This window comes from Plodia interpunctella, chromosome 8 (genome assembly GCF_027563975.2).
Source record: "Plodia interpunctella isolate USDA-ARS_2022_Savannah chromosome 8, ilPloInte3.2, whole genome shotgun sequence".
NCBI lineage: Eukaryota > Metazoa > Arthropoda > Insecta > Lepidoptera > Pyralidae > Plodia > Plodia interpunctella.
The window spans coordinates 9,646,604-9,932,121 of NC_071301.1; the positions used below are offsets into that span (position 1 = coordinate 9,646,604).

The 285,518-nt window shown below is 35.1% G+C and overlaps 2 protein-coding genes across 8 annotated transcripts; both read left to right on the forward strand.

Annotated features, from left to right (window-relative positions):
• Nucleotides 1–209: 209 nt before the first annotated feature.
• On the forward strand, nt 210–232,505 carry bs (blistered). Of its 2 annotated transcripts, XM_053748437.1 has the most exons (7): nt 210–759; nt 25,921–26,163; nt 82,047–82,085; nt 226,197–226,333; nt 227,077–227,327; nt 228,133–228,309; nt 229,434–232,505. In XM_053748437.1, the coding sequence occupies exons 1-6, from the start codon at nt 364–366 to the stop codon at nt 228,294–228,296; spliced, it is 1,230 nt and encodes a 409-aa protein (XP_053604412.1). In that variant the 5' UTR covers nt 210–363; the 3' UTR covers nt 228,297–228,309; nt 229,434–232,505. The 2 variants fall into 2 exon arrangements, with proteins under 2 accessions (XP_053604412.1, XP_053604411.1); XM_053748436.1 differs by lacking the exon at nt 82,047–82,085 and having other exon boundaries at nt 213–759.
• A 26,086-nt stretch (nt 232,506–258,591) lies between these two features.
• LOC128671727 (uncharacterized) lies at nt 258,592–279,516 on the forward strand. Of its 6 annotated transcripts, none has more exons than XM_053748461.1 (5): nt 258,592–258,645; nt 274,689–275,010; nt 276,452–276,630; nt 278,341–278,430; nt 278,899–279,516. In XM_053748461.1, the coding sequence occupies exons 2-5, from the start codon at nt 274,842–274,844 to the stop codon at nt 278,986–278,988; spliced, it is 528 nt and encodes a 175-aa protein (XP_053604436.1). In that variant the 5' UTR covers nt 258,592–258,645; nt 274,689–274,841; the 3' UTR covers nt 278,989–279,516. The 6 variants fall into 6 exon arrangements, with proteins under 6 accessions (XP_053604436.1, XP_053604434.1, XP_053604432.1 ...); XM_053748459.1 differs by having other exon boundaries at nt 258,598–258,814; XM_053748457.1 differs by having other exon boundaries at nt 258,598–258,744.
• Nucleotides 279,517–285,518: the final 6,002 nt, after the last annotated feature.

The following is a 285,518-nucleotide window of genomic DNA, read 5'->3' on the forward strand; positions in this document are numbered from 1 at the left end:
TATTATTTCTATTTACGAAATAAACTCAAAATAAAAGCGCTATTTTAATACGGATTTCGGGCACTGAAATGTTCGCGGGTTCCCGGTTCACCACGCTTTTCCTACGGATGTGTCGGGTTACGTTGCGCCCGGTGCTCCGTCCCTTTCGCGATTCAAATTAGTTTTTCGCGGGCGAAAGAGACAGCTAGCGGTCGAGGCGCGCGGGACGGAACCGCGCGAAGTCAGTTGCGGTCCGAGCGGCCGAGCCGTCAGTCCCGCCCTCGGTTCTTTCGCGTTTTCGGTCAGTCTCCGTTCGGCGTTCGGACGGTGAAGTGTGCAAAGCGCGTGCGCGCACCGGTTACTGTGGCGTACTGCGAGGTTATCATGGACGCGCCCGGCGGAGCGCGAGAGCCCCGCTTTGGGTCGCCGTACGGTATGGGACTGCTCGAGATGCCGGATATGTATGGCGCTGGTCGGCCACCAAGTTCCCTGGGTGGAGGCCTAAGGCCTGGGATGCAGCCCTGTCCTATGCCGCGAGCTGGTGTGAAGAGACCCTCGGATCAGTGCTACGATGAACGTCCCTCACAGAGTGTAAATTTGGAGCATTGCCCTATGCCAGACATTGCAGATGATGGCTATGGTTCCCTGCAGCCTAAGAAATCACCACCATCTAATGGCAAAAAGACTAAGGGCCGTGTGAAGATTAAGATGGAATACATAGACAACAAACTACGGCGGTACACCACATTTTCTAAGCGGAAGACAGGAATAATGAAGAAGGTGGGTTGCGGACACCACTTTTGGCAATATTCCATATGGGCCGGGTCGCTCGGTGCTAACATTCCACATGTGTGAAAGTGCATCGTCTCTAACAGGAATTAGAAGCCTGTGAAAAAATAATGTGTTGCAATTTAATGCCAGCGTTGTGAGTGATACAATATAACATAGTAGCCTGAGCGAGCAAGCCATTTCATAGTTTATATTAATGTGTTAAAAAATTTACTTACTCTTTTAAGTGCACTTCAAATTTATTCAATATGCTTTGATCTTCAGATTATTGTGATATGATCAAAATTATTTAACTGTGCATTTAAATAATATTTTAAACAGTTTGTACATATAACATTTTGATTATCATGGATGGATTTAGTAAAGTTTTATTTGAATTTGATAGTCCACTAGGATATGAAGTTGTATTTCACATTGCTGTGGGCTATTTATAATTGAAATAGGAAAATAGATACTAAAATATTTAGAAGAAATTTGTAGCTTTTGTGTGCTAAAAAGTAATGTTGTAAATTGTGAAATATATTTAAAAATTGTTGAAAAACTTTATTGTACATGAAAGAAAAGGTACATAAGACGCATGTGGTGCATTATTTATTTCCAAATATGCTGGATACTTAAAAATATGTTGAAATGTTTTGGCTCGCTCGGGGCGTAGAGGTTAGGTTACCGAAAGTCAACAAAACCTTTGGAATATTGCCTAAAACTAGTCTGCATTTATATTTTATGCATGAATTTCATAAATTTCAGTCGAAAACTTGAGTATATAGTGCATTTTGTGTGTATTTTTCGTGTTTATCCGAACATTTGTGGAGACAAATTTGACAGTTGTCAGCTGATACACAGGTAAATTCAGTTAGATCAAATTCAGTTAAATAAAATGGGATGTCGTGTAAAAGATCGCTTATGTTACTGTATGCATTTTATTTAATATGTAACGGAGATATTGATATAATTTGCTTTGCTAGAATCTCCCTGTTTATTTGATTAAATTTTAACAATAAAGTTGTCAGTATCAAGGCAGCTGTCATTTTTAGTTTAATATGATACCGACAGATGGCGTTAGGTGTTGCATTCGGCATTTTTCCATAGTAGGCAGGTTGTTGCTAAATAAAATAAAAGGTCTAGTAAATATTGACATTGGGTCCATAAGAAAAGAGTGAACGTTTTTTTTAAAGTTGGCCACGCATCAGTTATGGTGTCCATGGATTACGGTGTCTGCTTACAACATCAAGCCAATCGCATGCTCTTATGCCAATATAGTACAAAATAGTACCTATCGATTAAAATCTCATATTTCCGTATTCTCTGTTGTATTTGGAGCTGTGGGGCTGTGAAGCGCGGGGTCAGCGTAAAAAACATTAAAGACGTCTTGGCGAAAATGTCACATAGGTACGGCGAGAAGATGGTCCTACTTGTCGTTGTTCGTTGTTGTTGATGGTCTTAGGGCGGAACCACACACCCAAAAATAGATACCGAATAATTACTTCAGGTATATTGACCTTATTTTATTGATTAATGAATGAATGAAAAATTATTTATTCAAGTAACCAATCGACAAGCAAAGTGTTTTACTACAAGTGATACAAAACAGTGTTTTAATATTTATATACCTACTTAGTTATATATATACAGCTGTGTATGTATGAATACCTACAATATCTATATTCAAGTTGAAAACCAATTTCGAACTTGTATTCGTATGTTTGTTTTGAAATTGAAATCAATGAGGAACGATATGCAATAAAATAGGTTGCAATTATGTGCTAAGGTACGCTTAACTTATCCTACCTATCTCATCAAAACAACAACAAAAAGAACCATTAAAATCGTTATAAAGCTTTATCGACTAAGATTGACTTGCATCGTCAACTTTGATGTTGTTTTAACGAGCGCGCCGTTTGACAAAATGCGTACCTTCTTGGCTTGTTTTTGGGCACGTTAAAGTTAACGTCAACGTTGACGGTGCAACCCGCCCTTAGTAATAAAAGCAACTTCATTTATCCTTGCAAAATTTAATTTTTTATCAATACTTTTTTTTACGTTATATGATATTATTAAGTGATAATAAAGCGCGGCTCAGACAAAGAGTTATGGTGGCTATATTTGCATTACCGTAACAGTGTGCCAAACTTTGTCGGATTCGGTATACATTGCTGGTTTTGAATTGCGATAAATAAAAGTTCTCATACATACTGCGCAATGTTCGTGCATTCGCGTCGTCATTTGTTCGAGTACAGCGATAGTCATCGTCGTCTAATTAATTCTTATAAGTCAGTACTACAAAAAATACGCTGTAGGAGTTTGAAAATATATAAATTGGGATATGTATAGGGGTACCGATTAAGTGTATTTTTTATAATTTAAACTTTAAAGATGAAATTCACTTCGGTTAAGGTAGCTTTTTGCAAGTTTTTTTATTCGGAAGAAAACTACGAAAGACTAATATCAAAACTTGGGTTGTATCCACTTTTAATCTCACTTAGATTATATTCTGTATATCGATTTATGTATTAAATAATATTGTATCGATAGACTACGAGCATGAAGGAAGCTAGCGGTAGGTAGCATCACTAACAGTCCAGCGCTTGTCAATCTTGCGTGTTCCTGTCTGGTGGCTGCGCATGGACGTCCGTAAAACATCGGCATTAGCACAGACATGCGCTGTAAAGGGCATGCTCCTGGCTACCGGGCATTATGAGCACAGACGAAGGATATAGAATTCATATTTTATAGTTTTAAGACATTTCTGTGTATATAAACTTAAGAAACGAAATCGCTCTATTAGGAATCTATGCGATCATATTGTGAGATAAATAATAAAGTCAAAATAATAAACGATAAACGAAAATTAAGAACATAAATCTCAATCCTAGGTATGATCTCATTGTGAAATACGATTTTTTGACCAAAATTTTAGGAGCTTCATGCATACTCGTACTACCTTGTTTTCTATTTATTTGATGCTCAATTTCGATGTGATTATTAAAGAAAGAATAAAAGAAAGAAAGAAAAACATTTGTTTTCTCAAAACATATTAGAGTAATAAAATCGCTGATGACTAGGACAAAACAAACTTGGGTAGCTTCATTAAACAGAAACATTGTCAATCTATGCGTCTGCCCGACTTGTCCGTCAAAACATTGCCATTAGAACAGACGTACTGACGGGGCTTATGCGGATCGTGTGTAACCTAATGAGTTGGAGCTTCAATCTTCATGTAACTCTTTGAACTTTCAAGTTTCAATTCACGTAATGGTGATTTTGTTGTTCCTTTTTTATTATTGTTGAAAACACATTTATTGAATTTTAAATTTAACTCCAAATATACTTTATTATTTGATTTTAGGTACATTTAATCTACAAAAATAATAGTTTAAAATTGAAACTAACAAAATTAAACTTACCTATACTAAAAGTTTACAAATAATATATATTTACAAAAATGCCAATCCCGGCAACTTGAATTAATGTGCCTAGAAGGCATTGTCTTCTGGGCACATTTCCTCGAGGCAACGAATTGCCAGGACTGGCCTCATTATAGTTATGACGTAAGTGAGTATTTAGATAAAGAATATAAAGATATATTTTTAGTTACGCATATTTTTGTAATCTGAAGGAAGACATCGTGAGGATGCAGATTGCATTCTGGTTGATTATCAACTGGTGTGTGAAATGGAGAAGGCAGCGGCAAACCACTCCATTGATAGTGTCAAGAAAGTCGTTGTGTTTTTCATTCCACGACCCTCAGCCATGAGAAATACGACTATGAAGAGTGAAAAAAATATTATAATAACATTGCATATATAACATTTATTGTTTATCTTTGGAAGTTTGAAAAATAATTCAAATATAAATAACTATTACAAATGGTGGAATTGTTGACCCGTCATAATGTTAAACAAACACATAGATCACTGGCTAGCTATAAAAACAATCTCTGTGCACATCTAGCCAACGCGAGGTTCTTGCTAATCGCTTTTATCTTGCACTGCATCTGCTCGGGCGCACGCAAGCTTTGCTGTCGCGCAGCGGGTTTCAAAGTCGCCGTCCGTTGTTACTTGTTAGTCCAGCATCCGTCCCTCGTTATGCTTTTTTAACGCAACGGTATCTTTTTAATTAAACCTTATCTTCTATTAAATTATTCAAGCAGGAGCCAAGAAGCATGTCATTCTTGTCACTTATTTTATTAATTGAATAATAATAATCAACTAATTGAGCGAAAACCATCATTGTTTCTGTACTCAAATTACAGAAATTACCAAGTCTATCGCTTTCTAAGAATTCGGTAATCCGTATAGGGTTGCTGGTATCCATGGGCTGCCATCAGGCAAGCTCGTTTACCCACGCCCAAATTTGGTTTAATAAAAAGTTTTTACTTTCTTAAAGTAATGATCAATTTAAAATTTATCACATTTCGATTCACGGGCTAAAGCGATTTCAATAGTAAAACTATTAGCAATAAACACTGATGATCTAGTATTCTGACAAAGCGTGTCGCTTAGATAAGGCAAATTGTCGATTTATCAAACTATAAAGCTATCTAGACATCAAACCCGGGATTGGTCCGGTGAACCGATCACCCCGTCGCAGCACTTTAATTACGACGCCCCAGGGGCCGGCGGCGCAACACGACCGCATTTGTTGTCCGACAGTCGGCAACGTAGACTTTGTCGTGCACAAGTCGCCGACATTGTTTGGGCCTTTGATCTACGATGCTTTGGATACAGAGACGTTTCTAGGAAACCATTTCTGGAGAGCTCTAGACTTTATTAATTACTCCAAAGATGTATTTATCGCTAAAGACGTTACGGAATCTAACTGTGCTAAAGATAAATCCGTGAACAGCTGAGGTTTCGTGAGATGGTTTTGAATTGACTCATTTATTGATTGCCGCAGTGAAATAAATCTCGTTAGTCTTATAAAGTCATCTTTTATTCGCAGTATAACTCTTGGAGACAAAACAAGCGAAATGCCTTCTAAAGCTTCAGAAAATATAACAGCTATTGTTTAGCTCATTCCACCGGTAAGCGAATAAATTATACAGTCCGATATAGGCGTTCCGATATAGTCCTTAAAGAGGACATTTTAATAAATTTAAAATAACGATTATCGTTGCTTGGCGGAGTCGTGATTTCGTTAGTTCGCGGTGCCGTCTAGGGCGGAATAAGTCGTCACGAACGATTACTAAATTAATTAGGACCTAGCTCGGATGTAGATTGCGCGCTAGATTATTTTCCCACACGACCCGACGTTAGATCTTAAGATTTTGTATTGTTAAATATGTGTAAGTGAAGAAGACGTTGTACCTAGTGCAACTTGAGGTGACATTATTTCCTTGGTACGTATATTTTGTAAAACATTGACTGCCACTAAATTTGTGCCATGCCGAAGTAACTCTAGTTCTTTTTACTTTATTCGTCATGTTTGCTTTCATTATCTTCTCATTAAAGCGCGTTTGTTTGTGATAATCTGATGTTATCATATAAGGATAATCATCACAACTGAAAATCCGTTTACCTACATATATAACTTATGTTTCTTCTATAAATGGTGCAATAAAGAGTTAATCAAGTTTAAAATAACAGTAGGTATTCGCGAATATTATAAGTTCGAATGATACTGGATATTCTTTCATCACATTCATTGTTATCGGTCTGAATTTCGGTTGCAACAGATTCTATCCTGTTTATTCCTTCAATTACTGCCACGAATACTATTTTAAGACTATCAAACATTCCAGACAGAGTAGTTCCGCTGAGATAATCGTCAGGAGTGAAGTCTGTTCCGAAATGAAACAATTATGTGTTGCGCCTACACTAATTGCGCGGCCGCAGGCGCTTGCGACCCATATCTCACGCTCTTGCCGTTTTGTAATGCTAATTTGGTACCACCAGATCTTACTCTCGTGTCTTCGTAGTAAAAACACACGTGGATTTGTAATGAAGTTTACCAAGAATTGTAGCCTCCAAATTTATGGGAAGTTGTATTTGTGATTCACGATGTCGGCGGCTAGCGTATTCTAATTTCTTACAAGTTGGATCGTATTTGTACATTCGTAGCATGACTAATAGCATATCATCAATGTTTTTAGTTTATCAAAATGAATGAATACATTTTTTATAATTGTAATGACAGATTGATTTTGCCAAATGATGATGTTTTCATGTCTTTAAGATCTTTATTTTAGAACAATCTAAAATTATTTTCCAACTTGAAAACATTTCTTAGTTCTGATAGATAATTAGAAATATTAATTTATCGTGGATATCTATTGCCACGCATGTTTTTTCAAAAATGTTTTTTTTTAATATTAAAACCATCCTGTAATGAATGCTCGGAGCGATGAACAAAAAAAATGAACAAAATCGAAAGTGCCAAATATGGTCCCCAAAGTACCAGGAGTACATACGTTGTGAGGCATTCTTTAGAACGGCTCTAATAGTTGTTTCAGTTTTATGCCATCTTGCGGGGAACTAAAGCATTAATACGCACTAGTTTCCAAAACCCAAGCGAGTGAAATGGGTGTGGCTTTCATCTTGGCATGTTATTGCATGCTATTTATTTCCTTGATTTTTTCTGGAGTTGAAAGCCATTTCGAAAATATTAATTTGATTATTTTTATGTTAAGGTAAATTTAATGTTAGTTTCCATATTCAGTTAATTTAAACTTATGAGTTTATAAATAAATATAAATGTTTAATTTTTAATATATAGGAATAAATTTATATTGAATTAAGTTGCTCATCTGGCTTACTGACCCTTGGCCTAATGGTTTTTCGAAACCAGAGTAAAAAATAAATTACGCCTTTTAGTTTCAAAACGTTTATTTATATTCTAGATTCTATCAGTTTAAAGTAATAACAAGCATTGGGCATGGGCACTGGGCAGGGTTCATCACTACACTAGTGTCAGTACCGGCGGGACCGCCTTTGGGTTTATACACGTCAGATACTAGGAGCTCATAACTAGGCGAGAGGCGACAAATGTGTCCAATATGAATGGGCCTCTAATCTGAACGAAGTTACGTTCACTGGTATTTGTAAAGTATTGCTTGGCAGGAGGCATGGGGGGTCTGGACTAACTGGACGATGGAAGGGAATGTCTGGCGCGCTGGCCCGCCCCCAGCGGCACCTAGCGTGAACGCCTCATTGTTATGTGCATCCAGTACTTTCGTGCTCTTTTGACGCCATTTAACGTTTACCTTGGTCTTTTACGCGTTTGGCAATAATCCTCTTATGTGTATTTAAAAAAGCGGTAGCGGTAAATTCAGCACTTTTTTAACATAACATTGAAAGAAACATATAATGTACGATAAGAGATTGTACACGTTGAGATTACAGACTCCCTTGATTAGTTCAGGCGAATGTCAGTCTGTCATTGTCGGACGGAACTACTGCATCGGATTTATCGGTCGGACACCAGTTCGTTAGTTGCCGGACCACATCAAAGGCTTTTCGAGACTCACGACCCGCGTTCACGACGTAAGTTTTCGAGAAAACCGTAAGTTATGGGCACGAAGAAGTAGAAGTACTGTGTCGTTAATATGGATCATGTACTTTAATAGGAAAGGAAATATGACAAATGACAATCAAATGACTTTTATTTTCCAACTTCAGTATTCAATTATAGATTCAGATTGAGGCCTGAGGCTCCAAAGGCAGCAGACTTTTGCTAACCAAAGAAACCAATTCCGCAGAGCCACGTTTCAGAAATACAGTTCAAAGAACATCATAAATATAATTTATATTGTTAAAATAAAACTGTCGATATTAATGCTGTCGTGCATTGTTAAAATTGACCCAAAGGAATTTCCAGGCTTGTCATTAGTTTAAATTTAAAATATGTTGCTATTTGCCGTAATTGTGAAACATTTGTTTTAAGCGGTTTAGAATGTGTGTAATTTTATTCAATACAATATAAATACTTTATAAGCAGCGCATCACAATTTTTAATTATAGAGGGAATTATTTAATTACTTATGTCGACTATTGAAGTGAAAACAAGTTATTACTGTCTTCACTAACTACTGTTAAATTAATTTATAAGAAGTAATATAAAAAAAATATTATTTTACGATGGAATATTTATATGCATTCAATGTTTTAATTGTAAAGACGGCGGGTAATATGAAAGATCTTTTTGTTGAAATGTTTGAAAAACACTGGCTATTTTTTTTTTTTTTTGGATTTTGTAACGGAGCGCCAAATGTCGCTGTGAAGATTGATATATTGATAAATTAAAATCTGGCATTTGTTGTGGAATAAAAAATAAAATTATTCTACATGGAACTCTACCTATACTGGTTATGATGATATCCCTAAATTTGCAATTAATATATGCATGAGGATATCTCGTATGCTGACGACGTATATATTTGCAAATGTATAGTCTTAATATTGTGCCTAGTTCTCCGGTCATGATCAAATTAAATAATTATGCCTCAGGGCGGAAATATTATGCATATTAATTGAAACTAGTTTTTTCTTCCTGGCTGACAGATAATCTAGTTGAACGAAGTTTTTATTACACATTTAATATTTGTTAAGCAATATGAGTAGGTGGTAATTGCGTTAAATATCGGCGAATAAATCGATGGTTTGTCTATGGTCTTTAGCTGTTTGAAAAGAAAAACAGAAATATGTTATTATTTATACGATGGAAACTCGAATTTTTTATGAAAAAGTCAGGCCAAAAATAATTTGTTAAATTAGTATTTTTTATTTATGATAGCTAAAAAAGTTTTGTAAACATTTTTGTGCGTTTCAAAACAGGATATGAGTAGGAAAAAAATGTATAGTATAAAAATCCCTGCAGTCTTTACACGCCATCTGTATTCCACGGCAACCTGTTTTATTTCCACGCGTCATGTGACGGTCATATGCAGCTTGTAGGCTTTACGCGTAAATACGATGGTAGGATGACAAGATATTCAATACACAAGTGACAGACCGAGTATACGGGATAACTAACACGACAGACAGTTTGAGGATCTTTGGCATAATTTTGAGGTTATGTCGTAGTTTTATTCGACCATGAAATGGAACGAAACAAGTCATGTATTTGAAAATTTCCTAAAGAACTATTGACCCTAAATAGTCCCCTCCAATTTTTTTTTCCTAAATATCTCCTATGTACAGACAGTACAGTTACAGTTTTATTATAAGTATAGATAAATTCTCTAATCTTTGCGTTTTCCTGGTTGCATGTGAAGCTATGACGCCCAGGGTTGGCGGAAAAAATAAAAGTAAAATTTTGAAGATTTTGCTATGATTTTACAACCGGCTGCCTGACGTCAACTTTTTTGGGAATGCTATTGTTGCCTATCAACTATTAACGCTATGTGTCCCTTAGTCGCCTCGTACGATATTCTCGGGAGGATGTGGAGTGGTCCTATTGTAGGGCGGGACCACACGCCGCAAAAATAAACTAGTGCATATTTAGTCAAAAGCATTCATTAGAGCGATTGATATAATAAAATGTATGAAAATGAAAAAAAACACGTGATAAAAGTAACAAATCGTCAACGTGCCAAATTTTAACCCTTTTTATCCTACCCTCATTAGTTGTACTAAGTAACGCGTCAAAGTGAAATATTAGCCAATTACGTGCTATCATGCGCTCGCTAATAAATTCAATAAAATTCCGTCTAACGACCGTCGCCATCTGCCGGCCGCGGATCGAAATAGTTCCTCAGGTGTCTGGTGTCTTGTCACAGTAATAGGCTGGGTGACAATTTTTTAAGTTTTCCATATATGGTCAACAGTTGTTGTATAAAAAAATAATATATTGCTTGATTTTTTCTGAAACAAACATTAAAACTTTATTTTTAAAATGGCAAATGTATTTAGAATACGCAACATTTTAAGAATTTCAAGCTGTAGTTTATCGTAGAGTGCGCACAACATGGTAATATTTATGTAAGGATGTTTTTTTTTTTAATTTGTGGCAAGTTAATTATTTAACACGGCCAATTAAAAGCAAAATATTTTTTTGTTTATTTACTCGCACACTCATAAAACTGAGAAACGTATAATTAATACGTCGATAATTTAGCGAGCTAATTGCATTAAGCAAAATTCGTGTTCATTATCAGATGTCATCCGAAAAGAGCGGACCATAAAATTGTAAATTCAAATTAAAGCGGTCGTTAAAGCGGGAATTTGAAAAACTTTGGCCCCGGCAAGTTTGGTTAGAACCTCCAAGCATTCCCACTGTAATGCATGCAATTTCTCAAATTCGGGGGACCTCGCCACGGTCATTACTCCATTCGCAAAGATGCTATCGCTCGACGACGTGAAAAAAAATAACGCCCGGCCCGCTACCATACAGATCGGCGATATGTGTCGCTCTGTCAAAATTTCCAACGCGACAAGCCAGCGGGGACCCATCCATTATGTATCGGCATCGAGGATTCCATACATAAAACATTAACGAGTAGGTTTTTATTTGATTGCGCTCTCCGAGACCAACAACAATTGTTTTTTCCTGAAATCAATTAAAAAAACCACCGCCAAACTCACATTTCGGTGGGAAAGCTGCGGTTTGCCGTCGTTGTCATGCAATTGAACAATACCGAAGGTTTTTGTGCCGCGTGGCTCTCAAGGAATTCGTCTTGAAAGCGCACGCTGATTTTTTTTCTGATGTAGCGTTAAGTTGATGATTTGGTGAACAGTTGTTTTTAGTAAGTAGCGCCGGTAGGTACAAAGACTAAGGACGAGACATCTCTTTTGAGATGCTTGAAGCGACGAGCTTAAAAACCGCCGTGAAGAACACTCAGAAGGTGTTGGTATTCACACTTTGACAAGTTGTCAAAACACTGGACACCGTCAGATCGGTTGTGAGGAAGGCACCCATCCGTGTCAGTGTTGCGGTGGCCGCCCACGCGAACGGTCGCGAGGCTCGTCACGTGCGCGCCCACGTACGCCTACCAACATATAACATTGCGAAAAAACTAAATCTCTTAACTCCCATTTCAACCTTGAGATTTAATGCCTTCGTTAAATTACCGCATGTGGGTTATATAGGCGCCTTTTATAAGTTTCTTTCAGATTCTTTTGTTCATTGTATTCGGAGACATTAAACGTTCCATTGGATTGTTTTTCAATATTGAATAACCCGATTAACCCGGTCCATCTAAAGTAATGTTAAAATTATTCGTTTAATTCTTCATTATCTACCATTAAGAGCATAATGAGTTTAGAACACTCCAATAACGTCAGTAACCGTTGAAACAGCGTGCAGTTCAAAATGAGCGCCACAGATAATCTCAATAACTCTTGTCTCGTGTTAGTCGTTAATTAAGCTATTTGTCAGGTGGTGGGAGCATTTACATTTCTCCCGGAGTGCTGGGACTCTCCGCGTCTCTGGAGTTCTGAAACGACGTATTATTATCCTTTTAGGGAGGGCGGCATCTCCACTTAGAAGCGCTTCGGCTTCCACCGAACCCTTTTATTGGGACCACCTGTGTTTGTTCGCTCGGACGTATGAATTGTCCCGTAAATAAGGTTAGCGGAATATTCTCGGTACCGTCTTAATGCTATTTAGTAGCCGCGCCGTTAATTTGCATAGTACGGAGGCAGGAATTAGCATTGAACATGGCGAATGGTTGCGTCGTCGATCTACATCGATCGGTGCGTATCAGTTGCAATTGATTGCAGTTTTTTATGATAGTGACCAAAGAGTTGGCGATATAGTAGGCTTGTAACCAATAATGGAATATGTTGAGTCTTTTCGTATCGTAGTCCGACTGGCTGCGTTTGACACGACAGTTGTGTTTTCCCAGGTCTCTCCAATAGTAATGTCAAAGTTTGTTAGTTCATTGTAAAATTTATGTAGACTCTAGATAAAATAGACATATTTAAGGCTGGATCATTATACGAACATTTAAATTTAGTTGGAAAGTCAATTTAATAAAATAATAAATGTATAAAAATAAACTTTTTAACATAACTTTAATATAAACGCAGTATTTAAGAGAGCTGTCGAACTAACATAGCTTTTTTCGTAAGATATTAATCATGACGTCATGCTAGTGTTATTTAGTATGGAGTGTTTGGATGAGTCCAAAATGTGTGATTTTATTTTTGTCATTATGTTTGAAAGTATCCATTATCACAATAATTTTTCACTGTGTTTCTAATAATATAAGGGCCTTCGAATAGTCATCAAAATAAAAAATTGTCATCTACCCTATACGGCATATAGTTTTAATTTTTTTTTATAACACTTTGTTTAACATTGTTGTAAGGTTATTGCCTGTTCTAGTTCTGTTTATAATGTTAACTAGATAAGTAATTTTCAGCTAATTTATCGCGATTATCTGAAGTGTGTACTGTTTTGGATGTTGAATAAATAGAACATAGATATGGCTGAACTATAACTCGTACACTACAGTCAGGCATAAAAATGTCTGCAACAATTCATGAGAACTGGTCCCCTGGAGCATCAACAACGTCCAGGTGAAATGTATTGACAAGTCGTCTTCCTTGATTCGTATCGGCGTGATGGTATCGCCGGTCGGCGCTTCAGTCGGCTCCTGTTACCCCCAGTCACAGCTCCTGAAGATTACAGATAAAACCTTGTTTATTCAACGCTTAAATTTATTCAGCCATAAACATTAGAATTATTAACAAGGCAGGTTTACATTCATAAACTCGTAATAACTTTTTCGCGTGTTATATTATTGTATAATGAATTGAATGATAATAAAGTTTTAAACAGTCGTTAATGCTTGTATAAATTTTATTGTAGTTAAGATAAAACTGGTAAGCATTGACACCGATATATATTGGTTGTTGAGTGTTTTCAATTTCTGATCATTGACTGATTGTAAGATCAATCATATTTCTAACATGATCTAGATGGTGTTATGAATAAATTCATGTTTCTGTCACCTGCACTGCATATAAAGTAGTCCAACCCTCCAATTAGCGCCAGCTATTTATGAATGAACTCAAACCAAGGTCCGACGAACATTATGGTGGCCCAATCAATAATACTATCAAGAAAAGGTTATAGCGTAGCTATATTGTCAGATGCAGAGTCTGCGTTAGCGAGTCTTGTCTCAAACAATTTCAAAATCTAATACACTATTATTTTACTTCAATTATATGTAATCTCTAATGATCTTTAAAGAAAAGTTTATCTAAATATTTTTAACATACATTTATAGAAAAAAAAACATATGATAAAGAAATAAAAACACCACTAATTATATGGAGGACGATTTTAATTACTTCTTATTACGCGAGTAGTTTTAATTTTTTTTTTGTAAAAGGATCATTCCTATTGGAGAAAATTGAGAATCACTAAATAACCGAAAAAATCTTGATCTGCGCATTCTACAAACACAATAGTTATTCTATGCTATCAAGTATCAAGCAGGAAACAAGGATACTTATGGAAATTATTACAATAAATCGAACACGCGGCTAGCCATTCATAAACGTATCGCTTATTTATGAATGAACCACTCTAAACGTGTAATTATCCACGCCATTTTCTTGTGACGGCAGCGCCATCTGGATTTGCATAAAGCTAGGTTCCGTGGCTCCAGTGCCTTAGGTATCCGAGACTGTTAATCATTTTTTATTGGCTGAATATTAATACTTGTCTTGTAAACTGATATCTGTGATGCTCTTTGTCCTAGAGCTAGAGTACGTTAATTTAATACAGATAGTTCCCTATAAATATCAAATCCAGGAGATAGAGCTTTGAATTTAAAATTTTCGCAATTGAGATCAATTAAACGAAATCTACAAGAAATAATTTAGTCTCCATCTATTTTTTTACGTATGATTTTTGGGGTTCTTTATTTATAATAGAATTTTCCGCTATGCCGATAGCTATAACTACCTAGCATGTACCTAGTACCTCGGAAACAATTTATCTAATACTAAGAACTTCACACTTTCTAACATTGATATATGACTGATCGTAACTGTCAGTCGCGACTATCAACTAGAGCCAACTGGGCTACTGGGTAATTATTATAAACGTTACAGCAACTACCTAATCAACAACTTGACACTGGTCGAAATCAATTTATAGATTTCTGACAAGAAAAAAGATCATAGTTAAGTAATCATACAGTGATCCATTATGAATCTGGACAATGGATCTACTGAGAATGCTACTTCTCAATAGATCTATTTTGGCAGAAATTAAACCTACTGTGAAAAATTCAGAACTATGCATTGTCTCGATCCAATGGATTTAGTGAGAATTGTTTTGCAGTTAAATCTCAGCCGTAGCAACTCTAATTTGCCGAATATTCTTGTGTTTGTTACTAAAATTTTTACTACCTCGAGAGTTAATTACAAACAAGTGTACACTAATCGGCGCACTGACGCCAAGTCAAATCAATACAGATTGGTGCCTAATGAACGCGACAGGCAACATTCACCCGTCCTTGCTGGATTCGGTATCATTAGCGCGGCGTAGGGCTAATAGCCACGTAATTGTTAGAGATTGCCCTTTGGCTGGCCTGCTGCTGGTGTAACCTGATGTGATTTGTATTACACTTGCTAATTCTATCGTAGTTACACTTTTTTTACACGTAACATTGAATCTATATCATATAAAGACGTTGGTTTAAACATCAAAAATACATTGTTACTAAGATTTTATAAAATCATGTAAACCCTCCCTACAATCTAAAACATGTGTCAAGATTGTTTATTGTCAAAAGTTTTCGTTTCATTTGAATTTAATCTTGTATCATTAACATAACGTCCACCGAATGTCCTGCAAAGTTTATTGTATCATTGTTGTGTTTAATAACATATTCTTCATATGCGGCGATCGTCAGCGCATTATTCGGTTGTATATCATCCCTGGAGTCATTTACATATGATACCGCTATACAAGGAAACGTCCCAAGTCGAGACAGGTTCGGTTCCATTACATTTTTTTCTGTAATCAAGTTTTCGGCCGCGGCAACGGGCCCTCAAAACAAACATGCCGTGAGTTTCGCCATCCTCAAGTTTTCCATCGTCTGAACATTTAAACTTTACAGCTCTCGCTCTTCGGATATGACAAGTGGTAAAATTAACTTGGTAATTGTTTTTGTAGTTGTAATCATGATTAAGTGCGTGGCTACCGATTGGGAAGCCGGCGATAATGAAGCATGTCCAGGCAACCGCTTTCACTTTTCGATCATTACCGGTAAACATTCCGCTAGGGAGAATATCGATGTTTATCTCCCATTGTATTTCAGATTTAATTACGCCTCATTTCTAGAAAGTAATTCCATTATTTTCCGAGAGATCGCTCGGTAACGAGATTGTCGGAATGAGTTAACTTTAGTGATGAAACTCTAAATTCATAAGTCTTGAAAGGGGTCAGTCAACTTGATGACCTTAATGGGAGCATACTACATCCTTGCCATAAAGGGTGTGCAGTGACGTAAAAACGTCGAGAGCTGGCAAACAAAGCCACGTGGCGTCGCACGCTTCGGTAGGCAAAAGACGAGCTCGGCCCGTTTAAACCTTTTACGACTAATCCAGTCGAGAGCTGCCCACAAATATGGCAACCTGGCCTTTCATAACCTGTTTTTGGGGTTTCCTCAGACCCTGGCGTAAGGCTTGCTTTTTTTTATACGGAGCACGTGTTTCATCGTAGATTCGTATCTTAGGATTCGTTATTATTCGGGGTGTTCTTATTAACGCTTTCCTATCACCTACCTTATAATTTTAGTGTGTTTTACGCCATGAAGGTTGTATTTATTTTTAAATACGGAGAATTTGGTAGTGCAAATTGAGTTTACTTTGAATTCATATTGCGCTCGAAGCGCAATTTGTACAAGCAATGAAGTTGGGTAAAAATAACCGATAATTCGCATAATTTTGCTTATGCGGTGGCTTTTCGTATCTTAAATTAAATCTCTCAATAAAGCGCAATGAGCGTGAACATGACGCGACCACGCGTCATTTTCTCATCAAACTGGAGATTCCTGAAAACTAATAAATGATAATGGTCCACGTTTAGCTCCCAGCGGCGTCACGGACCCAACCTGTCCTATAAGCCAGCTGGCCGTGGCTTCATTAGCATAGGAATTGCTACTGTCTAGCCATAGTACGATAATGGGTTAACACCTTGGGGCGCAGTGAAAGTTGTTTACACTAGGGTATATTTAGGGGATTATAAAAAATATCATGCTACGTTGGTTTTCTACAAGAGATTTGTCTTGAGGCAATGGTCTGTAGTTTTCATCGTCTTATTTAAAAGTATGTTAAGTTGTTTATGTATAATTTATGTTCTATATAACATTGTTACCATTCTCTGAAGTTTATCCTACCATCTTTTACTTGAGACTGACTAAAATGATTTTTGAAATAATTGTATTGCAAACGTATGCCAACTTTCGTGTAATTTTTAATAGTATATTCATATCAGGGGAACTCATAATCATTAACTTAACAGCTGATCTATTTAATGTGTCTCAGATAAGTGTCTAATAGTTTTATTGTAGGTATATTTACCACCTCGACTAGAGCTGCGTAAACAACAAAATGGCCGCTATATACTCCAAGAATTAACATTTGATCTGCATTAATGTTTTCTGATGCATCTGCCTTTAGTGTTTCTTTACATTTAAGTCTGTTCTGGCTGTTAGTATAATTTTGAGTGACATTTACGTTAAATTATTAAATTAAGTGTACTCTGATGTCTGTGTTATCATTTATTGAAATATAATGTGACTGCTAATCATAGCCCGTGTCATAGACTTCTAATAGAGACTATACGTATCATTACTGTATCGTTATTTGTTTCGTTAATTGTCATATAATTTAGTCCAATTTAATACGAAAAGATGGTCATGAACAAAGTTATTAGCGTGCAGTTATTATATTATCATTTTTATATACGGATTCTGGATATAAATGAGTGGAATGCAAATTTTTCGTCTCTTAGCTATAAAGTTGTTAACAAAATTACCGAACGCCGCTTTGGCGCTGGGCTGGTGAAAACAGGACATTAACCAATAAAATTAAAATGTCATAAAGCGATGATTGTGCACCAATATCGGCAAGAATCACTGGTTATTCGTAATATTATATTATTATTACTCAGTTATTGCGAATTTTATGTGTTTTCCGGTTACGACTTCGCCGAAAATGTACACTTAGTGTGACGGGCGGGTCGGGTACAGTTGAGTTAAACAAGACAGGCTTGCAATTAAGGGCTGTTTACCGGGCATTAATTTTTGGCAATAAAAGAGGGGCTCGCTCGCAATGCTCGGTACGCATCGTGGATGCGTCGTGGGAAAAGCGGTTGCTTTGTGCCCCATTGTACTTGCAATTAGTAGTTTTTTCGTCGACGTCGCGCACTTGTCCGCGTATGTCGCATGCGATGCCCAGAATATCTTTCATTAATTTGCGCAGCTATTATTTAATCTCAGTTTATTATATTTAATATCGCGGGGACAAATTTCGGCTGGTGGGTTGCGGGTCGTCTTTTTTTTTGGTCCTTCGTAAGTGGTTATTCACGTGCGAATGACTTGACTGACATTTTTCGTCGTCACCGTCAGCTGTCACGTCAAAACCAATGTTTTTTATTATTTTAAATTTTATTCCATCACGCTTGACCACAGGTCTGTGATTGCTGTATTTCTTACAGCAATTTTCTTTATTCGTGTAATCATCTATAGTTTTTATTACGTTTTAGAAAACACTAATAGTCCTGTTACTATAATCTACTTATACGCTCTAAACAAATGAGCTTACTATGTCGTTGTTACAATTACAAGTCAACTAAGCTTATTCGCGTCAACATAAATTTATTGATAGTGCTTGCTAGAAAGTTATCTCTTAAAACAGTTTTTGATATAAGTGGGTATCATTGATAGTAATTTTATGACATAGCTGCAACTGCAATGAAATCATTTATCAAAATTTATGATTATAGTAGTGCGTATAATTTTATAGTACCTACTTAGTTAATAATTATAAAACAATGCGTCAAGAATTGTGTTAAATATTGTATGAGAACTTACATTCTTCATTATATCATTAATCCAAGTATCGTATTAATTTTTAATGATGTTAATTTAAAGACATGTATGACAGACATCAGTCTCGTTTACCGATTTTTGTTTTTAATTAATGATAGTCTTACCGTGTACGTAATGAAGTCAAGTTTTCATTTACAAATTGGTTTACTGGTCTGTAAGTGCTAGTTAGCCGTTTTTTCTTAGCTATCATTATAATGAAACTATTAAGTAAAAAAAGAAGAGTATTTTCACTTATTTGTACGTTCATTAGTTGTCGCTTACGTACCCCGTAAGCAACAAATATTTTGTTGTTATCAAGAAGTTATCAAACTGGACATACACTAACTATCAACGGATTTTTCCGTATTGATTTCATCACTGTAAGGTGTAGCTCGATTGACTATTTTACACCATGGTAGCCCCCTACACCTGTCCAAAGTTTTTGAATCCCATAAATTAAATAATAAATTTTCTTTTGGGGAAAATTTGATATTGTAGTTAAAGTTTCTTAAGGTGCCTTAGGATTCATCCTCACTTCGCTATAAATAGCTCGACAGTAATTTTTTTTATGTTAGTCGTCACATTTTCGTTTCCCATCGGACTAGACTAGATGATAATCTTGTTTATAGTGCTATTAGTTATCGTGCCATCGGATTCGTATCTGATCCAGGCAAAAAGTGCCGTTTTCATCGCCCATCTCTTGTAGTGCGGAGCTTTGAATTACTGTAGGGTTGGCACTTTTAAACTTTTAAATATTTCTTTTTGTTTGTAAGTTAAGTATGTATCTGAATTTTGTTTTACTTTTTATGAGCCAGATTACTGACGCCCGCCGCTTCATCTGAGTATTTTTTTAAAATTACATTTATCTACAATTTATTTGAGGTCAGCTACTCCTAATGCGTATGTATCTGCAATAAGTTAATACAGATTCAAAATTCGATCAAAGTGGTTCTTGATTTTCTTTATTATTTAATATTTATCATTCTAAATATGAAAAATTACGAGATCAAAACTTGAGTTTGTCGTGAAAACATAGGAAAGTAGTCAAGTCAACTATTTCTTGTTTTTACTTGTTGTTGTTTATGAGATTATTACTGTAAAGTTGAATCGCCCCGTAAATATTTCATTAGAAGTATTCACTCTATCTATTTTATTTTCCCTTGATATTTCTTACTATCGTTGAAGAGAACTGAGCAATGAATTGACTCCTGGTAGTTTGTAGCCGTCAGACACTTGCATGCTCAGATATTTCCAGCTCTCACTGGTTATTATAAGCTCATACTGATGCCTATTTATATGCGATTTTATATGATTATTTTTTAAACTGTCATATTATCATAATTTTATTTTAATATGATAATTTACTGATTACAGTAAGTATAGTTAAACGCTTCAACGTAAGTGTTATTACATCGTTGAGTCTACTGAACGACAATTTGATTTATTTCATATTTTTTAAACTTTGATAGTGTCCCACCTCTGAACAATGGCCTGACCTTTTCCACAATTCTCTATTGAGTGTAATATATTGCCTCCATCGCAGGAACCACCATAATCATCAAAATTAATAAGCCATTCTCTGCCAGCTTCACCTATGGACCACAAGAAAATAGCATAAAATATGGTGCAGTCGAAATTGTATCAAAAAAATAAATTATGCTGAAGCTCTTAACACCTCAATAATAGTGACGAACGTGCAATTAATTTAATGGTTGATTTACTGTCGACTGTACATACACGCAGTTTATCAAGCGCATCCCTCCATTAAATCAAAACTTAAATACAAATTATTGGCGAAAGTAATTTAAAATTAATTCTTCGGTTTACACTTAGCACCGTACAAGAAACATTAATATCTCTGCGTGCGCACAATTACTCAAAATTACAAAATAATGAAGGTGATTATTTAAATTTAATTTTTGTTTGTATTTAAGAAGACAAAATAAACTTTGCAAGCGTGAACATATTTGTTAAAAATCTTATGAAAATATAGGGGTTTGAAATTGTTTTTAAAATATTTTTCGTCAGTATCAAAAAAAAAAATTCAAAAAAGCCTATGTTTTCCAAATAATACACTGAGGAAATGACGTCTTCAATTTTTCTCACGATTTATTAGATCTTGTATATTCAGTAGTCTGAGAATAGGATCGTTATATATTCTTTATACCACTTGAGCGATGTCGGAACGGGCCGCTAGTTAAATTTCCAAGAGAGTTATTTTCTAATTTCAAGTTTTTCGCAGAATATGAAACTATTATTTATTAGTCTATATAACTAAAATATTAGTTGTATACCTACATACTCAGTGTAATAAAGTGACCTTAATTCGGTTTTTCACCTCTGTTGTCCCGATTCTGATGACTTGTGATCTGACAGATCGGTGCTACTGAAGTTTTAAGTTCGCGATTATATTGTAAAAGGGATTGTGCCACTCAGGTGCTTATTACTTTTAGTTTTGACAGGTATTGGCTTTCGATCTTTTAATTCGTGGTACTGTTTAACTAAAATAAGTTGAAAAAGTCTGGTATTGGTCCATCGTATTTGTATTCCGTTTTATATTTTATTTGCTGCGCCCCGGGATTTCACTCGGGGAATTTCGGGATACCCTTTGTGTTATTCCAGGTTATCTTCTATACGTGTATCAAATTTCATAACAATCTGTCTAGTGAAAATATGTAGTAAAATTAATAAATTTTTTCAAAAGAATGCGGTGCCGATTGACTTGTTATAAAAAGAATAAAATTGAGATTTCGGTCCTTATGATTCCATTCAGATACCAGGGCGACCGCTGGGAATATATTGTTTACATATTTATTAGCCACTTCAGTTGCAAGTGTTATAATCCTTGGACAGACTTAGATATTCTTCCATCGGTCTCTTAAATCGAGTAGCACTTTAGGTGGCCAACTGTACTGTGAAATTTCTTTCGGTATCCCCAAAACGGGTTCTGATTTTGTTACACATGTTTACAATCACTTTTGACTGATCTAGATCGCGTTATCCGGTGATTTTTTTTTCCGCAATAACTCCTTACATAAATATATTGTAGGAGCAGATTTGTCAATCCAACTAATACCAACAGTAAATGATATTGCGGATTATGACGTCACACTCCTCCATTTAAAGGGATTATAATGAAAGTCATACTAATTTATATTGAAATCAACTTATCAACCTTCAATTCAAACTAGTGAATGTATATTTCAACAGTTTCGTAAGATATTTTGTAATTAAAATGAAAAAAAAAATTGCGTACTTGTAATTCTGGTATGAAATTGCTCAAATTATGTGTTTAATGTAATTAATTTTTTTTTTGAAAATCCCGAATTTGTGGGCAAACTAGTTTCGATTTCGGCACGGTTGCCTTAAAATCTTATTTATACTTTTTTATCTTATGTGGATTAAACATTGATCTATTCATAATAATATTTTACGATTTCGTTTTGGACATAAAAATACATATGTTTATTTTAGTATTATAAAATCACTGGGCCGCTAGTGATTTTATAAAACTAAAGACCCGGCTTCGCTCGAGTAAAAACATAATAAATTATACCCCTAAACCTGGGGTGAAAACCGCATGAAAATCCGTGCAGTAGTTTTTGTGTTTATCGCGACCAGACAGACAAACAGACGCGGTTGAGTACTTTGTTTTATAATATGTAAGGATTTATTGCTAGAAACTGTGTAGTGCCAGCCCTACTTAGGGTCAGGCGTGTCAAGTGGTCATCGCATTTGTCGTCATAATCGCCTCGCCTATTGGTTTAGCTTAAAGTAATCGCCTTTCGAGAAACTGACAAGTTTCCTCAAAGATTGGTCTAATCTCCTCTGTCATTATTGTTATTAGGTGATACATTTGTATTATTAGGTCTATATATGGGCACAAAGGAAAGAAATTGGTTACTGTTTCTACTTTGATATAGATGAGAGCGAGAGGGATAGACGTAGGCTCTCTTGTTTCCTCCACGTTCAACATTTTCTTCATAAACTCCTTCTGTTACTTTATAGTACATACACTAGCGTATCGTTCCGGCTTCGCTCGGGTAAAACCATAATAAAAAGTACCCTATATCACTCCTGAAGGTTTCGCCTATCTCTGTGCTAAATTTAATCAAAATTGGCCCAGTAGTTTTTGAGGTTTTTCACTACAAAAAAAAAAAAAACAAATCTTGAATTATAGCAATAATCAATGGATATTTAATTATTGAAATACTTCAGCAAATTACGAAGCCTAAAGGTAAAAGCAAAAATACCACATTTCAAAGTATTATTAGAACACAAGGCATAATAAAACCCTTTTTGCCTATTTTACAACAATTTGTAAGCAACATCTGGATAAAAAGATGAATTTAAAACAGTCTATTAATTCTACGCAGTTTAATGTGACAGTAGGCTTGGTAGCCTCATTTGTTGGTTATAAAGATCGAAGGACCAATTAAAGGGGATAATGAGGATAGCTGTCAATTTATAACACATTTACGCTTAGACTGTATCCTCGCGTAGTTATTACGAGTAATGAAATTTTCTACATTATTACTGTATTATTAATCCATCCATCCTATATCGACGTATAATCTTGTTGATTGTCATGAAAATAAAATTATATAGTCCAGACAAAAAAACAAAAACTATGTGTATAAACATGACATTTCTATTTATTTATTTTTAGATGTACTTTATGGTATCTCTGTATGGTCTAATAGTTAGATAGAGAATTAAATTACCATGGCGTTAAGTCCACATTTTTTTTAAACAAATAAAAAATTATAATTTGCGAAATTTTATCAGAACTTTTAATTACATCGTTTTTATCGTCAATTACCGAAAGTGATTTGAACTTTTGATAGACTTTAATTTGATCAGTCAATAGTTCTTTGTTGGGGTTATGTAATATTTCCCAATCGTTAATTCGGTTGTTGAATTCTTTTCTTTATGCCCACAAACACCAAAGCTGGAGCCCACGCACTTCCTTTGACCTCACTTCAATGTTTCGGCCTTTGGAAATCTTGTAATTCTTGTGGAAATGTTTGAGATTCAAGCCTTACATTTCAACAAAGAGCTCGATAACAATTAGTAACTTTTGCTTATACTTATCTAATTAATCCTAACTAGGAAACTTTGTCCACAAGGGAGAGAGTTGTGTTTGAGTTGTATTATGCTAATCTTATTGTTACCAAGCAATATTTATAGCGGTGATTAATTCATTTCATTTAATCATTGTGATACATAAGTGTACATAAGATAGTATCAGTATGGAGTCATACCAGTGTATAAAATACATATATGTTTCTTGTAATGGAAATGTTGGTAGTTTATAACGATAACTAAAAAAACGTCGTGGAAAAATTTAACAAGATGCGTACAAATTTCGTATCGTAACTTCCATCAACGAAACGAGGTGACGAATAATTATGATCGAAACTGATACGCAATTTTTATTTAAAAAAAATGCCGATCGCGTCAATAAATTTGGAGATCACTGAAATTTCACATCCCACCATTAATCAAGTAACAACGGAGCTCATTAAAGGTACATTTGTAATTGTCAATTTCGGCAATGTTTTTGACTGTCACAATTTCAGTGCGGTTTCTGTGAATCTTGTTATTGATATTTTAAGGCTTATTTTCGAACGAACCTGTTTTGAAGATAACGGTGTCAGTGTCACAGATGCAAGTAGTACTAATTACAGTGTTATCATCAATCACTCGGGTGAATGGGGAAGGGTGGTGTAGGAACTAAGGGCCGCATGTTTCGTTATCCTTCTGCAAATGAGATGCGCTCTTATTTTCCTCTTTTAGAGTCTTATTTGAAAATCAATAAGTATTCAGCAGTTACATCATAATATTTTTGTAGACTTTCTATTCTATTTATTACTTCAGTCCTCTTTATACCTATAGTAAATCGGTTACCTAATGACTAAACAGTTGTTGCATGTTGCTTACGAGTAGTAGATCTAGGAGTATTTAAACTTTACAAGTGAGAATCGTGATATTGAGATCTCTATCTTACCTGTTACATGCATTTCTACTTATTGAATATCACTGCAACAGTGATTGAAAGCCCGTTGACCTACGAACCACGAACTTTCCCACCTTTTCAAACTGCATGAGGTGTTTTAGTAATTTTTTGTTTCATTCAAAGTATATTTTAGTCTGAAAGTGTTGTAATGTGTTTCGGAATCGCTTTGGATTGCAAAAACAGTCACGAAACAGAGCCTAAATCGCGCCGATACGACTATCAAATTGGATAAATACTACGAAACGAGATCGTAAACCATAAAACCATCGTAATTCAACGGCAATGATCAAAGGCGACAAAGCACAACCTTAAATCAGAGGTATCTAAACTCAAAATCGAATGACAATTGAATAGGCCAGCTACACACGAGACCGTTACCACGTAACTGATAAGTGGGCGAATTGTGTCGACCACAAACATATTACGTAATGGAAAAGCAAGTGCTCCCCTGGTAGTGCAATCAAAAATAGTGGTAGTATCTATTGCCTACGTTCTAAGGTATACAATATGGTTAACATTAATTTAAGTCAACGCAATCGCGAGCTACCGAAGTTTTGTCAATTGTCCGCGACAAATTGCCCAGCTGTCAACCTGTTGCAGTAGTCTTAATTCGAAAGTAACAAAGTCGAGATTGATGTGGATCGTCGGTAGCGGTGTTTGGTCGGTGGGTGGTGAGGTGTAGGAGTTTGGGCGCCAGTGGGTGTGATAATTCGTCTCGCATACACAAAGAGTGCCGTGAGAGCATCAGAGTGAGATGCCTTACGTGTGGTTTACTTATTAGTGGCGTGGGAGAGGTGAAAGGTCGAAGGGACTTTTAGGATGGCTATAATGTAACCCCAAATATTCACTGGCTCACACTTGCCTGAGTGTTTCAAAGACTAGAGCAAATTGTTTTATAAGGCACACCCAGTGGGATGAGACTAGATAAACACGTGTGAAAGTGGTTGTTCTCGCCTTTAGCTGTCATTTTTGTCCAATGTGGTTCTAAACACGGAGAAACAAAACTGTTAGTTTTGCTGTTTGAATTTGAAAAAAGAAATGCTAATGGCAGTTTTATACAATATATTTTTTAGCTTACAAGTTAAATCAGATTTATTATTTTAGTTTCAGTGAATAATAATACTGTCTTTTTCTTTTGCAGGCATACGAATTGTCAACATTGACGGGTACGCAAGTGATGCTACTAGTAGCCTCGGAGACTGGCCACGTATACACCTTCGCGACGCGGAAGCTTCAACCGATGATCACTTCTGACGCGGGCAAAAGGCTCATTCAGACATGCCTTAATTCTCCAGACCCGCCCACCACGAGCGAGCAGCGGATGGCAGCCACCGGCTTCGAAGAAACCGAGCTGACTTATAACGTAGTTGACGAGGATATGAAGGTGAGGCAATTGGCGTATGCGAGCTCCGCGCAGTACCCTATAGAGCACCATCCGGGACTGGCGCCGTCGCCGCTGCAGCAATACCACCAGCATCCTCCTTGTCCGTCCCCTCTCCCTCTGGGATCCCTAGGACAACCGTATCCTCATGCCCATCTCTCTCATCCACACATGTCGCACCACCCTCAACGGTAGTTCGTACGCTCGCGCGCTCTAGAGTAAATCCTTTGATAAGAGATTTCGACTGGATTATCGAAGTAGTCACGTTTTTAGACTAGATTTAGGCACGCTCCTTTGAATATTAGTTCTATTTGTAAATTAGTAATATTTATTGGAGCAGATAAATTGATATAAGGAAAGAATAATATACAAGCAATAAACTATTTTGTTAATATATTTGTAAATAAAATGATAGCATAATTTAAATTTTACGCCTTGGTTTGCGAGGACTTGAGCGATGTACAGATATTTTTGTAATTTACTTTGGAAATCTTCTGATTTCTCTTTAGATTGTAAGCCTCACAATGTAAGGGTTATGTCCATGACGTATCTTTTCTTCTTATTCTCAGTTAAATGGCTCAGCCGCCTTCGTAAAATTAATTATCACCTGTCAAAAATGTTCAAAATGTTCACTCCTTTGTGTACAAATAATATAAATATATCTCTCGCGTGAAGTGACGATATATTTTATAAGTACAAAGAATCTATATGAATTACATCACAGAAGTAGTTGACTCCTATATATATTCTATAATTTTATATCTATATCAAAAATGTATTAAATAACATTTTAATTAATCATTCGACGGTAAATTCTATCAATGAAATTGATGATCGTCGTGGAGATGTCGAAATTGATTCAGTAGCGAAATAATCGGATTTAAAATCAGTTTGTAATTAACACGAGCGACCGGTTTTCGATTTAGTTTCGGTGGAAGTGGGAGCGTCTATTGATTCATTATGATCAATGAATCGGCCTTTCATTCGGCACTTCTGTAAAAAGATCCTATACATACCAAACGAGGTGCTTAATAATATCGATTATCGTTCAAATTGTAGGAAGTTCATCATATTAATTCATTCGTCTCTATCAGAAAGTGGCAGATTTTTTGTTCTTAAGCCGTTCTTAAAATAAATTCCATCAATTTAGTTGTCTATTATTCATCGAAAAGAAAAACAACGAAGTATTGAGGTAGCAGGTGTTGTATGATGTTGTAGAAGCGGTTTCCAATTACTAGGAGCGAGCGGCACTGTCGCCGCGGGTCTAAGTCCTCGGCCTGATCCGGATTATCGAGAAACTTAATTGAAAATTACTTTCGGAGGTACCGACACCGATTATTATAAATTCTCCTGTCAAACTCGACGGCCGACCGCGTGTTACTTGGAAAATCAATCGGTGTAACCCGGGAGCTTTCACGTCTGCGCTCATAACTGAGACACGGGCCAGTGCTATGTAATTTACAGTATAAATCCAATATCTAACACTATCACTTCTAATTCAGTTCGTATCGTGCTTGCGCTAACAGTTAATCAATGAAATGTTCACCCGTACTGAGCGCCAAATACGGCTCTGCCGACGCGTCGTCGGCTCATTGAGCCGCTCAGATTCGATCCGATTCATCCATTAAACGCTGAACACACCTTGGGTCGCTAATCGTACACTATTTATTCATCGATTTGTACCCAGTAGCTGCTCCCGCTGCCGTCGCGTCGATTGCACCCGTCGATTAATTCTCACTCCTCATTTGCATATCGTTTTAATTTTGAACTCATCCGGCGCCCACTGTGCCTTCGCCCCCGACCTCGAATACCTCTTGTCAGCTCTGATATGTTGAAATCGATTGCATCGAATATTTCGTTTCGCGCTCTCGTTGATAAAAATCTCTCCTCTTCTGGGGGTCGTTCTTGCCAGTTCGCGATTGACGTACGGAAATAATACGTCCGCGCCGATATCGATCATTATTGTTCACGCACCATCGATAACTCGATCAGATTGAAATATTCCCCCGGTAATTACGATTCCCAGTGATAAGTGTGACCTGTGATCGCTTTGTAAGATTTTTATCTTCATTGGTTTGTATTCTATTCATTGTTAATCTTCTCAAGCCTACGATTACCGTATTGTGGATACGGTTTTAAAACTTCACATCACGAGGCCGTATATTTTGCTGTTAGGCTAGGAGTAGTTTCACTTGTCATCACAGTGCAGTCGTTTACATAATATAATTCTTTACGTATTCTCGTCAAGTGCGTAATGTTGTAGTCGCGCCTGTTCCGTGAATATAAAAGGTATTAGCGTGGTTCCGCAGTGATGTTTGGCGTAACACCGCCTCGTAGGATGCAGATGCTCTTGTGCATGAATTAGCAGTATAAATGTGGAACTCGGTCAGTGCCCCCAGTTTACCCGTATCACTAATCGAGCATCCATGTTTCGTAATGTACCTCACAACTCTTGAGATTTCGCTTTCGACGCACACAAGTTTCTTCTACAGATTCCGCGTCGGATTCTTTCGTTCTGTTTCTGAGCACGTCTACTCGCTCTCTCGGGAATATCTGGGAGCTTAAAAAAGAATGCTCGCCACTACAGGAGTTGTCGACACGAGTCGTAAATTCTTGATCTTTTTTAGACGTGGACAATCAAGCTGCGCTCGCCTTTCCAACGGTGACTCACACGTCATAACTTATTCCGCTCACATGGGACGCGTCTATTCTCAACGTCGCTCGTTAGACTCGCACCTAGCTTTATTAACTTATCAATACTATTGTTTTGATAAACGCTCGAGACGCAATTTCTGTTGACTCATCGTATTGTGCCAGCTAATGTGCCCACATAATTGTCGGCCTGTAAGCCGATTGGTCGGCTTGTGCAAGGCAAGCTAACAATAAAGCTAATTTGACTAATAGGTGCGTTGTAATCGTCACCGCGTGTGGTTTCGGGATTACAAGATTATCTAGTCAACTTTCTTTTACGTATCTATCAGTCTGCTAATGAACATGGTTGTAAAGCCATTGTTCTTCAAGTTCGTGTCTCATATTTTGTAATAATGCTCGGACAATATCTTAGTTGCTGGTTTCTACCATATTTTCACTAGGCATTAGGATGGGTTGTGCAAGATGCTTCGAATCAGCGGCATCGGAGTCGGTGCGATCATTAATTTATTATTCCGCACATGAACGCACCGCCGGTTCAATTTTTTCGCAAATTATTTAATGTTTGCGAAATTCACATTAAACGATCGACTCTCCCTTGTAATTAACGTGGCACCGCCCGACCACCCGGGCGCGAGATCGATGGACCCACGGTTAATCCTGCACAAGGGCTAATATTGATAAACCGCCTTTGCCGTGTCCAGAACCATTCTCAAATGAAGAGATTCATCCCATGCATTTGGAGAAATTTCAGAGCAATGACCGTCTTGGTTTTGCAGCCGTCATCTGTGTAATGGATCAGATTATTAATTGGGAGCACATAAGTTCCAGTGCAGTCAATACATGTTGATGGATCGTCGGAACAATGGTATTCAGTGAACCGATATAAAGAGACGAGTCTCAAAAATGTTAAACCCTTGAAATATGTGACATATGCTGCTTTTATGATTGCCAATATTTTTTTATGAGATTCTATTATTTAGTCCGACAGAACAAAGATTTGTTTATGTAGCATTTTTATTGTCGTTAATTAATTTCTAGATGACAAAGACTGAATACAAGCACATACTTTTTCAACTAAGATTATCTGCGAAGCTTGAATGACTGGCTTTATGGAGTTCGTGAAAATCCGGCGTGCGTTGCCTGCCAGAGAGTTGTATTATTTTAGGAGCTGCGTTGCACTTTGTGCACTATTACAGCAGGCCTGCGCCTTTCTGTTGCATAATTCAGACACGAGCCCCGCCGTTTGCATTCCGATACTTGATATGTGCTTTCACATGTATTTATGGACAAGATTTTGTGTCTCCGTAATGTTTGCCGAATAAATAAATCGTGTTTAAGGCATAAATACAATGGACGCGCAGCGGCTCCCCTCGTTATGTCGGCGACTGTAAAGTCCGAGTTAGCTTCTTGGGTTGTCGGCTTGTCAACGTTGAGATATTTCGCGGGCTGGCCTGATGTTCGTGTATTTCGTTGTTTAGGGGCTTCGTTACACTCGCGGTTTATGTCGCCGCTTACAAATTGGCGGACGAAGCGAGCGACGTCACAACTCCTCCAGGAATTATGAGAGCTCCCTTACATTGTTTATAGTGCGACGAGTTCTCTGACACACTTGCGACTTCTGGTTCCACTCAACAGAGCAGTTTATCAATAAATATCAAACTTTTCTGCTGACAGTACACATAATTGCCTCAAGAATAGTCGCTCGATCCTTCACCTGCACGTTTACAAGCTCAAAGTGGCAACAATGGCTATAGACGCCAGCCAATCAAATATCTCGACGTCATTATCGGACGGTCGCATCGCACGATTCTCCTCACATCTCACTTACCGCAATTCTAATGATTTGCAGCGGAGGTCCTATTCGGTATGCGCCGTGCTTGCGCCTTCGTATGCGTGGCGCGACTCCCCTATCCCGTGCCCATCGCCTCCGCAAACTTCCGCGACTCCTGATTGCTCTAATTGAAATTTATTCGTAGCTGCTACGCGTCCCGATTACCAAATCGTGGTTTTAATTCGATTACTTTAATGAATAGGGCATCGATTGTCCAGACCCGTTTAGTTATGTATGCGCGTGCGATTATGCGATCTCGTTTACTCGATTGACGCGGGACGCGCCTCATCCATTATAGATTTACCCGGGAGTGTATCGTCCACTCTATATGGTACGTCTCTGTCATTTCGATAATTGGACCAGCGATTATCAAGTTGCGCAATTCGCGTCTGCGATCGATCTGTTGATTGGAAAAAGATGCGCCATAGCAGCTCTAGAATAGGTAATTACGTGTTTTATTTCGATTAAAAAGTCATGTGAAATTTAAAAAAGGTGCTACCTAACTAGTTTCTGGTTTTAAACCTTAATAATTAGAAAGAAGGAATGTACTGGCACTTCGATTGCTTCCCTTTATCAAGCAAGCAGAAAAAGTTCATCGTTATAAATAACGATAAAGTTTTTCTTTTATTAAAAAAATCGAGATTTATAAAGTAATACTTTTGATCGAGTGGTATAATCGATACCAGCGTTGATTCGGCGAATCCAAATCGGCCCACTTCCTAAAACTAGACTGAGCGACGCACATGGTTAAAATTAGGCGCGCGCCGAAAATAGCGTAATATTCGAGCGGCGCGTCACAGCGGCGGATATTGTGTTACAGTACATTCGTTATGCAAGGAACGGGAATGTGGGCCACTGGGATTTAGTTATGATGCACTATGCAGTATATTATCGGCTATTTGAGCCAGAACATCTAATGACTGCTCACAAATTGTATGCATCACTTTCTCACATGTGACTATGATGAAAGTTAATTTTCTGTAAAACAATTCTAAATCTTGAATGCAGCATAATATGTTTATCATCTAGTTAAGATTTGTATGCACGTTATAATTGTTAATCGATGGTAAATAACTGTACCATTACTTGGATGAGCATTACAGTAACAAGCTGTCATAGTCCACTACGGACATGACAGCGAATTTTTAAAATTATTGTTCGCAAACAAACAATGTTTTCTGTTATTGAAAGGGTACAACTTATCGGTCATGCTTTTGTATCGCGATCTTGCTCCGTTTCGGCATCGGTAACCTCTGCTTTCTTTACATTTCTTGTCTTGTGAGAGACTGTGCGATTTGTTATCGAAGTTGGACCGTATTGGACGTCGAGTTTACCGGTTGTTCCGCGTCTATAAATTCAAACTAGCGTCCTAGTGGGGGCGACCGTTACCGCGTGGGAAATGATTGGGTCCGGGCGGCTTTGTTAGGAGGATTGTCCACTGGTGTAGATGCGCCGATAGGCTGCGCCCGCGGTGACAGCTACGTGGGAACGCGTTGTGTGTACGCCGCCTTAGATGATATTGTCATTTCGGCGTGCTTTGTTGTTCAACAAAAATGTAGACTAACTGTTGTTAGAGATAATGCGTTATCTTCAAGTCGTGGTTCTCGTGTGTACCTCAAATAGTCCTGGAATGTAAGGTAGACTGCTCTAAGCGCTTTCAATTCGATGGATGTAGTAATGGCGTAGACTTTCTTAAAAATCTTAAAAAAGCGAATAATCATCAATCATCATCCTTCAAATCTATTTGAAAATAGTTCAGAAATTTACGTCGATTTACAAATAAAATGGTTACAACCTGAATTATACAGTGATTCATGCTCAATTTCAATATTATTTGTAGTACCTTAGTTTTGTAATTTATTTCGAAATGTTTCTCAAATAGATCGGAAGATTTCCCGTAAAATTATCAAAATTATAAGAGGTTACGAATGAACGGCTAAAGACAAGATCTAGAGCATCTACGTGTTAAAAGATACGCGTACATTTTTGATTTAGCGATCGCATTTAAAATAAAGTTCATCTAAGTCAAGGAATCTGAAGCAAAAATCAATATAATAAACAAATCCCCTTTAAAAAGACACGTATGGCGGCGTTTCTATTCGGTCGTGTTTTCCCAACAGACAGTCCGTTGTAATGGACCTCACCATAATGTATTCCACACGCGTAGAAACTAACGCGTCCACTATTCAGCTCTGAAAACAAATCCATAACTTTTGTCGCATACAATCTATCATACTTTTTCTACACGTCAATATACAAGCTTACAAACAAAAAGCTTTCAAATGCTAATCTTGTATACGTGCGATTTACGTGGGAAATTGTTGTGTTGACTCAGTCTGTTACCTCGATGATGTTTTGGTTAATGGTAGAATATGATAATAGCGGAACTTTGCTACAATAAATTGATAAATGTGGTAAAAACAAAAGACCATTTGTTCACCATAAATTCTTCACAGAGATTTATAATTGCCATTTTTATTGATACGTTACAAATTGATCTGGTGAAAAATTAAGAATGTGTATCAAGTTAAAGATCTTCCTTGGATCAATGACATAATTATATGCCTATTGTCTTGTTTGTCCTATCATAATATTACATAAAATTTTCCTTTGATATTTCTATTATACCTTATGCCTGTTGACTAATTGTTTTTGTACATTAACCTTATATGGCCACCTACACCGGTGATATAACCAGCGACTGTTGTAGGATTATACATACGTAGGCGGCGTCCTTCCTCGTCGTTAGTCGGTTAGTTTGTTACACATATAGGATATATGAAATGAAACAATACAATAATATCATAGGAAAAATATCTATCTAGTTCTCTGCTACTGAAGTTTTATTCACGCTTCTCAGTTTTGCTTTAATTTACTCTTAATATGTAGACTTTGTTAATGTTTCTTGAACTGTTGAGGAAGATTTCATTAAATGTAGGACTAACAATAGAAGCATTGAAAAAATTTGATGTGATCAGTTACATTTTATGAGCTGTTGAGGTAGAGGCGTTGACTGAATCTACTTTATGCCTGAATCAGTTATGTCAATTTCAAACTATCAACTTATCATTGTTTTAAAATCATTATTAGATTCTATTTCAGTTTAAAAAAAAGGTAATTATAGATGGCATTCTCTCAACATCAATTAGGATCGAAGGTTCAAACTATTGTTTATTTCAAAAGAAAGATATTTCTTTCTTTTAACGGTTCTGCAAATAAAGATGTAATTGGTTCTATATCTCTAAGATCTTCGACTCTTACCCTAACTTTTTGTTACACATGTGCGCGTACGCCTATTCTCGCATGACTTATGTATGACCATACACTGTCGGCTCATTTAACTAAATATATTCAGTATTATAGTTCACTACGAAACGCACCGCGAATTTAAACTTGACTTTTGCCGTTGTTAAATCCTTATATTTTGATTCATACTTTATCTATTTCGAAGAGTCAATCTTTTATGTTATACAATTTGATTAGATATTTATCTATCTAATAATAACTAGTCATAACTACACATGTCTTTTGTTGTTAATTCGATATACAGGTCGTTCAAACATTATTAAATATCTAAACTCCTCGAGCGATCTTATCTTTCCTTCGAAATCGAATTCTGCCGTTACGTTAATCAGTCCAGTTACCGAAATTGCCTTCATTAACAATCTCCTTTCTTTCGCGAAACTGTATCACTTAACCGGTTATTTTTTCTATAAAATAATCGAATGTTGTTTTAAGGCGTGTCCGTGAAAGGGTTCCGCGCTGAAAAATGTTGTTCTTCTTCGTGACTTTGAGAAAGTATTCCTTGCTTTTTCTGAACAAGTTTATAGCAATAATTCTCTTTTATCATTTCATGGGACACAGTCATAATATGTATTGATAAAACCAGGGCGAAATGTATTTATTAACATTATATTGTGTTGTAATAGTGGATCATAGTTACGGTGGGAATTACTTCCAAATTTATTACGGTTTTTAAATTTCAAGCACGAATAATCTTTTAAAAACAAAAGTCGTAATTTACAATTAGTAAGAAAATTGTTCAGTTATTGAAAACCATTAAATCTCACCTCCTATTACTGCTCTTACAAAAGCTTCCCCTCTTTTATATCTTTTGAATGACGGTCTACGGATTCTTTGATTCGAAATCGTACTGCCGCGGTATGTGGCATTATCTCAGTTAATAGTCATCTAGTAGTTACTGTATTCTAGGAAATACTGATGAACCATTGAAAATAACGAAATTGGTTAAGATTTAACGACGATACACGTAATTGTGTGCTTCCTCGTAATGTTTCTACAATCGAATCGTTTGATCCTGTGATGCTTATTTTTACGATCATCTAACGATGCACGTCCGTAACTTAATATTTATCTATTTATTGCTTTTGTATTTTATTTTCATAATTGCTTGTATTGTTCTAAAAATCGTTGTGGTACTCAAGGGTCCATACTTTCTCCAAACAAAGAAAGTATAACAAATATTTTATTATGTACAGGCAGAGGCCTACGTAAAATGCAAATTAATCAACCGATGATGATAGTGACCCACGATAACTCGGCAATTCATTTGAACATGCTTATTTTAAGTAATTTCACCAAGCCGTACACTTATATTAAATTTTATACGGGCACGATGGGACGTGATACGAATATTGTAATTTTAGCAATAAGCACTTGTCCAAAGTAATGACCGTATTTCTGAATCAAAGGTCCTCGTGTGGTATCGAAACCACCGAATGGTTGCGTCGCGTACAGACGAAAGTGGTCATTGAAGAGCCTTGGTAGTGGCGCAAGTTCTGTGATCTGTGACATTGCGGAATTGCCCTATTGCTGTTCCATTTCTTCTAATGCCTTTTTGCTAGTGTTAGAATGGGACGTAAGACCTCCATCAGACGCTCTCACTTCCGCCCGCCCACACTGGCGCCACCTACGCGGGTAGCTTAAAAATCGCGGTGGTCTTGTGACAATTGTTTCCGATTATTCTCCGCGAATTGGAGCCATTTGATTTCGGAATTTAGGTCTTTTTTTAAGCTAAAGTGTGGCAAGCATGACATCAACCGTAGGTGGTATACGAGATAAAATGTGTTTGCGCTCAGTTTACGTTGGCCAAGCTTTCGAAATGACCGTTCTCCTCTAAATTATGACTTAATTCTGTAGTCTCTTTTGTGTTGGTTATTCGATACATATCGCATTTCATTTTATAGTTAACGGTAAGCTTGTGACCGCCATGAAACTGTCTGTTTAATTAGTTAACTGGCACGTGCCCAGCTGAAGGCGAAGGTTATGTATGATTTTGTACCTCTAGTAAATTCTGGGTCATTGTTAGAACGACTGTGAGTAGGAGTCTTTATTCCAACATTACTATTTATTAAGTGATTTTATTGATTGAATCTCATGTATTTTATTACGCGCTATTAAGAAACAGTATAGACGACTAATAAAGAGACGTATGCATAATTTCCCAGCATAATACTCTTCTACGTTAACATCATCATGTCGGGATAGTCTCGTCTATTTAAGCAGCTCAAGTCCTCGTGAATCAAACGTCGCAGGGAGAAGTCATTATCATAAAACCATCATAAATAGTTAATATACAAAAGGGATACAGTAGGATAGCGAACCGTTGTGGACTAAGAGATACCGTACGGAACGTGACTCGCCTTACCAAAACCTCTAGATGTGAGACTACAAAACGTTCGCTATGTAAATTTTGTTTATATTTCGCGTTTTTAACTTTTAAGATTTACTCTAATGCATTTTATTCAATCAATTCTCAGGCCATTCAACAAGTGCCATCGTCTGTATAGTTTTTAAGTACAACGAGGATATCTGACAGCGATTAGATTTTAAGTTTCGTTCCAACATCCCTAACCATCCCTTAGAATTCATAGTATGGTGCTATTGCGTCGTCTCTCGCTGCAGCGGCCACGCGTTCAGAATTTCCATAGGTGATCTCTTTTTTCCTTGTTCTTATATTTAATGGTAAATATTAATATATATATATTGTACTGTAGTTTATTGAATCATGGGACCAAGTCCTATATATTGATACCTGTATCTGTAACGTAACATTCCCAGTTTGCGCTTTAGTGCCCATTTTAACATTGTTTGTGATCCATCCAACAACGTTGACTTTAGTTTAAGGCATGTCGTGTGTTTCCTTTTGAATGTGAGCACTTGTATTGACTGGTACTTAATTCAGTATTGTTTACTTTGATAGTATTTCTACATGTCAAAATATAATACTCTAGACAAATAGAAAGGTTTCTGCTTTTGTTCAAAATTTGACATTTGGTGATACATATCGCGCGAGTGAGAGAAAAAGCTAATTGCTTAGTTTAGTATACATTACGTATAATGATTGAGAGTTAAAAGTTTTTTCGACACATTAGCTCGTATCGTTACAGCACTGGTGCTGTTCGATGTTCGATGTTTTACGCCACACTTCTCGATCCCAGTGTATTGAAAAACGTAAGACACACGTTACGATTACTTACGGAAGAATATTTTGGCTCGCGCAAAACGCGTGTGTCAAGTCATAATGTAATATTAAAGAAGATTCTCACGTAATGGATACTTGCAAAGACTATAGCTACTAACTTAGATGAGATTAGTATTTGAAAGTAATATTATATTGGTGCTGACTGTTAATTGTTATTTATCATAGAGATTATAAAGTAAACAACATTAAAGTATCAGTCGATACCTGATTCCTTTTTACTAGTATCGAAATTACTGAATAGTATTAATATTAAACTAGTAAAATTGGATCCTTAAAAGATTTTGAATCGTAATAATAAATTAATATAATAAATTAGTGGTAAGCAACGAATGATGTATCCTAACACAAGATGCGGTGATGATACTTAAAGAAAAACTTTTTACAAAAAGTGTCTTATATCTCAGTGCCTTGGAGTGAGAAAGAAATTCTAAAATCGACTGTTATTCAGTATTATTATACAAATATTTGGCAGAATATTTGTTGTTTCAAGTGAAGCTAAGACAGTTTTAATGTTCGTAGCGTCGTTATTTCATTATGTTAATTGTCCAGAATACTCTTGAGAATTGTTGGAGAGTAGCAAGGAGGCTTGATTCCCAAGTACTTAAGTTAACCAGTAGCTAGTCTCCGCGAATAGCGAAGATCTCACCTGACTATGATGTTTTGTAACTTCAACATTTATATGTGAAATCGAGGTTATATTAGGAATCGATGTTAGGTTGGACAAAAAATCCGAGAAAAGTAATTTTGTCATAAATATGTTATTTTGTCATAAATGCGATTATTTTTAGTTTTATTCTTCATTCAATGTGTTGTTATACTTTTGAAATGGTACATTTTCTCCAACCTCATAAACTACTATCATGCAAATTCAATGCAAATAAATTTGGTAAAAAAAAATATTGCAAGGAAAACACACATGAAATTAAGAAATGCTTCATTGCTTTTTGAGACGATTATTCATGTTGCCTGATAAATGTACGACAAGTAATAATTCAATTCTTGTTTAAAAGCCTGTCTGCGTAAAGGCCTCTACACATACACTCGGCCATTGAGGTAGCGAATAAAATTTATAGCATTCATTAATATGTATTATATTATTATTATTGCGATACGAATATCGTAACGCGTGTGCGCACAGGCCTTACAGTTTATTAGTATGATTGTTAATGAATGAAACGAGTTTTTGAATTGATTTATATACGCACTTTATTGTGAATCGAGCAATTTGAAGACAATAATTTTTAAAGTGTAAAAAAATGAAATATCTTTTTGAAATATTTACAAGGTTGTGAGGTGTTGAACAGTTTCTGATGTTGTGAAGATTCGCTAGATGGTTATAAAAATAAATTTTATTGTATCGTCACTTTTTTGAAATTTGAAGGGTGTGCTGTCAGTTAGCGCGTTAACATTTTCAGTGACGTTGACATCCTGTAACAGTTTTCAAAACAAATAAAAAACTGTCAACATTTTATTTCGTATGATTAATGAAATTAGAACGTAATATAATTTCGTATGAATAATGTTGATAATGCCCCCTTCGAAGTTATTAAAAGTGATGCCGACAATGTGATAGAAACAATACCTAAAGAAGCTAGATCATTGTTACTGTAAAATACAATTTTTGTAAATATGTACAATAATAATAACGCCATAAGCAAAAATAATTTTAATACTAGATGCAATGTTGTACAAGTTTTTTTTCTATTTAAATATTTTTTTGAAAGATTTAATCTACTCTATTTTTAATAATGACTTATTTTATCGTTTCGAATAATTTATATTATGTGTTTGTACAATGTCGTAGTTGAAATCGGAGAAGACATTAAAAAAATTATAAAAAATAAAATGTTAAAAAATTTATACAGGTTTTGTATTGAAATTATGTTTAAGTTTTTCCTACCTCTCGATCCACTATCGGACCTTCCCTTGGGACTATGTTCCCGTATGGAGTCCTGTGCTTTGTTTGAATCTTCAGTACATTATGAAATAATTTCAGAAATTTTACAAGCTATTTTAAATGATAAAAATAATGTTCCTTATATTAAAAATAAATAAAAGAAATATTGAAGCTTTAATCAAATCACCGTTGTAGCAAATGTGATTAGGGCGGCGACCGAAGGGCCCTAGTTAAGATATTCCACTTTTCCACCGAACTTCGGCACATGGCTCAAAGGCCTAGAGTCATGTGTTCTTATTCCTTGGAACTCTGTCATATCTTAACTTTTGGTCGCCGCAAAAGGACCGTGCGGGGCATCTTCCCCGCGTTTAATTTTATTGTTATTACAAACAATATCGTAAAATATCCAATTTGACGTTTTTAATTATGTCGCGGGATTAATCCCCAGTTTCGGTGGGCGTGTCCGATAGTAGGCATCATCAACCCGCCAGCGTATTGAGAAGGTGTCTTCTTGATGATTCGTATCACGGACGTGCCTTTTCGATATGGTCGCTTAATAGTTTTAAGGTGAGTCGATGCCCAAAGTCTGCCGCTGTGGTCGTAATTACTTTCGCCTCTGAGACGCGAATATTACGTTCATAAACATGTGGTAATTGCTCAATGATCCTCCTTCAGCAGCTTTCTTTTGGCGTCTTCTCCGTAGACTCGGATTGGCCAATATTTCGCGTTACAAGTGATATATTGAAGAGAGAAGACAACACACAACATTAAGGTATGTCCATTTTTGTTATTTATTATAAAAATCTGCATTTTAACAACTAATAATTTTTTGAATGTGTTGTTTTTCGATGTGCTTTCACAGGTGTTACAGGTATCAATAAGATTTTAGCTGAACATGATCAATAGTTTTGATAGAGTATAATTATCATTGATATTGAATATGAATTAGCAGTGTTAATTGATATGTTTGCTGATTGAATAGATGCCATATGTAGAAATCCTTATATAGCATACATCCGTTGATTCAAGATAGATACATATCACATTACTATATTCATAAATATTAAAGATGCAAAATTGTTTAAATATGTAACTACGAGTCCCGGTAATTTATAGTTTTTGAGTACTTGAAAAAAATACAATTTTAAAACCTATATTATTGCTGACAAGAATATCAGCGAGGGGTCACAACTTAATGTTTTCTGTTAAAATAAGACGACGTTTTTTGAATAATATCTGCTGCGTGAGTAGACTTTTAGCATTTACATTATTATAGTTTTGTAGGTTTTCCTATTACATGGAAGTCGTGGGATGTATAGACTTTTCTTTGATCCGGACATCCAAGGATAGTTTAAAATAATTGATTATTTTGTGTGATGCATCTATTAGGTAGTAAAAAGGTCCCTGATGCTCATATTTCTGCTATATACCTCTATTATAACTTTGGTTTTGATCAGATTTATTTTGGACCTCAGAAAAATAGGCTATAGCTTTATCACCTTTTGAATATATGCATTATCATGTAGCAAGCAAAATTATGTAGCAAGTACTACTACTCATGAATTTTGTTAAGCCTTAAAATTTTATCTTTGATTAGTGCGAGGCTTCAGTCGCCTAGGTAATAGCGCGAAATCCGTGTTCATACTCCATATGTAATATATATTATTTGTATCCCACAGCTGGGCAAAGGCCTCCCCTATAATTACGTAATATGTATTAGAAATGCTAATGTCTGTCTGTGACATTTTCACAGCTAAAACGCTGAACAGATTTTGATGTATCTTTTTTACACACAGAAACCAGAAATGGATGGTAAGAGTTTATATGACCCGACACATTTCACCTTGGACGAAACTGCGGGAAACAGCTAGTTGACAATGAATTTGGACGGGATCTGGCTACTGTGTCGTATTATTAATGGAATAAAAAGATTAAGGGTAATCCTTATCCCCCGTAGCTTAGAAACGAACATGAATAACATAGAAAGAGGTCTGTTCCATTTTGCAGACTTTATTGGATCGTCAATCGCCTTGTCCCCTCATAATGTTGCAAAGAATGGAGCGATTGAGTTTGTATGAAGTTATTATTTCAGGACGTTGCGAAATTCTATATTCATTAGGTCTGTTACTAGATTTTTCTCTGAACATACTAATGTTTGGTCGTTTGATGTTGAGATTTCATTTATAATATCTGTTTATCAAGATTAGTTTCATTTTATTCACATTATTTATGATAACATGAATATGGTCAATTGCCTCATTTATTTGTCTCATCCTTACATGTTATATAAAAAGAAGTCTTCCTGTCGCGTCTTTCTGTATGAACGCGATATACTTAAAAATACCAGACGTATTTTTGCACGGTTTTCATCAATATATGGTCTGATTCCTGAGAAAGGTTTTGGTGTATAATTAATTTTGATTTTACTCGAGTAAAGCCGGGATCGGCTCCTAGTTTTAAATAATTTGGTTTTTTATATACATTTGGCGTATATCTAAGACACCATTATATGAAGCCCCGTACCTCATTATACTCAAAGTGGAATTTAAATTATTGTCTTGTTCCTCCTCAGATAATAACACAGATCAAACAATATAAATATTCAGCAGCAACCAAGTGGTATACGGTATTGTCAAAATTTACGCGGCAATAAAATATATTTAATTTTTCTCGCCAGTACTTTTATCTTGGAGATATTGGTGATTTATGTCCACAAGATTCACGCGTGCCGTTGTGCGCAACACTCGCTCTTGACTTTTTTACTGAGAAGCTAAAGTATGTAAGAGTAATAATTAGTATTAAGATTGTGGAACTTTTCAAATATAAAGAACTTTTATCATACCGTGAGCGAACGGAACTGATAGCCCTTCTTAGAGCCTTTTTGGCATAATAGGGACCAACACTATTTAAATGAGTTTATTTCGGCATTTCTTTTCAGCAGTGGTCGTTCCGAAATGTCAGTAGATTGTAGTTTTTTAAGAAATTACTATAAAATTTGATGTGACAAATTTCCTGTGATGTATTTCTGCATGCATTGATTTTCTCTTTGTATAAGAGCAATCTGAAAATCCTAAATATTAAAAAGTTTCTGGATGCGGATTAGATGGATCTGTCGCATCATCATTTATTACTGAATACATCCACATTCCGTGGCCTAATGGTCATCATGCCGGACTGCTACACTGGAGGTTCGACCGACCCGGGTTCGAGCCCCGGCCAGGTCAACATGAAAAATGATATTTTTCAGAATGACCTGGAATGTTTAGATAATATGTAGATGTTATAGAATATAGTATCCTTGAGTTAGTACCCCATTACACAAATCACGATCTTACCTTGGGGCTAACTAAATATTTATTATTATTTCTTTATATAGTCACTTATTTTTAGTAGTTTTTTCTCAGCAATCTTCAAAAATTACAATCCATTGTGTGTGTGAAATTCGTACAAAGTTGAGGAACATATTGGTAGATCGTTTCACCACATAACTCTGCCATTTTGAAAATCGACAACAATAACTCAGCAGCTAATTGCAGATTTCTCCTTGTACCTTTTGTTTGTTGCCAAATGTTAAACCAGGATTTCGACTACAACCAACTAAAATGCACAATAAACCTAAGAAACAGTCAAATTTGCAGACAAATCTGGATTAATGTAATTCATAAAAGGCTAGGCTTCCTTTAAAGAGGCTTTCCTTTCTTTGACATATATCTGTCTGGATCTGTGGATTGGGTTTTAGAGAGTATAGGTATTCTACGCTTCTACACCGATTTTAGATCAAACTTATTTTTCTTTAGTCTGTTATTTGCCCTGTGGTTGGCCACCTTTAACTATATTCGTATATATTCGTCCCCATCCATATAACTATACAGAATCATGTCTAATAATACGTGATACTGATTTCTCTATAGATGGGGTGCTGTATCTGCATTAAAGTTTTGGGGAGTAGACTAAGTCAATAGTTGTAAAATTCGAAAGGCTACGTTTAGCCAGATTGTGGGCTTAATAGATTTTGAAATAGTGTCAAGCTAGGCTATCACTATTTTATAGCCCTTTTTCTTGATTGACTTTTACAAATAGCGCGGGAGAGACATCACAAAGATTTAAAACTCCTTTCATTGCATGTAAAATCTTTACAATATAAGGGATATTCTTGTAGGTCGTTGGTTCACAATAAATCCTGCCTGCTAATTGCAGGTGTCGGCGAGTATCTCGATGTTTGCCGCAGAGTGATAAACAATGCCATATCAAGAAACAGTCAATCTTGCAGACAAATATACTTACATACATTTCAGATATATGGCCCTCTCGGATCGGCTGAAGTGTCGATTTTTAATTCACGACGAAAATTAATGTTGTATTATACAACACTATATGTCACTGAATATACGAATAATTTAGTCGGTGACCGTGCTGAATGATGCGTTAATTTTTCCTGTTGTTTTCATGCCTATTGTTAGGTCAGCATTAATACCAACTATTTATGTTTAATCCAAGGAAGTTATATGTATTGACGTCCATAAATCTGATCCTTGGCATAACCATCAACATAATCCAAGGGTTGCTTGACTTGACAATTGACATACTATTGCAAACGAGTTAATATGTTCGCAAACTCTCACTTCCCATAAGGGAACCTACCTCGCCGGGTTTCTAGTCAAGGGTCTATCGGCAATCATCGAGGTTGACATCAAAATTAATCCTCAACAAGTCCAAAGCCCGCCGACTATTCAGTCCGTCAACACATAGACTACTGCATATGCATAGAATAAGCGATAAATCATTGACGTCATCGATAAATCAATCGCCAATGTGATAATGCAGAGACCCCCTACAAGGAGACCCTAACATTGTCTTTAATATTTGGACAGTGATTATGTCTTCATTTGCATTGAGGAACAAAGCTACTGTATGTATATGACAATGAGGCTTTGTATTTTTTATTATATCGAATATTGGGCTATTATAATATATAAATAATATACTTTCGGAATCTCTCAGTGATTTTTGAAGAATATCGAATAAATACCATTTAAATTACTGAATTTAAACAATGTGAAAAATATGACAACACCGTTGACGTTTCACCAAAAAGAGTATTATTCTCTTGTCCTGAACATTTTACTTTTACCATAGACTTTGATAAATTTAGACTGGATAAAATAATATTAGCAATGAATTTCTATAAAATGTTTTCTATTTGATGTTTCCGATTTAATTGATTAGAACATATTATTATATTTTCTTAATCTAACAGAAATACACATTTTGACATTTTATTTAGCATACAAGTTCATAGAACGACCACCATTAGTACCTTATCTGAGTTATGAGGACAAGAATCCTACGATTCTTGAAATTGGTCTCTCTTTTGTGTGATGTATCAACAAACGCTCACTTAAACCTACCCAGCTATTTTAGGAATCGAAGCATTGATGGTGATGGTGATTGATGGTGCAGGTCTCGCTTATATTATACTCGTAAGATATCTGGGGATTCCAGGAACTTTTCTTGCAGATGCATCGCCATGACTCAAAAAGTTACCACATCGGCTTGTACAATTTTTACCATATCTGTTTGGATCCATGCTTTACATTCAACCATTATCAACATCTTGTCTATTTTAAATTGTTTCTACTTCTTAACGTTGATTTATGTGAAAACACCATAACGTTTTTCTGTGACATCTCCAAGTTTTTAGAGGTCTGTGACACGGTATCGCGTACACGTTGTATTAATGCAAATTGCGTTTATCGGACATTTTTTGCGACGTTGAATTTTGCAGCCATTATTGAGATGACGCGCGGGAAAGGTGTGACCGTAAATTGTATTTTTTAAGTGGAAGCATTAGCTTTTTTTATTGCTCTCTAAAAATTATCTATTATATAATATAGACCAATGCAAAGACCATCTGTTTATTTGAAAATTAACTAATAATTTAAACACAATGTTTCCGATCCCTTGATTTCTTCTTCGTTGAGGATTTGAAGAGTCTGTCTTCAACGTCAACAGACCTAAATTTTTGGCCTGGAATTTTCGTGTTTGTTTCATGACCATTCAGCAAAATGCATATAGGTAGGACTTCTTTCGATTTTAACAGCATTTCGTGTCCATTAATCTCATCTCAGATTTTACACATCAAGTCGTATACAACTTTAATGTATTCACTGTTCCTTGTTTATTCGGTAAAACGTGACTGAATAAAATTACTGTCGATAAATTGGAAACAAGAGAGCCTCAACGTCCAGCAATTGTCCTCTATCACGCACCTCGCAAACCTGTGGTAGTGAAACTTTTAGTGTTGTCAATCGATAGTAGTGTATGTTATCGATAAACTATACCTATAGTGTACCTAAAAAACCCCTGCCTTGTGATCTGACAACTAAGAATGCTGAAAGCCATGCAAAGTGGAGAAGACCCGTATCGGATTGCCGGATGCCTATGGACAATAGGTTACGGTGTTTGCTTACCATCAGGCAATTCGCATGCTCGTCTACCTACTATATTATAAAAAAGGAGAAAATGTGAAACATTTGACGGTGGGCTCCGGCGGTCTATGGCTTAGAAAGCAAACGGGAACAGGTTCAGATGAAATAGAGAAAACCTCACAAACTACCAATAAAAGAATAGTTTTCACCTATCAACTACTAAGCTGTTCTTAATGAATATTACAATAATATTAATAAATATATGTCTATCATAAGGAATAGAATATATCAGCAGGAGCAATGACCAAAGTGAGTACTTTCTTTCCTGTCACTAGTTTCAGAATTTCAAGCCACTATGATTTGTGAAATACAATCGTATTGCCTTATATCATAGTTATATCATGAACCAGGTTATGTATATTTACTATCAACATCGACCGCTTTATCGAACCATCGATATCGATGGTGGACGACTGTCAATGGTGAAACTATCGATGATCGCCAACCCTAGCCTGTTTTGCATTCCCGCCCAAAATTCCAAGTAACAACTTAAGTTTATTTCCTATAATCCATATGATTTCGCGCCTGCGCTGTACAAATACCGACCGAGCACTTATCACTTAAATGCTTACCAACCTACCAATTTTCTTACCATATAATTGAAACGAATGCGTGCATAATTGAAAAGTTGGACATCGTTTATTATAAAAAAAAACTTTCGAAAATTACTATTTGTGTGGCATATTGAGTCCACTTGTGTACACAGCCCGTTACAATGTTAAGTTAAATGGTTTTTGGAATCAATTTTCAGTGTCAGATGTGATGCACAGACGTGGCATTTCATTTACATTATATTCTTAACTGTATAAAGTTTTCTTAAGTATTCATCCTTTTTTTTTATGACAAAGGATAACGATTGTTGCAATTTGCAATAGCATCAGTAATGCACTTCCAGCGAGTATTTAATGACTGACTAATGTTGGCTCAAATCTTAACATTACTACGTAGTATAAAAAGTAACCATCCGTGTCTGTCTGTTTCTAAGCTTTCTTCTTAAACCACGCAACAAATTTTGATGGTGTTTTAACTGTTATGTAGAAATTTATTAACGAATGTTTATAGTCGCTAGTTCTTCATACAATTTTTTCTACTGGATTCGATTCGATTGTTTACTCGATAATGTTTTATCTCGAAATTTCCCCTGCGGCAGCTAGTTGAAAAACAAATGTATATAAAATATTAATAAATAATGATCGATTGTATTATATTCGTAAGTTGTTAAGAATCTCTCAAATGACCTCGACGAGCTTTTATTTTGGCAATAATAATATTAAATGTCAACCTGACAATGTCCAAATTCCACTGCCTCCATCAACAAAGATTCTCCAATTTTAATGTCACAATGAAAATTCAGTAATTGTCCATGATCATTGTATTATTTAGGGCAATGGCACAGAGTAGAATTCAGAGACAACACTTTAATAAACTTAAAAATAATTTTTATTTATCATTATTCAACTGATAGCCGGTGCTTACATTAACTAGACGTGTCTTTTGACATGAAATCTTTAAACACTTGTACCACTCGTCTAAAGGAGAATTTGCATAATCTCGATCATCTTACCATCAGTGTTTGCTTACCAACAGGCAACCCGCAAGCTCGTTTATCCATTATGCTGTAAAAAAACAATTCCTTTTTCTAAAATACCAGTATACAGGCAGACATTTAGAACCCAGACTTAATGGCAATATTAAAATAAAATAACAGCATTAAAAATGAATGAATGCTTTAAAAATGAATAAGATTTTGAAGTGTGGAAAAATAAATGTTTTGTTCTATCAAAGATAAATCGCATGATGCTTGGGCTCTGTTTGTATCTACTCTGTGGGCGAATCGGCGGTGAAATTAAAACCGTCTAATTAACTACCCTTTTAATTTGTTTTTAATAAACGCATTTCGTCTGCCAATGAATTCAGTAAGTTATGTTTACAAATATAAAGGCCTGTAATTATCTTGCTTATGCAATGTTTATGATCTTTTTTAATTTTTGTCCCATCAAGTTGTTATTTTATTTCAAGAGCTTATTGATATTTATTGAAGATATAGAGGTCAAAATATTTTAATAAATTAGGGGTTTTGTCAATATTCTATTCTCTTTCTCTCCCCCCTCTCTTCTGAGCGTTTTCCGTTTCAGTTCTCAGCCGTTGAGCTTCGGAGCCTAGGGTCCGCTTTCTTACATTTTCGTCACCACTTCGCACGGTCGTCGACGTCCTTAGTTGTCAGACAATTGGCACGCATATCATCCTTGACGACATCAAGTCAGCACTTAGCTTGCCCCTTCTGCCTAGGGCAGGCCTTTCTGATGAGATTGTGACCAACAATGTTTAAATGAGTTTTGACTCCGAAACTCTAGTAGTTTGTAGGTCCTGTGAAGAACTAATTTCTGAATAAATGTGTGCGTTACGTAACAATCTAGGTCTCCCTACATAATTAACTAGTTTTTGCCGCTGCTTCGCCCGTGTAAATTTCCCACGAAAACAGTTATTTTTCCGGGATGAAAGGTCTCCATACTTCAAACTACATGTATGCAAAATTTCGAGAGGATTGGTTGAGTATATAAAGCGTGAAGAGACAATAAACAAACAAACTTACTTTAGCATTTATAATATTAGTTTACATTTGTAATATTAATGAATTTCCGTACGATTTCCAGTTACTAGGTGCGGCGTTTACAACTTTTAAATATACATGTTCATAGTTTTACTCGGTTAACTAGTAATTAACGAAGCTTCTGTTGGATACCATTCAAATTGGGTACCTTTTTCCTCTTCTTCAATCCCCCTCAAGCATGATCAAGGATGCCAGTTACTGTTGGCCGAGTGTCTCAAAGATTTATAGACATAATTACACCGTGTAAAGGATTTTTTGCTCGTCCCCAGACGCCGTGGTATAGTTTATCGTATGTTTTACATTGAAATGTTCCGGTTAAATGCATGCGAAATTGAAACTGCTACACATAATTTAAATTTTACACGTGGCTTCAGTTCCTATCTCTTTCTCATCTTCAGGTGTTCCAGGTTGCATCTGAGGTTGTAAATAAACTTTGACATTTTAAATATTCGACCGTGATCTTGCAACCGGCCGCCTGTCTAACATTAACCCTACTAGGGAATGCGTTTGAGGCCGATCAGCTGTCAAGCTATTTTAATTTTATTTTTTATATATTAGGACAAATCACACAGATTGAGCTAGCCCCAAAGTAAGTTCGAGACTTGTGTTATGGGATACTAACTCAACGATACTGTATTAAAATTTTGTAACAAAAACATATACAGATAAACATCCAAGACCCGGGCCAGTCAGAAAATTATCATTTTTGACGTTGACATGACCCGACTGGGGATCGAACCTCTCGGTTCAGAGGCAAATACTTTACCACTGCGCCACCGAGGTCGCCGTATTTGTTTCTCAGTCGCCTCGTAAGGTATCTATGGAAGGATATACCGTTCAGTTCCTCTTACTATGCAATATTAAGATAAATAATGATATGACATTAGTGTAGGTTTTCAAGGAAAAAACAAACTGTGTGGATTTAAAACTGTCACTCATTTCAGGCGTGAAAATCTCCCTAATGACAAAAGCTGGTGCCAATTAAAAAAAAAGATAGCTTTTTTAATCCGCCTCAAGCGTAGAGAATGCCAGTTAGCAGTCAGCCGAGTGTCCCAGAGATTTATTGACATAATTATGTGTAATGGGTAATGGTATCGCCTTGAGGACGTCTTTTTGCTCGTTTACTTAATCGTCCTATTTAACTGATTCTATTAAAATTGCACTAGCAATATTTTCTTAATATAAAATCATGTCTGAGCAGTAAACTTTTGGGGAGTTATCACGTCTGGAGTCGCTCCTGGGTGCACCATCAGATCATGCTTATCATAATAATAATAATGCATTGTCATCCAAACTAAATGTGTGTACATCATTTGGAAGATATCTGCTTCAAAGTTGAAGTGCAAGATTCGTCGCGAGACATAGCGATATTCAGACATACTTACATTGTATTTAAAAGCTTGTAAAAATGTGGTTAAGGTCTGAAATATTTTCGGAAGTTCTTTTAATACTAATTATTTAACGTCTTTTCGTTATGTTTATAAAATGTTTTCATAAATCCAAAATAAGGGTTTAGTCGATTGAGATAAGTACTCCTTTCTTAAAGAAGGTTAAAGAAAGTTACTGAACATAAAGTTTTGTAATATTGACAAAGGCTTGTCAATTTACGAGGAACGCCTTTCTTTTCGAAACTTGCAACCTCTTGTGATTTAAGTTCTGTCTCAGCGTTGTTGGCATAATGACGCATTTTATAAAATAACAGCCATTTTATAAGTTTTGTCAATCGAAAAATTTTGCGAATCCGAAAAAAAAATAATGTAACTAACATTCGTGTACGAAAGTCAGGTCAATTTGCGTTGAATCATACATTTCAATATCTGGTTAAGTGTGTGTGTCCAAGCCCAATATTGTGGGATTCGAAGGTGTGCTCTACGCAGGTATGAACAATAACGCGAATATCTTCGATTAATGTATGCTGTATGACCTATCAAATGATACCTCACACAATGTCATAATTACTTTTAAAAAATTGTCATGTATATATATTTTTTTTTTATCATGATAATTATGATGATATTTTTTCTACACACACATATATATATATATATATATATATATATATATATATATATATATATATATATATATATATATATATATGTGTGTGTGTGTGTAGAAAAAATATCATTATAAATTATAGTTATATTAAATTATAGTTTTCTAACTCCTATAGACTGAGCTAAACCAATGGCGGATGGACAGATAAGTCGCAACTATAAGGTTTTCTTGTTTACTTTAGAACCCAAAAAATGAACCCCACATTTCGAAGTGGGCTGCAAGTTTCGCGGATTATTTTTGTTTGCCATTTTTATTGCGATTTTATTAATGTGAGGTGTCATAATGACCGGAGATAACTGAAGAGATTTGTCAGGATTTGCCGTGTTGACTGTTGTTCGGTGAGATCGAAGCGGAGTCTGGGGATTATATATGTCAAATGAAAACATTTACCATTCATATTTCGAAGACTAAATTACAATTTAATTTTTTTTGTTTAATTTTGTTTGGTGCTATTTGTATATGAAATTTGAATGAAGATGGTGTTTTAATATCTTCCAATGAAGAAGTGAAGAATAATTTAAATAATGACGACTGATATAATAAATTATAGATATGGAGATAAAAAAATCACCTATTATAAATTTATAATTTGATAGGAACTTTAAAAAAAAACTTACTTTCAACTCAGCGTATATTTTTAACAGCTCAACCAATTTTCATCAAACTGATCAGACAACAATCGATTTGAAAATCGTACTCAGTTTGTTTAATCCATTCGGGAACTATATACGTGACATGATTATACAGATAATGTCGATACAGAAAAAAAATACAAGTAATCCAGTATCGTCCCACACTGCTTAATCCTACGAATATTAGAAATGCGAAAATTTGTGAGGATATATATGTATATGTGTATATGAATGTTTGTTACTCTTTCACGCCGAATCTACTGAACGGATTGTTATGAAATTTGGTACACGGATAGAATACAACCTGGAATTACACCCTTTTTAATTCGAAATTCCCACGGGAGCGAAGCCCAGATAGTTCTACATAAATAAAAAATCAATAAATCTAGTATTACTTCAAGTCTCACAGCTGGCAATGTCCCAACAACGATTTTCATCGATCCCAGTTCACAGTCCCTGGAGTTCAGCTCCAATTGACCCCCAATTATAATAGGTTCCGATCGCCATTATTATGATGCCCCGCCATTTTCAATATTTACTGTTTGTTTTCTGAATTTTGAGGCTGAAAAATTACTAGTCCCCGTTTGAAGGTTATTTGATGACACGAGAACAAACCGTTTTAGACAGGGGTATATAGAAAGATATATAGAATGTTTACTAAAATATTCATATTTTGGATGAATATTTGTTACTGTACTTGATGATGGATTTGATCAAATGTTACCTTAATCCCGACTCTTCCCAATTATGGATAACAAGTTTATTTACGATTAAAATTATTTTATGTCTTTTATTCTAATTCTTCATGGCTGGTGGTTATTATGTCGAATATAATGCACGACAATTTCCTGGGCAATATTAATGGAGTGTTTTGCCATAGTCTTCTCCATTTCACTTCTGTTAAATCAACTACGAGTATAGGGTTCCTCACGATGTTTTCCGTTACGGGAATCAGATATATTGCAAACACTATACATGAGTCAGATTGATATAGAATCCTACGAGTACGATCGAAACTCGTATTAAAGCAGTCAGCCAGTATTGTCATTTCATAGTGACTTTTAGAGCCATTTGTCTGTGATATCTGTCGAAATTTATATTTTAGGAATAATAATGGAGAAACAACTAGTAAGCACACTCAAAAAGAGTTTAAAAATACGATGTCCATTAGCATGAAGTGCAGTAAATATACATTCACATAACAAGCCGAGCGCTAACATTTAACGCATTAAGTACACAGCAGTAAAAATTTCTCACTCTTGCGTTCATTTCTCACGGCGCGGGCGCATCCCAACCCGATGTCTTAGGTCAGCGACGGAACGCTACACCAAGCGATGCGACGCGCTGCGTTATAAGAGATTAGGAAGACTACATAAACCACAAGTACTCGTCAACTCATTTGAGATTGACGCTTCGCATAGCGCTGCTTTGGCGCGTTTGTCGCTTATTTAGGACGGCGTAAAGTGTACAAATTGTGGTGCACCGAGGTGGTTTTCGTGGTAGTCCATAAATTAAGACGCCCGAGACGATTTTTCTGCGTTGCCCTGAATTGCTGTATTGATATCCTCGCACTTTGGTTGCGTAAATCAAGGGTCCAAATTGCGTTTACAGTTTCGAGACAAGGCAAGATTTAGTGTATTAAACACACAACGATTTGCTTTTTTTTTCGTTTTAATTTATTATAGAAGAGATAGATATATAGATAGCGAAGAAGTCACGTCAGATGTTTTAGTTACGTTACGTTCATTAAACATTAACTTTACGTACATTAAACTCTTACAACTCTTATAATATTACAACGATCTACACGAGATATAATATGATGTGAATATAGTTTGAAATTAATAAATGGACAGAAACGATAATGTTGAGTGAAACAATGATAAAATTATGGGGTTGAATAAAATAAAAGGTAATCTAGTTTCTGTGATCTGTATTCTCAAGTTTCTCTCAAAATATGTAATAATATAAATAATGGGAATTTCAGTGAATTTAAAGAGAAACATAAGTGCACCTATTATACATTTCGTGCAATGATTTTTTTTTTCGATTCAAATTCAAATTCAAAATTCTTTATTCAATTTAGGATGATATACATCACTTATTGACGTCAAAAATTACTTAAACTAAGTCTACTGCCGGCTTCCAAAGCGCAGGTGAAGAAGAAGCGGCGCAACAAACTTCACCGCAGCCTTTTCTCCAAGGACGTCAATTAACAAATATAGGTCTTATACATATATTAAAAATTAGGTGGACGAATTTACATCATTATTAAAAATTTCAAAATTTGAATAAATAAATAAAATAAAAGTTGAATTTCCTATAAAATTATTGAAAATTGTCACACAAAATATATATTTATAAATAAAAAGCTAAATGTACAACACGTACGTAATAATATCATAAACCAATTACATATGTTATGAGGATACTGCACCATGCTTGGGCCAAACATTATTGTCATCCAAATAATCGTCAGACTTGTGATATGCCTTTTTACAAAGTACTTCTTTTATATAATTTTTAAATTTTTTATCCGGCAAATCAAGAATCCATTTAGGCAATTTGTTATAAAAACGATAATTTACAAACTCATATATATATATATATATATATATTTATATATATAGTTCCCGTTAACATCGTTCATCAAATACAGAACATACACAAGAATTTGAGTGTTTCCATTAAAAATGAATCAATATCTCATAATTGTTTTCTGGAACAATGTGAAATAATTATATTTACTCCATCATGTTGTTTTAGCCGTCCACCGCACAATCAACTTGTCTGGATGATGGAAGGGGTCGATGGCAGGTGCCGCTAGGTCCGCTCTAGGGATGGGACACGTGGAAAGAGAAATGTCTAAACTACAATTTGCTATTCTCCAACTTGTCAAAGATTGGACGGACTAGTTTAATTTAGTTTTTTCTAATGTCAAAAGTATTTACTTTTTTATTCAAACCAGATATTTTTTTTTAATGTCAAAAACAAATTTTTTTATGAAGCTTGTGTGACAATAATGTATTATGACGTCACGGATTTTGGAGTCAAAAAGCATTTCTAATACTTTAATGAGATAGAAAAAAATAGTAAATCTTGTGGTTATTAAAATTGATCAATAAAGTGACATTTAATTATCGTGTTTGATTATTTAAATACATTCATACATTTAATTATCAGGACTATTGTCATTTCATAGTGACTTTTAGAGCCATTTGTCTATGACATCTGTTGAAATTTATATTTTAGGAAAGTATCGCTGAGAGGAACTTAATGGAGAAACAACTAGTAGCACCTCAAAAAGAGTTTTAAAATATGATGTCGACTTTTACCCAGTCGAATAGTTAATTTCACTATCATTATATAACTCCACTTAATTTTCACTAAATTTATTTGCCAAACATTGTTTCCGTTTTATTCAATGCTAGATGATAAACTACAATTTAAGAGTTGTTATTGCTCATCCTTAAAGTTTTTTATGATTTTAGAATTATTTTTAAAAAAATATTATACCTATCTTCAATTCCATTCGTGGAAATGAAGTATGTAAGTAAAAACCCTTTATTGCACCAAAAAAAAAACATACATGTAAAACTGTTGTCAAAGACGTTAAAACAAATGGCATTATAATAATCAGTAGTTATATTTTATCGATAAAAATAGCCATCGATTGTACATCACCAATCACTTAGTCGCGTGCTTTTGAACGAATATTTGTATTGAACGTATAATTCTCATATTATCCTTATTGTGGCACTGAGTTATTGAAAATATGCACTCGACATCTGACGATTTTATGAATAGGTACTTTCATTACTTATAATATACCTCGGTGGCGCAGTGGTAAAGTGCTTGCCTCAAATTCAAATTCTAAATTCTTTATTCAATTTAGGATGATATACATCACTTCTTGACGTCAAAAAAAATTACTTAAACTAAGTCTACTGCCGGCTTCCAAAGCGCAGGTGAAGAAGAAGCGGCGCAACAAACTTCACCGCAACCTTTTCTCCAAGGACGTCAATTAACAAATATTAAAAATTAGGAGGACGAATTTACTCCGAACGACGAAGCCTCCGAACCGAGAGGTCCCGGCTTTGATGGCCCGGGTCTTGGATGTTTATCTATATATGTATTTGTTATAAAATATAGTATCTTTGAGTTAGGATCCCGTAACACAAGTCTCGAACTTACTTTGGGGCTAGCTCAATCTGTGCGATTTGTCCTAATATATTTATTTATTTATTATTTATTACATAGTTATTAGGTATAACAATATATAAAAGTGTATACATTTTAGTTAAAAGTAATTACATTTTCGCTACTTAGGTCCCTTTCCCTTGCATGTTGATATATCAAGTAAATGTGCCCAATGTATCATCATATTGTGTTAACACTCTTCCCGTAATGGGTCCCTCGTTCGCGTCATCAAAAATCAGCTGAAAATCAGCGTTTGCGCAGCTTGTCTGAGCGACATCGAGCTGACCTTATTTTATTTTTTCTGTGGCACACTTTGCATGTTAGGTTACGTTAGTTTATTATAAATTATTATAGTGTTAAGTGGTGTGTAACAGCAAATAACTATTTCTATCTATTCTATCATTTATTTGCAACATAGTAAAGTTTTAGTTAGTAGCCATAAGATTACACCATCTTACCAAACTTATCCGATTTGGTCCAGTAGATTCAGAGCAATGTAACAGACGAACGGACAGATCGTTACGATAGTGTAAGGGGTCCGTGTTGTCATTTTTGTACGGAACACAATTAAAAAAAAAAGTAATCTAAACTTAATTAATGGTACGCTGAAAATTGGTACAATCACACCAACGACAGATTATATTGCGAAGATGTCAAAAAAAGACCTCCTCATTACACGGTTTCCAAGAGAGAAATCATTATGTCATTGAAACATGTACTGTACAGTCAACAGCAAATCAAGCTACCCAAAATTATAGCAAATTAGCCGCTATTTCCACCGCATATAGGTCGCCGGTTACTTGAAATGCGTTTGACTGTACATCACTACTTGAATGACCTTTGAGGCCGAATCACGTAATAAAGAGACGAACACGTCACGTCGATGCGTAGGCGACGATTTATGATGCAAGGCAGATGAGGTTTAATTGATTTGCTGTTTAAACCTACGGTGATTTATCTAATTAGTTGTAGTTGTTGTTAGCTTTTGACCGCGACCTCGACCGCGTGTAAGGTGACTGTGTTCCGTCAGAGATACTCATCTCTGAAAATTGGGCACTTAAACTATGTTCAGTTTGAAATTACTCCAAGTATATTAAAATTATGACTAACTAGCTGCGCCTCGGGGCTTCGCTCCCGTGGTAATTTCGGGATAAAAAGTACCCTATGTGTTATTCCAGATTATATTCTACCCGTGTACCGAATTTCATTACAATCCGTCCAGTAGATTTTGTTTGAAATAGTAACAAAAATACATACATCCACACAAAGTTTTCGCATTTATAATATTAGCAGGATATGCGGTCGAAGAAAAGACATCAACGCGCGCGCTTATACTTTTTTAAAGCTTTTATTCAACTTGCAATGTAACTGTATGGGTATGGCTTTGTCTATTAGGGTGGAGTCTTGCAACTCAATTTTGAAGCAGATATCTTCAACCGATAGAGCTGAAATTTTGTATGCACATTTAGTTTGGATGACAATGCATTATTATGATAAGCATGACCTGATGGTGCACCTAGGAACGGCTCCAGACGTGGGGAACATACGATTCATTGCACGGACAGATTTATTTGTCACATAATTGAATGCAATAAAATCTGACAATGAAAGCTTGTTTCAAAGATTATATTTTTGTAAAAAAAAAACGAATTGCTTTGTCATTGAAAAAATTTTCGTCAATAAAGTTTTAAAAAACATTCTCATATATTTTTAAAAATCATTAATTTGTTTCACGTCCAAAATGTAATTTTTTGTGACATATTTTAGTGAACTATATAGTAGAATATATATTTACGACTTGCTTAAGATATGTTCGCAACCACTAGTACTACTCTATATACACGCAATACATAAACACGCATGCGTCACATTATCCTTATTACTTATAGGCATAATATATCCCTACAATACATTCTTAATTGCACTAAAAATTACTCTCTTTTTTGGGCAGTATTTAATGTGATATTATGTGAAAGTAACCATATATAATAAAACAAAGTCCTCTGCCGCGCCTGTCTGTCTGTTCGCGATAAACTCAAAAACTAACGCACGGATCACTGCAATTTTCGCCAAGAGATAGTGCGATTGGTGAGGAAAGTTTCGATATTTAATTTCTTATGTCGGGTAAAAACCCGAGCGAAGCCGTGACACGCCGCTAGTAACACTATACAAAAAGTTTAAGAGTAAATCGCTATTCGCTCGTGACTTGTCCACTGGAATGCTGTGGGCGATCGAACACGCCGTTTAGTTACACTGTAAAGTAAAAATTAAAGAGTAAAACGCTATTCGCTCGTGACTTGTCCACTGGAATGCTGTGGGCGATCGAACAGCGGCGCGACAAACATCACTTCATGTTTGTCTGTTATTAGCAATAAAGTTAATTGATTGATTCAACTGTTTTAATGGCACCATGCTTGCTGACAAAACGTAATTAATCAAAACCTAGTGAATTAACAGAAAACATTTCCATACTTTATGAGTCACGCTTTATGGAGTTATAGCTATATTATATATTATTAAAGATAAATAAAAGGGATAACTTATAGTGTGAAAGATCTGTATATTTTCGGAAGACAGTCCAAAAAACAGTAACGAAGCCATTGCAACACTATAAGACACTAGAAATGTTTTTCAACATTTATATATGTGGGTTGTCTCTCTGGAACTCAATAGCTTTTCCAAGAAGGGTTGACATCATACAGATGGCTGGTCGTAAAATCACAGCTGAATCTTCAAAATTTTAATTCGTAAATATGCCTAAATTTATTGCAAATTCGCCTCTATTACCGCGCTGTATAGGTTCATTCAGGGTAGCTTGATGTACTGTTGACTGTACCTATATACGGAAATAAGATAATAAGATATATAAGACCTATATTTGTTAATTGACGTCCTTGGAGAAAAGGCTGCGGTGAAGTTTGTTGCGCCGCTTCTTCTTCACCTGCGCTTTGGAAGCCGGCAGTAGACTTAGTTTAAGTAATTTTTTTTTTGACGTCAATAAGTGATGTATATCATCCTAAATTGAATAAAGAATTTTGAATTTGAATTTGAAAGAGAGAGATAACATTGGAGCTGGCTGTATGTGAAACCTCTCTCCATTCCCGTTTCCCTTTGCACATGTCCCATTTCGTGGTTCCCGCCCTAAAAAAGTGCGCTTCATGTCCTTCCGTGGATGTCATACGAGGCGACCAAAGGCTAAAAGTCGCAATATCAGTAGGGCGAGCACAAAACATTTTTGTTATCGCTACCTACCACATTTGTTTCAGTTCCATTTTCATTCACGTATCAAGAATCAAGCGAGACAAAATTTTATAGGCGAAATGTTTCAGGTTCGATTCCCGCCGTAATAGGCCCTTAACATTTGAACGGTCGGCATACATCGCGCTATCGGTGCGTCAAAACTTGAATATAATCATATCGACATCAGGATCAAGCCAATAAATACGCCCGGAATCTCGTCGGAATCAAAAACAATGGCATAATTTGACGCACGTCAAATTGAAGCGTGCACAACTATGCTGCATGTCCGAATACAAAGTAAAGACGCCCTTCCTGGAGAAATAAAGCGACTGCTCCGTATGGTTCCTGGTCCAAAGCATGTTCATTTGCCTTATACAACTTAGTAATTAAAGAAATACGATATCTACATGCTAACATATTTTTTGTAAGAAACGTATCATCGATTGGCTGAAACAGACTATGAAGAGAATGAAAAATTACTTAAACGTATTAAATTATAAATGTCCGCATGTATGATAACTTTAATAACTCTCTCTCACACACGCACACACACACACTTTTATTGTTTAGATTATTCACACAGTTAAATTTCTTGTCATGATTTTGTTCTTGTACTTCTTGTATTGTTAACAGGTACTTTAATACAATTAGCTATGAAAGAGCGTTACCTCCTGATACAGATGTAGGTACTTCACTTAATAGAACCACAGTAAAATTATGTACAATTTTATTTTTTAAGTGCCGGGCGAGCTCTGGCTGTTTGACATTTTTAAAATATTTTGATGTACTATGTATGTATTGTATTTTGTATTCTGATTTTTTTTCTAAAGTGACTTTATCAAATTGACTGTTGGTTAGAGGGAGGAGTGTGACAGAAAATTGTTTAATGTTCTGTAGCGTGTTGTTGACTTTGCTAATGTTATGTTTGTTGGAATGTGTACCACTATTTAAAGAAACTCTTGCGCACTGTTAAATTTGTTTCTTGGTTGTGTTAGAAGGGGTTTCAAAGGATAGATCTAATTTATATTAATTACATTTAAAAGATAACATGAGACACGTGACATAAAGAAGAACAAAGTAAAATAAAGAAGAAGCTAGCGCAATAGCTGCGTGTCAAACAGGCAGAGATAATATGTTTTATAATCTTTTTTTAAAATTTTACTATGTTATATGAAATAAGATTTTTGGCTGTCCTAAATAATTGCTATTATATAATTGGTTTGCACTAGTTTTGGTATTAACCAGTAACTATGCACTCGGCCTCAACTTTTTGTCTGATTGAAGAGCGCATGTAATAAAGATCTAAGAGCGCCTCCCATGCGCAGATCAGATAAGCGTTCAGATCATCACTATAGATAAAGCAAGGATTTGAAAGTATAAAATGTTTGGACAGTGCACGTATGGAATCTTTCACGTTTGTAAACGCACGATTATGACGCGTCGCCATTAACTCATCGTTCACTCAATAATAATTTATAACATCAAGCATTAAAGTCTAAATTTAAATGTTGTAAGCACTCTACAACTTTAGTCGGTGCCCTTTGTTCTTTGACAATGAGAAATATGTCTTAAGTTTTGCACAAGAAAGTCTGATTTCAATTGGGGTGATGTTATCGCAGACGATCTTCGACTTTCGCACGATTGATCGATAGTATTTTTTGCGGGTGCTTTATTTATAAAACAATCGAACGTCTTCGATGCAATAAACGTGAGTAGCCACTACCATTGGTTGAGATTCGATTTTCGATTCAATCTTTGTCATCTTCTACTCAGTCTCGCCTTCTCTCACTCTCACCTGAGCGTTTCCCGGTCATAATAAAACTTCCTCAAATTCTAATAAGGACCTTAAACAATATTCAACAAATTTGCTAATTCAACCTACTCTATTATCACTATCGTGTTAGTTTTTTTCTGCATACCTACATTAAACAATATAAAATTTAAAATAGAAACGCTTGACAAGAACGTTTTTTTGTGAATTTCAGGATTTTCCAAACTAAAAACAAAGACGTTATAATTACGAGTTTTTGATTGAAATTATTTTAAATAAACATATCAAATGAGTGCGCCACTGCTGAGATAGGGCTTCAAGATGCATTTAAAAGCCCTGGGCTGATATCTCCGAGCGGCATCATGACTTTCTAGACCTGATCGTATCTGGAGTCGTTAGCGTTGCCTGAATTTCATCATATTGTGTAATGTGCAATTCCCCTCATCAGATTTGGTGCTTTGTAAGAATTTATGTTTGCGTCTTGTTACACATCTCAGGGAGTACTGTGATTGTAACGCGCGAGATAACGTTATCAATGAATCTCAGGTATTCTTAGAGTGTTTTGGGATTATGTGTCTTTTATTTAATTAATAACAATAATTATATTAATAGCATTAAAAAACGATTATGGCATATATGATCTAAGTGTGAAAGAACAAAGGCGATTTTCCAAACGCAATACCGACACTTACCCGAATGTGTTGTTGCTTAGAGGCAATTGATGTAGTTACGACTAAATACTGCAAAATATTATGTTTCCAAATACTAATTGCACCAGCAAATGGTTGTTAAAATGTTACATCGATTTGACCTCAACGAGTTACAGTAGTTGCGTTTTCAGGATCCATTCGCTCGCGCAAGTCCTGCAGTGGAATCCGTGGTCTTGTCGTAGGTAATTGTCATTTCATTATAGAAGTATTCAGCTGCAAGCGGCCAGTTTTTGGACCTCGCGAAATTGCCGATAATCGAACCGTCGATCCGTGATTGATAGTGTTTAGTTTAGGGCTGTCATCTGCGCGAATTTTGTAGGACATATATTTTTTATGCTCATCACCTCTTTCTCGTTGACGTGTGGCTGGTTTCATTTTTAGCAAAGCCCTAAAGCTCAGGTTCTGCTTGCAAATGAAACTTTTAAATATTAAAGGTTCGACTGTGATTTTACCACCTGCTGCCTGCTAGGGAATGCTGTTGTTGTCTGCCCTATAATCCCTATCTGTGAATGATCAAGTGTACATCAAAGATGGTATAATCGAACTTTTATATATTTTACTAAACATATACAAAATGAATGAACAACGTAAAAGGTATGACCGGCTAAATACAGCGCCGTTAAATTTATTTCAGATCAAGGCAACCCTATTCGATCACAGACTTTTTGTATTCTATTCGATTTGATTCGATTCCGCGCCGGTTATGAAATTAGTTTTTGTTGAAAGGCATTTGTTTGTTATTGATTTGTTTATCTTTGAGTTACGTGACTTTGCTAACATAGAGACTTTGTTTTATCTTACCTCGCGTTTGGCCGGTTCGCATCGGTGGTACGTTGACCTTTGGGACCTTTTTGCTCATCACTTATCTACAGCCTTCACAATACCTTATATATTATGTTTGAGCTTTATCATTAATTGCATAAGGTTGGAAAAATGTACATTAACGTATGTAATGTAATGCGTACATAAATTACTAGTTGTATCTAGCTGCGTTACTTGTCAATGCTTCTGTGAGTAGTGTATTGTATCCTATTCCAGAATTTTTTTCATGAATGTGGCTCAAACACAGAAATTATTTTTCTAATCTGATCAGTATCAATGATTATCACCGTCAAATAAACATTTCAGTTTAATTATATTATTGTTATATTATTACAGTCTAATGTGTAATGCCCCATTTTGTTCGAAGACTTACAGAGCTAAAAACATTGAGCGGCCATCTTGGTACATTCAACATCTTTATCAACTTATTAATATTCAAAATGTGCGTTACTACCTCGGCATAAAATTGCAGTTAAACCTACTGTTATGTGCAGTTGACTGTACCTTTATATAACCAACCGTGCCTAATTATATTCTGTTGCCAACTAGACAACATTAATTTTTATTATTCAAACATAAATACAACAGTAGCATAAAATTTGCATGTTATATGAAAGTACACGCGTTCGGAACCTCTCAGCAGGCTGTTCCATTCACTCATACAACCAATAAATACTTCAACCCGTGCATAAACTTTTATCCCCTCGTGAGCAAAAAGCGATGTATGGTTTTGAAAAATAGAAATGACTGTTACTGCTTCCAGGAGTTTTACGCTCTATTTGTTACCAACTTTATGCGTATGAGTTGGAAAGTAGGTTTTTATATACATAATCGTCTATATTGTTATAATTTATTGGTACTTGTGTGTACGAGTTATTTGATAACTGTTAAGATTTTATATGTGTTTAAAGAAAAGAAAGAAAGAAAAAAAAATTTCGTTCAAAATAACATTACAAAAACAGAAACATTAAATCCTATAACAATGTTGTGTACCAAAATGGTGGCCACTCAGCATTTGTCGAGGTATATGCCACAACGCTGGTCTTCCGTGGGCACCATGATGAGAAAATAAAATAAATACAATAATAATAATAAATAATAAATACACTGTAGCCGCACAAAATATTTCTAGTTTGACAATAATAATGCAAAATCCATCAATTGAAAAATTAATAAATAAAAGCTGATTTTGACTTTTGAATATCTAAAATGTGACATTTTAATTTAATTTTAAAAGAATTAACTGTGAATGATCAATGTTATCGGTGTTTTTTGGTTGACGTTATGCTTTTATTCTTTTTTTTTTTACTTAATTCCTGCATTATCTGCAACCTTTTGTGGGTCTTGCCCTTTCATTTCGTTCTGTCATATTTTACTTCTCTAAAATGCTTTATAAAAGCACATAAATTGATTAGCGTTCGTATTCGACGAGCAATCAATTTTTGCTCTTTGATATTAGACACGTCAAAATTAATATATGGTAATGGACTAAGTATAATTAAATGAGTCTATTTATATTTTGTTGAATATAATTATGTACCAATGAATTTGAACATTATAGTAAAAAAAAAACTGTTGATCAGACAGCTGCAGGTGTATGAAAAAATTCTGCTTTGAAACTATCTCAAGAAAAAAGTTTATGAAGTGATATTTTTTATTAACATCGAACATAAAATTAAAAGGCATAATTTTGATAGCCATGAAAATGGCTTCGAAGCCTGAGGTGAGGGTAAAATTACCAATTACCAGTTAGCCAGGTGACGTGGACAAACTGGAGCATTATGCTAAGTGCATCCACCCAAGCAATCCGTTTAGCCTAATTGATTTCTAGCGTGACTCCCCGTCTATGTAATCTCTTTATAATTTGCGTGAAATTACTTTTATTTAGCGATATTTATCAACTTGTCGGTAAACAAATGTATATAACAGTTGTAAAAGATTAGCTTAAACTATTCAAAGTGTTAACTGTTTTATTATCTTATTAATTTAGTCTTTTTTGCGGCTGTATACACCTGACCGTTTGACGCTAATTAATTTTATTAAATTACGTTAATTTTATTATATTGACTCAAAGTGTTTTAAGTCAACATTAAGTGTCATTTTTTATTTACTTGTAGTTTCTTTTATAGTTTTGGCGAACCGTGGCAATATTCGGCGTTGATATAATACGTAAAAAATTGCGCATTTATAATATAATTAAGAACTCTGACTTAGATGTAATGCTGTATAATAAAATATATCAAACAACTCACTACCGAGAAATTCTTCTCGGGGCATATTTTATACACAACCTTATTTGCATCAGAAATTCCTCGGAAGATATTGGACTGACCATCCCTTCTCATAAATATGAACGAGGGTAGTATTACGTTCGTGTAGCCCTTGAGAGGCTGTCAGCGGACGAAATGTAATATATTGTATGATAGTAAACGTCACTGTACGACGGAGTAGCGCATGCGTTATTTTCTGATATCGTTAATTATACGTTTTTGTGGACATCGTTGATGTTTATTGTTTGGTTTTATCTAGCCATAAAATTTTGCAAAAAATATCTATGGTTAGGTGATTCCTTCTATTCTTTCTTACTAAAACATCGAATTGTGTTATTTGAGATTCACGAATTCGATCAATGAAATCGATGCTACCGAGATCACATTATTAAAAGACGAACTTGCAATATTGTGATTCACTGTACGTATTGTATGATACAAGCAGGCGAAACACGCAAAAATATCCAAGAAAACATCATCCAAAAAAAAACCAACATTGTCCTCAGAGATAGTATTTCAGCTGAACAAAGCTCATACAAGACCGCATCGCAAATCTCATTTACAAACAGATAACTATCTCATTCTTTCAACAATGGAGGCGGTCATAAACAGAGGCTAATTAGAAATATTCCTTGCATTGTGAGATCTGAGAATGGACAATACTCTGTGTTATCTAGGGCGATATGGCGCTTGCGACAATTATCTGTGACGTTTGCTTTTTATTGTCTTTGCGTTGGCTCTGGACGGAGTACATTGCACGGTTAATTAATTTTATGTACACTATATAACTATGTATATATTAAGTGGAATTTGAACTGTTTTTGTGATGTATGTAGACTAGTTAGTCATACGTTCTATGATGCGTTCTACGTTCTCTCATCTGAGCGGAACGAATGTCTGATTTCTTACTTTATTTGTACACTTCGTACGGTCTCGGCTTCCTCAGTTAGATCTTGCAAAACATGCTGTCTGGTAGCATAGTACGTATTAAGATAATCCAACCTGTGTTACAAATTCCAACCAACTTATTATCTCAAGACCAACAACAAGATTGTATTAACACAATTAGCATATTTTCTATTATTCCATTGTAAATTTTGACTCAAATTACATTACATAATATGAAAAATTTGACTTCCATATTGCCCGCGGATATGGGCAAAAATCGACACACTGTATTTGAATAAATTGATTTTTCACTAGAACCATTTATTTCAATGAGATAATATAAACATAAGCTTTGTTTATGAGATGAAAAAAAAAAAAAACAAAAAAGTTTTTTTTCAGCTGATTATTAAAATTTTGTTTAAAAATCATGTGTGACATGCATATAGCAAAATAAGCTTTCTTTTTCTAAACAAAATTACATTCCTGTAATCCAGCAATGTACAGCAATAGTTAGGCATCGAGATAGCGCACGGCGCATGCGCTGTGCGTAATGCGCGTTAGTGCTCGCCCGTGTTTATTGTTAACGGAAAATTAGAGAGCGAATTCTGGAGATAGGAATACTGCGCGGTCCCTTTGTGTTAGTTATAGTTGTGATTATCAAAATTATATTAATAAACAATACTTCTCTATAGATATTTCTGGATTGAATTCAATTTGAGTTGGTGTTACTTCCTTTTACGTTGGATAAACCTATACCTATATCTGAACACAAATTTAGACGCAAAAGTGGATTATGAAAGAAATTTTACTATTAATAGTACTAAAGTATTGACGTATACGAGAGTATGCTTAGCGGTTATGCGTGTAGTTAAAGACCAGAGTTCTAACGTAGGCTACTTTTTCAAACAAACGGAAAACTAAAAAGGGGCGATGAAAGTTTTTATTACAAATAATATTATACTATTTGTTAATGAGTTGTTACAGAATCCGATGTTTTGATAGTATGTTTTTGGAGTCTTTCTTTCCATAATTGAAGTCTCTCTAGACCTCTCTTTGGTTTGCGATTAGTTTTTATAATCCCTACTTGTATTATAAATGTGAGGATGTATGTTTGTTACTCTTTCACGCGAAACCAGATTGTTATGAAATTTGGTACACGGGTAGAATATAATCTGGAATAACACATATGATACTTTTATCCCGAAGTTCCCACGGGAGCTAAGCCCCGGGGCGCAGTTAGTGTAATGTAAATTCAGAGAACGAGTTTGCTTAAGCAATATCTGACCGCTATGCATATAATTGCGTGATGACACGTGTTATTTAATTCTAACTTTAAAAGTAAACACTATTGATGAATAAATAATATACAACAAGATTCTCTTACTAGAGTATAAAATTTTTTTACGCCAATGTAGTCCAGCAGTAAAAAGTGTCACGTTTGCTCTGCAGTCGTAAAATTCAATGCGAGGGTGTAAATGCTCTGAATGAAGTTGAAAACTTAAAATATATCCCGTTTTATGTACTTATCCAACTTGCTTATAAGAAGCCCAGTGTTGGGCCAAGCGATTTGCGACTCGCGTTGGGTCAATATTGGCCAAACTAAGTCTGGACCAACCAATATTGGTTTATTGGCAACAAATATTTGTTTGACGAAAAATACGTCGCGAAATTTTATTCATCGACGTCCTGATACTAGATAAAATCGAGATTCGCATTTATTACACAATGAATTGTAGCATTTTATGTTAATAACTGAGGGGCCGTGGGCCGAGAATGTCGAATTACTGACTAATCTGGCCGTGGGATGCCAGCGAAAAAATGGCAATTTTAAATTATTCATACTGCCCACACCAGGCGATAAGTTCCTTATTTTATGCTCCTAGTTTGTTAATTACTTAATTATTTATGATGAGTTACCAGCGCCCACAAATAATCTTACAGTTCAAATTTATTAGTATTTAATAAAGAGGTCTAAGGTGCTATTAACAATAAGTTGTACGCTTAACACGAGTGCTGTATTTGGTCTGGCTCGTTAACACTTTTGTAGACAATTTCTCAGATAACTGTTTACGTTATATTTGGACTTCTGTATAATTTGTAACATTAACTGGACTTTTGAAAGATAGTATAATTTAGAGTTAAATGCTGACATTAATATTGGTTTTTTGTATTACCAAAAGAGGGTATTTGATGAAATGGCACTAAAGATGATCAATACACGGTTTTTTTTCATTGTAGGCGTAGATTTATGAGTTATCTATTGTGGTATGAATGTTTTTCTTAAGGAATATTTGTTATTACTCCTTTTTAAGACACATTTTAAATAACTAAACAATTTTTGATAAATAGTTCTGTGCAACAACTTCTTACTATATCTCTAACTGTACGAGTATTGCAATGTGTCAAGTACAACATATATTTAATTATTTAATGGGTTAATTCATAACTTTTTGAAAGTTATAAATTAACCCATTCAAATAAAACGAATCTTTATTTATTTTGCAAACAAATCTGTTTGTTAGTAATTCAACAAATGTTATTGCATTGCGGTTAATATTAACAATGCCTTGCTAGACTAGTTTCGATTAAAATCAATCGAAAGTGATACATCAAACAATCGATTACTCGACTGAAGTGAAACTGTAGAAAGCAACAAGCCTCCTACACAGCGTTCATACCGCACAGTTATAGCTCAATAGACGAAACGAGATGGATGGAGTGAGGGATGATATTATGGGAATAGTAGTAGACCCAAAACCTTGCATTAAAATAACCCAGGACGTCTTTAAATAATCCGTCAGATCTATCGGTGACGTCATATTGGTCCTTACAAATTAAGCCGAGTCGACACGCTAAGAAGAAGTCAGATCTTAGCGGCAAATTCATATACAATTTCACTTTGAGTATCAGTGTGAATAGCTATGGTTGTCATTTGTAAGATTTAATCTATACATATAATAAAACAGTAAGTGGGCTATGTCTGTACATAGGACATACTAAAGAAAAATATTTATGATTATATGATATATAATAAATACTAAAATAAGGCAAAACAATGTTTTTTTAGAATTATTGTCTATATGTCTGTATGTTTGTTCGCTCATCACGCAAAAACTACTGGATATAATTTAATGCGGTTTGAAAATTATATAGCAGATGGTCTAATTTAAAATCTATAGCGTTTCATCGCGATACGTTGCTTACAGAACTTGAGATATAGACAAAAATTAGTTATTAGCTGACGCACGTAATAAACGCGGGTGAAATCGCGGGCAAAAGCTAGTATTATGTTCAAACAAAATAGTTTATGATTTCTCTTTTCATACACACATTGTTTCAATTTAAACATCTACCCGTCCTTAATTAAATATACTCTTTATAATCTACTTAATAAACTTTTTTAAACGTCATATATCTGGGACGTCGAGCATGTAGTACCGATTTGATCGGTTTTGGATTATAGAATAGAATAGAATAGAAATAAATTTAAACAAAAAACTACAGACATAAAAACCAAAAAAGAAAATTAAGATTAAAAAAAAAACAAAACGTCGGTAAGTACAAATAGTGATTATGGGTGTGTGTGCTGCAGTAATCTAAACAGGCCACAACTCAGTGATGTTATTACTCTAGGAGCAATACACTGATTTTCAGATTGCGACTCGACGGTTTGAAACCAGTCCAGTTTCGGCCGAACGGTCGCCCATGTACGCTGCTGCGTCATCTTCGAATTAAGTCATTACCATTACGTGTGTCTGATAGCAGCATATCATCAACGTATCTTCTTCATACCAGGACTTAAGAAACAGGCCGTTACATAAAGTGATAGCATGCTTTACCGCAATTAGTGCGAATTATTGCTTTTAATGATATGATAGAAACGTCGGCCGATTTAATGACACACGAGTACTCACGATTAAGAGCTAACACGATAGTAACTGATGGAATTTCATTAACGTCCTTTTGACCAATTAAATGTGAAATCAGTGTTCCCGTATTAAGAGTTTAACATGATAGAATCTTATATATGAATGATATAATTAATTACATATTTAATAAATCAATAAACCAAAAAAGCCCCCCGGTCATTAATTCAGTCTTCAAAATCTTCCAAATTTTAAGGTTATAGTATCGTTGAGTTAGTATGCCATAACACAAGTCTAGAACTTACTTTGGGGCTGGCTCAATCTATGTAATTTTTCCTAATAGATTTATTTATTTATCTGGGAACGTAACGGAAATGAGAATGATGGTGATTAGACTGGAGATTCTTAATTGTAAATAGAGAATACATTTTGCAAGAATCCCTTGAATATTGGCAGATAATGATGATGTATTAACAGATAATGTCAATAACAACATTTTCCTTTGAAAGTGCTGTTGCCAGTAAAATGCATCAATAAATTTCCTTATATAAACACATTTGTCAATCAATTCCATCTATTTTACCGTACGGAATTTTATAATGACAACACGTTTACCAGTAGCTGGTATTTCATTGCGTATTTTTCCCGATATAATGATAGGACTTTCGTAATGAGCGTACATCTTCGAATGCCAAGTTAACACGAAATTAAGATGACAGTTCGTCTGCAATAAAGGCCGTTTTCTGGGACACGGAATGATATTCATCACAGGTGGATAATTCGCGGACAATTTGCTTGCTTTATCAGTACGTAATTATCCGAAACTCGGGAGGTAATGGACGGTTGCGTTGTTACGAGGCGGTGTGAGTGACGGACGGTGAGCGTTCGAAAGTTTTCTAAACTGTGTGTGACTGTCTTCTCCGGACCTTGACATTTTCTTGTTCTTGTAATTAGTTATTGTTTAGTGTCATATAACAGTTATTAGGGATTGAAGGTATCTCACTTCTCGGCAGTGTGGCTGGTTCCCCTTCATTGATCTAATGTTTGATTGATTGAGAACAGTTAGAATTATGTACTCAACTTAAGGTTTTACTTCTGATTCTAAAGTTATTCACAAACTTATTATACACATACTTTACTTTCTTTTAACTTTAATAAATCTGTTGTTTTTACAAGTTTTTGTTTTTATTATTAGCATTTTGAATCATCTAATAATAAAAACAAAACTCTTCAACCGATGGAGCTGATATGCATTACTGTGGCTATGGCTGAAAATCAACGCGTTGCTCCCCTAGGAGCAACATCATCGTTGAGCCATGACCTTTTTGTATTGCTGCAGCACACATACACATTTCTTATGTGTGATTGTTATTTACCCGTTTATTGTGTCAGTTATTTTTTTGTATTAACATTGATGTATGTGTGTGTACTGTGGCTACAAATAAAGTTTTTATCTATCTATCTATCTATCATTATTAAGATATGCAGGGTCTGGTGGTGCACCCTGAGTAGGCTCTCAGAAGGGAATTCCTCAATGATTTAAAACAGAGACAAGATATTTTTTGACACGCTTTGAATTAAACAAGATCTATCTGACGACCATAAAAAGCTTGTATTAAAAATGAAATTTTTGTAACAAAATCATAGTGTTTCTGCTAGGAGCTTATAACTTGCGGCTGACTCTGAAAAATTGCAGTTGCGCATCCTACAGATCGGCACCGGCGTGTCATTATCTTTTGAGTTACTGCGTTAACACGTAGGACGCGACTAAGGCGATAATTACTAAGAAATTTAATTTCCGTGAACCGGGGAAAGTGATCGCAAGCGCATCGCAGCCATCGCTACCCTTTTGTTTCTGCCGACGACGGTTAAAATTTTATGGTACGAGTGTTAGGGAACAAGTAAAACTGTCAGGCGATTAGAGATGAATAGGTGGCCTGGCGACAATCACGTTCTATCTTATGGCGAATTATAGGTACAGTCAACTACTTAAGGTACCATATTTATTGATTACCTTTAATACAATGGTGTAGTGATGAATTTTGGTAGCTTGTTCTGCCGTTGACTGTATGTTATGGCATATCAAATCGTCCAATAGAAACATGCTGTTTTAAAACTTGCTTTACGTTATATGGCTTGAATTTATACTCGTATAAAATTATTTCTATAAATTTAAGAGCCAGATTTGCGCGGAGGCATTATGTGGAATGAAACGCACACGACAATGCCGATATCTTGGCAGGGACGATGCAGTAGTTGAACATTGTTTTATTAGTCAACAATTGGCAACGTGTTTCAGAATTTTTCAAGCCATTTAAACGCCTCTGAGATTCTTGCTTCCGCTCTCTGATAGCTTAATGGGTAAAATGTGAAAATATATATTTATGGTGTTGACTACTTTTGCCGTTAGGTGGCGTTTTGTATTTAACGTCTTGATATACTCTGACACCAGTTTTATAAGTCGTTCGACTAGAAAGCAGATCGCTGTTGACTGTGGTTGCTCCTCATTTAATTGGAACGTTTGTAGAATATAACTAGTACTTTTAAACTTTTAGGTATTCATTTTGAAAGATCTATCGCCGTCGCTGAAATCTTTATTTGTGTGGTATATTATGGGCATAATATTCAGATTACTGCCGTTGCCGTTGACGATTTTGAGATTAGGATTTTATAACAAATCTTATTATTTCTGATAACTAAATACATATCATAAATCATAGGCACGAAATGTCGAGAAGTGCGCTTTTCATTTTAATTTATGAATTATGAAGTGCTTTTGAATGCTATATATATAATATCCAAAGATGATATTTCTGGTTTCTATTCGTTAAAGAAATTGGTTTATCTCAAAACCCATCAGTGATAAAACCGCATTCCCCACATCGTTATAACAAGATAATTGTAACATCACATCACTAATCGCTCTTCAGAAAACCGATAATGACACAGTTTCAAACTAGCGTCAAACTCCAGCCGAAATTCCACCTTATTCTCTGATAATAAAGTCGAAATTTCAAATTGAATTTTACAGAGAATGTTCAAAATAATTCCAAGTTTGTATGTCCCAAAATCATACGGCAATATACTTCTCTCACCCTCTGTTTACTTTAAGAAAACCAACATTAATTCAGCTGTAGAATTTAATTTAATACGCTCCGACCTCTTTGTCTAACACGTTGAAGTGCGAAAGAGAAGGCGCGCGTTATGTGCATAAATTTTCAAATAAAATTTTACGACGTAATGGCTGTTGAGATGTATGATATGAAGTTGAAATTTAATGGCAAGAACAAGAGTAAATGTTGGCTGTATGTCCATTGATTTGCAATGATCATGTAGGTCGATTTTAATTTAAAGCAAAAGGAAAAAATGAGTTACGATATAACTTGTGATATAACTAACTTGTTGGTATTTTGCGTCAACACGAATTAGTTTATATGCAATAACATTGGGTGTACAAGTTGGTTTTATAAAGAAAACTTAAATGATAAAATTATATTTATATTTGATAGTTGCAGGGTAGGGTTAGCACGCCTACCAAAATTCTGTTAAAAATTAATACTTCTTATTATATAGCCGCTGCTACTGCATTATTAATTCGTAATAAAGCTACTGAGGTACTTAAATTCTGATTGAGGTTTGGCGTTTTTTTTTTTAAATAGCATTGCTATGACTGTTGAAAATGTTAACTGAATAGGGTAGTTGCCAAGGTCAGAGAATTGTAAAAAATATGTATAATCTAGATAAAATAGATATATTTAGGGTCATTATGATAATTCATAGACTAATACATAACAATGCAGCTGGATCTAAATTCGAAGATTTAAAGTTGGTTGGAAAGTCCATTTTCAAAAAGTATGAAATTATAAGAATAAATTTAACCATCATAAATAACAAAAAATTTGAAACAACTTTTATTAAGAAATCATCACCATAAACGTAATATTAAATGTAGTTGTCGAACAAACATATCTTTCTTCGCGAACATTTTCGCACGTTGTGACGTCACTTGTTCGTGTCATTTAGCACGGAGCGTTTGGACGAGTCCAAAAATGTGTGATTTTATTTTTGTCATATCTTTGAATGTATTGTCATTATCACATAAATATTATCACAGCATTTTTTTCACTGGTGTTTCTAATGACATAAGAGCCTTTGAATAGTCATCAAAACAAAAAAAGGCAACTAGCCTATTATGTGTATAATTGTCTCTTACAATTACAACTATACTAGCGGCAAATCCCGGCTTCACTCAAGTAAAACTATAATTAATTATATATATATTATATATACACTACACACTATATATTGGTGGACTGTGGTCCACCACCAAGCTTTGAGTTTAATAACTTTTGCCTCTGTTTACTCCGCAAGCGACGCAAGATGTCATACTGTCTCGCAGATGACATGGTCAAAGCAGCAGTTCGTACTTGAGATTAGATTAACATAGGACGAAGAAGGTCGGCGTAAAAGAAGAGAGGTCTATGCTTAGCAGTGGCCTAAAAAGGGCTAAGATGATGGTGTACTGAACGCCATATGGCATTCACTACCAGGCAACCATAACATCATACAGAAATATAGCATTGATCAACTTGATGTTGCCCGGGGCTTCGCTCCTGTGGGAATTTTGAGATAAAATATTGTCTATAACAATCTTGAATAATGTATTTTTCAAATGGTGAAATAATTTTTGAAATCGTTTCGGTGGTTTCGGTCGGTGATTACCCGCCTCATACATACAAACTCACAAACGCTTACCTCTTTATAATAATAGTATAGAAAATGGAGTACCTATAGATAAAATGTCAAAGTATAAAGAGCGGCAGACAGCTCAGCTGCCCGATCTAATTCCGTGCTCATATAGCTCTTAGTTGTGCAAGCTGTAAATAACACGACAATACCAAAATTTAGTCGGACACGTACAAATCCTTCATACATCCAAATAAACCTCCCAAAACACAGCCTAATTTCGACTCTATTTTTAATCACTTTAAACTGAATTTCGAATGGTGAAAACTCACAATGTTGTAGATTATAATCTTGGACAATTTTCAACCTAGTTGTTGTTGTAATAGAAGTGGTTTTACAATGGGAAATGATGACAGATGGTGGTCGTTGTAGTCCAGCAAGACTATTGTTGCCCCGCGTCGCCTCACACAATGTGTGTGCTCTTATGATGATAAATGTATGCGGACATATTATTGTGTGTCATAGCTGTACCGTCAGCAGATTCATTTTTACACGTTTCCGTTTCTTTTGGAGTTTTACATATGTTCATAGAAAATCTAAAAAAAACTTTGTTAAATTACCAGAATTATATTAGTCCTTAAAATCATTAATTTAAAGTTTTCTTTAAATATCAAGTTTCAGTTCAAAAGTTTCTTTGAAGAAGGGGAACCTACTGGTCTTCCTATCGAGTGTATTGTTATCAACACTACTGGTTTCAATAGGAGCTACTAGAATAAAGACTGTCAATAAGAGCTAATAACATAAAGATAAAAACATGGTTTTTCTTCTATTTTAAGATATAAAGACGACCTCGGTGGCGCAGTGGTAAAGTTCTTGCCATTGAACCGAGAGGTCCCGGGTTCGATCCCCGGTCGGGTCATAATGGAAAACGATATTTTTCTGATTGGCCCGGGTCTTGGATGTTTATCTATATATGTATTTGTTATAAAATATAGTATCGTTGAGTTAGTATCCCATAACACAAGTCTCGAACTTACCTTGGGGCTAGCTCAATCTGTGTGGTTTGTCCTAATATATTTATTATTATTTATTTATTATAAAGTTATTAGGTAAGGTTAATGCTATGCTAGTCTTTTGTGCAATCGGTGAAATTGTTGAGAACTAGTTGTTCGCCGCGAACTTAGACCTCGCGAACACAATATTTTCTTACAAAATTGTGAATATTGCGAAAACGACTGAACCGATTTTGATGCCCCACGAAGTTAAAAATTCTTTTGACATATTCTACATACTTTTTAAATTTCGTTTCGAAAGTTATCGCTTTACAAACAAACAAACATACATACAAAAAAATTATTTTTGCCCCAAGTAGAATGTTAGAGCCTGCTCGCTACGCTCGCTCGGTCAATTACCAACTGATTTTCCTTAGACATTACGAATGGTAAGAACCCTTTACTTTTTGTGTTTTACACCAAAAACTGCTCATATTACATGCTCGAATTTACAACCCGGCATATTACATTAGAATCTAGTTCAGAATCTAGTTCAAACGAGTAATTTTATTTATTGCACATCATGAAATATTTGCTGATAAATCGACTAATGTTTTTTCATAGTCTCGTCTTAAGAATCTGTTATTTTTTCAACTTGATTAATTAATTTTTAATCGTAATTAAAAAGGCGAGGATATTGTTAAAACATCTGAATGTTTAAATAGCCCTGTTCCAGATAAAGTAATCGTGGGATAGTATTTCTGAATGGATAAAAAGGCACGCTATGTATTTCACAACAGCTTCTCAGCTAATAGCTGTAATTCGTTATACTTGTTAATTGCTATAATAGATTAAGGGCTAAGACGTTTTTATTTAAACTAATGCCTCAGCGTAATCCTTAGAACATCTGTTCTAAGTTGGAATACTTTTTGCATATATTTATTCAAATTTTTAATTACGTGTATTCGTCTTTATTAATTTCTTGTTTATTTTTTCATGAGCAGATGTTTTTATTTATTAAAAGTGGGCATTAAACTATATGTATAATTCTGAATTAAAGAAAATTAGAAAAATTAGAAAAATTAAGGAATATGAAACAAAATAATTACAATGCAATAATTATTTTGTTTCATATTCCTTAATTTTTCTATTACGCAATAGAAATAAAAAACTAGAGTAATAGTAAAAAAGGACGAGAGCTAATAATAAAAAAATAGAATGATTTTTACTCAGATGTCTTGGATCCAAATTTATTGTTAGTACCTAACTATATGTAGACAGACTCTTCATAAGCTGTAAGACATCACCGATTTATCGCTATATCACAACAACATACTAGAAATTATGATGTTTTAGTATTATTTTTGTTCGTACAGATTTGGCTTAAGTTTTAATATGTTCAAGTCGACTTTTAACACTTCAAAACTAAAAGTGAGATGACTTTGATCGTCTCCATTATAAAGATACTTTATGGACAAAATAAGTATTATGTATACTCTAACATTATATAACTGAAATGAAATCATTTCTGCCGACCGTACACACGTGTGAATCGTTTTTTAAGAACATTATACAATATTTTTTCGGAGGTGACCAGACATTGTCCAAGGCACCATTATCTGAAGAGAGCATTATGTAATAGAGTATATTCTTGAATATATCTTATATTTAAGTTGTAGTTGTCTTTTAAATTCACAAAAAAATAAAATAAAAGTACATGTAATGTAAGAGTCGCTGTAAAATTCAATTTTTGTGAAACCGCGCTGTAGCACATTACTTTTCTTATTTTATTATTATAAATTATCATATTTTCTACATTATTTACAGCGTAATATATAGTAAAAAAAAGTATTCTTATTTATTTCTGAATAAATACGTTTCTTAATACAACAAAATTTTTCGCCATAAAATATTTCTATTAAGTAACTGTCTCAGTTTTAACTCTACTCGTGTACCAAAACTAAATCAAAAGCTGCTCAACAAACGACACGTGTGTAATTGAATAAGAAACATTCAAATTTTCGCAAAAATAATATTATTAAGATAATGAAGCAGGTTTATATCGTATCATGTTTAACGTTAATCTCCTAGGAATTATAAAAGGAGTTGAAGCATTTTTTTATTTACTTAACAACCACCTAAGCATTTATACAGCTAATAGGCTCTGTTTGCTCACCTGCCTGGTTCAGGATGCATCGATTACTTTAAACAACTAATGTAATAAATATATTAACATGATTATGACAACCGGGATAAGGTAGGGGTCCTAACGATACCCCACGCAGCTAAATCAGATAAGGTAATTAGGAGTTAGAGTAATAAGTTATAATAAAAATATATAAATTATAATATACTGGAGATAAATTATAAAAAGCATAGTCAATACTATAAGATTTACAAGAATTTTACTTTAATCAATGACAAATATGCTGAGGCTACATGTATTGATCAATTAGTTGGTCGATAATAAATTAAACTAACTTTTAGTGGTAATTTAATTGTATAAAACCTTCCTAAAATATAAATTACATAATTACATGTTAAAAGCAAAAGGCGGGAATCACATCTGTCAGTATGAAAAAATATTTAAACCGAGAATACATCGTGACCTATTATTTTCTCAGTGGCCAGTGTATCTAACACAAATTCTGAACATGTGTCTTTGTTTTATTAATTTTAATGTAGGTATACCTGTGTTCTTACTTTAGTGCCATATAGTTTATTACAAAAACACATGCTATTTATCTAAAGGTATTGTGAATTTACAATATTGTAAACAAATCGGTTAGTGTTAGAAAAATTAACCTGTGTTTTTGATCTTTCCGTAAATTTTCCATACATTTTCCATAATAAAATTCACAACCGGTTATTCTCGCCGTAATGTCGGTGCAAATTCTAAGCAATTGTCAACCACGCCTTTAGTATTAAAAATGAGTATAAATTGCCCTCATATTGACGCGATCGCATGAATATTGATAGGAGCATTATGTCAAAATATAGTGTAGTATAGAAATAAAGCTTTATGCAGCTCTGGAACATAAAACAACACAAATATGAAGTCTCCAAAGAATTATTTTAATATGTAAGAAACTCTATACAATAAACGCGCAAAAAGTAGGTCTTAAAGAACTCATTAGTCCATTGAATTGGAATTTTGAATTTGGGTTGTTTAAGACATCGAGGCTCAATACTTACAATTCTGTTGGAATAGATCGGAGGCCACGCATAGCGATGGGCAGCGATCTAAATGTATTTTTATTTAGACGAAAAGCGTATGCTTTTTGATATAATATTTTATTTGAAGCAGAGTTTAAAAGGTCAGAGGTAAGAAGGTTATCTTTAGGAAAGGAATCTACACCAAAAGTAGGTATTTTTTGTTGTAGATTTATGTGTTTTTTATGAAAGTCTTAGATAAACTATTCTTATTATTATAAGTCAAGATTATTTTATTATGTTATTTATACGTCACCTTGATGAACCTTTGGAAATTTCCATATAAAGTTTAATTATTACACTGCTATATTTCCGTACTGTCTATACTTTGTCGACATTACAATCACCTAATTGTCTGCCTGTTTCACGTTAACGCAAAAATATTTTTATAGATGCTACCGACTGCTGTACTGTGTATTAATTTCTTATAAAAATTTTATTGTATTTGCAGGTTCGTATTGGACAGGTGTGAGTAAAGGTTGGTAGTAGCATGCTGTGTTTATGTGTCAAAAATATTTAAAAAATGGCCCTTAAAATTATAATGATATATGACTACTATCGAAAATTTCTTGATGTACTTATTCATTTGTATTTTAACAAAGTGACTTCTACAATATGCCAATATTATACGTAGGCCGTGTAGACTTTAAAGTATGTAAGAATCATATAAAATATTCGAACCTTTGACTCCTCGATATAAACATAAACTTTATGATAAAAGACTTACTTGCTTTCGTAAAAGTTTACTGTGGGATTGAGCATTGAATGTCTTAATAAATATTAAGCATGCTTACTATATTTTCAATATTTTATTATATGTAATGTTTACATAAAATAAAATTATGATTAGAAGAATATTTTGAGCCTGTTCAGACATTGCGCTGTGGAAGTCGGGAGTAAACTTAGTTTAAGTAATTTTTGTGATGTCAATAAGTAATGTATATCGTTCTAAATTGAATAAAGAATTTTTAACCTAATTTTGAAATTTTGAATTCGAGCTGGCTTTATTTGTAGGTTATGTAACGCATGCTTTGGGATTCCTAATATCCCTTCAATTTGAGCGTTTTCTTGGTTGCCCCTCAGTCGTTAAGCTTCGGGCAAAGGGTTCGCACTCCTAAATATCATCCCTCATTTATCAGCTCAACTTTTTTGAGAGTTTGCGATTTTAAACCGGGCTGACTTCTTTATTTTATTTTGTGTTAACTTGACTAATTTTATTGTGGTGCATTGAGTGAACAATGGTTTTTATTACTCTGTCTATTAAATCGGGCATCACCTACTTTCAAAATATCAGTGAGGGAGTGAGAAGTCGTTCTAAATTTCATTTGTAAAGTGTGTAAAATCGACATGCCTAGTGTGCTTATGGAGCGTGTGTTGAGTGTGTACTAACTGTATTTTTATTGCAAGGCTTACTCGTAATATATTGATTATTGTTTTCACGAAAAAGCAACTGCGAATATCACTCAGTTTCTGAGTCGGGCGGAAAAATGGACAGTGTACCCGAAATTATTTTTCTCTAGCGCTAAATCGATATGATTTTCGGCCTGGCCCAAAATCGAACCTTCGTAAAACTGAGGCGTATTTTTATAAAAAAAATTAAAGCAAACGAGATAGTTTTTTCAACCTTAGGACAGGTTAGCCGCGTTTCAACCGCAATTAGTGTAAGTAACCAGTCAGATATGCTGTACTGACGCCGAGACCAAGGCTCGCAGCTGCTATGTAGGTCGTAGGTCGCAGACCACTGGGCATAAGTCATCTGATATAGAAAACATCGCATTTTACCCTTCTTTATATGAAGTGTGCTCTTTTATAGGACTTCGTGAAATTACTGTTTTTGTTATATTATTTTAACATTACAATGAAACCATCCATACTAATAATATAAATGTGAAAGTGTGTTTGTTTGTCCGTCTTTCAAGTAAAAAGGGAGCAATGGATTGAGGTGATTTTTGGTATGGAGTTGGTTCGAGAGCTGGAGATGGCTACTTTTTGCCGACTCTACACATAAAGTAACATTTTGGTACGAGTCTATTAAATTATTGCTATGTCATTTCAATATTACCATATTACTGCACAATTAAAATTTTGAAATTGATATATTGATCCTGCATAATTTAAAAATTATTTTGTACAGATTTGCTAAAACCATTTATAACTCAATTTCATTCATCAATACGCGTGACCAAGTTCAATCCATTGAGAACTGACGAGCCGGGTTTATTAATTTTACGGTCAGTATTTATCGCGATCAAATTGATTTCGCGTTCTGTCTCGCAAACAAAATTCTGCCCCATAATTTCAACCTGTCCCATTATTTTTCTAACTAGTTCATACAAACATAATATTATTTATTGCGTAGTAAAGTAAATAAAATATCCATGTTGTAATTGAATAAAATTATGTAAAAGATATTTCGTTTTAGTTATACCTACTAACTTTAAGAACTTCGTGTGGAATGCTGTAGTGTTTATTAACTTCATGTAGAATGATTTATGTAATATGTAGTTAAAGCAGTTTTTTTTCTACAACTATATACTATGCATACGATACTATGTACTATTATAGACTATGATAACATTTATTTTCTTTTAATTTCCTAAAAATACAATACAATGACATGACAGGAATTAAAATTAGAAATTCGGGGCCCGTTTTAAACAGTTACAATTTTTGGGCCAGGATCAAAATGAAGATTAATTAATGGTATCGTTGTCGGCACACGGCCTGCTAAAGCTATATTGATTGAAATTTTGTTAATACTCCGCTGTACCGTGTTTATTGGTAACGGACGCATTTAAACTATATTCATGTTTATTTCTTTGATTAATTTTTTCATGAAGCTTATATCGTATCGTTTTGTTTATTTGTGATAGTTTTATTGTTCGAAAAATCCCATTAATATTATAAAGGCAAAAGTTTGTAAGTTTGTTACTTCGTCACGCTCAGACGCCGTGGCAAATTTGTTTGGTGGCACAAAGTAAATGAAACTCAAAACTAACGTATATAACTAAATGTATGTTTCATTGTCTGTTTTGTCATAGACCTATTCTGTGCATTCTATTTTCACAGGCTCTAGTAAAGACATAATTTTATGCATGTTATTGTTACAAAGTTCAGCGGAACCTCGGCTTCGACGATTTGCAGCTGAGGAAGCAATCGGAAAAAAGTTCAGATGAGAAAGAGAGATTGTTTAGATGTTCCCATCCAAATAGTAGAAAGATGTGTGTATTGTATATATTTTTATATGTATGAATTTATAAAATGTTGAAGAATTCATCGATTTAATAAATTTGAAATTTTATACTTGGTGTTTTTTTACCCGACTGCCGCAAATAAAATGCTTTTAGTTTTATTTATTTCAAATTTAGAAATTAATATGATTTAGAGAACTTAATTCGGTCTAAAAACCTAATAATTGCGTTGACTAATTTTAATAATAATATAGTTTAACTTTAAAATTTAACTGCATGTGTGTTGGATGGATCGCAACATTACAAACTCCCGATGTCTGATAATATAATCAATTTGCTTGCACACACGACAGGATATCAGTTTTACACCTCATTGAAGCCCTTGTATTTTAGACCCTATTATTTTAGTGCCCTATAATATTTTTTAAATGTATTCACTTTAAAATATACTTACATACGACACCTCATTGAAGCCCTCTCTATAGACAATAGAACACAATTTTGAAAGTTTTGTCATAAACTAAGAAGTAATATAACATACTTTAATTAAAAATCCAGTACAATACAAACTGCTCAATTGTTATAGTGACATTATATTAAAGTGGTTTGATATACCCTTAAATAACTTTTTTGTTATGGAATAAAATTTCGTGTTATAGGATGTTGGTCAGAGGGACTATGCCTAGTACTTTTCTATACTAATTAATAAAATAAGCATAATAAAATGTTGACGCAATTCATTGATCGGTTAAAAATTTAATGGAGATATAAAAAGGGAGCTGATATCCTGTAATATGTACATATTTGTAGTGATAACAATAAATTAAACTTTTAATTTCCCCTATTTCGCATGATATCAAAGATAATACAAAATCGCGTTGCCGGAATATAAGCCAATTAAAAATCGACTAAGAGCGGGCTGCACTAGTCAAATTTGACGTAAAATTTAATTTCATATTAAAGTCACACTTGATTAGTGCAACTAACAACTAGATTTTAACCTTGATTTTTAATAGTTAATTTGGTTGCTACGTACTATTCTTATGCAATTTTTGTTTGTTTAATAAACAAAATATATTGGCAAGTATCCCATTGTCACTTCCATATTCAGGTAAATATATTACTTAATGGCTCCTACACACTATCGTCGAAATCAGACATATATATGCCTTCGCGAATCAGCGTTTGTTTGTAAATCTATTTTTTACCGCAAATTAAAACCAGATGTGTACGTTAAAACCTTGAAAGTTTGGCGAACTATTTGCCGATAGTGTGCATCCGTCATTCGGGCTCGCACGGTGTGGTTTCACATTTAACACTGCTTGTCTAACACTATATATAGAATGCAATTTTCTTCTGGCAGGAAGACGCCGAAACGGACGGGTCCAAGAAATTGTTAAAGGTAAGTGGTCTCCTTTTTATTTTTTCTAGACTATAAATAATATGTCATACAGATATACCGTTTGCTAGATAAACAAGACGGCAATAAGCATTTATTAAATTATTCACTTAAAAACATACATGTGATGTATATGTAACTCCAGCTGTGTCTTTTGTCCATGCTTCTGTCTTATTTAAAACACTAGCTTTTGCCCGCGGCTTCGCCCGCGTGAATTTCATAGTAAAATCTCAGTATTTTTTTTTATCGCGTACTCTGTAAGACTGGTAAACATATATGATTCAAATTTGCATTTTTTCTCATCTTTAGTTCAATTTCCTGTTTCCCGCTGCGTGTCTCATTAAAACATTTGGTATTATGTATAATTGGTATAAGACATTTTTAAGTCTACATGAAGGTAAAATCTCGCGACTTTGACCCTTTAATGAGAGACGACATGATCTTGTACCGATTATCGATATTATAGTGAGATTTAACGTTTTATAATAATTATTTTCAAAGTATTGATGTCTTTTTGCGCAAGGATGTTGGTATAAAAATGTACCTATGTGCCATATTCTATAAACAAAATAGACAACAAAGCAGAATATTAAAATTAATATATAAAATTAATGGTCCTCAAATTTTGTAAGCCTCATTTCATAAATATTTTCCAGTAAACACGTTAATTTCAACATAAGCACACGCGCCGGTAATCAGGTATGTTCACACCTAAACATACTTATGAGGAGCTAAAACCGAGTAATTTAATTATTATCTCAGCTATTAAAAGCTATTACTAAGTCGGCCAGCTATATCGCTTATAATTCGCGTAGATTTTAGATAAAACTCATTAGCGTAACAAATGTCTAGTCAAGATCACAATTCACTTAGGGTGGGTTGCACCAGTCAACTTTGACGTTAACTTTAACCTGCGCCGAAAAACGCGATTTCGTCACATCAATACAAAAAGTAAAAATGGTCTTGCCTCGCAATATAGGACTATTCCATATCCTCTCGTGGATTTCGTACGAGGCGATTAAAGGTAGACTTTGCCAAAAGATTGGCAACAGTAGCATTCTCAAGTAGGATTGACGTCAACGGCTGGCGGGCGGTTGTAAAATCACAGCTCTTCTCTCTAAGGTCTTAAAAATAATAGGTTCTTGTCGGTGGAGTTCTCTCCATCTCTCTCTTTATCTCCAGCCTCTCCAGCCCGCAATGTACGATAACGTTCACCAAAAAGACTGGCCACACGAGCCACTTTTAATAAATTGACAAATTATTCGTTAATTTCCCCTGCCCTAGAACTACTGTGTGCGATGTTACACAAAGATTACGTGCCAATATTCGTAATAAATCCTAACTTTCACGAGCTGTTTGAATTGAACCAGACTTGTGGCAGTTATGCTATCTGTGCTCTTGAATTGATATCTATAATCCGCTTCAAAGGCACGTGGATCCGTGTGGTTACCGCCTTAGAATATGACCACACGGATGTAAGAGGCGGCTGAGAGGAATAAAGGCTTAAAGACAGCTGATAAGCAGCAACTGCATTCACAATGAGAGTTTACGTTTAGCAAACGGCATGTTGCAAAATCGGAGCTATCTTTTTATCCTCAGCAATTTATTTTTAGATACTGAAGTAACCAATTGAAGATGCAAACATCTTTGCCAACAACCTTCATGATCATGTTTACAATAAATATCCTTGATAAAAAAATATTTACAATTTAAAACTTAACAACATTCTTTCGTTATAAAGCACACATTTAAATATTCATAACAACAATAAATCGCGGTAATGATAATTCTATTCCAAAGCGGCGACAATCGCAATCGGACGATCGCGTGCGCCCGCGCAGCCGCTTTGATGTCGATAATTGAGAGTTATTGCACAGTAGCGCCGTATCGTTCCTGTTTCTATGGCCACGAAGCGAGAGGAATCGTTGGACACATTTCAAAATGGTAAAACTCTTCTTCAGTGGAGTGGTTTGCCAACCTTCTTGGAGTGGTTTGCCATTGCCCTCGCCATTTCACACACGAGCTAGTAATCAACCATTGTGCAGGTTTCCTCATGATGTGAAACTTCTTGTACTATAACCAAATCCCATTTGGAATGGGGTCGGCGCATAATCTATTTTCCTTCCACAATTGTCATAGGAACACGGGTAAATGAAAAAACATTTATTTTGAGTTTGTGTAGAATGGTTTTAAACGCTTTTTCTCTAGCCTCATGATGAACTGCTCACTCACCCTGTAGAAATAGCATTATGTCACTCAATTTATGTTTATGTTAATATTGTTTATACTACTCTGATGGAGATTAGCTGAAACTAGGTGAAATAACTGCACAGAGGTGTGGAAGCGTAAACTGTTTTACAAAAATGTAATAAAAGCATTTATTTGTAACTAGCTGCACCACGGGGCTCCGCTCCCATGGGAATTTCGGGCTAGTATAAGTAGTGTTATTCCAGGTTATATTCTACCCGTGTACTTATCAAATTTCATAACAGTCCGACCAGTATATTTTGCGTGAAGGAGTAACAAACCGACATACATCCTCACAAAATTGAATCCTCGCATTTAGAATATTAGTAGTGTAATAGATAAGGCATTTATAAGAAAACCTCACATGAAAAGTAATAAGTTACGTGTAAATATATGTTACCAAGTACAATGTATAGTCACAAGCATATCTATATTTATATTTTGACTAACTAAATATACCTGTCTACTCTTGTAGAGTACATGTGTGATATGATATTGTATCTACATTGCTGATGAAGTATTACAATAGTTTATTGTAACATTTCAAATCAACTATTAATTTTTGTTGTCCTGGCGTTTGCGTTAGCCCTTCAAACAGCTACTTCGTTTAATTTTCTTTAACACATATTCACTTTTTAACTAGGTATATGAGTCCCACTGTTGGGCAAAAGCTTCCTCTACCTTCTTCCACGCATTCTTGTCTGGGGTCTTCCGTCATCATGTTATCCGTCCATCTTGTTCTCACGTTGGCTTAATCTCAGTAAATTGTTTATTTTTCTTTTACTTTTTCTTATACTACTGAGTAAGAAAACAGCACCCGCCTGACACGAAGTGGTCACAACAGCCTATTCTTAAATTAAATTAAATTCAGAAAAATCTTTAAGCTAGTCCTAAATATGGTTTGCTTATAATATAATTTTTTGTACAGGTTTTCAAGTATTATTACCCATTGTTCGTTACGGAACTAATAGGTAGTTAAAATAAAATACTTGGAGCTAAGAATTAGATGATTATATTTTTCTTTGTTCTTACAAATTGGTATAATGAAAAACAGAAATCGAATCGAATGACAGGAAACAAAACAATAGAAATGAACTAAATTTGTAGTGCGCGCGCAGGAATAAAACTTAAATTGTCGTGTTCCATAGCCATTGGCTACCACCGCGCGAGGGGTCGCGGGCGGGACGTGCCTAGTGTTGTGGTGTACTGGCGTAGACACCCATAGTATTTCCACAGGTCCAATATAAATTGTTCACAGAGTAGTTAGTTCTCGGAGCGTGCTGATTCTGACAGGCGGGACGTTAAATCTTGCGCAGTGAAAACTTCATTACAGTTATTGGCTTTGTTCGCGTCGCACTGTGGGGCGGACACCGCGCGATGTGCGACTGGTGGGACAAAAGTTCGTAGTTTCTGGAAAAAAATAGACAAAAATATTGAATTAAATTAAATTCATACGTTTTTCTCGAGTTAGTTATTCGATTTTGTATGTGATAGCTGTGATTTTTTTCGCGATTTCGGGGACGCCATACGAAAGTTATTCAGACTGAGCATGGGTTGGTTCTCAGAGCGTTTCGTCCGAGCTGTCATTACGATCCGTCAATTTTCTCGAGGAAGGAATCATTCCCAAAATCATTCATGAAATTGACATTACCTATTGGATTATATATTTTAAAGTCAGATAGTAAAAATAATTCTAGTCTTTGTTAAAATTTGAAAAATTGTAATGACAATAATTCCAAAAGTCACTCTGTATAATTATAAGATATGATGTCAACAAGCATCTTACACTTTATATCTTAGCAATTCTTTATTGAATTTTACGACCCATGGACACAAAATAACTACTAATTTTCAAAACTCATTTTGCTCTTTTGTTCGTCTTTAATAACACCATAGTTTTACACTAGTAATTATTATATCTTGTAATCAACACTAACTATACTGCTAGACTTTGCAGCTTGCAAGTCCGGGCGTTCGCAATATAATGGTCACCCTAGCACCATGAATAAGGTGGCGTGAGTCCGCACAATTTGTTAAAACGTTGTCACCCGCGGGATGCGTGCGGTTCGTGAGACGGTGTCCATTAGTTACCGGCACGTCAATTTTCATTATTTAATGAGATTTTTGTCTTACATTTTAAATATATTTTGTATTTTTTTTTAAAGAGACGCTCTAAAACAATATTGCAAATACGACAAGATAAATGCCAATGTGTTGGAGAATGCAAGAAGAAAACTATGCCACTGAAACAAAAAAGGCGAATTCTGTACTGAAAAAATAAACTACTAGAGACACACTTATTGTTAAGTGTAATGAAACCGGCTGTATGGTAAATAAATAATAATTTATTTAGTAAAAACTACTAACTATTTAAAGTGACCTTTGTATATTGACGACCTCGGTGGCGCAGTGGTAAAGTTCTTGCCACTGAACCGAGAGGTCCCGGGTTCGATCCCCGGTCGGGTCATGATGGAAAATGATCTTTTTCTGATTGACCCGGGTCTTGGATCTATATATGTATTTGTTATAAAATATAGTATCGTTGAGTTAGTATACCATAACACAAGTCTCGAACTTACTTTGGGGCTAGCTCAATCTGTGTGATTTGTCCTTATATATTTATATATTTATTTATATTTGTATAATGGACACAGATCGTCATCCACCTGTATTTGCCCAATAAATTCAGTATTACCGTGTTATCAAACTATATGTTTGAACTTCAGCTTAGCGCATGAGAAATTAGTTATGTGAAGTTGGAGGAATGAAAAGACTGTAATCCTTGATTACTTAAAGTAACAAGCAAGTTTTTCATAACAGAGAAGTTTGTTTGTATTTAATATCGTTGAGTGTTTATTTATAAATGAAAAAATAGAGGTTATATAACAGTCATTTTTTCTTTATAAATGATTTTATTACAATATCATTATTCATCATTAGCACCTTTAACAAAACATTAGAATCTTTGAAATCTGCATCAAATAAGGTTACTTTACAATTTATATACCTATTTATTATATATGTTATAAAGTTAAAGTATGTCATGATTTTGTGCAAGTTTTGTAAATCTCATGCATAATAACAGAAACTAGATTAAAACGTAGATTTTTTTAACAAATATCGACACCATACGAGTATAATGAGTTTGGTGTTGAGACAAGTAGGGTTGTATGATAATGTTGGAAATAAGTAATTTCCTAGACAATTCAGGCAGGTAGTAGCGCATCCCTTACTTTATTGTGTCACGTTTTTGGTTGGTTAAATTTTATTGAAAAAGTTAGATCAAAACTAGTAGAACAAATGTTGTTGATTTTAATGATGTCAGCTTCAAGTCCTGCATCGTGATCGGTGTTTTATAAGTTAGTAATTAAAGAAGAACGTTATGAGCTCAAACATATATTAGTGATTAATTAATTCAAAGTCTTGTTTGGAAAAATAAATTAATTTGCGTTCTTCTTTAGTAGAAAATATGCAAATTTCCACCTGTATCGTATTAGGTATTCATTATTACTGAAGTGCATCCTGCAAGACCTTTAGTTGCATAGTGCGTTATGCACCTAATGCATACTTCAGAGTATTAGGGAATTCGCTAGTTTTGTAGTTATAAAACTTCTTTAAACGAATATAGTGGCTATAGACTTAATAGTTCTTTGCAAATACCTGTGAGTTTTATTTGATATTAAAATGGAATATGTTGTTGTGTCCGTCAACATATGTTTTTCAGAATCTGTTGAAATGAAGATAAAACATAGATCATGTAACAACCGTAATATACAAATTTAAAAATAAATAAATGTGCTCAATAGTATTACTAACACTGTATGGGCAATTTATGAATTAAACTATTTCTTGTTGTATTTTTATTATTTATTTTACATGAAAAATAGTAGAGCAAATTTATTTGTTCTGTTTTTGTATTGTGGCTCCTATGTTCGCCAAACGTAACATTTAGAATTTTTGCTAAGTAGCGTTTGAAAAATTTACATACCAATTGACGTCGTTTTTACTCCTTATATGTATTTAAAATTTTACGTAATCAGTTTTAAATACAAATAAGTCACATATGCAACTAGTCAATTTAAAATTATTTAATTCTAGCTTTAGTGAACTTACAAGGGCTTAGAAGACTTCACATACTCCTTGTGCCCTTGTGAACTTGCCATAGCGTAGCCAGCTGGTGGATTGATTGAAATATGTTCGCAAGCGTTTAATTATCGTGTTGCGAAGAAAAATATGTTTTTCCATGCAGCTTGTAGGAATGATGTATATTTATGATATTTTGCTATTTATGATACTACCCCCCGTGAAGGATTGCCTTTGGAAAATTATATATCATCCAATCGTGACGGGTAACCTAACAATTTCTATTCATATATTATATTTTCGCAAACATGTGCTTTTTAGTAATGGTCGAATTTTAATCATGAAAAAGATTAGTCGTTTCTGAACGTATAACGAGAGGTGCGAGTTTTCTATTTACATCTCATCATCGAGTCGATTCGGAGTAAGACGCGGCGCAACTAATCACATTGCCCCATGTGACGCAACGACAACCACACTGCAATGTGATTGGTTCGCCGCGTCTCACTTCGAATCGATTCGATGGTGAGAAGTGAAATGCTAACCCGCAATAAGACCTCTGTGGTGTTGGCCGTTACTTCTATATTGTTATCATCACGTGTGGTTTAGTTTGTGTGATCCATGAAAACCTACAAAGGAACTGGTTTTCTTAACTAATTATAAAAATGAAAAAAAAAAATCTCATTTCATAACCAGTTAGGAAAACGTGAAAAACTTATTTTTTAGATGTGTTGTGAGGTGGTTTATGAAAACTCAATTATATATCTATAAGTTCATCAGATTTGTATACAAAGTCATATGGCACAACAAGTAGGATTCGAACCTGGGATCATTATATATGGCGAGCGTCTTAACCACTGAATCAAACACCATCGCTTCATTGGTTAAGTGTTGAATTAATTAACGACGGCCAACACAGTCCAAAAAATACGGAAAGCAATACAACTTTCCTGGTTCGATGAAGCTGTTCAATAACAGTGCCCGTAATTTCATTTGGCCAATTTCATCACTTCTCAATTTCCGAAATTACACGTCACCTGATTGTTTCGCACCACCAAATTGTTTACGTCGAATTTTATTCCCAATTTACGACAAAATGATACGTGTTTTTGGACACCCGAAGCAATTCCTATGTGTTTTTACGCCGTAATATGACATTTGGACAGTTACGATATAAAACAATTGCATTGAATTCCACTTTGAGATCAAAAAGTACCGAAATGCTTAATTTTGGATCGTAAAATCTTTAATTGAATAGCCACTTTCCAGTAAAAGCCGCATGATTAAGATATTTTTCTGTTTCACTTATTTATGTCCGAATCGTGTTGTTCGATTGACACGTGAAAAAAATACGCGGCACATGTTTTTGGAGTTGTGCAGTTAAAAATGCTTTGTACTTTCAAATGGTATACGCAACAATTTCGCGTTATAGGAACTTCCGAATATTTTTTTGCCAGTTAAAATTTAATTTTAATTCATAAACATTTATTTATTTTCTTGCCTCTTTAAGTATACTCGTAGTACTTATTCATCTATTTAATATTTAGGTTTTAAGTTACTTATAGGTATGTATATAATATATTTGATATGCATATCTATAACAATGTGCAATTAGAATTTATGTATTGTATGGTAGTATGTAACAAAAGCAGTGACCATTGTACAGTAAATAAATAAATAAATAAATATATTAGGACGAATCACACAGATTGAGCTAGCCCCAAAGTAAGTTCGAGACTTGTGTCATGGGATACTAACTCAACGATACTATATTTTATAACAAATACATAAACAGCCAAGATTCGGGCCAATCAGAAAAAGATCATTTTCCATCATGACCCGACCGGGAATCGAACCCGGGACCTTTCGGTTCAGTGGCAAGAACTTTACCACTGCGCCACCGAGGTCGACAAAGGAAGTTGTACAGTGAGGAATGTTGATTCTAAATGTTTTTAATTTGTTTGATGTATTTATTTGCACGTGTTTTATAAATAAAATATCTAAGGCTTGTGCTAAGTCCCGTTAATGCACATATAATGCAGTTAAGATTATCGTGTATATCACTCACGGATCTTGATGACTCTATGTTGCAACAAAGTTATTTAAACAAATTTATTTATAGCACTTTAATTGTAATCGATATACATCTCAAAGATTAATTAAATATCGTAGGAAAAGAGCCGGCACAATGAACAATAAAAAATACAAGCTAACGAGTGACCACCAATTGACATTGCTATTCTACTATTCATTAAGCAAAAATGCGTAAATATGTATGTTCGGTTTCAAAGTTTGAAGTGTCCATATCGCTTTATTAATCAGTAATTAGTATGTATATAGGATGTTCAATTTTGTCCCCTTTTCTTGTGCCAAAATCCGAAAAAAATATTATGAAGTTACAACTATTTTTTGTTTAAGTGTTATTCGTTTTTCAAAATTTTTTTTTCATATTTGTCTATGTTATAACTACGTAGTTGATATTGTTCAGTTTAATTTATGAATATACATTGTAAATATGTATGTATTGCTGTTCATAATGCTTTATTTGTACCATTGTACTGCCTAATGGTACTGATGCGTTCAGTGGGTCTACCATTTTTGGGAAGACATGATATGACCTATTCTCGTTGTGAAATCCCATCGAAACGCAAAGAAGAAGAAGCGGCTTCTTCTCTTCTTCATCGTCGTATGGCTCCTCATGGCTGAGAGTCGTGGCCATTACGTGGAATGAAATACACACAACGTCTTTCTTAGCACTATTATGGGGTGGTTTGCCATTGCCTTCTCCATATATATGCATTAAGATATATTCGTATGTTGTTCGCAACGCAGTGAGTAGGCGTTTATAAAGTAGTATTATCGAACACCCTGTATACATATCTCACCTGCAAGCGGCCGCTATGATGTTTAATTAAAAATTAAAATCATCTCAACTTGGGTATTTTTTTCGCCGGCTAAATGTTGCCAGCTGTTAATTTGCTTCTTCAAATTTCTTTAAACTTGGCTGAAATACATTTAGATACTGACAAGGTTGATAGAAAATAAGTTTATTTAGTATATATATATATATATACATTTTTAATATATTAAAAATGTCTTGAGGAAACCTATACATATCTTGCATACATAGATTAGAGTGATAGATGCACTTTTATTGCACCATTTAAGGGAATCAGACGTGGTAATATGTATAATATGTACTCGTATCTTACCTTAGATCACCAAATACATTATTTTTGTATATATTTTCTGTTCCAACCTCCCGGCTTTGCCCACATGACTTGACATGACTTGATTTCGTACACTTTACAGCTTACCTATTCTAGTAGTTTGTAGCTTTTTGAGAAAATTATAAGTACTTTTGTAATGCATAAATAGTTTAAATTTGACGTGAAAGTGTGTTTGTAAAGGACTAATTTTTGAATAGCCCTGATTTTGATTTCACTTTACAATTTGTACATATGTAACTAATTTTATATGTCTTCTTACTTCTTCTTACTTCCCTCGAGGACTGTTTTCCGCAGTTAGGCCTCTAGACTGGGCCCTTTCTGCGTGCGGAGTCTGAGCCGCTGACCATTCCAGCCAGCCCAGTTCCTTCAGGAAGCGGAGCACCGCCGATGGTGAACGGCAGGCTTCGCTCATGGTCCCTGGATTTCCCAGGAACTCTTGTCTTGTTGATGCAACGCCACGACATTCCAGGAGGAGGTGGCTTGCAGTTTCCTCAGCCTCCATGCATGCTCTGCATAGTGGGCTGTCTGTAAGACCTAGGGTGAAAAGGTGTTTATTTAGTGCACAATGACCAGTATGACCATAATTAGAAGTATATAATAATAAGACCATAATTTTATATGTCACTACAGGATCATATAATTATGTATGTATATACATTGTCTAAATAAGAAAATAAAATTCCGTTGCATGTTTTAAAAGAACAAAGCTTAGAAGACCGACAGATACGGTAAGCGACTTTGTTTTATACTACGTAGTGAAATATGTAAATTTTTTATTTTATTGTTATGTAGATTGTAAAGCAGACGCATCTGCCATCTTGAACCGTGTACTCTCGCTCATCTTTATCAGTGTTCCCAGAACTGGCCTTATTAATTCCCACAATATTCCCGCAAACTTTTATATCACGTTGACTACCGTTACCACAACCAGTCCGTCAGCCTTCTGAAGATGCATCTTAAGTAATTAATCTGCTTGTTATCACTTACCAAAACCACCTTAACTTTGCGCATAGCAAACATAATAATAAACCTTAATACAAAGGGTTAAGAATGTATTGCAATTTTCGAATGTCAAAATTAAAGTTGCCAGTAACATTTTAAATTTACTCTTATCGAAAAGAATATGAGCTCTATTGCAATACAATATGAGTCATATTTAAATTTCGAATAGCAAATTCGAAGTTGCCAGTATAATTTCAACAAAATTCACAATGCAATCGATAACAATCTTAATGTCCGAAGTCATAAGGATGAGAATTACGATCATGCGGATAATTTACAATTCCGTATAGATTACAACGATAGAGGTGTCATAACGCAAATTGTGCGAATTATTTTAATTTTTCGCTGGTAACACAGGTAGAACGAGATGGGTATCTTATTAAAAAAAGATGTAGGGATCCGTATGAAATGTTGCATCAATTTACGAAAACTGCATCGGTGACCGTGACCAAAACATCTCTCTCACTCACTCACTCATATACGAAGCTCTGAGTCTGCTTGAAATAAACCTTTAAATTTTGCGTTTTATAACAGGCTGACTGCCTGACGTCAGTCGTTTTTGGTAATGTTGTTATTGCTTAACAGCTATCAAGACTCTACATCACTTTATCGCCTTGTACGACAACCACGAGAGGATATGGTCTCTATCCTATCACACTAGAATATAATCACTCCATCCCATATTGAGTAATCCTATTCTATTAAGATATCTAAAGATATCTATCTAAAGATTAAACAGTCACAACTTTTTATGTTAGTGTTTAAAACTACCTAGATACTACGCACAATCTTAGAATCTCAACACGAAGGCATAAGAAACACAAACACTTGAATATTTTATAATAAAAACACATTTTTCAATGAAAGAAAAATCAAAGTCAGCATTATCATCCGGACATGACAATTTCGTAATTTACCCATCAATTCTTTAATTGCCCTGTAATGAACTGGAATCTCTGTGTCTACAGGGCCTCGACATTTCTCCCGAAGGAATGCCTATTCCCGGATCAAATATAGACATACTTCTGACGAATATGGGACATTTTTAAATGTCCAGTTTCCGCCTAGAGTCCTGTTTAAACATTGAGCGAAATAATTTATTAATTAGTTCGGCCCAAAGTAAGTTCTAAATTTATGTTTTGACCCTCTTACTTAACGATACATATTTTCTAACATATATAGACATAGGTACATAGATATATCTAAAACCCATAAATTTGAAAATAAAATCGCTTTGCTTTAAAGTAATCTGATGTTTAACATTAAACAAAAAAGAACTAAGCAACATGCTAATTTTACGACGTTTTGATATGTTTTGTACGGGCTGGTTTGACGAGCTCCAATGAGGCTATCGTTAAATCCAGTTTTCGCCTAACCATTTCCCATCACTAGCCCCATAAGTATAGATTAAAAAATAAAGATTCGCACGCATCGTTTTGCTATAAAAAAGGGAAGGGAGACCTACTCGCTGACAGCTATGTCGACACATCATTGGCTACTTAACGAGCTGCTTTACTTCTAGTGCTGCTACTATCGATAACTTTCTCGACGTTCTTATCGATAGTCATCATAATATTTATTTGGAGACAAGACAACATTTATTTAATATTCTACTCATTTATTCTTAAACTATAAAAAACATTCGTTATGTTTAAGTGTATCTTAACTCAATTGACAATCAAAGACATAAACTACGCTGACACTTAACAAATTATCTGGCTTTCATCGGCTGCTAATGGACTTGAGGCATCTCCCGCCACCGTTATTATCGACTCCAATCACATTATCGATTATTCGCGAAAAAGCAAATAAAAGTTTCATCGATCGTTGGCTCGGGAGACGCTAACAAATTGGCTCGTTATCTGTCGATCGGCGGCAATAATTTGTGGCGTCACGTCGATAAATATCGATATAATGTATCGACATCCGCTACTGACACGCGAACTTGGCACAACACTAATTCAAGTATTGACACTTGAGGTTTGCAATTTAAATGCATTTATGCATAATAGTTTTCAGTGTCGATTTTCAAACCGAACTCTTATGTTGTAATGTGATTATCAAGTAGCAAATAAATTAATTTTAGAATGCATTCTTATTTCTTATCGAGTGTGTGATTGCTAATAGTGGTGTCAGATTCTATTCAAGTCGCCTAAAGGCACCTGACATGTTTTTTACCATTACCGTCACCTAGTCGCTGCCGTTGCATACACACTGGTGAACTAAATAATAGTCTACCGGTGTTCTTACATATTAATTAAAATGAAATTTGACTAAATGCGCCACCGAGGTCGTAAGTGACGACCTCGGGACCCAGTGGTAAAGTTCTAGCCACTGAACAGAGAGGTCCTGGGTTCGATCCCCGGTCGGGTCATGATGGAAAATGATATTTTTCTGATTGATCCGGGTCTTGGATGCTTATATATATGTATTTGTTATAAAATATAGTATCGTTTAGTTAGTATCCCATAACACAAATCTCGAACTTATTTTGGGGCTAGCTTGTGTGATTTGTCCTTATATATTTATTTATTATTTAAGTATTACTATGTATTTTTTTTTTATTATTTCTTTGATATTTTGGCGTCTATTTTTTACTCCAGAAATTTTGTACTATTTTTACTTCAGAAAAATGGTACTTACAGGATTATTAAGACAATAATTTGCATGCATACTTATATTATAAATGTGAAAGTGTGTTTGTTTGTCCTTCTTTTACGTCAAAACGAAGCTTAATGTGTAAATATTGATGTGATTTTGGTGTGGAGATAGTAAATAAACAGTGACATATACTAACAACTTATCAGTTAGTTTTAAATGATTTTACACAATCTTATTCGGTAATTAATATATACATTTTGTGATTAAAAAACCAGCAAAGATTGATTACGTACCCTTGTAAGTAGATCTACATATTACTATGTGTAAGACAGAAGCACTCCAATGATAAATGGTGTCTACAAAATGATTAAAAACATGATATATTATTGTTCGCTACTCACATATTATAACTACCGTTGTATGACGTCATTAGACAGAGACAGAAAACATTTACCATTAAGAATGAGCAGGATAGGTGTACGAGACATAGCATAAAAACAACATACCAAATACGGTGCTCACATGTGACCAAATATCGTTATAGTTAAGAAATTATAACTTAAACTCTATTGGAGTTACTGTAGTTTAGTAGTTTTTTCGTGTACAGAATATATACTACAAAAGTAGACGTAGAAAAATGTTGGAATCGATGGGAAAATATAGTTTTTTCGACATATGCGCATGCGCAGGTGGAAGCGTCGAAAGCCGTTATTCTGCTTTTAGTTTTTATTTGTCAAAGAACTGGATAGGTGGACTATGTTAGGACAGTGTTAATTGCTCATAAACGATTTATGTTCGTATGTGTAATTAAATTGATTATATTTGTTTGTTTCAAGAACAAAGAAATTTAAACTAATATTTCTCTCATCTTTATTATCAGGAGAAATTTATTATTTATTTTGTGGACGCCTGGAAGCCCGGGATCAGCTCAAAATATGACCTGATTTAAAAAAAAAATAAGCTGTTGTAACGCCACGCATATGTGATTTTGCCGGCCGCGCCTGCCTGATAAGAAAGAAAGTATGTTTATTTGCCATAAGTTATAAAACATTTACATCACAAGTACACAAAAAAAAAACTTATCAATCGGTCTCCGCTTAGCATAATGTCGTAGCTTGAGACATATGACGTCAATAACAAACTTATTTCTACGCAAATATTGTTTATACAACAAAGGATTAAAGTATTTTAATAAAATCAACGTTGAAACAAAGATCTGTCTCAATGCTCTTATAAATATCAGCCTTAATCAGAATGAAGCGACCGTCTGACTAAAACTTTCAAAATGTCCGATTTCAGCCTACTGCATTTCTATTTATATTCTAAGGCGTATTCATTATATATAGGACTAGCTTTTGTCCACAACTTCGTATTAACCACTCGATCGCCGTATGAGTCTGAATCTGAGCATTTTGAAAAGGTCCACTTTTGGTCTGGCGTTGACTATACTCTATGTTCACGGGTCGTAATTTACCAGATGATTCCAACGACGAACAAACAAAACGATCATCTCTTAACGTGAAGTTTATCGCAATAAATAGAGATCTTATGCCGGTCACATACGAGTACAGTCAGCGGCATTACAGCATTCTCTTTCTCTCTCATCTGCGGATATGATTGTGAGAGGTTTGGTTTGGGGCTGTGACGCCGCGAGCCCGTGGGCAGCGTAAAAACTAAACTCGAAATTTTAAAATTTTGAAGATTTGGCTGTGATTTTACAATCCTCCTTGGCTATTGTTGCCTATAAACTGTTTAGGTTACGTATTCGTTAGTCGCCTCGTACGTCAGTCACGGGAAGATATGGAGTGGTATTATTCTAGGGCGGGACCTCGCGCCTACAGCAGCATTACATGAAATCATTAGTCATTTTAATTTCCCCACTGTTGGGACAAGTGCCTTCCTTATTGACTGACTCTTTTGCAAACATTTCCTTATTTCTGTTCTGTAAGTCACTTACGGAAAACATATACATATATACGTATACATATATACGTATTGATGATTGACGTCCCATCAGGCAGTTATAATATATCGACTGCAAATGCTGCCCGAATCAACACAATAAAACAGAGTATATTAAGTATAATACAATTTTGGTCACCCATCCCGATCGAAATTTACTTAACTGGAAAAAAAAATATCCGCGTCGATGTTATACGCAATGTTCGAATAATTATTAAGTTTATGAGGTACTAACATTGATTAAATGCCTCATTGACAGCTTATCATGCAGATAACTGTACTTCCCTACATGATTGAAAAGTGGGTTTCATGACGTAGTGTTTTAGTCTTCCGGGTATACAGCTTACAACATTCATTTGCAGGCTCTGTTTTTATGTAACTGAAGAGAGGCGAGTCATTTACGTCTAAGAATAGAATCACTCCGTATCCTCCCGCGGATGACGTACGAGGCGATTGAGGGAGAAGAAGCATTGATAGATAAGCAAACAAGAGCATTCCTGAGTAAAATTGGCCGGCAGCCGACCGGTCGTAGAATCACACCCAAATCGCGTATTCCTATGTTCCTAGAATTGAATTCGAATCTGAATCAAATTACACAAAATAAAAAAATATATTTTTTAAGAACGAACTTAAAATATAGATTTTTAAATTTCGCAGTTTCGGCTGAGATTCTATGACGTGTCTGATGTCAACCCTCTTTTGAAATGCTGTTGTGGCCTAACAGGTGTCAAGGCTGTTCTTATCCCTAAGTCGCGTACGACATCCACGGGAGAATATAAAGTGGATCCTATTCTAGGGCCAAAACCACACAAAAGACAATTCTAAATTATCATTCAAAGCCCGCTTGCCCACAGCCTGTGCACTGAAGCAAAGATAACATAACCACATTCCGCGAAAACATTTCTTTTACGCGGGAATCTCGCCGGACGACGTGTGTTTATTTGGCATCGCTTGATACATATAATGTATGTAAATTGTTATTTTGTTTTCCGATCGTCAGTCGCTCCGTCCGAACTGATTTTAAATTCACGCAAAGCTGATGCAGCAAAATGCGTCCATCAGTATTCGACGGATAGCTTGTTTTTTTTTTAGAAAAGAATTGCCCTTACAAATTGTAATTTCTGCAAAAATGTTCGGGAGATGTTGTATGAAGTAGATTTATTTATTAGGATTTTTGGTTGAATGTTCGTTTGATTATAGTCTTATATGGTTACGATCATCATTAATCAATTTCTATACTAATATTATAAAGAGAAAATGTTTTAATTTTTGTATTTTTGTTTGTATTTGTAAACTATTAGAAGTAACAAAGGCTACATTTTGTATTATAGTTTATGGCCGCTAGTTTTTCTATAAATTATTGGAATCTATTTCTTTATTTCAAATCATTTATTCAGAAATTAGATCTTTACAGGCACTTTGTCACGTCAATTTTTATATTAAATAGTAATTTCTCACAAGCTACAAACTACTGGCATTTCGGAACGACCACTGCTGAGAAGAAATGCCGAAAGAAACTCATTTGAACTGCGTTGGACCCTGTCATGCCGTACATCAAAATTAAATTTTAATATCATTTTTCATGTGTTAAGTAGTCTGTCCTGTCATGTTCTGATAAAATCTGTGAAATTTATTCACACATCCACGATGTGTTTGGAATTTGCCGTATTGCAACTTCTTTAATCCTACAAATTAGTTTCTTGATCTTAAAAATGCACTATTTATGAACCAGTTGGTCTGACAATATCGTCAAAATTACAGGAATATACTAGACGCACGCACGTTATTCCAATCATAATTTATGGAATGGATGTTTTTGGTAAGGTTATATTCAGCAGTAGACTTGTGTGGCTGGGGCGATGATGTAAAGGTATCTAAATTAAGAAGTATATATATTTTCAAAGCTTTTAAAACCAGTGTGAGCGCACCCTTACTGAAGTGTCCACTGTCGAGTACAAACAAATGAACATGTTTACGAACTTGTTAGTTAGATCCCGAGTGAATACGAAGCAGACGTCGATTGATGGAAGGAATTATTACGCTGACCGTACGTCCGTCCTCCAAAGTTGTATGCACATCCTACAAAGTAAAGACGATTGCTAAACATACGTAAAATAAAGACGAAAGTGTTAAACGTAGATAGTAGATATGTTTACAAAAATATATTTTTAGTATCAAATTTCTCTATCTAGTAACAAATGAAATATGCTTTAAGATATAATAAGACAAACATAAATTATACACACTTCCTCACACTATCTATTTGTGAAAACCGTATCGTAATTTACAAAATACGTCCGGTAGTTTTTGACTTCATCAAGTTCATACAGACATACAAACAGATGCGATAGGGGGACGTGTTATTATAATATGTAAGGATAATGAGCACTAAAGAGAAATGATTGGGCTTCGACGGCCATTAAATTTTGAAATACAAACGCAAGGAAGAGATGTAAGAAGTTGTATGGAAATCTTCTGTCTCACTTGGTTACACTCGTCGGTCGTCTACATAGTTTTCTTGGTCAAACTTGAAACAACACTTATCCACTAGATAATATAGACTGTGATCATGCTATATTAAACTTCAATTGATTCAAACATAACTTTAAAAATAAAAAATCTCGTCGAGTCAATGTTAAGTGTTATGAACTAAGAATGCGACGGAGTCGGCATTATGACCAATTTTAAACGAGATCTCAACATAACGCCCCATTCGCAGGCCATAAACACCTGATTTTCGGAAATAATTCGCTCCAATTGACCACAATTACAATATTACAGTGAATCGAAGTACAACTAGTGTTTAAGATAATCACCTCTCACTGACACACTTTCAAAATTTCGATTTATTTAGCGTAGACTCAAAATGTGGAGTGTTGAGAATTATAACGCCACATGTCACTGCAATAGCTAAAAATAATGCAGATAAATTGAAATGTTTTACATTACTACATGAAACAACAGCTAGATGAAACTCCATTTGTCAAACTTGTCTACCAAATGTTGTAATCAAGGACCAAGAAAACTATGTAGACGACCGACGAATGTAACCAAGTGAGACAGAAGATTTCCATACAACTTCTTACATCTCTTTCTTGTAGCCAATGGTTGTGACGGGCATTTGAAGCCAACACACTGCCAGCATAATACCATACCAGTTTTTGTTGTCTTACTTTACCTTTATTTTTATACCTATATTTATACTTAACTATTTTAGATGTGACGGGGTCTACAGCTTTCTCTGTACGGTTGTAAAACATATTAAGATAAATATATTAGGACAAATCCACAGATTGAGCTAGCCCCAAATTAAGTTCGAGACTTATATTATGGGATACTAACTCAACGATCCTATATTTTAAAACAAATACAAAAAATAGATAAATATCCAAGACCCGGGCCAATCAGAAAAAGATCATTTTCCATCATGACCGACCGGGGATCGAATCCGGGACCTCTCTGTTCAGATACAAGCACCACCGAGGACATCAAATAGAATAATAGAATATGTTGTAGAAGAGTTTCCCGTATGATCATTATTTTGTACCCTCTAGTCCATATAAGGCGTGTGATTGAGTCGTCATGATTAATGGCGTTTTGACGTCGACACGCAAATAAACAATAGTGATATACTAATTAACGTATGCTAATTACTCAGTAAGCAGGCTCGTGAAATTATACATTTTTTGTTTTGATCTACCAAATATATATGTAATAATATTCAAATTGAAGTAGGTTCTTATTAATCTTTGAATATTTAAAACTTCATTATGCAAGTGCAATCACCTCAATATTTGAAAGACACGTTTAACGAAGTCATCGCAGGTTGTATAATTTTTTTTACAGTATCTCTAGTTACCTTAAAGTTTATTATCATGTTCTTACCAAACCTAACCTAATTATGTCAAGCAGAACTGAATTTACCGATTATTTTAATTCAAGCTTATATAGAGTTTCAGAAACCAAAAAAAAAATTGTATTGAGCAAAGATTTTAAAGTGGAGCATTTAAAAGCTGAGATGTTGCGATAATTTAAAATAAAATAATTATCCTCAACAGGAACAAAAATTGCATAAAATAATAGTTTTTATTCATCTTGAAAATCATAAAATACAACTAAGGAAACGTATAAAATAAAATAAAAACAAACAAAATGAAATTGTCCATAGCCGGAAAAACTTTGATAAATAGAACACGCGTGGCCGAGATAGCGGCGGACGGGGCGCGCCGTGACCGTGACGTCACTTCCCGCTCGGCGCGTGCGACGATCCACTAATGCTACAGTGTGAGTCACAAGCGATAGCGTGAAAAGTTGCGCTTTCGCGATAAAGCTCTTTAGTGATCACATCCCACTCGACCTTATTCCAAAATACTTATGAATATGAATTCAGTTCTGGCTTCTAATCCATTCACTTTGTTAGTTTTATTCACACGAACAAAATGTGTTTCATATTAATTTTTGTAGACATGTTTTGTAATTTTTTCCCCTGAAGTGACTATTTGTATTTAGGGAAGTGCATGTAGAATATAAGTTTTGGGACTTTTTACATGATTTATATTTAAAACCACCTACTAAGCGAAAATTTGGGTTATTTCTGGTGATTTATCCCAATGTGTGCCAAAGCTTGGTGTCTTAGTAACAACGCCAATATCTTTTCTCTTGGACCACACAATAACCCGAGGCCGTGCCGCTTCCGTCAGCAAAGCACACATCTCTTTCATCTCCCGGTGGACCTTACGCCTTTGAACTTAAGGTGCTTTTTCCTTGGCACGTGCTATATTGTGTTTTTTTAATGCCCCATGCTAGAGTTCAACGAGGCTCAGAGGAAGTCCGTAATACCGGCCTGTATTTCGATCTAGATAGTCGTGGGCTGAATACTTGGTAACATTCGAGATTTTTAATAGATGTACCTTAAGTACAAGTTTGTCAAGTTGCCTACACTTGTAACAGCAGCGAATTTGCAGTATTTTTGACTAGAGTTGAGTATTCCGAGTGACTTCTTATACATTGATATCGTTTTGTTTATATGTTCTTTTGTATAGAAGTCATTCCGAAATCTCGAAAATGAAAATCATCTGTTTCATACATTTTCCTCGTGTGTTATTTGATTTTGTATTGTTTTTTTTTTTCGCAACGGGAAGAGGGGAGAATTATGGACTGAGCGTGTAGACAAAAAGATGCAATTGTATAAAAAGTCACCCTGTATAAAATTAAGTACCTTATCTACTTCTAAAATTTTAAAAGAAGAGTCCTTATCTACTAAAATAAACGATTATAATGATTCAACAAAAAAAATCTGTCAAATGACTCATATTTGTGTGTGGAATATTTTGAAGCTGGCATTAGGCATTTCTAGTAGGCAATAAATTATTTCTATCAACTCAATGCATAAATATTGTTCATGGGCTTGAAATTAAAAGACACTGTACAAATATATCACTCATTCAAAGTACTACAGTATAGAAAGACAACCGGACATGCCATAATGACGTTCAAATTGCGCTTCGTTTAAAAAATACAAATAATTGAGAAAATTGATTCCAATTATCATATTTACAAAGATATTAACCCGGTAATAACTCAATATTGCGAAATTCCTATAGCATCCATTAAAAAGATTAAGGATATGTCTACACTGGGCTCAAAGTCTGGTACACGCTGTATTTTTGCAAGTAATCATTACATACATATACAGGTTGACAACTTTTTCGTATCCATGCCAAATGTTGCTATGACAAAAATCTGAAAATTGACTTTGACAGTTGATATTATGGTATTCTCTCTTTCATCTGATTCTAAAAAAATAAATCTTATTTCTTTTAAGATACAACTGCAGTTTTACGTCCGGCCGTCTGCCTGGCGTCAAGCTTACGCCCTTGGCTTGGTCTACTCCAACTTTGGCAGTTGGTATTGACTAACACGAGAGAGGCCTAAGTCCATTATGAAATTAACAATATATTTTTTTCAGTTATGTACTTTTTTTCTGTGAAAGTAGCTAGTCTATTAGATGGCGTTGAATATTGCCAATTGTTCAAAGTACCAGGGCCCTGGCTTACGATGCATTAAAAATCAATTACGATGAAGCTTGACGAACCAATATTTTTTGTACGGAGTCAAAGATGAATTTAATCCAAATTAAGGGACTTTAAGTTTAATATATTACTATATAATATATCACTATATCTGTACTATTATTATAAAGAGGATTCCATAATTTTTTTCACCATTAGAAAGGTACATTATCCAAGATTGCTATAGGCTGTATTTTATCTCAAAATTCCCACAGGAGCGAAGCCGCGGGCCAACATCTAGTAAAATTATAAAGAGAAAAGATTTGTGTTTTTGTTTGTAATGAATAAACTCTAAAACTACTGGGGCGATTTTGATGAAATTTGTCACGGAGCTAGACGTAACCTTCAGGAGTAACATAGGCTTTTTTATTATAGGTACCTAGTAATAATTAAAATGGGTGATGGTATACAAAGTACAGCATACATTTATCATAGGGCGCAGCCATATTTTTTGCTCTAACAAATGCACTTAACAATGCGCTACTATCACAAGGCGCAGTGGTGTAGATTGCACAGTAACGGTATCGGATTGCAATGCAACCAGTTCGATTTCGCAGAATGTTGATGACAACTCAAGATTTTAGAGATAAATCGTAACTCAGGGGTAGCCAACATTTTGTCACGGTTGCATCTTTTGTTGAGTAGGTAACTGTGATTTCTATAACGTGTCGAGAGTCTAAATTATATGCTCTTCTTGTTTGTCTCTTTGCCACTATCCACTTTAGGTGGAGTCGGATCTCTTTATATTTTTGCGCCAATCTGTTCAATGTTGTCGGGTCGGGTAAGTTTTCCTTGCGGATAAGTTTCCCTATACTGGTCCACCACGTCGACAAGATCTAAATTATATTAAAAAATGCATTATTTTACTGTATACGACAAGTATTATACTACATCAATACACACTAGGAATATGTTGACGAAGTTAGCATTATTAAGTTGCATTATTCTATAAAGGGTAATCGTAAGGGTGTTTTCGTATTTGTTAGTGACGATGATTTGTGGACGCGACTAACGACAACTTTTTTGATGTGTTTATATTACCTTGAAGCTTCGCATAAAGGATTTTGTTACACACTATATACTTATTTTCCATGTTACTTCATTTCCATCTGAATGATATCTAACCTGACTATATAATATGTAGACTATTTTAGAGAGTCTCAGAGAAAACTGTAATCTGATAAAAGAACTCGACCTGCGTTTTAAATGAAACCGAAAAAGGAGTTATATGTTCGGGTTTTATTATTTTATGTACGATTCAACGATTTCTAGATTAATTTTGGATCGATCATCAAATTTTTTTTTGTAATATCAATTCAGTTTTTTGTCGGTGATCTTATGCAAAATGTTGCCGATGGCTGGATTGAGATGAGAATTGGGACCGCGTCGAATGGCATTACCATCAGCGATCATTATTTTAAATATTTATTTTATTTTATCAGGTCAAAGTACGAAATGTGACCGCTTTATCATATTTTCTTTTATTCTTTATCGAATGTATATTTTAAAAGTTTTAATGTCATACCGGGTATCTGAAAATAATGTATTTTAACCCGCGTAAAGGTTGTTACAAATTTGACATGTATCTGAATGTCGTCTGTGGCATCGTACAGCTTCATAACGGGGGCATAGGGCATATTACGCAAAGCTCAGCGCAGATGGCGCTACTGGTACAACTAAGGCACACAAACATGGCCAATGGAGGCAAAAAGCGCCAATTTTCAATATTATGAATATTGTTGTATATTGTATATTTTCACAAACGAATGCTAACATAATGAAATGATTAATAAAGTACTCTAAAATATACGTTTCTTGAGTTAATAATAGTTCCCAAAAAAATTTTACAAACGACATCGGCTTTTTGTCTCTCTTTATCAAGCTGATTTTCTTTTTATGTAAAATATATAGAAAAAACTAAGCTTATTTGTGCTTATCACCATAATAAGAAAACTCATATTCATAATAGTTTCTTCATAATTAAAAAAAAGTTCTTATACAATTTGAGTTCCCACGTTGGATGTCATAGCATAGGAAATAAATTGACGGGTGTGGTATAAGAAAATAATGAGCGGTATTGACCATCTTGTTAGAACAGAAGCGAGGAAAAAGCCAACTAAAATTCAATGAAACCCTGCGGTTAGGGCTGCCAACGTAATGGAATTTATGAAGAAGCAACAAGAATGAAAAACAATGAAATTTAAAATTGTTAGACTGACGTGTGCTCGAAGTGGCGTGCTCGTAATTTAAAAATGATACATTAAGTTTTTTTTTTATATATTCAATGTACAATATGTTATAGGGGTAGAGTGGTTGAAACACTTGTCTGTCATAAGCAAGTACGAATTCTACTATTTGTTATTTGTAGATCTTATTCTATTTATTTCCAACCATCACTTTTTTCTATGATTTTTATTTAAAGCCGCTGGTGTCCTGCTGGGTGTGACTGCTGGGCAAAGACATATCTCCATTCTTTCATTGATATCTCTAATTTCTATGTTAGCTGATAATAAAACTAGTGTTTGAAATGGAAACGACGGTAAGCCTTTGGTAAAGTACTTTAATATTGACAAGTCAGTAATGGTGTTTGTTTTATCTAATGTAATAAGTTATAATCTGACTAATGGGTATTTTAAATCAAATTCAAACAAGTCGCTTCCCATGTATGCTTAGTTCTACGCAAAAAACTACGGATTTCGGATGCAGGTTTTTTTTAAATAGATTCAAGAGGAAGCTTTATGAGTACATAATATGCATAATATTGCGCCCATGCGAAGCCGGGGAGGGCCGATAGTTCATTACGAAATCAGAATATAACTCGTGCGAGACAACCCTGCCGGCGCGCGGTGACGATCCTCAATTAACAGATTCCGAAGACACAATTAATGCTTTTTCTTCATTCGATACTATTTCGATAAATTGCACACTTTTGTTAATCAACAGTCTTACTGTTAAAGATTGTACTAGATGAGTTCTGGAATCTAAAATATTTAAAATTGTAGTTTCAGCCTTTAGGCTTAATCAAAAGTTAATTGCTACAACAGTTCAAGCACTTTAGTGCTTGAGATGCGAATGAAACCTAATGATAACAGCTGTAGTGATCTGCATTTATACTTTGTATGTTTATATATGTTACCAGATGTTGCCCGGGGCTTCACTCCCTCCTGTGGGAATTTTGAGATAAAAATATAGCCTATAGCAATCTTGGATAATGTACCTTTCTAATTATAGTGAAATAATCTTTGAAATCATCTCGGACAAACGAATATAAACAAACGCATATGTACCTCTTTATAATAATAGTATAGACTTATTCGAGAGTTCACTCTCATTGCCGCGATTTTTTTCAGTTATTTCACTAAAGAATGTACAAACCTCGCCTTATAAATATTAACTTGATTTTTCGAAGATTTTTACTCCAATCAATATGACCACATTACGGTCTTGCCTCAAACGAATTTCCCAATTAACCCGGCTGTAGTTTACACCAAAAAAAAACCATAAGTTGTCCTGAAGTTCATTTATCGCTTTCATTTATACATGTTCCCGTCGCGTTCCAGTTTTTGCGTTTTAATTCGTACCTAATTACAATAGTATTTCCAATTCATGAGCCCCAGGGGGCTGCGCTTGCGCCCAGTAACGACACAGGACTGGATATTTCAAAAAGTCCGGTTCAAGCCCAATTGAATCCTTTCTTATAGTAGTCCTCGTGCCGTGGTCAATACGTGGAGTGAATTACATACGACTTTTTAAGCAATATTAATGAAGTGATTTGCCAATGCCTTCTCCATTTCTAATAAATTTATCAACCAGGGTGCAGGTTTCCTCACGACGATTTCCTCCACCGCAAGTTAATTCAGGAGATATAGATAAAAATACCCGATTTTTTTTGAATAATCTTTTTTTTGTGTTTGTTAAACTTTAACGTCACGGCCGTACTTATTAATTTAGCTTTCGACTGCGGCTTCGCCCGTGTGGATTTGTCAAGGGAATATTTTTTTCCGAGATAAAAGATATAGCGCCTTATGACCTATGTCCTTCTTCGTATGTTTTTCAAACTACATGTATTCAAAATTTGTAAAACAGATAAGGCGTGAATAGGTAACTAATTTTTCCGAGATGTATGGTATGTGTCATATGCCCTATGTCCTTTGTACTTCAAACTACATGTATCCAAAATTTATGAAACAGATAAAGCGTGTAGAGGGTTCGCATTTTTAATATTAGTTAGGATGACGATAATTAGGTTAGGATTAAAATATTTTTCGTATCTTTTAATAACTTTTTTTCAGTAAAAAAATTAAAACAATTTAAATAAATTATTCCAATGCCGGTCCAGAGACAGAGAGACTATATGGTGATATCCACACGAGATGGACGACAACCCTACAATTGTGTTTCTGACTGGTTAATGTCGGACGTATATAGAAGTCAATTCTTGCCCTGGACCATTGCGCTTCCCGCTCGCGGCTCATGCGTTAAATCAAATAAATGTTTGCCCGATTGCTGATTCAATAAACATTTTCAATGTTTTGCAACCGTTATGGATATTAAACTGTTATTGTCTTGGTATTTAAATGAACGCGGGTCGGCGTGAGGGCATGGAAATTGTTTTTTTGCCTGTTTAAAAGCGGGATGCTAAAATTGAGCGAGGACGTTTTTTGCGCAGTGATTATGCTTTTCAAATTGATTCCAGGCTTTGCAAGATGTTCTTTTTGGGAAACTATTTACCCCATGGGAAACGTGCGTGATAATATAATCAGGCGATTACAAAAATATGCAACTTGTATGTTTAAACATATGTTTGTTTAAAAATACATGAAGTCTGAGTAGAGAATGACAGTCTTTTTTAAATTTTAGTATAATTGATGTATTTAATTGGCTAAAGAATTCTCCAGTCCCCAATGACAGAATTAGACACAGCTAATTGCAACTGTTCAAAATGCATTCCATTTTCAACATCAGCATTTTCTGGGAACAACACTCTCGTGCCAGTCTCAAATTGCTGAATTCTTTTGATGCCACGCGCATGCGCCATTCCAACTTTTTCATGTCGAATTTAAATACGGAATCCTTAATAGATGCTAACGACATTTTTATCCAGCGTTATTCGAAAATAGTGTTGTGAAAGACTCCAAAATCAAATTCAGTTTGGGAAACAGTCAATACGGGAGTAAAATTTGATATAAGGAGAGTTCTAAGATAGGACTTCTCGAAGTTCCCTCGGAAACGTGGAAAATGGTGTTTTAACCCGCGGACGAAATCGCAAGCAAAAGGAAATTAAAACCTATTAAAAATTTAAAGCTTTTGGAAAGATTTTCCGTACTGAATTCGTACAGGCTTAATGGAGTTTATTGTATTCATGTGCTGAGCCGATTTTGTTAAAATTTGGAATAGATATATTTAATTATCAGAGGTACAAAGAGACAAAACACAAACATGAGTAGGTACTATCTCTTTAGTAAGAGAACTAAGGCCCTGAAAATGAAAAAGAAACTATTTTTAACGTTTTAAATTCCCGATCGTTTTGCAGCACTACTGTTTAATGAAGAGGCGTTGTAAGAGCGAGCGACCCGCGGTTTTTGTCAAAGACACAATGCGACCCGCACGGTTAACGACGCATTTAAAATTCGCCACGTGATGTAAGAGTCCCATGGACTCTACTTGAACTAAAGAAATCAAATATTCAATGGAGTTCTCAACTTCTGTGTTATTGCGGTTACGTCCAATTTTTGAGAAGTGACTGTTTTTCTATTTCCGAAATGTTTTTTTATCAACATTTAATACATATAACTTATCTACGTGAACAAGACAGTAAATACAAAGGTGTTTTTTGTTTAAAATTAAATTTATTTCAGCAGAAATTTGATAGGAAGCTCTATTCTACTCTAAACAAATTTAATGGAAAGTTAAAAAGTAAGGATTTTACAGAAAACTATGTTAAAACATTATGCTCGACATTCTGGCCTGAGATTTTTCTAAATGTTTATTTATTGTTGATATAATGTGCGTCTTCTGTCAGCCTGTCTTTGATCATGACTGTATGCGTTTCGTGTTCAAGTTAAAAAGCGCACTACGGATTGAGTTATATCTCGATGCATATTTATATGCGGCTTACTATATTAAAGATGTATGAATTTTAGATAATGCCAATTACGATAAACGATAGGTTTTATCGGAAATAAATGAGAGAGAAATAAAAGTACCACTATATTTTACTTATTATAAAGACTAGTTACCTGTGTACCAAATGACGACCTCGGTGGCGCAGTGGTAAAGTGCTTGCCTCTGAACCGAGAGGTCCCGGGTTCGAACCCCGGTCGGCTCATGATGGAAAATGGTCTTTTTCTGATTGGCCCGGGTTTCTGATTGTTTATCTATATATGTATTTGTTATAAAATATAGTATCTTTGAGTTAGTATCCCATATTTATTTATTTAAATGTTACCACAGTCTGACCATTGCGTGATTAAGTAATAAACATCCTAAAAATTTTATGGCGTGTAGTTCCGCTATGGCGTGTCACAAGCACACTGCTACCCGAGAAATATAATTAAATAGAATAGGCGTGATTACACGCATGTATTATTAGGGAGCTTTAAATGAAACTGAGACTTTTTCTCAATTACAATATAATACAGAATCAAGTAATAAATTAATAAATCCAAAATAACAAGAGCAATAGAAAATCATATCCGGTCTTGATGACCATTCCACGGCATGCGCGTGCCGGCGGCCAATCACAACACGACATTAGTGCTGTTACCACCCCGTAGAGATTGGACATTTAATTTAGGTATTGTATTCTTGAGATTTTCTCGACTAATAGTATGTATGTATTTAATGTTTCATACATTACACGTAGGATTCAGCTTTTTTGCTAAACATTATTGTCCCACTGCTGGGCAAAGGTCTCCCCCATCCCCTTCCATTTCTCTCTATTCTCTATCTTGCGCAACCTTCGACCAGTTCTTTCTGAATGCCCTCAGATCGTCGCTCTATCTTGTTCGTGGTCTTCCTCTATTTCTGTAGCCACCATGTGGATGCCACTTGTTAGCTACAAAGGTCAGCCAGCGGTCATGGTGCATTCGGCAGACGTGACCCGCCCAGTCCCATTTGAGCTTGGCAGCTTTGCGTCAGCGATTCCGGTTTTGGAGCGAAGTGTTGTGTTTCGTATGCGATCTATTCTTTTTACGGCTAACATGCTTCGCTCCATTGCTCTGTTAGGATCCAGGATTCAGCTTACGAAATTAAAATATTGACACACTTTTAAAGCGGATTGCGAAATACGAATGCATTTTCTTTATCTAAAAGAAATATTCATCACATACATTTCAATTCTCAATTTCGACTTTCGACATGTTTGCATCATGTGCACTTTTTTTCTGAGCTTAATAAAGCGCTGTCAGGCGGAGAAAGTTCCCAGATTTATAAAGCGATGTCCGAGCTGGTCCATCCTTACGTAAGCTCTGATGCGCAGGCGCCTAGTCTTTTAACTTACTGTCCAGTTTTTGCCCAATGGCTTTGTATAGCCCGTTTGATAATCGCCCAATTTTTGCCAGGACGTATGCCCATCTGTGTATGTAAGCCCTGTTCGATGTTCTGTGGGGTTAATGGAATATATTTAAATAAATTACGATCTAGGGCGGCCACTGTTGAAGTTGGTTCCGTAGTCGGAGAAACCTTTTTTGTTGTCCCAGCAGCAAGTGGTTCTGTCTGTATTTCTGCAATTTAATCCTTCTTTTAATGCTTGTCAGTAATTTCATTTTACTGACAAGCATTAAAGTATAGTGATAATTGTCCACTCAATGAACTAAATGAATTTAATGTTATATTAAAAGTCTGTAGATATATTGTTTTTGAGCTGATTAATCCAGAAATGTAATGCGTCTATTGTGATTGTTTTATCAAGCTTACGAAATTGATTTATTTCTGGATATAAGTAGGCTTCTCCCAAAGACTTCCACTAAGACCGAAGATTAGTATGATTTATAATGATCACCAAATAAGAAAGTGAAGGAAAATCGGTATTCACACACCAACATTTTCTGTGAAAATTAAATTTTCAATCCGTTATATCAGGATTATATCACGGAACCCTACTGCGCATGGATCGTCTGCTCTTGACCGGTTCGTTATTGTATCAATACGCTTATTAAAAGGTCGGCGATTGGAAACGATGTCGTCTGACGGAATTGTCAGTCCTTGAAACAATCTGAATACATAAATACTCAAAAATACTTGTCTACTTTTATTTTTTTCTTTCACCTCTCAGTCTGTCTGTGATGGAATCTTGCAATTTAAAATTGAAACATCTCAGTTGAAGCTATGGTACCTATAATAATGTTTTAATGAAACGAGGAAATCGTATCGTTTTTCTACTAACTAATCAATCGAATTAATCTGATTCAAATTCAAATCATTTATTCAGAAATTAGACCTTCACAGGCACTTTTTCTCGTCAATTTTTATATTTGTACTTATTTCTCGTAAGCTACAAACTACTGGAATTTCGGAACGACCACTGCTGAGAAGAAATGCCGAAAGAAACTCATTTGAACAGTGTTGGTCCCTATCATGCCAGATCGGCTTACCATTATTGTTACTTACAATGTTTTTTTTTTCTAATAATATATAAAAGTGCATAATGTACCTATAATGTATCTGATCATTCTCAACTTAATCCTAAAATAGAGTTAACGTTAAGTTTTTCTTAAATTTTCACTCCCCAAGTTTAAATAAGAGACAAAGATCCTATGGGATTGAGTTTTTAATTAGTGAATGGTTGGCGTTTCTTTTCAACAACTGCTGTTGTAAAATGCTAGTAGTTTGTCGATTTTCAAATTTGACTTAAAAAGGTCTAATTTTAGATCTTTGTTTAGCTATGAAAGTGTAACAGACAAACTAGACTTTCGCATTAATATTAGTAGATACGGAGCATTCCATTGAATACCTATCAGATCTAAGCTAATAAAGGCCAGCAAAACTAATCGGAGAGTTATTCACAACAGTAAATTACTAGCACTATCTGTCTGTCCGTACGTGCCTCGCGTGTAAATACAGATGAATCAGATTCCTGGAGCCGGGATCGGGTTGCGGATGCAGTTGCTGCCTTTGTTCGACCGCTGCAGCTGGTTGACTCAGCGGTAGATATTCGTTAGAACACCCGACTATCGTATCTTAGTCCTACTAATCTCTTCATAATTTGCAAAAGGTTTTTTATCAATCTATAGGCGTATATAAAATGAGTATATAAATGCGTTACTGAGTGACTGACTGAGAGACAACGCACAGCCGAAACTACTGGGCGTAGAAAGCTGAAATTTGCTTTGTAGGTTCCTAGCACAGTGTAGGGGAGCACTAAGAAAGGATTTCCAGAAATTTCCACGGGAAAAGGATTTTTACTCACATACGAAGTTGTGGGCAAGTGCCAGCTCTAAACCTAGCTGGCACTAATGCAAATTAACTATTATAAGTTAAAATTTTAGTGTGATTAATATTCACTTTCAGTAATAGTTATGTAGTCTATAAAAAAACTCCTGTAGAGTTACTTTTTTAAAAATTGATGACAATGTATTACAAATGAACGGCTTAAATTGAGATATCTTGACTCAACTTCTTTCTTTTGTTCTACCGCTGTAGCTATTATTGGCTCAGTGTTAGACAGCGGTGAATATTTGCAAGAACATCGAACGGGTTTTTCGTTATCAATGTTTCTATTCATTTTCAAAAGTTACATATCACAACACTTTTCAATGAAATATTTAAATCGTATGTGACTTGCCAGCCTGTGGAAACTTGGGGAAAATGTCTTGGTTATGTAGTTAATAACCAGGACTTTCTCCGATATAACTTTGTGCTGACAGATCAGTGAATAGCTGGTTTGACTTAAACCCTACTCTAGTCATAACTTGTCATACACACAATCCACCATCAAGTTTATCCTTAAATCGCAGTATCCAGCGTCCACTTAGTCACGGCGCCCACGCATTTCACCTCGTGCTAATTTCAGACGTGCAGCCCGCAATGTTGGCTAAAACTGTCACGTTAGCACTTCTGATTTAATTTGACATTTGTTGCAAAACACTATTTTTGCTGTTAACACACCCAGAAGAGAAACCATATCCATAATAGATAAATTTGTCGATTAATATAGCAGGAATTAATTAGCCATTGACGCGGCTCGGTTTTGGCAAGAAAGTAGAATAACAGAGTTTTCACATTCGCAACGCTAATACTGGATGAGTTTTCACACGTCCTATTTGAAGACTCCATTTTGTTATCTCTAAATCACAAAAAAAGAGAAGAGAGTATGAGAACGTATAAGAATATGACTTCTTGACAGCACCCGTTCAGTCAGTAATCGCGAAGCTTAACCTTAAATATTACTCAGTTAGTCTTTTCACTGCCTGATTGGCTTTATATTTCAAAATTTTATTTGGGATTAGTAACTTATCATCTTTTCCCTGTAACGTACAGGGAAAAGGCGATAAGTTATATATATCATGATAGCCTGAACTAACCAACGACCCCTAAAGCGTACTAAGCGTGTCCTAGACTTTTAGAAGCCTTTCCTGCATGACCTTCATTTTTATCTGTTTTCGACGTACTTCCTATTCTTTTGTAGTGGTATATTCTCATACTTCAACAATTTTATATCAAGTAAAGCCTCTAAACGATTCACTTACATCGGGGTTAAAATCAAGAAGCACGTAAAGCCTTACAATTGGCCCTGATGCGTCGCGTTAACGCGTTGAGCCAACACGCGTGGGCGTGGCATGGGAACACATAGAAAGTAAGTAAAGTGAGGTAGTTTTATACGGACATTTTTCATGCACTTTAGCTGTAAGTTATTGAAGGTAGCGGGTTGGAGAAAAATGTTAGTGGAGGGCTACATTTTCGTTGTCAAAGAAGAAAAATTTGAAAAATTGACAACGACTATGAGCGCAAATAGAAAAGGAGGAAACTTATCAATGATGATTTTCTGTTGACTCACCTCAAAATTGGTCGGCTTTTTTGCGCTTCAATGTACTGAGGTGAATTCGCTGAGGTGTGAACAAATACGCTGATACACATATTCCATTGTAATACTTTTTTTACGCGCGCTAATAAAGCGCTCAGGACGTCGAATCAGCATGCCATACAAATTTGACAAAATATGCTCTCCTCCAATACTATGCTGTATAATGTTGTATTCTATTGGCTGTTCCAAACTAGCCTTAAGCTCATAGTTTGCACCACCATGTTCAAGTTAAACGTTAATTGCTTGACAAACGTACGCAAGTGGCAAACGAGAAGCGTAATTGTTTTACACTGTGGCACAAAGGTGGTGTTTGACTTTTTAAATGATTGCTTTGCGTTTTAGCGCACAGGGGTGGTTTATTTTATTTTTCACGGCGAGTTCTCACCTCGGCTTCTGTAATTAACAGGCGTTGTTCCAATATTGACACGGGCTTGGGTAAATTTTGACAAATTATGGGAAAAAATAATCAAATTCCACACTCTGTTTTTTTTTTTTAATATTTTCAGTGACAGATTCAGATGATTTGATAAATTATGTCTAATATAGTGTGTGTGTAGTTATCAAAGTTTATGACTATCGTAGTTTTCATTTATCGTAGTTTGAGATATCAAGATTTCTTGCTTGTTTAAGCAAGAAATTAACTAAAAACTACAAAAACTTTAAGATTTTCTTTTCAAATGTTGTAATTCTGATATGACTGCGGCCTATTGTCAAACGGCATTTAAAAAATCTAGTTCGCGTGAAATACCTGTCAATCTTGCATTTAATACTGGCCACATGTAATGTTGCAACGGTTGGCACCCTTGACCCGCGTGAATCACCGGCGCCGGCCAGGCAAGGGCGAGATGTGACCGCTCCATTCATACTCATTTGACTTTTTAATTTCGAATGTCAAAGTGACAGTTGTAATTTTTAAGAAAAGAATGGCATTGTTCCATCGCCATTTAATTTGAAATTTAGACTGCTTTGTATGAAATAAATCATATAAGGTTTATATAAAAACTTCTTTATTATTGAAATGACTTTACTAATGAAATAACTAAATTGGGAGGCACACGTTGTTATGGCATACAAACCAAGTTATTTCTGACTTTAGTCTAAGGTCAAACTTAGATCTTAAGTTCAGTTTTAAGATTTGCGTAATACAATTAGATAATACATAAATAAATCGTCAATTTATTTTTCCTCGTATGTATATTGCTAAAGCCAAACAGGTCACTTAATAATAGAATGAAACAGATAACACGATATGGAGTCCAAAGCACCATGTTCTATCATGTCGACATTTTTATAATGCGTTAAAGTTAATAGCTTGATATTTGTTTGTACTAATCGTATTGGATTGGAACTACTACGAACAGAGCCCACACAATCACGTGTTCAATGTCTATCAGTGTCTATCAGCTTGTAGCAGTAAGACAAATGGCCGCGGCTGCCGAACAATGAGCTTTCTCGGCACAAAGAGGGTACGACGTTTACACACCTACTATTTAGATAACATCGGAAATTAATAAGTTTGCTTGCTTCTGTTCGAACGGTCTGGTTGGAAAAGATGCAACTAGGTTTTTAGAATTCGTTCTAATAATGTCACAGATTGATATAGTGTTAAAAATGTTTTGAATTATTTTTAGTATTTACGCGTATATTAATATGAATTTGTTTATGTTACTAACATTTTATTGATATAGTATGTTTAATTTTTTAATGTTTAAATAATGTTGAAATTATTCGTTAATTTTTTTTAAAGATATCTTGTTCAGGATTTCCAGGAAATTGATGCTCCAGCAGCAATTTTTATTACACAATACCAATTACAATTGTGTAAATTGTAACTGAACTGCAATTGGCATAATACTTACTAATTAGTAAGTATTACACAATTGTGTACTTATTATCTTTTAATATCGTAAAAACTACATGTTTACATACAAAACAGTTGAACTCGTAAAAAACAATGAATATCCCTACGTGCCCAACATATAACATTATAAGCACATACTAAAACCTGCTAATTACAACTCAATTGAATCGTGCTCTACATAAAACGTCTAGACATTTAAAAAAAAGACGTAAAAATCTCAGCATGACCGTTTTCCTGCGCCCGCATCACCCACGCGTGGTTTTAATACTGCTCTAATATGACATTATTTATTGTCGTACAGTGTGTAGTGAGCCTTATCTGGGGCACTGTAAATATCCCGTTGAATTGGTTAATATGGATGCAGCCTTACTCTATATTGTATGGGTCAGTGTTAGGTTGTTAGTTTTGTGAATTAAAGTCTTATTTGTGCGTGTGTAACAATATTCTTTTGTAATGTGATATGTAGTCAACTTATTGTGCTTGCTGTACTGTGAGTTTCAATATTATTTTTTTTATTTTGTTCATGTATTAAAACTTGTTATCGTGTTGTATTTTAGTAGTATTGAAACGTTATTACATAAATAATTTAAGAATTCGTCAAATGATCTATTAATGACAGTTGACTATTACCAAATAGGCGCCTTCCCTGAACAATTACTCTTGGACAGGAAGTTTAAATCACGCTAATATAAATCATCAATCGTGACCCAAATGATTTGCATGTATATATGATCAACAAAATTTGTCGGAGTCCTAGCGTAAATCACACTAAATTTTACGCTACAACTTTTATTTTTAAATACCAGTCTCGTAGTTAAGAGGTCACTGGGGTTTACGCAAAAATGTGCAAATAAAAATGATTCATCGCGATATAAATAAGCAATTTTGTGGCAAAACAACAAAACAAACAGAGCCAGGTCAGGCCTTTGATTTATCACAAAAACAGCAATTTGAGAGTTACACCTTTTTGCGGCGACACCCACGCGACTCCTACGCTACACTTGCGGTAACAATGTCAAAAAAACCTGTTTTCTGATTTGAATTCGCCTGTGTATTTAATTTGCTAAAGACTGGTCAAGCCGTAGTTTAGACAGTTTAATTTTGATTTTGTTTCTTGATAATGTATTGCTAGTTGCTGCTCTGGCATAATGAAATCAATTTCATGTTTGCTATATAACTCTTGGCTTTCTTTAATATACATTAATTAGAAGCTATGACTAATATTTTACTGAAGCTATAAATTTTACTGGAGTTATACATTTTACTGGCTTAACCTTAATTTTAGGAATAGTGGCAAAATTAAATCCAATTTCAAATTAAAAAAAAAAACTGTATTTGTTCTTGACAGAAGCTGCCACTGATATTCTCATTCATGTTGGTGTTTTTATGGTCTCTTATTAGTTTCATCACGATATTACACAATTACAACATCCTGTGAAACATGTACCTCATTTAGTTAAAAAACAAACTTCATTTCAAACTTATCGCGTTCGGATCTTTTATTGTCTGTTAAAAATGTTCAATATAATTGACGTCTACGCACATATCAGCGAAATCTACGTCGACCACTAATAAAAGTCAGTTACAAAGAATGAAAATAGAAAATATAAATTACAAATGGCTTATGAATTAATCAAGGGGTACAAACGAGGCAGAATCATAAAGCAGATTAAACGATACAATGTTATATCGATGCTATCGGGTCCACTGGCCTGTTACTTGTAAACAGCTGTCGTCGAAGCATTGTGCTGTCATAATAATTGTGGATCGCGAAGCGCTAAATATTAAGATTTTATACTTGCGCCTTTTTCGCCGTAGACCGTTTTATGCGTAACTGATATTATGAATTTGTTAAAAATTAATATGCATGTGTAATATAGATAGTTGTTGTTGACGATCTCCGTGGTGAATCTTAGTGGTCATCGCGCCTTTTCGCTGCGTCCGATTCTCTATGAGGGCAATTATTTACTGTACTAATTAATTATTTATTGCATTTATGATCACAAATATTTCCCAGCAGTTCTGCATGGGAAATATTTGTTTGCCCCCGTTTCTGTGTTAGTGTTTATCAGAACCGCGATACAAGCCGAATGCTTAATATGGGCCGTTGATTGTTGTCCCTTTATTTTATTTATACTTATTACAACGACAGTAAAACAAGTCATATGACAGATTAGTATGAAAGTTCTTCTGAAATATAATGTAAATTGGAATACGAATACATTATATAATATAAATCACTAAATTCCTATGAGAGCATAGATCCAGATGCGGAGAAACATATATAATGCAAGTGCATTGCACTGCAGTGTAAGTACACTGCTTTTTATTAATTGTATAGTTATAAAATATAAGTACAAAAGATTTATCAGTAAGTTTTTGTTTCAGGTAAATATTTCAGTAACATCACAGCTGAAATGACATCAGCACAAAGGTATAATATTCAAATATGTAAACATTTTTCAAATTGGCACATTTTTCTTTCATTCTTCTTTCATTGAAATTAGCAGAATACTGGGACATCAATTGAACATACTGGCCGCTTCTATGTCCATTTCCATCCTGATAACTTGTAACATGTACACAAATGTCCGCGCGTTGTCACGATACCATTGTCCTGTCATAATAATTACGTATCGCGAGCGCTAAATATCAAGATTTTGCACTTACCACCTTGTTCGCTGAGGGCGTCGTCGCTTGTTTGCTCCCAATATTGTTTTACAATTTGTTGTTTGAATATGTAGTGCAAATGTTTGAAATGTTTTTTGTCGTTATATTTTTGTCGGTATATATTTTTAGACAGCCTTTTCTGAGACGAATTGGTTTTGAGGATTTACGTTTTAGAAACGCTCTTAAATATATATTTAATATTTGTACAGCTTATTGTAACATAACAAAAAAAAAATCACGCACTTGCAATTTCCAGGTGCACTCATCACCATCTGATAAAAAAAATAAAATGCGTTTATTTAACAAAAATATACACAGTCTAAAACAAATCGGCTCCTAAACTAGGGACCTATCTTGTATCTTGGGGAATCTAGAACACCGTTGCTGTAAAGACTTATTTATTGTGGCACAGTGATCATACTAGAACACTAATTGACAAATAATACTATCAATTATTCATTCTATTAATCTCCAATTTCAATAGTGCACCATGCGCCGCCATCAGGTTATGTTTGTCATATTAATGCATTATCATGAAATGCACTGAAGTGACCTGGAAAATTTGAACCCCGTAGGACAAGCGGCAGTCTGTAATTAAATAGCTGAGAAAGAGATTGGGACAACGCTCAGACGAGATAGTGTCGACAACCTACAACATGACAAGGGAAAGTGCCTATGAACCAAAAACCAAGAACCTTCTAAAATGTAAAACATGCATCTCACGGCTCATGATAAGTGCACCCGTCCGCGCAGAGTGCGTATCGCGTCATCGCGCTATCGGTCGTGTCGCCAGATCCGAGCGATTGTGCGACAAAGGCGCCGCGCGACTGTGCCGCACCGCTCAGGGTTAAGTTGCACCGTCAACTTTGACCGTTAACTTTAGTTAGGGTTCAGGGCTAAGTTGACGGTGCAACTTAACCCTGGGCGGTGCGGCACGCGTGCTCAGAAAAACGCAAAGTATGCCATTTTGTCACGGCGGCGCGCCGGTTAAAATTAACGTCAAATTTGACGGTGCGACGCACCCTTAATATCCTAATTGAGCGACGGAACGCTGAACGACGCTATGTGTGTAGGAAAATTTAGTACAAGTGATTAAGAAGTCTGTGATCAGCAGGTGACCCGTCCTCGCATCATGGGATCATTTCACCCAATAAATTGATCTGTGTCTTTCCAGTCCATACCTCTATACTAATCTGTACTAATACTATAAAGAGAAAAAGATTTGTATTTTTGTTTGTAATGAAGAAACTCAAAAACTACTGGGCCAATTTTAATGAAATTTAGTACAGATATAGACGAAACCTTAAAAAGTAACATAGGAATTTCTATTACGGTTTTACTCGAGCGAATGGACGGACCCTCTAGTCATGAATAAATACATCCAACCCTTAATTTTTTCCCCCGCAAAGATCTTGTTCTACTTTTGGCATAATGAAAACTTTTCAACAAGATCCTTCACAATCGAAAAGGTACATTGTTACATAGTGAAGCTGACTGTACTCAACGTGCCGAACGCTTGACTGCACCCGCTAGTAATATGGAAAGGAAACACGCAAAACAGTAATTAGTTAATATGCTCATACATAATCGTGCGTGAAACTAACGCACTTTGTGTAATGCTATGTGTAATAAATAGTTTCAATTGTTTGTTCTACGGCTCGATGTGGCTGCGTTTCTAGGATTCGCTTTCGACGTATTGATACTTAAATTCCAGTTAATCCATATTATACTGCCAACAATATGTCCGGAAGGCCGTCCGAAGATTACCCGCCTCAAACATACAAACTCATAAACGCTTACCTATTTATTATTTTGTATGTAGCTCTCAGGTCCCACTGCTGGGCAAAAGCCTCCCCTCTTTGTTTCCAACCACTTATATTCCTCGCCAGTTGTTGCCAATCCTTATCGAAGGCCGACAGTTCGTCAGACCATCGCACCTTCGGCTTGCCTTGCGATCTTTTCCCATCAGTCGGGACCCAGGTCACTCTTCTGGCCCATCTTTCCGGCGCCATGCGGCTTATAGATTTCTCGGGTTTTAATTTAAGCTACGTACCTATCGCGATGAAACCTATACCAGATTTTAAGTTAGACCATCCGCTATACAACTGTGTAAACAAAACGCAACACAACAAACCGCATCAAATGCCATCAAGTAATTTTTATATGATGCGCAAGTTATAAATACACAAGTTACTTGTCACCGCGGACGGACCCGCTGGCAACATAGTTAGGATTACACACAAAATCCCCGCGAGTCATAGCACTCGGCAGGAAGTGCGCAGGCGCAGGAAGACGTGGCGGATGTCAAATATTTGTGCCGTTGTCCGCGAGTGTACACAGTCGGACAATCGTTGCGTCAGTTGAGGTATCATTATCGGTTTTTTTTTACTTGACATGTACTGCTTTGAAGATAAAATATGGCGAAAAATAAGCATTTGTTTTTGTATTAAACAAATGCTTATTTTTGAATTCCTATATTTAGAAATTCTAGAAAGCACTTCAGACCAATTCTAATGACAAACAATAATCCAAACTCTCAGTCGTTTCACGGATTTTCATGTAGCACACATAATAATCAGAAAGATATTATAAAATAAAAATAAAATAAAAATCATGAATTTTTAATGACGTGGCTGTTAATCAAAAATCCCATATTAATTCAAAAATCAATATGCAGCTTCAAAAATGACAGTAGTTCTATAGCTTTTTATACATACATGTTATGATGGTTTGGGTATCTCATAAGCATAGAGGTGAAGCCCGTGAAGCACGTGACAGAAAAGGTGATGAATACGAATGTGGACGGATGGACAGGAACACCGATGAAAATAGAGTTTTAGGAATGATATCATGTTATGGTAGGAAATACACAGTTGTAGAAGGAAAAGACAATACGCGTCAATCGAATTTTGAATGGTATTTGCTAAGGGGAAGTCTACAAGAAGAAGACTTTTAAAATGTAACAATTCCTCTAAGTCGAAATCTTTATATCAAAATGTCACAAAATTAAACTTCCAACTTAAAGCGATTACAAGATTGAATCTCATTCTCAGTTTACAATCGGTTCTACGGCCATTGAATAGTGTATCATATCCATTTTTTATCGGCGTGCAATATAAACAGAACGCCCATCGCTCCACATGGATGTAAACCATTCGCCACCCAGAGGAGCTACCGCGGAATCCAAAGGTTCTTAAACTATTTGGCTGTCTCTCTTAGCTTTCTCTGTTCACAGTTTCGTTTGGGACTGTGTCGGCGAAGCACGACGGGCTTACCGAAAAATAATCTTAACATTTTGATAACTATGCTGAATGACTTGTTAATAATACTAATTTTGCATGCTTTTATTTAATTCCACTCCATCTGTTGTTTGTCTATAATCAAAGCTAGCAAATTACATTCACATCTCGCAAAATGCATTGGTAACGTTGTCTATTAGTTTCATGAAGTTGCATGTCATTCTCGTCGTAGTCGTAGTGTGTATGCGACTGCAACTAGATATCAGGAAGTAGTCGTAAAAGTCATGTTAGATGCCTTTAGGCGACTTGAATAAAATCTGACACCAGTGTTAGCAATAACAAACTCGATATGATTCTCGTCGCTATAAGTGAACATTTCGAGAATCCCTGACATAGAATATTTATTAAGCCTCCCGCCCACCCATTCAGCAGATCGGGCTCGCAATTAAAGGACGCCTCGGGACTGCGGTCATCAGATACTGTGGTGACCCTACGTCCTGTTGGGAACAATATACCTATATACTTACTGCGAATATAACCACACATGTAGATTGGGTAGCAAACCACTCCGTCTGAAAGAAAACGTTTAGCCGATATTAGAGACACGAAAGTGTTTTTTTTTTGTTTGTCACCTCTCTCTTTCTCTCATCCCCGCGTGTTCGCGGTTACATTCAGAGGCTGCGAAGCCCAAGGTTCCGCATGAAAAATCTTACACTTTTTCTACGACAGGACTCTTTGGAAATGATATTGTTGCCTATCAGCTGCCTACCAGCCTATGTGTTCCTTAATCGCCTCTTACGACATCCACGGGAACGTATGGAACCTATTCTAGGGCTGTACTTATCTACTTGTCAGTTCAAAGAAGTACGGAAACATATAGGTATATATTGTTATCCCGAAAAAAGTACAGTTCCCGTGTGACTATAAATTACTTGGTATAATAACATATCAATTGAAAATATATTTTCCTATATTGTCTTTATTACATTTCGTCTTTGATGAGGTCTTCATTATCATGTGGAAAGCCACTAAATAAATACAAAATAATAAAAGAAATGCAAAATAATTTGTACACCTTACAACCTACACCAGTAAACAACGATAAAAAATCGCCTTTATAATGTTAATTTCAATACGAATCCATGCTAAGTGTTATGTAAAACCGCACGATAAAGAAAACTGAGAAACTCAAACGAATCACTTGGTGACATTCAAAAATATTCAACCAATAAGCTCTTAAAATGACCGCGCTGTCAGCAATAAAAACAAGGCTTAGCAATGTACAACTGTTCCTCGAACTCTATGCAAATGTTAAGATCTTCATTTACAAAGAACCAACATTATGCTCGTTGAAGCTAATCTCATTAATATTTGAACAATAGATACCTTCTCATGAGCGACCCATTTCTTACACGAAATGACTCATCCGATCTACCAAATCTAGCATAAACAAAACGCAGATTTAATTGTATTATAACTTCAAGTAATTACCATACTCCAAATTCGACCGTAAACTGTCAATTCGAAATTTAAATTTGCCTTTAAATCCAACTTGACATAAAGCCTTTTTCAAATTAAGAATTATTTCTATAGTAAATATACACAAATTTGTTCCATTTTCAATTTTATTTCAAATGTAGTAAGGTTGAATTTAGTTTAGCTAGTTGTTGCGTTTTGTTAGTGCACTGATTCAAACAGCTAGTTTTGACTCCCGGGGTGGCTTGTACAATGTATGCGCGCGTGACACTGCTCTGTTTATGAGTGGGTCGCTCGCCGGACTGCAAAGGTATGACTCGGATTGCAAATTGTGGTATTAGAATTATCTTCACTTTTTTATAGTGATAATACTTATAGATTCTCAATTTTAGGTGGTTTGAAATACTATAAAACACAATAAAAAAACCTACTCATTATACAGAATTTACCTAATTACATGCTAAAAAGAACTGTGTTTAAATAACCTAACAAAATTAATATAATTAATTAATATTGATATCATTAGTAAATTATTACATTTTATTCGATAATTGTATAATCTAACTGCTTTACAGAAATTATGAGACTGTTTAAAATAGACAGAGGAAAGCCGAAATGTTTTTTTTTTCACTTTGTATAAAATAAATAAATCACATTCTGATGAACATAAATTGTATAAACCTACGTATAAGTAGATCATTAAAGTAAAGAAGATCCGATAATTTAAGAAAAAAATACATAATATCAGTCATAAAAATGGCGGAAAATCTTTTGAAAGAATCGTGTACCGAGTTATCCATAGCGCCGCCATAATCCGCGCCACTATTGTGCAGTTGTCCGCACTATTACGTCCGATTTATATGCCCTTAATAACGTGTTCTTATTTTGAATAATTATAAACCGCGCTCGCGTCGTCCTGCTTCTTTATCTAGTTGATTTTTGCTTTTCAATAGCGCTTACGTTCGGAATTTGAATTTAATCATTATAATTTTTCAGTGTTGCCAGTGATAATATTTATTTAACGGGCATGGATCATATTTTTTACAAAAATACTATGTTATATAAAATTAGCAACATATTACCCTCGGTTAGTAGTTAAATTTATATCTGCGTTATAATTATTCCTAATTTGCCGAATTAATGATTATAGTTTTAACTTCATTTATATGTATTGAATAATAAAATTGTTGCTCGAACATAATATTGGTACTTAAAATTTAATAAACATAAACTATTTGGACATCCTCTTCAGAAAAACGTTAACGCGTTTTTAATTTAACCTAAAATGCGACGCAAAATTAGCGATTAAGTGCACATCAATTTTAACATTTCACGAATTAAACAATTCCGATCTCTTCAAACTCTATCACTTTGTAATAAAGGTGTTTTTTCTTTGGAAAATTATGGTTATCGCCGGTGGTCCACGGCCGGTCAGTGATGCAACGTATGAAAGTTTCCTTTTTTTATCTGATACATGTCTTAATTCCGAATTTTCTGTAAAACCTCCTCGTATTTATTATACACAATGGCTAAGATAAAGATTACGTAAACACGTTTAAATTTAAATAAGATTTTTTGTTATTTAACTTATAACCTTATCTATAATAGTTTGTTTTAATTTACAAATGTATAGACTCTTCTGTTCATATCTGAGAAAATAATTCGGGAGTATTTTTATATAAGTCATCGCTATATTTCTAAGACTTAACTTGGTCTTTCTTTCAAAAAACCTTAGAGAAAAGTGTACGTTTTATTTACAAGATGATCATATTCAACAATTTTCAATGGGTTTTCAAAAACAGTAAAGTTGACATACCATGGCAATCAAGGAAGAAACATTTTCTATATTTACTTTACATACAAATTAATAAAGAAAATTAAATCTTACATAACAGCTAGACCTAAATACACGATTTGATGGCCGAATCATCCTTACAGTTTTAAACTTTTTTCTTATTTCTCATATTCATAGTTCATTATTACTTTCATGTGGTATTCCTTAGCTCCTAACATATTTCAGTGCATAAATGAGCCATGCAAGGGCGTTGCAATTTAGTTACCATTAATATTAGAATCCGAACCGAAATCATGCCCACCAATCGTGTGCGTGATGAACCATTTAAAACTCAAGTATTTTATTTCTCAAGCCTATTTGAATACTAATAAAACTTTACCATCTTCTGAGTGGAGTACCTGTGCCGTCACCCTCCCGACAAAGCACTAATTCTGATTTAATGTTGTTATTCTGACGTTTAGTGTCTGCTACCGCCATCTTGTTAACGTGACAACTTCCGCCATTTTGTGTTTACTGCCGTTGTGCGATTGGATTGTTAGGCTGGCTGGACACGACGTGGCGAATTTATTTGAACCTGCAATGAGTTGAATAAAATGAGAAATAACAGTATAATTGCGTCAAAGGTTATGGGAACGATGGATACACCACATATTACGCCAAAAGTTCAAATATAATTAAATTATATATTGAAGAACAGTTGAACTTTTATCATATAAAAAAAAAAATCTAAACGTAAAATATATTTGACAAACAATGTCAAATATATTTTACGTTTAGATTTAAAAAGATAGCTGCTTCTCTCTTTTTGGGATGATAATTATGTATGTGTTCATCTGTTAATTTTTCGTAGTTTATCAGTAAGCATTATGGTGACCGATTTGACGACAGTGAAATAATTTCCATTCATATACAAATTTAGAGTCATAAAAAATGCCAACGATAAATTTTGTTGACGCAGAAAATTACTTAGAAGTTTGCGGTTTGCCTTTAGATCAGTAACAATATCGTGGCTATCCAGAATTATTTTTAGCCATTCAAATTGCATTTGAATTCTAAATGTAAGCTTTCAAACTTAACAACGGGGCACAATTTCTAAATAAATATTTTATGCTCTTATTTCATAATTTATAGAAATAAATTATGAAAATCCCAAGCTTTGTAAGCTTCAGCTAACGACAATCAGCTTATTTTTCTTTCTTTAATTAAATATTATTGTACAAAATGCTATTTATAAAAGTACGATAAGCGGACTTATGCTGAAGGCATTAAATAACATGCCGTAACAGTTAACCATTGGGTCATAGAAGAAATGATAGGTATGTGGGCGTAGAAAAATAATAATTGCTTTAAACATGGCACTATAGATACTTTCTCCCCGCATAACTCCACTGTTATCCCCGGACACTCTATGTCACTCTCCGCTGTCACTCTGCCTCTCTTCCATGTCACTCTGCCCAGGTTGCACTCAACACCTGGGCAAAGATAAAGACCGCCCTGCTCCTGAAATCATTTAAAAAACTCAAACAATCCTCTTTGGAAATTATAAACGAAATCCGTGCGTAAGCTTCGCAAAAACTAAATGGATTATAGCAGCTAGCGCGTAGATCGTAAAATATACAGCGTTCAGAAATAAAACTTATGTTTTGTTACCATTAAAAAAAATTGTGTTCAGTATCTCACATGGAAATTCGTAACAATTCATTACATTATTCACTATATTTGTTCACTGTTCCGACTTGATGGCAGCTTCGGATGAAGCCATCGAAGTGGGTTTTGGTTCTGGCCAGAATATATTTAGTCTCCGATATAGCGTTTGAAGATTTGCCATCGACACGCAAAGAAGAAGTTAGCGTTGTCAAGGAGTAGGCTCCACGTTGCACAGCTTTGGTGGCGTCCCAGCCTTTTCTGTTCTGCGCCATTTCTCGATTCGGATTACTTCTAGGTTTCTTAAAGATTTAAACTGATGTATTTTGTCTTTCTGTTTCTGTACTAGCGTTATTTTAAAATTGGAAAGGCGAAGCGGCGCGTTCGAATTTTAATTTCTAAATTCTTTCACACATTCGTTTTTCAACCGCGCGGTTCAGCCGCAATCTGGATGGAAATGCTTTTGTTCTGGCCTTTGATTCTTCAAAAGCCGTCGACGATAGAAGAATATTATTAGTGATTCATTTATTTTAATCGAGTAACGTCTTTGCGACATAATTATCATTTTTATCAATTAATTTAAGAACTTTGTTCTTGTCGGTGGAGCATTTTCCATCTAATTCTGTCCTCAGCCATCGGTTTCACCTCCCTATACGACACGAGCTCTGCCTTCTCTTTTATTTCATCTAGCAATGCCCTTCTTGGCTTTCCTTTTCCTCTTCTTGCTTCGATTTTTCCTTCAATCAGATGTTTCATAAAGTTGTCGTGTCGTATAAGGTGGCCAAACATCTTTCCCCTTCTTGTCTCTATTGCTTTCAATAACGTTCTTTGATCTTGTCCAGTACTTCTTCATTTGTTTTCTTTTTTCGTTTCTATAAAATTGAGCTAAATAACCTTAATAGCTTTTAACATCAAGTCTCACTCGCATAAGTCAACTTTGACGTTAACTTTAACCTACGAACAACAAAACAAAGTTTGCCAGTATATGCAGGTTAAAATAATGCAACATCTCAGATATTTTACCACTGACTTCAACATGCACTTAAATGCAAAATTTCAATGTCAATCAGTGACACTAGCACGAAGACAAGAAAAAAAATTAAATCTTATTTTTTATTATTAGTTTGGATTTCGATTACAATAATCCAGAGTACATCTTCACACGGCCATTGTCCAGCAAACGGACCACTTATCGCGTTTTTCGACATCTTCATCTCAATAGGTCGTTATGGAGGTTTTGCCGCGCACTCCATTTTATTAGCAATTCAGGTATTTGGTAGTCTTCACACGTCCCGGGCGATAAACTGGTGTGGCTGTACTCGTATGTATTGTATCGCTTTTAATAGCAAGACGTTATTATATTCCTTATATTTCCAAATTGATAACAGTACAGCATTTAATTAATTAAATAAATAATAAAAAATAAATATATTACGACAAATCACATAGATTGAGCTAGCCCCAAAGTAAGTTCGAGACTTGTGTTATGGCTAATTCAAAGATACTATATTTTATAACAAATACCTATATAGATAAACATCCAAGACCCGGGTCAATCAGAAACAGATAATTTTCCATTAGGACCGGACCGGGGATCGAACCCGGGACCTCTCGGCTCAGAGACAAGCACTTTACCACTGCGCCACCGAGGTCATCCTAGGCCGTGACTGACACTTTTTACGTCAAGATTATACTTACGTATTACTTTTCTATTACAGTATCAATAGAGGATATTATATTTGCAGCGGACCCTAGGTACAATGTTTATCTTATCGATATCAAACTTGTACAACCATATAACGGCGTCGCTGCTGTCGAACTTTGACAAGAAAATTACATTTCATCAAAGTTGTTCCAATTTTTATCAACGGGTCAAGTAACTTTGGCATTCTGTATGTAGAAATATAGTAAGACTGAAAATGAAAATAAAAAAAAACACTAGAAAACAACTGCAAGTGGAATCATTGAGGCATACGTATGACACCACAAAGGCATTGTTTTATACGGTTGACCTGAAGTATTGAAGGGTTAAACAAATAAAACATCGCGAATTGAGGGGCCACCTTTTTTTTAAGTCAGTAAAAAAACAGGAGATAAAGTTGTCATCGCGAAAAAAATATTTTCCAAAAGGTAGGACAACACGTACGGAGCTCATTCCACAAAGGTCGTTAACACCGAGGAAGAATAAGCACTTCAATTAAATAATCAATATGTCAATACTTGAAAATATAATAACGGTTGGAAAAACGCGAGTTGGCACCGCGACGCTGCGCGCGCGCCGCATCGTAATGAAGGTTTTTCTTGATCGAAGCGTGGGAGCGATGGTATCTGAATTTGAGTGTTGGCAGCCCTGCCTGGATGATAGGCTGAAATGGGCATTCAAGAAAGCAACCTAGTTTTCTAAAACGATCCGCACATTATCGCCTATGTATTTATATAAAAATATATTTTATATATTTTTATGAATTTCTTTTCATTTACAGCGACAACTAAAAATATCACAGGAATTTATGCTACATTAGACAGTAAAGGATTATTTTAGATAGTGTTATAGTGTTTTCCATTATAAAAAAATACCTACGTTTTTCTCTTCATAGACGTATTCCTCATGGCTGAGGTTCGTGGCCATTACGTGGAATGCAACACATACAACAACTGTCTTGGCACTATTCATGAAGTGGTTTGAGATTGTCTTCTTTTATAAGAAATGTAGTCTCATATCATGACAGGGATTTTGGTGGCTACCATCTTGTTTAGTAAATAGTGGTAACTATGTCCAAAAGAAAACTATAACAATTTTTAATAAAATCAATTATCTAAGCTTAGTTTTCTGTAAAAATATAATTCTGGCAGGTTTTGGAGAGAGCGTTCTCTAGGACCCCACACAGGGTTTGGTCAATTCTTGTTTTCTTTCCCCTTGTTTGGCTCAGTGAGGATAACGCTTTAATGTTTGATTTATATATTTGCTCAAATATAACATATAAAAGGTTGTAGTAACGTTTCTTCAAAATCTTCAAAGTCTATTAAAACTATAGTCTCAAAGCTGGTGACAAATGACCATCATTAATGAATCCTTGAAGTTTGATACAAATGAGACTGTTTGTCGCATCCATGTCATAATTTCCATATATTAAACTTAATAATATTAATTTGCGTCACATTAATAATAACGGTATGTGTCACAAATGAATGTCATGTAAATAATAAATAAAACATAATATTATCAACGTAATAATATGAATAACATATTACGAGTTCACCCTCTTTTTATTAATTCATAATTCATCTTTATTTATTCAATTATGACATGATTTGGCGTAATTGGAAATATATTTTATGAGTCACTACTATTTGCGCTCCTGGAGTCCTCTCCCAGAATAATTTTGAGATAAAAGGTACCTTGGTAAATGGTTATCGGTTTCAGTTTGAAAAATATATAGTTTACGGCTAACATACTCAGTTGTTTTTCACAAAAACAATTATTTTCAGGAACCTATAAATTTTAAACTGTTCAAAATGTTGATAAAAGGAAAACCTATAAACATAAATACACCATTCTAAAAAACATTTGAAATAATATTGAGGTGTAGAAAAACGTTTTCTATATTTGTACGGCCGAGTGGCCGGCATACATTCCTCTTAAATAGGAGGCAAATATCCCAATAAACATATGAACGTATTGCGTTTACTTTAAAATGAGGAAGTCATCATTTGGATTTAATTAGTACTCATTAGTTGAAGACGATCATGTTCGCGTTAACAGGGGTGCGCACGCTTCATTCGTTAATGCCATTTAAATTTGCCATTAATTACTTGGAATAAAATTGTCTATGCTACGCGTTGAAGGAAATTGACCGGACCTTAGGAAATAATGGTCTTCATTTCATAAATAAACAATTAATTAAATTTATAGATCTGATCGGCCATTGGAAGTTTTAAAGTCGAGATTATTAGGGATTAGTCTACTTCTACTTTCATTAAGAGTTGCCAGCTTGACAATTACAAATTTAAAATTACTTCATTGTAACGATTGACGACCTCGGTGGCGCAGTGGTAAAGTGCTTGCCTCTGAACCGAGAGGTTCCGGGTTCGATCCCCGGTCGGGTCATGATGTTTTTCTGTTTGGGCCGGGTCTTGGATGTTTATCTATATATGTATTTGTTATAAAATATAGTATCGTTGAGTTAGTATCCCATAACAAAAGTCTCGAACTTACTTTGGGGCTAGCTCAATCTGTGTGATTTGTCCTGATATGTTTCTTTATTTATTTATTTATTGTCCTGGATTCTGTAGTACTGGATGTAATATTTTGTAATATCAATCAGTGGGGGCAATTAGTAATTGTCGATGCCAATTTTGCCAATTTTGTTCAGACCCGTGTACCTACGTGTTTTTAGGAAGATGCCGACTATGCAATATTTCATAGTTTGAGTAATAAAGTATCTTGTAAATATTTTCTTGTACATTAGATATGTAATATATTAAAATAATTTATTAATTGATGCTTCTAACTTTATACAATTCAGGTATAGTTGGCAGTAAAGCGACCGGGAAAAAATTCAGAAAAATTCAGATGAAAGAGACAGAGAATTGCCAGTGAAGGTCCTCTGCAAAAGCACCATATACTATTCTAACAACACACACTTCCATAATGGATATTCGGCTTCCCAAAACAAGAGATCGGTTATAATTTTACAGATTTAACTTTATGTCTCAGAGACGAATTCCCCGTAAGCATGAAACTCCATAAAAATTATGACTTCGACCAGCTTAGTCTATGGCAAAGCTTCTCCTTTCATACCGGCGCGTGCAACTTTTTGCAGGCTTCGATGAGTCAAATCTGTGCTTTATATAAGCTGCTAACTAGTGTCCTGCTGTGATCTTCAAGGCTGTGGTTTAATTGGCTCTACTGTTTGTTTTTATATCACTTATCTGGCCTTCTGCAGAAATTATTATTCATCTGTGACGCGATAATAGTTCTTAGTATTATTCCTAGCTTATATCCCAATAAGTGTTTCCATAAAAGTAGTGGTGATCAATAATTTCTTTTAATTAAGCACAACTTAATTGTGGTAATCTCTATCTAAGAATCGTCTAGATAGAATGACAAATGAAAAAGTCCCATCATTTAACAGTGACCTCACTGTGAAATGACGGGACTTTTGTTATGGAACATATATATATACCTACTCGTACATATTGTTAAACATCTAAGACCTTAGAGATAAGACGTATATATGTTTTCTTTTTTTAATTGGCAAGGCGCATAGGTGAAACTAGGGAATTTGAAAGAATGAAGATTATATAAAAAACAAACATAACAATTTTTCGGGATAGTTTCGTAACCATTGCGCTTTAGTTTCATTGTAGTTTATATAGTTTATGATACACTACATACAATGTTGAAAATTTAAAATCAAAACCGAAAAAGGGTTAAAAATAAAGAAATAAATAAAAAATACCCGTGTTTATTGAATTGTCAGAGTGAACTAACAGTGAAAGTTGAAATTGGGCATTGGAACGAGAACTGTCAGAATTTAGTGCAAATAAATATCCATTATCGCCGTGTTCTGTTGATTTCGACTGTCACTTGTCCGTGTCATAAAGTACGAAAGGCTGCGGTGTCAATTGTGAAATGTCCCCCTTTGAATATTAACGTCACCTAAGCATATTGATGCGGTGGTGGTGTAATGGTGACGCCTGTGGACCGAAAGGTCCCAGGTTCGAACCCTACTCATACCACGTGAGTTTGTATACCAATCTGACTCATGTGTTTTCATGAGAGGGATCATGAGAAGGGATTGTAAGGATGTTAATTCAAGTTAATGCCTACTTACCTGTCAACCAAGACCTGATGCAGAAGAAAAAGATAATATTTTTGGAAAAATATGCAATCGAAAGAAAGAAGTGATCTAATACATATTCGCCAGTTTATCGCTCGCTACTCTGACTCGGGCCGGGTCGGCACACAGTCGGCGAAAACACCTTTTAAAAGCATATTTTTGTTACAATTAACGATTTTAATTAAGAAAGTAATCAGATAAGTCAGCTAATGAAAATTGAGTGTCTTGACAATAAACTATTTGATCTCGAAAGTGATATAACGGTTGACAATTATCATCATAACCTTTAAATGACATTATGGGTAGTATTAAATTTCTTAAACTTGCCTTTTGTACAAGCTTTCATTCTTTTGTCAACTCCTTAGAGTGGGTTGCGCCAGGCAAGTTAATCGTTAACTTTAACATGCACGCCGCCGCCGCGCCGTCGTAAAAATGAAATGACTGCTTTTTTTCTACGCAGGTTAAAGTTACCGTCAAAATTGACTGGTGCAACTCAACCTTAGAATATATAATTTTTTATGGAAATCTAATAAATCTATTTATAATGATCAAATCCATATTTTTTTATTAAGTTTTAAAAGTTACTTTCCGTCAATAACGCTAGAAATGATGACTGGTATTATAAGTGTAAGTTTAAATTTAAGGAGTTTAGAAAAATTGTTACTATTTTTTATTTTAGCTAAATTTTATTTTAGTCAAATTTGACTGGTGCAACTCAACCTTAGAATATATAATTTTTTATGGAAATCTAATAAATCTATTTATAATGATCAAATCCATAATTTTTTATTAAGTTTTAAAAGTTACTTTCCGTCAATAACGCTAGAAATGATGACTGGTATTATAAGTGTAAGTTTAAATTTAAGGAGTTTAGAAAAATTGTTACTATTTTTTATTTTAGCTACAAGTAATTTAGTCTTTGAGTACTAACAGACAATATTATTTAAGTAATAGGTAATAATCCAAAGATCAACTTCATACCAAATACGATTGCTCTCCTAATAACTTTATTATTCGTAGTATATTCCGCATAAGGACACGATGTATTACAAGCCCTTCCCTTACTCGAGACATCTCAATCTGTGTCTCATAACGATCGCATCTAACTATCATATCATCTAGATAAATCGGTTTGACAAAATCATCTCATACATCAGTGGAAATCGTTCCGGAATCGAACCGTTGTAATACCGCGAATAATTCGGTTAGTGTCGGGGGTCACGGTGGATTTTTAGAGCATCGATAACGCGCGTGGTTGCCACAGGCGCGCTAGTGTAGTTCGGTTTATCGATAATCGTGATAATCGTAACTTATTTGCATATTTGAATGTTGTTTAGCTTTATTTTTATTGATGCACGCCTAAAACCTAGAAGTAGTTAACTAACACATAAATGTGTCGGTTTATTTCTTCAATTTTTATCATGAATATATAAAATGAATAAAAAAATTGTAATTTTCACGTCCATTACAATGTTTCCATTAGATTTGCTATTCTAACTAAAATATTTCTTGACCGAACATATCTGGCAGATACGGTACGGAAATTTCGATTCAGAATAATAAAACTCTAAACAAACTTTAGCCGCAGCGACTGAATACGAACAAACGTAAACATTCGCGGTTCCGGAGTTACGGCATTAGTTACCGTTTCCAAACTAAATCCATTCATTTTAAACTACATCTGTATATTTGAGTTTTCCTCTCAGTCTGGAATCAAAATAAATTTATATTCTATTGGATTGTACAGTTACTGGAATTGAACGATCAATTATAAGTGTATATAAAATGCATTCTAAAGTTACATGTGGCTGCGCGAGCGACAGGTATATTGGTTTCCATCTGTACAAAGGAGAAATAGCTATGATGACTGTGCTCGAATGCGTAGTGGTTAGCGAGTTTCGCTTGTGACATTTGATGGTTGGCCAAAATGTATTATCTCCTACTCCACCTTCAGAAGTCACTGGTCCCTTTTTCAGAAAGAAACACACAAAACTTTCGTGACACTATTAATGGAGTGGTTTGCCATTGCCATTCACATTTCACCTACAACTTAATAATCAACCAGTGTGCAGTGTGTTTCCTCGCGATGTTTTCCTTAATCGGAAGAAAGTGGTGATTGACACATGAGTCATATCGCTATACAAACTCATGTGAGTAGGATTCGAACCAGGAACCTATCGATCCACAGGCCTGTCTTAACCATTACAACGCCACTGCTTCAACTCGCCGCTAAATTAGCAGTCGTTAAAGCATTGAGTTTACGTAGGTACCATAGCACATAGCCCATCCTCCTTATCCACCCTTAAGAATGGCCAGAAATCCAACCTGTTGATAATGATGAATTATTAAAGTCGATAAATCGCCAATCGACCCCAGCACATCACTATTAGTAGTGACGCGCGTAAATCGGAGCGCGTGCGCGCCGTGGGGCGAGCGCCGCTCGTAATTCGCGCCGCCCCCCTCCACAACCAACTAGCGAGCCTCAGTGTTGTGCCTCGTTTGCATACGCTTAGTACATGATCGTTACTTATTCACTATGATTGCTCAGCGACATGAAGAGGTTCTTGGTTTCCGATTAACTACTCCACTCTTTTCCGTTCAATTAAATATATAAATATAAATAAATAAATATATAAGGACAAATCACACAGATTGAGCTAGCCCCAAAGTAAGTTCGAGACTTGTGTTATGGGATACTAACTCAACGATACAATATTTTATAACATATACATATAGATAAACATCCAAGACCCGGGCCAATCAGAAAAAGATCATTTTCCATCATGACCCGACCGGGTTTCGAACCCGGGACCACTCGGTTCAGTGGCAAGAACCACTGCGCCACCGAGTTCGTCAAAATTGGTCGTTTATTATTATCATTACATAAAAGATAACTGATGGCGGACAGCTGACACGGATGATGATACTGCGACGGTATCAAAAAAATCGGTGTCAAAATATGAAAAAAAAATTTTGGCTTCCCATACAAATTGGGTGATAGCTGAGCGCACTTAGTAAAGACAAAATTTTTCGTTCTTATTTCACTGATTATGTATTTTAGAAGTTGTTGTATCCAATGTACGGAACATATTGTAAAAGTTTGTGCAGTGCCCATTACCCGGTACAGCTACTAAATACGTGTAAACTATGCATTTATTGTGTGATTAACCCTTATTGTTATGAGGTTTAATGATGAGTTATTATAGCAATTACAATAGTATGTCATACTTAATTTAAAGGATTATTAAACGGTTTCTGTTTTAGGCGTTTTCTAATAGAAAATAATCAAATGCCAATTGATTTTAAATATGCCTGTTTGGCGGTACTCCTGTGGCTGAAAAGTCCCAGGTTTAAATCTACTATGAGTTTGATAATTTTTGTTCTTCATAGTCGTATTCCTCATGGCCGAGGATCGTGGTCATTACGTGGAATGAAACAAACACAACAACTTTCTTGGCATTATTAATGGAGTGGTTTGCCATTGCCTTCTCCATTCCACACACAAGTTAACAAGAATCATCCAGGGTGCAGGTTTCCTCACGATGTTTTCACTGCACAAAGCAAGTGGTGGACGATGAAAACTACTATACATGAGTCAGATTGGTATACAAACTCATGTGGCACGAGTAGGATTCGAACGTAGGATCTTTCGATCCAAAGGCGGGCGTCTTAACCACCATCACCGCTTTCAATAATTTTTGTAGACCACTGCTTATTTGCGGTGAAGAAAAATGTCGTGAGGGAAGTTATATGCTAGATAATGATATGAGCGCTCTGTTCACCATTTGAGAAGCTGTATGATCAAATGCAGAAGATTGACAAATCATTCGTGATATTCTTTCAATATATTTAAACTTAAAATTAATTCTCTTACAATCTTTATGTGATAAAACGATTAATACATACCTGGGCGAACCTGGGGCGGGTCGCCAGTAATTCACCGTCAATCGGACCTGCCGAAGGCTTATAATTTAATCCAAAGTACAGAATCGTAAATATAATTTACAATTTACATACACCTACCGTTAAACGATTCTGCATTATTTTTTCATGCGGTCTGGTCGGCACGCCTCGACCGCTGGACAAAACGAAGGTTTTGCTAGATGGGTTCTCTTTTGACCCATCTCTACCTATATTTTTTTAAAACCAAAGCTGAAAGTAGAAAAATACACTGACACGTACGTAATCTGCTTCAATTTTATAGCCATTAGTGTACATTTCACAAGTGTTTGAACGCGGCGTGTGGCGTTTCATTAGTGTCAGACATTTTTTATGAAAAGATTTTTTTTTTTTTAATTAAATATTTATAAAATTAACATTGTACCAGTATTTTACTTATTTATAAAATAGGAATATTAAATTGATTACTGTGTATGGTACAATTTAATAAACACTAATGACATCTCGCGGCGGAGTTCGAAACGCTCGTGAAATTCACCCCCAAATATTTTCCGGCCGTTTGCGTTGTACTACGAGCGTAGTTGCGGGCAACAGCTAGAGTGAATATAAATATTTCTTGCTTGCGTTGCTCTTAAAAATTCACAAAATTATTTGAAATTCCAAAGATCCAATAATGTTAACAATTCTTAGTTTAACTTATAATATTAATAAATTAATGTATAATTATACTAGACTGTAAGTACCACCAGAGGGGTCCAATGGGAACAGATATAACTCGCATATGATTACGAAGAGCAATATCCCGAAAGATACGATCTTATCTCGCGATCCAGACATGCCTCCGATGACACTTTTGACCCTACGATTTTTCAGTAAATACGATTTTAATCGATACATTTGTTGATATCATGAGATATCGATACAATTGGTTCTGCTTCTGTGTCGATAGAAATCTTATGTAAATTCATTTATATTTTGTTTTATTTGCTTATAATTTTTTGTATTCGGAAAAAATAATATTACCGTAACATACGACCAAATCCTTATGGATTTGGTTTTACAACGATTTCTTTAAAATTCTGTACAAAAAGAAAGTTAATCTAAATAGTTCTTAAATTTAATAACATGGTTCTTTGTATATTTTAATAAAGGAAAACAATCAAAATGAACCAATCAAATAATGGTTTCTTTAATGAAGTCTAGTTGAATAGATTCAATTTATTACAATTTATTCAATTTATTTAATACGCTCCTCTGTGTAATCTGAATTTATGAAATTGGGAATCGTACCCATTTTCTTCTGATCTCCTTCGAAATGCACCATCTTTAATCGTACCGGGTCCCGTGTCCTTAATAAAGAAATAAAAACAAAAGGCTGACGAAAACGAACCGAGGTCCATGCATCTCCATGGCCTGTGTCCTGTACCTTCAAAATAAGGATTAATAAAATATTTTTAATTCGCCGCCATTCGATTTTTGAATTCGAGGTTGCTGTCAACAAAAAAGTTTCTTCTTCTTAAATCTTTATTGTCTATGGATTGGCAAAAAAAACAAAGCGATATTTTATAGGTTTAAAACCTTAACAATATTGTATCCGACGTTCAATTAAGCCGCACCGAAACTCAAAAGATATTTTCTTAAGGTATTTCGCGCGTACGCCGCGGCTCGACTCTTCGTCTTGTCAATAAACTCCATATAAATTGCCTTTACCACAGTGAATTTGAATATAATAGCCCATCTCCTATAGTTCCCTTTTTACCCCCTTTCCTTGAAGTCCGTTCGCAATCCTTGTCCGATTATATTGTAAGCAAATTATCTGCTTGGATCTGGCAAGCGGATTGAAGGAAGGAAAAACGTGCACGTTGATTTTGTATCGTTAATAATTTTATTTTGCATAGAGCTGATATAAACTCGGTTTCAGATATTCATAATCGTGATTTAAGTGGCCTTTCATGCATTGAAGGATTTACTTAGACGTCGTTGTTTCTTCTTAGATTTACATACGATTGCTTTATGATTGGTAATATTTATTATAGAATCAGCTTTGATTTTTACTATGAATGAAAATGTAGAAATCTGTTTCAATTTGTTCTCATACATAATTATCTTTTTTCGGGTAGTTCGTAGTTATTACATCACTATTAGTTATCACGTCTGCAATGGTAACTTAGTTATATTTGGCCTCAGGTAATGGACTTAAATAATAGAATAGATTAATGTGGTCGTAAGAATATGCAATTTAAATAGTGCGGCTACTAATTGTAGTGACAGGACTATTCTAAAATTAAAACAAAATGAACAGCCTGATTTGAGATAGGACGAATAAAAAGTAAACAATCCATCCAGCCAGTTACACAACGGAATGATCCCGTCCAACGCACGGCACGCGTTGACATCGCCATTTTGAATTCGAATAAAATTACCTCGAAATTACGAGAAAATTCATTCGAATAGTGATTCTACAATAACGATGGTTTTATTTTTATTGTGTTTGAAGTATTTTTATAAATATTCGGAATTGTAAGAAGGTCTTTTCATTGTTCGGTAATAAAACAAAAATACGAAATTGCTTGATTTGGTCCATTATACGCCACTTTATAATTTTAATTCGTCTGAGTATTTTCATTTGTTATATCTTTCATATTTTTGTTTCTTGCTTCTTTAGAAGTATTTTCTATGTGAAATAAAGAGTTTCCAAACAAACAAGTTGGTCATATTGTCAGTGTTTGGTATCTAATTCATATTGTACATTCATTTTTTCTATAAAAAGATTTACCAAAACCTATCAGACATTGGAATACATTTCTTAGTAATCAATTAGTTTTGTAATCGATACGATTAATAGAACCCCATAAAAGCGCATCCCTAGACACGATGTGGCTACACTGACACGTGACGTGGGAATTGCCAGTGAATAAATATTTAATTTAAATGTTTGTGACGCTCGCGAATCTAGCCTATAGTCGAGTGTAGCCTATTGAAAAGTCGCTTTCCAATTTACAATGGTGACGGCCCTGGCTTTATGAAATAATTATTTTGTCATTCATCTCTCTCACATCTGAGCTTTATCCCGGTTTTCTCCTCAACTGTTTAGCGTCGGAGCCCAGGGTCCTGTTTCATACTTTTTCGTCTCCACTTCGCACGATCGTCGGCATCTCTAGTTGTCAGACCAATTCTTGTATTTATCCCTTCTGCCTTAAGCGGGAGCGGCATAGCCAGATATTTTTCCCTACGTAATTTTCCGGTCTACGCAAGAGGTAGATGGCCAGCGGCAATTATTTTGTCATTCCATTAACTTTTATTAATTTAATTTAAAAAAGGAATATCTCGAAAGTTTAGTCCAGCCACCAGCCACGTGGCTAAAACATGGAAAAAGAGATCAAACAACAATCAGACAACCCGCAAATGTTCGAGGAGCCCCGACCCCAAATAAAATGGAAGAAAGGTTGGACGAAGAAGAATTTAAATTAAAAAGCGAAAACCCTTAGTGCTTTCTTGACGACATTGTCAAAGAGGAAACTACCAATAGTCTGCATTAAGGATATCGAAAACCTGAATATGAATTTATTTCTTTATAATTGAATATGAATTTATAAATTGGAGAAATAGTAGAAAAGCATACCCTGGGCTTCGACGCTTAACACAGCTGAGGAAACATAAAGAGAAAACGCTTACATGAGAGACAGAATATTTCTTTAATTTAAACAGTCCCATCATTTGACCAGGTCCGTACTAAGGCATGCAAAAAGATTAAACGGAAAAAGAAAGCGATTAAGTATCAGCTAGATAGTTCCTCATTGTATTGTGTAACTGTACAATGAGTTAATTGGTCATCCAGAGCTGCACTAAGGACACAATCGCATGCGCATATTCATTGTGGGCTTCGATACGATCACACACTTTCGATTCCACTTAATATTCAACCCGTATAATTGGGCCCTTACCTGATTCTGGGTAAACACTTGTTCGTTTAATTATATTTATTTGCTTTTGATGTTTTATTTTTTAATGTAATTACGAGAAATAAAAAGCAAATTATTTTTGTGGTCTAGTCACTTGGACTTAGTTCACTGTTTTTACTTTTACTGTTTTACTTTTACTGTTTTCAACATCCCTGTCACTTAGACAGGGATGTTGAAAATTAAGTCATGTGAATAAAATCATAATTAACATCTTTTATTACGTTACAAGAGCATAGCTCTTAAATAAGAAGAAGAAGATGTTTAATTAAAGAAAACAGTTATTAACTTAACGTTGGCTATGATTTTATGACCGGCCGCCTGCCTGACGTTAACCCTCTTTGAGAATACTGTTGCATATCAGATCACAAAGCATTTTAGTGGCCTTGTACGGCATCCAAGCGATTTGGAGTGGAAATATGACTATTATATTACATGTATTTTGTCATATCTATCTTCAGTAAATCAGTAATCTTAAACACGTAGCACCAAAAATATGTAAAACATTGTACTATTTATCGTGCCACTTAACCAACTTATACGAAAAAATAATATTATAATTGATTAAAATGTTCGACCTTTGAAGTGCTACTGTAATCGCAAGTCTGTAACATTTATTAAATATTAACATTCGATTTTATATCGATTGCAGTTTTCAATATTATAGATGAAATCGAACTTGATCACTTTCCGCCAAAGCGCTTTACGATCGGCCTACATTATAATCACCAGCACTGGTTTTATTGTACGAATTATAAAAAAAACGCGTAATCACTATATTAATGCCACTTAAAAAATATTTCTCTTAAAAACAACATAAAATCGCCAGTTTACGATAACCGAGTGCAACTCACCTGATTTACAAGATCGGCATTTTTTTTATTTATTTTTAGGGTACCGTTACTCGGAGGAAATACCTCAATGAAAATAATAATAAAAAACTTAATTTTTACAGAAACAGTACAGTATTACGTTTTTCACCTTTACGGGGTAGACCCAGGGCCAAGAATCGCGAAATTCGAAGGCAATTTCGCGGCCACCATACAACTTTGGCTGTATGTAGCCTTATTGGTATAATTGAGAATATGTACATATATATATATATATATATATATATATATATCACTAGCTAACTAGGTCATCGCGTATGAAAAAAAATCTCTCATTACTTTTTCCCTTGATTAACTTTTATAGTCTGCGCTAAGCAGTTGGAACGTTATATGTTTTTGCTCTCAGACTACCATGGAAGAGTTTATCAATATGATATAGGGTTTTAACCAACAAACCCTAGATCATATGATACAAGAATCTTATGAAGATTTCATATTTAGCCACGTTGCCTTCTTGGCACGTTGCCTCAGGACACGCTATAATAATTTGTGATTTTCAAAAATTTAAATTAAGTTTAGTTTTAGTTTTTATTTAATGTGTCATGTTATTTCTGTTTAAAATAAAATAAATACCTACTACATTTTGAGGTTTATTTTTTACGCTGATCCAGAGAGATATGAGATGAGAGATAAATTTGAAATTTGAAGAAAATAGTAAACGACCGATGCATACATCACATGCTATCATCGATTTTATTTTCTATTACAAAATAATAGTAATGTAATTATACGGAACACTTTCCCCGCTAGACTTTTCTCGCATATCCTTGTTTTATTTTAAGCAATTAAAACGGTAGCAGTGTTGCATCACGTATTGCAATTAACGATTTACGCAATGATCTCGTGTGATAACAACATTTGGGTACAATTTCGATGAAATTTTATTTCGATATATACAGATAATATTTATTTTTTTCTAGGGCCTATTTTTAATCAATCACTATTTCTTAAGTCCACCTTTTGTACTAATTGTATATACATATTAATTTGTCTTGTATTAATCTTAAACTTGAGACTACTACATGAAGTTCTTCAAAAAGAGCGTGAATTCAGCCGTACATAGGTTACTGTGACCACTTCCCATCAGGTGGGCCGCAGTGCCTGTTTGCTCTGTTAGTAGTATATTCATAGTGATAGTTCTTTTGTGTATTAAAGTAGCTTTAGAAAGAAAGAAGAGTTAAGGGCTTTACACTAAACATATCTCTAACCCATCTCACGTCAGGACAAACCCTACATTGCTTACCATTGACATTACAAAGGACTGTTATTCGTGTTCAAGCCACGAGGCATTGTTTTGTCCGGTTTACATCACATTCGTTGCGGAAACCTATGGACGTAAAATAAAAGTACACAGATCTACAACTCATGCCATTTTCGTATATTGGAACTAACCTTGATACGATCTTTGATTTTTTTCTATTGAAAAGATAAATAACGTTTTCTAAACAACTGAATATATAGTTATCAGAAGCTCAGTATCTACATACATAGAACATAGGTATTAGCTTCCTATAAAATGGAGATTAAAGAGTAATTACTTTTTATGAGGATATTAATTCTACTAAGCCGCCATCATTGAATTAAGGCACACATTTCACGTTATATTAGTTAAAATTATCGCAGGACTTAATAGATAACACAATGAACATCAACATTTCATTGTTTTACAAGTAACACTGTGTAAATAAGGAATAATTTAGCCTGATTCTCACCGAAAGAATATGAGGTCCGTTGATAAATAATCACACTTGAGAATTTTAACTTATTGACCGAGCGAAGCGAGCGAGTTCTACCATTCTACTTGGGGTAAAAATACATTTTTTCTATGTATATTTATATAACGCGATAAATTTCGAACCGTTGGTATAATTTCGATGAAATTTCAAAGGTATGTTGGATCTGCTAATGGAATTTTTAAGTTCGTGGGGCATCAACATCGGTTAAGTCATTTTTGAAATATTCACAATTTTGTAAAAACTCATCAAAAATTTATTGTGTTCACGAGGTCTAAGTTCGCGGCGAACAACTAGTTCAATAAGAAATTACATCAAGTCCCTCGTCCCTATTCCTAGGTTTATATAATAATTTTCACTTCTGCACTTGTTGTTTGTTTTGTGCTATGGTGCTCAATCCTCATTTCACTTTCAAGTAGCCTTCGTCGCGTTCAACATTTACATGTTTTATGGAAGGGAAAACAGGACTGATGGGAAGAATTAAAGAATAAGGAAAAGGCATGGAACGTAATGCTCGCTTCAAAAATTCTACTACACACATCTGTCAACATGATCTGTAAGACTGAGCATAGTGATACTCAATATTGGTTTAATTTGTATTATCATATATTTATTTATTGTTCACAAATAAATATCGCTGTTCTGAATGTGTGACATCATAATAATAATCTGTTTCATCAAATTTCTTCGGCATAGGATCGTTATCACAGGAATTACCTAAATTTATTCGAATGTTCATTACATTACCTTCATCTAAGTTTTCTGTCTTTCAAAAGCGACCAACTATAACTGATAGAGATCAACAATATCAAAAGGGAATTCATAAATCAACTCTAATCATGCAAAAAAATTGTCGTTACCTTGACTTTTAGATATTTTTTCAGTTGGTATTTTCAAAACATTAGCTCGAAATAGAGATATGTGATAGAAGAGACAATCGGGCTACCGATGTACGAGATAGCAATACACATCAAAAAGTCTGGCTCCAGTCTTACATATAGCTTCATGGTTAGGAGCAATAGATGTAATTATGGCTATGTACTATCGCCAAACAGTTCGTGCCTATAGCTTCTTGATCCTAACAAGCCGGGTGTTCCATGGTGTGCGGGCGCGCCCCGTGGCGAGCCATTCGTTTGTTCTCGGCAGTAGGGGCTCGCTCCGTGAAATATGTGTGTCGTGAACCCTTGCTACAATTATAAAGAGTTGCGATGCCCCCATGAACTCCTAGTACGAGGATCTAGTTATCCTTTAGTAATTAATCTGATTAGCAAATCCAGAATTTTTGTTTAAGATGTCTGATGTGATCTATCGCGTATATATAGCGTATCGTGAACACTTGCTAAAATTATAGAGAGTTGCTATGCCCCCATGAACTCCTGGTACAAAGATTTAGTTATTCTATAGCTTAATGTTTATGATGCTTGATGACTAAATCGATTCTATCTAGATTGAAAGTTTTGACTAATACGTAAGGTAAATGTGGAAAACAAATTTATTATATTTTTTAATTTTCAATGTTCAGTTTCCGAAAAAAGTGAAACACTTTATCACCAGCGCGGAATAATAGGGGAGGCTATTGCCTAGCAGTGAGACTCTAAAGCCATCAAGAGCCATCAAGAAGAGAGACTTGCAATGATAGGTAAATGTTATCGATTTGGTTATTTTGAACCCATGTATACAAAGTTTATAATGTTACTGAAATATTTATAATAATCACAGACGTTTTAGAAGTATTTTTTTTTCGTTTTAATTAGAAAGTATGTAAACGGGCTATGTAATGTTTACTTTTACCAATAATAAGTTAATACTTATTACATGTAATTTCATGTCAATAGTCAGATTGATTTACAAATTCAAAAGAAAATATAGACTTTGGCGCTTGGTGTTTCACCCGAAGAGCGTGCGGTTTTCAATCTCACAGATTGAGATCGCCCCAAATACCTAAGCTCGAAACTCGTGTTATTGGATACTAACTAAATGATACTATACTATTTTTGAACACATTGTACATTATAGATGAACATACAATACCCAGGTCACTCTGAAAAATATGATTTTCCATCTTGATCAAACTGGGGAACGAAGCCGGAATCTCAGCGTAGCAAACCGGCATAACGAACATTAAATATAAATATATAAATATTTGGGACAAATCACACAGATTGAGATAGCCCCAAAGTAAGTTCGAGACTTGTGTTATGGGATACTAACTCAACGATACAATATTTTATAACAAATACATATATAGATAAACATTCATGACCCGGGCCAATCAGAAATAGATCATTTTCCATTATGACCCGACCATGGATCGAACCCGGGCAGTCTCACTCACGGTTCAGTGGCAAGAACTCTACCACTGCGCCACCGAGGTCGTCAAAATCAAGTCGAACATTAGACTACAGAGGATGATTTAGAACTAAACCGTCTGAAGTTATGTTCGCAATTCTCCATGCTGAGTTCCGTTTAAATATATCGCATAACTCACTCGTCCTTCCCATATATTTATTGCTTTATTTGCTACAATGAGAAACAATTAAATTACATACATATTAATGCGTGTCGCGTCGGTAATTGCACATGTTGGCCCAACATTGCAGAGAATTGGCGTACATTGTTTAGATTTATTTGGAACTATGCTACTTCTTCAATTTTCTCATACTTTTTCTGCAGATTACTATTTGTTTCGATTCCATTATATTTTTATTCTGTCTCTTGCCGTTTCACTCGATACACCTTTCCTATTCATATTGTCGATGATAATAGGATCTATTATCATCTCTTCTCTTCTATGGTCTTCCTCTATTCCTGAAACCTGTCCATTTTTAGGTCCTTTTTGTAATTATGGTTCACTGCCCTCCCTAATAATTTCAAGCTTCACTTTTGATTCTTTTTCATACTCATTATACCTATACGTGGATAAAATATACATTAAGAAATGTACAGAACTGCAATATTTGATCCTGCATATTTTCTCAAATTTATTCAACAGCAGCGATACTCCAACCGTTATATTTGAGTGCGATTCTATATAACTCTGTTGGCTCCACCATTGGCCCAACGTGTTCATGAGACATTATGATAAGTAGACAATTTGTAGCGGTTTTCGCGACGGGGAGGTGATTATTCTAAGGCCAAATGCTTAAGTTTAATTATGTGCAATAATTACCTCCCTAGATTGACGTAAAGGCTAGAGATTAGAATTGTGTGTTACAGTGACCTTTCCTTGTTCTATATATATATCTAGCTATTGTCCGTACGGTAGCCTATGTTTGACCTAGGGTATTAACTATATCTAATTCATCAAAATCATCCCAGCGTGAAAGGGACGACAGAGGGACGGACACGCATTTTTGATATTAGTGTGGATGCGTGCGAAGGACTATCTCCTCCAGGACGAAGTCATCTTCTTAGGAATTAGTCCATATGTATTTATTTAAGCATAGCACATCTGATCTAGAAGTGAAAGCGGCACTACAAACTTTAGTATCTCCTCCCAGAGTTCCTCCTTAGAATCGGAGGCAATTCACCAGCAATATGTAATTAATACCTAAATAACTACAATCAAAGAAAGAGTAGAACACTTAATTGTTAAAAAAGTAATTCTCTCTTTTTAAAAATGTGGTGATAACTGTACATCTCTGTTGTTGTTAGTTGAGTTGGTTACTTTGTACAAACTTTTCTTGCTTTATATTTTCTTCTGGCAAATCCATTTACTTTCTCAATTTGTCTCATTACTGGACAAACAGTACAATTCGACATACATTGTGTATTTTGTAACAGTACTTCTCGCTCGGGGCCCGCCAAATTTAAATAACCAATTATATTCCACAGCCGCCGCTGATTTATCGATCAATTTACTTTACGCTGCGCGAACGCCGAAATTAAAACATGCTTTGATGGTCACCTTAGCGGCCCGCTGACACCCGGAGCATCCAACTTTCTGATCGTATGTAGGATGATCTTACATTGTACTGGTACGGTACAAGATTGTCATACAATAAATATAAATTGAAATATAAAAAGATGACGAACAAAACGACCATTGTTTTATTATTATTTAAACCATAATAATAAAAAAATCTCATTTGTCTCAGTGCCAGTCCCAGTGCTTTTGTGATTTGTGCTAGTTTTTGTGTTTATTCGTTACAAACAAAAAGTAACAAGAATAAAAATCTTTTCTCTTTATATTATTACTATGTATATACTAATTGCATTTGAATCTCTGTTTTTGTTTCAGGTAATACAATCGACAGTATCATAACATGGTAATAACATTACTAGAGCGATCATAATATTCCTCAGCCAATAATACTTGCTAGTCTAGTATTATTGACTGAAGAATATTATTGCAGACGTCTGCAACGGGACATAGTCACATAACAGTTAAAATAGCCTTGTAAAGTATACAAACAGGGACTTAAAATTATAATCAAAGATAATGTGAAAGCAATGCCATGTAACGTATAACTATAGTCGTATGTTAGTGTACTTTTAGTTTCATATTAATGAGTATTCTTTGCGTGCCGGTTTTTTCTCTCGGAACTTTATTGTTATCAAACACGAACGTAGCCGTTGTTTTATTGATTTGCGTCTGCGTATCTGGGAGATGTCTTTTCATCAGGTACTTCTGTTTTCTAACTGGCTCGAGATATAAAATTGTGTTGCTACTACTCTCTGTATCTCGCTTGAGCGTTTCAATGGCGTGCAGGTCATAAGCTTTGATAGATTCGGATTGTAGGGTCGGCTTTCTTAATTTTCTTCCCCACTTTGTTCTTGGTCTTCGATGTCTTTATACTTAGCTGTCACACTGTTGACTCTCATGTCCCATTCCTCCTTCTAGGACCAAATGTAATAAGAAAGTGCAAAATTTAAACTCAATGTACCTTAGTTACTTAATAGCCACAGACTACTGAAGTTTATTTGCAAATTCGTCACTAATACTAAAGAAAAACTGATAATTAATTAAGTTTAGTTTATTAGTGATAATAAAAATAGCACGTTACAGACAGCAGCGCGGGAAGAAGAGACGCAGAAGGCGGGAAAAAAACACGACTTGACGTTTATCTATTGTCAGAATAGGGTGCGTTCTATATTTCAACAAATACAATCGAGTAAAGGTAATTTGATATTTTGATATGCGGTTGAATGGAGTTTCCTGTACTCCAGACCTTAGTGCCTATAACAGAAATAGATCTATATAAAACGTCTAGTTCCAGCCTAATGGATATAAATGGGGGAAACAGCCTGAAAATATCCAATGTTGGCCTAAAATCCACCTCTTTCTCGTCCATACAAGTAGCTCCATTAACACGTCATGTCTATATAGGCGAAGAGTAACCATGCGATTTACGATGACACAGCAGCTATGGCAAAAAATTGAAATATATATGTCGTCTCCTGAGGTATTTCTATTTTTTGGTAAGGTGTAGGATATATTTCTTATTAAGGTGATGAAGCCGAGATAATAAATTGAAGAGAAATTATTTATTTTTATACTATAGCTATTATGGCCTTATCAGAATAAATAAACATTTTATTTCAGTAACTTTGGAATGTATAAAGATACGTTTTTCTCTAAAAATGGCAGACAGCAGAATTTTAGTATACGTAAGTAGGCTTCGGGACATCATAGCCGGGTATTCAGCCGAGAGCATGCGAGGTTGTGAAAAAGACAGCGAATCACATAAAATGCAACGAATTAATAATAAATGAGTTCAGTTCGCGTCATGTTCTTGCAATCCCAATTAAAGCGGAGCCGGCGGGCGAGCTAGTCTCGTGAAAAAATGGCGAATGAATTACTCATACACGGTGCAACCCCCGCTGTGATGTACTTGTGACGAGAGACGTATTCTGGAACTAGTATTTCAAAATCGATGTGAAAAACTTCATAGGTACATGCTTCACTTCTTTTTTTTTTCAAAACACAATAACTATGGAATAGTACAAGTGTTTATTTATTTAACAGTTGATATTTTTACAGTGATAAAATAAATTTTCCACTTACGATATTCGATATTCCACCTGATTAAAAACTCCCACCGTTTCGCGATAATAAGGCGATGGTAGTCTGGAAGTCCCTAAACAAACTCTGTGCTGGTGATGCTATAAATGTAGAACCAAGTGGGGCTTCTCCAATCACAGCCTGTGTGACTGTGGTGCCATCAAGACTAAGGTTCATCTTTTATTGTGTCCCCACTGCCCATGTCCTGCATTAGGGAAGATTTCAACAAGGTCAACGATAGTGCCGTAAGCGTAGCCATATACTAAAAATCGTTCTCGAGGGAAGTAAAAGTATTACTTCCCTCGAGAACGATTTTCCGCCATTAGCCCTCTTGTCTGGGCCCTTTCAGCGTGCGGAGTCTGAGCCGCCGATCATTCCAATCAGCCCAGCTCCTTTAGGAAGCGGAGCACCACCGATACTGATCATTGATGACACAGCCATTTACTGATCGAGAATTCTATACTTATAGCCATTCAGACTCGACTAGAAGAAGATTTCGTAAAACATGATATCGTTCAGAATAGGCATTTCTCTCTCGGTGGTCTACGAACTGCTTTATGCTGCCATTCTCCCATTAAGTATGTCGCGGACACTATACACAGCTTCTAACGCGGTTATGTCTGCAATATGCAACTATGTACTGTACGTACACAACATTATGTGAAATATTTGTGTTTTTATAATTGTATTTTGATTGTGAAAAGTGATTTATGCCTACTTTTTAATAACATATTTTCTGTGCTTACTTAAAAGTGATGACATTGTTCTATAAAACATATTTTTATATAATTCTAATGATTCAACATTTGATTGTAAGTATTTCATATAAATTTGACTGTGAAAATGTTGTCAATGCATACCTAAACCAATCATAAGATCAAACATCTTCGGGGAAGGAGAGGCCTTTGCCCAACACTGGGACATTAAAAGACTTCTAAATTATAAAGAAAATCTAACCAAATCTACTTAAATTATGTTTGAAATGTAAATCTTGCGGATGATTTGCATAAAAAAGTGTCCCAGATATTGGCAGTTTGACGTCGTGTTATATTGATTTATTATTGACTTTAGACTGACGTGAAAATGGCCATATAAAGGTGTTCGACTTGGATATAATTGGCTTATTGCATACGTAATTGAAATTAAGACCTGTTTGAAGTTAGTATTATTACTAAGTACAATTTATATTATTTGGTCTTGATGATAAATTTGGAGTGTGAAAGTAGTCTGTTTTCTTTTGGAACGATTCTTGAAACTCCATAATATAGGTACTAGAACAACGAACATAACTGCAATATTTTACTAAAAAATTAACAAGACAGTTTTAAATAATTATTTCTGAGGCTTTCTTTATGCCTAATTTATGCTTAACCGTTAAAATTGTTCTCAAAATGGACCCTACAATGGCGCCGTTATTCATCTGTGATATCCGATGAAACATATAATTAAAAACACCTCATACAATTGCAGCGTCTCAATCAAACGCCCAGAAAATAAAAACAAAATCGATTGATAATCGGCCGATATCGATCAAAGCGTTCGTTACAAATCGGTCGGATCGATGGATCGTTGAATCGATTAACCTTTAATGATCGGAAGGAGTGTAATCATCGTTTCTTATTTGTCATTCATCGAAATTGTGCATGTCGAGTCCATGTTGGGAGCGGAAGATAAAATGGATCAATTTAAATCATGTTTTTCAGATTTAAAATATGACATTTTTATTTAATGTAGGCATTACAAATTAAATATATAAATTCAATGCCTACATTAAATAAAAATGTCATATTTTTAATCTGAAAAACATGATTTAAATTGATTAATTTTATTCTTCCGCTTTATATATTTTTATATATATATACGAACTACTTAATTACACACAATTTTTATTTCTAATTTCAACATGTTAAAATCCAATGTTTAGGTTGCAGTTCTCCATGAAAAGGTATTAATCGAGTACATATTATGATTTACTCTATAGGTTTCTTCCCTAAAATTAGATATCAGGATTCGCTCCTGAACGACATCAAACCAGTACAGTTAGGTTTCACTTAGTCAGCACCATATTACCTCAATAATACTATATGTTATTAGGTAACTATATATTTTTCATATAATGTAACATACATTTTTCATGATTTAATTAGCATTTCAAAACTTCTAATCGCTCTTAACTTACGCCAACGACGAAGTACTCCAAAAGTAATAAGATTTAAACAAACATTTCTATTAAGCGGCGCGGGCGCAGATAAAAAACATCATTATCATTACGTCACGGCGCAAGGTGATAATTTTAGTAATGATAGTTCAGTGGTGATAGGTGATGGTTCTACACTTTTGATAATATCGGGTTTAACACGATACTTACTTGTTAAAGGAACGCTTAGTTAAGATGTTTCAAAACCTTGACAAATAAAACTGTTGTTTCTTATACACAGTTATTCTGCAGTGGGAATTATATGCGCTTCATCGTTTGTTTAATTTGTAGTCTCTCTCTCATCTTCGCCTGTCCCGGTTGCATTCGAGGCTGCGACGCTGTGAAGCGCGGGGTCAGGGCTGTGATTTTAACACAAGCCACCGTCAGCGTCAACCCTCCCTGGGGATGCTATTGTCGCCTCGTATGTTATCCATGAAAAGATATTAAGTGATTTTCTAGGGCGGGAACCATTCTCCACTTCCGTTCATCATCAATTGGCATCATCTACACTAATCATAACATCACGTTTGAAGCCGGTATAGGTGAAGTCTTAATTAGTTCATAATATAACACGTTTATTTTTAGATCGAAGATTGTGTCTGTGTAAACGTAATGAAATATTCAATACAAGAGTCCTCGACAGAACAAGCAAACTTCTCTTGATTTTTTATTCACAACCACTTTCACGAAGACGCTCCTAAAAGAAAGTATGGCGCCGGTAAGAGAGAATTATTACATACGCCGCCGGCCGTGGTTGGAAACAAAACGCACAATTCATAATTATCGACCTGCGACCGCGAGGGATGTGCTCCTCGTGTCGATAAAACCAGGTTTGACTTTTAAACGAAACCAAATGTAAAAAGAAATGTAGCTTATCACTACCTGTGATATTTCTTACATGTATAGCTTAAGCTTACTTCCTACTGTCCTACTAACATTTATAATATGCGAAAGTTTGTTATGATATATGTAAGTTTGTTTGTTACGCAAAATCTACTAAACGGAATGTTATGAAATTTGGTACACGGGTAGAATATAACCGGGTAGAATAACATATAGGGTAATTTTTTATATATGATATTAAAACAATTTTAATAATACACACTACTTCTATCAGTGGTCAATACATTAGATACATTACAGCCCATTTAGAGGTTATTTAGGGACTTTTATCTTATAACTTCAACCATGTAGAATGAAAATAAATATAGCGTTAAATAAAAATACGTTACTGTATCCCAAATTTGAAAAAACGTCGTTGTCATTGTTTGACGTACCGGTATTTTTCCGGTATTACATTGTACTGAAATACCGATAAAATTGTGTTTTTCGGCCGATTAATGACCACATCACTAGTCAGTTTACCATCGAGCGATGAGCGTCACGTTTACTTTTTGAACATCAAAAAAGCCGCACGATTCGCGCCAAAATTCTCCTTAATAGGCTCTCGCTTTATCACGCCCATTGTAATCTGCCGCGAAACTTTAACCATTACAATGCGTATCGGGAATAACTTTAATGCAGTAATCACATTGTTATTACGATATCTGAATCGATATGGTGAATTTTTCAATGAAAATCTTTTTTTTTAATCTTCAACTACAAACTCCTACGACGACTTAGGAGGTGAGTTATAAGTATAACGGGTCTGTATATAGGTATCTATCTGTGGCATCGTAGCAGCCAAACCGCTGAACCGATTTTGATGTAGTTTTTTTTTATTTGATAGATAATTTAATCGAGATTTTTCTTTGCTATGTTTGCAAATTCAGTTATTTGGGAATTCTCAGCATCTTTTTTAGCATATGAGAGGATGCCAGTAACTTTGGAGTCGGGGATACATAAATATCAAATTCCAAATTCTTTATTCAATTTAGGATGATATACATCATTTATTATCGTCAAAAAATACTTAAACCAAGTCTACTGCCGGCTTCCAAAGCGCAGGTGAAGAAGAAGCGGCGCAACAAACTTCACCGCAGCCTTTTCTCCAAAGACGTCAATTAACAAATATAGGTCTTAAATGTAGGTCTCTTATTTATTCAAGCGATGAATGATGTATATCATTAATAATTTACAATTGTAGATGTGTATAATTGTAAATTATTAGTAACGTCACTATTTCAAAATCAAAATGCATTCCCAATACACATCGATTTAAAAGAAGAAGAACTAATTTTCTCCGTCAAGTTTGACGTTGAATTTAACCGGCGCGCCCCTGACATTTAAATAAAATGCCGTACTTTGCGTTTTCCTGCGCACGTTAAAGTTAACGTCAATGTTAACGGTGGAACCCACCCTTAAAATTGTAGTAAATCACGTAAATAGGAAAATTTATCAATTACAAAATCAAAATCAAGTCATTTATCTTTTTTGTCAGCATTACGCGCAGCTTTTCTCCAAATACGTCATTTGACAATAATTATGGATCTCATATGTATATTAAAACTAAGTTATGTGATGAGAAAATGATATGTTATTAGGACGTCAAAACTTACTTATAAAGCATAATAATAAAGAACATCTCAGTGGGTTTAACAGTAATAACTTTAAATACCAATATATTTACAGTAATTGCATTTCTCGGCAATTAATTAAAATCCTTTTTTTTTTACAGGTAAGTTACGAGACATAATCGCACAACGGTGAGGTGGTACAATTTTTATTCCCTTTGCCTTGCAACTTGTTTATAAAAGTCATTAATATCGCATATACTGTGAAATGTAATCGAAACTCTTAATGAAAGAATCGCGTCAGTTCGTTAGGTTGGCTGCGCGCGATGACAGTGACAATTTATCGATTAAGCAGCGGATATTGTAATCGATATGTCGGCAGCACTGTCCGGGAAATAAAAGATAGTTACTGTCTGGCTGCAAAACATTTGACTATCGCACTCGATTATGGGTAGCTTTTGCCCGCGTATTCACTCGCGTGAATTACCATGTATTCTATGTAATTTTCCGTACCCTTTACTAAGTATAAGTATGGCGAAGTTTCAATAAAATAAAAAATGTGATTATAGAAGAAAACGAATATGAACTGACTTTCTCAGTTATAATATTAGTCATTATAGGACCCTAAGAGGATCCTGAGAGTTTCTCGCTTCCTGTTACATACTTCCGTCCCTTCTTACGAAGTCATTCTTACAATGGAATGTTGTTGCGATTTAATCCCACAGCAGCACTAGATTTAGACTTAAAACCTATTTTGGCAGCCGGTTATAAAATCGCAGCTTAAGCTTTAAAATGTTAAGGTTAATTTTTTTAAGCTAACCCTGAACTGCACGACGGGCGCCACAGCTCTAAATGAACACGTGACGGTGAGATAGACATAAAAAATTGTAACAGTTTTGTACTATCCATAAAAAAATAGCCTGTCTTGGTCTATAATTTTTATTAACACACATTATTCACTGAACAATAGAGTTTATATTCGAGTCAAAATTATGATTTCGTGACTTCGTATCATAAAAGCCAGTACTTACTTTGCATTGTAACGACACATGTTTAAAAAGAAACACATTTTGTATTATTATTTTCGAATAAAACAATTTTGAAGCTTATTTTCATTGGATCAGGATACGTTTTCAAACATATGGATGATAAAAGACGGTTTTGAATTTGGAAATGGGTTTGCAGTTCAATACAAACATACCTACGTATTTTTCTCCTTTGAAGGATTTTCGCCTGAAAGGTTGGAATTTCTTAATTGCCAGTATCATTCTGACATAAATAGATTATAAAGGAAACGTCCTATTTTTGTCACTTTGACATTTGAGCTTCAATATCATTATTTATTTCCAATAATATTGTAATGATTCCAAAACCACCGTACCCCTGGGCGTACCGTACCGTAATAGGTTGTACAGTGGGTATTTTAAAGTTAAATTGTGTTTTGTTGTCAACATCTTCAGTTGAAAGAATAGAATTAAAGATGTCTAAAATATCTAATTTTGAAAATTAATAAATTCCAAATTCAAATCTCGTACGTCGCACGATCTGCGGACGCATAGACAAAATAATTGGCATTCCCGGTGAGACGTCTCTATCTAACGAATTTCTAATTTATTGTGCGCGATACACACCCAGCGGGTCGTAAATCCTGCGGTTGCGCATCTAATCGTCGGTGGCGCTATCTAGCGGCGGCTTTGCGAACTGAGATGTAGACGCGCCGCCCAGGCATTTTCTGTGTTATTCCACTATCACCTGAGTAGCGCTAGGTGTTGATAAAGTTTAATTGTTAAAATGGAATTTCTAATCTGCGTCTGGGTTGCTAGTGAGAAAATATTGTGTTAGTTAATCATTAAAGTGAAATTGTTTGTTTTATTGTTATCTTCAGTATAACTGAGCAAAATAATATTTTGATATTAGAATTTTCCACTCTTTTCTATTCTGCGCCATTTCTTCTCAGTCGGTTCTTCGTACATTATATTAATTCATTTATTTCGGATATATGGAATAGTAAGATCCATATTCGCCTTTAGTACAACTTATGCTGTGTTAATATTGTGCTAGATATCAGGTGTCATTGTTATAAAATAAAAACTCAAATCAAAATCGGTTCAGCTGTTTGGCTACTACGATGATACGAACAGACATACGGATAAAATTAAATTAACTCCTCTCCGGCTGTCATAGGTGGTTAAAAATAACTAAATTTACAGAATAAGTACATGCGTGATCATCGTGAGTGTGAGTTTCGAAGATGCCCGCCATTTTACTAATGAAAATCAATGATTACAGCCGACAACTAAAGAAAAAGAAAGAGAATTCTCGATAAAAGAAATAGAACGGAATTAGCGAACTAGATAACTTGTCATTATCTCCGTAGCGCCAGCTGTGCGGTACACAAATAAAAAAATTGCTAAAGTTATCTTGAGAATAATTATTTTAACACATTACGAAGAATTACAACATTGTATTGAAGTGAAAAATATTTGTTTTAATAGAATAGAATAGGTAATAAGTAGGTACCTACTTAGTTGAAACTTTTCTTCTTTATTTGGATCTCTTCCGAAATGCTTCTTGATTTAGATTCTTGTTATACTGTCTACGATCCCTTTTGCAACTAGCATACATTATTGCAAATAAAATTTATTTATTTCTTAGTCTAACACGCTCAACTCTTATTCTTGTTTTGTTATTGTCCAAAAGGTCGTCTGAGAGAAATTGCTCACAGCGATAAGGCCGCCTTTTGCTGGGACTCGAACTCACTTATAACACAACACCTCGTAGTGACTTTTTGCGTATTACATTTACGTCCAAGACGAAACGAAACGCCATATCACTCTTCCTGCAAGAATACTTAAATATATGGAAAAGTTCCATTAGGTACATTGTAGCAATATTACAATAATTTCCCCTTATTCTTACTGGCAGCTTATAGACAATATTAATGCGATATTAAAAATCAAAACTTAACAATTTTTGAACTTAGAACAATTGCGTTCAAAAACCGTTCATCATTAACTCTAATTGATGTCGCAGCGGCGAACAATGTCGCCGAGACTAGTGCGGCGCCCACAAAAACCTTAAACTATCGATTCTTTCCACTCACGTATCGGTTTTTATTCGCGAACGCATGCCTATCGCTCTCAGAGTTTGGAGTATCTATCTGAGCAGAGCCAATGCTTCGTTCTTGTGCATCTAGCTTCACCAGATGTTTATATGTAAATTATGAGTGTTTGTGCTTTAACCTATATTTAGGACATAGGATATGTCCTAAATATAGGTTAAAGCAGCGTCGCAAATAAATTATTAACATTTAACGATTAACAGCTACATCTAATTTTTGTTGTTTTGTGTTTTTTTTTTATAGGTGTAATGCTTAAAATTTGGCCAAAAATGGCATTTATTGTTTGTTATTAAATCTTAGATCATATAGTTGAACGTTTGAACTCCGTAATAGTTACTACTTTGTGTCAGGCTCAAATTGCAAGCAGAACAATGTGGCGACAATTATAATATCGACCTTATGTACAGAAAACAAACATTCTTATACCAAAAACAAATAAAACTGTATCTTATGTAGTAGCTTAGAAGGTTCTATTTTCAGTATGGATGTATTTAATAACTCAAAGCGCGAAGTTTCTATGTAGTTTTATACGCACTTTACGCTGCAAAAAGCCCATACAGGAGTCATGAATTAATCATGAGCAGAGAGACAAATAGTATCTAAAGGTCACTCGCTATATTACTGATGCGTCTCACCCTCACCTGTTTGATTGGTTGTCATTCGTTTTGCTGAAATGGCAAAATGGCTGACGTGCTCAAACTATGCCAAATTACTAACTATGCATTATTAGATTCCAATTTTAAAAAATACAGACGTAACATGTATGTAATAAACTTAGAAATTCAGGTAAATTGTTCATTCAGGCCTCACATTATTTTTATTCGATTCCAACATAAAGTTTAAAATTGGAATAAATATAATATTGAATTCGAATTTGGAAACTGTGCGAAATGTGAAATAAATGGCACAACACTGGCTATCCTAAAAGAAAAAAAAAATCCAATTTCGAAATCTTAATGGCTCAGGAAATTGTGACATACGAGAAACATAACAACTGGCACATTATACCTCGTTCGAATCAGAAAAAGTTCGAATTTCGAAAACATCGTGGGCGCGGGAAAGCGTAGTGACGTACACACGTTAACACGTCGCGGCGCGCGACGCGTTTTGCCGCCACTCCTACCGCCCGCGGCCCGCCCACTGCTTCGCGGCAACTTCACTTCGGTGGAAAAGTGGGAAACTTGAAGGCTAGTGGGGTGATGAAGCTTGGTGGGGTGATGTGAGTTTGCGAAATGAACACTTGATATGACTAAAGTATGGTACTTGAATGATTTTTGATGCTGGAATAGTCATATGATTTCGTTTTGTTTTTAGTATCAATATTAATTTAAAATTTATTTTGTAAATTAAAATTTGGTTGTATGGAATTATGATCTTTTCACACACGATGTAGTGATAAGTGTTCGCTTTACTCACGGAAACCGACGGTTTTCTTCAAACATTATTATTCAAAACTGTTACTTACTATTGTTTTCAATTCATTCTACAACACTATTCGCATTTTTCAGAGCTGATTACTAGTATTACAGCGGCTATACTTTTAAATACGGTCTAACTTAGCTTTAAAAGTATCCTCTTCAACAACTGTTTTCACATACGTTTTCAGAATAAATTTCATCGCAGTTTTAAACACACATCAATTTGTATATAGCAAGCAACCGCTTGGTAACCAATCCCATTTACTGACACGCCCAACACTGCTTATCATATATTAAACCTCTGATATACGCTAATGGCACAGCAAAAGATTCATTTGTTTTTAATAGCATTCCATATGTCGACTCATTAAACTTGAGTAACCATATGTCCTCTATCGTACTTTATATAACTGCTTTTATATTTGCATTTCATTATGTACATACATGGCCGTATTTTTATAAACGAGGCTATATTTAAAACAAGAACTTGATAAATGTTGTAGTTCATACCGAATAGTTACATTGATATGATATTAGCGTTCGAGTTGAGTTTTTGTTGAGACAAGTGGATTTGTTTATTGGAATTTGAGTTTATTTCCATAATGATCGGGTTGAACAGTTTATTCGTTAACTAGCTTCCGTCCGCGGCTCCGCCCGCGTTTTGTCTGGTATGAATTTTGTCTTTTTCTTTCATTCTACCTTTTCCGTATATCAAACTACATGTATGCAACAATTCAAATAGATTGGTTGTATAGGATTTGTGAAGTTGATACGAACAAGTTTATTTGTTAGACATATTAAAGTACTAGACTTTCAATAGGTATTCATTTCACTACAACTTTTGAACAGCTAAATCGATTTTAAATAAATATAAATATATAAGGACAAATCACACAGATTGAGCTAGCCCCAAAGTAAGTTCGAGACTTGTGTTATGGGATACCAACTCAACGATACTATATTTTATAACAAATACGCATATAAATAAACATCCAAGACCCGGGCCAATCAGAAAAAGATCATTTTCCATCTTGCCCCGACCGGGGATCGAACCCTCGGGACCTCTCCGGTTCAGAGGCGAGCACATTACCACTGCGCCACTGACGTCGTCAGGAGATTTTGATCAAACATATCTAAGAACCACTGCATAAAAATTAGCTATCAAATAATAAAAAAAACTGAATCCAAATCGGTTCACCCGTTGATGAGCTACGGTGCCACGTACACAGACAGAAAGAAAGGCAGACAGACACACTTAGCGTTCAAACTTTATAACCCCCCTCTTTTTGCGTCGGAGGTTAAAAAGCAGGAAATCAAACCATGGGCTCCGGTTAACGGCTGCGGAAGTAACCAGAAAAACTGTCATGTAAGAGAGAGAGAGAGAAACGGCGATATTTTTTTTATTAATAGCCATAACATGTCTCACTGCTGTGCAAAAGCCTCCCCTCTCTCTTTCCACGTGTCCCTTTCTTTGGTCTTTTATAATAATAAAAGATTAAATAATAAATATATGTAATATAATATATTGATTGATGTACCATAGGTACTTATGTTCATAAAGGTCAAAGACCAAACTAACACTCCCATTTTTGGATTCGCCGCAGGTGGTTAAAAGTAATTACTCATTGGCTACCTGAATTACTTTCCTGTTATTATTGACTAGCTTTTTGGCCGCGGCTTTTCCGGTATGAAAGGTACCCTATGTCCTTGTCCACATTTCAAACTACATGTGTGCAAAATTTCAAGAATATTGGTTGAGCAGATAGAGCGTGAAGAGGTAAAAAAAATATATTTCTCGTTTTTTATTGCATGTGTAACATCGCTTTCCTCTCAGTTTGCTGCAGCTGCATTGTGATTTCGTGTTAAGGGACGGAAGTGTGTAACAGGTAACTTGGGAATACGTACTGTCTATTGAGGGTTATTTATCTCTGGAAGAGCTGTTCCTAGATATAGTTTTCGACTCTGCAAGTATTCGATAATTTCTCAAAAACTTCACCAATGCGAGATGTAAGCGCAAAAGTACGGGGAATCTAGATTTGATCTGTTGAATCAACATTTTACATTATAACAACACCTATTTAGCATATCCTGTGTAAAATATCTTTCCCGCACGTAAACTCCGTAATTTAAACCATAAATCATAACCGAATATTCACGCGCCGTGCTGGCTACATTATAAGCCATAGACAATAGACCACCCGCCTCGTTCGCTGTCTCGCTATCTTTCCGGAAGTCCGGTGACGTAGTGCGGAATAAAGTAAGCAACTATTGCAAACCAATACTGTTTTTCATTATTTAGCTACGATACGGAATTTTCTCCCGGATTTTTAGAATTTGAAGTGAAATATTTACCACGATATCTGTATTTTTCGCGAGAAATGTTTCTAAACTCTGCGGTGTCTGTGAAATGTAAAACAATTTTAATTTCAGTTGATTAGTTACAAGTAATACAAGTTTTTGAGTGTTCCCCGAACTCTCTCTTTCGCCTGAGCGTCTTTTCGTTTGCCTTCTCAACGACAATATACAAATTTTAAGTAAAATTTCCAAATAAATACAAAGTGCCACGAAACTGACTATTCAATAACGCCGCCTCACTGACATTTCTATCCCAGCTCATTAATTGAATATTTATTTTTCCATGTATAATGTCAAATCAAAACACGACTGCGTAGGAACCAATCATGTGGGCGGTGAAATCGCAAACTTGCAACTTAATTAAAGAGTTCAAAACACGAAAACACTCGAGCCTACGATCAGATCAGGTGTTGCGTTGTGGGCGGGCTGAGTCACTGTCCATTTCTGGGCATTCTGTCATCTAACCTAAAAGGGTAATGATAATTAAATACGACTACTTTTGACCAAAACGCTTGACACGATATCTTGCCTTATACGGAGTGCTACTGTTTTGAATGCCCATTTGTCTGAGCTACTCACAATTGTCATGGATCATAAAATTGTAATTGTTCCCCGTTTTGGTCGTGTACTTTCTCTGGGTTATTTTTTTTTTGTATGGTTACATAAATAGGGACACAGATAAAAAAATATTACGGTCGTTTACATGAACAAATATAACCTGTGTCTAACATTGGAATTATTATTGCTCACATCAGATGTCAATTGATGGTTGGAAGGACGAAATTAATAAAAAATACGGGTTGCACTCCGGGAATGCCGGCAGAAGTGAAAACTTGAATATAACGTTGTGCATATTTGACGTCTTATGAATTTTCGATCTGGTCACGTGTCCTGACGCGAGTTTAACATTTTTTTCTCATCAAAAAAGGGCACAACGCCGCTAAAAAAGTTTTCACTTCAAAAAAACCTCTACTTTGTTTATATGTAATTATTTAAGGAAACGGTAAAAAAGGCAGTTACATTCTTCCTCCTTGCATCGTATCCTCACTACTGAGGGTTGTGGTCCTTATGTGACACCATTCAATGCACTGTATCCCGCCAATCCCATCCGTGCTCTGTCGCACGAATGTCGTCGCTGACTTTGATCTTCAATTTCGGGTGAATCTGGTCAAACCAATGTAATAACATTAGTACAATACAAAACGAACATTAATGTCAGAAACCCATATTATAATTAGGTACCTTTTGATGTGATATATAGATATGCTTTTTTTTATTTTTTATTAGCCTATATTTACGTCCCACTTATGGGCAAAGGACTTCCCTTCTTTTCCTAAAAATCTCTATTAAGTTCAGTACAGTTTCTTTAACAGAAAAGCCAGTGTTGTGCAATTTATTTTACACTGGCATACACCAACGGATCTCGTTTTTTCTTATGTATTTCTAATACGCGTTTCTCTTGTATGAGCAATATGAATGCTATGACGATATAATTATAAACATAGTTTTCAAAGTCTACTGACTAAAGCTCCGATCAAGATAGTATTGTATATTGATGTTGGCATTTTAATCCTACTGCTCTCGCCTACGCAATTACACATACATGAACACATTCGTAGTCCTTGGCAAAAAAAAAAATAATTGGGTCTGTCAATCAATCCTGCGCTTTAATATCTAAGTAATAATATCCATTTAAAGACACAGAAACGAAATAATTTACCATTTCTGACAACCAATGCCATTCGAATTTGGAACCTATCGTTATAGTCTAAGAGCTCAGATCCAATTATCATCTTTTACCATTAACTGAATGTTACTAAACCGTATGGTAATTTGAAAATGGATTTTACTTTAAAAGGTTCTAAGGTTGGTATTGCCAGCATGCTTGTGTGGTCACCTTCTCGTTCATCCTACACAATCGATTTCATTCAATATCTAGTTAATACAGATGATTTATTCATCACGACACGATCGATCGAGATCTGTATCGATATCGATAAATGGTGCTCTTTGACGCGAGAGATTTGGAGTATTGATTTGTTTGTTTTCAGTTTAGGATTAGGGTCATTTTGATTATATCGGAAAATTATAAAGTATACTTAAAATAATAATCTAAATATCTGTATAGATTTTGTATATTTTCACCATTTTTTAACTGATTAATTTAAATGGATAACGAATATTTTTCTACAATTATATCATGTTACCAATTTAATCAAAAAATAATAAATATTGATTCTCTATAATTATAACAAATTCAATAATGTTTATTAGCATTGCTTTTGTTATTTTGTTACCACTACAATTGTTATTTTTTTAAATCATCAAACATCAGGGTTCTAATTCTGAATCGGAAAAATTTACGTCGACAAAAAAAATCCCATGTCATTGTCCCTCGTCGTAATATCCTGCGAATGACGTGTGCCGAAAATATACATATACAAAATGCAAAGCGAGTACTTCCCGGTTCTCCAGACGACATTTCCGTCTCCCGCCGAAAGAGGTCGTCGACATCGTGTCATAAAAAAAATTAGAAATGCAAGCCCTATGTCGAATTACGATTTTGATACCGACAATATCTTTTTCGATGTAGGGTTACCAGTTTAGAGGTATTTTTTTATAGTAACTAAAGCGTCTATCATAAATGTATACTTATTTTTCAATTGTTACATTGCACGATAGTAATAAACTTTAATTGTCTTTAGAGTTTATATATATTTATATATATAACCTCGTATTTTATTAATTTATAAACTCTAGTTATGTTCTTGTACCATACTTGTACTGTTCGAGCCAAATTAATGTGATATTTTGTTGAAATACGGAAGTGAAATACTATCAACATATAATTAAAATTAAAAATATTGTCTATGTTCACACCAATTTGGCAAGAATCTATGGAAGGCAAAAAACTTTGCTCACCAGTAGGAAACTGATACCGGGCTATGTTCCAACAGAATCGCTCAATCCGTCGAATTTTTTTTTAATATATGTATATTTTAATTCTAACATTTTGATTAATATAATTTGTTATATTATTATAGCTTCAAAAATCTCATGCTTGCTTAGTCGTACATATAAAATCTAAATTTCGTAAATAAGTAAAACATAAAACATCCATAACATATGGACACTCTACTGTCAAGCGAGGATGTGACGTACGTGCGTTGTGCGCAAGCGCTTCCGAGCTTACGGACACGTGTCCCAGGTTCTAATTGATCTTTACGTGATCATTTTGATAAATTTGACGCTAGGCACTCCGATTAACAATAACATTACCAGCTGTTTACCTGAAGTTTAAAAGATAAATAATTGTAATTTTTATAAGGCCTCGTTCTGTCGATTTAAAAAGGGACCGAAGCTAGAAAAATATTTTAAAAACGCGCGTGTCAGTTTGGTTTTAATTGACAGAATAAATAAATCACGAAAATCCAGTCGAACTAATATATGTACAATTATTTTTTGTTTGCTCATAATATAATACAAAAAGTACAGAAATTAAAGGGCAACTTAAAGACAATGGTGAACTTATCCCAAGAAGAGATATATCTTTAAGCCAACTGGTAAGCGAAAAAAGGAAAACAAAACAGTGGTTAGCAGCTGTGCAAACAGTTAAAGAGATATATTATAGATATTTATAAATTATATGTATAAATAAGACGATAATTAAATAAGGGGAGAATTAATTCCATATAAAGCCAAACAGAACAAATACAAAGGAGCAAAAGAAATTAAAAATCAGTCAGAAATTGAATTGAAAATTATTATCAATGACCAGAGAGTCTATCTTTCAATTTAATTCGATTAAATATGACCATTACTGGTAAGGCGTACCAGAGGTGGACCTTGGTATAGAGGTCGTCTGCATGGATACTTCACTGCAGCCAAACAGCAGTGCTTGCATTGTTGTGTTCCGGTTTGAAGGGTGAGAGAGGCGGTGTGATTACAGGGTACTGTGGCAAGAGCCTAGGTAAAGTAAACAACGCGCGTTTAACACCCTTGGTATATGCGTCCTTAGGCTGTGGTGCCCACTTGCCATCAGGTGGGACACATGCCTGTTCGCCCGCTTGGTAATACAAAAAAATTAAAATAAAGCTTCCTAAGTGACCGTTGACCAGTACAGTACAATAACACAGATCGAGTTGGCCCCAAAGTAACGAGACTTGTGTTATGGATTACTAACTCAACGAAACTATATTTTGTAACGTATACATGTATAGATCAACACCCAAGACCCAGGTCAATCTGAAAAATTATTTCCATCGTAATCCCGGAACCCCTAGTCGACAGTTACAGCTGGTATATGGTATTCTTTCCCATCACGTCCCATCGTCGTCACGTTCCCGTCTGCTCTTAATTGCAGAGCCATTCTGTGCATACGCAATGCACTCAAAATGCGCTTCCGCCGCGCTTCCTGGCGCCTCGTTTTGGTGACTATTGGGAATTTTATTACTTGCTCTTTAATATACTTGTCTAGTGTCTTAGTGGATGTGGGTTTCAATCCTTTTGAAAGCATAAGAGAAATTGTTTTGAAAAAAATCCCTATTTCGGGATAGAATTTCGGGATAAAAAGTAGCCTATATTCTAATTCAGGCCACATTCCATCTCTGTGCCGAATTTCATCCAGATCCGTTCAGTAGATTTTGTGTGATGCGCGTACAAACATACAGATAGACAGACAAAAATTAAAAAAGAAAAATGTTTTGGCTAAATAGTCCTCTCCTATTTATTTGTCGTAATATTTCCAATGTACAGACAAAGTTCAGTTACAGTTTTATTATAAGTATAGATATAGATTCTGCTAATACTAATATTCTGAGGCTGTTAGAATGCGTCAATGAATATAATGTTTGATACGTGGTCAAAATACCAATGCAGTTTCGTTAGTCATTCTACTCGTAAGTCTAGAACCTGTTGAATTATCAACAAAAATATTGAACAATCGCGTTGTCGCGAATACTGCTTTGTCGGTGACATCAAAGGATCTATCTGGTTGGTATCAATGCCCACACATTTACCGTCGAGCAAAGAGTATCTATTACCTATTTTGTATGATCTTCTCACCTTTTGTGTCGTCTCGACTAATTGACTGTGTGTAATTGTATTGTTACTATAGTTTTGATGAGTATTTGACTAAGACTATTGCATTACGTGTGCACTGATATTATGATAATAATGATGTAAATTCGTCCTCCTAATTTTTAATATATGTATAAGACCTATATTTGTTAATTGACGTCCTTGGAGAAAAGGCTGCGGTGAAGTTTGTTGCGCCGCTTCTTCTTCACCTGCGCTTTGGAAGCCGGCAGTAGACTTAGTTTAAGTAATTTTTGACGTCAAGAAGTGATGTATATCATCCTAAATTGAATAAAGAATTTTGAATTTGAATTTGACTGCTCACTGCTCTCCCACCCTGCACGAGTCCGGGCAAGATAGGCAGTCGAGATAGTAAAATATGATATTTTTTTTGTAGCGTAATGGCAAAACTCTCTTTTATAACTTTTATGCTTTTTCCCGTGGGAAGTTCGGGATAAAAAGTACCCTATGTATTATTCCAGATCATATTCTACCCGTGTACCAAATTTCATAACATGCAGTCCAGTAGATTTTGCGTGAAAGAGTGAGAAACATACATAATATATATAGGTCCACACAAAATTACGCATTTGTAATATTAATAAGATTCTATAGTGAGGATACTATTTGTTTGTAATATCTTTATTATACAAAGAGTAAATGTTATTTTAAAACTTCATACATAACATAAAGGTAAATATGCAATGGCGGACTTATCAACCCAGATGAGAAGGGATCTCTTCCAATAGTTTAAATTATAGCTTTTATCATCTGGTCATCGGTCAAAACCTGAAATCAAATGTAGAATCATGTGTATGTGTTTTATATTTTAAAATTTCGATAGTGTTAATCCGCACACGACTTCCGATATGGTCGTTCGCACCGGACGCGTTGCAGCACGCGACGAATCCAAAATGTGGCCAACTTTATGATCATGAGAGCAACGACCTGTTTTGGCTATTTGATATGCATATTTCATGGAAGGAAACTTGAACTTGATCAGAGAAAAAGTGGAAAGAAAATAGAAGAGAGAATAGAGGAAAAGAGAGAGATTTACTCTTAAGACCGTAGACGTTGCTATGTACTGTATAAAGTAATTACTATTTAATAACGTAACCTGAACGAACATTGATTTGCTACTATGGTTTATTCAGAATTTAGATCTTCATACGTTGAGTAGTATACATTATGGTATATTTAAAGCTGTAAATTTGGCATTTTGGAATAACTAATGAGCGTCAAGGAATAGAACTGTTGATGGTATAAGTGACAAAGAAGTGTGGAGTACAGAACCGAATAAGAAAATTGTATATAGTGTACGATGATGCAAGAAAAAGAAGCGATTCGCAAATTTTAATACCCTATTTCTCCACTAAAACATCAGCATATACTTGACCACAATAATGTTCAAATTAGCGTGTGTCGCGTGCCAATCGACCACTATCACTATACGTGACCACAATGCCGAGACATGCAAAAATCGTATTAGTCATTGTATAATCAGTTTGTGGTCGCATATCATTCGGGGAATTGTTTGTATCTTTGACATAGTGTAAACATAAGTCATAAGGTGATGTTATAAATATTTCTAAGTGCTTCTCCTGTGTTTAAAACTGGAGATGAAATTGTAGTCACCATTTCATATTCAGAAAGAATCAAGAAATGCTACATCATCTATCAGAGTTCCGAAAATGGGTATATTCCGAATTTTACAAAAATATTACTAATCTGAGCGATATTTGTTGTCAATATTAATCTAGCCGCCATCTTGATTGGCGGCCGCATTGTGGGCGGTGAGGCATTAGTGTCAAGAATACGTCAGTAGCATCAAGTTTTCAAGTTCAAGTGTTTTTCCCGCCATTTTTGTTTATTTTCATAATATAGGTAGTTCGTAATCTCCCCTACACGAAAAATTATGATTCGACATTTCAAATAGTTGATTTGAAGAAGGTTCTCAAATCAAGCATTTAAAATTGTATTAGAATCTTAAATCTGTTTAATGTAATAACATATTTGAGATTCTAATGCAATTAATAATACATCATTTTATTGAGTACACAGAGGTAAAGGGTAAAATAAAAAAAATAAAGTATAAAATTAAAAAAAATAACACTAACCGAAACATAGACCTCTAGTGTCATCATCTCTTAGAAATTTCTGCCGGAATTATGCAATACACATTATATTTATTTATTGGTGAAGATCCTCATAGCATAAACTAGATACATACACTGGTTCTATGTGTTGTTGAGTATAGGTACTTAGTCGCACGAGCCACGGTAACAAAATAAGATAGTCAATTTAAAGCCTCATCTAAAAACATATACAAGCTCTCAAAATGACTTCATTACTACATTTTACTCGTCATAATCAGCGTTGGCGGTTGCACACGGTACCTTTACTATCCAACATGCCATTCCAAACCTTATTTAAGAAACTATAAAGTCCTAATTGCAATAAAATGAGAAACAAATCCTTTCTGTCGATACCATATAAGGCTTCCATAAAATTGAGGTTAAATTCGCATCTATTACTATATCTGTCCCATTCAGACTTTAACGTTTTGTATGTTGTCATCTCCTTTCCATGTTTATTTGTGTTTATTCAAATTAAGTGATAGGTTATGATGATTGCTGTTATAATGTCTTTAATTATCACATTGACTGCCTTAAATGGTGATTTTGGTTGATTCAGTTTTACTTTGGCTCAGAAAAAAATATATTAGAAATTGTAATTGTTTATTTTATTTCCTGTTTGTGTATATTATCATGTCAAAGAAAATTCGCTCCGTAAAAAAATTTAAATCTGTCAAATAGAATGTCAATGTTTTATATTAATTTCTACCGCCGGCCGCGACTTCATAAGTTTTGGCAATAAAGAACTAGCATATGTTTACTTCTGAAGACCTACTGGGTATTTGTGCCAAATTTCATCAAAATCTAAATCAGTATAAAGTATTGTTATAAATATTGAATAAAAATAAAAACAAACTCTTTTCTAACGAGAAAATCGTTGCGTTATCGGTAATCCCCTCCGAATTTTAGGCCGTAACACAATATTTTCTTTACGAATTTTCTTAACTAAGTTTTCGAATTCCATGAACTTAACCCATTACAAAGTTTACTACTTTACGAAAGTATCTCCAAAACTTACCGCAACTTGGGTAACTTTATAGGGGTCGTAACTTTTTTATTAGATTAGTTCTAAAAAACTATTTCAAGTTCCTAATTCGCAGTTTCCATTTTTTTTCATTACCCGTATTACTTTTCCACTGTTGGGCAAATGCCCCCTTTCATTCACCACCAATCTCTGTCGTGGATAAAAATTTTCGACTCCTTCATAAAAGCATCTAACCCAGTTCATTCTTTAAAAATCTAAGAGTCTGTTGCACCAGTCAACTTTGACGTTTACTTTGACGCCGCTGCCGATAAGGCAAAGATCCTGTTTATAGTCTTTTCCTTTGATATTTTTGAATCAGCTCGGGAGCAAAAGCAGCTGGGACGTTCTATGTTTTTTTATCCCTTCGATCTCTGAGAATCGTGAGAATCGAGACACAATAGATATACAATAGTGTTTAACCTGCGCATTTGCAGCGGTTCGTAAGGTAGACTTTTAACTATACTTTTCTGTGGCTCAAGGCGCAACTACGTTTCTCAGTCATCCTTATTATATTCTATACTTAATCATATATAATTGTATATTTAATTCCATACATTCACATCTTTGGATGTTATCTTAAATGCGTATTTGTAACAGCTATCATCAACACCGCCCGAATCAATTATGAACGAAGTGTAAATTATAATGCCGCACCACAGATTATATACGCTTAGCCCATCTCATTTCGTTCATTCACTTGGTCGATAATACTCTTGTTACCGTTCTTAGCTAGGGTTGCCCTTGAAGATTATATATATATATATATATATATATATATATATATATATTTTAAATTCCATATTAAGATATTCTACAATAACAATCACTCATAGAATATTAAGGATATTTTTGGATAATGAATCTTAAAACAATATTCCAACGGGAATCATTGCTGATAATATTATGATATAACTGATATGTTATTATTCATTTGCTACTGTTACTAGCATATAATGAATCTTTATGTCTATAACATAACTATGTTACATATTCAATTCGATTTGGTACTAAACAATATACCGAGTTAGTCATGGACTGGAGCTGGGAGAGACCGATTGGTAAACCGCCAAACCGCTAGTTATATATGTTTGACGTCAATAAGTGAAATATATCATCCTTTGAATAAAAAAATTTTGAATTTAAATTTGAAGATGACATTATTTTGAGTCCCGGGAAAGCGATGGACTACGGCACAGGACCGTAGGAAGTGACGGAAGGTTGACGTAGACTGAAAATCATGATGCGACTTGGACAACCCTGAAGGAGTTTGGAGTTTGGAAAACTACCTCCGGTTGTCATATGAGTGAGACGTGTTGTCGGTGTTTCTTAAGATTAAATTAAGTTTTATGTAGACTTACCAAATATTTACATACGGAAGGATCATCTATTGTAACCTCAACAACGTTGAATCAAGGTACGACATTGTATACTATCTCACAACATAAATATCGCACTAAAAACAGCTGAACAATATTGGAGAAGATAAACAACCGAAATATTTTAAATTTGAATCATTTGTGTATAAATAAATAAACCAATTAGAGAAGATTGAAACAGAAAGACGCCCACAACGTTTTCGCCACTACCGGCTGGCGGCTACCTGACAAGTAAGTGACTTGACATTTAAATGAAATTGACATTTGAATTTGACATATGATATTAAAAATATAGATGACATAACGATAACACTATACAGCCAAGTGCTATAGGGTGAATATTTTGTCAATAGATTTCGCTTAATACACAAAAATTATTCTTTTATTATTCTTTTTTATTCAAAATGGAGTATGAAAATGTTACTTTGAGAAGAGGAAGGTTTCTTCGAAGAAAATCATACGAATCACTACAAAATTTTAATTTGTCATCATCACTAGATTCCGACGTGGCTAAAAGCTTACCTGATATATCTGTACACAACATAGAGAACGAAGAGTTAAAAAATAAAATAAATGACCTAGAAATAAAGCTCAAAAGTGCTAACAAAGAAATTGACGAACTGACGCTAGAAAATTCAAAATTGAACAAACAACTAACAAACCGCGACTTAAGAATTAAGGAACTACTACATATTTGCTCATCAAGTACGAAAAATGACAACAAAAGGGATTCTATTAGGAAGAAAGCCTTAAGTGCGATCAAACGACAAATAAATTTCGGTGATCAAGAAAGGTATGACACTCCAACCCGTAACCTATTTCTGGACGAAATTTTGACAACATTGACGCCAAATACTCAAAATTCTATGACGGAGAAATATATAGAAGAAGCAGAAAAAAGCACTTCATCCCTCACAAATTCGACAGGTGACCAAGCTCAGCAAAATTCTGTACTGGAGGAATACGTAAAAGAAATAGCAACAAAAAGCGAAATTGCTCACGCAAAAACGACAGGCGGACAACCATGCAACGGAAAAAATATATTTATTTTCGGCGGCCAAACCTGCTCGGGACTAGGACCTGCTCTTCTTGACTCTCGGATCAACACAAAATACGAAAACTATACAGTGAGCTGTTTAACGAAGCCTCAGGCATCCACACAGGAAATTCTTCAAAGTTGTACTAAATTAATCTTACAAGAGGACGACAAACTAGTACTAAGTATTGGAGAAAATGACTCAAATCCTTATAGTTTTATATTTGAATTGTATAAGGTTTTAGAGATATTTAAACATAATAATGTAATAGTATTAAGTGTAATTTGCAATAATTATCTCAATGAGAAAAAAATAAACAACCAATTAAAATTACTATGTAATCAATATAAAAATTGTAATTTCATCAATATTAATAATGACAATCAAATATATCAATTACGCCATAGTGATCACAGAAACCTTTGTCACAAAATTAATTTTGCAATTGACTATTATGATTACAAAAAAAAATATTTGACATTCACCAAACACCAAATTAGATACGTACAAAACTCAACAAACAGTTCCAACTCTACTCATAACAAACCAAAGAAAGGCACAATACCTTGCTACTTTAAAAAGCAAATAAAAAGAAGTAGTTCACGTATCACAGAGTGTGAAAATAGTAAATCGACTGTACAAAATAAAACTTTCAACTACAAAAAGGGTACCATTCCATATATGTTTGCAAAAATACATGAAAAAAGAAAAACACAAAAAGCAATACAAACAGCACAGTCTCAGACAAATATAGATTTGAATACTAAGGAAACTGAACCTAAAAAGGGCACGATACCTTATATATTCACCCAAATTTCTAAAAATAAACATACAAACAGGTTTTTTCGTGAATAAACAAGAAAAAGTCTCAGTAAAATGCAATCCAATTACTTTATTTCACCAAAATATTGCAGGAGCCATAAATAAAAGGTTTTCACTCGAACTGGCCATCAACGAAATTGAAAAAGATATAGGCGAAATAAATATTGTATGTTTGACTGAATCATTTATTAAAAAGGGTACAGAAGGTAATATGCAACTCTCGGGTTACAAATTGGCAAATTGCTATTCAAGAATACATCAAAAAAGAGGAGGCTCTTGCATTCTTGTAAAAAATGAAATTGAATATAGGTCCCTGAAATATACTACACAACTATCATGCGATTCTGTTTTCGAATGTTGCGGAATTGAATTAATAAATTTTAAACTCATAATTCTATGCATCTATAGAACACCAGATTCAAATGTTAATATTTTTTTAAATAAATTGAAAACTCTTCTTAATAAAGCTACACATAACAATGATAAGCACATTGTGGTCTGTGGTGATTGGAATATAGACGTTCTAATAAAGTCGAAAGCATCAAACGAACTTATTTCCATTCTCAGTAACTATAACATTAATATCCATATAAATGTACCTACAAGAAAATTGAAAAGTATAGATCAGATAGCTACTAACATTCCGCTGCCAAACATTAGTAGTAAAACACATAACTTAGCACTATCCGACCATGATACTGGACAGTCAGTCTCTTTTCGCATACCTGAAAGTCAACGAAATAATGCTGGAACCACACGTGGCAAGTGTTATTACTTTGAGGAAAAAAGACACTTTAGTCAACATAACATAAACAAATTCTGTGAATGTATAGCTTCTCTATCTTTCAGTGACGTCATCGCTGAAACAGACTGTAATAAATCTTGTGAAATGTTCCATGACTATCTCAAATTATTTTTTGACCTTTGTTTTCCGATTATACGTGTTAAAAAATATCTGAAACCAATAAAAAACAGATGGTTTACAAAAGGAATAAAGAAATGTTTTATAAAAAAAAGAATACTTTACTATAATTACCAATTAGACCCTAGTAATAAGAAAAAAAAGAAACAGGACTACTTGACCTATGCAAAAATATTAAGGAAGTGCATAAACGCATCACATCGCATAAATAACAAAAACATGCTACTAAAATCAAAGAATAAGTGTAGGGCGGCATGGAACATTATTAAAAACAAGACTACGGAACAAAGAACTGACATAAAAGAAATAAATGCTAACGGTAAAAAGGTGACACATCCAACAGAGATCTGTAAACTATTCAATAATTTTTTTGTTAACGTAACACCACAAACAAATAATAACAGTAACGAAAAACATACATACCCTGACACAAACACTCCTACACATAGTATATTCTTAAATCCACTTGACCCTCAAGACATTATAAAAATTATTCAATCATTGAAAAACACCCCCTCTGCCGGCTACGATGAAATCAACACCAAATTAATAAAAAAATGTGCACCATACATTGCTCAACCCCTTTGTCATATTATAAACTGCTCATTTGAACAAGGTATATTTCCGACAATTCTAAAAAAATCTAGAGTCATACCACTATTCAAAAAAGGTGACACAAGCGAACTCAGTAATTTTAGGCCAATAACACTTGTGCCCATCTTATCAAAAATATTTGAAATGGCAATGCGGGATAAAATCTATGACTTTGTAGAAAAAAATAATTTATTAGTAGCAAATCAATATGGATTTCGCAAAAATATGTCCACGGCAGTAGCCTGCTTCTCTTTAGTTAAAATGATATCAGAAGCCCTAGATAAAAATATGTCTGTTGCAAGTGTCTTTTTAGACATGTCCAAAGCTTTTGATTCTATTTGCCATGACATATTATTGAATAAATTAAATAAATATGGAATTAGAGGCATCGCAAATGATTGGATTAAGAGCTATTTATCTGACCGGCAACAATATACAGAGATGTCAAAAATGATAAATAACTCAAAAGTTGTATTCAAATCTCCTCTCCAGTATAACAACAGGCGAGGGGTACCACAAGGTGGACTGCTCTCACCGTTGTTGTTCCTACTCTACATAAATGATCTACCCAAATGCCTAAATCATGACTCTGTACTTTACGCAGACGACACCACATTAATAATAAAATGTAAAAAGGTAGAAAACTTGGACATGGTTATAAACCTAGAACTAAAAAATATTGACAATTGGCTAAAGCAAAATAAATTAAACATTAACGTAGGAAAAACAAAATTAATGAATTTTCACCCTTATAATAATACTACAATACAAATTAATACGACGTACAACAACGACATGATACAGCAAGTAGACCACAACTTATTTTTAGGTGTAACTATAGACAAAAATCTTAATTGGAAAAAACATATCGATAATATTTGTGGGAAACTGGAAAGTTTTATCTATGTTCTTCGCAGATTAAAAACAACTTCCTCAGAAGAAACTGCCCTTCTGGCTTACCACGGATATGTAGCATCAATACTACGATACGGTTTAATTATTTGGGGTAACTCAGTTGAAGTAAATAAAGTATTTATTCTTCAGAAAAAGTGCATGAGAATTATACACGGAGTGGACTACCTAGAACATTGCAAACCTCTATTTCAAAAGGCAAAAATTTTACCCCTGCCTTGTCTTTATATATTTGAAATGTGCCTATTTGTAAGACAACATTCACATTTCTTCCCTTTACATGACAAGGTATGTAATAAAGATCATAGCAGAAACCCAACTAAACTGTATACCCCAACCCATAGACTAAAAATCTATAGTGACAATGTTTATTGTATGGCAATTAAAATGTATAATACCCTACCAAAAGAAATTAGAGAAATCACTAGTTTCCAAAATTTTAAATTTAGATTATTTGGCTGGCTTTTAGATAAATGCTACTATGATTCGAAGGAAATGTTTAAATAGAAATTGTTGGTAATAAATGTTATGATGTTACTAATCTTGACCAAATGCATGACAATAAAAAATGTAACAAATTATTGTGTAACAGATGACGCATTGTAATGTAATTCCTATTTGATTTATTTAATGTTTTTTTTTTTTTTTATGTTTAACTTTAAAATGTACTGTAAAATGTAATGTGTCCTATTTCATGTTAATTTAATATTTCTACGCCAAATAGGCAGAATATGCTGTACCTTATGCCTTTAACATCTTTGTATCACCATGTTCTAAGGAATAAATGATCTATCTATCTATCTATCTAAATCTATAATCACAGTTTATAGGCCCTTGTCAATTTGTAGGATTATTACACCCTCTTTAACACTCAGTCAGTCACTCAGTATATATATATATATATATATATATATATATATATATATATATATATATATATATATATATATATATATAGATTTGTTAAACTTGATCAACAATTAATCTATCGATTGTCTGTTTCTTTTCGATTGAAAATCGATACGTGTTCTCGTGGCCGAGTTTCTGTTGTGTGTGTTTCAGGTCATCCATTTACTATAATAACAATACAAGTTGCGGCGTGACTTGGCAACCTGAAACTGGTTCACCACAACTGGAGCTTCAACCATTTTTATATTGTTACTAGCTGTTTCCCTCAGCTACGTCTGCTACGTAGCCTAGTGACCCTGTAGGCCTATCATTAACAACATATAATATATTAACAACATATGATAATTTCATCAAAATCGGCCTAGTTGTTTAGCTTTGAAAACGTGACTGACAGACAGATAGACATATAGACAGACATGCAGATAGATGCGCATTTATTTGACGTAGTACATTCTTAAAAATAATAAAAATACATTTTATGGTATCAAAAGTTTAGCACGACTCCTCTCTTTCGAATATTTTTTTCTAATATTATAAAAAGCTCGCTATATTTGCAAAATTGTGAGTAAAATATCGTTCTTGAATTTCAAAAAGATTCATGTTTCATAACGGTTTTCGGTTTTTTAATTTGTCTAACAAATAAACTTGTTGAAATGGCTATTAAATTTTCGACCGTGTGAATAGGTGGCTGGACATGTGGACTGGACAGGTGTTGGTAACCCTTAACCCTAACGTTCGCCTCGTTAGGTCCTCATCATGCAAGACGTGGGGCAGTTGGGACAAGAAATCCCATAAAAATATTTCAATGCACTGTAAAAATTAATGAGGAAAATTAACCATGACAAATAACTTAATTTCCATGATTAGTAATGGGTTCCGATAATATCAAACATTTCTGAGGAAGTTAGATGCCTTAAGAAACCAAAACCACGGCGTACGCGTCGATAGACTTGAACTTGAAATGAAAAAAATCTTTAAGTTTAGTAGAGTAAATAGAAAATAAACTTAGGTTTTATTTAAACATATTTAACTTAATCATATTCATGACAACATATACAGTTCATTTTCACCAGATAATTGTACATAATTATATATTCCTTACTGCTAAGTAGCAATGTAGACGTCTTAATAACAGCCATTTATCGACTTAAGTAGATTTTGAAATGACGATAGTGTAATTAAAACCTTTAACGGAAGTGACTATTGTAATATGTAATCACCGTACAATCAGGGATTGTGAACAATTTATTTTGAAACTTAACAATAAAACTTATACTAGACTCATCAATTAATCGTTCTGACATAAATAGTGTAAAACAACTTATAACTAACCAGCGAACGAGACACAATTCCATCAAAAATACCATAAATTAAACCATACAAGTCCCTCGCGATGCTAAAACCCGTGTAAAATAAAATTCTGCCATGTCACTTATACTTTACAAAATGGGGCATTATCATAATCGTCCGTTTTTGCCATCTAACACCGCTTACATCAACTTACATGATAAGCCGCCGCGAAACAGTTGTTAACGGCTGAAACATCGGACAAAGCATGTGCGAAAAGTATAATTAGTACAGAAATAAGGCAGAATCAGAATCATTTTGTATATGTTTTAGGCAGAATATGTCATTGTTATAAAAGAAGAAGAGACAAGAATTTGAAAGAAGAAAATAAAAAAAAGAAGACTAATGCCACCATATGTTGTTAACCTATTCCTAAAACGTAACATTTAACAACTAGAAATGATACATATTAAATCTTCTGTTCTCGTCAACAATAATAAACATTCTAACCTCACTACGAATAGGGAATCATATAAATGACAGCAAATATTCAAAAATTTAACAGATAAAATACAAAGTTAGAACATAATACTTGCATGGCAAAAGACACTATCAAATTCGCAGGTTTTATGTAGATAAAAGAAGAACAAGCCAGTAATGAGGCTTAAGCAGTGCGCAGAAAAGGCTGAAGTGATGATGGCGATCTAGCTTAATATCTACACTAACAATATTTTGCACACAGATTCGCGGCATGCAAAAAATAACAAACATGAAATTTTACGTGTTAAATGTTTTTGTGGAGGTCGTTTATGCGCGAATTTGAGGTGTTCAGTCGTTTCTTTAAGATCCTACGATATGCTGGGCATTACTAATAAACGCTTATTTTGAACAACACTGCAGCATTCACGTGTTCGTGTATTTTTTATGCTTAAAACATCCAGTGGAATCTTTTGTGAATTTGCTATCGTGACTTTCTTTTTCATTACGAAGTGGAAGTACCAGCATACTTTTTGAGGACAAATAAAACAATATAAATTTAAAATAAACGATCGTTTGTATTTGATATGAAAGCTTATGATTCATATATTTGCTATTCAAATTATGCGATACTTGATCTGATACTACACAGCTAAAAAATAAACATAACTTTAGTTCCAATAAAGTTAATTACTTTATTGTGGAATAGGAGGGAATAAGTCCAATGTTTCTGTCTTGGCCGATTAAGCTGGAGAGCGTTCACGACTTTGGAACGGTTCCAGATGGAGTTAGTTGAGGTCGGGATTAATATCGCTGAAATAGAAATTACAGGCTACTGTCAATTTTGGGATTATATATATATAATATATCCCAAAATACATATATATATATATGTATATATATATATATATATATATATATATATACACATATCTTTAGTCAAAATTCGTTCTGAAGTGGTGAAAACATGAGCTTTTTTTATAAAAGTAACTATCTACACCCTGGGGCTTCGCTCTCGTGGATTTCTTGGGCATATAAAGTGCCCTATTTGGTAAACCACATCATATTCTACCCGTGTATCGAATAATTATCGAAATACATTCAATAGATTTTGCTTGATTAAGTAACAGATATCCTCAGACGTATCCTGATTTGTTAACTTTATAATTTACGTTGTGTGCGCGTTCAAAAGGCAGAATTTATCAAAATCAAAAAAAAAATATTATGAGTACATTATGTACTTTTATATATTATTAGAAAAAAAAAACATTGTAAGAAACAATAATGGTAAGCCCTTCTGGCATGATAGGGACCTACACTGTTCAAATGAGTTTCTTTCGGCATTTCTTCAATGGTCGTTCTCAGCAATGGTCGTTCCGAAATGCCAGTAGTTTGTAGCTTGTGAGAAATAACTATTTAATATAAAAATTTACGTGAAAAAGTACCTGTGAATGTCTAATTTGTGAATAAATGATTTGAATTTTGAATTATATAACACTCTTCCGTTAGTTGATTCAAAGATCGTAAGAAAGTATCGAGTTTGTCTTTCAGCTTGAGACCTTTGAATGACAATATCTATAAGCTGGAAATGAAACGAGTATACGTTGTGCCACGATGACGTTAACAACCAAATACAGGCCGTTATCCATTACCAGGACTGCCAGAGTTATTATCCTACCATCACCATTCCCTATTCCGACACTTCCTACACGTGTACAAGCAGACATGTCTGAGTAGCAGTAACAACACCCTACTTCGGCGTCGTCGGTAAAACGGTGTCGTGAGCCACGGTAACATAATTTGCCCAGAATTTGTGTTTGGTAGTAATCTGTTTTTGCCAAACTGTTTAAAGTTTCCATAGTAATATGTTAAAATAGGGATAGCGCTCTATCCCTTCACATATTAGGTACAAAGTACCTGAAAACTTTATGGATGTTAGCATATTGTAGACTGGTTGTCTTAAATTTTCCTTTCACTCTAAGTTCACTTTCTTAAAGTGAAAGTATAAAGCGATAAGATTATGATGATTTAAAAGCAAAATATTTACTGTTTTAATGAAAATATTTTGACTTTGGCATTAGTAATAAAGATGATCTTAATAACAGACTTAGTTTAATATCAAGACTTTTGATGACATTTAAGTTTAGTTTAAGTTAAGCTTCAACCTGCCAACCCTGTCTGCGGCATGCGGCAGACTTTGTAAAACAAGTCGCCGGTCCATCGTTATAGCAGAACGTGGACCGCTTGTCGATCCGACATTTGTCGTACCCTCAACATCACATCAATCTACCCGAGGCCGTTCTAAACTCGCCCCAATGTCACTCGTATCAAGGTCCACGTGTCCAACAGTAACGTAATATGTAGCGGTGCGTTTTTAGCGTTCGCCATTTCGGTGACACTTCTGATCTTTATGATGTATTGTCGCTGTTGCCACGAATGTCTATGGTTAAAAAGTTGATGTTATCAATTTTTATTTGTGTTCTTCGACTTGAAAAAGTACTTTTATCGCAGTATTGTTCTGGTTGATTAGCTCGATCGAAAACAAGTAGTAGTTTAGTTTCACGCGCCATTTCTCATTTTACTTGGTACGGATGTTTTTCATTAAAATAAATAAATATTCAATATATTGGGACAAATCACACAAATTGAGATAGCCCCAAAGTATGTTCGAGACTTGTGTTATGGGATACTGACTCAACGATACTATATTTTATAACAAATACATATATAGATAAACATCCAAGACCCAAGGGCCAATCACAAAAGATTATTTTCCATCATGACCCGACCGGGGGTCGAACCCGGGACCTCTCGGTTCAGTGGCAAGAACTTTACCACTGCGTCATTCAGTCAATAAATAAAGACATATCCTTTATATATCCTTTTTTTATTCGCTATTATTTTTTTACAATTTGCCCAGTAATGGAATAAAACAACACCCAAATGCTGATCGATGATAATGATAATACTGATTAGCTGATCAGCCAATTTGTGAGCACATTTTATAATTTTTTTTGCAGATTCTTTTGGAAACCAAATTGTTTTCAGGAAATCCTTCCTTTTCCCTTTAAACTCTCACCACGATTGCGTAGATGGTATTTTTGGTCGTAAAGTTTGTGAAATATATATATATATATATATTTTCCTTTCATCAGCACTTGATCACAATCATAATATGTTTCAGTATACCTTTTGACCATGTACTTTATTATGTACTTACATGTTATATTACTGATAAAAAATTATACATAAATTTATATTTAAAAAATGGTAAGCCCTTCTGGCATAATAGGGACCAACACTGTTTGAATGAGTTTCTTTCGGCATTTCTTATCAGCAGTGGTCGTTTCGAAATGCTAGTAGTTTGTAGCTTTGGTAAACATCATTTAATTTAGATTATGACGTGAAAAAGTGCCTGTGAAGGCCTAATTTCTGAATAAATGATTTGATTTTGATTTTGATTTTGTGTACCTTAGTTGTACCAGTACCAGTAGCGCCATCTGCGCTGAGCTTTGCGTAATATGCCCTATTCTAAAATTTTGTACACAACATTTTTTTTTATATCAAAGACAATTCTACACCAAACTACTCTATGGCCTGTCAACCGGCAGTCTACCGCGCTCGTCTATCGTACAGCGATTTCAGAATTTTTATCGTATTCCACAAAAACCACGGCAGCAATTCCACATCGTGGGATCGCTCGTGTGTGATTGCCCTTATAATGAGGAGGGTTATTATTAGCGCTACCTTTACAGCTATCACTCTTACAAATGCAATTTCTTCTGATGTACGTAACCTATAAGAAATTTTTAATTTATTATTGTTTTGTCTAGTGTGACTTCAAGCGGGTATTATATGTTTAAGTTTTTTTTTCCAAAAAATTATACAATCTTTGAAAAAAGTGTGTTACATTGAACCATTTTCTTAAATTTTCATAAAAGAGATAAAACTCCATAAAAGTAATAAAATATTTGCATCCTGGGATGATAAAGTTTCACTTCGTTGAGTTTCCATTTCACCGTTGAAACTAATAAAGTTCTGTGCAACTCGCCTCTTATTTCATTAACTTACTTAACGCGATTACAGAGGAACAGAGCGGAATCAGTGATGGAAATTTAATTATAATTGATGCGGTGTATTGAATCGAGAATCGAAAAGAAAAACGTATTTAAAATTCTATTTTCAATTTTAAATCCTCCTAGAGATGAAACCTTCGCCACCCCACAGTGAGCGTCCGGTGGGGTCCTTTTTATTTCCAGTCAGGAATTTGTACGAATATTTTATTTCTAAAAATTAATTGGGCTTATCTGCCGAGACGAAATCATTCAGATTTGACAGTTCCGAAATCAATCGTGTCTTTCGTGCAGTTTTTGAATTTCGATTTTATAATTAATTCGTTTCGTTTTTTCGCTGGATTTAAGGTCGAGTTTTTAATTTTTCTTGGTAAGTTAAATGCATGTGGCCTGTGGTTTTGGCGCAAAAACTGATTCGTCTGGTTTTTGTTGGCGACCAGTGGACCCTGGACCACACAAGTGGATCGGACCCGATGTCCACGTAAATCTGTCCGTTTGTCGGTCTGTTTATTACCTAATACATACAACATGATTGGATTGAGTAGAATGTCGATTTAATTGTATACGCAATTAACAGGAATTTTGAAGTTGAGGTCTGAATTCCGTCTATACAATTCAAATAAAAAATGGCAGTATCTTTGCTTGAACAATAAATTGTGAATAAAAAAAAAATGCTCATGATTTCTGATAATATTGTCCAAAAAAGTCTTGCAATATCGTCCATTTAAATATTACAAAACATTATTATTATTATCGTATCAATCTTCTTTACATCTTAAGAGCTTCAAAGACTCGCAGTTTGAGCAGCGTTTCAGGCTTTATAAGTCTGTAGATCAGTCTTGATATATTCTGATGAAGGAAATATCATAAGGCATAGGGAAACCGCACACAGTTTAATATTTGTGGTAGTAATATGACATATACTCTGAAAAAAAATCTAACATCACTATATGGGTATGACGCAAAAAAGGTATATATCTATCCGTACGGATTTATTTAAATAGTGTGGTGGGTAGTTCACATGTTTGCCAAACGTTACGACAAAGCATCACATGTTTGCCAAACGTTACGACAAAACATCACATACTGCTTATTCTTGTGTCTTCAAAACATAATGACACAAAATCTACGTACATAAAGTACGGCACACAAAAAGAAAGCATAAGTAATAGCATAGTAGTCTAATGTATTAATATTAATATATTAGGACCATAGATAAAATAATAATATTTAGCTAGAGCTAGCCCCAAAGTAAGTTCGAGACTTGTATCATGGGATATTTTGTAACAAATACATATATAGATAAACATCCAAGACTCGGGCCAATCAGAAAAAGATCATTTTCCATCATGACCAGACCGGGGATCGTAACCGGGACCTCTCGGTTCAGAGGCAAGCACTTTACCACCGCACCATCGAGATCGTCAAAATGTATCTCTCGTCTGAGCGCGTTCTCACTTATTATTCTCGGCGCTTCAAAAATAGTTTTTTTTAAATATATTTTTATTGAAATATTGGCTGTGGTTTACTGTCACCGCGCGCCGATCACTTGATTGACGTAAACCTATTAGTTGTAAAGGCTTTTCATCCCTTAGTCGCCTCGTACGACATCCGCAGGCTTCAAGGACAATGATATAAAAATGAAGGCGTGGGAGTACCTATACAGAATGGTCCCATTAGAGAGCAAAAACCTCACGCCGCGCCGTATGAAAAATATCGTAGTAATATTATTGGATATACACTGTTGGTAGACTGTTGGCCAAACATTGGCGGATTCTGCATACATCGCTGGTTTTTCATTGCGGTAAATAAAAGATCTCATACAATCTACTCAATGTTCGTGAATTCGCATCGGCTACTGTCTAAATTCGGCGATATTAGTAGTCGGTATTAAAGCAATAGATGTCACAAATCTCATGTGACGCACTCGTATATCGTTACAGGAATGTGTCGATGTATCGATACCATTCGTCACGTTTCGCCGAATCGATGAATGGCTGGCATTCATTCGGATTATTGTTACTGTAATTCTATCTGGGGTTGTTTTTTTAATATATGTATAAGACCTACATTTGTTAATTGACGTCTTTGGAGAAAAGGCTGCGGTGAAGTTTGTTGCGCCGCTTCTTCTTCACCTGCGCTTTGAAAGCCGGCAGTAGACTTAGTTTAAGTAATTGTTTTGACGTCAATAAGTGATGTATATCGTCCTAAATGGAATAAATAATTTTGGATTTAAATAAATTTTCACATAGAGCCTCGTTCACTGCTCGCTAATAAATTAATGGGTTAATGGTCAGGTAGAAGGGAATTTAAAAAATATAAGGTATCTTTCCGGTTTCTTTCTCAGCCGTTGAACGTCGGAGGCCATAGTCCGCTTTCCTACTGTTTGACTATACAATTAAACTGCACAAAATAACTAGCAATAAATTTATGTAAGTTTCCTTTACATCAAAATTACTGATATGATATATCTCGTAACGGCTACATTCAAGTCAATTTATCGATAACCGTATAATGAACAAGCCCACCGCTGGCCATCATTCTGCCTTCAATCATACGACGATATGATATTGTTGATACACATTATCATTTCTGGGTTCTGGTAGGTTTCCAATAGGCATTAAACTATCGGTAGCCATTTCAGAATGAAGAGTATTTATTTATTTAAGTTCACTACAATTTTTTTACAAAAAATGACACAAGTTTTTATTGTTGTCAGAGAGAATATCTTATTACATTCAATGTGTGACAAATGTCCGTGCTGTAAACCGTTGAGGAGTTCTCTCGTCGAGAGCTGTTCCTGTGGGGTGCATGCAGGAATGTGTATCATAATAAAGTATTGTCGTCCAAACTAAACGTGTGTACAAAATGTCAGCTCAATCGGTTGAAGATATCTGTTTCAAAATTTAATTACAAGATTCGACTCGAACATATACATTGCAAGTTAAACAAAAGCTTGTAAAAGGCGGACTTAAAGCTCGAGGCTTTTTCTACCAGTCGAGTAATAGTAATGTAGATGGAATACCGCCATAAAATAGGATCACTCAATTTCCACCCGTGCATGTCGTATGAGGCGACTAAAGAAAATATAGTCGAGGTGGCAATAGGCAACAATAGCATAGATATATGGAGAATAAGAGGGTTGGCGTTAGACAGGTGGCCGGTTGTACAATTCAAAATTTTGACGATAACAATTTTTTTTTTAAATGAATAATATTATTTTAAGTCATAACATCTGAAAAAATATATTTTTGCGACTAAACCTACCCTACTATTCTACCCTTTTCAACGAAGTCCGCCGTTATACAAGATTTTAATTCAACTCAAAAGTTTCATTGCAATTCATATTATATAGAGAGCGTCGGTCTCTTCGCTTGGAGGTATAAAACTGAAATATTTTAATAAGACTCTCTAAAAAACTTCACATTTATTCCAGAGTACTCGCAACCTGCAATCCACAATATATGCTCGCAATTTGTTACGTACCCTGACACTATGAATGCGACATAAAAATGATCACAGCTTCCCCATACTTTTTACAAAGCCAATAACGTCTTAATGAGACAGCATGACGAATACCCCTCCACAATCGAGCCAGTTATGATTTAAACTCGAATCGAAACAAAAGTGAGAAAAAACCACCGCAATTTAGCAAGTTCAAAATCGATTTTCAACTTTAAGTTGTGAGGTATAAAGGCGCTGAAGAAGCGTCTGGGACGTGTAACAATGTCTGGTGGTTAATAAATCGCGACTGATGACTGTTATGAATTCATTTTTAAAAGTCAGCTTTAATAGTGTCTGCTTTGGCATGCACTCGTCGATGACATTCACAATAACCAAGATTTTGAACCTGTTCTGTTTTAACATCCGTTGAAACGACTTGGAAGAAGTTGGAGGAGACCTTTCTCCAACAGTGGGACAGAAACAAGAAAGTAGACTGCGAAAATATCGAAAATATGACGGGACGATCTAGATTTATTTTAGCGGTGGCACCAAACCATCAAGATTAAGATGCTCAACAATAGGACAATTAAAATCATATAAACAATAAGTCGCTAAAATGATAGTTAAATATGTCAGAAAATAGAGAGGAATCCAAGAAGAGCTGGATGGATCGCATCAAAGAAGAGTATGAATAAAGAGAGAATACTGAGGGAAATGGCAATTGACAGAGTTCAATAGAAGGAGTTAACCTGTCCCGACCCCACAAGAGTGAGAAAAAGGTCAAAAGAAGAGAGAAATAGGCTGATGATGGTGATGATTAAAATTGAAACTAAAATCTAAAAATTCCTATAGTAAGTGATATAAATCAGAGATTTATAGTACTCGCAGTGCACATATCTAACATAATATAAAAATTAAATTTGATTATCGTAATTACAAATTTGAATATTATTCAAAACGGCACAACTTCTGTAAAATATTACATATCCATTCGTATCTCAAACCCCATAATTCTAGACAACACAATTTGAAATAACAGCACTTACTATGACAATAAATCACAACAAGTGTACCAAATTCCACCTTCATTCCTGCCATCTCTGAAAACGGAAATTTCACTTCAACAAACCAGATTGTTGAGGTTACAACGCTTGTTTTCACATTGCTAATATAATTCGTGTCGATAGGAACACGGCGGTGGATGCGACACAATTGGAAATCGGTGATAGGATGTTGGAATCTGTTGTTTATGAATACAAACATGCTCTGCAGGACACAAAAGCTGGCATTCGAAAAACAAGAGCTACGATTACGTACTCCATGATTTTAGAAATGTTTAGGATAATGTTTTATGACTTCTTGTAGTTTAGCTTTATTTGAGGAATACTTGTGCAACTTATGATTTACTTTCGTTATTTCATATTAAAATAAATTGTCTAGACCAAAATTTGAGAAGAAATAGAAATAAAAAGGAATAGAACTTTTAGGTCCCGGTTTTAATCACTAAAATAAGAACATAAACGAGTGACTGAATTTAAACTAATCTAAAATAGTCATTCCAATAAGTAGACGTCACAAAAAATCGTCCCACTATTCTTCAAGGCCATGGACACATCCCAGGTCGCGGGGTGAAGTCGGTAGCGAGATTGTGCAACGAGATATCATGTCGTGGTAAAGGTCGGGGCTCCCGTATTGATGCCATTGTCTGTCCGCAAAACTGTCAGTGTTTATGTACGATGTATCGCGTTTGTCCTGCGGACGGGTCGTGAGTCTTGTCCGCGCTCTGAAGAAAAATCGTTGTCACACTACTTTATTGAATTCCAGCGTTAGTAACCAAAATTGTGGCAGATTGGTAATGGTACTTCAATTACTTGTATATTGAAATTATTGTCATTATCGGTTAAAAAATCTTATCTGCTATAATAAAATTAATTTTAACACCTCTAATACCTCTACTTATATCGAATTTTCTTTTATATATATATATATATATATATACCACCATTTTTTTCATTTTCAATAGGCTGTGCCAACCTACATGACAACAAATAACACAATATTGCCGTTAAAAATAATTATTAATTCTTTATCATTGTCTTTGAGCCAATCCTCAGTTTTTCCCAACTTTCGATTTATGTCGCCGGCCGAATCCATAAAAATTCTCATATTGACATAATGAATTTCGATAGTATCAACATCTCAGCGAATGATACCATAGACTATTTTAGGGTTCCGTGATCAATGGTGCCTGTTTCGAAGTTAATAACGTTTTTCTCTGAAAAAATACTTATTGCTGAAACCTACAACCTTTTGATTGAAAGACGTAACATACAATGAATTGTTATAATCCTGAATTAATTGTATAAAACAATGTGATCTGCCGCGTTTGTCTGTCCACGATAAACTCAAAACATTTTCATGCAGTTTTCACCAATAGATAGTGTGATTCCTGAGGAAGGTTCAGATGTATATATCCATTATGTTTTTATCCGAGCAAATCTGGGACGAGCTGCTAGTATCTAATAAATATTGATATTAAAAAAATGTGAAGTCGAACCGACTACGGAACCCTTTATTTGCGATAAGTTAGTCAACACACTGTTATCTATAACAGAAATGCGGCACAAAAATCGATCAAATATCGAATCTCGAATCGAAAGTCAGAATCAAAAATTTTAAAGGATGTGACCCGATTCACGTATTAAGTCTGCCTAAATTTAGAATCGACCATCAATCATAATTCTCATACCCGCGAGACATTATCTTAAAAGTGCATCGCCGATCGTCTTGTAAAAGCAAAACAATTAACTATTGTTTATTGTATTTCGAAACGAATTGAATTGAAATAGCAAAAAAGGGAATTTCTTTTTTTCTATAAATTATATCGAATTGTGTGTACATAAAACTCGGTTAACAATGTGCTATTAAAATCGATTTACAAAATGACATTTGATTATCTTTTTCATCTTATAATTTTAAGCATACCATACCACTGTTTTTTGTACGTTTTATATTTTTTAAACTAATTGTCTACAATTTATTATGTTTTTTAAAATAAGTTAATTGGGCTTGTATTCATTTATTTAATCTCATCTGTAGGTTCAATCATTTTTTTGAAATCCTTTAGCAAATGCATACAAAATATGTTTATGATCTTATTAAGTTATATAAATTGATAATTGTTGAAGAAAATTCGATATTGTATGTGAAAAGATCTGCCAAGTTTTAAAAATAAAACGGAAACCTTTCTTTTATACATACATACCTTTATTTAATACATGCGCTTGTTCAACTCGACCATTACATTTCTTTCGCTGTAATTTCAGCAAAAAACTAAGGTAAAACTGTCCAATGCCGAAACAATATATCGCAAACCAAGCATAAATAAGGCACAATACATTCAGCTTGTCACATTAGCGGCATAATAAATACAAATAAACACAAAAATATGCGCACAGTAGCCGCCGACACAAAACAAAGATTAAATATTTATATCAAATAAATTCCGACATAGCCTGTGTAGATCATTATTCGATTCTGTTATGTTGAATCATATTTAGGGTTTTTATAATGATAACTCCCGAACGCTTTGTAACAATAATGTAGTATGCTCCTTATTTTCAGACAATATATTGATGTTGAAAGAGTTTATTTTCGCTACAAAATCAAATAAAAAAAGCATTCTTGTGATTTATTCAAAAAAGTTATACTTTTTGATTACTAGTCTAGTTATTGATTGTTTTCTAGTGTCTTCACCGTCTCTCTCTCTGTCATAATCATAATCTATACTTACCACGTTTATATGTACTTAGAAATAATCGTTTTAATATCATCAAAAGAAAGTAGACAATAATGTGCACAAAATAAGACTACAAATATTTAAACTTGGCGATTTGATCTAAAAATTTCATATATACTACCCAAAATTCCGCCAAGCGAAATCTCCACAGCATTTATGAAATATTTTTTACAAGATACACGGTCGCAGGCGCCGGCCGCTATGACCAGCTAGTTTCATAATATTCATAACCTCTTTTTGTCACGGGAGTTATGAATATGACATTATTGCCGCTAGTCAATTAGAAACTTGGGCCATTTTTTACCGAACTTCGGGATCCAAAATTCATAGTATTCTGACGTTTTCTTTATCAATGGCCGATGCATATTGCATGATATTTTATTCGTAAAATATTTATTTCTTAAGAAAGAAAATTAAAAAAAACAAGGTATTTTGTGTTTTTATACCGACTCGGCGCGGCGTTTCACGCTTTAATTGGGTCTAAGTTATGTTGTTTATTTATCGAAATAAATAAACATTATATCAATAAATTTTTAGGAAACTTATATACCATTTTGTCCATGCATTTGTTGTGTGCTACCATTTTATTTACTCAACAAAAATTTTTGCTAAACTTGTTTGAATTTCATTACGTTCGTATTGCACAAAACTAGATTCTAACTTAGTTCTTTTTTTAAATATTCCTCACTTCAAATATTTCAATTTACTTAACAGCTTGCAAATAAAAAAAAATACTAGTTTGTTTATAATTCTCAAAATGTAATCAAACTGGCCACAAACATGAATAGAATTTTTGTGAAAAAATGCAATTATGAATGTATTTATACAATTTGTTATCAGTGTAACTGATATATTACACTGATAAGAGCATACCTGGCTAATTAATTGGCCTCAGAATTATACAGTACGGTTGGTACTAATATTATACGTTGATCTACTTTTTAATCATATTTTAATGTACAGTCAACAGCACATCAACCCTACCCAATTCATAGCAAACTCGCCGCTATTACCGCGCCATTAGGTTCATGCAAGGTAACTTGATACGCTGTTGACTGTACCGTCGACATACCACGTCAGCGTACGCTCTTATTCATTGTAAATTCGCAGCTATTACCATCCCATAGGGACTCATGCTGGGCACCTTGATATTCTGTTGACTGTACAAGCTGTTTTAAGTAATTTTTATTTTGAATAATTGAAATAATTCCTGTTGTGTATATTTTTTTCACGCATAGGCGTATACGTGCGTGTATTGCAAATAAATTTTTGACTTGCTATCGATATATTAATCAATTTTTTGTAAGTGCTAAGTGTATAATATGAAATTATTAACCACAAGCCGCTCGTCCCGGCTTCGCTCAGATAAAACCATAATAAAAAGTAGCCTATGTCACTCCTGAAGGTTTCGCCTATCTATGTGCCAACTTTCATCAAAATCTGTTCAGTCGTTTTTAATTTATCCATTACAAACAAAAATACAAATCTTTTATTTTTATAATAATTATATTAGTATGGATTTAACCTTTTCAATCGGAACGAGCACAAATGTTCAGTTATGAAAATTTATTGACATAGGTTTAAATCGATGACTTTGTTATGTCCGTAGAATCAGATTTTTTTTCGCTTATATTAATAATAAATTATTTTTTGTAAAATTTTTGTTTCAGGTAAGTGACACCAGCATCCAAATAGGACATGAGCAAGGTTACTTTTTACCAACAAGTGTACAAGTGTGTATCCGTAAACTAAATAACCTCAACACAAACTTACGGTAAAATCGCCCTAAGGCAGATGCACTAAAGAGCGGCCATATTAATCAATGCTGTTGAGATGCCCAGATTATGTACGAAAAATAACACACTGCACGTGAAAAATGCGCGGAGCAGCGTATTAACTGGTCGGCTTAACAATAACACTGGCCATTCGTGGTCAGATTTTAAAAAAAATCGTTCGAAATATGAAGCTAAAATTTTTGCCAGAATACTCGTGTCGTAGCAGGGATACTTGAATGAATTGAGATAACGTTTGAAAAATCCTTGTCTTCTATTTTTATTTAACAGCAGCGACGCCTTTGTTTGACTTTAAGTTTGTTCGTCTGTATTTTTTTCAATCAATCAATGAATTTATTTATTGACATAAAATGTAGGTACAAAAGGTTTAGATCATAATAATATGTCCCTTATACATTTTACCTTGTCGGGGTTTTATCGTGGGTTGGATAGTAAATCGGCACTAGGCAGTAGTAAAGTAAGTTTATTATAAAACTTGACCTAGAACAATTAAATATAAATTAAAAATCTAAAATAGAGATTAGGTGACACGTTATATATATTCACAGTAAATGGAGCACTTACCCTTATTGGGTATGTCTGTTCTTATTAATTTATTTAATGTTTATAAATTTATCACGGCCACCCTCTTGCCTCGCTAGCTTTATCGTAATGTTTACGCGTCAAAGTGTTCGAGCAGGATTTAGAATTTTAAAATTTATGACAGTAGATCCAAATGTGCCCGCGCAGGCGAACTACATCGAAAAAGATTTCCAAACAAAGCGTAACTGCGTTACAACCTCTTGCGGAGGTATGCAAAATTACATTCAATATAATAGTTAAAATACATAGTAAAAAATATTAAAAAAATATATAGGTACCAACCACCACATTTCGTCGGAAGTCGAAATATCACAATATAATTATTAGCAAATATAAGGAGTTCAGCTATAAGTAGGTACTTTTGCCCACAAGTTTGTTTGTGTTACTTTACGTCGATTGAAGTTGAATAACTTTCGGCAGTTGAGAAATTCTCTTGTCGAACTTTCTATGAGTTAGTACTCTTCATGATTGCTCCTGAAGAAGTTAATTTTTGGTTTAATTCAGCTTAGTAGGTACTTAGTGCTAAACTAAAGAGTTAGTCATACTAACTCTATTTGTCGTCAATGAAAATGACAAAAAAGTATTCTGAATGTGCCGCCTTAAAAAAGACGCAGTTTTATCGCTGATAATAATTTCCTTAATGTAAGATGGCCCATGTTGTGTATTACGTGGGATTTTATGTGGCTTTAATTTTTATAAGTCTTAACGAGATTTCTCGATTTAAATTATTATGGTGTTGTGAACTTGCGTAATAACAATTTATTACGGCATAAACAATGACTATTATTTTAACACTAACTTTTATGAATTTGAGCGTGAATTTCCCCACGGAAAATGTTCCATTACACGGAATGAAAAGTAAATCTATGTTCTTCTCCGTACACTTAAATATATGTATGATAAATTTGACAAATGTTGGTTGAGTAGATAAAGCCTGAAGAAGTAACAAATAAACAAACTTACTTTCGCAGTCACATCTGGACGCATACGGCTTCGGTATGGATCATTGAAAGCCATGTGTCAGACATTATTTGTTATAATCTGTCGATATTCCATCAGGCACGTCCACGGTGCATGTCAGCGGACAGACGGACAGACAGATATATATTTACAAGCTCGCAAAGAATTGATGGATTTTTTTAATAATACGCAGAGAAATCTCCTCAACGGGTTGTGATATTTTACACGCGGCTTTAGTTCCAATGGCAATTTTAATAATAAAAACCTGGTGGACCCAAATCGGCTCCTAATGAGGGAACTCCTCAAAGGCTTACTACATAAATATAGTTGTTTTTTGTCACGCGTTGATATTCGAGCTTTTGCCCGCGCCATTTTCCGCGTGATTTAATTTATAGCAGTACTAACTAACAATTAGTAACTTTTATGATAACTTATGTCCTTCTCCGTACAACTTACAAAATCTTTCTAGATTCCAGAAGATAAGTTGAAAAATAAAGTGTGATGGATGAGTGTGTGGATGGTGTGGTGACGTATAAACTCATTAATAAATTGTATTATAAATACGTAAGAGTTTACTAAGAGGTTATTACAAGTTAAGTATTCTACAAAAATAATTTTTTTGTATGTATGTTTGTAACGTGATAACTTGGCCTGATTTTGATGAAATTTTAAAGGTATGTAGGATCGGTCAGTAGAATTTTTAAGTACGTGGGGGCATCAAAGTCGGTTAAGTCGTTTTTGATTACATATTTACAATTTTGTAAAAAATTATTGTGTTCGCCATGTCTAAGTTCGCGGCGAACAACTAGTTAGTTGGGATATAATGACCAATTCATTCGCATACACCAGGTGCATGTGACTGAATGAACGAACAGACCTGCAAATGAGCGGCCGCAGCGTACAAATTGTGTGATTGTGGCGTCTAATGCTAATTGTTTTAATGAGGCTCCGTGTACACGAAGGCAACCCGTGATTTGTGGCATTTCAATTAAGTAATTACTTTGTTTCTATACCAGCGGCCCGACCCGGCTTCGCTCGGCTAAAGCTAAAGGGTTCCTCAGGAATCGCACTATTTATTGGTGAACACCGCATGATAATTCGTGCTGTAGTTTTTGAGTTAATCGCGAACAAACAGACAGACAACACACAGTAGTAAGGGATTTTTTTATAATATACAAGGATAAGGATATGTCTCTAATCCTGTTTCCTAGGGTTGTGAGGCCGTGAAGCCCAAGGTCGGTGTTAGAAATATTTCTCATTGTAGTAACATTTTTCTGACATTTTATATTATGATGTGCAATATAAATTAAATTTATAAGACTTAATAAATTACATATCAATTTTTATATTAATTAGTAATTTCTCACAAGCTACAAACTACTGGCATTTCGGAACGACCACTGCTGAGAAGAAATGTCGAAAAAAAAGCTCATTTGAACAGTGTTGGCCCCTATCATACCAAAATATATAGGATAAATCAAATATAAACTAATATTTGATTTATTATGAACGAAATTCAACGACAAATACAGTGAAGAGCGTGTAAAAAACGGAGTTAACTAAAAATAAATTCGTTTTTCGGAATCCATCACAACGTATCGAACAAATTTATATTTTATATTGCCTTTACTAAAATTTTTAAACTTTACATATATATTATTTTCACAGATTATTCCGCCGGGAAAATATGCAATAAATCTTCCAACAAAACAAGGAAACAAAAAAGAACAATCCGAAGAAGGTTTCCGAATAATGTATTACAAGGAAATACACCTTGTATTTCCGTGTAATACATTCCACACATGTTTACCCATCCCTAGATCTATTGAAGATAAAAATTCCATTTATAATATTGTACAAATTATGTTTAGATTCAAGCAGTGGTGAGACGTTCATGCACATTATATACCTACTTTATGACGTGGTCAAAATAACTGTAAAGTCAGTTCAATAATTTTATTGGAAACACAACTTTTATTTTATTTATTCATTCAAATTTTGACACTTTTTAATAATGATGTAAATTCGTCCTCCTAATTTTTAATATATGTATAAGACCTTTGTTAATTCACGTCCTTTGAGAAAAGGCTGCGGTGAAGTTAGTTGCGCCGCTTCTTCTTCACCTGCGCTTTGGAAGCCGGCAGTAGACTTAGTTTAAGTAATTTTTTGACGTCAATAAGTGATGTATATCAACCTAAATTGAATAAAGAATTTTGAATTTGAATTTTGAATTTGACGGGTGCAACACACTAGAGAAATTACTAGAAAAAAATTCGGTTCGTGAAACGATAACGGAAAATAATTTATCCAAATACAAGTACTTCAATGCTGCTTTGATAAGCTTATTTCGTTAAAAGCTGTACATATAAATTCATATTAGTTTCTGCCAGTTCGTTTTATTCATATTTTATTATGTCTACTGTGTGGTATGGCACATTTTCTGTGTTAGAAGCTTTTTGTCTATCCTTTTACTACATTTTCAGCACGGAGCGCTTAAGCTCCCAAAAAGCTTTGCCGGATAAGAACTTTTCCTATCGGCTAGTATTTTATACGCTATATCAGACTATAGTATTTTTTAATTATCTTTGTGGGACTTTTATTTAATAATAACTTTTGCCCGCGACTTACCCAGCGTATATTTATCGTCTGAAGAAAGAATCAATGGTAAAACCTATTTTTATCGCTTATTAATATCTCGGGTCCTAAGAAACTTGTCACGATGAAACCTATACTAGATTAGGCCATTCACTATACAACTGAACAATCTTGCGTGATGCGCGAACAAAGATACAGACAGAAAGACTGACAAAAATTCTTAAAAAAAAATGTTTTAGATTCTGTTAGTCGCATAAAGATCCCCCATAATTATTTAAATACTTCTAACTAAGACTGCTACCATAACTGTAATGGTTCATATTTGTCCTTGATGAAAACGCGGCGTGGCAGTCAATAAATAATAATTTGGTTTTACTGTGTTCTGGTTTCGCATCAATATCACCGTACTTAATAAATTTATTCTTCTTCATAATCTCTATTAATACTTCATATTATCTCTCTCTTAAAGTCCCCAAAGTCGGACACCTATATAAACATAAACTCCCAAAACTCGACACTAATCCTGGAGCAAGCTACGCGACCATCCATATTCATGTGTCGTCAGAAAACCTTGGAGGTGGCCTTACACTGCAGAATTCCTGTGCCCACCGCGTCACTTTTTCGGTTATAATCTTATAATTAAACTTTTTTCAAGCCGCCATTTTTGGCAGCCACGCGCCGTACACTTATAAGGGATCCGGAGACACCACTCTGGTTTGCTACCAAATAAAATTTATTTATAATAGCTCTTAAATTTAATGAGTGAAGATATACGCGAGATGTTTTTAATTCGAGCCGCGAATGACTAGGTTTTTCTTCGCGGACGCCTTCGGGAGAATCCGATTCGTTTTATGGATTCGCCGTCGGTGAATATTAGCTTGTCTTTAAGCCTAAGTTGAATCTGGTTACACTATGTCAAACCAGCATTGCAGTAAGTAAAAATGAAACTGTATATTGAAACTCGAGTTTAGATACGAGAGTCGTTAAAAAGATTATACGATACTAAAGCATTACGTAGTTTTTCAGGTAAATTATATGTCACAATTCGGTGACATCGTTGGGATATCTTTTATTAATGAGTAATTATATTTTAAAGTAATATCTATCAGTAAACTGCGTACGTTTGTGAATATGTCTTCTTTTACTTATTCGACTGTATGAATGCGATGTGTACAGGATGCAGGTAAAACTTTGACAGATTTTGTGAACATTTTCTCCATTATGTTAAAATTATTAAAATATTGTCTCTCTCATTAATTTAAAGTTCCTAGTCAATCTTATTCACGCTCGATCTTTATAAGTATTGTTATTGTAATTTTGGTATTGTTATGTTTATAGTAAAAATTGCACAATAAAATTTTACAAAACGGCGTAAATTGTGCGATACGCCAAGAAATATGGAACATAAAAATACAAACTAAAAAATACAACGCTCGCACTTCATCTAACTTCACTAAAATTAAAAAAAAAAACAAATACATATTAATTACATTTAGTAACAACAATATTGGCAAAAACTCTTACCTTAAAATAAAAATGATTAAAAAAAAATAATTTCGAATAAGTTTGACACGTCGAGACTTGGGACGTCAAGATATTCGTACTGGCCAGTTACAAAAATAATACGCGGCGCGTCGCAGCTGAAAAAATAACAACATGTCAAACATATAACGACAATGTTTTTTTTTCTTATTAATTAGTGCTAATCACTACAAGAAGTGTATCTCCAAAGATGCCCGGCATTTGCTCTAAGAAACGACAAATTGATCGCATGACACAAATGTGAGGTATTCGTCCTCGGTGACTTTGTAAGGCCATATTATTTTACAACAATGCTTGGTTACTAAGTAGCACGTATGGTTTTTAAAATAGTAATGATTTTGTCCGGCATCGTACGAAACATTGTTGTAAATTAATGTATTTCTGGACTTTTAATAAAATGTACTCAACTAAGTGGCTTTCCGTGACTTTCTTTTGTTTTTCCTTTCTTTTTTTTAAATTATTTTTATTTTCTTCTCATACGCTAGTGTCATTTAAAGCACAGGTGTCACTCGAAAGAAAGTACGATTCTCAACTGGCCCTCGAATTACGTGAAACGTATTCGAGGGCCAGTTGGCGAGGTTGTGTTAATACAACCTCGTGCACATGCGGACTTGCTTGAATTTATCAAATCTTTTTCTGGGAAGTAATTTTTAGTTAATTTAATTAAAGTTAGTTTAATTTTTTCCAATTATGAGACATCATCACCGGGTAATTAAGGCCCCGTGGCAGCCCTGGAAAAGAACTGTCTGGCAGCCCTACGTCCAGGCATCCCTCGTTAGCCGCCGGCACGCTGGAGTACGCTAGTACGCGCTGCGTAACTTTTTACCGCGCATCGGCGCACACGCATCGAATATAAACGTCCAACTCCCATCCCCGCCTTTTAAGGCCTGCCCCTTAAGCAGGATTCCATCAGGAGACGTGTTAGCAATAAAAAGATTTATATTTATTTATCGAAAGGTAAAGGAACTTGATAAGTGAGTCGATAGTTCCGCGAAAGTGATCTTCGACGCCTCGCGCTAATTTTGTTTTGGTTAATTGGCGCCATTTTGTGGTTGGCGCATTGTTTCGATGCTTTGTTTTCTGGTAAACGAAGATAGGACGTTTATTACTGGGCATTTCGAGTATTTCTATTACTTGGCCAATGCAGAGGCCGACGTATTTGTAACAGCAGAAAAGTATACTTAAAATACCAATTAAACAATACCAATAAAAACTGCCACGTCAACGCAGCTTAGTCTAATAAGAGCGTGCATGATGCTACAGATGCTCACGTTTGTGTTGTACATATAAAAAAAGGTTAAATAACAAAAGCGACCTTAGGGGTAAAGCGATTCCTTACAGGCAACCGAAAAAAATTGTTGATTTTTAAGATTACGATCTTAAGTTAAAAGATTTTTGGGCGAGGCATGTATAATAAATAACGCCGAGCGATGATACTTACGATGATACTCTACTTTTAACTTCGATTGCAAGGAAATTCTCTGTTTGTTTTCACCAAAAGTTAGCATGATTCCTGAGAAAGGTTAAGGCATATAATTTATTATGCTTTTACCCGAGCGAAGGCGGGACTGACCACTAGTAATATTATAAATAAGCATTCTAATATTCGTGGTTACAGTTACCTGTTTGTCTTGGCCAATTAAGTTACTGGCCACTTATAAGTTGTTAGACGAAGTTAGCATTTTACTTTTTAATAGGATTTTATTTTAAATTTAGATTTTTAGACTAACTTTACATCCAATTATAATGAGAAAAGATTTTTTTTCATAATATTTCTACTTTTTTTTTCTCGTTGTATTTGTAATTCAAACTGCATCCAACTTTTCGTTTGAGGGTGCAAGCGAAGCGTTGATGCAGACTGCAACTGTGGAAGTTCGTTAAATGTTCAATGTGAAATGTTTCGCGCCTCCACCATACAATTTTATTCGGCTCGGCGAATGTTTGAGAAGTTTTATTCAGATTCGATAAAAAAAAATGAGTTTATCTTTTCAAATGTTTTGTTTGTCTATATTTTTCTCCTGTGTGTAAGTTTCGTTGATGTTTATTGGTATGTTTAATTCCTTATACATTAAAACTAGCGGCACGTCCCGGGTTCGCTCGGTAAATCTATAAAAAATTTATGTTATTCCTGAATGCTTCGTCTATATCTGTGTCAAATTTCGTCAAAACCGGTCCAGTAGTTTTTTAGTTTATTCAACAAACAAAGATACAAGACATTTTTTTTCTCTTTATAATATTTGTATGGATATGGAAGAATGGATAATATTAGTATGGATGATGTATCAAAAAACTGGATATACATACAAACTGCTGGGATTTCAAGTTTTTCGTAAGGTTTATTTCAGCAACAAAAAATATATGACAAAAATAACAAGCTATTTTACTCTGTCAATCAACTAAGCTGAAAAAGCTTTTTTGTCTGTCAAAAGATATTTAATCGTAAATGCTGTCTATTTATAATAGTCAATTTAGGACTGCAAGCCGGTGGTGACCCGATCTATATATAGCGCTGGGTCCATCCAAAACTATAATAATGAAGCATTCATATTCAAAAATGGAGCGCGTAAATGACGTAATGTCAACTGGACTCCATCAGTCATCCGCCGGTCCACTGCTCAATTGTCGCACGCGGGTTATGTCACTTTGGCAGCTGTCAAACTGACAAATGTCAGCGGATAATTAAAATATGATGCGGTCAACGCCGGGGGTCCTGTGAAAGCTGGGATTAATGGATTCTCAAGATTTTTTTGGGTTAGTTTCCATTCAATCAGAATATTTTGTGATTGGTTACGACTGTTGTTGATATTTCGAGGTTGAGTGGATGTGTTGTCTTATAAAATTGGGCGTTTTGAATTAATATAATTTAACTAAGTCGATTTGCAATGCAATAAAGTCAGATCGCCACGTTTTATTAAGCTACTTATTATGAAAAGGGTGGCAAATTCTATTAAATTGGCATAAGGATTATATTTTTTACTTATACTTTACAAATCTGAAGGCACATCAAAGCCACAAGATAAATCAAATATAACTCGGTATTTTTATAAATAACAATAAATCAGGAACTGTGTGTTCCTGACACATAATCTTTAAAAAATATAGAGTTACATATATGCAGGAACTATGAAAACATAATTGATTAATAGCTTCCTATCACATATTTTTCTAAACCAATAAATAACACTTAATCCGAACATTTACCTATAAATCACACTTATACATATTTCAACATCCCAATCGATTAAAACGACTACAATCGATGAAAAAAAGATCAACAACTAATAACTGGCACTAGATCGATTCGCGGGATGATGTAAAAAGTGTTGATTTATAGTGGAGGTCTTCCCACGTGCTACGGGGAACCAAACCCGGAACTCCTCCTGGGAAAACAGGAGCTCAGCCACGCCATTGGGGTTTTTCTCCGACCGCTAGGGATGTGGTCGAATGTTTTCATGTTCCATTTCGCGATTATTTTACTTTTGATTATATTTGCACTAATTTGTGATGTAAAACTGATACAATACATGTAATGAAATATTGTGTGTATAGATATTAAAAATATTCGCTTATTTTTTGTGTTTGGTGTGGAGTAAAATTGTATTATTTGTGAGTAGATAATATGCAAAAGATTGATTTGACAATAAACAAATACATTTTTACAATTTAGTTTTTTTAGTTTTGATGAGACTAATGGCATAGATTAAAATATATTACACGTGATAATTGTAAGAAAGAACCTAGAATTAACATACTATGCCAATCCTTTATCGAGATAAAGAAAAAACAAAAACAAAATAGCAACAAATAAAAGCAAATATTACAATGTATCGATCAAAGTCGTCCCAACACTAGTGATCCCATAGTACTATAAAATAAAACTCAGGCATGCAGTCAGGCCACACAGTTCTATAGTTAGAACTAGTCGAAGTACGATCAATATTTCTACGTGCACTCGGATGATAGATGTATACTAGGAATGGAGGGATTTGTCCGTGTCTTGTAAAAAGGACATCAGAATATTCTTATGTATGGATAGCGATCTGTGTCTTTGCAAAAAGAACAGATTCTTTAAATGTATGGTTAGCTATTGAATTCAGAGTTGTCATCGCGATTAATTTATTTCTTCTGGTGTATTAGTGGCCAGTATTATTATAATAGGTATAGGTATATACGAGTAAATAAGTTTGTTATTGGAATACTTCAATGTTACAAAGACGAATAGTTGTTCTGGTTTTAAATAGTTTACGATTCTTCTATTTTTTATGACCAAAAATATTCAGCCAGAACATACAATGTTTTATTTATTTCTCATTGTAATTTTGTATTTTTTTTTTCATTTTACTGTTCGTTATTTAAATTTATTTACCGTATATAGATAACGTTTTTAAAATAAATACGGAATATCGCCATGATATTCCTTCTAGATATTTCCTTCAATATCCTATGTAAGCAATGAGGGCTTCTTAAATGTATGAATTCAGACATGTTGACGTGTGGTTCATAGCGACTACGGGTAAAATTGTAAAACTTATATTCGAAGATGAAATATTGATATTTGATACTATTTATGTTTTTAGTCGTAGATCTACTAGATCGAATAACGATTTTAAAATTATTTGAAAAATTGATTAAAATCTTTATATAGCTAATATAGAATGACTGAGGAACATGTGATCACAAATAGTTGTGTGTCAATGGACCCGTGATGCAAGTTTGGTGCTTAGTACGGACCGTTGTGTATTGTCCATTTAATTAGCTGGAGGGATTCTCCTAAATATATCAATATCATCAATCGGCAGCCCCTTATGTCCCATTTTTGCGTATAGGCTTATTTCTGACCTGATAGGGACCAACACTGTTACAATGAGTTTCTTGCTGCATTTCTTCTCAGCAGTCAAAATGCCAGTAGTTTGTAGCGTATTAGAATATGAAGTGAAAAAGTGCCTGTGAAGGCTTTCTGAATGAATTATTTGATTTTGATTTAAATTAATGCTATTCACGTCTTCCCCACGCTGTTCGAAACCACTTTGAAGCTCAGACCTTTCTCAAGTCATCGACTATTGCCTTCGGATGTCCTAGACACTAATATCTAATTACTGTTAAGTACAGTCAACAGCACATCAAGTTACCCTTCATGAACCTCTATGGCGCGGTAATAGCAGCGAGTTTGTAATATACATATATTAGGACAAATCGCACATATTGAGCTAGCCCCAAAGTAAGTTCGAGACTTGTGTTATGGGATAATACTATATTTTATAACAAATACATATATCGATAAACCGAGACCCGAGTTAATCAGAAAAAGATCATTTACCATCATGACCCGACCGGGGATCGAACCCGCCTCTCAGTTCGGAGGACTTTACCACTGCGCCACCGAGGTCGTCAAATTTGGATAGGTTGATGTGATGTTGACTGTACTATTAATCAAGCAGAGCCTTCCATTATCTATGGCCTAAATATTAATAATAAGAAATCTATTAGTTACATAACACCGCAAAGAAAGTTATCTGCCGTTACAAGCGCATCCCATGTGTATAAAGAAGGCGCTACACTAGGAGCAAAGAAGCCGCAAGGCGGTGACTCATCTATATGCTAATGTAGAGCCGCCGATCGTGTGGCCATTATAACTTCACTAGAGTCCCCGCCTCTACTAGCACTCTAGCAGCCGTAGTCTATACTATTATTATAGAGAGGTAAGCGTTTGTGAGTTTGTATGTTTGAGGCGGGTAATCTCCGAAACTACCGAGCCGATTTCAAAAATACTTTCACAATTAAAAAGGTACATTATCAAACATTGCTATAGGCTATATTTTATCTCAAAATTCCCACGAGAGCGAAGCCCCGGGCAACATCTAATCTGTAATATAATGACGAACCAATTCACTTGTTAAGTTTACGCTATCGATAGAATACTATGGTAGATACATCTTCTGTGAATAGAGAATTATTGTCACGTCTATCACACGCTAAAATATGTCTATATATCTTACTAGCTATGTATATGTGTGTGTCTGTTATGGATGCCGAAGATCGTTCGAAGTGGAGAAGGAAAAGTGGGAAAGCGAACCCTGAGCTCCGACGCTAACGGCTGGAGAGAAACCGTGATAGCACTCAGATGAGAGGGAAGTGTACTTAATGGTGAGAGCATTTATTATTTTGACAAAACTCGAGAATAAAACAATGCATAAAATTAAATAAAACATGGACATAAAGTTGCCCTTCTAGGGAACTTCTTAGACTTCTATGCCGCGGTAATAGAGGTGAATTTGCAATGATTATGGGCAAGTTGATGTACTATTGACTGTACAATACTTTCCCGAAACTCCCACGGTAGCAAACCTTCTGGCGACTACTTAATAAATGCCACATAAAGAACGAAGCGTATCCGAAACTAGTTCACACTGACAAATGGTTTCCACAAATATCAGTCTTGCGGGAATCGAACGAACCTTAATTCGTGTTTCGTAAATATCCGATATCTATGCCAAAGAATAAGTAGTACTACAGAATAAAGGTTAACTCTCGAATAAATGTTATCCTAAATCGAAGTTTAGGGCGCGGCAATAACATTGATTTTTCTTTGGCACCGACCCACCTAAAAGATTTCGGTGACGTTCTATTATAGATGTCTGTAATCGAAAATCTGCAGGTTAAGCGCGTATAATCGAAATGAGCGATAAATTCTATAGGTAGATAAAACTTTTTTTACTAATACTGCATACAAACCACAAGTTTTTATTAAAATATATATTATACTAAGAGCTATTTCTTCTTAGCGTATCAGCTAAAATAACTTACGTAAATATTATAATAATTATCCAGGATTGGTATAACAATAAATTAACTGCACTGGCACCAAAATTGTACTAGAGAAATACGTTGAAAATGTTATTCTTATTTTAAATATTTTTCTCTGTCAAGAAAATTGCCGCCGATAGTTTGGTTGTGAATTGTTGTTTTTTTGGTTTACAAAATATATTTACGTTTTAATTGCCACTACAAAAGAATTTTATTTTTTACGACCATAGAAATTGTTCACAGAAAGTCTCAAGCAATTTCTGAATGAGCTGCATTAGTGCCTCACAAACCTCGAATGCCACCCTGTAACACACGCACACTGCTTTCTAATTGCATTGATATGGCCCCACGTGGGGTCTGGCAGCCATGTTGCCTAAACTTTGAAGTGACGCCCCCTATCTCGGCTCGTGATAGGCCGAGAGCCGCTGGCGGTTCGTAACCTCACCACTAAGCCATCGTTGTCGAGATTCTTTGAAACGGTAACGAAAATATATAATGTGATCATTTGTTTCACCTTTTTGTCAGTAAAAGTAGACTACATTCAGGATTCAGGCATAACCGATTACCGTGAAGCGATGTCGGTCCAGTGGTTAAAAACCTGTGATCGAAAGGTCCCAGGTTCTATTCCTACTCAGGTCACAACTTAGGACAATATATTGTCGACAAAAATTGACAATAATATACTTAAATGACTAATGTGTGAAACCTAAATGTTATACAATCCACCTATTGCATCACGTTTAAAACAATAAAGTTATTCATTCATTCATTCATTCATTCATTCATTCATTTATTCATTCATTCAAAACTTAAGTCTACTGCCGCCTTCCAAAGCTAATGTGAATTTAAGCTAAGCTCGTATCGCTGGTCCGATGAACATGAACACAGAAACGGGTACAACACGCCCAGAACCGCAGACAAATATTTGTGATCATAAGTTAATATTTGTGGTTATGAAGCCTGCGATCAAAAATGTAAATAATAGATAGTATTAAAAACAAGAGAGAGAAGCAAGTCTTTGTCCCGCATGATTTGCTTCAGGATCCAATCTATTTTAGCCGAAATTTATCGATGTCTGCTAACCTGATATATTGTTTACTTTGCGGAGTACCTCCCTTAAACTATAACAAGGGTTGCCAATATAATAATATATATAGTTTTTAGTTTCATATAGTTTCTAGTAACCGTTTCTAGTTATCACAAGTGATTCTTTGTGGTTCCTACCCCAAATTACGGGTAAAATATGGGACGCATTGCTACATTGGAGAACCTGGTTAAAAAACCGAATGTACAGGCCGTGTGTCAACCCTATCTATCTCTCTGTCTCTCATTGATCTGAGTATTTTGACGACCTCCGTGGCCTAATGGTCACCATGCCGTACGACTACACTGGAGGTCCCGGGTTCGACCCCGGTTAGGTCCTGATGGAAAATTATCTTTTTCAGATTGACCTGGATCTTGAATGTTTACCTATACATAATACGTATATATATATTATAGAATAAAAGTATCGTTGAGTATCCGAAACTCGTGTGAGTTTCGAACTTACTTTGGGGCTAACTCAATCTGTGTGATTTGTCCGTATATGTTTATTTATTTATATTTGTCTTTATGGCCTGGTTTCAGTCATTAAATATATAGGAGTCCAATTTTTTTTCTTCGCCACGCTCGGCGTGTATATTCTTGACGACGCCATCCAGTTTTATATGACCCTTCTGCCAGAACCGGGTGAAGATGACATCAGCATGGCCAAGCATTTACTACCTACGTAACTTAGTGGTTTAGTCAAGATATAGCCGTATCAGCGAAGACGCACTCTGGTATATCATGGATATGAAGGCCACCGTGAAATCCGTGAGCATATCATTTTCGTGCCACTCCATTACAACCATTCTAAGCATGGCAACCCTAACTATCGGCCAATAAATAATACCTATCGATTTCGCTACTGGATAACAGATCCATTACACAAACATGTCCCGGCCGGGCCCGCCTGATTTAAACTGCTAACAGACACACTTTCAGTAATCTAGGTATTAAGGGCATGTACACACGGTAGGAGAGACACTTAATAAATATTAGTGGAGGCAACAAGGGACTTGAGTTTTTTTGCTCAGTCTTCCTGTAGAGCATTGAACGATTAAGTTAGTTTATTTTTGAAATTTCTAAAAACGCTACCGTAGTTGTAAAGATGTAACAAAAAAATATATGATATATATTCGTTTTGTCTTGCCGTTCCTACGCCATCATTGAGTTAGATCCATAGAGTTGATTTCTCTATAAATAAATAATATTCATATTGACTAAAATCTATTTCCTATATGTATAAGATTGGGCTGAATTTTTGTACCTTAAGATAAGCTGTTCTGAATTTACCAAACTATGAAATAAATCCAATATTTCTCAGAGTTTTCAAACAGAAACTATGTAATATTTTCACGATAATTCATAGTCTAAACTTTGCTTTATGCTTTCTGAATTTATGAAACCAACAATGTAGGGTTATGCCTTCATTCGATAGGGCTGTTGTGTATGTTTAATCACGATGGTTGGTACCAGTGGGCGTCGAGAGCATACTCCAATTATAAATCGGATGATCTTTTTATCACATGTCGTGATATTTTTATCAACATTTATATGAGATAACTTATAAGATACTTAATTCACATCCATACTAATCTATAATATTATTACAAAGAGGTAAGCGTTTGTGAGTTTATATGTTTGAGGCGAGAAATCTCCGAAACTACCAAACGGATTTCAAAAATTCTTTCACGATTAGAAAGGTACATTACCCAAGATTGCTATAGGCTATATTTTATTTCAAAATTCCCACGGGAGCGAAGCCCCGGGCAACATCTAGTAATATATATGTGTGAGTGTGTTTGTTTCTTGGTTCTTGGTCCTTTTTCGCGTCTCTCTCTCATTTGAGCGTGTCACGATTACTTCCACAGCCATTGAGCGTTGGAGCCGAGGGTCCCTCCTTCTTTCACGTCAAAATGGATTATTTAATTGACGTAATATTAGTTGTGGAGAGCTGGAGAGTAACATGGGTTATAGTGATAAATAAATATTATGTGATTCGCTTTTTTTTGGGAAATTCGGGAAATAATACTACTTCGTCTTCTTCGTGGACCAACTGAATAAAAATGTAAAATATGAATATATAGCGACCTCGGTGGCGCTGTGGTAAAGTTCTTGCCACTGAACCGAGAGGTCCCGGGTTCGATCCCCGGTCGGGTCATGATGGAAAATGATCTTTTTCTGGTTGCCCCGGGTCTTGGATGTTTATCTATATATGTATTTGTTATAAAATATAATATCGTTGAGTTAGTATCCCATAACACAAGTCTCGAACTTACTTTGGGGCTGGTTCAATCTGTGTGATTTGTCTTAATATATTTATTTATTATTTATAGCGAACTGTAAATTTGGCTGGTAAAATAAAAATCCAGGAGCTACGGAGAAACGTGACCGTTTATTAGAGGGAGAACGAACAAGAGAGAGAAATTCGATACAGACAATGTTGCCGTAACCAAAAAATGAAATATATAAAAGAAAACTTTTTAATGTTGGTGTTCCAACACCAACTGATATGCACAACTAGTTAAGGCATCCCAGTTATGTGTTCCTAATAACACAACTAAACACAACTACATTTGCAAATAACACCAACTATGCTACATTGCGGGTTTAAATGGCATTCAAATAAGATTTATTGAAATGTCATTATTGTTACTTTATTATCGTCAGATTTATCTTGCTTCGGCGAGATACAAAAAAATCATGTCTCTGCTTCCTTACTGCAAGGTAAAAAAATGGACATAACACAATAAATCCACAGATATTGACAACGAATATGTAAAACGAGTCGCTTTAACAAAAATCGTGCGCCACATTTTTCTAACAGCAAAGTGTTCGAGGTGAATGAGGAAACGGGTTCAAATCTGAATACAAGCGTCGCCCGCGGCCTCGCTCGCCCGCACTCTCCCACGTGCCGGGCCGCCTTGTGATAAGTAGTAGTGTGATGTGATAGTTGTCCTCTATTCTGTCGACGAAACGTTCGTAGACAAAGCAATTGTCGGAGAACCGTTTTAGACTCACTCAAATCACATTAAACAAGGTGACAACTGAGGATATCGAAGACTGTCAACTAACATGGCGCACTATGTACTTCAATATAAGATTTATATATACATATGTATAGCCACGTCTGACAAAGACGTAAAAGTATTTAAATATTATAAAATAACCATGCAATTTTTTTAACTAAATATATTTATAATGACAAAGATATTTGCTGGGATTAAGCTGCATATCAAATGCAAAGATCACTGCAAAGTCTATTGTGCTGTATCTGGCTGAAATCGAAGTTATTTTTAAATTAAAATTTTCATACATTTCAAGACTGAAAGCTAAAATATCTGATGATTTTATTTCAGACAGCAATAAAATATTTTATTGGTCGTTAATTTATAATTTTAGGAAGAATAAAGAAGTAAGCCCAGTAAATTTCATTATTCAGTGAAGGTAACTTACCATTAGGCTTGCAAGTGTGAACTGTTTATCCCCTTTGAGCGTGCCCGATCGCTCAAACGTTCCATCAGGATGATACGATCTCCTAAAACAGAATGCTGTACATTGCTAGCATATAACGACATTAATTTTGACCACAGGTCTTACTAACCAAAGGTTCAGATCTCATTGTAACAAAATGGACTATGTCTGCATAAATGAATTTATTTATTACTAGCCGCACCCGGAGGCTTCATAAAAAATAAATATAAAGTATCCTATGTGTTATTCCAGATTATATTCTACACGTGCACCAAATTCCATAACAATCCGTTCAGTAGATATTACGTGAAAGAGTAACAAACAGGTACATGCACATACGCGTCCTACAAACTTTCGCATTCATAATGTTTGGTTATTATAATAGGATTATTATTAACTACTTACCGGCTGTTAAAATAGCAGTTTATGTAAACCTATGTGAGTCTTTGAATGTCCGTTTTAAGCGTAAATAGCAGTCTCAGACAGCATGGCCTCAGCTTCGAAACGTGCAATGAAAAGCATTCAACATAATTCAATACGAAAAACTCCATGTACATCATCCAAATCGATTTCACCATCGATTCTGAGCCCGGGGGTGGCACGCCGCGGCGATCTCGTATCGCCACCGCCTGTGATTTGCGCGTGAGTCGATGTTTGTAGTCGATCGATTTGAATTCGTCACGTTCGCGAGTATCGATGCGCCGCAAATTTGCTAGGCGGGGCTGGCAACGGCGGTGTGAACGGTACAATAGTTCGGTGAGTTTTGTTTTGGTATATTCTTTGTTTTCCATTTTCCATTGACCCAGAACAGTTACAGATACAGACAGATACAGATAGACACCTGGCGACATTGGTAATTGAAATTTTAAGATTCGGCCGCGATTTTGCAACAGCTTGCTTGCCTGACGTTAACACACACTTTACTGTGAATGTTTTTGTTGCTTATCTACTAAAAAAATGTGTGTTATTTAGTCGCCTCGTGCCACATTATACATCTAAATGTGTTTCTTTACTTATTTCCTGTTAAAGCGTATTTTTCTTCTCAGCCTAAGTTAAAAATGTGTATGTGAGAATTAATATATAGTGTCTACACAGACATGGAATGGGAATAGGAAACAAGTGCTCCTAATTATATTTGTTAGACAGAAGATCGATCTCATTTTGAGAAGTTTATCACGCGAAATATGCAAATTTGAACAAGCAATATCTCTTGACAATGCAAATAAGACTTTGCCATTCCCTTCTTCTAGATTGCCTGTTAAAACTGTGAAATAAAATGTTTCCAATATTACCAGTAACTTTGACGTAAGCCATAAATCTGTGTCCTTATACCACGTCTGAAATTGTCTTAGGTTGAAATAATCAAGTTAGACGTTAACTTTAACCAGCGTAGAAAAACGCGAGGTACGCCATTTTGTCAAAACATCGGTGCGCAGGTTAAATTCAGCGTCAAAGTTACTGGTGCAACTTGCTCTACTAACACTCTGATTACACCAAATCTGAGTTTTTCAAGCGAAAATTATAATATATATTCTGTAACCGTAGCACGATCAAATTTAATCTTTTATACATCCTAATTTATTTACACGAAGTCACCGCCAGACAGATGGTACCCGCGAAAGCTTAAAGCTCTCTAGGAATCGCTAAAAGCTTCTAGGAATTGGAAAACGTATTTTTCTTATTTCTCTTTTGTTTCCCTTTTCATTTCTCGTATTTATTTCCAAGTGGGGATAAATTTGCCGCGGCTTGGAAGTACTTGAGGCTTCTCCAATGAAGAATGCTTTTGTATCTAAGTTAACTAGGTTTTTATAGGTCTAGTGCGCATTGGACCCTCAAGGTTCGACCCAAAAGCAAAAATTGTCTACTAGACTTAATTTTCATTGCCCGTTTGATCTCCTTAAAAATTAAAATTTTATGTGCCTTTTGGATCTATAGTAATACTGTCACACAAAACTCATACGTGAATTCGATTCCCACTCGTTCCGAATTCTTAACCGCGTAAAGTGAAAATAGTAGAATCAATGAGCTAACGTAATGCTGTATCAAAAGTCAGGTGTAACCTGATTATTTAAAGACATTTAAATAAACAAGGATATTCCCATGGTTTAGCTACGCGGCGGGATGTTTTATTTATACTAGATCGGTACCGCTATGCCAGCTGATTGGCTACACGTGATGATGAGAGACTAGTGCGAGTTCGCAATTTCGTCGTTCGCAAAACCAATCATAGTGTGGCAATCTCGTGACGATACACAATGTCGTTGGTTACGTCTCACTGCCTAAAGTTTTACCCATGTAAATCGAATTGGCAACTCGCAATATGTATCGTCGACAAATATCAGTTTTAATGCAATATTCAATGTATTTATTTTTTAAATTATCTTTATTAGTTTAGCTACTTTTGTCTAGAAGACATGGCAGTCCCAAATAATATTTCTTGTTGCAATTTGTTTGGTGAAATAAGGACACTCAAAATTTCACCCGTGATACCACTCAGGTGCACAAAGTGAAATACACCCCCAACATAATAATGGTTGCTATTTTAAGTTCTTATTAGTTCTTAATGATTGTTAGTATAAGTTCACTAGTAGGTATGCGTTTACTCGCCACTAGACGTGGTAGGTAGTCATGAAAAGTCATGTCAGATGCCTTTAGGCGACTCGTGAAATTTCTGAAGAAAGTCAATTTAGTTAAAAATTATTGCCCCAACAACAGATTGTGTAGATCAAAAAAGGGACCAATTACCGATCGCCTTAATTCGCTTGACCCGTTAACATTTAAGGAGTTTCGCGTGAATTCCCCATGGGACGATAAATAAATCCAATAAACCCCGTAACAATAGTCATAGGAAAGCCATTAGTGTGACGTCACGCATATTAAATGCTCTTTCATCTGGCCGACCATTGTCCCGCTTCCGTGTGGCGCGCGGACAAAATCGAGTAAGTCACGATTTTATTGAAATGCGTATTTCGAATACGCAAAAAAACTCTGAAATCTTCGTATTGCGAAAAAAAGGTTCTACTCTTGCTACATGCTATAGCTATAGTAGCTTTCAGCATTTGCTCCCGTTATAAGAAAATATCGTGAGTAAACCAGCAAACTAGCTGATTATTCACTAATTCCTGACTCTGCTTGGCTTTAAGCGCCATATCAGTTGCCTTTGGGCGACTTGAATAAATCATATCTATCAAATAACAAGCTTACACTAATGCGGTAAGAAAAAAATATATTGATATATTTCCGTAAATAGAAAAAGTTAACAAATAATGACAGAATAGGCAATATTCCGCGGGTAAATTAAATTGTTTAAGAACTTGAGTATTTGATACTTTGACTATGTTTACACCCTTCTAAAACGGCATTACTCAGTAAAAGTATTGTATGTATGGCACCTAAAATTTATAACAAAATTCCACAACAAGTTAAAGATCAGAGTTTAAATTTATTTGAAAAGCACCTCAAGTCCTTGCTGATTGATAAATGTTATTATAATTTGAACGATTTTTTTAATAATATAATAAATAATCTATATCTTTGTCTTTGTACTCGTGAAAATACTTGTGAAAATTGTGAAATAAAGTGAAAAAATGAAATGCCCTATACTAGTCATGTTCGATATTTAAATATTAATTTTTGAGATATTATTATTATTATTTAATTCAAAGCGAGTGACGGTCAAAAGGTTAAACAAAATGAGACGTTTAATGACACAATTTGTCTCGTTACCCATATTTGTGTAACAAAAGCGGTTACACAATAGTGAAATTTCACGCAAAATACCCGCAAAACGAGAGAAACCTTTATTGTATGAAACAATACATTAATCGTTTTTCACGCCACAAATGGTTTTCACAAATACATTGGGTGAGGCGACAGAAACAGACACTTCAAAATGTCCTTTTTTGTATGAAAAGAGCAATTATGTATTTGAATAAAATTGTTTTAAAATGAGAAATATATATTCTAGAATATAAGCGTTTTTGGGACTCTTGTAAAATAGAACAATTTATACTAGCTTAGTACTTTATTTGTATAGATCTTCAAAAATTAATTAATTATGATTAATGATCAATAATTTAAAGCATGGAACTTACATGCCTTTGTCAATAATTAATAATAAAAGCATGTCGCTTCCATGCTTCTGTCAGCCCAGTGGCCACATATGCATGACTGGTCTCTGTCGTTATAAAAATATGAACAAGCTTATAATACGATGGTTATAAATGGAATTTTCTGGTGCGAAAATTTATGAGCATGAATCGGTCAACAGTTTACTCAACTGCGAACTGAAAGGGTGTGGTGGTTTATTTAGACAAAACTTTTGGAGAATAAACTATACTATAAATAAAACCTAATAATATATACTTATTTTAAAGATTATAAGTTTAACATTTATAATCAATATATATATAAAACTCTTCCGTTACTGAGTGACTGACTGACGGACAACGTACAGCCGAAACTACTGGGCGTAGGAAATAAATTTCAGCTTTGAAATTTAGCATGTAGGTTCCCAGGGGAGTAACGGATTTTTACGTACATACGAAGTTGTGATACGTGTATATTTTGCTATGAAATGATGAATGGTTTATTAGCAAATAAAATAGGAATTGTATTTTTAAAGCGGATCGTTCATTTTATCGTGAGAAAATATGAAATAAGGTATATATGTCATGTTTAGGTAAAATAATCATACTACATAATTTATGTAAATAAAACAAAAATATTTCTCTAAGCGCATAAATATATATTATCTCAATTATCATTCAGCATTTCCTAAAGATTGACTATTAGAGAATGCTTTTAGAATGAAATCCTTTTAAACAAATAAATAAATATGACTTATACCGTTTTACCGACAACCCGCACTCTCGTTCCAAATCCCAGTTTGTCCAACTTTCAGCCCGAATAGGTCTAGACTCGTTCTAATGTTATTATTAGGAATTACGACATCTCATTGTCCTTTAATCGGAATTGGGTTCAGGTCGTTGCAAAATGTGGTTTATTGTTATTGATTTACGATTTATTGTCGAGTGCTTTGGTGTACGCAGGTGGTGCTGGACTGTTTGTTTATGTATCGAACTTTGTGAAAATCAAGAAGTATGCACTTATCTATATACATACGATACTTTAAACTACGAATACTTTAAAGACTAACCAAGGTACAATATTCTACCAACTTGTATGTATTTCCATCTCTTTCTATCTTCAGCCATCGTTTGGGGTAGTTCGGTCAGCGCTGCCCCAGCGGTCGAAACGCTCTGAGAACCACCTTTTAACCCCCTTGTATAGGACACCAATCTTGCTCTCTTGTATGTATATATTTAGGTATTTTATAACACTTTATATTTACTAAAAATCAAACCCCTCAACCATATCGTGGACTGATAAAAACGATATCAAATTCTGCCAGTAATTTTTATAGGGAGACGTGACAGGTAACAAAATACTTGTGTATTTTGTAACACCCTGTATAAATTACGCTATGGAGAGACGAAATCGAAGTTTTTATCACGGTATAAAAATAAAATAAAATATCGCCAGTAATTGGCACACGTTTAAAATTCAGGACTCGGTCACTTTATCTCTCCCGCGAGAATCGAACGAGTGCCACAATGGACACGCGTCGCGGTGACGCGATCACTGCGATCAGAGATCGGGATTTCGTGTTGGACCTTTGACGTAAAAGGCGATTAAAGTAACCATATGCCTTCTTTTTAAAGTGAATTGAGTACAGCAGAATACCAAAATTTTTGCCTGTAGCATGAAGTGTATTAACTTATATTCATTATGTAAATGAAAATAATTTATTTAGACAACTAAAATACTAATAAAATCTCGTGTTATGTCACGACACGAAAGTAATGTAAATATCGAATATTTTAATAGTTCTTTGCTAATTCATGCAATCACTTAATAGTTGCTTATGGGAATAACGGAAATCTATTAAAATATTTACTAATTACTAGTAGCTTAAGTTAAATTAAGTACGCGAATAGGGTAAATCCTATAGTATCAGATAGTGCACCGTCAACAGAAAGCAAGCTATCACAAATCATTGCAAATTCGCCGCTATGGCCGCCATATAGCGTTGGCTGGGTAACTTGACATGCAGTTTACTGAACTCATTCCCGAATTTCCAACAGGGACAGAGCCGCGGGGCGGGCTAGTAAACGACATTCTATTTAATGACAGTCTTGCATCAGAGAAAACATTTAAGCTCCTGAAGCTGTTTATTTTCGCTCGGAGAATCACAATTTTATTTTAATTTCCCCTTGTCTGCATGTCGCAAGCGCAAGGAGAATAAAAATGTAGAGGATGCATTTTAAATTGTAAACATGTTTCGATACAATATTTACCCAGTTTCTTCACAAAAAGTGTGTGCTTTGTACGGTTTTGCTGGGCTGTTTAGAGAATAAGAATAGAAAATACTAAACGCAAACCAATATATACTCTGACAGAGGTATAAAAAATAAAGAGTGTAAACAATCCAATAAATTAACGCTGATTTTTTGTCGGCCATTTTGTTCTTAAGATTTGTGCTGAAGCATTACCATGTAACCTTTTTGTGTAATAGGTGCATTTTAAGAAGCTTTTAGCATTTTTTAAATTGATAAAAATATAACCATTTCTGCAAAGAATGATGAAAGCAATTAAAGGTCAGTCTGGGCAAAAAAGTTTACCTTGTGAGCTGCGAAGTTTCCTTTTGACGTGCGGGAATTTAAAATATATACTAAAACTAACTGTTGCCCGCAGCTTCTCTTGCAGTAGACTATGTTTGATCTCGGATCATTAACCATATCAATTTCAAATTTCATCCAAACTGGCCTAGCGGTTAGCCGTGAAAGCGAAACAGACAGACCGACTTTCGTATTTATAATTTAAGTATGGGATTATAGAAATGCGGACAGTCGCATATTGCCTGTTCTATTTTGTAAGAAAATTGGAATTTTCTTCTACATAACTCATCCTTCAATAGTCAGTATTATGATCCCTGACGATATTCCCAGAGTGCTGGCTCTGTAATAGCAGCAAAGAACGCCACTATAGCTCTTTTTTTCTTTCCTTTGCCGCGGTGCTTTGTGACTTCTTTTGAGTGTTTATTATTTTACTGTCAACATGAATACATTTTTTAGACAAAAATGGTCGATAAAGCTTAAAGTATAGATATGAAGCTGTGGTGGTGTAATGGTTAAGAAGCCCGCCTGTGAATCGAAGGGTGCCAGGTTCGAATCCTACTCGTATCACATGAGTTTGTATACCAATCTGACTCATGAATAGTAGTTTTCATAGACCACCACTTGCTTCCGGTGAAGGAAAACATCGTGAGGAAACCTGCACACAGATTAATTATTATTAACTTGTGTGTGAAATGGAGAAGGCAATGGCAAACCATTCCATTAACAATGCCAAGAAAGTTGTTGTGTGTGTTTAATTCCACGTAATGACCACGATCCTCAGCCATAAGGAATACGACTATGAAGAAGATAGATATCAAAGAGATATTTGGTGTCAGTAAACAAATTAATACAAATCCCACTTCTTTTTTCAAAAAATCTTATTTGAGACATCAAATAACATACTCATAAGATATGATTAGTATTCGAACATTTATCGAAAAGAACTTTGATTATGTAGGTTACAGAAGAAGAGTGAGTAGAGTGATATTAAGAAAGAGATGGATGGACTATGTGGATATGAAGGAATTAGGACTTTAGTATTAGAGGAAATGGAGACGAATAACATATTGCATCGACACCAAACGATTGGAAATGTTAAGGAAGAAGGTGAATATATGATCAGTATTCGAACGTGAAACTGCGCGGTAACCATTCGACCACTAGCCTCTGCAATTAAATAAGGATATGTCTTCTAAATACATATTAAACTATTAAGTTATTCATAAATACAAAACACTGAATTAAACCGGAGTTGTGTATCAAAAGCGAACGAAAACAGCCGCAGGTACATTGTATCTGGAACATTAGTATGCACAAGCAATAAACCAGTCCATCCCCACCCGCGCACGAAAACTGCAAACTTGTACGAGTGCAACATTAGTGCGATTGACAGAAACATGGGCCTTGTTACCGAGCCGGGAGATGCGTATCATACGCCGCGCTACTGTTTTCCTATCTTCCACATGGATGGCTACGGCACTGGATGTGGCAATTGCCAATAGAATCTCTCAATGTCGCAACACACCTCGAAACCAGAAATCCGAATAAAAATTATACGGTCAAATTTTGAAAATTCGATTTTAATTGTATACGATAAGAACCAAAAAAAAAACTCAATTTGTCTAACTTCGACAAACTTTGAGTCATTCGGACTTACTAACGAAATATCTAACAGACTAAATTGCTATCAAATCCATGGCAAGATGTCTCGCATTCGCTGTCCATTCTAACTGGAATTTGGGATAGCCTTTTGTTAAATTTGTCTTGTAATAATGAAAAATTATAGCGTTTTAATATACTCGTACAATTAATATGGAAAAAACTAACCTGCTTTACATTTGTGGTCATTAGCTCCAAGGTAGCCTAACCCAAAATATTTCACGTTATTTATGTAATACTTATTATACATTCATTAGCTTCATATTGCATATGTTATGCTTAGGCTACTCTGATGCGCTTTGCGCTGAGAGCCACGTTTATAAGCTTTTCAGTTTCACATATTTTTTTTCAAGCAAAGACTATCTCTTCCATCATCCGTATCTCCTTGCTGGTCGCTTCTCGGGTGTAAATGGGTGCATAATAAGGCCCATTCAAAATCAAGCGGACGCATTCCGTCCAGTATAATAGGAATTCCCACTATACACGTGTTTGTTAGTCAAGCGTGTCCCGCGCGACACTTGTATGGTCCACGGAATAATGATTTACAATGTTCTTATTTAAATAACCCGGGTTTTTCGACACTTTTTTATTGTCGCGCGCGAGTGTTTTGTCAGCTCTGTTTATTTATGTCAAATTGGCCAGTTTCAAAAGTACTGAATAAGTCGTGCCAAATTTTTTAGACTTTTACCCACTAGGTGTCATCAGTTAACTCTTACTCTAGTCTAAATATCTTTTGTCGCTATCGCACGTTACAATATTTTACATAGACAGAACGAGACTAAACATATTTTAGTTTAAAGTATGATTTAACTTTTTGTATGAGTAAGAGGGATAGAAGAAGCTTAGTTACATTACTGAATTTGTATGTTCATATTACATAGTTCTATGTAAGCTTATCACTTCTTCCTCACGCGACATCTACACGTCCATAACATAGCATACTCCAGGAGTGCCGCCTGCGCTGGTGCGGTCACGTCTTACGTGGACCGGGAAATTACGTAGGGAACAAAATATTGGGCTATGCCACGTCTGGCCCTGACAGAAGGGGCCAAACCCAAGAGGTGCTAGCTTGATGCAGTCAAGGATGATATGCGTGCCAATGGTCTGACAACTAGGGATGCCGACGACCGTGCGAAGTGAGACGAGAAAGTAGGAAAGCGACCACTGAGCTCCGAAGCTCAATGGCTGCGGAAAATGCTCAAATGACTAAAAGAGAAAGATCGCAGGAGCTAGGTAGTTTCTGGTATATATGATAATTGAAAAATATCCTGTATGATAAATAATATACCTTATACTATCAGGAATACAGTGATATTGGCCATTCTCACAACACACGACATGAGATTTATACTGAGGCAGTATAAATCTCATGTCACAAAAGACACTATATTTCAGTCGCCCCCCTTATGCACGGTATCAAAACGTACTGTGATCTATGAAACTTATTGTGTGACTGGCCTTTTAAATAGATAATCAGTTTTATAAAGTATGAGAACTAGTATGTTTACGTTGGTGTTAGGAACTGTAAATTAAACCTATATTTTTTCATATAGTTAGACACTAATACTAACTATTGAAAATGAATATTTTTGTTTTACACCATCGAAATTAATAACTTTACAATCGAAATGTTAGATTCACGAATGAGAATTTTAACCTTAAATAAAGTGAAATAAGTAATTTAAAAAAGACATCTTAATCAGCATAAATATTCTCTTAATCAAAATAAACTTACATTAAAATAAAGTTACCAATAAACTAATGAGATATGGCGACCCATTGGTCTTTAAATATATTTCGCGTATTTTTCACAATATGATTTCAGAAATAATTGTACAAATGCAGCCTTATTACCGCCGGTATCTGTGTATCTCACGATCGGCCCTATCGGACACCATCGACGAGATACCATCGTAACGATTTTGCAAAGGGATCGGACCGTTTCGTACTATAATATATTCGTGAACGAAATGTTTCACATCTTGACTGTCATTATTATCATCACACGAGTATTTTATCTTCTTTCCCAGTACTTTAAAGATGATTTATTCTAAAACATCACAATAATTTATGTAAGCTACCTATACTTATAATTGCTATACTTAAAAAGCTTTTATATTACTTTATATTATAAAAAAGTAATATAACTTCTACATTCAATGTTTTTAATATTTTTCCAAAAATATTACAATCTGGGATTTTCGGAATTATTTTAATTGATATATTAAAAGACTTTTTCAACTAATCTAATAACCCAAGATGTTTTACAAAATAGGCTGAACCTATTCAAAGACAAATGAAAACAGTTTATAAATAAAATCTTAAGGTGACAATAATTTATCGTGTATCTTGTTTCAACACTCTGTATTTTTATGTGTTATGCAAAATATTATTACTTCTCTACTTAACACTTCAGTGCAAACAACGAAAACGTTACTCATGTTACCTTTTGGATCGCTAAATCAAAAGTACTTCGCTTGGCAACGGTATTTCTCGCCTTTGCCAAGTTGCATAAATATTGTCTCTCTTACAATGTACCTGTAATTGGGGGATCTACGATAATGCCAGAGATTTGGGTTATATTTCTTCATGAGATGTCATCCGGCGTTTTATATTCGTAGTTCCATTCGTCTTCTTCTTCTTTGCATGTCGAAGCTCTCCAACGAATATTTTACATTTTTCGAGACAGGTGCTGCGCCACGGCCAAAATAAGTACAGTAGATTATTTTACAGTAGATTAAGTCATTGCTGATTGTTTCTGTTTCATAATTTCTTTCAATAACATCCAAACTACATTTCCCTTTTAGACAGTTTCAATAGTTAATCTGTACATAATACTATTAGATAGCTTTTAACTGTTAGTAAAGCATCGATTTTGAAGTGTTGTGTCTCACGTACTTTATTTCTGTAGCTTGAATCATCAAATATATTTTATTGCATATTTTAACTCTGGTGGCAATTTGTAATCTACGCTTCCGTGTAAAAATATATATACAATTATATATATCTAATTAAAATAAGGATAAATTAAAATTGAAGCATAAAAACCCGAAGCAGCCCGAACCTTCGCCCGCGCGCGCGCACCTGTATATCGAATATCGCGGTAATGGCTGCATTTTCGCTTGCATTCGGGATTCTCCAGTGATTTATATACCCTTTAGTGCACTCGAGTAACATACACACGAATGCAAATTCCCAAAATTCCCCGCCCCGAAATTTGACTGTGAATTTATTTAAAGAAATTACGACGCCCAAAGGTTAGCACGTTATTTATTATAGGATTATATTCTTGTAGCCTACTTTATATCGATTAACCATATGTAGTATCTGTTGTATTCCATTCATAAATCAGTTTAGCGAAAATATTCGATTGACGTAATAGAGTAAAATTGTTTTCTCTTAAATTAGAACAGTGTCATATTTTCAAGCTGACCCACTACTTGGTTCTTATTCAACCATCTCCCACTAACTAGTAGGAACTGATTGGTTGAAACTTCAACTAATCATTTTCGAGAATATAATGATATTCTCGAACATAAAAACACAGTTTATAAAAATATAATTTTTAAGATAAAAATACAATTTTTAAGATTAAAATACAATTTTTAAGATAAAAATACAATTTTTAAGTTAAAAATACAATTTTTAAGATGAAAATATAATTTTTAAGATAAAAATACAGTTTTTAAGATAAAAATACAATTTTTAAGATAAAAATTATTATAAAATTTTAAAGACCCCTAAAATTTACCATTTTGCTGCTCAAGTACTTATGCCTCTTTATCTCAATATACAGAATCCTATAACATATTCCATTGTTTTCTGAAGCGTATTGTCCTGGCGCTTGCGCATTACAGTTACCGCGGCCATAATGAGGCAGTGACGTCACTAGAAAGTGGACAAAACAGACCGCCGCCAAAAACAGAGTCTGGTAGCGTCAGCATAGCAGTTGTTTACTCTTTCGTTTTAGAGCAATTTCTTCCTTGCCGCGTCAGAGCGTCTTTCCTATGAGCATCCTACATTTTCGTTTCTGCTTCGCATGTTCATCGACATCCCTAATTGTCAGACCATCGGCGTCCATTGGCACGTCATCCTTGACGACATCAAGCCAGCACTTCTTGGGTTTGTCCCTACTATCAGGGTAGAAATTTTTACCACGGGCTTTGTGGAGCATTGTCCTTTATACTAAACGTGACAAAATTTCAGCTCAGTCTGTTTAAGATATCTGCTTCAAAATTCAGTTTCATGATTCCACCCGAACATAGTAATGTGTGCTAGATATATAATTGTAATAATAATAGCTTGTAATCACTGTAGAAAACATTTGATTCACACGATATACCTACCTAAATGCATAAAAATATTTGATAAAAATGTTTTAGAAGAATTGTTTTATTTTGCGTAGAAACGGTCAATTTCACAATGTCAATAAATTATCCGTATTTATAACTTTTACGCTGACTGTACCATTGACTTATCAGATGCACAGAAGAAAGCCGAATGCGTTAAACGGTAGTTAGTTAAGCACAATTATTATTATTTAGTGCCGGAGTGCATAAAGGAGACGCCCACGCGTTTCATGCGAACAGTGGTCCTAGTGTGGACACGGCTTTAAATAAGTATAATAAAACTTTTTTTTTTTTAATTGGAGGCAAACAGATCCACATAAAGAAAAAAAAATGAGGTATAGTGACACTATTTCTATACTATCTAGAAAATATTCAAGGGAAAATGAAGGGATATTTGACAAAAAATTACTTGAATCTACATTTACTGCTAATAAGGCCGACTTCCAAAGCGCTTGATCTATTGTCATAAACTATTGAAGCCTAACAAACACTAGTTGTTATAGATTAATTGATCTTGCCACCTACTTATAAAGAACGATGACCGATTAATATTTACTAATAATCGAAATATGGAACACCATCGTGCAATCACACCATACTAAGACTTAGGTCAATACAATAGCCGTTAATTTACTTAAAATTCGAATTATCCCAATATTTGCGTCCCGTTTCACCCGACGCTGATACAAAGTTCCCGCATTGTGAAACGGAATGTTTAATTATTATAATTACCTTTCAGCTCAGCGTTAAATGGGAAATGTGTACCGTTTCGCGAAAGTTTTCGGTTTCATTATTATTGGGCGCTTCTAAAACTCGACGAATATTAAATTTGACCTTATGATAGATTTTATTATCGTATTATTATTTATATTTACGCTATTTTTAATTTATTATAAAATTTCTACTATGAGACTGAGCAAGTCTGTCTATTATATATAAATCTATATGTGTCTATTATATATATATATCTATATAAGTCTGTATATTATATGTATATCTATATGTGTCTGTAAAAAAATAATATTAATTACATTTCCAAATCCCCAAAAATAAGATCTTAAAATTGTGAAGCCTCGACTAGCTTATTACTGAAATAAATAAATAAATATATTAGGACAAATCACACAGATTGAGCTAGCCCCAAAGTAAGTTCGAGACTTGTGTTATGGGATACTGACTCAACCATACTATATTTTATAACAAATACATAAATAGATAAACATCCAAGACCCGGGTCAATCAGAAAAAGATCATTTTCCATCATGACCCGACCGGGGATCGAACCCGGGACCTCTCGATTCAATGGCAAGAACTTTACCACTGCGAAACCGAGGTCGTCAAACCTACTACAAATGTGTTGTGACGTACTGTATACGTGTATTTTTTTAATGACATATCATAATTTAAAAAATTATATATTATATAAAAATTATATATTATATAAAATTATATATTATATTTTAGCAATATTTTTAAATCGCCAAAGATATCTGAAGCTGATCTACGACGATAGTGTATAACCAGCATAATGCCGGCTCCACATTTACGTCGAACGGTTTGCTAAACTTTATCGGATACGGTATACATTGCTAGTTTTTCATTGCGGCAAGTAAAAGCACTCATACTAACTAAGCCATGTTCACGCATTCACGTCGGCATAAAACGGGCAGGTCCATACGAAAACACCGCATTCGTTCGATTGTATCGGCCGCGCATTCGAAATCATCCTTTGTAGGTATTTATTAACAATTGTACTGGCGATACTTTATTCAGATACCATTTAATTACTGCAATGATTTACTGCGTCGCGTAACACAATAAAATTATAAACAAGATAAAAATTTAACGTTGGTTAAGTGTTTAATTAATGTTTTAAGACGATAAGTAATCTGAAACAATGGTAATAATAATTTAATAATTTCTTTATTTCAAAAACACATTAAGCATATAAATGCCAGGAGAACTAATAAATAAGAAATAATAACGCTTGGAAACTATGAGTATATTATATTTCTTCGAGAAGACCAGTCGTAAAGTTTCAGTCAATTACTGACTAGCTGTAAAAGACTTAAGTGAAAGCCACCGTCAAAACTTTCGTAACCAGATGCGATCAAAGTCTTTATCATACTTGTTCGTAACCAGTTTCGATAGAAAACTTTAGACTAGCTCTTCCACTCTCGCGTGATTTTCCACGGGAACAGATATTTTTCCGGGATGAAATGGAATGTCCTTCTCCGTATTTCAAATTGTAACTGTATGTATGCAATATTCAAGCAGGCTTCGCTCGGGTCAAAACATAATAAATATTACACCTTAACCTTCCTTAGTAATCGCCATCTATTATTGAAAACCACATGAAAATCCGTGTAGTACTTTTTGAGTTCACGAACAGACAGACAGATTGACGCGTCAGGATAGGATTCGAAAACCTATAACACAGTTACGCAACCCATTTCCGAGGCGTCATCAACTGGGATCTAAAGTGCGGCCCGATCTAGATCGAGTGCTGCTCGTTTCCCGCCAAATTCAATAGTCGCAGAACCTGAACTCAATTTGCCTTATTTCCTTCTAGATATTGCCTTCTCGAGTTGTAGCGTAAAATTAATAAAGTGCTTAGATTCTTATATGTACCTGCCTGCTACAAGTTCAGTGCTTCGCAGCGTCACTGCTTCGTATACAACAATACGCTAAAAACCAGAAAGGTATATAAGGTATGTTTCTACTTCTTCTTGTCGAGTCGCAATGGCTTTTCAGACGATATTCGACCAGTATGTGGCGGCGCTCATCGCTAAGTCCTCCATATTGCAGGATGTGGCGCAGTTGGGACAGAACAGCAGGCGAGCTATAGATTTAACAGCGCTAGGTCTTAAAAATAATCTTATTTTCTTTATTTGGGCAACATACAGTTATTACGAACTAAATTTATTTTATGACTTTTAAACATTCGGGTGCGACTTTACCGTATTTCGTATCAGCTCTCATTGTATTTTCATCTCTTAGTCGCTTCTCTTCACGACATCCTCAGGATGATGGGGTCCTAATTATCTAATTTATACACACACGCCGACCATCTGCGAACCTATCGGTATATGGTTCTTAAATATTGTCTAAGGTTAATTTTTACATGGACCTCTGACTTTATGGCGTCATCGTGGTCGCGAATGAAATAACGAAAATACTCAGATGAGACAAAGAAACTATCTGTCTCGTCTTCGCGGTTATGTGTTTGGGGCTGTGACGCCGCGTATGAGTTAAGAGGGAGGAAAAACAACAAAAAACCTTACTGACAAAATGTCCATGTGATTTCATGGAACAGTCAAAGGGCATTAGTTTGAGATCCTTAAAGAAACTGGGACAACGTAACTCGCGAACTTGGAAATCCCATATCACTGGAATCGATCCCAAACTTTAGTTATCCTTTCGGCGTGAGCGAACCTAATCCACGTGATTTCTCTCTTTCCTTACTATTTGGATGGCGTCCGATACTCACTTCCAACTCGGTAAGAATTTTTATTGTCCTACAAATTACTTCTTTTCGAAGCTTACTCACTCTTTCTCTCTCATCTGTGTGTAATACGACTTTGCTGCTCACATCTCACAATCGAGTCGATTCTCAGTGAGAACAATCTAATTGCGCTGATGTGACGCAAAAATAATCACAACGCAATGTGATTGATTCGCTGTATCTCACTTCGAATATCGAATCGCAAACGATATCGAATCGCAAACTCGTTATCATATGATCGTATTCAAATCTCAATTGTGATTCCTGAAAACCCAAGGGCCACTGAAAAATAAACCTTAAAATTTTTGTATAATTGTTTTCAAGATTGAAGATTTCAAAATTGTTTCTTCTTACCTATACTTGTTTGCTAAACAACTAAACCTTAGTTGTTCTATAAATCATATGGAATGAGGAGACGAGAGAATGATTAAAAATGAGATTTTCAATAGTAGCCAGAAAAACTTATAAGACGCCCTAAGAAATTCGGTTATATCCACGGAAAGTTCGCTTCTCAATCAATTAAATGGACATTTTGTTGGGAAACTTCACTGGATTCGAAAACTTCATTTTTTACCTTCTCACCGCAATCACTCCAAATTAAGGGCTCTGGGTTTCTTGGCAAGTTTTAGGATGTATATTTTTTATAAAATATACCTTTACCCTTTTATGTTGTAACGTAATGGTCATGCCTGAATTTCATCAGTAAGTAATTTAAACAAAATTTCTTAACGATTACGTCGCAAATATTTTATATACGTAGTGAAATGTTATTAGCGGAACATTTGACAAAAATAAAGAAAATATTATTTTTAATGAACTTTTAAGGCAGATATTATACGATATTATTATTTTAAATTAATGCCGAAGATTGTACGATGTTTAGGAGAAAAAGTAGGAAAGTGGACCCTGGGCTCCAACGCTCTATGGCGGCGGAAGTGACTAGGAAAACGCTAAGATTAGAGATTATTGTTTCAAAATGTATCGATAAGTTATCACTCCGTCACCGTTGGACCTAGTCCATAGGACCTATTTCCAGTACCAAGACAGCTGAATTTGCAATAAATTTGGGTAGATTGTGCCGTACCTTGTTACACATGTAGTCAGTACCTTGCCGGTTTTACACAACTCGGAAAAATCTACTCTGAAAAATGTTATTTTAACCTTGATCATAAAAGCGCTGCAATATTTTAGAAGGATGCTTTTTGTGGCCGGCATTAAAAGGGGTAGGTTGGGTAAGCAATACAGTTTCACGACAGTTTTACAGGTCCGTAATGTAACGTTAGGGTTGGCATACTAGATCAGAAAATCAGCTTTCCTGATAAAGTCTGTTTCTTTGCAATTTCCTAGACTTTTATGGCTTTGATTTGATATCGCCTATGGGCTAATGACAAAAATGTGTCATTACCTTTTCCTTTAAAAAAAAAACATAAAAAACATCGGCTTTTTGTGCCAACTTTATTAATTGTAATATTTTTCTTGAAGGGTGAAAATCAAAATTCAAAGGAAATTCCTGTTTTGACAACCCTAGTCGGGGTGCTCAGCTCGAGTGGGGTAGTAAAGGAGATAACGTTTTTTCGGTAAAATGTTTCGGAGAGCTCGAGGGCGTTTACACCTGATGTCTCTTAAGGCGATAGTCGGAATACTCTTGCAAGCGTATATAGGTGTATAGTAATATGGAACTTGTTAACTGCTGAAAACTACGGTATTATACGCCAGCTCCACACTGTCTCCGACTCAGACACATGCCAACACATATGCGTGAAATCTGCGTAGTTTTATGCGCCGCAATGGAAAACCAGCAATGCATATACATACCTAATCCACAAAAGTTTCTGTTCTAACTCAATTTACTACTATTTTCGTCATAATTTTTAGTCTTATAAAAATCGACCGGCACCTTAAGTGATTAAACTGTGTAATTTACTTCCAAAGACCTTGAGAACTTGTCCTAAAGGCTTTTAGCAGAAAATTATGTTAGGGTAGTTGGTCGTACTCGCCTAGTCTACTCTTCCCCTGTTACTCTATTACCGCCGAATATTCAAAATGATTTTATGTGAAATGTATATTTGATATTTGCTAAAATTTAATTGAAAATTGCTCATTTCTTATTCGAATTTAAAAAAAAAAACTGGAGAAACAAAAAATCTGTCGTAAAAAACTAAAGAAAAACAAAAATCTTTTTTTTACTCGCAGATCTTAAACATTGCTGTCTATTGCGTCCCCACATTATATAGCAAAGCTTTGGCTGAATAATCAACAGCAACGTCTGACAGAAAATATTATACAAGACGGAATGCATGATCTTTGGTTCTGACCGTTATATTATAATTATATTGCCTACTTTAATCACATATTTTTTTCTTCTAAGTTTAAACATGGAATAGGTATTTTATCGAGCAGTTTAAATATGTTATATTATTGCTGCAGGACGAGCCAGCCTCCTCGGGCGACAGTGGCGACGAAAGTGGCAGCGAACCAGAGTCCCCGAGCGAGAAACTGCTGCACGCGCAGAATCTGAAACAGGAGTGGGTCAGCAATAGTGTGGAGAGAGACGGCACTAGCAGGTACCAACGCGGAGCTTTTTCCACTAATCCGTACTTAGTGTGTTTGTCCACCGCCGCCGTCACCGTCACGTCACCGAGATCGAGATGACGGCGCCGAAGTAGCGGGTTCATACATTTAATTGTGTCCACCGCGCCGCGTGTCCGCACATCCGCACCCGAGCTCTGTCGTCTCGGCCGCCGAAATTGCGAGTAACGTGGCCCGAGATTTTGACGGGCCGATCAACTGCCAGCAATACAAAACACGTATGAACTTGTCCCACACACTGCCGTCGCCGTCGCGGTGCGACGAGCTCAGTTATTATTTTGTCTGTCATAATATATGATTGTAATAAAAATGGGCAAAAAAATTAAATACTATATTTATAGAAAATAAAGAATGTTTGTGGGATAAAACCAGAAGAAGATAAGACATATTAAACTCGGCCCGTGACGTGCGGTGACGGCGGCGGTGGACAAACGCCCTTACTCTCCTGATGGGGACAAATAGATTTTCGTTTACTCATAATCATAACCGCGTTCGCGTCTTTACTTATAAAGATCATCCGTGCTTCGGAAGTCACGTTAAACCATTGGTCCCGGCTGTATTTGCATGTAGTTAAAACCGACCAATTTTGATGTGACGGATGGATTAGTAGTAAGGACCTTGACTCACCGGTCAACGGCCAATCGGCACTCCTTATCCATCCAATAAAAGGGCCATACAGTGGGGATATTGAAATGGCTCATGATGACATTGTTTCCAGGGAACCACAAGTCCAGGCCGAGTCCCAGGCGTCCACATCCTCGACGACCCAAGAAGCCGACAGCAGCAAGTCCACCCAACGACCCCTGACCAAGATCTTGCCAAAAATCGACCTCCCAGGCGGAGCCATGCTGTACCCTGGAGTACTGGCTGGTCTGGACAGTCTAGGCACCAACATTGGGCTAGGAAACCTGGCCATGAGCTACCCACATAGTTTCATTTTAGGTCTTGCCAATCAAGGACAGGAAGGTGGTAAGCAGATCAATATTCCTTTTTCTCATTCCTAGAGTAGTATTCCTCACAGCTGAAGGTCGTGTGGAGATCTGTTCCCTTGCTATGGAGGGGCCATTATGAGGATATAACACACCCGATCGGAAGACTTGTTCTTTCATGGACAAATCACACAGGATTCAGTTAGCCCCAAAGTAAGTTCGAAACACACATATAGACATATTATAAAATAAAATATTCTACCGCGTCTATTCGTGATAAAAACAAAACTACCGCACGGATTCTCATACGGTTTTCACCAATAGATAATGTGATTCCTAAGAAAGGTTTCGGTGTATAATTTATTTTGTTTTTAAGCAAGAGATGTCGGACCCGAAGCTAGTATATAGATATAGACAAACATATTTAATTTTAATAAATTAATTTGAATGGAATCTAACCTCTAGACAAAATTATTGAAGCGGTGGTGGTGTAATGATTAAGACGTTTGTGGATCGAAAGGTCTCAAGTTCGTATCCTACTCGTGCCATATGAGTTTGTATACCAATCTGACTTATATATAGTAGTTTTCATAGAACACCACTTGCTTCAGGTGAAGGAAAACATCGTGAGGAAACCTGCACACTGGTGGACAGTTTACTTCGTTAGTGTGTATGCGACTAATACTATATATATACTAGATGGCGGTAAATACCTATTCGTAAAAGTCATGTCAGATGCCTTTAGACGACTTGATTAAAATCTGACACCAGTGTTAACAATAACACACTGGATATGATGATGATGACAAAATTATTGCGTTCTTCAAATAAATTCCCTTTTCCAGCATCAACATCGAACCAGCAATTTATAACCATACCTCTATCGATGGCGAATATGGCGATGGCCGCGGCTTCCAACCCAACGTCGACTGTCACCAACGGCGGTCCAGTGAGCGCTTCCAGTGACGACAGCAGCGAACTGCAGGACCTCAGCACCGGCAGGAAGTGACGACTTGGTTTTGGTAAGAAATCCATACTAATATGTGACGTTCCACGAGCAAAACGTACCTTAAATTCAAAAGCGACATTATGTGAGTAATTGACTTAGAATTAATATAATATACACCACTAATTGACGTCAAAAATTTACTGAAAATTAAATGTAATCTCTCTTATCTGAACGTTATCCAGGTTGCTTCGTCAAATGTTGATAACGTATAGTTAAACGTACGTAACGTATAGTCAATAGTTGACTAACGTAAACTAAAACTAAGCCTACTGCCGACTTCTAAAACGCAGGTGACGAAGAAGCGGCACAACAAACTTCAACGCAACCTTTTCTCATTACCTTATGGAAGGAAGTCGCTTACGATATCGTGTTTATTATCATCCTTCACCTTCAATCGTATTCCTAATAGCTGAACGACTTTCTTGGCAATATTAATGTGTGGTTTGCCGTTGCGTTTTCCATTTCACACACTATATGATCATTTATGTCGTGAGCGTAACCGCGTGCAACGGGTAGTCTATCATCTGTCATAAATAATAATCGGATGATTATTATCACGCACACAAATATGATGGTAGAGCTAGTGTCCGGATACAAAGCGCCTTAAATTAATTTGTGCCGCGGGAGAAGCAGCAGGCAACAACAAGTCAAGAAATAAAAACAAAAAAACAACGATACAAAGCGCCTTAAATTACTTTATACCGCGTGTGGAGCAAGGGGCAACAGCTAATTAGAAACAAAAACAAGAAACAAGTACATAATTTATCTTAAAATTCGAAATGGTTTAGTAGTGGATATTTAGCCCAAATCACTAAAAGATGAACTGCGAACATGTTCATGTATAATCGAAATTTGAAATTACTAGTACTTAATAACCAATGATTTCATGTTTTAGTTATCATGATACTGGCAAGACAATTACTGTGAATATGACAAAAAATGTGGTTCCAGTAAAATCCTAAATTGGCACAAGTGAAAAATAAATATGATCACCTTATTACCTTCTATGAGTGTTGTTCCAGTATGTAAGCGATGATAACGCAAAAAAAATTGACCCATAAATTTAATTTCGTAAAAACTTATTTCATGAAAATGATAGATTTAATTGTGTAATTTCATCACATAACTTTTTTACAGATAAAAAAGCGGCGGTGTCGAAGATCTTCATAGATACTACCAATATCCTACCAAATTTTGATATTTGGACATGATATAAGTATTAAATAAAACTATTGACTTGTTTACTTTGTACTACTATTATAATGGTAAGTTTTAAACATTGAAGAAGTAATTTAGAAAACAATCTTCAGAAAATCATAGTGAAACAGCTTTTCAGAGGGATTAGTGCGGGTTTGCATTTCACTTCTCACCATCGAATCTATTCGAAGCGACTTGCAATTTGTTTGTCGTTGCGTCACAATGGCGCAATGTGATTGGTTTGCTGCGTCTCACTTCGAATCGATTCGATGGTAAGAAATGAAATGCAAACCCGCACTTCGCCCACAGGTCATAAAACGAAATATTACATTGTCCTATATTTGATGAATGCGGTTATGACAGATCGACAATCTGATAAAATCTAAAAATTTAAACTTTAACATGGTTTCGTAACGCATAAAAACGTACGCACAAAAGAAAAATAAAACGTTTAAATATATTTGTTATGCATTTCCCTCCTGAAAATTAATAGCTTTTAAACTTTATTATCAGTCCAGTCCATACTATCCACACTAATAAAGTCAAAAGTCTGTCTGTTACATTTTTACGGCTAAACCACATAGCCCGATTTTAATGAAATTTATAAAAGACATAGTTATATACTACTTTTTGACAATATTACGGGCAATTTGACATAACCGCATTCTGAGCACGTCGCAACTGTAAGATATTTAAAGAAATACAAAATCTTTCAAATGTTATTTTTTGTTTCAAGCTACGAGTGTGCTCTTACGTAATCCTATATTACAAACAATAATTTAGATAGATACACATACAATGTCGACGAATCTATTTGTCTGAGTTTATTAAAATTATATATTACAAGTCATTTAGACTTCGATCTGTGAATTTAATTATTTTCTATTTTAATAAAAATATCAGTTGAAAAATATATAATTATGATGTTAACTCAAATTGTAATCAATTATGCAAAATTAGTGCTTTTTGGGCTTTATAAGATACTGCCCAATGTACCTTGCCAGTATATAAAATTGTATACAAAATATAACAATGTAAATCATAATTAAATTGTGAAAAGAAATGTCTAATTTATTATTATACATATAAGTAGATTAGTAAATATTGTTTGTATCAAAAAATAACATGTATTTTTGTACCAAACAATTACTTGGAGCATAGAATATAGAGAATATAGAAGTATACACTTGGTCTAACTTAACAGTGTAAATTCCCAATAGAAATTACGTGTCTAATATTTTACTAGCCTGTTGTGCAAAAAAAAAGTCCCGCGTATTTGTCGTTCTATACAATCTCTGATTTTGTGTCCTGTCACCAAATAAGTGAAATATTTTTTTAGATGTAGCTGTCAATAGGTGTTTAATTGCTAAATAATCATGCCAAAGACTTTAAAGCTTTTACTTTTCAATGTGGGATACATGTGACTTAATGACCTCAATAATATACAAATTGAAAAGCATATAATCTAGGTGATTCAATTAAAAAACTTCTAAAAGATATTTAAAAATATCGTTTTCTTGAATTTATATTTAAGAAAGAATTTTAAGAAGCAACTCCGTCGCCGACCCTTGGTAATCTGTAACCAAGTTTACCAACGCACACTAGCACCACTATCGCATTTTAATCAATATATTTTATTTCTTATCGAAAAAGAAACATTTGATAAAAAATGCGATGTTGCGCTTGTATGGGGGACAAAGCGCCTTAAAGCCACAAACTTCACTGCGCAATATTTTGCTTCACCGCACCCATCAATGCATGACAGACCCATATTCTGCTTATTCTATATTCTCGTTATTTTATATCGGGGGCAATATTTCAGCCGTTCAACCGATAGATCTTGTTACCGACGGCCAAATAAGCAATGAAGAATTGTTACAAAAACTGTGATTTTCCATTGACAAGATTTATTTGCTGTTCAGAAATTGCCTACTGCGTAACTGCTTTGACCTAAGCCAGGCGTGGGCATAGAATACCTACCACAAAACATACAAATACGTAGCACGTTACTAACGTTCATATACTGCTTCCTTTTCTCGCATTGCATAATAGAAAGTGAAAACGTGTGGACGCAACGACGTGCTACGTGTTTCATGGTAGCCCCCAGTATGCAATACCGTAAATATAAATAAAATTATTTGCAAACAGAAATAATTGTTTAACACTATTTAAACATTTTACAGGAAAATCGTTTTAAACGGACAAACTACCAAATTGTTTATTTCGAAGATATTGCCCCCTAAACATACTGAAAATACTAGTTCTAATTTTAATTAGTCATTTTGCATTTTGTGTTATAATGTTACAGATTTTTAATGCTGTATAACATATGATTAAGTACTTTCATAACCTTGTCCTTTGTTATTCTCTATGTCCTTTGTTATCCAAAAAAAAAAAGGAAAATTATCCAAACAATAAACCCATTCATCGCAATTTGTTTATTTAAATCAAAGAAGCTATAAAAATCCATGAACCAGTCATATATATAAATCACAAATTTAGGGTAAAAGTTATCTATCAAATATTTCGCTGGTTACCAATAGTATTCAACTATATAAACTTTAATAGAGAAAACGAAAGGAGAACATTTTTATGTTCAAATATTTTCTTTCTAGAATTATCTGTATAACCCTGATTTTAGGTATGGTTGCCAATTTATTTGTTTGTTAGCAAAGTTTTATAGTGGACCTAGTAATTTCCTTTTTTTTCCTATTTTATCTATAGGCCTGTTGATTTGGGCCTGACATTGTTTTATTCAAGATGTTCGCATTTAATATATATCGTTTTGTCCGTCTTTACTTTAGGTCCCATTAATTAAAAATGCATAAATATTATCTTTTATGTCAATGAGTTTTTTTTAAGTTCAAATACAATTGGTTTTTTTTTTAAGTTATTGTGACGGGGTTTTTGGATAAAACAACATGATAACAAATGCTGTTTTGATTGTTTTTCTCTACTTATTATTAATGTTCCTTTCATTTAAACTTTTTGTAATAAAATATTGAAAAATAATATTTTGTTTAATTTTTGTGTCTCTAGGATGTTTTTTACCTTAAGTGAAGATTAGGTGTAGGTACTGTTTTTTTGTTTTGTATTTCAATAAGAATATAGTACCTAAATAGAAATAAATAGAAAAATCGAAAAACATATACAAAGATGTCACATTTAGCTCAATCTGTGATTGGGTTTTTTGCTCTAAAATAATGTACTTGTTCAAAATATTTACAACATTTTTAAAACAAAAACTTCTATCTGAAGACCTTATTGATTATAAAAAAATAACAATACTTCATAACGAAGGCGACCAACCAATTTTGTTAGATCCTTGGTTTCTTGTATTTTCAATGCAACTGTTGATCTTCTACAATACATTACTTGAAGTTTTTAGGGTCATGTAATAATGGTTCGTTATTATTCTGTTGATCTGTACGTCAACATTTTTATGGGTAATTTAATAACTATGCGTAGTTGTTATTGGTCGAGAGCTAGCCAATAAGCGAGTTGATGGAAAATGATCGTTCTATCTGACAGGAGGAAAACAATGGAGTCGGTAAGTATAATAAAAATATGAATTAATCTGTATCGGTTTAAGAGATTACTTGTAAAATAATAATGAGAAAATCACTATTTAATGACGTTTTTCTATTTAACAAGATGACTTTATTTTAATAATAATAAAACTATACATTTCGGATCACTCCATCACAAATAGTGACATAATTTTAATCCCTAAGATATCTTTGGATCATGTAGTGTCCAAATAATTGAAATGCCTAAACATAATTAATTTGGTCGTTTCAGTTCATGCTTTTAACAAAAAAAAATATTATTATATTATTTTCAGTAATATTTTTCTAATATACATTTAGTTTATTTTTAACAAAATTCGTCTCCATCCCCCCTCTATTCTCATTTGCCAAGCACCGGTTGACCTCATAAGGTGCGTACGCGCACAACCATTCTATATACACCGCCAGCCAATGATCTACCGATATTTCCCCATGTAAATACTTTACCTACACGCACAAAAAACGCATTCCTCAATGTCATTTGAAAGTAAAATCTTGAATATTCCGCCATATTAGGTTCGCAGTTTTGCATAAAAATTATGCAATTTTAAATTTGAGATGGTATTTTTTTCTTATTTTTGTAACATATTGCATACGTTTTTAGGTTGTTTGAACAAAATTTGATTAATATTTTGATCCATTCTCTCACGATGTTAGCGTATAAACAGTTGTATTTTTGTTAGAAAAATATATTCATTGTGTGTTTGAAAAAGTTTATACTTGAGAATATTAATATTTGGTAAAGATTTCTAATAGATATTTTAATGGATCTTTTTATTTTCGTTTCAAGATTCGATTTTCGCTTCTGGTAAAATTCAAATAAATTTTAAATTACTTGCTCATATTTTATCTGAAGCCTTAACATTCAGATAATTTTATGGTGTGTAATTTTTATCGTGATTATCATAATTATACCCGCTCTCATCTGTTTATTTTCACGGTTTCTTCTTCGGTCGTAAAACACTATATACCTAAAGGTATAATACATATTAAAACTATATTACAATATATGTATTATTTGTCAAAATAATATTTATGGGCTGACAAATTGACATTAATTCACTTTTACAGTTCTACCGATATGTTGCGAGTTTGAAACGAAATTAATGATTGCATTAAGATCGTAAACAACGCTTAGATTAATTAATAACTTAATTTTCAAGAATTTCGCAGGTACAAAGTAAACGTTTGTGAAAGTTGTCTACAAACTGAGAAGCAACGAATTCCGCAACTAAGTTAGCGTTATACGAATGCTTGATGAATATTCACCGACCATAATTACCGAGGAATATTCGGGGAATACGCAATTTGGGCCACAATGTCAGTTTCAGTTAACATATTAATTTCCATTTATGAAAAATTAGTCGCTTAAGTTGAGACTGGCGAGTCGAGATTTAAAATTATTTTGGAATTAGGCTTAAAAATAATTAGGTAAAGGTAATGTTGATATAGGGCATAGAATACGTGTGAAAGGAGCTCCCATTGGGAAACGTGATGAAACCCAAAAAAAAAACATTTTTTGAAGATCCATTTTAGCCGAAAAATTGCCATAAATCATGTCTATATTTAATTAGGTACATACCAAGTCTTTAACCCTAATAGGGCAAAAGTTGCGGAACTCAAATGCCACATAGGTATATCAGGCTGATTAGTAAAATCGATATTTCGAAATAGTTTGTGTTTAAATTACCAGTAAGATGAATTTTGAAGTTTCAGTTTGTGTCCAAGCATATAAAAGATTGTTTTATTTTATATAAGTAATTAAAAAACAAACTAAAGGTTCTCAACGTCGGTGGAATGGAAAACGGCGCAATTAGCGCAAACAGTTTATTACAAAGGCATTTTTTTTTCGTTTCATCTTCGTCTGACAATCGTCTAGTTGGCAAAAAACAATACAAGCGTAATAGTTGCTTCAATTTATCACTTCGGAAAATTGGAGTCTTATTTACAAGAGGACTTTTTACATTATTAGCGCTTCAATCTCAGACAAAAAAATATTCCCGTATCGTTGGCCTAATTAATGTAAAATATCCTACTAATATTATAAACGCGGAAGTTTATAAGGATGTAAGTATGTATGTTTGTTTGTTTGTTACTCTTTCACTCTACATCTACTGGACCGATTGTTATGAAATTTGGTACATGGGTAGAATATAACCTGGAATCATTACTATGGACTTTGAGATCAAGTACGTGATTTCGCATAATACGAAATACTCATATTTTAGTGCTAGTCAGTTTTCACTGGGTTTGTACATTTATCTACTTCATTATATACTATATTATATTCGTACGTATATAGTTCACTTTTCAGTCCGGTTTTTTCTCGAATGACGGATCCAAATACCGATAACTGCCTAAAAATATAACGTCATCTTTTTATTGTAAAACTGAATTGAAATGGTTCAGTGGTTAAGACCGTCCGTCAGAGATCGAAAGGTCCCAGGTTCGAATCCTCAAACTCAAACTCAAATAACTAATAATCGTGAGGAAACTTGCACACTGGTTGACATTTTAAGTTCATACTAGTGTGTATGCGACGATTAATAGATGTCGGTAGGGAGTCGTCATGTCAGATGCCTTTAGGCGACTTGAAAAAATCTAACACCAGTGTTAAGTTAACACAGTCGAAAAGATGATTGTGAAATGTAACTTTTTGTACCTGACGCCCACGAGACGGGCTAGCCCAGGTCAACGTTTGATAAACTGTAATCCACATTACAAGTATTTTTTTTTCAGAAAAAAAATTGTTATTCTAAGAGTAGAAGTTTTTGTCTATTTCCATTAATTTTATTACTTCGAAATGAAATATATACACACGGCTCACGTAACGAGAGATGTTGCAAGCAAGAAATACGAATAATTTTCAAATTGTAATAAATGAAACGAATCCTTTTTTAAGACATAATTCTAGACAAGCTATCACAATGATCTCGAGATATACAATCGTGGAAGCCCTTCTGGGTAGAAGTGTACAAGTTTTTTTCGCTGAAACGGAACGCTTTTGGAAAATTCCAATGAAACATGTTAATAAATCGCGTCTCCACGTGAGCCATGACAAACCACGATCATTTGTTATTGTATTAAGTACCATGGTACTTAATACAATTATATATACCATGGTACTTAATAGATAGCAGACTGGATATGTACGGGAAATATGGAAAATACAGATTGGCACATAGAAATTTTTTATACGAAATGATATCTTAAATTAATTGATTTTCAACACTAATAATATTATTGTGAAAAATTTCATGTTACTAATAAAAATGTCTCAATCAACGTATCTGTCTTATATTAAAATCTAATTTTAATTAGACTTTCTCAACTGTACAAATTTGATAGTGCCAAATTTCAACTGGAACATTGATCAAGACTTTTCCAATCTCTGTCACATGTGGTCCTGGTTTCATCCTCGGCTTTGGCTCCTCGAAATCGGAGATTAGCTTAAAAATAAACAGTGTGCTTTTACGATTGGCCTGCCTAACGTCAACTTCTTTTTTACTAAAATTAAAGAATTCAACATTTTTTATCCAATTTTTTATATATATATATACATCACTTATTGACGTCAAAAAATTGCCTACTTAAACTAAGTCTACTGCCGACTTCCAAAGTGCGGGTGAAGAAGAAGCGGCGCAGCAGTCTGAACTTAAACTATTCTGTCACCTTGTACGACATCCAAAGGGAGATTCCTATATAGTTTTCAAATTCAAATTCAAATCATTTATTCAGAAATTAGACCTTCACAGGCACTTTTTCTCGTCAATCTTTATATTTATAGTTATTTCTCACAAGCTACAAACTACTGGCATTTCGGAACGACCAATGCTGAGAAGAAATGCCGAAAGAAAGTCATTTGAACAGTATTGGTACCTATCATGCCAGATCGGCTTACCATTATTGTTACTTACAATGTTTTTTTTTTCTTTCTAATAATATATAAAAGTAATAATGTACATAGTCAAAAGGTATATCAAAACAGGTTATGATTGTGATCCGAGTGCTGATTATAATATATATATATATTTCTATTATAATATTGGTCCTGTTACATTAGAGCGCGAAGCAAACAAGTAACTTCTTCTGGTGATATCTGAAAACTAGAATATTGCCCTTTAATACTTATTATTACTTAGATGGGTCTATTTAATTTATATCACTGCAATACTGCAAATAAGTTTAATTTTGTTCGTTATATCTCTGTGTCTTGAATGTTTTGTAGTTTTTTCACAAATATTTTGCTATTTATCCTTCTGTACTCTCAATATTCTGCGTTTGTATGGACTCCTACATGGCTATCGGGCATCGGCAGCCGTCAGTCTGCCACTACAACTTTGCAAACCTAATTCTTGTATGTAATACATACAAATTTGTAGCTATTAGTAAGGAAATGTACAAACAAATATGTAATAACTTGTCTACATCATCAAAAGCCATTTAAACGTCCCCACCGCTGGGGCACTGGCCTTCCTTATGAACGGGCAAGGAACTTAATGGAATTTTATCCATTTATTTTAACCAAGATAATAAAATTTGTGTGACGTCGTTTTTACACCCACGAAAACGTTCGTGTTCTTCTTTTGTGTTTTTTTTTTTTTTATCGCTCCGTTGTTCGCCAAAACGATGACTTTTCAACATCTCTTTCTTCTTCTTTTGTTGTATTATTGCAAAACAATTATATTTTGCCAAAATCAAGTGTGATAATAGAACAGTATATTAAAAAATATATATAAAATAATACTTAAATGTTATAAAATCGTTGTCATCAGTATGCTGACGTTCAGTGTGTAACGTAAAATATAAATAAAATATTTCAGTTCTTCTGAAGAACGTCACTTGACGTTTGCCTGTGGCGTTGCCGTCATGAAACACCGACCAAGTGACAAAATAACGATGACCATTAAAACTAAACAATTTATTTTAATAACAATTTACTTATGCATGAAATTTGTACCTACAAATTCCCTACCTACAAGTTTCTTTTAAGTACATACACGTTGTACGGAGTACCTACTCCGTCCAACGACTATGTACCTATGATATAAAAGTAAATATGACAATAACATGGAATTAATTGTTACATTGCATTGTTTTATTCATTTCAGATTCTTACAAATTTTCCTTTTGACTAATTTACATTATGTGGCTATAAAAAAATAATTGAACATTCTTCATGGTGACCGAATAAATAATTTTGCAAATGCGTGGTCATAATATTATAATAATGTGCACCATATTAGGGTCCAAGCGTCATTGTGAAGTAGGGTGACCATGCATCGTTAATTAATTTTCTCATTTTTTCGGTCGCAATCAAAAACAGGACTCAGACACGAGTAATATTTCATTAAATCAATTCGGGTATTGCGCTTGCAATATGATACGATTCGATTTATAATAGTCGATTCTACAATACGATTTTTGTAAAGAGTGGCTTCATTACACAGATATAAGAAGAATAGTATTTGCAAATCGATTTTGTTCAAATTATCAGTTAATGTCAAAATGATTTTGTTCGTTTTAGTATTTTATTCTTACTGTTTTGTAAGATAGAGAAAAAACAATTTCTCTTTCTTACAAATAAGGAATTGCAGCCGGCCATCGGTGTGTAGTGATCGGGTTAGATATTCCCGAACAAGTTTTGTGCCAATTGTGCTTACAGTCAACATAGCACCAGTACAGCTACATAATTTGTAAATAAATAAGGAGAATGAAAAATAGTTCCTCATGGTCACCCTGGAAAGCCACTCGGGATGCTTGCGCACGCGCGTCCGCTCCGCTTACGGCGCGCGTCGCCCATCGCAATGCTGAAGGACGATTTTCATGCGAGGACGGTAAGGTCGTTTGCTAAATTTATTTGCATGTTATTATTGGAATTAAATTAACATTTAAAAAGCCTCCTAAAAACAAAAAGTAATAATTTATTAGTCTTCTAATTTAAAATAATTTCGAAGTATACAGGAATATGTTGATAGGTGTAGGTGTAGTGTTATCGTACGAATATTATAAAGTTTGTAAGGTTGTATGTGTGCATGTTTGTTACTCTTTCACGCAAAATCTACTAGACGGATTGTTATGTAATTGTGTAAACGGGTAGAATATAGCCTGAAATGTGGGATAAAAAGTACCCTAAGTGTTAACTTAGGGTACTTTTTATTTGTATGGGATAAAAATTACCCTAAGTTAACACTTAGGGTAATTTTTATCCCGAAATTCTCACGGGACCGTTGTGTACACTGTTGTGTACATACATCAATTGATTAATTATTTATTAATTAATTAATTATCTTCTCTATATATAAAACTCTTCCGTTACTGAGTTACTGACTGACTGACAGACAACGTACAGTCGAAAGTACTAGGGGTTGGAAGCTGAAATTTGGCATGTAGGTTCCCTGGGGAGTGTAACACTAAGAGAGGATTTTCGGAAATTCCACCCAAAAGGGGGTGAAAGGGGTAAAAAACTTTTATATGAAACCATTGAAGTTAGTGACTTGAAAAATGGCATTTTGATTGTTTACAATAAATTAATGAATACGTGTTTCAATTTTTCCTGAAAATTAGCCCTCAACCCCTTCAAAGGGGGATAAAAAATTGTATGGGACTTCAACCAATTTTCAAGATAAAAAGCTAAAAATCGGTAAACATACTCTTTGAAGTAAAAACATGATAGATATTTGTAAAATAAGTTAGACGAAAGAGCGCTGTCGCGTTCATTAAAAGGCGCAGAATTACCAAATATGACGCGCGCGAAGTCGCGAGTAAAAGCTACTTAATTAATATACTACCAATACATCTAGCTCAAACCCTTACACAAAGCATGAAGGGCATTAGTTCCCGATTGAAATGGCAGGCGCGTACTGGTGATTAGCTTAGTCTACTTTCCTAGCATCCGCCGGATGGACACCGTTCCTGCGCCCGCGCACGTCTTGTGCGAACTCGGACACGGCATAATAATACGATGTATATATATATGTATGGTACATTATATGGGATCCCATGAAAATTTGTCTAATTTTCCTGCTTTATTTGGTTAACGAGTTATTTCGTAAAGGTAAATCTGGATTATTTTTTTTCCCATCTGTGCAGATACCCGGTTTCATTCGAGGCTGAGACGCCCAGGTTCCGGTGAAGACTACAAACCATATAATTTTGAAATTTTGTCTGTTAATTTACTATAGTATGGCTACGCCTGCCTGATATCAACTCTTCTTGGTAAATTGTATTGTTTCCTTTCAGGTGTCATGGCTTTTTATCTCTTAGTAGTCTCGTTCGACATCCACGGCAGGATCCAAAGTGGTCCTATTCTAGGGCGGAAATCACACGCTGAAAAAAGAGCAATCAAGAAAGTTCTAAATCAGTAAACCCCTTAAAATATAGTTCTCAAGTCGAGTAGAGATTTAAGAATACGGGTGTTAATCGGTATACTCCTAATTATAATACAGTTAGTCTCCACTCTACAAAATATATTTTTCCCTGTATGAAGAATTTTTGGGCTGATTACAAAAATAGGTACTTATTAAGCTTGCAAAAACCAATTCTATTTATAGTTCCACTGGTGTAATTAAACATTATCAAATCCATACAATCAACACAACACAACACATTACAATACAAAATACACTATTAAAAGTGGAGATAGACAAGTCAATGCCAAATAAAAATAAAAAAAATCAAATTTAGAAACTAGACTTTGAAAATGAGAATTCGAATCACACAACTGTCGTGGATTCCCGCGTAAATTCCTGTGGAGACATTAAAATTGCGTGACTCCGGTGCCCAGGGTTTTTGCCGTGTGAGGACGCACGGCATTGCAATTAACATAAGAGTTCCCGTAGTAACTGCCTCGCACCAAATCGGCAGGGCGGGTTTTTGTGTGGTGCGTACGCTGAATATCATAAGCTGTTGTGGACACACGGGGGCATTTTTCACGGAATTTCTTGAATTTAATATATTACGCTCTATGTTTGTATGTATTTGCATTTTCTGATCAAGTCTACCTAAACGGCAAAGTAATTAGGTAGCAAAATTTTTAAATAATGTCTAAATCTATTAAGCTTAATGAAGCTAAAAATCAGAAATGTTTGTCATAGTTAAATAACTATTAAACCTTTTTGTAAAGCTAATGAAACAAAGTGATATAGTTGCCTAATTTATCTTGAGAGTACCGTGTCCAAAACTGAAAGCCTTTAAATGAATTAAACTAAGTTCTTAGTACGCCATTTATATTTTTTTTTACAAGTGTACTAGATTTTTTTATAGCCCAAAACCAGCAAATTATATAGGGAATAAATGCCTGGCTGTCTTGTTGCAGAAGAAAGAAAGAAAGAAAGAAAGAAAGAAAGAAAGAAAGAAAGAAAGAAAGAAAGAAAGAAAGAAAGAAAGAAAGAAAGAAAGAAAGAAAGAAAGAAAGAAAGAAAGAAAGAAAGAAAGAAAGAAAGAAAGAAAGAAAGAAAGAAAGAAAGAAAGAAAGAAAGAAAGAAAGAAAGAAAGAAAGAAAGAAAGAAAGAAAGAAAGAAAGAAAGAAAGAAAAAGCGAGACAGAGAGAGAGAGAGAGAGAGATATGTTTATTTGCCATATTACATTTCACAACAAAAATACATATACATATCTATATAAATGGCTTGATGTCGTCAAGGATGATATGCGTGCCAATGGTCTGACAACTAGGGATGCCGACGACCGTGCGAAGTGGTGACAATAAAGTTGGAAAGCGTACGCTGGCTCCGACCCTGTAGGACTGTGAAGGAAGAGAGATACTTTTAGCTAGTACGTAACGAAATATCGTCTCGTGTGCACCAGCCCTCGTCAAACGGAGACAGAACTACGCCCTGCAGCACTTGACACTTGCTACTGCAATTGATAGCTCTCCTTACACTACAAGATCCTACGGGTATTGATAATTCCATATGCCCGAATTTTATTTATAATGTTTCTCCTTAACAATACACGGCACCTAGGCCGGTCCTTTGAGAGGCTTGCGTGGAGATATAAGATCCAACACCGCAGAGGCCCTTTGGAGAGTTTTGATGTTGTGTAGGTAGGTAGGAATTTAATATATTATTATTATAATTTTTTATATGGAAAATAAAGAGTTCCATTGTTTAATTAAGAAAACAATATCTCACATTATGTTATCGCATTATGTATTTTACTAACCCGATTTCAATGGCTTCTTTCATTATCATCTTTAAAGAGAGTGACCACAGTGCCCCCTCTATTATAACTACGATTTTTTATTATTTTATTTTGATTATCGCTACTTATTCTGCTACAGACATTCAAAACGCCCCGTTGAATCATTACTAACCCTATACCAGCATTGAAATAATATCAGCAATATTGCAGACCAGACTATTTAATTTCAAATGGGGCAAATGACGTAGATGAGGACAAAGCGAAGACAAACTTCACCGCAACTTCTTTAAAGACATAATTTACCAGTCTGTCAATACGACACGACTACGACAAATCGTACCTCGTAAAGGCACCCTACGAGCGCCAAGCGGGCGACTACGCACGACAACCTGAGTTTTTGTCTCCCCGTAACCCGATCGTTCCATCTCATAATTCTGTCTTTTTTCCTCACCTCTCGCTCGCGCCTATTCCGAGGATCAATTCCGCGATTACGCGCAGGATAAGCCGTTTTTGGGGTTCTGTACGTAAAGGTTACAAACGAAACCCTATTAATATCCTAGTGTCTGTCACAGGTAACATATAGGTGACATAGCATAGCAGTAAGAAATTACTTCTTTTTCTGGCGTTGTACGTGTCTAAGCATGTGCAGGTGGAGGAATACTCAGGACAACATATTAGGTGGAGTAAGAACATACATTGCTTACTAAGATACAAATCTAAGCTCACCATTCATTTACAGTCAAATTGTAATACATATAATCTTCTTCGCAGTCGTATTCCTCATGGCTGCGGGTCGTGGTCATTACGTGGAATTAAACACACATAACAACTTTCTTGGCATTAGTAATGGAGCGGTTTGCCATTGCCTTCTCTATTTCACACACAAGTTGACAATCAACCAGTGTGCATGTTTCCTCATGATGTTTTCCTTCACCGGAAGCAAGTGGTGGTCGATGAAAACTACTATACATGAGTCAGATTGGTATACAAACTCATGTGGCATGAGTAGGATTCGAACCAGGGACCTTTCGAACCACAGGCGGGCGTCTTAACCATTACATCACCACCGCTTCTATACTATAATAATACTATAATAATATAATTAAATATCTAATCTAATGGTATAATCTATGTACATATATGGATGGATTATATTTTCTAACTTACAACCTACATTAAATACATTAAATATACATTATATATATCATTTATATTCTTCATTTATTATTCATTCAATTATTATATTATAGTCTAGTCTCCGTCAGTTTTCTTGGTTTGTTTTTGTGTGAATTTTTCGTAGACAAAATTTCAGTTTTTACTTTTTTTACTTAACCATAGCTTCCAAGGTAACCTATTGTTTTGTTACACGGCACGGAACCCATGTCTGCGAGTCCGGCTCGCACTTAGCCGGTTATAGAATATGTTACGGGTGTTACGTTTTTACTAAGGTGGAAATAATAGGCGGTTTAAATTGAAACATCATCCTTCGACACGTTTATCGTTTTAACTTGTCAATTTATTATTACGATAAACGTTACTTATTTTATAATCGCCGGAAACCGAAACATTAATCTTATTTTTTACCGTCAGTTAGTAACTCACTATAATAATGATAAATAATAAAATAACAGTGAAAAAGTGATTCGCGTTATTTTTTAAGAAAATTTCAAAATTTTAAAACATTCGGTTTCATGTTTTTAAACCATATGTACAACCTATGTAAACACATGATATATGCAATAAATTATTTAAGTTTTAGAAAAAAAAATTAAAATCCGAAGATGTTTTCATTTTCCATGAAAAATCCATAGTTTACGATTCAAATTGATTATTTTGCTATAAATGTGTGTACAATTTGTGTTATATTTTGTGCATTTTCCTAAAAAAAAAAAACTGATTAACTACTTATAACCAGGAATATCTTTGAGAAACAAATTGTATAACAATTAAAACCGTTTTCATTTCTATACAACGCCGTTTTATTTACAATTATAACTCACGTCATATCTCCACCAAAATAATTTCACAGTACGATAAGCTATGGGACACAACCTAAAAATGAGTTATAGGCGACCTCGGCGGGATGGGTTATTCTCTATGTCAATTCGTTATACTGTTATTTTTGCATTCACCCTATTTGTTTATTAATGCAATTGTCTACAAATACAATGTATATCCTACTCATATTATAAATACGAAAGTTTGTGAGGATGTATGTTAATAACTTTTTCACGCAAAATCTACTGGACGGATTGTTATGAAATTGGTACACGGGTAGAATATAACCTGTAATAACACATAGGGTGTTTTTTTACATCAATTAAGCTGAAATCTTGTACGTACACGTTTATTTTGGATGACAATGCATTATTATAACAAACATGACCAGCATGGTGCACCCAGGAACGGCTCCAGACATGGGAACCACAACGGTTTACTGCACGGCCATGTTTTTTTCTGTCTGTGAAAGCTGATACGTTTTACGTGAACATGATGTGTACAATCAACAGCACTTTATGCTAACCTGTATAGAGCTTTATACCGTAGTAATAGCTGCTTATTGTCCTAATATAATATAATATTATATTTGGCCTAATATATAATATAATATAATAATATAATATATATATAATATAATAGTAATAGCTTTTTGTCGAGCCAAATTTTGGGTTTGCAATAAATGTGTGTAGCTCGTTGTGATGTTGACTATACTGTGTGGTCTCATTGTAAATACACGAATTATTTTGCCACACACTTGGCCAAAGCGTGGAGAATAGCCCATCTGGATAACCCTTGCGTGTATCCAGGGGCATCAAGATTAATCTGAGCCATTTTTCCCGTTTTCCAATTAGCAAATGCCCCTTTCTTTTATATTTGAATGGCTGATGGGGTTTTCACGGAAAATCTAATGAAAATGAATTATGTGTGCTTTACAATTCAGAAAGTGGTTGATGAAACCTCGCTTTATGCTTTAAAGTTTTAATTTCGTAATTTTTCATTGTAATTATTAAAGTCACCGTCGTTAAAAAGGTTTGCTTTGGAGGAAATTGGTCTTCATTCCATTATTTTAAGTGAATATGCACTTTATGGTGCGTTCCTGAGGGAATATTTAATAAAAATGTTTTACTTCTATATTTAGGTAGGAAATTTCATGAAAATTAGACCAAAGAAACCAAGCCAGAATTGTATAAATATAGGGGAAAGGATTACCATTAATACCTATTGCAAAATGTAAATTACTTGTTGTACACAGCTTAGCTTACCTTATTTCTTAAAACTTGATAGACATATTATATTCATCTGAAATAGTTACCTACTCAAATAAGTAGAACACGTGAGATCTTACAATTTTCATCCGAGGCAAATAAAATAGCAGTGAGTATTACAGTAAACATACACTAAGTTCCAAATCATCGAAACTCGAGTTGAACCATTCATCTGTATTTCATTACATTAAAATCTGATTAACGATGAATGAGATTCACAATCCATCGCCGTCGCAATCAAAGCCGAAATTAAATTACAGATTGAAATCCACTTCCTCTGTCATTAGTAAAAATAGCACGCTTTCTTTTCGGATCGTTTAATTTCAATGTCAATCACAGCGTAGACACCGTTTGTTATGAACTACGTGTTCAGAAGAATAAAATGTCTATCATTTATTTATTTTCATTTCCGTTGTGCCCGGAAGGAGGTGGACAGTTACTTTCGCGCCATATTGCATAATAAACGCCATTTTGTCGACGCGTGGCGGATGCGCGCGAAATGGCGGACGCGTGATCTATATCTGTGTGGTTGCTTTGGTGACATCATTTTAAATATGCAAATAGTGTAAACATTGATTTGAATACAGTAGGATTCCTTTAAACTTCATTAGTACCAAGAGAAACGTGTCTTTTTCAAAAGCATTTTTTAATCCTGCCAATGTCTTTATATTAAGTCAAATCTGTCCATATCTTTGGAATAATTAATATAATCATAAAACGTAGGTAATTTGTTGATTTCTTTTTCATGGAAGAATATAAAGTTCAATCACCTACTTACGATTTAGATAAAATCTAAAAAATAAGAATTTAGTTGTGTTAGTCGGTTGTCACAACACATTAACTGAGTATGCATAAATATTTTATCCGCCGCCACAAGAACCTTGTCGCAAATAGGCCTAAGCCTTCTAGACTCGTCAAATTTCTACCCACTATACAATAATTTTAGGTCAATATATCAACGTTATTTAGAGATATCTATTTGATTACCTAATTAACAATAAATTCAATTGTTATTGAGTCAAATCAAACAATCTTCTCAGAAGAAGAAGTGCGACATTTTGCACTAGCGTTTTCTTTTCTTTTGTTACGGCTCCATACAATCGATTATCGGCCGACCAAACTATATAAACTGTCATTTTTATGTTACTTTTTGAAACCAGTGTCGCTCCTCGGTTTATGTATTAAATTTGTTCCTCTACATGACGTCACGATAGCAGATAATGTCCCACGTAAAATTCATGAAATTTACTTTCAACTAATAACGCGTTTACCAAAATTACACAGGTCCAATTTCAATTTTCGTGGAACAGTTTAATATCAATTACGGTGGTTTATCCATACAACTGATTTTAGATTTCATCAGCTTATGTAATCTTTAATTTTACTAAAATATTTTACCTGGAATACTGAACACCTGTGCCATTACAATATCATTATTTTTGTTTTATTGCAAAATAATTTTATAATAACAACTAACCGCCCGTCCCGGCTTCGCTCGGGTAAAAACATAATAAATTATACCCCAAACCTTCCTCAGAAATCACTCTATCTATTACTGAAAACCGCATCAAAATCCGTGCAGTAGATTCGAGTTTATAGCGAACAGACAGACGCGGCAAAGGACTTTGTATTATAATATGTAATTTTCATTTTTCTTTGTATTATTATATACAGATACCTAAATAGCAATGATTTATAAAACATTCTTTTTTATAAGCTATCATTTTGGGAACTGAGTAAAAAGGTTTTTGTCCAAAGTTCTATATCATTACTTTTTTTATTTTTTAACCTAAAAAAGATTTCTTAGTTAGACACATAAAATATGAGTTATACTAGAATCAAAAACACATTTAAAGCGTTGTTAAACGCACGCTAGCGCCGGCCGCCGTCACATTTTTATCAATTTATTTTATTACTTGGAGAAAAATAAAAAATATATCATAATAGATTATGCCACAAAAAATTATCTTAATAAATTGTGCCAAATATAAAGAATTTTAGTACAAAGTATTTTTTGGTCTTCAATAATACAATGTGGTCACAATATATTATGTTCTAATAACATTGTTGGTATAGTTAAAGTGTATGTGGCATATACAAGTGTGGCATAATATGTCAAGATCATTTTTTATTTTTTGCTAGAAAATAAAATAAATTTACACCCACATAAAATGGGATATTGCGTGCCAGTAGTAGTTGCGCCCCATTAGTTTGATATCTGTATGTGTGTCATCAAAAAAAAAAGAAAACAAAAATAATTTGATTTGATTTAATTTGATAGGGGCCTACCCGTGATGAAATAAAATAAATTGATAAATATGTATGTGCAAGTGATAAATGTATAAAATAAATTGATAAAAGGCTATTGTGCGGCTACATAGCGATTAACTATTATGAAATTTAAATATTATTTAGAAAACTTATCGCCAAACTCAAACGTTCCGCATCTTGTTCCAAGGTGACGGGACCCTATTTGGTTCGAAATTAGTTTTGAAATAAAATAAATTGATAAATATGTATGTGCAAGTGATAAATGTATAAAATAAATTGATAAAAGGCTATTGTGCGGCTACATAGCGATTAACTATTATGAAATTTAAATATTATTTAGAAAACTTATCGCCACTCAAACGTTCCGCATCTTGTTCCAAGGTGACGGGACCCTATTTGGTTCGAAATTAGTTTTACAATAATTAGAGTGATGACAATAGTGGCGGGCCATGTAGGGGCTCCGAAAATTGACCACACAAACACTAGGCATATATGGTGGCGCGAATAGTCGGCCAAATGTTGTCTTTACATCTTCACAATGAGGCGTGGATGTCACTATGTTTTGTTTGTTAAATAAACATGTTACGTTATGGGAATTTCAGTTTTTGTATTGTTGTGAATTGGTGTGACATTGGGCAAACACAAGGATTGTATCGTGGTCAGTTTAAGTTGATGATTAAATAAAGTAGGTAATTTTTGTGTCATATATGGAAGTTTCGTTTCTTATAGTTGTATTCTTTATAGCTGAAAGTCGTGGATATTATATGGAAAGTTCCATATAACGACTTCCTATTCGATTAAGCGGGTGATTTGCCATTGCCTTCTCCATTTCACACATCATCAACTAGAAAGCAGTTTTATAATAACACCGAGAAGGGCATCACAGCGCACTGTACAGACTGACAATTATATCTGACTCGATGAGCGAAAAAACTTAAAAAATAAAAAACTCTTTTTAATATAATTTTCTTGTAAAAAATATTACACAGTAGCGACCGTCACTGGTCCATATACAAGTCAATTTCTCTCTCATCTGAGCATTTTCCCGGTTATTCCCTAGCCATTGAGCATCGGGGCCCAGTGTCCACACCCCTATACCAGTCACTCTGTATAGGAAATATCCCACAGAGAGCACAAACACAAGAAAGACGTCACACAAAAAAAATGTAAACACAAACTTCGCGCCAATGAATGACATAATCTTGCACCTCCATTACAGGGCACGCCAAAAAAAGAAAACTCAGTTCTTAAAAGAGCATCTTTAACACCGCTTAAGGACTCGAATACACGGGTCGATGCTAATATAGTAACTAGAGTATCCCTTATGGATTGACTCCAAAATTATGGTTAGCTTCGGGTAAGGAGATGCACGTGTGTCTGTCTGGCGAGGGGTTTCCTCACTTTGTTACGAACTCGTTGCGACTGTTAAGGCAAGCTCGGTCTGGCGTATGGTTGATTCATGGTTTTATGGTGGAGTTTGTGAACCTGTAACAAATGTGTATATGGATTTCAGTTTAAGAACCCGTTACATTATATTTGGCTTTAAAATATATTTGGAATGTGTACAATCATATATAGAAGGGGGAAAATGATTGGCCACTAGATACGACACTACGCCTTATTTAAAATTATTTTTGAAGGAAAGATGAAAGGAAGAAGAGGTCCAGAGAGACCGAGGAAAAGCAACTGAAAGAGAAGGCAGGCGTTGTGTCGTATCGAGACCTTAAAAGCAAAGCCGAGGATAGAGAGGCGTGGCGTATACTCCACCGACAAGAGCATAGCTCTTAAATAAGAAGAAGATAATGGTATATAGGTTGATCAAGGGAAAAGCCTACCATTTCGTTCACCGACATTTACAATTAAACAAAAATTGAAAAGTCTTCTCATAGGCGATAGGCTATTAACCTATCATTATTATAACCTCCATTCCTTCTCATATAGTTAAAAATGACCGTTGAGTTTCACAACTGTTAGATCTGTCTATCGCGTAAGATGTAAAAACGTGATGATGTATTTCGGAGCCCCACGCTTCGAAGTTTCTAATTTCAGTCACAAACCTCTCAGGCTAAAATTATCTATACTATTATTATAAAGAGGTAATCGTTTATGAGTTTGTATGTTTGAAGTAATCTCCGAAACTACCGAACCAATTTCAAAAATTCTTTCACCATTAAAAAGGTATTGTCTATAGGCTATATTTTATCTCAAAATTCCCACGGGAGTGGAGCCCCGGGCAACATTTAGTTAATAATAAATGTACAGACTGACAAATATATCTGACTCGATGAGCGAGAAAAAACTTTTTTTTAATATAAAGTATAGATATTTTCAAAATTAAAATAAAAATTATTTCCACACTAATTATAAATGAGAAAGTATGTCTGTCCCTACATACACGGCTCAACCGCTATGCCGATTTAGATAAAATTTTGAATGAATATAGTTGATGACCCGAAATCAAACACAGGCTACCGAGCGCTTGCAGTCAACAACTTGAATACCTGGACACCCAGGATCGGCTCCAAACGAGGGAACTCCTCAACAATATACAGTTTTTTTTATCACGTATTGATAGTAACAAGATCTCTCTGACAACAATATAAGCTTATGCAAAAATTATTATTTTTTTAAACTTACAAAATAAATTTCTCTCTTGCTGCATCAGCTGTCAAAGTCGCCTCGTAAAACGAACACAACACAGCAGGATATGGCAAAAGTTAGGACTTTAATAGGATATCCCGCCCTGGAATAAGTTCCAAGGCGGGAACCACACGCCATGTCATACTCAACATACACACAAATGGGAGGCCGGTGCACCTGCCAAGCAAAAAATACATGCGATATACTGTGACGCCCTTCATTAAGTAACCTATCCGTTTTCCAAGTTTTTACTGCCTCTCAGAAAGGGCCATGCCCTTTGCAAAATGGGGTAATTTGCCATACTTTAATTGATATGTGACAAATGCTACAAGAATTGTAATTATATATTTTCAGATCATATGAAGCAAGTTTGTTAATTAATAATCGTAATGGCCGAAAAAAAAATTACTGAACTGTTTGCGACAAAAAGTATATTTTTTCCTCAACTTCGCGTGTTTCTGTGTTTCATTCGCGACCGTGGAGCCGTGAAGCCCGGGTTCAGCGTAAGCTTTTTTTGTCAATGCTCCATGGAAATGCTATCGTTGCTTATAAGCTGTCAGTATCCGCCATGATCAGCCCACTTGGAAGTCCCTAAACAGACTGTGCACTCAAATAGTCCGGTGCAAAGACGATCTGGCTAGGTGGGGTATGCGTGACCAGTCTCAGAACATGTGCGATTGTGGCTTCTCCCCACAATCGATGCCTCGTCTCCTCGCATGTCCCGAGTTGCCAAACACCTGTACTCGGGCTGACTTGATGGCAGCCTCCGATGAAGCCGTAGAAGTGACTCGGTTCCACCAAGAATATATTTAGCACCCAATAGAGCGTTGATTTGCCATCAACATGTAAAAACGAAGAAGGAGGCTATGTGTCCCTTGGTCACCTCCTACGACACCGACGAGAGGACATGAGGATTGAGCCTATTCTGGTATGGGACCAAACGCCACTACACTTACCTACTTGCAATGCTACATTATAAAAAACAACCTACTCCGTGTGCTGATCTCATTCACCATTGAATTAACCAATAACCGTTACATGATTTCCCTAAAAAACCGATTTTCGGTTAGTGCCCCCGATGGAAACTATCGTAAACGCCGAATAAGGGCAAGGCTCCTAAAACAGAGAGCTGATTCAGAAAATGACCACACTAATGCCAATTCGGTTGTCTTAACGGACTTAGTGAGGAAAGTTGTGGGGTAAATGTTACAGACAATGACACTTTATTGATTGAAAATATTGTTAAGTAAAACTTGGATTCCAGGACGTTTTGGACGATAATTAAACCAGGAACACGCGAGAATGAGAAAGAGAGAGAGATTTAAAATAATCTACTCAATTTAAAGTTGATTTTTTTGGAATGGTGTCAGATTTGAATTATGATAATTTGAGGTTGTGATTTACTATTTAATTTCTCTTTTATAGGGTATTTCATTCGATGACCATATAATTAATATTAATTTTAGTGAAATCTTACTTATAATTATTAATAATTGGTTTTGTTTACAATTACTATCAAGTAATTGCAAACAAAACCAATTGTTAATACAGATATAAAGTTGTGATGGTGATATAAGTACATAAATATAAAAACAATAAAACTTTTCAATTTAAAGAGATTTTATGTTCATATGACATTTAAGTGTATGTTTGAAGAATATATTTTTCCTTGCAAATGAAAACCAAAGCCACGACAACTCCATATATAATTAACAGTTGAAGCCCCGCCAAGACCGCCCGAAGGTTTCATTAGCTTTATTTGACGAAAAAATCTCATTTAGTAGAACATACGGCAGTAAATGGGCACTGGTCGAGTTCTGTGCGTTTACCCTATCGGTATCGATGTCAATCGGTCATTCAACTTGTTTGCCTCACCAAACTTCTCGCCCCAATATTTGCCTTTTTAGATTCGCGTGGTTGAAACATCCGATAGTATTGCCAAGTCATGTTTTGCAAAACCGATATGGCTGGACGAGATTGTTGTTTTATTTAGATGTGAAATCATTATTTTATACTACTTAGAGAGAGTTAAAGTATTTCACGAAAACTTTTTCATTTGAAAAATCCATATTGTTTGTACCGAAAACTGATGTAATTAAAACTAACTTGAGAAAATGACATTTTTATTTTAAAAACTCACTCACTCAATGGTTCGCGTCGCCGAATCGCACTTGTCATGAAAAAGGTACTATTCGACCGAAACTATAGTCTATTTTTCCGTGGATGGTCACACGAGAGTGACCTTTATTTTTTCATTAAATATACCAAAAATTAACTGCGATAAAGGTACCTAATTATTTTTCGTCTCATAAATGTCCAACCTATGTGTCTCTCCGCTTCTTTATCTCGACACCAAAAATCATCTCAATCTTAATATCCGTTTTGACGCGAAATAAAACAAACACTTTCATTATTAATAAATGAAATTAAATGCTTAAATGGCTTCCTATTCGACAACGTAGACAGCTTCGGCTGCTCTGCACTCTATTCTCAGTTCTTTTGAAGACTCAAGCTCCTAATTATCTTAAATGCTGGTTCAAATATCTTTCTGACTCCCATGAACGGCAACTACGTTCTTCCAACTCGCGCCTCCTTTATATCCCCCTTTTCCGGACCTGTTTCATGGCCAATTCCTTCGCCCTCCAATCTTCACGACTCTGGAATGCTTTGCCCGCTGACATTACCATCTTAAACAGCAGATTTTCTTTCAAGAAAAGAGTTCATGCTCATCTTTTGGACTCCTTTTCCTCCTGATTTTCTCTTTTCTGTTTAGCTTTTATCTGTATTTCTTAGACATAATTTTTATTATTTTGGTTTGTATGTATTCATATATTGATATATATGTAGTCTTATATATATATGCTTTGCTATTTATATTTATATTTTATATATATAGTTATTATTGTATTTTAGTAGGGATCCCTTTCGTTGGCATAATGTGTTTTGTCCTATAATGGATTGGCATAATGAAATTGGCATAATTTATTTAGCATAATATTAATTAGACCGAATTTGGTTTTAGCATAATATGTGTAGGTTTAGGTGCGGCGGGGGTGGCCCTTGGGCCACCCGTAAGCCGCTTTATAATGACCTTACATGAATATGCTTATTGCATTTATGCTAAAAATTGTATGCTAAAAACTGTTGTGCTTATTAGTATTATGCGAAATTATAATTAGTAGTGATTACAATATGCTAACTTATTTTATGCTTAAAATTTTTATGCTTCTTGACAGTGAACCATTTTAGTATGTGGTAGTACTTATTTGTGTTTAAGATATTTTGGCGCCGCACAACTATTCTCTGTCTCTCCTAATGGTTAGCTGGGAGAGAATGCTTATAGCATTAAGTTCGCCATTTGTTTATAAGTACGTTTTTACTTGGAACAATAAAGTTTTAAAAATAAATAAACATTACAATGGATTTGTTCTTCTTACAGAGCCGCTTCTTAACCAAGATGTTGACCAACATGGCTAATGTGAATGTAAATTTTGAACTTGATGCACGGAAAAGTTATAGATACGATACGACAAACGTGAACTGTTTTGTTTGATTTGTCCACTTAAAATTTATAAGTAAAAGAGGCATCTTTTTGCCCTCTATGTTTGCTGTGTGTATAGATAATAATAATCCATTTAGGATTATTTAATATCAATTCTCAGATGAATTATTGTCTCACGCTTTAAAAGTGTGTAAATATATACGTTATACTTATGTATAACGTATATATCTATTTCAGACTCATACAACAATTGAAAGAATAAAAACACATAAATACCTACAAATATTGTAAAATATGCGAAAGTATCACACTTTCGCATGAAAGTGTGAGTACCGCTGAACCGATTTTGATGAAATTTTGTTATATATATATATATATATATATATATATATATATATATATATATATATATATATATATATATATATATATATATATTTAAAATGGACCCCCAAAATACTATCATGGTGGGTGGAAGTATTATAATAAAAGATAAAAGAATAATGTTATAGGTACCATTATAGGTAATCTACGAATAAGTTATAATAAACAAGAAATGTATCTATATATATTACTTTTTATTAATAACATATTTTTATATGCAACTTTCGGATATATTTTTTATAGTCCAATATTTTTAGGCCGCTTACTGAAAGACTCTCTCTGTTTGTCTGTCAAGTTCAATTGAATATATATAACTAATGACTCGAGGTCAAACTAATGCTACCACGGACGGAGCCGCTGACAATAGCTAGTTTCATCATCTTCATCTTATTCGTATCACTCTTGACAGAGTGGTCGTGGTCAACATGGTTTTTGATTCTGGGAGGCAGGTGTGGCTCGCCGTACGATGTCCCGCCATGTCTCCCTGCTTGTAGTCATCCTGGTGCACTCGTGTACAGGTTCCCACACCAGCGACTTCACCTGGTCAGTCCATCTCATTGGCGACCTTCCGCGCGGCCTAGTGCCTTCAGCCTTGGCCTGGACAACGAGACGCTCGATCGAGTCATGGTTTCGTCTCGAGATGTGACCAAACAGCTTAAGTATGCTAGTCAGTACTATACTTGATAACCGCTGTCTGATGTTAAGCTCATCTAATATGGAAGCATTTGTGCGAAATTCCGTCCATGACACTCGAAGCATCCTTCGCCAACACCACATTTCCAGCGCGTCTATCTACAGTCTACAGCTAGTGTAATTTCTTACTGTTTTGATGCAAGTAATGCCATCTAGTGTTAAGATGAGTTCTATCGTAATACGAAATCGATCCATCGATGTGTAATCGACAATGTCTACTTTATAATATGGAGAAATATCACTAGATGGCGTTGGTCTTAATTATATTCTACTGTAGGCTCCACACTCCGAACTCGGGCAAATTCAGACGCCACTGCATGAACATTGCGCAGTTTGTACAAGTGCTTTTATTTGTCCCAATGAAAACCCAGCAATATGTACCGAACAGCAAAAGCTTGGCGAACTGTTCGCGTATAGATGGAGCTACTGTGTAGGCTACAGAATATCGCCGAAAGACAAACGGATGTCGACAATTATGCACTAACATTGCGGAGTTTGTATGAGAGCTTTTATATAACGCAATGGAAAACCAGCAATTTATGTCTATACGCCAAGTTTCACGGTCTGTTTGCCAATAGTGTAAGGCCGTCATGATAAAGAGAACTATTCATAAGTTTGTATTTAGGGGTAGTCTTCGGAACTACTCATTCGGTAGCGAATGTATTTAGGAAGCTAGTCTAACTAGTGCACATGTCGAACAAAACGATCCAACTGTTTGTTTTACAGACGGTAGTTTTTAGCTTTTTGAGAATGATTATATAACATTTGACGTGAAAATGTGTTATAATTATTATATTTATTTTTTTTTAGTTTTGTACTTTTCGCCTGTTCATATTGCCATGGAAACTTTAAAGCTACATCTTTGCTACTGATTCGTTTAAGGGGCCATTTCTATGAAATTCAAATAAACTTAAAAGATTGGCAACCTTATCAAACATACTAGCCCCTCAACACAGCATGTTCGTACATCCTATCAAAATATTGATGTTTGGATCCATTTATGACTGGTTCAGTTAGTACTATTAACTAGTTAGTAAAATGTAGCTAACTATAGCAAAAATTTTGTCTGTTATGCCACAGCTCCACGTTGTCGATAAACCCAAACACATACCAACGCGAATGCGTCAATATTGCGTAGTTCGTATCGAGTGCTTTTATTTACCGAAATCAAAAACCAGCAATGTGTTTGGCAAACTATTCGACGACAGTGTGGAGCCGGCGTTACATTTTATGCTGGCAGACAGGTAGGTACAATTTGAGAACTCCTATGCATGTGGATAGTTTTTGTAAGACCTTATAAGTGTGTGACCTTAACTAATGTGTGTATAAGAATACACACATTAGTTTTATTAGTAGTTACAATTGACGGCTTTGAAGAAATGGCTGCGGTGAAGATTCTTGGGCTCCTTCTTCACCTGCGCTTTGGAAGTTGGCAGCAGACTTAGTTTTAACTAAATCTTGGAGGTCAATAAGTGATGAATAAGAAATCTTGAATTTGATTCATAATTAAGTACGTGTGAAAGAATGATTTTGACAAAAATAAAGCGCGGCTTGGTTGCTTAGTGGTACCTACGTATGCTTGGCGTCAGACTGACTAAAAACCTATAAACACACACAAAAACAGTTTTTAATCTTTTTAAAATCTAGGCTATCTAGCTTCCAGAAATTACACTGACTAATGCCCAAATCCTGAATGGCTACAGACCCAAACGCCCACAAAGTAATTATTAAAATCGATCGGAAATTATTGACATGCATACCATCAGTGAAAACGAACAGTTTTCTTTGACCTACCACTCCCGTCTGTTCGACTAAAATTGAGGGGCATCCAAACGGTGTTGAGTGGACAGGTAGGTGTCTCAGTTAATTGGATGGTAGGATAATTTGAGGCCATACGGGGGGGTGTGAAAGGGGGTTGTCTTGCATTATGTAGGGGCAATCAATGGTAGGTGTCGGTTGGTGATTGTTGGCCCAATCTAGTGACAGTTTGAGAGCTGTGGAGTGGACTCGATGATTTAGTACTCGATAATCTAGTAGATTCGAATACTGCTAAATTTTATTTCGTGAAAAATTTGTCCAATGCAAATATGTTGGAGCAATTATGTCACCTTCATGCCAAGACCGGCCAAAACCCGTGATTTTGTCCTATAATAACGTAATAGTATGCTTTTAGGTTTTATTTAAATAACACATTTGTATAATACAATTATATACACATAGTATTGTATGTATAATACAAAATTTTCTTAGATTTACATTTAAATATTCTTAGTTTTTTAATTCTTAATCGCTAGACATTTTAAGGTGTACAAATACTATTCTCATAATTTCACATTTCATGATAATGTCATCGATGATGAACTAAGAATGCAGACGACCGCGCGAAGTGGAGACAAAAAAATATAAGATCCCTGGGGCTCCGACGCTCAAACTGAGGAAGCAACCGGAACATCGCTGAAATGAGATAGATTACTCACTGCCACCTTTATGCTCATTTATTCAAACATAATTTACCAAGATACTAAAGCGTAGGTGACCATTTTTTATTTTTTTTTATTATGAAAAAAAAAAAACAAATCACGACTCGTCAGCTTTCCCTGTTATAGCCTGCCACCGAAGGGGTTGGGTGAAGCCTATAGAGCGCCCGTAATTTCCATGTAAGCATTGTTAGTCCTGAACGTAGCGCGACCGCGCGTTTTGATACTTCTACAGAAAAATGTTAAAGAATGAGCCTGCTCACGCTGATTAAGAAAATAGTTATAAGAATACTGAGTAAAGTACTAGTAGATAGTAGCTTTGAGAATTTTTGCGGTTTCTGCCATAGAATAGGCCCATTCCTTATCCCCATATCGCTCCAGGTAGCTAAGCGCCAAAAAGCTATAACAGTTAAAAGACAACAACATCATTTCCAAAAAGGGAGGCATGTGGCGTTGTCATAAAACCCAGCGGAATATATTTTATATTTAGAGTGGATCCGAGGCGGGCTGCAGCAAGCATGAGATGACGACTGCACGGGACTATGAATAAGATTTTCACGCCTGCGCCACACGGCCGTCACTACATTTCTGCGAGCGTTGAGATAGATCGAACATATTTATGCAGTGGACCCCTGGCGGCAATCGGCGTAAAATAAATCGCAATTTGTGATTGGTTATCATCATTTCTTATACGATTAAAATGTAAATTTTAGTAATAAATAGCCGTGTAAATCTGTCAAAATATAGTCTGATTTTCTACTACAGTTCGAGTTTCATTTCTGCAGTATACTCTCCAATAGAAGCATCCTATTTGAGAATGGCACACGCCCAGATGAAATAGAGATAACTGATTGCTTGTGAAATAATAATAATTTGAATATGGAGAATTCTATGATTAATATTGATCGACTTTTATTGCTATTTAACAAAAAACAATCGATCAAAATTATTCATAGAATACTCAAATATAACAAGAATTCAATTCTTAAATTGAATTATTGATTGATAGTTCTGATATTTGAATCAATAAATAAATAAATGTATTTATTTATTCATATGTAAATATCAAAACCTATCAGTCGCAGTCGTCAACCACTATCATGGCTGTAAAAAGTAACGTGAAAATAAATTTGTGTTAATCGAAGTGGATAGTTGCTTCGGTGATGCGCCTGCCGCCGCACGGTTCCAGGTTCGATGCCTGACAGTGACGTAATGGTGTTTTTATATGATCTGTGTTGAGATTTATTAATGAAATAAAAAGTGATGAATTTCAGTCTAAATGAAATTTGGAAAATAAAATAAATTTTTGTGAGCGCGCATTACTATGATGAAACTTTTTCACTACTCATGTAGATATATTCTAGATTCACAAAAAATGGTTTGAATATTAAAATACACAAATCGAAACAAAACTTTTAAGTTTATCAATAATATTATTTATTTATATAAGGACTATATTTTTTTAAATTTGTTTTTATATTGTTGTTATTTTAACTTAATCTTAGGATGCGTAAAAAGTATTATGATTTCAAAATACATTTTAATAATAAATATAATTACGAATAGATACTTATTTTTTTATTAATTAAAGGTATTTTCCAAACCAAAATTACATTTTTATCTAGTAGTATTTTAGAAAGAGTTATTTTTTTAACATAAATTAAAAAATATCCTAACTTTACACCTATATATATTCATAATATATTATCTTCTCTTATAATTTATCCGCTGACCGATCCACTCCATAGTTTACTTAATCGTTGCAAATAGTGCATTCTGCATTTCCCACGGCTGCCCTTGACATCGCCTATAAATCTATACCAATGGCTCAGTTATCATCAGTATCCGTTTTCAGTAAACGAGTTACGCGTTATTCTAAGTTAACATTTTATGAGTGACTATAGTTTTATATTTATATTACATATATGTGGATAAAAAAACAAGCACTGTCATTATTTTTTGACGAATTTGTGACTTGTCATGAAGTTAATTATCAAGTAATTATGTAGGAATAGTAAAATAATGTGTTATTTTTCACTATGACGTCGCGACGGTGAAAAATTTATGGAGCAAACCTCGAATTTACCTGATGAATAATGATAGTGGCCAATCTAACATTGCTTAGGTTTAATGAAAGTTTTGTATCAACACAAGGAAAAACCGGCAATATATTACGATTCGCCACCAATACGCGGTGGTATTGTAATGGTTAAGGCGCCCGCCTGTGGATCGAAAGGTCCCAGGTTCGAATCCTACTCGTGCCACATGAGTTTGTATACAAATCTCACTCATATATAGTAGTTTTCGTCGACCACCACTTGCTTCCGGTGAAGGAAAACATCGTGAGGAAACCTGCACACTGGTTGATTATTATTAACTTGTGTGTGAAATGGAGAAGGCAATGGCAAACCACTCCATTAACAATGCCAAGAAAGTTGTTGTGTGTGTTTCATTCCACGACCCTCAGGCCATGAGGAATACGACTATGAAGAAGATCACTACGACCGATAATATATTTCAAGTCTCTCTCATATAAGCGTTACCCGGTTTCTTCCGCAATTGTTGATCGTTCTGACGCTCGTCTCCACTCCGCACGGTCGCCGGCATCCCTAGTTGTCAGACCGTGTTGTTCCGTTTTCAACGTTTTATTTTCATTAAATTCAATTTCGCGCGCCTTATCGATGTATTTGTCAAATCGCACCATTTATATGGTACTGCATTCAATTCTAGCCAATAGGAACGCGCGGTTCGCCGCCGCGCATGCGCAATGCTGCCGGCGCAACAAAACGCCATAGCGGCGGCAAGGGGAGATTTTTCGTTACCGGCTCTTAGCGCGAGCGCATTAAAAAATATGTAATAATTGTGTTATCATATAAGTGCATCGCCAGTGCTCCTATATTTAAACTGGACTATTTCTATCGTTACCGAGTATTGAATTACCGTGTGTCAGGCCGGCCGGCAGGTGTTTAAGGACTATAATTCCAGTGAACCATATTCGTGAGGGATCTTGGGGTACAGCCGCTGTCTACGTGGTAAGTACGCGCAATATTCCTTATTGGCATTATTGCCTGCAGTATCGTTATTTACCGGCGAATACCGAAAGGTATTTGATCCAGATGAGCGATTGACAAATTCATAATTCATCGCGTCAATTTGCAACATTCTTTTTGGTGCCGAAACCCGGGAACTTAAATACCTACCTTCAGTCTGCCTGCCAAATACCAATTTTATTTAGTAATCGTTACTTCATTTACCGTATTTCTCGCTGACTATACATACTAGTATACAGCATAACCAAATAGTTTCAATTACTAGGTAAAAAACAAACCTTGTTCCATTTTGTTGAGTGTAGTACCTACATACCTACCTAACAACCGTACCGAGTTCATGTTTAAATATGGCGTCCATCGTATTCTAGAACATTTGTTCAGACGAATATCGTATATACCTAGTCGTTTTATACTGATTAACACAAAATTATTTACCGTTTTACCGTTTGCAATAAGCAATACTATTGCAAAATTACCGCACCATAATTTGTGTTGATATTTGTTATAACTCGACTACATCGTTCTAACCGCTTCCCAATACGCAGTCCTTATTGGGATTTACCAAATTTTATTTCGTTTTATATTCGAAATAATTTTATATCGTAACATTGTAGTATCGTATGTTCAATGACTTTCTGTGTTCTCAACTATTATTAATTTCAATAACGAAACGTCGCCGACGCGTCATCATTTTGTTGTGTCGTGTTATTGCCTACCGCCCCAACGCCACCGATAGTCCCTGAAGAAGTTAGCTACTAACATTTTATTCAAATCGAATATTTTACTATTAACTTTTTATTGTTGATAAATAGTTTATTATAGTTTTACATCGCAACAATGTCTTATTTAACTAGACGCAAATCGAAACAGAATGTTAAAAAATGTGTCAAAAATGTTTACACTATTAATAATTTACCAAGTTTGCGACGTAAACGAACTATATCCTACAATCGTATAACTAAGGCTTTGGAAATAGGTAACTTAGCTAATACCGACGAATCACAAATCGAATTGTTTCTTTCCTATTGTCATGAGATAAAAAATATAGCCGATAATTTTCATGAATCTCATTTTGCTATTTTAGACCTTCTTCAGGATGATACGGATGAGATTTCGGACGATATTCAGGATCGCTTCGATGAATTGTATTTTCAAGTTTTATCCATTCAACGAAAATTCGAACAATATTCATTACAACGAATCGATACTTCGAAATGTAATTCATTGACCGGCTCGCACAGTGGAAATATGCGTTTACCAAAAATTTCTTTGCCAACTTTTAACGGTGCGGTTAAGAAGTGGCCTGAGTTTATTGCTACTTATAATGCGTTGATTCATGAATCCACCTTGTTAAGCGATATCGAGAAATATCATTATCTGGTGTCAGTTTTGCGTGATGATGCCCTATCGTTAATTAAAACGTTTCCTGTCGCAAGTGAACATTATTTAAGTGCTTACAAAGCTTTAAAGTCCCGTTACGAGGATAAACGCGAACTAGCATTTACATGCTGGCGCGATATTTTGAATATTAATTTTAAAACTTCGAACGCTCAAGATTTTCGACGCGCCTTAGACACGATCGACGAGAACTTGACTATTTTAAAAACGTTAAATTTACCTACCGATAAATGGGATTTTATTCTTTGCTATAATGTTCTTGCCAAACTCGATAATAAATTAAGACGCGAGTTTGAGGAAAAACACACAGATATCGAGCTTCCACAATACAGTCTTTTAAGGGCGTTCTTACACTCGAAGGGCGAAGCCGCAATTCGCGACACTCATTTTGCGGCCGTAACCAATAAAACCGCTAATGTTTCAAAGGAGACACCGGGAACTTCACAGAAGTCACAGCGACATAACGCTACTCATTCTCTCGTCGCTCCCGCCGTCACTACAAATAATAAAGGTGCCGGTGACAAAGCAAATCAAGCTAAATCTGCTAATTACTCAGGCACGTCACGGTTGATTCGTAAATGTGCCTACTGTCGTAACGAACATCATATCTCAGCTTGCAAGGATTATCTGGCTAAAACCGTTGATGAACGCATGGCTGTTGCTAGCGAAAAGAAATGGTGTTATAATTGTCTTAACGCTTCTCATTCAGTGCGAGACTGCACATCGATATTTTCATGCCGTCATTGCAAACGCAAACATCACACATTACTTCATCGGGAGCAAGCGGCAAGTAATTCCAGCTCCACTAACAAACCGCCTAGCTCAACGGCCTTAGTAGCTAAGGATTCATTGGCGCAGTCTGACTCAACTTTAAATTCAACCGTTTTACTAGCAACTGCTCTTGTTCAGATTTGTGATGCTTCTGGTGAGTTTCATTCATTCCGTGCATTATTTGACACAGGTAGTCAAAATAATTTCCTTACAGCTCGTGCTGCTCAACAGTTAGGGTTGGAAACTAAAAGTGGCAACATCAACGTTTATGGGTTAGGAGGCTCACCTGCTTCAATCAGTGGCGTGGTGGAGTGCGATATTGGTACCAACCATGACATAAAATTTCGTCTCGAAATGTTCGTTATATCGAGCATTTGCGGAGATCAACCGATAGCAAGGCTAAATACGACGGGATGGGATGGTGTCAAGACATTACCGTTAGCAGATCCTGGTTTTGACATTCCTGGTCCGATCGACGTCTTATTAGGTGCCGACGTCTTTGCCGAGTCGCTACTTGAGCAACGACTGAAAGGCGGTGCCTCTCAACCGCGTGCTTTCAACTCAGTTTTCGGCTGGCTTCTACTTGGGAAGTCCAGACTTGCATCGTCTAGTCTACTTGGAGTAGCACCTCCTATTGTAGACAATAGTTTAAATACAATCGTTCAACGTTTCTGGGAAATCGATAACGTTCCACATTCTTCCCGATTAACCCCAGAAGATCAACTCTGTGAAAACAGTTTTCTTAACAATCACTACCGTGACGAGACAGGAAGGTATGTCGTGTGCCTCCCCTTCAGGGACAATGACGAGCCCGTCTTTGAAGGCTCTCGAGTAATAGCCTTACGACGCTTTCATGCCATTGAAAGGCGTCTCTCTCGTGATCATAACTTGAAACAACAATATGTTGAATTCATGACCGACTATATCGAAAGGGGCCATATGACTCTAGTGCCTACCAAGCAAATGGGTCTAGGTAAATACTATATACCGCATCATTGTGTGCTGCGTCCTGACAGCGCTACAACAAAGCTTCGTGTCGTATTCGACGCCTCGGCTAAGGATTCTAATTCCAAATCGTTAAACGACATGTTGCTGACCGGATCAAAACTGCAATCGAATATCGTGGAGATTCTTCTTCATTTTCGTGAACACGAAGTTGTCTTCATGGCAGATGTGCGCCAAATGTACCGTCAAATCAACATAGCGCCTCATCATCGTGATTACCAACGTATTCTCTGGCGAGCTCACGCAGATGAGCCTCTTCAAGAGTATATGTTAAATACCGTAACGTATGGAGTATCTTCCGCTCCATTTCTCGCGTGCCGTTCCATTCGGCAACTGGCCAACGATGAAGGTCACAAGTATCCAAAAGCAAAAAACATTTTAACTTCCGATATATATATTGATGACGTCATATCCGGAAGTTCAACGCTAACGGAGGCCCGTGAAACCAAAAGGCAACTTATCGCCCTTTTTGGTCTTGGTTCGTTTGAACTCCGAAAATGGATAAGTAATCGACCTGAGCTTCTTAGCGATTTGCCCGCAGAAGCGTGTCTTTCAGAAGCTTTCACTTTTACCGAAACTGAAGATACCACGGTCAAGGTTCTGGGCCTTAAGTGGGAGCCTGCTTCAGATTCATTCGTTTTTAACGTGAATTCATCATTTCTACCGTGTACCAAGCGAACGATTCTTAGTAAGGTCGCCAGAATTTTTGATCCTCTCGGGTTTTTGTCCCCTTTGACAATTAAGGTCAAATGTTTACTTCAAAGGCTCTGGGTTCTTGGCCTTTCGTGGGATGAAACGCCCTCACCGGAAATCATAGCCCAATGGGATGACTTCTCTTACCAACTTCCACAAGTTAGGGCTCTTAAGGTTCCACGTAAGTACGCTATCGACGGCGCTCAATCTTATGAAATACACGGATTTTGTGACAGTTCAGAAGTAGCATATGGCGCTGTCATATATCTGCGTGTTATCGAGTCTGACGGCTCCATTCGCGTTTTTCTCATTTGTGCAAAGGCTCGTGTAGCTCCTCTAAAACGCCAATCGATACCTCGCTTGGAGCTTTGCGGCGCGATGCTGCTCGCAGACCTTGTCAAATTTGTCAAGGACTCGCTACGAATTCCTATCCACGACATTTATTTGTGGTGTGATTCAACCGTTACCTTGGCCTGGTTGCGTGCTCCTTCTTCTCGCTGGGTAACATTTGTCGCAAATCGAGTAAGCTACATTCAAGATATTGTTCCGACCGAGAAGTGAAGGCACGTACCTTCAGCCACAAATCCCGCAGATGTTTGTTCGCGTGGACAATCGCCTCAGGAGTTGCTCCATAACGCTCTATGGTGGGCGGGGCCAGCGTGGTTGTCTCAACCACAATCTGAGTGGCCCATCGATAATTCAAAAAATCATTTAAATGACAATATGGTTCTTGCTGAGCAACGTCATCCCACGGTTCTCTTTTCAGATCAAATTAACAATCAAACATCTCTTATCGATCTATTATTTGAAAAACATTCTTCTTTAGACAAAATTTGTCGCATCATCGCCTACATTCGTAGATTTTATAATAGCATGCGTAATATTGTTCCGCGAGCAGATAGCCTTTTTATAACAGACATTGAGCGTCATCAAGCTTTATTAATTATCGTTAAACAGTTTCAGAACCGCTATTTTTCAGACGTCATATCAATTTTACAATCACGAAATCAGCTGCCTCGCATCTTTCGTAAACTAAGCCCCTTCTTGGACGAGCAGGGTATACTCAGGGTGGGCGGACGCCTCGCGCGCTCCGGTCTTGAGTTCGAACATAAGCATCCTGCATTGTTGCCCAAGAAAAGTGCGCTTACATCAGCTGTAATCGAATCGATTCATCGAAATAATTTTCATCCAGGTCTGAATACTACTTATTATCTGATATTACAACAATTTTGGATACTTGCAGCGAAACATACTATACGACATCATCTCTCAAAATGTTTGAGATGTTACCGTCTGAATCCCAAACCTCTGCAACCATTTATGAGCGATCTTCCGGCTTTTCGGGTCAACCAAGCCAAACCTTTCTCAGTGGTCGGTGTAGATCTGGGAGGGCCTTTTCGAATCAAGCTTGGACCTCATCGTGGTGCAAAAATCGATAAGGCATACTTATGCTTATTCGTATGCTTGAGCACAAAAGCGGTGCATCTTGAGGTAGTTTCCACCCTATCGACCGACAGCTTCATCGCGGCATTACGTCGCTTCATTTCTCGTCGCGGTCGCTGCAATATTATTCATTCTGATTGTGGAACCAACTTTGTTGGTGCAAGTTCACAACTAGCATCATGTATCGAACAAGCTTCGCATGCGGAAAAAATTGCCTTTAAACGTAACGTTCCTTCAGCTCCTCACTTCGGAGGTGTGTGGGAGATCCAAATTAAGGTAGCAAAAACACACTTGTATCGTATTGTTGGCGATCAAGTCCTAACATTTGAAGAGCTTACCACCCTCTTCACTCAGATCGAATCCATTTTAAATTCGAGACCTTTATGTCCATTGAGCTCGGATCCAAACGACTTTAATGTTTTAACGCCTGGTCATTTTTTAACGCTGGAACCTCTTACAGCTGTACCAGATCACGACTATACCAATATCAAAATCCAGCGACTCAATCGATGGCAACTTATTCAATCTTTTCAACAACAATTTTGGAAGCGTTGGAAAAGTGAATATTTACATTCATTAACTCAACGAGCAAAATGGAACAAAGACTCAACACCGTTAACCGTTAATTCAATGGTACTTATTAAGGAGGATAACCGACCTCCTCTTCAATGGGCACTAGGACGAGTTGTTTCGTTGCATCCTGGCCCTGATGGAGTAGTTAGGGTAGCAACCGTTAAAACAGCTAAAGATTCCTCATTGAAGAGGCCTTTAGTAAAACTATGTCCTTTGCCGTCCATGTAATCAAGTCAACTTTCTTAGCTTAAGTTTATCGTAGTTTTAGTTTATGTATCGATAATTATCGTCATTTTGTTTTATGTTAGGAAAATCCTATTGGTATTTTGGTGGGCGGAATGTTCCGTTTTCAACGTTTTATTTTCATTAAATTCAATTTCGCGCGCCTTATCGATGTATTTGTCAAATCGCACCATTTATATGGTACTGCATTCAATTCTAGCCAATAGGAACGCGCGGTTCGCCGCCGCGCATGCGCAATGCTGCCGGCGCAACAAAACGCCATAGCGGCGGCAAGGGGAGATTTTTCGTTACCGGCTCTTAGCGCGAGCTGTCCAAGTTAGAATCGTCAATCTATTAAGATGTACCTAGCAATACTTATGTTATACAGTCCGCTTGTGAGTCGATGGTATTTTTAGTTGCAAATAAACAGTCATTGAGATCGTACGTAATTATTATTTAAAATAATCCCCACAACGAAGAGTCAATCTTATCGACATCAACATATGGTCCTTAATCGAACCGGATCAGTGGACGAGCATCGGACTTGCGACGAGCCTACGAAAGATAAGAAACCGGTCGAGCGGCCTACGAAGGCCTACGAGTAGTGCTACGCGGTGCAGTTTCAAAGCAAATTAAATGACGTGTTATTTTATTCAATTGGAGTGATAAAAACTTTGGTGTTTTAATTGATTTCCTGACTTTCGGTACGAGATTTTGTGGACGTTATAGTGAGTGAGTGAGTTGAGCTTCGAGACTTTACAAAAACTGAGTAATTTCGTACATTGTTCTATGAGTTATTAAGGAGATTAACTTAGGATACCTGGATTGCCTACGAAGTCGTTGTGGGTATTATATCGAGGGAGTGAGTTTTTATTATACCTATACAATGGAGGCGCTTGTAGCTATTCAAATGGAGTATTTAAGTAATTTGCAACGAGCTGAGAAGAATTATAGAAAATCTCCTAAAGAAAGGATTAAGAAATCGTATGTAGAAACCAGATTAGAGATGTTAGATCAAAAATTTATGGATTTTAAGGAAGGACATAAGCAAGTGATATTAAATGCATCAAAAGATAGAAACGAGGCATATTTTACAAACGGCGTTTATGACGAATATGAAGATTTGTATGTTCAATACAAAACCACGTTGCGGGAAGCTTTAGAGTCGTTCCTACCGTCGACTTCCACGTCAACGGTGGCTGGCGAGCGCAGTAACAGTAATGACGCAATCAAACTGCCGCGTCTGATTTTACCTACTTTCTCTGGAGCGTACCAAGATTGGCAAACATTTTATGATATGTTCTTATCCCTTATACATAACAACAAGAATATTACACCCGTACAAAAATTACACTATTTAAAAGGAAATTTATCTGGAGAGGCAAGAGATTTGTTGCGTAACTTTTCAACAACCGATGCAAATTATGAGGAGGCTTGGAAACAATTGGTACGACGATACAACAATAAGAGATATAACTGTAATGCGGTTATGAAGAATTTGTTCGCGCCTAGGAAAATTAATTCTGAATCCTCCTTAGCAATCAAGCAGTTGGTGGATAATACCTCATCTTGTTTGAAATCATTGCAAAATATGGGCATCAACATCACATCATGGGACACAATAATAATATTTTTAGTGATTTCTAAACTGGATTCGGAGTCTGTGAAACTATGGGAACAGCATCTAAATATTATTGGTGATGAGTTGCCTAGTTGGGAACAACTAAGAGATTTTTTGGAGTCTAGATTCAGGGCACTCGAGATGATCGATACCACGTGCACACGCCCTTCACCAACTAAACCTGCGGCCAAGGCAAAGACTTTCCATACTGCTATTGCAAGCAAACAGAAAAGTAAGGAGATTGAATGTGCAAAATGCAATGAAAATCATTACATTTATCACTGCAAACAATTCGAAATGATGTCGCCAAGAGCACGACAGGATTTTGTACAGAATGGTCGCCTGTGTTTCAATTGCTTATCACCTACGCACACAGTGATAAAATGTCGGCAATCTAATTGTAGAAAATGTGGAAGGAAACACCACACGATGTTACATTTTGAGAAGGAGGAGCGAGGAACCCATCTGGATGCGGCAATAGTACCAGCGAGCGGCGCTACAGCGACGGCGTCATCCAGTGGCCAAGAGGGAGCGAATTCATCACGAGGTGACCCACAAATTACAGTAGCGTTTTCCAGAGGAGGTCTTCAGCCAGACAGGGTGCTTCTGGCAACGGCTAGAGTTAAGGTATTGTCAACTAATGGTTGCAAATATGTTATAAGAGCTTTACTTGATCAAGGGTCTCAGGCATCCTTCTTGACAGAGGCTACGGCTCAATTACTTGGTCTTAAACGTAAATCTGTAAGTGGTTGGGTGTCAGGGTTAGGAGATAGTCGTACAAATATTAAACATTCGGTTTCACTGCGCCTTGAATCACGTCATAGCCATCAAACTATATATGTCAATGCGTACGTTTTACCTTCACTTACTTCATTGCTTCCAGCATGCAAAGTTAGCAAACCAGTGTGGTCAGAGATTGATAGTCTGCCTTTAGCAGATCCTACATATACCATTCCAGGTAAAATCGATATCCTTTTAGGAGCAGAAGTGTATGCAGAGTCACTGTTAGATGGAATGTTAAAAAATCCTGATGGTATTATAGCCCAGAATACTATCTTTGGCTGGGTTTTATCGGGAAGGGCGTCACGTGAAACTGAGCAGCAGGTACATGTGGATATTAATAGCTTACACATACAGGTTGGAGAGGATGAATTGCTAAAAAGGTTTTGGGAAATGGAAGATGAACCTAACATGCTACAAAAGGAGATGACAAGGGAGGAGAAATTATGCGAGGAGATTTTTAATGCTACAACGATAAGAGATGAAGAAGGGAGACTTGTAGTAAAATTGCCATTTTCTTCAAATGACCCTAAATGTCAATATGGCAATTCTAGAGATATATGCGTAAAGAGGTTAGAGATTTTAGAGAGGAAATTACACAAAAATCCACAATTGAGACAAGAATACAACAAAGTGATGAGTGAGTATTTGAGTATGAATCACATGAGACTAATTACAGAGAACGAGCGAGAAAATAACAAGGCGGTTTATCTACCACACCATGCTGTGGTTCGAGAGGATAAGGAGACTACAAAAGTACGAGTGGTTTTTGATGCTTCGAGTAAGGGTACAAACAATGTGGCATTAAACGATGATCTGCTCATCGGGCCAAAGTTGCAGCAGGATCTTAGACATATTTTGATAAGATGGAGAAACCACAAGGTATGTATCATCGCGGACATTGTGAAAATGTATAGGATGGTTTGTGTCGCCGAGGAGGATACTGAATTCCAGCGAATGGTTTGGAGATTCGCAGCTGACGGATCAGAGCCTATACAAGATTACAAACTGCTCAGACTAACTTTCGGGACAGCCTGTGCGCCGTACTTAGCAGTAAAATCTTTGCAAAGATTAGCAGAATTAGAGCAAGATAAGTATCCAATAGCAGCTAGAGTAACTAAGCAGGACTACTATATGGATGATCTTATTAGTGGTGCAGAAGATGAAGCTGAAGCGTTGAGAATATATGATGAGATGAAAAAATTACTGAAACTAGGAGGGTTTGAACTTCAGAAGTGGAACAGTAATAGTGAGAGTTTGCTACAGAAAATGGACAGATTGAGTGAATATGAGACATCAGATGCCATTAAGTTAAATAAATCGATTAAAATTCTTGGAGTGAGTTGGAGTAGAGAGACTGATAATTTCGAGTATGTAGTGAATTTACCTGAGTGTAAGGAACCTGTCACGAAAAGGCAAGTACTTTCTGATGTAGCAAAGTTATACGACCCATTAGGTTGGATCGCACCAGTGGTGGTTGTTGCAAAAATATTTATTCAGCGTTTGTGGCAATCAGGTCTGCAGTGGGATGATAGTTTGACAGAAGAACTACTTAAACAGTGGGTTGCTTACAGAAGTAGTTTAAATGATTTAAAACATTATGCATTACCGAGATGGTTGAATGTAACACGAGGAACCAAAACGGAATTGCACGTCTTCTCAGACGCATCGAGATCAGCCTTTGCTGCCGTTGTATATGCGCGAGTCGTTGACGAGGCAAACGAAACAATATATGTACACCTTGTGACAGCGAAGACGAAAGTAGCTCATGTTCAAAAGGAGATCTCGATCCCGAGACTCGAGTTGGCGGCAGCAGCTTTAGCAGCTAAACTTATTTTAGAGGTTTCACAGGTAATGAGTATACCTAAGGAAGACTTGCATGGGTGGACGGACTCCACCATCGTTTTGGCTTGGCTCAAAGGAGGATCATCGCGTTGGACAACTTTTGTAAGTAACCGGGTGTCCACTATTTTGAATATAATGGACGTTGGGCAGTGGAGCCACGTGCCTACAGAGTCGAACCCTGCAGACTGCGCTTCGAGAGGGTTGTCACCCAAGGAGTTGATAGATCACCCACTCTGGTTAAGGGGACCAAAATGGTTGACAAGTAATCAAATAGAGTTTGGCACGATAGTCGAAGATACACATGAAGAAGAGAGAGTAAGGTCTTTTATTGCTTTATCTAATTCTGATAAAAACGAATTTATTTGGTCAAGATTTTCGTCGTTAATGAGATTGTTGAAAGTAGTGTCTTATTGTCGAAGAGTAATGAATTTTAAAATATCAAAAAATGTGAGAGATAAAATTTCGAAATTTATAACTGTGGAGGAAATGAATATGACACTATTAGTATGCATTAAACTGGTACAGGAATTAGAATTTGAGAAAGAGATAAAGCAGTTGAAGACTTCAGGTTATGTGCCTAAAAGGAGTAAGCTCCGCACTCTTTGCCCTTTTTTGGACCAAAAAGGAGTACTTAGAGTTTCTGGACGTATAACTCAGTCGGAAGCATGTTATGATATACGACATCCAATAATTATGCCTGGTAAAAATCATTTTACTATGCTTTTAATTTTGGATGCTCATCATAACACTAAACATGGTGGGCCACAACTCATGCTTAATTATCTTAGAACTAAGTATTGGATTTTACGAGGAAAGGAGCGAGTTAAGAAAGTATTTAGAGAATGTGTCATTTGTGTGAGGTACTCGAACAGAAAGAGTACTCCCTTGATGGGTTTGTTACCGAAGGCGAGAGTAAAACCGAGTAAACCATTCAAATCGGCTGGAGTAGACTATTGCGGTCCAATAAATATTAGATTTTCACCAGGTCGCGGTGCAAAGGCCTACAAGGGGTACATCTGTTTATTTGTGTGCATGGTAACCCGAGCTGTGCATTTAGAGGCAGTTACAGATTTGACGTCAAAGAGCTTTATCGCAGCCTTTAGGCGTTTTACAGCTCGCAGAGGCCATTGTCAGGATTTATATAGTGACAATGGCACCAATTTCGTTGGTGCTGATAGAGAAATGCGAGAAATGTTTGACAGGGCTAAGTCACGAGTGCCTGAAGAGATAGTTGCTCAGCTTACATTGTTTCGGACGACGTGGCATTATATCCCTCCCCATGCCCCGAATTTCGGAGGTTTATGGGAAGCCTCTGTGCGCAGCACAAAGACCCATCTGCATAAAGTAGTCGGGAATTGTACGCTTACATATGAGGAGATGGTTACTGTCCTGGCGCAAGTGGAAGCATGTCTAAATTCGCGTCCAATATCTTTATTAAGTGACGACCCAAACGATCCTCTACCCTTGACACCAGGTCACTTTTTGGTAGGTGAACCATTATTAAATATAGCGGATGACGACTACACAAAACATAATATTACTGGTTTAGACAGATGGCGCTTAACGCAAAAAATTGTATCTGATTTTTGGAATAGATGGTACAAGGAATATCTGGTTAATCTTAATGTAAGACATAAATGGAATAAAAATTGTACTGAGTTTGAGATTGGAGACATTGTATTGTTAAAGGAAGACAACATTCCTCCTGCTAAATGGATTTTAGGTAAAATTATAGATAAACATCCAGGACCTGATCTGATTACACGAGTTGTTTCTGTTAAATGTAAATCAGGTGTACTTAAACGTCCAGTGAGTAAACTTTGTGTCATAACTAAATAAATTATATTTTGTAATTTTGCTTGTTATCATATTTTGAAGTTTTTGTTATTACGGTTGAATTGTTTTGCAATTATTGGGTCATGTATGTGAATCATTGTTGCTCTTAAGTTAGATATAGTGACGGTGGGCGGCAGTTACTTGTTTATCGACCACATTTTGTTTCTTTTAAATTCATTGGGTTTGTTCAGATTTTTTGTTTTGTTAAGTTTCTATAGGTTTATGTTTGATATGAGTTGTATTGAGATGTAGGCATCTGTAGGCTACTGAGTGAGTTAGTTGCTTGATACATATTGTTAATTAAAGAACTAGGGTTCTTGGTGGGCGGAATGTCCAAGTTAGAATCGTCAATCTATTAAGATGTACCTAGCAATACTTATGTTATACAGTCCGCTTGTGAGTCGATGGTATTTTTAGTTGCAAATAAACAGTCATTGAGATCGTACGTAATTATTATTTAAAATAATCCCCACAACGAAGAGTCAATCTTATCGACATCAACACGAGCGCATTAAAAAATATGTAATAATTGTGTTATCATATAAGTGCATCGCCAGTGCTCCTATATTTAAACTGGACTATTTCTATCGTTACCGAGTATTGAATTACCGTGTGTCAGGCCGGCCGGCAGGTGTTTAAGGACTATAATTCCAGTGAACCATATTCGTGAGGGATCTTGGGGTACAGCCGCTGTCTACGTGGTAAGTACGCGCAATATTCCTTATTGGCATTATTGCCTGCAGTATCGTTATTTACCGGCGAATACCGAAAGGTATTTGATCCAGATGAGCGATTGACAAATTCATAATTCATCGCGTCAATTTGCAACAATTGGCACGCATATCATCCTTGACGACATCAAGCCAGCACTTCTTGGGTTTTCCTCTTCTATCAAGTCCATGCGTAAACTGCATTTTATTTGTCGGCCGATAATGTAATACTTAGACAAGAAACAAACAAATATGAATTCACTAAGGGCACCTATGATTGCGGTGACAATTTGCGACTATAAGGGCCTTGTCGTCGTCTGATAAATACAAATTAAGGCCCTACTGGTCCCTTGTGGCGAGTGAAGGGCCAAACAGATTATAAAGGTTGAAAATTCCAGAGCCCTAAAGTTTAGATTGAGCTCTTTGTTATAAATATCGGTCAGTGTGGGCCCGATAAAGAAGTTGCTTATTATAATGAAAACCAGGCTTTTCCAGTCTATATTAAGATATAAAATATCTTTATATACAGATTTATCAATGTTATAAATTACAAATGTTTCAAACTTCGAGTGGCACTAGAAGAAGTATAAAAGAATATCAAAACTATATAATTTTCAATAGAATGCATGAAGTTGATTCGACAAATTATTCTCGGGTGCGTAGGGGTTGTGAAGCCGCGAAGCCCGCGGTCAAAAACCTTGAACATTTAGATCACATAAAGATCTGACTGTGATTTTACAACCGGCCGCCTGCCTGACGTCAACCCTCCTTGGGAACGCTATTGTTGCCTATCAGCTGCCTAGGTTGAGTGTCCCTTAGTCGCCTCGTACGACATCCACGGGAGGATACGGAGTAGTCCTTCCTATTCTAGGGTGGAAACACATGACAAAGTATACACGAGTGTCAGGCCAAAATATTTTCCTTCAAAACGCGAACCGACAAAAGGCAAAGTTTGACCCGAAAACGTTATACACTGTTGTACCATGACAAATGAGAGCCATCACGTTTGATGGAAGCCTCGACGTCTATTAATTTGATTATTCTCACAGCTAATGGATTGCCTACTTATGCCTTTTCAGGGCGGTGACAGAGGGCCCCTCTTAAAGTAGCACGCATCTACAAAACTTTTTAAAGGATCACTAAAAACGATATCAATTGTTTAAAAAAAAAGTTGTGAGCATATATAGGTGATGGGGGGACATCAAAGAATGGACCATTTTATATAGTTATAGCCCAAGTTTTTATTTTATTTATTATTTTTATTTTATTTTATTTTACTGACATATTATTGTTTTAAATTTTAAGGTAGAATCTTCAGTTGTTCAACAGTGTTGAACAAGTTTCACTTGTAGACATAGTGAACTAGTAAAGTATAGAAAGACGGAAATAAACAACGAACGTGACATGTGCATTTAATAGTGTGTATAATATAATAGTGTTGATAAAAACTAAACAAAAATGGGTTGTGGGTCGTCCGGAAACGTAGTCCCAGCGCAAGAGAACACCGCAAATGGACATAAGCCCGCAAATGGACACGGCGCCGCAAATGGCCACAAAGACAATCGGGAAGACAATGATGACTTGCCAACGGTTGTACTACCCGAGTCGCCGGTCAAGGCTAAACCTCGTGAGTACCTATATTCTGTACTAGCTGGGCAACAGCATCTCTGCCTGATAGACTATATGGTCTATCAGGCAGAGATGCTGTTCCCTCTGGTCAGTAATTATTTTTATTTAGAATATTGTCCAAATCGGTCTAGTTGTAGATTTATGCGTTTATAACATTAGTATGCATGTAAAAATGTTAGTTTGGCTTTGGGTACAGCCATATATATATATATATATATATAGATAAACATCCAATCAGAAAAAGATCATTTTCCATCATGACCCGACCGGGGTTCGAACCCGGGACCTCTCGGTTCAAAGGCAAACACTTTTCCACTGCGCCACCGTGTCTTCAAACCGCTAGCTATACCAAAATGAGATAAGGATAGACGGATGATAATAATTGCATATTCAATCTAAGAAAGAAAGAAAACATTTATTTGCCAAAAACATGAGTATAAATATACAAATTGATGTCAAAATGAATTAAACCTACATGTTTTACCGAATATAGGTATGCAAATATAAATAAATAAAGAGGAGCATGCTATCCATTACAAAAACAAAATAAAAAAAGAATTATAATGTATACTAGCACTAAATTCTATCCGAGTCTATCATTAAAGAAATCATTTAAAGTATAATAACATTTATCAGTTAATAAAGACTTGAGGTGCTTTTTGCTGCTAATGTTTACGTGATACTATTCGTTTCACATCGTCCTATTTTCAGTAAAATAAAGTATTTATAATTATGTGACACGATATTAAGTATAATAGTTCAATGTTTATGTGGAACAAACAGAATGTAAATTAATCAGAAATTATGCAAACACACACATACGCTACGCCACTGTTGGAATAATATTGGGTTACAAAAAAAAAATCTAAAACATTTTAGCATTTTATGGCCAATTAAGAAAACTTTGCTCGTGTGGAGATGACACAAACATTTTAAAACATTTTTGCACGTTTATGAACATTTAAGAAAAACTCTTTGAACACTACTTTAGCGTAGAAACAGCTATTGATATCAGTATACCAAAGTGAAATGTTGAATTTCATGACGAGTTTTTTCCTGATATACACATATACAAACATAAAGACAAACATTATTTTAGCTTCTATAGATTTGATTTGATAAAAACATTTGATTTCTGTGCCCTTTTTTAACCTGTTCCATCCCACTGCGGGGCAAAGGTCTTTTCCAAGTCTTTCTGTACCCTATACATACATACTTTATAAAGAAGAAAACAGAAACATAAACTCTTTATTGCACCACATACAGAAGAAACATTGGTTATATAATTTGGTATTCAAAAAGAATTGACTCCAAGGGAGAACTTATCACTAAAGTAATTTCTTCCAACCAACCAACAAAATTTTCAAGAAGAAAAACTCAGTCTATATCATATAAACATTTTCCTATTTGAATACATATTGTGACAATAAAATAGACAGTGCTTCTTTTTCCAGCGATAGCCTTCGAAATACCGCTAGAAGAGTTCGACGGAACACGACGCGAGTCGACCCACACCCCTCCGCCCCACTTGCAGCGGCTGCTGCAACCCCCACAGCCTGAGATCACCCTCCCAGATATAGAAGAGAAGCTGGCCGAAGCTGAACAGAGGAGGCAAACGGTAAATACGATATTTACATTATATTATTAGAAAAAAAAATTAAGAAACAATAATGGTAAGCCCTTCTGGCATATAGGGACCAACAATGTTCAAATGAGTTTCTTTCGGCATTTCTTCTTAGCAGTGGTCGTTCCGAAATGCCAGTAGTTTGCAACTTGTGAGAAATTACCATAATATAAAAAAAATACGTGAAAATGTGCCTGTGAATGTCTAATTTCTGAATAAATGATTTGAATTTGAATATTGCGACTATTATTCTTTTAACGGCAAATTATGTAGGGAATAAATTTCTAAATATGTCGTTGCCGCCTGTCCCTCACACCTTATACTAGGACAAACCCAAAAAGTGCTGAAAACGGTGAATATAAATTGAAAACAATATACTCTGATTTGCTCTACTCATAGCTCGATGAGTATAAAAATCTTTGACAAAAACAATCAGAAATGTTCTCAATGACGAAGCATTTTGCTGATTATAGCACTTACCTATGTTATAAATGTAATTGTGACATCAGAACATCATGAATGTAATTAAACTAACACAATAGACCTAAGCGTATTTAGCATTCACAAAATCAAAAATAAAGTTCTTATTTTATATGTTCATTTGTACTGTTCATTTACTCAAAACTTGGACTTCAAAATTCAAAGGAAAGGTCTTTAATAACGCACACAGGAACCGGAGCTCGAACTTAAATTGCACCAATTTCCCGTACCTCAATGCACTCCCATTTCATTTCGAATTTCCCAAATTAATACCGAGCTTCTCTACTGTAATTTAAAGTATTGCGCAGGTTCATATTGCCATTCGGCTCATTACAGTTGTCATGGAACTATTTAGGTTGTATAAGATTATTCAAAAACCAACTTTTGCCTGCGCCTTCACCCGTGTTCAATTCGTGCGTCCGCTCATAACTTATTAACGTCAATATCCTCGGGTTCTAAGCAACGTATCGTAAAGAAACCTATACAAGATTTTAAGTTAGACCATCCGCTATACAACTGAGAAACCACATCAAATTCCAATCCTGTAGTTTTTACGTCTTGCGCGAACAAACATACACTTACAGTTTTATCATATATATAGACAGACAAATATAGATAATTTAGTCTCTCTCTGTCATCTTCGCAGTACCCGGTAAAATTCAAAGATGTTTTAATTTTGAAGATTTGGCATTACAACCGACCGCCTGCCTGACGTTAACCCTATTTGGGAACGCTGTTGTTGCCCATCAAGCTATTTGTCCCTTAATCGCCTCGTACGATATCCACGGTAAAATACAATGCACATGTTACTACGTGTTGGTAGAGGTTATTCGTCTGAGGAAATAGCAGCCAGCCATCTTGTTACCAGAGTTGGAGATCTGTGGTGGATATATATATTTCAGAGTTTAAAAAAGAATACTGACTTTATATGACTGACGCCCTCGCAGCCAAACAATATGTCTTAAATGAAAAATAAATTGAGTTTTTTACAAAAATGTAAAAAACTTATTTTATTTTTAATTACAAAGTTTTTGTTGTCAGAGATATATATATATATATATATATATATATATATATATATATATATATATATATATATATATATATATATATATATATATATATAGATATATATATATATATATATCTGCTTCAAAATTGAGGTGCAAGATTTCACCCGAGACATAGGGACAAATTAAAAGAAAAAAATTAAAAAAATTACAGATCTTGCAACAGAGAGCTGCGTCTGCGCAGAAGAGGGCTCAAAAGATGATGAAGTCACTTCATGAGATGGACAGGCTGGACTCCGAACATGTACGTATACTGTTTATATATATACTTAAGCCGCTAAGCATAGAAAACTGAAATTTGGTACTTGTGTAAGTTCCTTGGGGAATGTAAGGAAGCAACAAAAGATATCTCTAAATATCCAGCACAAAAAAGCTAGTATATTTGGTCAAAACCGTCGTAAAATCTCATCTTATCCTATCACAACCTTAACTAATAGTGTAAATTCGAGTATGTTTGTTTGTTACCTCTTCACGCTTTATATAATTAACCAAACTTCTCCAAAAAAAATTATGCACGCATGTAGTTTGAAGTAAAAGGACCTAGGGTATACATACCTATCATCCCGGAAAAATAAATTTCCCTTAGTAGCCTCGTAGGACATCCACGGGAAGATATGGACATCCACGGGACGGTCCTACTCTAGGGCGGGACCACACGCCACATTTTATCAGCACTCGATCACAAATTGTGATTGTAATTTATTTTTTTCAGGAACACACTGACACCACCAATAAACACGGGATTAATTCAGTGACAATACCGCCGGAACCAGGAGTTTGTGAAGACAAACACATCACCTAGATTTATTTACTCTCGCTTTAGATACTTTTATATTCAAAACTAAAGACTCGTCCCGGGTTCGCTCGTGTAATAATATAATAAATATACACCTAAACCATCCTCTAGAATCACACTATCTATTGGTGAAAACCGTATGAAAGTCCATCCATAAGTTTTTGAGTTTATCGCGAACAGATAGACAGGTGCGGCAGTGCACTTTATTTTATAATATGTAAGGATAATGAGTTCAACCATAATCAATATTATTGTAAAAGACACTAGAATTGAATTAATTCATAACATTGAAAATATGCGGACTTTTTGCGTAATAATATAATTTATTACATACAGAATACTACTTTAAAATATTTTACTCAGTAAATACCTTAGTAATATTTTGTTTTACTTTGTGATATTATAATAATATTTTAAAGTTTTAATTTTATGTTTTTTTATAATGAAAATAGTTATTTGTTTTATTACTATAAGTATAACAATGCTATTTATGTTAATACTAATACATGTTATAGGAATATAATTATTTTTTATCAAATCACATTAAAAAGTTTCAATTACTTCCCATTTTTTTAAACTTGCATTACTTTTAAAAACGCCGACGAACAGTGTTTTGGATTCCGTACAATTTCTACTAAATTGTGGCTTCAAAATTGAAATGCTATAATTAGTATGCAAGTTTTTATGCAACACTATGAGTGACCTAGTAGTAAAAAAGTCATGCCAGATGACTTTAGGCGATTTGAATAAAATCTGACACCAGTGTTGGCAATAACACACTCGATATGATGATGATGAGTATAAAAGCAAAACATAATACCCTATTACGTATTCAGAGCAAGTTTAGGTACACAATGGAGTAACATACTCACACGGCATGAAGCTAGAGGGTCTACTCCATTGTTCCCGAAAATTATGTTTGTCAGATTATACAGGCCTACAATTTTCCTTGTGGCTTGTCAAGCGGTAATATTTGGTGAGACGAAACGCTTTATGGTTATGTAATTGGTTATGGTTTGACGACCTCGGTGGCGCAGTGGTAAGATTCTTGCCATTGAACCGAGAGGTCTCGGGTTCGATTCCCGGTCGGGTCATGATGGAAAATGATCTTTTTCTGATTGGCCCGGGTCTTGGATGTTTATCTATATATGTATTTATTATAAAATATAGTATCGTTGAGTTAGTATCCCATAACACAAGTCTCGAACTTACTTTGGGGCTAGCTCAATCTGTGTGATTTGTCCTAATATATTTATTTATTTATAATCTGTCAATAAATTAAAGAATAAATCTCTGTATTTCCCTCTATGGGGGCTATGACTTCGCGAAGCACTCGGTGAGCGTGAAATATCCTTAAAATTTTGAAATTACGCCTGTAGTTTTGTAATCTGGTTGACGTCAACCCTCCTCGGGAATGCTATTGCTGCCTATCAGTTGTCTTTGCTGTGTGTCTTTTAGTACGTTGGATTTGAAAGTGTGCGATTCCCGTAGGATAAAAGTCTGATTGTAAACGGCGCTTCATGAAACGCTTTACTGTGAATAAAAACCGAAATATTGTTTTATATTAATGCTGGTAACACCGCAGGATACAGCTAATATTTTAATAAAAGTCATCTAACGCTTCAAATGTTGCAGTACAATTTGTTAGCAGATATAGCTCTATGTTACATCTATGGTTTTGTCTGGGCTTAATGCAGGGGGAACAGGGTGCGTCTGTATGTATATCTATGTGCACTGTCTGTGTTGACGGCGCGTGATGAATGTAGTAATTAGATAGGGTGAATTCGATCGATATGTCTGTCGTTTTGTTTGGTATTCACCCCTGCGCTTTGATAAATGTGCGATTCGATATTTTTGTTGTGATAGAGTGCATATTCCCGTCAATTTTGCACGCATGAGCCGATTGTGGGCCATATTCAATTAAGCCTCCAACTAGCTTGATTGAGTCATGATTTTTTTGTCACAAAATCTCTCTGACTACAATATATTTTTTGATGGCCTCGGTGGTGCAGTGGTAAAGTTCTTGCCTCGGACGGTTCCGGGTTTGATTCCCGGTCGGGTCATGATGGAAAAACATATTTTTCTGATTGGCCCGGGTTTTGGATGTTTATCTACTATATATGTATTTGTTGTAACAAATATAGTATCGTGAGTTAGTATCCCATAACACAAGTTTCGAACTTACTTTGGGGCTAGCTCAATCTGTGTGATTTGTCCTATTGTGTGATTTGTCCTGTGCTGTGTTAAAAAACGGGTTGCACTCCGGGAGTGCCGCAGAAGTGAAAACTTGAATATTAATGTTGTGCATTTTTAACGTCATACGTATATGTCCTTTAGTGAGTTTAACATTGTTTACCCATCAGAAATGGACAGAATGGGCTCAAGACCAAATGAATAGCATGGTATGAAGAAGGCCTAAGGCTGAAAATGGCTGAAAAGAAGAAGAAGAAACCTATCACATAAAGTGCACAACGACGCCAAACAAGTTTTCCCTTTATAATGTTCTTCTTTAAACAATGTTGAATTTGTATAATGACATTTCTCCTCGTTTCTATGATCTTACTCGTAATACCTTCTTATGAAGCAGGATTTAGGGCCCAAGGGATGAAATGTCTAGTAGGATTAGCAACAAAAGGTAATTAATACACACTAGGTTAGAATATGAACAGTCTACCGCATGTTATTCTGTTTATGAGGATATCTCTGCATGTTTACGGTTTCGTCCGGGGTTGTGACGTCGCGAAGCCCGAGGTAAGCGTAAAAAAAACTAGTTTTGAAAGCTGTGATTTTACAAATAGCCGCTTGCCTGACGTCAACCCTCGCTATATTGTTGCCTATTAGCTGCCCAGGTCATGTGTTCCTTAATCGCCTCGTACGACACCCGCGGGATGATATGGAGTCGTGCTATTCTAGACAACCACACGTCACATATCCCACATATCTTTGCGGATGTCTGCACGTCAGTTTATATGTATATGTAAAGTTATAAAATATAGTATCGTTGAGTTAGTATCCCATAACACAAGCCTAGAACTCACTTTGTGGCTTGCTCAATCTGTGTGAGTTGTCCTAAAAGATTTATTTATTTAACATCTGCCCAGTTTTGTAAAACGTCATCACGGCACTATTATAGTGCGATGAAACAACTCTCTCTCTCATGTGAGCGCTATTCCGGTTGCTTCACAATCGTTGAGCGTCCGAGCCCAGGATCCGCCTTCCTACATTTTCGTCTCCACTACGCATGATTGTCAGCAGTCAGTTGCGAGACAGTTGTCAGTTATCAGACCATTAGCGATGCAACCGCAAACATTAGCCCTCTATTACCATAATGCACTAAGTATTATGGAAGCCACAAATCAAAATGATGAATTTGTATAGTTCCACCTGCGTGTACGCAATCATAGCAAATAAAAATTTACTAAGTACTATGATTTCCGACCGGACTGTTTTGCATATTGATTAACTAAAGACGGTACAGAAAGCGTGCCACAGGAATTATGTAATAAACACAATATGTAGCCTCGATACTGAAGACTAAACTCCTAAACCAATTTCCTATTAGAGAGAATAACATCGAGATCTGTAGTCCAGTTTCTTCTTCTTCATAGTCGTATTCCTCATGGCTGAGGCTCGTGGTTGTTACGTGGTATGAAACACACACAACAACTTTCTTGGCATTATTAATGGAGTGGTTTGCCATTGCCTTAATTTCACACACAAGTTAATAAGAATCAACCAGGGTGTGCAGGTTTCCTCACTATGTTTTCCTTCACCGGAAGCAAGTGGTGGACGATGAAAACTACTACACAAGAGTCAGATTAGTATACAAACTCATGTGGCACGAGTAGGATTCGAACCTGGGACCTTTCGATCCACAGGCGGGCGTCTTAACCATTACACCACCACCGCTTCTCGTAGTCCAGTTTAGGAGAAATATAAAGGCCACAGAGCATGTCGATGTTAACGGCTGAGAGCTAGCAACTGTAATTATATTGTACAATCGGAGAAAGATATAATTTAACACATTTGGGTCACGATTATCAGCGCTCGATTGTACAAAAAAGGAATATTACCCGTAGATATACGATAACTCATATACTTAGGCCTCATCAACACCCGTCACTTGCGCTGGCGTCCCCAACCAGAGGATTTACAATAGTAATTACAATCTCTCGCCAATAGGCGGCGCGATGATTGGTTGAGGCAATCCATACTTCCATACGAAGTCGAAATACGAAGTCTGTTTACCTGTTCCGCTTTCACGGCTTAACAGCTGGACTGATTTTGATAAAATTTTGTACAGATATACTTAAAGACCTCCTTTCAAACATAGACTACTTTGTTTTAAAAAATCAACCCCCAATCGACTATAATGGTAAAAGTTTATCTGAAAATAATGTCTGTTCCGCTTTCGCAGATAAATTAATGCGAACGAAGCCGCGGTCCAAAGCTAGTAGGTTATACTTTGTAGCTATAATGAAAGATTCTGGACCTAAATCATATAGATAACCAATTTCTAATAAAGTCATATGCCTACTGTTATCCTTCGACACGTATCCCAAAATAGCGATAGAAATGAAATCAATACAAATGCCACGGTGTCTAGATGTGAGGAGAATACCTTAGCATCTCTGAATAATTGAATAACTTGGGCCAAACAAATTGGATTCCGATACGTCTGCACGTTAAGGTCAAGAGAGGTGTATTTATCAAAGGGAACTTCAGGTGTCGAGCTTTAAATTTGGGAAGATAATAGCTGAAAACAAATACGAATGCGAAAATGGGTGAATTTTTGAGCACATCAATCATCAACATTACCTTCAAATTTCAACAGAGACAACAACCTTTTTACCAACCTAATTCATAAATAATCTGTGTTGGGTGTAGTGTAAATTTTTTTCAATGTATATTTTTTAAGATTTTAGAAAGGTACCTACCTTATTTTTAAGGACGGTAATGATGGCGGTCAAAATGATCGAAAATTCACTGTAATAGGCTGAACTGTGGGCATGGATTCGCAACTCATAACTCACTATGGCGTCGATTCTCAGTGAGACGCAACTAAGCTAACCAATCACATTGCGGTGTGGTTGTCGTCGCGCCACAACGCCGCACTGTGATTGATTAGTTACGTCTCACTGCTAATCGACTCTATAGTGAGATGTGATATTCACCCACTAAAGGTGACCGACACGCGATTAGGAGGTACACCCATAACCAGAGAGCATGCATTGAGATCGTAGCATGTGGAATTACATAGTCTCTGTCCATTCCCATGAAAAATGCGTGATAATACTTATGTATGTGTAGTTATAGCAACAATTAATAAAATTACTCTTCTGTCGTGTCACAATTCCCAATGGGCATACAGCTGCGCAGAAATAAAAAATGAAAGGAAGTTCAAAAATATTTTCGAATAAAATTCGAGCGTAGGCGTCGGGCGCGGACAAAGCATATATTTAAAAACGATCCACTAACCAGTTTTGATTGGTTTTATCCGGATACGAGAGGCGTTCCGTTTCTTTCAACAAATCTGAATTTTTCTATCTCAAGTTTGCGTTTTGCGGAACATCGGTTCGTGTAAAAAGAAATGTTTGATGTCTAAAATTTTATGAGTGTAAACGAAATTTAAATTTTATTCATTCGCCATAAACCTCAGTCCAATTAATGACAGTAGGTTATGTAGGCCTTGAAAAATACCTCTCAAATAGATCAGTCATAAAGCGTAGAGCGTAGAGGACGTTTTCTTCAGTCAGCGTCAGTCTTGACGATCAATGTTTAAGTTTTGACTTCGATAGGTACTAAGTGGTGGTCCATTTAAATCAAATGTAAGCAAACAAAGGCGCAGCAAATGGTTAAATTGAGTGTAGACACGCAGAACTATCAAGTAATTATTACTTTAAGCATATTTATGAAGTTATTAATTGCAACAATGTAACTAATTGTTGTAATTTTTTTGGCAATTATGGTTTTTACACTCATATACAAATGTATATATTTAAAATTAAATATATGGTTCAACAATACTAAAGTATTGTTGGACTGATTTATTTAACCATATATATTTAAAATATAATAAAATACATTAGGTACATTATGCATTACTAAAACTGAGCCTATTGTGCTTGTATATATAAGACGAAGAGTTTGCGATTTCGATTTCTCTGACAGTTCACAAGTATAACTAATAATAAAATATCTATATATTATGTAGCAAATTTTACATATAAACATGGTATTAATCAAAATTTTAATGCAAACAAATATCATACTAATTAACATAAAAACGAATGAATGATAAGTTAGAATTGAAGAGGCCAATAACTGCATAATTTCACGCTTCGATGGCCGATTGTTCATCGATCGGCCGAAAAACCAATTGGATCACGCGATTTTTTGTTCGATGCATTATACTTATATTAATCTTTATTGTTGAATGTGTCATGATAAAGGGCCGTGCACACCGAACGCGTATACTGCACTATTGTATTTTAATTTTAAAATTTAATAAAGGTGTATACACACATATGCAACTC

Coding starts and splice junctions, on each gene's coding strand:
- bs (XM_053748437.1), top strand. CDS start 364: ATGGACGCGCCCGGCGGAGCGCGAGAGCCCCGCTTTGGGTCGCCGTAC. Junction 760..25,920: donor AGACAGGAATAATGAAGAAG/GTGGGTTGCGGA, acceptor TTTCTTTTGCAG/GCATACGAATTGTCAACATT. Junction 26,164..82,046: donor TAGTTGACGAGGATATGAAG/GTGAGGCAATTG, acceptor TTCTTCTGGCAG/GAAGACGCCGAAACGGACGG.
- LOC128671727 (XM_053748461.1), top strand. CDS start 274,842: ATGGGTTGTGGGTCGTCCGGAAACGTAGTCCCAGCGCAAGAGAACACC. Junction 275,011..276,451: donor GCCGGTCAAGGCTAAACCTC/GTGAGTACCTAT, acceptor TAAAATAGACAG/TGCTTCTTTTTCCAGCGATA. Junction 278,431..278,898: donor ACAGGCTGGACTCCGAACAT/GTACGTATACTG, acceptor TATTTTTTTCAG/GAACACACTGACACCACCAA.